This window comes from Myotis yumanensis, unplaced genomic scaffold (genome assembly GCF_028538775.1).
Source record: "Myotis yumanensis isolate MYYU_CA2020_CCGP unplaced genomic scaffold, mMyoYum1.0.hap1 SCAF_8, whole genome shotgun sequence".
In the NCBI taxonomy this organism is placed as follows: domain Eukaryota; kingdom Metazoa; phylum Chordata; class Mammalia; order Chiroptera; family Vespertilionidae; genus Myotis; species Myotis yumanensis.
In genome coordinates this window covers 26475286-26763643 of record NW_027223759.1, presented here as the reverse complement: position 1 = coordinate 26763643, position 288358 = coordinate 26475286, and the positions used below count along the sequence as shown (strand labels likewise).

The 288358-nt window shown below is 37.9% G+C and overlaps 1 protein-coding gene across 3 annotated transcripts; it reads right to left on the bottom strand.

Annotated features, from left to right (window-relative positions):
* Nucleotides 1–72607: 72607 nt before the first annotated feature.
* Nucleotides 72608–281858, bottom strand: NYAP2 (neuronal tyrosine-phosphorylated phosphoinositide-3-kinase adaptor 2). Of its 3 annotated transcripts, XM_070422265.1 has the most exons (8): nt 281827–281858; nt 281021–281507; nt 273206–273443; nt 189193–189494; nt 146106–147188; nt 118570–118776; nt 105417–105520; nt 72608–73822 (listed from the first exon to the last, which is right to left on the bottom strand). In XM_070422265.1, exons 3-8 carry the CDS (start codon nt 273424–273426, stop codon nt 73595–73597), a joined length of 2145 nt encoding a protein of 714 aa, XP_070278366.1. In that variant the 5' UTR covers nt 273427–273443; nt 281021–281507; nt 281827–281858; the 3' UTR covers nt 72608–73594. The 3 variants fall into 3 exon arrangements, with proteins under 3 accessions (XP_070278366.1, XP_070278365.1, XP_070278367.1); XM_070422264.1 differs by lacking the exon at nt 281827–281858 and having other exon boundaries at nt 281021–281586; XM_070422266.1 differs by lacking the exon at nt 281827–281858 and having other exon boundaries at nt 189226–189494; nt 281021–281586.
* Nucleotides 281859–288358: the final 6500 nt, after the last annotated feature.

Below are 288358 nucleotides of genomic sequence, written 5' to 3'. Positions count from 1 at the left end.
CTTTTAAAGATTTGCTAACTCTCTTAACTACTAACAAACACAAATTTGCATTCAACCAAAAAAGCATTTAATTTCTTGCAGGCAGAAACTCAGCCTTAATTATCTGTGTGATCACACTCCCTACACGTAGCACCTTGCATCATATCTTACAAATAGAGTTTAGTTTTAAAATTACATGTTGAATGAATTAGTTAATTTATTTAGTTACTAATGAAAGGTAAAGAACTGCAACTTTGGCCATTGTCTTCATTTATTTTAAAACTCTTATGAGCTGTATCTACTTTCAAAGTATCCAAAAATGGCATTGGTCTTGATTGGAACAAGTTCATCCTTGTGAATCTTCAGAGTAACATGACCCAAAAATATATGGCACCGTAACTTCTCTATTTTTCTTGTTACTTGGCTTTTCAGACTGTAACATTCAGGAAAAAATATGCTCTAATATGTTGAGATCTTCATAACAGGAAATGTTGAATAATAAGTATTGGAATCTCCCTTTGAAAAGTTGTTATCTTCATCCATGTACAAGTGGAGTTTCTCATATGGTGCACACATGACCAGGCTATCAGACTGTAACAAGAGAAAAAGCCATGTTCAAATCTCACCATGCTGAGTCCTTTAATCTTTTATTGGATGGATGTATTGTCCCCAAAGGAATTAAGAAAAAAATTACTTCACCAGTGCTTAGAATATCTAATGTGATCCACTTTCTTTTAAATTGAAAAATAAAAATCAATGGCAGAAAAACTGAAATATGAGGTGTGGTAGGGGGGGAGTGGGTAGGAGTAGGAGGTTAAGCATAATGCACATACCCAGAAGAGAGATTAAATGCATTAAGACAAATATTATTATAGTTTAAATTATTAATATTTTTTAAAGGGTTTGAAAAATATTTTTATTAAAAGACATCTAGTCCTTTATACCCCTATTATATTATCAAATTTTAGTTTTAAAATTAATTAATTTAAATACGAAAAAAAATCACAGCATAAAAAAAAATAACTAAGGGTTAAAAGTGAAAAGAACTGTTACCAACACCCTCCCCACCTCTTTTAGTCTCATTCCTTAGGAAAATCATTGTTACAAATTATGAACTTGGATTTGCAGAGATTTTTCCATTCAAAAGGTTTTTGTCAGCACAATATAAACCTATCTATTTTATACTTTTTAAGAGTTTCATAAAATCCCATGGTATTTTTGACATTATACTGTATTTGTTTACTCTAATGGAATGAAATTCACAACCTTTTATTATTGTTTTATATCTCCCTCTGCAGTGCTACTCAAAGTGTGGGTTGAAGACTTTGACTTTCTGTAAAAATTTTATTATTAATCTGCAACAAGAGTGGAAATTAAGCATCAGTATTTAGAAACTTTAATTGCAAATTGAAAATGACATAATAGCTAAACATATATGCACTAATTATTAGTCTACCACAGATTGTGGAAGAAGAAACTCTACTGATTACAATCAGAAATATAGCACTTGGTTCTGACACATAAATGATAACTATTACAGTGTAGGTACTAAATAAATATCTGTGGAAAGAATAAATGAGTATGCATTCTTTTTCCCAGCTTTATTGAGGTATGATTGACATAAAATTGTTCATATTTAAGGTATGGTTTTTGATATATGTATACAATGTAATATGATTACCATAATCAAGTTAATTAATATCTCCATCACTTCATTAGTTACCATTGTTTTGCAGGTATGTGGTGAGAATACTTGAGATCTACTCTCTTATTATTGTACTAGAGGCCCGGTGCACAAAAATTTGTGCACGGGGCGGGGGAGGTGTCCCTCAGCCCGTCCTGTGCCCTCTTGCAGTCTGGGACCCCTCGGAGGATGTCCACCTGCTGGCTTAGGCCCGCTCCCTGGGGGATAGGGCCCAAGCTGGCAGTCAGACATCCCTCTGGCAGCCCGGCAGCCCTCGGAGGATGTCCACTTACCAGCAGGGAGCAGACCTAAGCTGCAGTCAGACATCCTTAGTGCTGCTGAGGAGGCAGGAGAGGCTCCTGCCACCACCACTGTGCTGGCAGCCATCAGCCTGGCTTGTGGATGAGCAGAGCTCCCCCTGTGGGAGCACACTGACCACCAGGGGACAGCTCCTGCATTGAGCATCTGCCCCCTGGTAGTCAGTGTGTGTCATAGTGACCAGTCATTCCCAGTCTTTCTGCTGTTAGGGTCAATTTGCATATTACCCTTTTATTATATAGGACTAGGGGCCCAGTGCATGAATTCGTGCACCTTAAAAGGAATTATGGGCCACAAGGCTGTGGTGTGTACAGAAGCAGGTATCCGCCCATCCTCCGTGCTCCTGCCCAGCCCCTCCTGCTGCGACCCCTGATCCCCTGTCTGCTGGCAGCCCTGCTTCCACTACCACTGCTCCCATATACTGACGGCACCATCCCCGCTTGCACCCACTGATGGCATGGAATGATTGGGTCCGGAGCCAGCAGTGGGTGTGAGCAGCTGCTGCTGCCCCGATCACCCCTCAGGAGCAGGGGGAGGTAGAGAAACCCTCAGGGGCTATCAGGGCAGGCAGCTACTTCTTGTACCCACTGATGGCGCTGAGCGATCGGGGCTGGCACCAAGTGTCAGCAGCAGTTGTGAGCGGCAGCTCTGTTGCCAGCAGCAGGTGCGACTGCCAGGCGGGACTGCAGTGCAGGGTAGCAAAAAATTTTCAGTAACCACAAGAGGCTCGCCCCGATGACAATGACCTGTGCTATGCCTTGGTCTGGGTCCCCAGCTCACCTGCTCCACCATCCCACCACAGCCGACACCCGCCATGTTGCACGTGGGCGCCCTGGTGGTCAGCACACATTATAGCAACCAGTTGTTCGGTTGTTTTCTTGTTCCGCTGTTCGGTCTATTTTCATATTAGGGATTTACTTATATAGATATATTAAGTATATATATATATATATATATATATATATATATATACACAATATATTTTTATTAACTATATTCACCATGCAGTACAGTAGGTCTGCAGGAATTATGCATCTTATAACTAAAAATGTGTATCCTTTAATTAATATCTCCGCTTTTCACACTCTCCAGCCTCTAGTAATCACCATTTTTTTTTGTTACTGTGAGTTTGACATTTTTTTTAAGATTCCATATGTGAGATCCTGTGATAGTTGTCTTTCAGTATTTCATTTAGCATAATGTCCTCTAAATTCATCTACGTTATTGTAAAAATCAGGATTTCATTTTCTTAGGGTAAATTGTATTCCTGTGTGTGTGTGTGTGTGTGTGTGTGTGCCTATGCACTTTTTTCTCCTTATATATTTCTCTATCAACTCAATTTACTGTGAATAATGCTTCAATGCTTCAATACGAATGCTAGCGCAAATGTATCTTAAAGATAGTTATTTTATTTCCCTTGTATATATACCAAGAAATTGGATTGCTAGATCACGTGTTAGTTCTATTTATAATTTTTTGAGAATTGTTCATATATTTTTTTCCATAATAGCTGCACCAATTATATTCCCTGATGATCAGTGATGTTGCACATCTTTTAATATATCTATGGAATATTAACCAAATAAATAACCCCAAATATTAAAAGCAATCTTAAGTAAAAAGGACAAAGCTGGAGGTATCACATTTCCTGATTTCAAATCATATTGCAAAGCTGTAGTAATCAAAACAGTATGGTACTGGCATGAAAGCAGACACAAAGATCGATAAAACAGATTCAAAAGTCCAGAAATAAACTCGTGCATATGTGGTCAACACATTTTTGACAAAGATACTAAGAAAACATAATGAGGACAAGGTAGTCTTCAGTAAAAGGTGTTGAGAAAACTGGATACCCACCTGAAAAAGAATGAAACTGAACCCTTAACATACACCATACAGAAAGGTCAACTCAAATGGATTAAAGACTTGAATGTAACACTTGAGATCATAAAACTAAAAAAAACATTGGAGGGAAGCTTCTTGACATTGGCAATGATATTTTGGATTAGACACTAAAAGTAAAGGCAACAAAAGCAAAAATAAACTAGTGAAACCATATCAAACTGAAAACTTCTGAAGAGCAAAGAAAACCATCAACAAAATGAAAATGTAACATACTGAATAGGATAAAATATTTACAAATTATATATCTGATAAGGGGTTAATATCCAAAATACACAAAGAATCCCTACAACTCAACAGTTAAAAATAAAAAAAAATCTCTAATTTAAAAAATGGGCAGAGCCCTAACTGGTTTGGCTCAGTGGATAGAGCATCGGCCTGTGGACTGAAAGGTCCCAGGTTCGATTCCGGTCAAGGGCATGTACCTTGGTTGCGGGCACATCCCCAGTAGGGGGTGTGCAGGATGCAGCTGATGGATGTTTCTCCCTCATTGATGTTTCTAACTCTCTATCCCTCTCCCTTCTTCTCTGTAAAAAACAAATCAATAAAATATATTTTTTAAAAATGGGCAGAGAATTTGAATAGATAATTTTACCTAAAAGACATACAGAACAGCCCCTGCCTGCCTTAGAAAACCACATTTTTAGCTTTCACTCATGTGGGTCACTAGGTAGGAGGGGGCCAACAGCCACTCTTCCAACCTAGTCATGAGATCGGCAGCTCCAGAGAAAGGAATAGAGTTGACCCAGTCTTGCCTTGGAGGAAATCATGCTAATGTATTTCCTCTAAGTAAAAATGAAGGGTTTTTCCCCAGAATCTGAAAAAGTTGAGGTGGTGACAACACTTCTCTTTTAAAGGCTGATCCTGGAATATGAGGAGAATGGGGAAAGAGCTTCCCATTGTAGGGAGAGAAATAAATTCGGCTCTGAATCTTGGAAAGAGAGGAAAAATATAATTATCTTAAATGGAATAGTAGGGGGAAGAAAGTGACTGAAGTTGCAGCCTGGAAAAAGTCAACATTGCAAGGTTAGGATGAGGATGAGACAATGTTTTAGTTATGGGGGAAAAAAGAAACATATTGACCTTGGCGATATTGAATTTTATTGTTCCAATTAAACTGCTATGAAAGTGAATAAATCATTATAAAAGAAGGTTGATATTGATATGAGTAGCATTAATAAGAATTACTACTTAAGAGGATAAAATTGCCTTTTAGGTCAAAAGATGTTTTTAGAATATATGAAGCTATGCTTACTGAGAGAGTTTGGGATGAGAGCTGCTGCTCTTACTAAGTGTAGTACATGTTGTTACTAAATAAAGCAAACAGGTGTTAAACACCCAGTTGTCCCTGCTGCCTCAGGAAATCTCCTACCCACCATTGAAAATGAAAACTCAGTTTTGAGTCTATAACTCATATTTGTAAAATTATTATTTGGACTTCTTTGGTTTTCTGTTAGCATTGCTTCAGAAAAAAAATAATTACTAGGTTCTTGAATAAATACAGAGATATTAATGAACCATTAAATAGTATACTGGAAAGTAAAGGGACAAGTATCTAATTTTTAAAATAATCAACCATGCAGGCAAATCAATCTTTTTGTGGGAATGGAATCCCAAATAATGCTACTCTCTTAAAAAGATCCTTTGTCAGACAGTTGACACTGTTTCCAAATATAGAACACATGAGATTCTTAGGTTGCCATGTTATTTCAGATAGAGCTGTGGCTACTATAACTAAGTCCCAAAATAATAATGACTTAGGCAAGATAGATTATTTCTCTTCCACAGGAATCTGGGGCTTGTATGATGTCTTTATGGTGTCCAGACCCAACCCTCCGTCTATCTAGTTACTTTCCAGTCCTTGGGTATTGACCACAACCTCATGGTCCAAAGTAACTCACAAGCATTCCAGCCTGTATGTACAGGGAAAGGTAAGAGGAGACCACATAATTATTTTTAAAACCATGACTGCATTCTGCTCACATTCTGTGCGACAGAGTTGAATAACATAGCTACAAGGAAGCTTGTCAAGTGAACTCCAGGGTTTATTACCATGAGAAAGAAGCACAGCAAGAATTTTAAAGACAAGTAGCAGTGTCCACAACAATTGCTTTTGGAGAAAGAGGAATTAACTGCTCCTGGGGAAACTTTTCTCAACCAAAATTGTTAAAACCTATAAAAAGATAGTTTATGCTCGATTATGTAAAATTATAAAATTTTGCATAGCAAGTGAATTAGCAAAATATGTATTTTGAGAAAAATCTTTAAAAACTGATATTAATAAAGATTAAAGATATTTACAATCCAGCCCTAGCTGGTTTGTCTCAGGGGATAGAGTGTCGGCCTATGGACCTAAGGGTCCCGGGTTCGATTATAGTCAAGGGTATGTACCTTGGTTACAGGCTCCATAGATGTGTTTCTCTCACATTGATATTTCTCTCTGTCTTTCCCTCTCTCTTCCACTCTCTCTAAAATCAATGGAAAAATATCCTCAGGTGAGGATTAACAAAAAATAAATATAAAAAATAAAGATATTTACAATCCAGAAGATTCATGTGAATTGATAGGGAAAAAGTATACATCACAATAAAAAAAATACAAATGCCCCAAAAGGGATGAAAATATGGTCAAACTCACTAGCAAGGAAATCTAAACTAACGCAATAAAATGTCACTTTCAATACATCTTCGTAGAATATTTTTAAAAGTTTCAATACTTATTCCAGCAGAGGTGCAAGGGAAGAGCTATGTTATGGGAAAGAAAAATTCTAGCTTTTTAGAAACCAATCTGGTAATGCTAGGAATTATTAAAGACATCTTCCTTTTGATTCCACATCCAGGGATCTATTAAATAAATATAGAAGAACCAGCTGGTAAGACCATAGGTACTAAAGTATTTGTGAAAGTTTGATTTGTAATGACAAAAACTGGAAAAAAAAGTAAATGCCTAGCAGTGGTGAACAGGTAAATAAATTATCATCTCCCATACTGTGGGCTAAGTAAGAATTACTACTTAAGAGAAGAAAAATTATTTTCTCTTATCTATAATAATAAAAACATAATATGCTAATTAGACCGGACAGCTGAACATCCTTCCAGATGTCCTTCCGGACGACCTCCCAGATGAAGCTGCAGTGGCGGGGGCCGAGGCAGAGGCAGATAGGGGTGATCAGGCAGGCAGGTGAGCAATCAGGGGCAATCAGGCAGGCAGGCAGAGTGGTTAGGGGCAATCAGGCAGTTAGGGGCGATCAGGCAGGCAGGCAGAGAGGTGAGGGGTGATCAGGCAGGCAGGCGAGAGGTTATGGGCGATCAGGAAGGCAGGCAGAGCAGTTAGGGGTGATCAGGCAGGCAGGCAAAGTTGTTATGGGCAATCAGGCAGGCAGGCAGGCAAGCGGTCGGGAGCCGGCTGTCCCGGATTGCGAGAGGGATGTCCAACTGTCAGTTTAGGCCTGATCCAGCAGTTGGATATCCTTCAAGGGGTCCCAGATTGCGAGAGGGTGCAGGCCAAGCTGAGGGAACCCTTGCCCCCCAGGCATGACTTTAGTGCACTGGGCCTCTAGTGTAATTATAAGAGAATCCATGTAATAAAATAATAAAAGAATTAAAATTAAAACAGACATTAAGAATATATATTTAGAACTGTAACAATTGCCTTTGAGGGACTTCCAGGAGGTACTCTTGTGTGAAGAAAGAAAGATACAGATACTACATGTATGAGAATGTATCCATGTTCTGTAAACAGCTGTCATGGGTTGAATTGCGTTCCACAAAGAGATCTGTTGAAGATCTAATCTCTAGTACCTTCAAATGTGACATTACTTGCAACTGGAGTTTTTAATACCATACGACTAGCATTCTTGTAAGAAGAGAAGAGACACAAACACACACAGGGAGAATGTTAAGTGAAGATAGATATTGAGATTGGAGTAATACCCCCACAAACCACGAAACACCAAAGATTGCCAGTGATCACTGGAAGCTAGGGAAGATACATAGAACTAACATTCTCTCAGAACCTCCGGGAGGAAACAACCCTGCCAACACCTGGATTTGGGTCTTCTGGCCTCCATAACCATCACAGGGTAAATTTCTGTGGTTTTAAGCTACCCGGTTTGTAGTGTCATTGTTGCCGCCACCCCACGAAACCAACTCCTAAAACCCAGCCCTGTATTTCTCTATGTGAGCATGGAAACGAGGGAAAGAATCGAAGAAAAGTATGTGAAAAATGAAGTGAAAGAGAATTGTAGAAAATAAAAACCAAGTTATTTTCCACAAATGTATATAGGTATAAATATTTTAAAGTAATAACGTAAAAACACAAGCAAGCACTCCTTCACCGCAACTACCAGATTTCTATTATGATGACACTGTCTTTGGGCAGGTGGGCTTGTCTTCATTTTCTTTTATCTTTTGAATAATATATAAGGGGACAGTGTATGTTTTCTTTCTCAGTGAAACAAGATACAGATTCAGTTATTCCATTACCTCTTCATGTTAACTTCATCTTTGGTTATAGAAAATATCTAAGAACTACAACTTTTTTTGAGATTCTGATCTAATTTGAGGTAATATTGAATTCAGAAGGCTTGACGGTTCTCCATAAACAGTTAGGCTCTTGTATGTTATTAATGTAATGTTGGTTAAATAGCAATCACAAAATTGATAAATTAAACAATGCTTTAATAACATACATCAAGTTCAAGGTACACTGAAGAACAAGCTGCTATGAATGTGATTATTAAATTATCAGTCACATACACTGTGATGCGTGTATATCACGTTGAATAATCCTTCAAGCATTATGGTTGAAATCTTATCTTTTCCCTCCTTTGATCTTAATCTTAGAGTATTTATGCATATCTCATCTCTTACCATTGCCATTCACCTCAGCTCTACAACATTATGATGACTGTAACTTTTTATTGAATATATCTCATGCTACTGAAAATAATGTAATGCAAATAGACATAAAGTTTGACTTATGTAAATGAATTAAATATGTGTCAATTAACTGCATACTGATTGGCACAAGAATTTTCCTCCAAGGTGGTTATGTTTGTATGTTGCTAACCTGCAGGACAAAGATGTTAGCCTAATCTCCTTATATATTAGAATATATTCCACTAACTTGGCTTCTGGACAAATGGATACAAATTGACAATAAACCAATGTTATTTTAAAAATCAAATATTAAAGATATATAGAAATACAATTTTATTTTTTAATTTGTTCTTATTTTACTGATTTCAGAGAAGAAAGAAGAGGGAGAGAGAGAGAGAAACATCAATGATGAGAGAGAATCACTGATCAACCGCCGCCTGCATACCCCCTACTGGAGATCGAGCCTGCAACCTGGGCATGTGCCTTTGACCAGAATCAAACCCAGGACACTTTAGTCCACAGGCCAACCTCTATCCACTGAGCAAAACCAGCTAGGGCTAGAAATACAATTTTAAAATGTAAAACAAAGCACTAGATGTTAAGGTAAATACACAAAGCAGCAATAAAAAGGACTTTTATTTAATAATTACTAAATATACTATTCGTAAAGTAACACTACATATATGCTGCAGAATTTAGGAGATCAAAATATTTTCTAATTAATTTTCAAAACTTCCCATTAGTGTAGAGAAGAGTAAGCATTCATTTCATTGCACAATTGTGACATTTTAAATAAGTGGTTCAATAAATACTTGGAGAACAGAGATTTGCTACTTATAGTTAACATATTTTTGTGTGGTGCAGAGCCATTTTCCAAGCAGATTGTTCACTTCAACATGGAAGTGCAAAGAAATACTACAGAATCACAATATAGTAACACAGCATATGTAAAACACACCTATTATCATAAAAAGTTGTCAGCATAGCTGAGCCATCAAGGTTTCTACTTATGTTACTCTGTCAGCCAAGTTGTTAATGGGAGGGCCCATGAATTTCACTAGGATATTTTATGGTGAACATCTTTCATTGCAAGGCAAAGTCGATTCTTATTCTGGCAGGAAAAAATTGCATCAGCTACGTTCTGAACTCCTTAAACATTGGACAAATTAGCAGAGAAGAGTGATAACCTTTAAAAGTAAAAGACATAGATGATCTGACAGCTGTAGCAAGATGCAGGGTAATCAAGATGCCCCCACAGTGAAGTAAACTATTTTAATGGAAGGGCAATAATTGATCAAAGAGACATTCAGGCCTCCTGGGCCTGGCGTGAGGTTATTCCAAGTCCTTAAATCTGCCATACAGCTCTAATGGACACCCAGGGGGACACTTCTGACAATTTATTTTAGTTTAAGTGAATTCCAGGACCTTAAATTACCAGAGAGAACCTAGTCACTTGCTAGATTTGCTTGCATTGTCTATTTCTGATTGCTTTATGGATTCAATTCAAATTTCTCATCATTACTAATTTCATAATAAGCAACAAACAGTGCCTGGCCGGTGTGGTTCAATGGTTGAGCATTGACCTATGAATCAGGAGATAACTTTTTGATTCCCTTTCAGGGCACATGCCAGTAGGGGGTGTGAAGGAGGCAGCCAGCCAGTGATTCTCATCATTGATGTTTCTATCTCTCTCTTCCTTTCTGAAATCAATATATATATTGATTTAAACATATATATATTTTAAAAAGCAACAAACAGTTAAAAAATCATATTTTTAATGACAGAATTCTAGAATTAAGAACAATTTTTATTTTATATTAAAGGACTATATAGTATTAAGCACTTTTAGGCATCTTCTATTTTATATTTTATTAATGAATGTCATATAAAATTTATTTAATTAAGATTATCAGAATAACTAAATTGTAGTATCCCATTTAACAAGTGAAAAAATAGACTCATGGAAATTAAGTAACTGGACCTAATTGATATAACTAATAAATGGTAGAACATGGTCAAGAAGCTACATTCCTCTGAGACCATAGCTTAAGTTTTTAAATCCTATATTAGTTGATAATTGCAATTTAGAGAGTTTAGGTAGTGGGCCCATAGTCATATATCTGATACTTGGCATAGTAAGAATGTGGAACTTTGCCTACTTAATTACAAATATGTTGCTAGTATCCATTAAATTATACTAAACTCTGATGAGCTATAAAGACATCTGTTCATTTATCTACAATAGGAGACAATTAATAAAATTATGCATTATAGTTCTAGCTACATTTCTAATATAACCTCAAAGGAAATTATTTCAATAAAATCTTTTAATTTTATGTCAGCTAAAAACAATTATAATTCCAATTTTATCCCAAATATCCATGGAAACATATTAAGAACTAATTATAAGGAACCCAAATGCCATGAGATGAATTAAAATGAACATCAGACACAGTACATTTGAAGTTTAAAGGATCAAAGGGATCTTTTTGCATTTCTAAATGTATTATAAAAACCAAAATATTTCTTACCTTATGTTTTACTACAACTACTTTTACATAGGTGTTATTTTAGAAGATTTAAAATGCTATTAGTTTAAATATTGCTATATTGTTTTAAAATATAAAAATAGCTCTAAAAACTAATTAACAAGACACTATGTTATAAGAAACACTCTAATTGTCAAGATTTATTTAGGTTGAAAGTAAAAAGATGAAGAAATATATATTTTGGTAAGACCAATAAAAAGAGATCTGAAATAGCATGTTAAATTTAGACAAGAAAATCTTCTAAATAAAGAAGATTATCAGGGATAAAGAGAGATATACATAATAATAAAAGGTTCAATTTTCCAATAAAAAATGTAATCCTAGATGTGTATGTACCTAACAAAAGAGGATAAAATATATGATGGAGAAACTGGCAAAACCTGTAATATTAAATCTAAAGACATTATAAGAAATGAAAACTTTAGACCAACAGCTCTCATTAATGTAGATGAAAAAATCTTCAACAAAATATTAGCAAATATAGCAAAAAGAATTATAACTCATGGATAAGTGGAAATTCTTTTAGGTATTGCAGTTGTGTTCAACATTCAATCATCTACCAACATAATCCATCACATCAACATGCTAAGAAATAAAAATCATATGATCATATCAATAGGTGCAGAAAAAGGAGTTGACAAAAATGAATACCCATTTATGACAAATAAAGGAAACCAACAAAAACCCTTTTAGCAAACAGGAATAGAGGAGAACTTTCTCAAATGATAAAGAACATCTACAAAAATCCTACAGCTGACATCATATGTGAAGAGCTAGAGATTGACCACTTTCTCCCTAAGATGGTAAAACAGAGCAAGAATGCCCTTTTTCACTAAACCTATTATCATTGTACTAGAGGCTTGATGCATGAAATTTGTGCAAGAGTAGGCCTTCCTTCCCCCAGCTGCCAGCACTGACTTCCCTCTGTCACCTGGGACCTGGGTTTCCCTTGCAGAGGGAGGGCCTTCCCATCATCACAGCCCGCTGGTTGGTGGCCTGGGCCTTCCTCTTTGGAGCAATCTTGGAGTCCCCCCCCCCCCCGCCCAATTGATTGCCCTGCCGGCCAGTGTCCTGGGCCTCCCTCTGCGAGGGGATCATGGAGCAATGGCTGGTCCCCCAACCAATTGCATTGCACCCACCTTGGCTGCCCTGGTGCAGGTGGGTGTCATAGCGTGGTCCCACATGGTCATCCAGATGGTCATTCCATTGTTCAGCCGTTTGATTGATTTGCATATTATGCTTTTATTATATAGGATTGGAAGGCCTAAATAGTGCAGTAAGACAAGAAAAGTGTGATGGTTAATTTTTTGTCAACTTGAATGGACCAGGAATGCCCAGATATTTGAGTAATTGTTATTCTGCTTTTTTCTGTGAGGGTGTTTTTGGATTGGATTAACACAAATTGCTAGACTAAATTCAACAAATTACCCTTAATAATTGCAGTGGGTTTAACCCAAGAGGTTAAAGACCTGAAAATAACAAAATGTTGACCCTCTCCTGAGAGAATTCTGACTACTTCAACTGGGACATTGGCTTTGTTCTGCCTTCAGATTCTAAATGAAACATGGACTATTCCTGAGTCTTGAACCTGCTGGCTTTTGGATTGAAAATATAACATTGGTTCTTCTGGTCCTCAGGTCTTCAGACTCAAATTGAAACTATGCCATTAACTTCCCTGGGTCTCCAGGTGGTTGACTCACTCTATATATCTGGGGACTTGCTAGTTTCCATAATTGTGTGAGACAATTCCATATTTAGTAAGTCTCTCTCTCAAGACTTACTAAACGTACTTCAAGAGGTATGGCATTGGTAATAAAATAGAAACAGATCAATGATACATTGAATAGAGAGCTCAGAAATAGGGGCACACTTATACAGTCCACCTATCTTGACAAAGATGTGAAGGCAATTTAATTGAGAAAAGATAATCTTCAACAAACTGTGCTAGAACTCCTGAAGATCCAAATGCCAAAAAATAAAATGAAATAAAATAGAACCTAGACAGAGCCCTTACATTAAAAAAAATACTTAATATGGATTATAGAGCTAAACTATAAAATTTCTTAAAAAATTCATTTGAGAAAATATATGTAACCTTAATTTTGGTCATCAAAACAAGAAAATCTTTAAAATGGTAACAGCCAAGAGCAATTTAAGGAGACATGACTACTACATATAATGTATCCTAGATTGAACCCTGGAAGAGAAAAAGACAATAAGTTAAAACTAAGAAAATTTTAATAAACTATGAATTTTAGTTAATAATGATATATCAAAATTGGTTCATTAGTTTTGGTGAATATATCACAATAATGTAAGATGTTAATGATGGGAGAACTGGATGTCGGATCCACAGGAACTCTATACTATCTTCACTATGTTCTTATATATATAAAATTGATCTAAAATTGCCCAGCTGGTGTGGCTCAGCAGTTGAGCATTGACCTATGAACCAGGAAGTCACGGTTCAAATCCTAGTCAGGGCACTTGCCCAGGTTGCAGGCTCGATCCCCAGTATGGGGTGGGCAGGAGGCAGCCCATCAATGATTCTCTCTCATCATTGTTCTCTCTCTCTCTCTCTCTTTTTCTCTCTCCTTCTCCTTTCCTCTCTGAAATCAATAAAAATGTATTTTAAAAAATACTTAATAAAATTGATCTAAAACAGTGGTTCTCAACCTCTGGCCCTTTAAATACAGTTCCTCATGCTGTGACCCAACCATAAAATTATTTTCGTTGCTACTTCATAACTGTAATGTTGCTACTGTTATGAATCATAATGTAAATATCTGATATGCAGGATGGTCTTAGGCGACCCCTGTGAAAGGGTTGTTTGACCACCAAAGGGGTAGCGACCCACAGGTTGAGAACCGCTGAAAAACTTTTCAAAAAGCAGAATGAAACTTTGAAAAGAAGTGATTGCATTTACTTCACTAGCTATTGAAATAGTACTGAAGGCTACCTGTCCCCTGTCAAGGAGGACAAAACGCTGATGATCTGCTGCTGCTTAAGCAGACAAATCTCAGAGAGTGCACCTTCTGTTCAAGCTGGTGTTGATGCATGTTTATGATTCTCTTCACAGCTCTTTCTTTTATGACTCCTTTAGGAAAAGGACATAAATATACGTTACTTTCACTTTAACTGGATGCTTTAACATCCACTAACTTCTACTTTAGGAAAAGTTCTAAGTTCAAGGACAACAAGAGGAGGAGAAAATGGAGTGGTTTTGGAGCTACTTTGATGAAGAGAGGAGCAATCAGACTCTTAATAGTCTATCTAAATAAAATAGTCAATAATGAAACCACAGAAGTCTGCGTTCACAAAATCTGTAACCCATATAAAGCTTCTGACTATTTCATTTGAAACTTCATTTATTTAAAACTTAGAGATTTTAAGGAAAAAATTATAAATTGATTTACAAGGCCACATATTTAGGTACAGTTCTTTATTTTATAAAAGTACAACAGGGTTCTTTTAAATAATGGCCTCTAGATACAAATGAAAGGAATTTGGATTTTAAAAATGTAATCATATTTTCTGAAACGCATCCAATTGCTTAAAAAAAAAGACTCACACCTATAATTACTAACAAGATAGATGTTAGTCTGAGACTCTTTAACCTATAAAAAATAATTTACTTCCACTGAACATTCATAAATTATATTGCTATGGGCCATGGAGGTTTATGGCCAAGTCCAAAGTTTCAGACCATACATAATGTGCATCTTCCTAGTTTGGCTTCATCATTCCTTTTCAAAGAGAAAGAATTCATACACCAAGCTGAATATTTGCATATTGTAGAGTATATGTAGTGTCTTTTGTCCCAAAGTGCTAGCTTGTTATATGCTAATAAGAAAGTATGTGCCTCAGAATAGCTACTTAAAATGAATCATTGTAAACTATTCACAATGGGGGCATTTAAAGTACTTTTTTCCATTGCCAGTAAAAGCAAAAAAAAAAAAAATCATTTTACATTTTTGGCAAACAAATAAAGAGGTATTTAAATAGTTCCTGAAGCTAAAACAACATATTGTGAAAGTTTCAAATAATATGTTCTCTACTATCTTTTAATGAAAATAAAATCCACTGAAATCATTAATAAGGGGAAGAGATTTTCCAATAATTTTGATAAATATACTTAAAATAGTTAAATCAGCCCAGCCAGGGTGGCTCAGTGGTTGAGCACTGACCTATGAATCAGGAGATCACAGTTCGATTCCCGGTCAGGGCATATGCCTAGGGTTGCGGGCTCAATCCCCACTGGGGGGGGGGGGGGGGTGCAGGAGGCAGACAATCAAGGATTCTCTCTCATTATTGATGTTTCTATCTTTCTCTTTTTCTCCCTTCCTCTCTGAAATCAATAAAAATATATATTTTTAAAAATGGTCAAAACAACTGCTGATCTTAAGTTCTGGGATATGACTCTACTATGAGGCAATTCCGTTTCTCCTATAAGAATTTAGCAAAACAATATCCAGAAATTAGAAGAGTTCTTTATAGAAAATGATGAATGAATTTTAAACATTAATATGAAAAATCAAGTTGGGTTTCCCACTGCTTTCCCCCCCAGCAGACTTTCCTTTCCATTTAAGTTCATATCTTTTTCCTCCTCTGAACGCAAGAAAACCCTGTCATCTTCCCTGCCATTTATATTAGAAATACCTTCTTGTTCAATATCTGTGTGTTTTTGTGTTCCATCTAAGCAAGGTGATTATAGTTCTTTGTGTTTTTGAGGAAACATAGTGTGTCTGTGGTGGCACAGTTAGGAAGCTACATTTTTATCTTTGGATAGGACAATGCATTTCCTGGTGAAACTTACATGAGTATAATGCCTGTGTATCATAATCAATACAATTATACCCTTTTAATGCTGCCCTAGGCAACATTGATTTGTTATTGGGTCGAGCCAGCTCAGCCAAGGGTTCGAAAGCCTGAGTGAGGGCAGGGAATGGATGAAGAAATGACAAAGAGAATAAGCTGGGTCTAGGTCAGTGACGGCGAACCTATGACACGCATGTCAGAGGTGACACGTGAACTCATTTTTTTGGTTGATTTTTCTTTGTTAAATGGCATTTAAATATATAAAATAAATATCAAAAATATAAGTCTTTGTTTTACTATGGTTGCAAATATCAAAAAATTTCTATATGTGACACGGCACCAGAGTTAAGTTAGGGTTTTTCAAAATGCTGGCACGCCAAGCTCAAAAGGTTTGCCATCACTGGTCTAGGTGGATCTTCCTGTGCCTAGCTGAGGCCACAGAGAAAGATCCAGAGGCAAGCTGAGCCTTTATTTAAAGCCAGAGGTAAACAAGATAGTGGTCACCATAGTTACAATGTTCTTGTGAGTTTCACTTGTTTTGGCAGCACTTGCTACATCTCCCTCAGCCCATTAGCTTCCCAGATAAGACCTAGGGAGCATCATAAGGTCAAGCCTAATTATGCTAAGAGGACTGTGCCCTCTAAGCTGGGACTTGTTTGTGGCTTTGGCAACAGGTAAGTCTGAGGCTTAACCCTATAGCTGTGCCCTACAGTTATGTCTTTAAAAGCTCTTTCTTAAGAAAGTGTGTATCTCACCACACTATACTTGTGTGAATACATGTATATGCGTGTGCATATATGTGTGTGTGTATGTCTTGCATGACCAGGAATTCATCCTCCACTTCAATCATCTAAAGACATTTCAATAGTTTGCGATATGATTTGGCAGCCAATATACATGACCCAGTAATGAAGTACTTTGTGATGTATTTACCTCTAGATATTCTTCAAGGTTTCAAACTGCGGATTCACTAATATTAGAGTCAGTGAGCTCACAAAGTGACTCTTCCACTAAATATGAGGGATAAGCCACCAGGCAATGGACACAATGGTTTGTTATAAACTAGACTTTCTACACACTACTAAATAAAAACCAATATGACTACTATTTATGAGATCAGTTTTGCTTTTAAATAACCAACACCTCTGCTTAATTAATGATGATGGTAATTTCCTGTACCAAGTACTAGGAAAGAAAAATTTTGCCTTAGGCTTTCTTGTAACTAAATAGAGGAGATGGATTGATATTGGTAATACAACTCCTGTCCTGTAGACATCATGATACTTACAGACACATATTATGAGTGCCATAGAAAAAAACACCAGTGATGAAAACACCTCACATACATGTCATTTAGTGTCCATAGAATAGTTTATATGAGGATCTCAAATGCAGATGCATATGTCATTGATTAATAAAGTGACTTTGACGAAGATCTCATGCCTCTATGGTATGAGTGACATAGACTAGAGTCATATTTGGGAAGGGTGGGAATTTGTAACCATGCCAGAATGTGGGTCTACTATTACTTACCCCTTCTACTATTTGCATGAGCTTCTAAATATCTGATTTTGACATTTAATCTTTATATTTTCAAGTTCTGATTCAAATTCATAAAGCCCCATAACGTTAAAAAACGTATCTTAAGCTCAGATTTGCTCCTCAATCTGTCATTTTTTTCAAACTCTAAATATTTTCATGGGCTAAGTCCACTTAAGTATTGACCATGTTGTTTATTGTGCATATCCCCAGGTAAAAATTATTTTGCTGCCATATAAATAAAACTACTTTTTTCATATTAATTTATTTTCTGTCATTACAGAAAATTAAGAATGTAAGTCCTGGTTATCCTAAATTGAGTAGGAATGCTAAAAAGTGAGTATAGTAAGTGTCTCTTACTTATTGCTCCTTTAGGAAGGACGAAAGTGGGGAAAGAAAGAAGCGAAGGAAGAAGGGCCACTGTGACAGAGAATGCTAATCTTCAGAAAGCTCTCAAAGATAGTCAGAAGCAAGTAGCTCTTTGATGGGACTGTATATGACAGCAGGATGGTCTTAGGGTTGCAGGTTACTTAGCCTCAGGACATGGGCTGACTATGCCAAAGCCAGGGGTGATTCCTCTTCTCTTAGCAAGGGTGACCTTGGGGATAGCTCACTTCTACCACCCATGGCAGGTAATCACATTCACAAGATTATTTTCCCTTCTTCCTATTTTTTTCCAATATGCCCATAACTTTAAAAAGCCCCAGGTTATAAACATAATAAAGTCATTAATTAAAACATTTAGTTGAACTGATAGCAACATAATACAGTATATTTCATACTGCCTCTTCAACTTGGCAGGGCAATTAATAAGGTAGGTTTGTTTTATGTCCTGAAGATTAATAATCTGGGGTTATAGCAATGTAATACTCAGAGGTGGTTTGCATTAGAAATTGTTTTGTTTCTGTTTCCCCAAAAGTATGCATAGGCTGCCTCAAATCTATTTCAAAAAGTAGGCAGAACAGATGTGAGTCAATAAACAAAATAAACAGCATAAACCAGGGAATTATTTGTAGGGTACAAGTCAATCAACTGTCTTGAAAGAGCAAAGAGAATGAATGTATCTTCTGGAATTCAAAAGTTAAACCACATGGAGTCTTAGTGACATCTTTGTTTTAAGAGCAACTGTGGGTATGCAGAAACTAAGCAATAAAAGGTAGAAGTAACAGGCACAGTGCGATGTGGAGGCCAGTGCCACCCTCTGGTATGCTAGTCTGGTTTTGATCCTCACACCATGGCTGATGGAAGTCTGCATTTCCTGGAGATGTACAGATCACTTTGATTCTAGGATCTGCCTTCCCCGATGGCTCCTCCAGCCTCAATCAGGAGCAGACTTTGCTATAAGACAAAATTGTGATCAGAGACAGACTTTATTAACCAAAAGTGATACTTGGGATAGAAAGAGAAATGTCTGACACTCCTTTGTAATCTTACAATTTTTTGTTTTTCATTTATACTATCTCAAAAGCTGCATATGACCATAGTAGTGTCATCCTATAAATGAGGATCTTAGGCTCAGAGGGCTAAAAGGACTTGTTCACAACCATGGAGACAGCAGCTGAGTCAGATGTTGGGCTTTCTGACTTCAAATTCTATGTGTGTGTTTTTCAACTCCCCAAATCTATCTGTCCAAAAACTGAGGTAAAAAACAACAACACTTTTACTGAAATAATGGTCCCTCCGCGTCTCCAATGCCCTGTCCCTGTATCATTTTATCACTTCAATGTTTTGCTCCATAATGCACAGGAGCATGTTGTTATGTAAACACACCAGCTTCCTTGATCAGAAAGGAAGGAGTATGTTTCTGAGAAGAGGGAAAGCAAACTGTCCAAAGTGAAAAAAACATGAAGAATATCTGGGAATTAATGCAAGTTGGGGAGCTTGCCTAGCCATGGGGATTTGGGCACTAAGGACTCTGAGATACAGCATGTAACTTAGATGCTGGGAGACTGTTTTTAAATTAAATCCCTTATTCTGACTTTGTGCTCTGAATAGATGGATTAGCCACTTGCTGATTTCTAGACAGAAGCCCCATCACTATGGTAAACACCCACTCATTCACCCAACAAGCTTGTCTTTACAACTCATAACACTAAATACTTCCAGGTCTGTGACAGACACCGATGCTACAGAATTGACAAGGACAAAGAACTCTCAACCTGATAGGACAAGGAACACTTTAACAGACAGGAATATCACATGCTGTAAGAAGCCAAGCTTCAGTGCATTCATCCCCAATTAATCTGATAACAAGTTCCCATTTCACATGCTAATCAATCAAGGGCAGCAACCATATTTTACTTACCTATAGTCACCAAACTCGCATGGAATTATTGTAAAATTAAGCGGGAAAAGTTGATCTAACTGTAGCTCACATAGTATTGCAATCTACTCCAGCAAAATAGGAGTCACTCCAATACTATGTGTACACATCAGATAGAACACACACTCACTTCTTCACAGTTTTAGCACTTTTCCTGAGCTTGTGGTTAGTGTGAAGGGGAGGTTTGTAATCACAGTAGCCTCACAAGGTGAACCTCCCCAGAGACAATTCCCTCTGGCTAATCTTATCATTATTTGGTGTAGTGTTGAATGGTCATCCCTCAAAAGATAAGTCTACATTCTAATTCCTGGAGCCTATGAATGTGATCTTATTTGGGAAAAGGGTCTTTGCAGGTGTAATCAAATTAAGGATCTTGAGATGAGGGAGCTCTGGATTATCTGGGTGGTCCTAAGTCAAATTACAAGAGACCTTAAAGGAAAAGGCAGAGGGAGATTTGAGTCAGATACAAAGGGATAAGACACAGACAAAGGGGAGGAGACAGCATGACCACAGAGGGGGAGATTAGAGTGATGCAGCCACAACTCAAGGAGTGCCAGCAACCACCAGAAACTGGAAGAAGCAAAGAATGGATTTTCCCCTAGAGACTCCAGAGGGAGTGTAGCCCTGCCAACACTGACTTCGGACTTCTGGCCTCCAGAACTGTGAGAATAAATGTCTCTTGTTTGAAGCCACCCAATTTGTGGTCACTTGTTAGAACAGCCACAAGAAACTAATACACTTGGTTTTATTCTCTGGTTTCACCTCATGATGATGCCAGTGCATTTCTGTCCTTTCAGAGCAATGAACTTAAGAGTCTATGAGTTTTGTCTTAGTTTGCTAGTGATGCCATAACAAAATATCATAGACTGTGTGGCTTAAATAACAGACGTTTCCTTCTCACAGTTCTAGAGGCTGGGAAGCCCAATATTAAATTGCTGGCCAATGAGGCTCACAAGGAGAGTCTTCTTCTTGGCTTGGAAACAGCCACCTTCTTCCTGTGTCCTCATATAGCAGATAATGGAAGATCTGGTGTCCTTTTCTCTTATTATAAGGAGGCTAATCCAATGATGGAAGCCCCACCTTTATGACCTCATCTAAACTGAATTACCTATCAAAAGCTCCACCTTCTAATACCATCCTATGGAGTTTTGGGTTTCATCATATCAATTGGAGCTACGAACACAAATATTTAGTCCATAACATGTCCCATATTCCAACTCACATCTATGCAAACTACATTCACTAAGATCTTTTCTTCTTAGTGTTCAGAGTTGTCATTGTTTCTTTGGGGAATGCACATTTAGCTTACAAGAACCTTGCCCAATGCTCAGCAGATAGCCACTCTCGGAAACAAATTCCTTGCTTTCTCCTGATTTGAAGGCTACTCTAATAATTCCTAGTAGACACCCACATCCATGGATGCAGTTTTGAGCCATCATTGTACACTTTCACTTGAAGAGATATCTGGCACAGTGTTTGCTTATTTCTTTTAGTGAAGGGGCACATATTGTAGAAGCCTCTATGAGATATTCAGTCCATTATTGACAGAATGACATAATAAACAAATGAATACACAAGTAGTGTCTACTCCATGGGAGAGCATACATTTTCAACACTCCTCTATAAAAGGCAACTTTGTTTAGATGCTGGAAGTGGTCTCCAACACTCAGGTAGCAAGATTAAATCTCTGCTTCACCACCAACCATCTGTGTAATCTTGCTCATGTTACTTAAACTCCCCTTGCCTCAGTTTCCCCTTCAAGAAAATGAGTGTAACAATAAGAGAACCCATAATAAGACTAGCAGCACTGTCAGGATTAAATGTATTAATCCTTGTGAAGAGCTTAGAAAAGTATTTGGCACAGTTGCTACTACCATTATGGAGATTTTATTTCCCACAATCTGTAATTTTAAAAGACTACTTCTATTGGGTCAGTGCAGTAGACATGGAATCATATGGGATCGCATCCTCCAAGAATGGACACACTTCATTTTACCACCCCATACTGAGAGTTATCTAGAGGCTGGGAAGCCCAATATCAATCTGTGATCTGCTTGGCATTCAGGCTACTTTGAAAAGTTAAAAATGATCTGAGGAAAAATATCGCCTCTTTGTTATTTTGTACCCCTCTGTCGAGTATAGGACCCTGTCCCCAGTTGCTTTTAATAGATAGATCTTGAAGGGAATGTATAGATTAGATGAATTCTTCTGAAAGTTTTTTCTAGTAATTGTCTAAAAAACTTGTTGTAACTTCCTGGGCTTTTTAAAAAGACAAGTGGTGAGTGGTAATGATGACTGCTTTTGAAAGGCCCGTTCCTTGCCTGTGCTCAAAAAATGTGACTTGGGGCTAGTGTGGAAGTACTTTGAAGTGAGACAGAATAACTTGAAAGCTATGATTAAAGAAGACTTGTTTACAAAATAAACTTCAAGATTATAGGAAAACTTCCTCAGTGACTTTTTTAGGTCTTTGATTCAATGAACCAGATCCTGCTTTTCTCCCATGGGGTGAAGCTGACCTAGCCCACAACAGAGAAAGTCTGGCAGATAAGCTTGCCAACTCCATGCCAGAGACAATTAGTGGGTAACAAACGATTGCCTTTAAAGAGCAGGTGGAGGAATGAGGAACAGAAACAAAATCAGTCCCTGGGTCTATCTCCTTTCTCACTGACCATTCATGATTTTTTGCAAGCATCTAATTAAAGAGAAGCCTTTTTTTATTTTTCATCCTGGAGCTATAAATAGGACCCTATCAATCATAGAGGTTGTTGGGGCAGGTGATGAAACTGAAATGTCTAACCAAAGAGGAAAGCCTTTGAGTGTCATATAATTTTAAGGCCTCTCCTCTCTCACTTTTGTTATTTTTGTTCTTTGTTTTTAACTTCTGCCTTGTTTCAAAGATGGTATTCATCACTGAACCACACTCTCCATTCCTGAGGGTCAAGGATCCTCGAAGGCTGTTCTCAGAGGCAACTGAGAAGGATGTTTTGCTTGGAATTGTGTCTCCAGCTTCTAGCCCACAGCATGAAATATTATAAGCACTTAGTAGTTGTTGAATAAGTAAAATAAAAGCCATTAGGCTTTTATCTTCAAATGCAACCCATTTTGTTTCCTTTCCATCTGATAGATATAATGACATGTGAGTAAAGCTGTGAATAGACATACTTTAAAATTAGCACATGTAAAAATCTTTCCAAGAGTGTCTTACACTAGCTTCCTCCACCTTGAAATCTTGTCAATCAACAAGATTTCTCCAGCTACTCTATGCACTGCTGTTCATGTTCACTCCACTTATTCTCTACTGTATACATTAGTTTCTTGTCTTCATCATACTTATCATATCACTATCAAATTTACATGCCTATTGTCTGTTTCCATCTTTAGAAAACAAGTCACAAGGTCTAGGTGGCAGGGACCGGGCCTCCCTCATTCAGGGCTCTACTCCCAATACTTATCATAGCACCAAGCCCATATAGGAGCTTACTAAGTATTTGTTTAACATTAATTACTAAATATAAAAAAAACTGCATGTTTAAACTCATTATAATTTAGAATTCATTTTTTAATTTTAAGACAAATTTTTGAAAACAAATTTTAGTTCACATGATATCACATATTCACATGATATCAATTATGCCATGTAAGGTATAGGGACTACAGAACATGAAAGAAACATGTGATATCATTTCAACTGATCTATTTGATTTTGAATTGAGGTTTGTTTCAATTAATAAAACTTTATTCTGTTACATGTACTATGTTCACATTGTCAGCTAAAATAGTCCCATATCAGGAATTTGCTTTACAGTAGAAATATCAGGGATGAACTATCAATCACATTTGCCTTAATACTTATTGACACAAAATTTCTATGAGTAGGTGTCATTATAAGTTTTGGTGTGGTGAAAATAACACGAGAAAAGATAAATTGCCAGAAGTTACACCTAAAATCAGAAAGGGAAAGAGGAATCATATTTTTAAATTTTTCACTTTTTTGGCAGTTTTTGTGCTTTTTGGTGTGTCAAATTAGACCATTAGCCTTATATAACATGATTTTATTTAAATGTAATGATTATATAAATGATAAGATGACTTATCTAAATCGTCAACTCTTAACATTTTGTAATGTTAAGTTGTTCTTAAATTGAATTGAAACTATTACTTTGTAAGTCTTGGGATTAGATGTTTGTAGAGTTTATAGGAAGCAGTGAGTGAAAGGCTCCTTAGAGTGAACCATGGTAGTAATAACAAAACTTTCTTTCTTGCCATGTAATTTCACTCTTTTTCATCCACCAAAGAGTTTACTTTTCCAAAATTACCACCCCATTAGCCACACTCCTTTATGTTATTTTCCTTTCCCAGTTAACATTACACATTTTAACTGGAGATAATAAAGGCCAGTGCTGCCCAGCTGGTGTGACTCAGTGGTTGAGCATTGACCCATGAACCAGGAGGTCACAGTTTGATTTCCCCTCAGGGCACATGGTCAGGTTGTGGGCTTGATGCCCAGTAGGGGGTGTGCAGGAGGCAGCCGATCAGATCTATGATTCTCATCATTGATGTTTCTATCTCTCTCTCTCTCTCTCCCTTCCTCTCTGTGAAATCAATAAAAAACATTAAAAAAGAAAAAGAGCAGTGCTACCTAAGGAACATTCAGCAATATTTTAAAAAAAATTCTTCTTTGCCCAATATGGTGGTCAACAGCCACATGTAGCTACAGAACACTTGAAACATGTTAAACACATGGCTAGTGGCTACCAAAATGGACAGCAAAGCTATATATTATGCATTTGAAATACTTTCCTTGTTTTCCTTTTTCAAACCCACAAAGGGTAAGTTTCAAAAGATCCAAGGACAGTGGCAGCTCTCAGTATACTAACATCTGGAGTTCACCTGGTATAAAGACTGATCTATGTCAAGTTACAAACCAACCATATTTCCCACCTAAGGTTTCCCAGGCTTTTCTCTTTTCTTTACTTTCGTTCTTCAGTTTTGCTGAATGTGGAACCCAGGGGCTGATTTCTCAGGATTCCCAGCTGGGGGTGGAAATGGTCCTATGAGCACCAGAGAGCTCCTGACATAGCCAGCACTCAGGAGAGCCACTGCCAGATGTACCAGGTGACGAAGGGACAGAAAGACAGAGACAGAATGTCAGACAGAGTCAGACTAATAACAATCTTGTTTAGCCATCTCTGCAAGTTCGATTAAAAAAAATTGATCTGAGGTTAATTTGAGCAGTCATTTCACTGTGTAGCAGACATTTTTTGGAGTTTGAGAGTGGGAAAATGTATAGGCAGGAAAAAATAGGATGTGAGCTATAAAGATTTTTGGAGATCTGGGAAAAAAATTTGTGTTTTTTTTCCTTCCAGCAGACATAACTGTTATTTTAGTTTCCTGTAAATCATAAGGCTTGGAATATAACAAATTATATTCCAAATTGAACTACATGCATTTCAAATTGCTTATTTTCCTAAGTATCATTACCCATTTATTATGCCCCTGAAACAGAAACAAATTAAATTTGTGGATTTTCCATCACTATAAAACACATGTATTTCTAATAAGGCTCAACTCACCAGAGGGGTACCAAATATCTACCCCATCGGACTTCACGCACCCATTAACTTCTTTCGTGTTTTAGCAGATTACACAGCTGTGAACTATGTCTAGCAGGTTTGTTATGCAACAAAGGAACACATTTTTCAAGAAAGAAACATCTTTTGAAGCCGCTTTCATCTTTTTCTCATGAACACCTTTTCCTTCAAGCTTGCTTTTGGAGTTTGGAACTCCAAATGATGGAAAGAGAGCTGTCTGCTATTATGTAATGTAGCAAATCCATAGGGGGAAGTAGAGTGAAATCAGAACCTCGGAAGCCAGCTTCCTGCACTCCATCACCCTGCAAAGGAAACAGATTATATATAATGCATGCAATAAAGTCTTGGGGGCCAGAGACAAATAGCTTGTGCTGTATATCCCATTTTCACTGGAAACATTATGTTAGAAATACCACCACAAGAGCAAACATTTTAAATGCCTTAAACAGAAATCAAGAAAAAGTGGACATCTTCAAAGATAGAGCTCTCTAGTAGATGCATGAATGAAATACTCATTGAAAGGGATTATAGAAAAGACCTTCAAAAGTCAGCAACCACCTAATTCATCATCCAAGCTGAAATGCATTGGAGAGTGAAAGTTGGTGCTATTAATAATTAAGTTATATTTCCGGAACAGCCAAGACTTGTGGTTGCCTTAGTGTGAATCTCCTTTGTTCGCCAGTTATTCACCCACCGGATACACCTCCATTATCCAAACACCACGCAAATTTTAAGACCTTGTTTTATTCCCAATGTCTCAATAATACTTTCATGACTTCTTCAGACCTCTATTCCTACACTAATTTGGCATTTGTAATTGGTGTCATATATTACATTTATCATTCTCATGTGTTAGTTTTCTCTCAAAGCCTAAATCAATCCCTTGGAAATAATTGCTCAAAACATTGAATTATCTGCTTGTTTCCTATATTTTGGAAGCCAGGCTCAGGTCTTTTCTCCACCATGCATTCTTCCTGAATCAAAGCAGCAATAGTAAGCACCCCTCCTCTGATTGACTGTGGATGTTATTGACTGCAATACTCAGCCTCATAATAAGGCATCATCTTATTAATACAGATCACTCTATATAATATACTATCTTCCAGCTGGATCACACGGCTATTGAAGACAGACATCATCTTGCTCCTTTCTACACCTCCAGCATCTGGCATTGTACTTACATTGAGCATGGCTAGTCAAACATCTGGTACTGGACCCTGTACCACATCATAGTATCTTACCATGTTCCACCTCATTACAGGTCACAACGCAGCAGTAACTGGCTAAGCCAGATTAAGGACAGATTGCCCAGATATCATAGAAACAAATGCATCTTGAGTCGTATATCTAGCTCCTGCGGTAAAGGAGAAGCTCTGGTCTGAGGTGCGCTGGGATAAGCAATGAGTAAGGCAGGAAGCTAGTAGTTCTAGGTAGATGTACAGTTCTTCCCTTTTATGCCGTGTACTTACCTCAGTACAGGGCTAAGGGAAATCCATACTCTTGTCTAGTCTGATTCTGAAGCGAGGATGTAGGTGGTCCAGGGCAAGCTCAAGCATGGCTCAGGCAAGTGCAGTACAAAGTGGTCCTAGGTGGTGATCAAGTTGAGATCCCATGAGAGACTAGGAGGAAGGGCATTGCATGAAGAAGAGATGAGAGAAGGTACTTCATACAAGTGAGTGATTGCCAGTAACATTCTCATTATGTAGAGTGAATAAGAAATAATAACCTTGAAATTATTTAGGAAATTTACAATTTTGAAAAAATTCCCACTCACTCAATTTACTATTTCCCTCTCCTAAATACACATAACATTTCAAAGCATAGAGATCTTAACCAATAGAAAAACAATGTGCAAAGATCAAATCAAACTCCAGACTTAAAATAAGGAAGAAATGACCACATGAAAAGGAACTCATCCCTGTACTGAGAGGAATAGAATGCTTTCTCCCACTCTAAGAATGTGTTAGAGAGAAACCACCCACAGTTTTCCATCGTTTTTTTAACCTGACTTCACCATGAAGCCATCCAGTCAAAATATAAAATTATGGCAACGTGATTTTCAGCTACACCCTAACCCTGGAGAAATAAATGTTATTGCAAATGTATTATCTCATGAAGGACAAGGACTACCTAACAGGTCCAGCCAAATGATCTGGTCTGAGAAGCTCTATTACTGACAACAATGTTGTTTACTCCCTCCACAGTCAGCAAAGTATCCACATGGGTTCTGGTTCACTCCACTGGAATCCAAAGAACACAGCTTGAGCAAAGAAATCACCCTGAACCACAGCTACAGATTATTCAAATTAAAAAAATAAAACTTGTGAAGAACAAATATGAGCATTGGATTTTCTGATGAACTGTAGGTAAATGTAGTAAAATGAAAACACATAGCTGATCATCTGAACTTTGGTTTAAGAGGCCCAAATCATTAGATGCAGTGATGTTCCCTGGATTCCTTCAGGTGTTTTTGCAGTTGAATTGAAAAGAGTGGTTGGCAGTGGGTCTGCAACTCAGACCTTAGTTCACACAGTAATCAGCTAAAGATGAAGTGCTTTATTTCTCTAACATTGAACTACATGTACAGCTTTGATTTCTTTTAACTTCAGTGAAGACATAATGAATAGGGAAAGTAGAATAATGTTCTAGTTACTCTTCCAACTAAAAAAAAGGGTTATAAAAATACTAAATATTATTTTTAAAAATTCCAAACCAAAATATGCAGATCTTCTCTCTCTCTCTCTCTCTCTCTCTCTCTCTCTCTCTCTCTCTCTCACACACACACACACACACACACACACACACACACACCTCAGTCTAAAGTAAAAATGAATATAGAAACCACAGGTGTTGGATTATTTGAAATATAAAAAGAAAGCCCCAGGTTAAAAGTCAGACACTCACTAATGTTACTAAAGTCCCTGACTGTTAGCTTCCTTAATTAATAAATGAGGATAATGACACCTATTTCAAAATGATGTTGGAAAATAAAGAGCACAAGCTTTGTGGTCAAAAGGCTGGGTTAAACCCTGGTCCTAGCCGCTTCAAGCCTGATTCTCCCTTCTGCTTTCTAGGGTAGTGACAGGATAATACCAACACATGTAACACAAGGTCTGGAACTGGCACTCTGGTCTCTTGCTGCTACCTTGACATTGCCAGTGCCAAGTCAACACTCACAGGCCTCATGAAAAGGAATTCTTGTTGAGATCCAGCATTATCAGGTTTAGATGACAAACACCCCACAGTCTTCATGACATTTTCTGAACCTCCTGATTTATAGAGATTTTCACCTGTGTGCTTCTACCAAAGCTCTCATGCCCACCCTGCATTGCTTTCTTCTGGTGTCTGCTTCCAGGTTGACCGCCCAGGCACTGCTCTTATTGGTGATGATCCCACATATTTGCATACAAAGATGCTCTGGGACAGCAATCTCATTCAAAGAAATGATTTATATTGGAGCCACATATTTGTCAGTTGTTCAATACAGTTCCTCCTTGTTTTGGACTGCCCCGTACCCACCACTTAGCATTCCTGGTCCCAGTTTACTAAATGCCAGGAGCTGTACCCAGCCCTAAATCTGGGGACAACTAAAAATGCCTACCTCTCTCCAGTCCTAAGTGCCTATAAGATCATGAAGTAACTGTCACCCAAAGTTAAGAAACACTGATTGTGGCTCAAAGCCTTAGCACCTTGAGGGATGTCACTATTTTAGAATATAAATTAGAAAGAGCAACCTTGATGCCCATGATAAGCAGAAGTTAAAGCTTGCCAATTTTTTAAGCATTCCATTCTGCAATTAGCCCTCAACAATGCCCCCTGAATTTATAAAGTATTTCATAAGTACTGTCAGAGAGAACACACATAATAATGTTTGGCTTAGGGTGTGTGTTTCTGATGCAGTTCCTCAGAGTGTGGTCCAAGACCCCACGCATCAGAATCACTGGGAATGTTCAATAAAAACTGATAGCTGGGCTGCTTTTTTCTGCATTATTTATGCATTCTGTGTCTTATTCAAGAAATATTTTTCTATACTGTTAAAAGGTAAACTAAGCCACATTAAATTTTTCAAGAGTTGCCTAGCTGGAGTGGCTCAGTGGTTGAGCATCATTCTATGAACCAGGAGATCACAGGTTTGATTCCCGATCGGGGCACATGCCCATGTAGGAGGCTCAGTCTCCCTGTAGGAAACCTGCAGGAGGCAACTGATTGATGATTCTCTCTCATCATATATATATATTCTCCCTTCCTCTCTTAAATCAATAAAAATATATTTTTAAAAAATGTTTTCAACAGTTTATTTGATTATACATTGATTCAAACAGGGCAGTGCCAGACCATTGGTGGTTAGGAATGCTCCACAGATAGGAGCTAGGGAAGTGGTTTTTACAGAAAAGACTCAGAAACAAAGAAAGAAAATTATTCACTGGCTGTAGTTTAAGCACTTGCCTTATTTGGGAAAGCCTAGTTGGCTGTATGTGAATGGTTGGTCTCATGTTTTATTTTCTCAGATATGAGGACATTGATGCTGGCTTATGTTTCTGTTTGCCTTTTGTAGGCTACTGAGGTCCTTAGTGACACCTCAGTCTAATGGTCTCCTTGTTTAATTACTGTAACAATCATTAGATTAAATGCATTCTCTATATTTTCTTCTATAATTTAAAAATTCTGCATTTCATACTTAGGCTGTGAATCCATCTTGAATTTATGTGCTGGTGTGAAGTAGGAATCACACTTTACTTCTAATGGAAACATAGAGTTGATGGGTGCTATACACTGAATGTCTGTGCGCCGCCTCCACCAAAAAAAATGTATATGTTAAAACCTATTTTTCAAGATGATGCTATTTGAAGGTGTAATCAATAAAATGCCTAAAATGTCCATTTAAAAATCCTAACATATAACCTTTCACATTTCCTTCAGAATTCCATGGGCTTCTAGTATTATTCATTCTCCTTGATTTCCTAAACATTTACAGTCTGTCTAAAAGTTCCTTATTCTAAGTCTCAGAAGGGAATTTTGCTCTTTAACTGTCTGTACTATACTAAAAATTAATTCAAAGAATTGACCGCTGTGTTCTCAAGAATTGAGTAATAAACCCTCTTATATCCATTAAGGCTCTTTCAGAGTGAGAGTTCCCCCAAAGCACCAAGGGGCAATTACTGTAAATCTGCCTAGACAGGGCTTCCAGCATAGAGAAAATTTAATTCTCAAAGCCTACTCAGAGACAAAAAAATAGGCTGACTCCGAAGAATAGCCTTTCTGAGGGGGCCAGCCTGTGTTGCAGCAGCCTTCACCTGACAACTGAGCATGGTGTTTGAAACGAAGACACTCCCTGAAAATGTGTTGACTGTGGTTTCCATTCAGCAGTGCTTAACCTATTTATTGCCTGAATGAAAACATGAATAATTGAGTGAATTAAAAATCATCTAGTTCCATGGTTCATGAACTAGATTTAAAGATGAATAAACTGCAGTTCAGCAAAGCTGGTGGCTCTCTCAGAGTTAACTTTCCCCCAGTCAGTCCCAACTGAAGGGCGGAGATTTCAAGAATGAAGCAGCATTGAATCCATTATGTTTAGAACTTAGCTCAATTCATCTCAAACTTGAGCAGGTAAAAGGCTGCTTAAAGTTCACATTCTCACTGAGTGAATCGTGTGAGTTCAGGGATCAGTTTTTCTTGCACATGCCAGGTAATTCTGATGTGCATGGTCTTGGACCACACTCTGAGGAACTGCATCAGAGGTACATAGCCAAGCAGTCACAGTTCTATATACTCACAATGAAAAGATTCACCACACGCTATTAGAGAAACCCTGTGTGTTAGCTTCATTCTTATGACAGGTATACTTGCTTGCCATTAGTCCCTGCACATGAACCCTCTTGCTGAGCTAGCTGACTCTTTAAACAGTTTTTGCAGTTCATTCAGGTACTATCCAGTGGTTGTAAATGCTTTCCTGTCTCCATACACCTTAAGGATGTAACACTCTCACACTATTTGCAGGACTCCTTCCTGCAGAAAATCTTGAACAGGGGTGGTCCAGCCTTGGGCAATCTTAGGTGACCAGGAAGAGGGGTAGATGGCAATTGAAAAAAACTCACATTTTATTCTAATTCCCATTAAACTTTACTTGGATTACTGTTGTGAACTAAGAGTTAGAACATGCTTCTCATGCTTCTAACGTTTACAGGGATTCCCTTCTTCTTAAGTGTTTCTAATCTCTCTTCAATACCCTGCTTAAATTTTACCTCCTTGAAGCAGGAGATCTCCCGGGGGTGAGGCCGAACGGAGTCCTAAAGAAGCATGCCCGACTCCGGGAATCGGTTCAGTGACGCAGATCCAACTTTATTGTGTGAGTGCAGCAGTATATATAACATTCCAGACCAATCAGAAGTTTACAACATCCATAGGGCAACCAATAGTAGGAAAGATCAGGGTACTATGTAGTGGCTCTAGGAGGTCAGCTCAGGCGGGTGATGCCACTTCCTGGTGTGCCAAGGAAGCTTGTGCAGGCGGAGTGTGCTCACGCCATTGCATCTGCTGCAGCACTGAGATAAATCTCCTGAGCTCTCCCTACACCTCCTCTGTGATATCATTTCTGATTCTTATCTCTGAAATTATTCTCTTCATTTATGCTCTACAGAACTTTGACCAAAACTCTGTATAGCATGATCTAAATTGGAACATTTGTTCACACGTTGTTATAGACTGACTGTATGTGTATCTCCAAAATTCATGTTAAAATCTAATCCTGATGTGATGGCCAGCATTTGGAGGTGATGCCTTTGGGAGGTGATTAGGTCATGAAGGTACTGCCCTAATAAAAGGCCCCTTCTTGCCCTAACCGGTTTGGCTCAGTGGATAAAGCGTCAGCCTGTGAACTAAAGGGTCCCAGGTTCAATTCTGGTCAAGGGCATGTACCTTGGTTGCGGGCACATCCCCAGTAGGAGGTGTGCAGGAGGCAGCTGATCGATGTTTCTCTTTCATCAATGTTTCTAACTCTCTATCCTTCTCCCTTCCTCTCTGTAAAAAATCAATAAAATATATTTTTTAAAAAAGGCCCCTTCCTCCATTCAAGTACACTGAGAAGTTTCTGTCTATGAACCAGGAAGCAGACACTATTAGTGCCTTGAACTTGGACTTCTTAGCCTCGAGAATTGTGAGAAACTCATTCTGTTGTTTATATGCCTCCTCAGTTTGTGGGATTCTGATACAGCAGCCCTAACTAAGACACATGCACACTTCCTTGTAGGATCTAACAGAAACCTGTCTTACTCATCTTTATATCATCATCTTTTAGCAAATTACCTGGCTAGAACAGGCTATCAGTAAATATTTATGGAAAAAAGGAAAACAGGCAAGCAAGCACACACACATGTCTTAGTACTGATGTTAATAAATCTCTCCCCTTGTTTTTTAGTCAGTGAACATAGACAAGGAGACCTGAAAGAAAGATTCCTCTTAATGTAATTAATCATCAAGAATTTTTATTTTGATAACATTATATATTTGCCTGACTTCTCATGTTTTAATTTAAAATATATTTTGTAAAATTAAGAGAGCATTGAATTACAATAATGAAGGACATGTTGGATAAATTACAATGTTTCTGGATAAAAGACTATAGTTTCAGAGTTTTACTTTAACATTTTTAAGATCTGGGAACATTTTAAAAATGATATTTCAGAACAACAAAAAGCCTTCTCAAACTTGTACAATTGTTGGCACTTATCTCCCCATCATGTAAAAACTCTGCAAATGTGTTTGTATTGTTTACAGTCTGTAAAGAAAACACATTATTTAGATTGAGTCATCAAACTGGTTGCAGTAATGGAATACTGTACTACTTGTTTCAGTATTGGGCCCTGAAAATCAATTACAGGGCACTGAGGCCATTATTTCCCTGTTGTGAACAAAGGTTCTTTAAATTCCAGTACCTGCACCCTATATTAGACATGATGGACCGAAGCATTGCATTTAAAGAGGGTATGCCAGCATTTGTCCATTTGGATTATCTGAAAGCCATAAAATTAACATTGGCTCATTCTGAATTTTCTACTTATACTCAAATGAATACATTATTTTTGGAGAGAAACAAAACGAGTCTTATGTTTACAATGGCATCGAATTGCATGCCAATTCCTAAAATAAGGCTTTTACTAAAGTTGTTTCAAAGAAAATCTAAATTGTATGAAGTATCTTAGTCCAAATGGTTTAGAACTAGAAAGGCGTCTCTCCTCCATGGGTGCTACTTGGCTGCAATTAAGGAATGTTTGGGCCTTGTGGAATTTCCAGTTTTAGCCACTTAGCGTCTGACCAACCTGCCATCACACAGGTTTCAGTAGTACTTACCAGATTCTTTCAAAACAGAGTTGTTCTTTTTCTGGAAAGATCACTTACAATTATATCCAAGAAACAATGCTTAGAGTTTATTTTTAAAAGGAAGAGGAAGTTTAGGTCAAGATTAAAGTATATACCACCATGAAATCTCTACCCAAAGTTCTAGGCTTTTAAACTACATTTACTCAGAGGGTGATTTGGAATCCTTGGTTTTTTCCTCTACAAAGAATAAAAGGAACTTTATGGCTGAAAATTAGGCTGAAAACCCAAACATTAAATCTTCAAAATCTTCAGGGACATAAACCATGGAAAAGGCTAATGTTTAAGTAGGTTTTAAAATTCTTAAAAATCAAACATATGTTTGGATAAAGAGTTATAAGTAAGGAGTAATGCTTCCACATATTAGAGTTAAATCCAAAAGGAATGATCATTGGTAATAAGAGTATAACTTGATAGAGAATGTCTTTACTGTCTCGATGGAGTAAGCAACCATGTGGACAGGAACTGCTGGTAGCCTCTAGGAATTATGGCCTCTGGGAGCTGAGGATGACTTTTATCCAACAGCCCTCATAAGCCAGGACCTTCAGTCCTACAAACCAAAGAAATGAATTTTGTCAACAACTTGAGTAGGCATGATTGCAGATTCTTCTCTAAATGAGCCTATCTATGAGAATTAACCCAGCCAAACTTCTCTGTAGCCTTATGAGACCCTGAGTAGAATACCTAACAAAGCAGTGACTGGACTCCCAACCCACAGAAACTGTGAGGTAATAAATGTCTATTGTTGTAAGCTACTGAGTTTGTGGTTATTTGTTACACAACTTGGAAAATTAATACAGAGGTCTACCATATTTTTTCCTGCTACATAGCATTGTCTTCTACACATATGACATATAAAATTTTTAAATTTTTAAATTTTACTGTTGATAGATATTGATTATACATGCCCATTTGCAAATAGTATACATGTACTTGTAGGGTTATTTGTCAATAGTAAGATTATATGTTAAATATATGCTTGTTAATATTTTCATTGATATTGCCAGTATACTTCTAATAAAAAAGTATATAATTTTATGCTTTCTCCAGCAATATGTAAAAGTTCCATTCATCTCAATGGAACTTTCTTGCTGTTTTTATTTTACTTTTGTTTTATTTTTCTATTTTTGAAAATACTAATAATATATTTTTCACTGTTATAATACTAATACTGTAGTACATTTTTAAAATAAAATTAGATGGCTAATTATCTAACACAAGATATATCAATAAATTGTTTTTCCAAATTATCTGTCTAAAGCCATGGTTACACCCAATCAAAAGCTCTAAAACTTATCAAAATGACTTGATTTGTATAATTGTTCTGTTCTTATAAGATATTGCTAAATCTATCTGGTCTATTGAACTACAATGGCTTCAAAGAAAGAGGTATAGTGTTTCACTAAACTATTGCCATCTTCTATAATATTGCAGGTAGAAATGTCAAACAGTGCTGATACATATAACTCAAGACCACAATTTCATTGAGCAGTTTCCCTGAAGATGTACAAAAACCCAGTATATTTTCAATGAACTTGTCTTTTAACCTTCAAGAGCAAGGGAGGGCAAAAAAAGTCTTGGACAAATGCCCAGAATCATTAAGGTGACAAGAGTCAGGAATCTCAAGATAACACTTCATAGACCAATGTGCACAAAGAACTTACTATTTTTTTAAAACCTACAAGTTTACTGTATGCTCAAAGGACTTATGTTAGAAAATGATTATGATGATGAAGAATAGAAATGGTATTATATATGTGTGTCTGTATTTACATGCAGTTTTACTCAAATAAACTCATAAAAATTCTCTTAAAAATGCAAATGAAGAAGACCTTATAGTCAAAATTAAAAACAAAATTATAGGCAATTTTGACTGTTTACATTTTGTTCATAATAACATTACAGAGAAATATTATAAAGTTTGTTAATGTTTGGGAGTCTCTGCATAGGTAGTTGTTAGATTGGAAACTGATAATTATAATCCCAAATTTCTATATTGATATAAAGCATTCATGAGTTATTTCACTTGTATAAATTATATGTGTACAGTGAAAATATAAAGATTCTGAGGGTCTAAAATATAAAAGGAGTGAGTTAGACTTTCCATTTCAAGTTCTTTAACCAATTATCTGCCTCATTTACTTAATATAAATGTAATTTCAGATTAATGTGATTTTAAAGCTCTTGTTAAATGGGATTTGTCTTCAGAAGAGTTTTTTCCCTTCTGTAAGTTTGAAGGTGGTAATGATTTTTAATCTATTTTGAAGGTATGTAAGTTTTATTTTTATCAAAGAGTTAAAGAAGAAAACAAAACAGGTGGCAAGCTATGCATTCAATAGGTTCCATACTTCTCCTCCATCCTTTCCAAGTTCCAGCTGCTATGGTTTTGGTACAAGGTAAGAGGACCAATTCCTTGTTGCCCTTACTTGCTGTATGAGTTGTGAAGCAAGAAGAAAATGAAGGGCCATTTGTATATATGCTGTGCATAAATTCTGTCCTGATAACACATTGTGGTCCTGGGTGGCTCCCTGATGCTGTCTAATGTTTAGATTTTACTTGGCTCCTTATACAGACTTGAAGACAGGATCAAGCTTCTTTTGAACCTCAATAAATTGATGAATTTTTGTTTAATGAATTCTGAAAGATGATAATAGATGAGATTCTGTATGCTAATGATTCCAAAAGTCTAGCTTTCAATATAAAAACATAAGGAGCTTAGTAAAATGCAGATCCCTAGGCTCTAACGAGTGATATTTCAAACCAGCAGGCTTGGGTCTTGACAGGGAATCTGTATTATGAGCACCCCAGGTGATCCTAATACTAACAGTTCAATGATCACAACATATGGCATTGTGAGGAAGTCATGAGTGGGAAGAAGTGAGATGCTGTTCCCTTTGTTTTTTCCTAAAATTTTTCTGACTCCTTCTAGACCACCAGCCTATCAAATGACAAAACTCTCTCACTTTGGCCAAAATCCAGAAGCAAGTTATGTTAGATTCCTATGGATACTGTGACAAAGTACCAGAACCTGGGTGGCTTACAGATATGTTGTCTGACAGTTCTGAAGGTCACAGTTCAAGATCAAGGTGTTGGCAGGGCCATGTTCCCTCCTCAGCCTCTAGAGGAGGATCTTCCATTGCCTCTTCCAGCTTATGAAGCCCCAGGCATTCTTTGGGTTTGGCTGCATAACTCCAACCTCTGCTTCAGTCTTCACGTGGCTTTCTTCCCTCTGTGTCTCTGTGTCCCTTCTCTGTGTCTTACAAGGACACTAGTCATACTGTATTAAGAGCCTGTCCTACTCAAGTGTGACAGTTGCTTAACTAATTATGTCTGCAATGACACTATTTCCAAATAAGGTCACCTATTGAGGTTCCAGGAAGGCCATGAATTTTGAGGGGACACCATTTATCCGAGCACACAAGTCTTAAACTATTTAATTAGATTACCTTGAAATAATACATTATTTGTAAGCAAATGAGAAAATACCCTCCCTGTCCTAATTTTCTTTCATTTCATTAAGATTCTCTTTAATTCCTGTTTAAAGCTTTTTCCCATTTGTAAAAGGACACAACTACCATCCACTGTAGAATTACCTCATTGCTACCTTGGCAAGATTTAGCACCAGAGATTCCTTCAATAATATTTCCGTGAGTGCATGTATGTTAGGAGAGCAGAACAAAAATTTGCTAGGCAATCAATGCTTCATTTTCCTTTGATATTCAAAATAAAGACCTCTTGCAATGAGTTGAATGAAATGACTTGCAAAGGAATAAGGAATACGTTTCTAACCTTTTTTTAAAAACAATTCAAATCTGATGAGTAGCACCTATTAACTTTCAAATAATAAAAAACAAAGTTGATGGATAGCAATTTTAAAAATGATTTTTTCATTGTTGACAATATTTCGGATGTCCCTCATTTTCCCTCTCTTTGCTCCCCACCACCCAGCTTTGGCCCCTCCTTAGGCCTTCACCACATAATTGTCTAAATCCATGGGCTATGCTTGAAGGGGAAGGCAAGAGAGACCCTAGAAATTCCAGGTGATATTTTGGTTTCCTGAGTCTAAGAGATTATAATAATTATGGACAGAGTCAGACCCAAAGGGCTTGGTTCTCCATGGTAGCATTTTTAGGGTGGAAAGAACATCAGTGAACAATTACTCATAAGTCGGCTTTTCCTTGATCTTGCCTCATTATCACATAACTTCATTCTTTTTAAAGAAAAAAGTTCAAGTTTGACTTAACTCAGAAAAACTCCCCAAATAGTGTTTCAATTTCTGTAAGCCAAATTCAATCCTTTGATCTCAAGCAAGTACATTTCTTGCACAAGTCTCCATGAAGTCTTCGGGGCCCCCAGCTGTCTTGTTGGGACTTAGTCCAGTTATGTATCCAATTTCACTATAATCTATTAAATTACATCCATTAAAAAGCTGTCCCAGAAACTCAATTTTTAAAAAATGCACTGACATATATATGCAATGTAATACTACTCAACCATAAAAAAAAGGTAAAAAATTGCCATTTGTGACAATATGGATAATCTTGAAAGTATTATGCTAAGTGAAATGTCAGACAGAAAAGGACAACAACCATACAATTTCACTCATATGTGGAATATAAAACAAAAAGGAACAAACAAAGCAAAAACAAATTCATAGACACAGACAACAGTATGGTGGTCAGCAGAGGGGAAGGGGTGTTCGGGGAATGACAAAGTGGGTAAAGGGGTCAAATATATGGTAATGGAAGGAAGCTAGACTTTATGTGGGAAGCATGCAATCGAGGTTACAGATGTCACATAATCTTCTATGCCTAATAATTATATAATGTTATTAGTAAATGTTACCTCAATAAATTTAATTTTTTTAACACAGAAATTATACTTAGTTAAACAACTTTCTCTTGCTTGGATTCCTCACTAATGGATTCAGTAAATCTTTTATATCTATTTATTCTTTTAAAAATGCACTGACAAATACACTATTTCATTGTGATGTTGAAGTTTTCATGCTATTTCTGATCCTATTGCTGCCAACTGTTGCTGTTTATCAACTGGATCAGCACTGATTAACTGCCGCAACCAAGCGTTTATGAAAGACATGGATGTGCCCTTGTAAATTGTTTTTAATAATAATTTATGGACTTGAATACTGAAATGCTCTTATAATATTTGCCAAGTGGTCAGAAATATGTGCATGTTAGATAGTTTAATGATCGTGGCTCCTAAAACTACTCTCTCTTTATGGACAAGAATTTTCCATTTATGGGTAAGAAAAGATGATCTGGAATGTGAACAATTTTTTTTTTATAAAAGAAAATCTTCCACCAAAATGTTCAGACCTTATCAAGAACAGGAATAGTCTGATGTGTATAATAATAATTCACTATGCTTTTGAAAAATACATGCATTTTTAGATAATATCAAGTAGAAAATAATTGTTAATCAGATATAATCCAAAATTCCCATGGCCATCAGTTTGTGGTGTATAATCCAGCTACTAGTAAATATAACTTATTCCACATATCGAGTGCAAGGATGGTACCTGAGGCATGTGAAAGCACTTGGTTAAAGTATCAAATAATATTCATATTGAAGGTTATTTGGGTTAGTACTTCTGAACCCTTGCTATGCTTTATACTCAACTGGGAAGCTTTTAAGAAGTTCAACTGGCCCCGTCAACTAATGAATAAAGGAAAAATTGTGGACCTTTCTATATAATACTGCTCAGTATTCTTCATACATTACATCTGCCACTACAATGAATCTCAAAAATATTATGCTATGTGAAAGAAGCCAGGCACAAAAGCCTAAAGAAATCTTTGATTACATTTACATAACATTCTGGGAAAAGCACAACTATAGAGATATAAATTACTTCAAAGTGGATGAATTTTATTGTATGTTAATTGGAACGTGAAGCTTGGGAAAAATTTAGATACCCATAACTCACCCCCAGAGATTCTAATTCAGTAGTGGTCGAACTCAGGCAAGGGCAATTTTTAAACTCTCCTAGGTGAGTCTAAGAAAGGACATGAAAACTACCACTCCAGCATGTTCATATTAGAAGCCCCAATCCCCCTCAATTTTGACATGACAATCCTATGCAATCAAAGATTGCTACCTAAAATAGTAATGTTACAAGCATCCTCTCTTTTCTACAAATAGAACCATAATGCAATTTTCCTTATCAATGAACATCTTTTACTGACTTGTAATGCAATCATGATGCAATACAGTGGTCTCTTTGTGTTTTTTTTCCTCTGTGAAGAGCTCATTCAGTCATTTAACTTCATTCATGAGCATTGGTGAACATAGGCAGCCCATACAGACTTATTAAATCCATTTATTTTATTACAACATATAATTTCAGTTAAAATCAGACTAAGGTTTCTATGTGAGTCCAGATTATAATGTGCATATTCATGAGCTAAGGCAAATTCAGTTTAACAGGAAGTATATATTAAACATCTACTATTTAAAAGGCACCACCACTTCAAAGGACCTTTCATGACAGTGTAAGAAAGAGGGCATGTGCATTCAAAATTAGAACACAGGACAGGTATCTAAAGCCAGGCGATGGAGGTAAAAGATCTCCCACCTGTAATGCTAAGACCTGCTTACCCTCCTTTCTATTTCTCTTGCATTAAATCCACCCATCTCCTCCACAACAAATCTGTTCCTATAACATCACTTGAAATCATTCCAAGGTGCTTCTTCACTCATAGGCTAAACATCAAATTACAACATGTTGTAGAAAGGTTTGCATGATCTGAGCCCTGCTTCTGACCCCAGCTTCTTCTCACCTTTGCCCACCCGCTCTCCCCTGCCCCAATAAATTTGTGTTCCAAGTCCAATGAATAGTAAATTTGGGGAGAAAAGAGGGAAAACCTGAATGCTTGTTGGCAGCATGCACATTACTCTGCAGTGAGAATCGATCTAATGCAGGGCTGAATTCATGGGCATACACCTGTGCAGTACCGCAGGTCCTCCTCTGAGAAGACCCCACATTTGGTTTAATAATCTCTTGTTGCCATCTTGAAATTCTTAACACTTTTATTTTTTACTTTTTAGTTTGGACTTGACATCCCACAAGACAAGGGAGCATGTGTATGAGTAGAGGCGATAACCCGGGCAGGTGGCAGTGTGTGCACTTGGTGTGGCCCAGCAGCCATGGGCACACATGCAGACATAAGTAGTCCTGGTTCTGTGTGCTCACTAGATCTTGGGGTAGTCCTGGGTGTCATGGTGTTTGTGCAATGACGTTCCTTCTGTTTGGGATGCTCATCTGTAACCCCATTCTTACTTGCTAAGTTACCTTCCATTACCTAAATATTGGAGAAACTCCTATGCATACTTCAAGACTCAACTGAATGATCTTTTCTTATATGAAACTTTCCCAAGCCTTGCAAGAGTTCATTATTTCCTTCTTAAGCCACCATCAGTCTTTCACTAACCTCTATTCTAGCATATATACCAACTATCACACAATTATTCACAGGTATTTCAGTCATCACTAAGTTATAGATTCCTAAAGCAAAAAACAAAACAAAACTCTTTTATTAATCTCTGTATATCCCTGATGGCATTTAGCAAATGAGCTTCCTGCTGACAGAAAGTCAGTGTGAGCCAAGGACATCTTTTTTATAAGCTGGGAAGGGTGTAGGAAGAAGGAAGGCTCTATATATTGCGGGGGAGGGGGGGGCGGGGGGGGAGGGTTCTAAGCTTTCTAATAACCCATTAATACCTACACTGATGAGCCATGTTTGGTTCTGCAATGTAAGCCTCTTTTTTCATCTGCTCTGTTCTCATTGTTTGCCACTTATTCTCTGTCTCTTTTATGTGAAATTAAACCCTCTATGAAATACACTTGGGGGTAGGTTTTTTCCCAGATGATTGAGTTTAATATAGCAGTGTTTACTTTCTGGCTTTTTGTTAAGTATTTCAATCCAGGTGTTTACAATATAGTGTTCTTTTGCAACTTTTGTTTTTTTCCAAATCCATTTTTCTGAAATAGCTGGTGGTGTATATGTAAACAAAATCAAAATATTTGTTTAGATTTTCCTAGGGTTTTGCATCTACTGGACCTAGTGACAGAAGATGTTTATTTTACAGTTGATTGTGAATGATGTCATTGAAATTGTATTGCCTGGGAAATAAGAAAAAAACACTGAGATGAAATTTATAAAAGTGCATTCACTATTAGGATATATTGGTATAAAACAGAGAATAATTATTGGAGTAGATCTTAAATAAAGCTGAAAAAAAGACATGGATATTGCTATAGGTGATACATTTTATTGAGCACCTATTATGAAATAGATACTAAGTTCAAACCAAGAAAATGTATTATGTGTTTTGTGGGATTAGGAAAACCATGCATTTGGGGGTCAGATTGTACATTTGTAATTTATTTTTGTCATCTAGGTATCATTTATCGTAAATGATACCTTCTCATCATAACTGATTTTCTTAAAACGTAATGATCAAATCCTCTTTTAAGAGAGAAATTTTTGCTTAGGAGAAAGATAGGTAGCAGCCAAAGAGGCAGGAAAGGGATATGTGTAGGCAGAGGGTGGGCATGAGCCAGACTTCTTGGACATTATCTGAATATAACCATTAACTTAGCTATGTCCCAGGCACAGCGCTAGACCCTAGAGCACAGTGAAGAATGAAACAGACATGGTTCTTGCCTGTGAGTGTCTAGAATAGTATTAATAACCACATAGTTCTATGTAAAATTGCACCTGGGAAAATGCAATGAAAGAGAGTTATATGAGATGAAAGCCTGGGCTAGGAAGAATGGCTATAATCAGGAAATCTGGGTGAGGAAATCAAATAAAGGGAACAGCACATACAAAGAAGAACGGGTTTAAGGATTAGGGTTAGACTATGGGGGAGCATCTTGTAGAGAGAGGCAGGGGCCTGCAGGACATAGATAATTTTGGTCTTTATGTGAAAAGTAATGGGAAACTTTGCATTTAGCAGCAAAGTAAGCTGATCAGACTTGATAAAGTCCATCTGGCTGCAGAGGAGGAAAAAGATTGGAGAAAAGTGGGCAAGAGAAGCCTCTCCACTATTCCTTGTTCTCCTCAATAGCCCTCATCTGAACCCAGAGTCAAAATGTAATAGATAGTGAAAGGGTCAATGTTGGATACTATCATACATATAAGATGGATGGATGGATAGATAGATGAATAGACAAACACATATTTTATTACATATTTTATTATCATTATTAATTATTCAGCCTTCCCTTCCTCTAGTATGTGTGTGTGTGTGTGTGTGTGTGTGTGTGTGTGTGTGTGTATGTATGTATATATATATATATATTAGAGTCCCGGTGCATGAAATTCATGCATGGGCAGGGGGTCCCCTCAGCCCAGCCAGCACCCTCTCCAATCTGGAACCCCTTGGGGGATATCCAACTGCTGGTTTAGGCCAAAACCCAGGGATCGGGCCTAAACTGGCAGTCAGACATCCCTCTCACAATCCTGGACCGCTGGCTCCTAATCGCTCACCTGCCTACCTGGGTGCTCCTAACGGTGCCCCCCCCCAGCCAGCCTGGTCACCCCTTACTGCCCCCCTGCCAGCCTGGTCACCCCCAAGTGCCCCCCATGCCAGCCTAGTCACCCTTCACTGCCCCCCTGCCAGCCTAATTGCCCCCAACTGCCCCCCTGCTGGCCTGGTTGCCCCCAACTGCACCACCCCACCAACCTGCACCACCCCACCAACCTGGTTGCCCCTAACTGCCCCCCTGCCAGCCCGGTTGCCTCTTACTGCCCCCCCCACCAGCCTGTTCGCCCCCAACTGCCCCCCGCCCCCACCACTGGCCTGGTCACTCCAAAATGCCCTCCACCCCCGCTGGCCTGGTTGTCCCTCACTAACCCCCCTGCTGGCCTGGTCACCCCACACAGCCTGCTGTTCAGTCGTCTGGTCGTCCCTCACTAACCCCCTGCCAGCCTGGTCGTAGGCAGCCATCTTGTGAGGGTGTGAGTGTTAATTTGCATATTACCTCTTTATTATATAGGATATTATTTTTAGAGAGAGAGGAAGAGAGAGGGATAGAGAGATAGAAACATCAATGAGAGACTAACCTCATTGATTGGCTGCCCCACCATCTACTGGGGATCGAGCCCACAACCTGGGCATGTGCTCTGACTGGGAATAGAACATGAGGCCTCTTGGTTCCTGAGTTTATACTCAACCTCCAAGCCACATAAGCTGGGTCACACTTACAATTTTAAAGCAACCCCAAGGACCACAGGGCCAGGGCCTTGTAAAGTCACACAGCTGCTTAGTGGACTGTTTCTATCCTATAGAGGCCCCAGTTTAAGAAACAAAAACAACTTTGGCTGTTCCTTAGTTAGCCTTGTGGAGTTTGGCAGCAATGTACAAGGATAGGCCAGCCAGGTTCAAGACGCATCTGTGTTTTAAGGAATGTATAGAAATGTAAGCCAGCTGAGCACTTGATTAGCTTTTGTAGGTTCTGACTGAGGGAGCACATTTCTGTGTGACTGCATATTTTTGCTTCAAGCTAATCAAAGGCACTTGAGTGGGAGAAACACAGAAGTCATTTCCTAATTGAAAACAGTTTGAGAATCTAAACACTGGAGTTGATCCACCCCACCCTCCCTAATGAAGTACTCGAAGTTTTCCCGGCATACAGACTAAAGAGTGGCTATATGATAACCTTATGCTTGGTGAAATGTCAAACATCACACTGGGCAGGAAGGATGCAACTCATTCCTCATCCTGGATTGCACAGATTGAGGTCTTTCTGGAATGAATTACTAAAGATGCTGATAATGTCAACATGAAAAATATTACTATATTTCTTTGTATAGATCTTTGGGACATTTTAGTCAATCTGGTAATAAAAAAAAATTATTACCAGATTTATCTGTTGAGTTCTTTCATTCAGCCAACATTTCTTGTATACCACATTGAAAACCAGATTCTATGCTATGTTCTGGAGACACAAGCCCAATGACACACAGACCTTGCCCTTATGGAGCTTTTAGACTAATGGTGGAGACAGGCTAGTAAACAAGTAGGACATGTGAGAGAAGGTGATGGTTGTGTTGAGTAGAAAGAAGCACAAGTGAGAGGACTATACACTCTATCTGAACCTGGTCTTTCCATTGTTTTCTGTTCTCATTATCTACTAGTCCTTTTGGATCAGTGGCATTATTGCAGATATAAACTCTTTCATTTCATCAGGGCTCTGCTTTCTAGGCAGATCAACGTGCAGCAACCTCAGGTGAGAAGACCCCTTTCCATTACCCTTGTAATAAAGTCCAAGAGATGACCCCAGTTTCTCTCCAACCCTTCTAATTCTGTATTTTCTCAACTCCAAGGATGACAGGCATTATTTTTAAAAAGGAAGCAAACTCATGCCAAGAGAAAGTAAATGTATAGCTTCTTTCCCATATTTTATAGGCTGTAAAAATTCTGGCTGGCCAAAATCTGAAGAGGACATAATCCCAACTTTATATTTTAATTGTTTATATAATTTCATACCCATATTGAGTCTTTTTTTATTTGTCACTGTATGCACAGGACCTAGAAAAGATAAATGGAATAACCTCATTAATACATAATCACATTAATAATAATAATATAAAACATTATTGGAAATGAATACTGACTTAAAAATAATTAAGAAAAAGTAGAATGGTACCATATAAACATTACTTGGAAATAAAATATGAAAATATGAATGTCATTGATGTAGAAGAATTAATAATCATGTATATTTATGTGTATGTTTTATGTTCCAGTTTTTATTACTTCAGCTCTCTTGGCCTTTGACTTTTATGCAAATATGTCAATCCTTCAGCCCATTGTCTTTACTCCTACGTCTTAAAAATAGTGGTGCTAGAGTAGATGGCATTACTGTGAAGTTTGGTACTAATATATCATGGTTTTCACTTTCATCTGAGTCCTCAATACCACTTGCCAATCTTTTGTCTCATTGCCAAGACCAGTGTCCCTCTTACGATGAGCTACAAATACTCTGCCAAATCCTCTCATGGCACTCTATGCCAAGATACCTACCCCCAAAAATAAATGGAACATTTCAGGTGAAAGTCAACCCATCTTATAATGTTGCTGTCTCTAAACCAGTCCCCTCCTTTTCAAGCTTTTCTACTTTCTTACACCTATTCCTTTCCTCTTTCTTCATCTTAAAAATCAGCGATATACAGAGTTCTGTTCTCCTCTCTTTTCTTCTCAATTGTTACTGGGTAGCTTCCCTGGAAAGCAAACTCTGAAATGGAAGTGAATATTCAGGGACTTCATTAGGACATGATATTGGACTCAATTTTTGTGGAAGAGAAGGGACCATGAGTGGGCAAAGGGATCTTTAAAATGTTCCTAAATGGAGTAGGAGGGATAGGCTTTTATATCCTCTGGTCAATCTTCATCAGATGCTGGTGCTCTCTGACCTATGAAGGGAATGTGATCTTGCTAGAGCTGGGTCTCTGCAGTAAAGGCAATCTTCAGAGGAGGGTGCGGTGGAAGGTGCCAACACCACTCCTAGAAGTTGGATCATGAGTGTTTATACATGGAGACAGATCTAGGTCATGTGTCACATCATCATGTCGCAACATATTACCCTCTGGACAAACATCTGTGTGCTCCCCAACACACACACCAAGTCCTCGTGACTTTACCTCCTGTCTGTATCTCAAATATAAACTACTCTACCATGCCCTTACCCTGGGAAGATGGAAGATATAAGATGTAGGAGCTGATTTTACTGTTCTCCTCATTAGGGGAGATTCATCCATGAGAATGAACACTATATTCAGAGAGAAGCAGAGATCAGAGTCTGAACCAGTGGTCTGATAGTGTTTACGTACTTTATCATGTTCCAGGTCTCCCTCAAGTCCAGCTCCCTTCTCAAAGTGACAGAAAACTTCCAGTATGTTCTTCTCTTTTTCTTAGCTAATGCAAGTAGTGCTTCGGATGCTTAGAGTGCAAGGAGCTCTGACTAATACCGAAGGTGACCAATGACTGGTGGATCCTCATGTCCTTCAGGTCAGGCAGCACTAGCACCTGCCCTGAAATGTGTCTTGGTTTTTGTTATGTCTGCCTCACTTGTGCCAATGTGATTAATCCCTACCATATTTTATCTGCCTAAACACTTTTTTTAAAAATATATTTCTTTATTGATTTCAGAGAGGAAGGGAGAAGGAGAGAGAGATGGAAACATCAATGATGACAGAGAATCATTGATCAGCTGCCTCCTGCATGCCCCCCCACTGGGGAATCAAGCCCGCAACCCAGGCATGTGCCCCTGGCCGGAATCGAACACGGGACCCCTCAGTCCACAGGCTGATGCTCTATCCACTGAGCCAAGTCGGCCAGGGCTATCTGCCTAAACACTTTTTTTCCTTTTACTTTATTTTAATATGCTAGGTTTAAATATGGAACTGTCTGCATTCCTCATGTAGATGACAGGATGATTCATTTCCCAGAGATGTTTATACCTCTTATCAGAAAGAAAAGAAAATCTTTTGAATTACTTTTAGACACCTCCTTTTCCACTCCCAACATTTAATTACTCACAAAACCCTTAAAGATATATCCTCTATCAGTACATATCTTGCACATAGCACAGCTGAAGGGGCAGTAAGAAGAACACAACTGACTCATCTTTTACAAGGTGAAAATTAAGGGAAACACTGCATGTATCTACCTGTGCATGTAAGTTTGCATAGTAATAGGGGCTTTTCAAGGTCAGGAGGCTCAGAAGTGGACTGGCTATCTTAATAAGCTTTCTCCAGCCAAAAGATCATCCAGTTTCTTGTTAGAGATCAATTGACCCCTATGGGACCTGTGTAACCATTGTCTTTAGAACCAAGCTATCATTAAAAGTATCTAATGACTCAATGTTGATTATTAAAAAAAACAAAGCAAAAAGATGTAGGGAAGGTAGGACTTTAACTCACTGACAAATATTTCACTTGCATTCACTTTAACCTGGCTTTCCTCCAGCCATTGAGAAAAACACATTTTCCTAGAGCTTGGGGATTGACAGAAGCACCTCATTGCCACTGCCTCTGTCATTCAATTCTGAACCCCAGCTTAGAACTGGTTTCTAGGAATCATAAAATAAGTGACTCTAGTAAAATATTTTATACTGCATTTTTCACATATATTATTTTTCTTGTTTGGAGCTATGTGATAATTTAAAAAGAAATCATTAACATTCCCAGGGTAGAAATTTAAGGCCAAGGGACTTCAAATAAGTGCCCAAGGTCACATTATGAGGAAAAGAAAGGGTTTACATAACTTGAGTTTCCTGACGCCAGAGACTAAAATACATCTAACAGAAAGTGGTGAATAAATGTGGAAGAGTTTAGTTTCTCTAAAATAACATATTTAAGTAAGCCCATCAGCAATCCACTCAAAAAATAAGCACACAAAAAAAGCCTTTGTTTCTAGGGAAAGGGCTGGGGATAATTCTTTCAACAAATACTTAGTAAGTACTTACCATGCACCCAGGTATTTTTCCACTGCCCCAAAATCTTTAGATGAAAACTTTGACAGCATTTTTGTAAAGTTGAGTCCACAGACCACTTACACAGAAAGAAAACCTGTAAAAAATTCCGGTTCCGTCAAAAAACTTGGGAGTGAGTGGGATAATTTCACTTTTAGTATGTATTCTGGGTGATTCTTATGGATGGTAAAGCTTGAAAATCCTGGTTTACAAATCTTGACTCAGATTCCCAAAAAGTTTTGAATGTATCCTATTCTTATTTCCAGTACACAAGGTAAATACTCCCAGAGAAGTGAGTGGCACTTTCTCTTTCTATATTTTCTCATAAATGACCCCTCTCTGAAGCAATGAAGTGATAGGTGCTGGTAATTCAGGACCACAGGATCATGTCACTGACTGCAGGAGTATTTGAGTCAGTTGGAGACACCTACAGGGCGGCCCACCTGTGGGAGTTTTTGTTTGGTAGCAGGCCCATCAGTTTGTATGATTAAACTTTGTGCCTATATCTGAATGACTCATTCTCTGCTTCTGCTCTGTCCTATGAATAGCTTGGCAGAATTTATGCTAACTTGGAACACATATGTCAATGGGGCAGGTATTAGATTGTGAACATGTATATTTCAAGATGAGCAGATGCAAACATTTGAACTATTTGTTCTTTTACGGACCTCTCAGGATGACCTGCTTTTCCCACCATCTTAAATTGAAAATCATAACTCAGACGTCATATTCTTTAATATCAACGTTAATCTTTAATTTTCCAAATAATTAAATGATATAGTAATAAGCATTGACAGAGAGTCAGAGTGACAAAATTTTGTGTACATCAAGAAAGAATACCAGGCTTGCAAAAAAAGATTTTACTAACTTGAGACCATTGCTACTATCTGACCTGTGCATTCTGCCTTCCAGGGATCCGTTTCCCTGGGATATGAGTCCTTGTAGGGTACATGTAGAGAAAACAGTGCAAGAACAACTTGGATCAAGAACTTATTGAGTATATAAAAAAGCCAAATTCTTACCATCAATATGAGAGAGAAGTACCAGACTATTTATACCCCTGATCTTCACCCCTAATAAAATTATCACATCTTCACTCAATACAGATGTTCCTCCACTTATGATAGGTTTGCATCTTGATAAACCCATTGTTAAGTTGAAATAATGTAAGTTGAAAACATTTGAAACACCTCACCTACCGAACATCATAGCTTCACCTAGTCTACTTTAAAAGTGTTCACACACTTACATTATCCAGCAGTTGGGCAGAATCATCTCATTGACACTGTCCAGCATCTCAAAAGGGTATGGCCCTGCATATGCTAGCCCAGAAAAAGATCAATATTTAAAATTCAAAGTATGGTTTCTACTGAATGGATACCACTTTTGCACCATCATCAAGTCAAAAATTGTAAGTCAAACAACCATAAGTCAGGGACTATCTGATGTCTCAGGCAAATATTCTTCTCTCAAGCAGGGGAAATGTCAGAAGTAAAGGAACAAGAGGTAATTGTCCTAGTTCCATCAATGTGGCAGGTGGGTTTTTATCCCCTTCTACACTTAATCCTCAATCTACCCAGAATAAGCTAATAAAAAGTAAAGGAAGCAGACACACTTCTGTAGCCTAATAAGGAAGGGGCACTAGGCAACCAGGTTAATTCTCACTATGTACAAGTCTGATTGCCACTTGTATCAAAGTCAGGCTATAAAAGCTTAGCCAGGTCCTCACAGCTTTTCCTTCTTCCTATCAAGTTCCAAGGCATCCCTTCCTCCCATGGAGCAGCAGCTCTGGATGACCAGGAAATGCCTCACACACTATATGCTGGCTACAAAAGGGGGTGGACCTCACAGAGGAGAAAGAGTCCAAGGAGAAAGATGGAGACATGCAGAAGAGATGACTCTGCACACCCCAGAGTCACTGCAAATGGTTCTTCTATGATCAAATATTCAAACAACAAGCCAGGAGAAGTAAAATATAAAAATGAATATAGTAGAAGAAGAAAAACACAAACTTTGTATTGATTGAAATATTGCCTAGACTGAAATACAACACTGATTAATTAGTCTCCAAATTTTACCTGCAACGCCATTTTTTTTTTTTGAGCAATATGAAACCCTACTTTCCATAACTAGGGGATTATCAACAACTAGAATATCCCAGGCTAATATGCACTTTCTTGTGCTATACTGAACTATCCAAGAGCTGGAACATTAATGGCAGTCCTCATATCACAGATGAGTAATTAAGCTAAGAAGAAATAAGGGATTTTGATCATTTTAGATGATTCCTATAATAAATCCAAAATGTGACACCCTTTTTAGCTGAATCTAATGACCTTGGTTTAGGTTGTATTTTTATTTTAAATAATTTTTCATTTGAAATTGTGCAAGAACAATTTCTATGCAAAATAATAAAATGTATAGAACAATAGAAAGGGATGTGTTTTAGACAAAGGAGACAGAATCATGTCAAGGGATGTGAATTAGCTTTGCAGGTTGCTCTCAGAAGTATGCTTGTATTTTTTTCAAATTAATCTTTATTATTGAAAGTATTACAGGTGTCCCCCTTTTCCCCATTGACCTCCTCCACCCTGCACCTGCCCTTACCAGGCCTTCACACTATTGTCTGTGTCCATTGGGCTCTGCATAGTTATTTCCTCTCCTTGTTTAGCAGATTATAATTGTTACATTTGGATTCTACACAGTCCCAAATGTCCAAATATCCCTTACTGGTGTTGAAGAGGAAACCTCTTCACAGGTCATTGCTCTACACTATTCATATCTCAATAAATACACATTTTTAATATATTATAATTGCAAGTAGATATATTTATCCCATCCACTAAGTTATGAGGTGTATAGATTACTGTGTCCTATTAATCTTTCAGATATTTCCTCCAGTACCTTGTGGATTTTCAATTAATATTCATAGGAGAAAAACATACTAGTTATTGCATTTTGTTTCGGTTTGGTTTTTTACTATAAGTTAATGAAAGCTTCTTTTTTATCAATTGCGTTTGATTTTGATGGTATCATGGCAGGGGGAAATTTTCCCAGCACCCCTAAATCCCACCAGCGTGCAGACCCATTGATGGCAAGAAGAGTTCTGGTAACTCACTGTTCTTCAAGCGGCATTGATTCTCCACTTGAGGCCAGGGCATCCTAAGTGCTCATGCTCCCCTTGTAAATCTTCCAAAAGCACACCTGAAACTGGACTTTTGCCACATCTACTTCATCTGGTTTCTGGGGTATGATTTAAATCTTTCAGTGTTCTGCCAAAACCGATTTGGCTCGGTGGATAGAGCGTCGGCCTGCGGACTGAAGGGTCCCAGGTTCGATACCGGTCAAGGGCATGTACCTTGGTTGCAGGCACATCCCCAGTAGGAGGTGTGCAGGAGGCAGCTGGTCGATGTTTCTCTCTCATCGATGTTTCTGGCTCTCTGTCCCTCTCCCTTACTCTCTGTAAAATATCAATAAAAATATATTTTAAAAAAATATTTCAGTGTTCTAAGAGTCAAGTGTAAATGACATTATGCAATGTGTACCTGGGTGAATTCAAGGAAGCATTTGTTCCCAAGCATTTGCAGGCAACATCTTTGTTCTGACAAACTACAAATCTCAGCATAGCTCAATTATTTATGTGAAAAAATAATCTTCTAGTCTCTAGTGATAGTGATTTTTATCTGTCCCTTTATAGAAAAAATGTATCTTTGAATTTTCTTAAAACTTAGTCCTGATGCTAATTTCTCCCCTAATTTATAGCATGAGCCCATGCCCAATTATCTAATATCCACCTGAATATGTAAATATTAATTATATTGAATTATGTTTACTGTACATCTTTGGTATCATCTATCATGTTAAAGTGATGTAATCTAAACCTATGGTAAATTATCAATAGCCTTACTTCAAGATGAAGGTTTTTCTGGATGAGATCATGAATGTATGATCAGAGCAAAATATCTATATAATCCATCCTTACATAATTTGTATAGTTATAAATAAATAAATACCCAACTTAAAACATTGGAAGTGGGGTGAAAGTGAGAATTCCCTGAGTGAAATTCAGCAGTGTAAAAAGAAAAAGAAAGATGACTATACACTCCACATCATTCTCAAATGCCAGCTTTGAGGGTTTTTCTGGAAAGCCTTCACAACATGATTTATATATGATCTATTTGTTCACACAAGCCTCCCTCTTACTACTTGTCAAGTTATTTCCCAGGAAGTGAGAATATAGCCATAAACAAGACAGACAAGGTCCCTGCTCCCCTGGGATTTGAATTCTAATGTGGAGAGTCAGAGAAATAAATGCAGAAGAATATTTCTGACAAGTGCATTGAAGATAATAAACACAGTGATACAGAGAGTGTTACTTGGAGCAGAAGGGAAGGAACATATATCAAATGAAGTTTTCAGAGGAGCCATGAAGGTGACTTCTGAGCTCAGATCTGAAAGATGAAAACAAAGGACACTTGCTAAAAAGCAGTTGAAGAAGAGGAAACAGCAAGTGCTAATGCACTGAAGAAGAAATCAACTTGGCAGAAATAGCATGACTAAGATGAAACCTTAGTGATCAGAAGCAGATGGGCAATGGCTAGGGCACATAGGAATTTATAGATTAAAAAAGGAAATTGGATTTTATGCCAAAGGCAAGAGGTCATTGGTGAATTTTAAGGCATAGAATGACATGCTCTTACTAATATTTTTAAAATATCTCTCTTTCTGCCAATGTTTAAGTCCAAACAGACCATCCATAGCAATCAGAGTCTTTACTCTGGCTGGCTAATTGTCTAACCCATAGCACATTAAGTGTAATTAGCAACTTTAACTGTGGCTTAGTTTTTAAAGGCTATTTTGTTTTTGTTTTTCTTTTTAGTCATCATCATAATCATTAGTGTCATCTGTAATTATTAGGGTATTCCTTCTATACTGCTAAAAACTGGATTATTAGTAACTGGAGCTTGACTGGATGTTTGTCCCTCAAAAGATAAGCCAAACCAATGGACATGGACAACAGGAGGATGAGGGCATGAGTAGGGGAGTGGGGGGGGGGGCAGGGAGGTTGGGGGTTAATGGGAAATGAGGACACATTTATAATACCTTAACCAATAAAGAAATTTAAAAAAAGATGGGCTTTAGTACCCTTAATATTTTAATTCTATATATGACACTTTCTTTTTGCCTGTCTATGGACATTAATATTTTATATAAATACAAAGCTGTATTCAAGCTAATATAATACATTTAAAGTTTTACAAAATGTTTTGAATGGCTACTGAAAATATAGGGCTAACTTCACACATCCCCAAAGCTCATACAAAGCAATAAGTTTGAATCAACAAAAAAGTAATTGGCAGGGCAATAGGTTATATACTGATATAAAGAAACGTTACTAAAGATTGGATAGTTTGTTCACAATATCTAAATTCCAGAAATAAAAGATACAGTTCTTTCTCTACAGTTGTCTGTTTTTAATTGAAAAGTTTATCTTTTTTATGGAGTATTCCATTGTATATGTACCACCTTTTCTTTATCCCATCATTCACTGGTGGATACTTAGGTTGTTTCCATGTTTTGGCTATTATAAATAATGCTGCAATGAATATAGGAGAACATATAGCTTTATGAATAAGTGTTTTCATATTCTTTAGTAAATACCCAGCAGAGGAATTGCTGAACCATATGGTAATCCTTCTGTACCATATGTATGGATTTTGAGAGTACTATGCTAAGTGAAATAAGTCAGATGGAAAAGGACAAAAAATACCATTTCACTCATATGTGGAATAAAAAACAAAATGTAACAAACTAACCAAACTAACAAAAATGAACTCATAGAATCAGACAACAGAATGGTGATGACCAGAGAGGATGGAAGGCAAAGAGAGTAAAAGGGATCAAATATATGGTAACAAAAGGAAACTCGACTTCGGGTGGTGTGTACACAATAGAATATACAGGTGTAAAATTACAATTTTGTACACCTGAAAATTATATAAAATTAATGCTCAAATAAATTACAATTTTAAATGTTTAGAGTAAGGAAGAGTTAGCAAAGGATACACAGGTATGAAATAGAAAATAAAATAATGCTAGTAGATCAAAGATGTTTATCTTAAAACTACATAGATGACTATCTATACTAATAAAAGGGTAATATGCTAAATTAGACCAGACATCCTTCTGGACATCCTCCCGGACAAAGCCATGGTAGTGGGGGCTGAGGCAGAGGCAGTTAGGGGCAATGAGGCTGACAGGGGAGAGCAGTTGGGGGTGATGAGGCTGGCAGGCAGGTGAGCGATTAGGAGCCAGGGGTCCTGGATTGTGAGAGGTTACAGGCTGGGTTGAGGACACATTTTGTGCACCGGGCCTCTATTCTATAATAATAAAAGTGTAATATGCTAATTAGGCCAAACATCCTTCCGGACGAATCCAAGGCTGTGAGGGAAGCCTGGGTCCTGGGTGAAAGAGGGAAGACAGTGCCAGAAGCCAGGGGAAGGAAGGCCTACTCTTGCATGAATTTCATGCATTTGGGACTCTAGTATCCTATATAAAAAAAAAGAAAATATCAGGGGACTTAGGAAGTCAGAGAAAAAAGAGATTCCAGGTTATTTTGTTTTGACAATGAAGTGATATATTAATCAGCATTTTCTAAAGGAACAGAACCAGTAGAATGTATATGTATAGATATATAGATATATATAGATATTTATAACAAATTGGCTCACATGATTATGGAGCCTGACAAGTTCTAAGATCTGAAGTTGGTAAACTGGAGGGAGACCCAGGAATGCCAATGTTTCAGTTTAAATTTGAAGCTGAAGCTAGAAAATTAAATCGCTGTCCCAACTCCAAGTTAGTCAGACAGATGAATTATCTTTCGTTTGAGGGAGGGTCTGCCCTTTTGTTCTGTTCAAGACTTTAACTGATTGGACAAGGCCCACCCTCCAGAGAGAGTAATCTGCTTTACTCAGTCTACCAATTTAAATGTTAAGATCATTCAAAAACACCCTCACAGAAACACTCAGAGTAATGTTTAAGGAAATATCTGGACACCCCATGATCCAGTTAAGTTGACATACAAAATTAACCATCACAAGTAGTAATGCACCTTTGAAAGCTCACACCAGAATTTATTTACCAGTTGCTTCTACCAATGTTTATTGATCCCCTGATAAGCATCAGGTCTACTCTAGATGGAGGGATCCAATGAGATGTAAGAAATAATTTTTGTCTTCAGGGCATCATGGCCCTCATACTTAAACTAAATGCAGTGAGACAGTTACCAAAGGGAATGGGTTAGAAGGAGAGAATGAGGTCACAAGCACTGAGTGGGCATTCAAAAGTTTAACTCTAATATTTAGAGAATGGTGATGATGTTATCTTCAAAGAACAGAAAAGCATTCAAGAGAGAGGGAGTGTCCTAAAGGACACATTAGGAAATGTAAGTGGACTGGGAAACCAACAGAAGCCTGATTGGTTGGTAGAAGCCCAAGTGACAATGAGGGTTGTGCCATAAAAGACTTTGTAGTTTTTGCTTGAGTTTTGACAAAATCTTTTTTTTTTTTCAATCACCAACTACTAAAACTTTTTCTGTCCTCTATGACTTTTTAGTATTCATATTCAAGTCATAATTTCTTTTTTGAATGCCTGTTAATTAAGCACCACTCATGTCAGGCACCATGCAATGAGCTGGTAACTTACAGTGAAGAGAAAGAGGTGGCCCTTTCCTCATGAAGCTGAAGGACTCCTAGGGAGGAAAAATATAGACAATCATAAATGAAAATATATGATATTTATATATTTTTATTGATTTCAGAGAAGAAGGGGGAGAGAGAGAGAGAGAGAGAGAGAAAGAGAGAGAGAGAGAAATATCAATGATGAGAGAGAATCATTGACTGACTGCCTCCTACACGCTCCACACTGGGGATCGAGCCTGCAACCCAGGCATGTTCCCTGACTGGGAATTGACCCATGGTCTCCTGGTTTATAGGTTGATTCTCAGCCACTGATCCATGCCAGTTGGGTGAAAATATATGATTTTTAAATGTGATTATTGCAATGAATATAAAGTGTAGACTACCTGGTTGTCAAAGCTAAAGTAAAAATCATGCCTAGACTAAAGCATCAAGAGAGACATGGAAATCTTGGGCTATTTTATCTTAGAGAACCAGTGACACCATCACTAGGGGCCAAACCAACTCACAGTTCTGCTTTAAAGCACACATAAGCCTATGGTCTTGCCCAGGCATATACCTATTATTTTAACTGTCATCTCCTCCTAGAAACAAGAAAAAAAAAATTTAAGTTATTTCTTGACCTCATAATCTGATTCACTCATACATTGTTTCTACCATTGACTAATTTAACCACTCCTTGTCAGTATTGTTGTTTATTTGACATAGAAATCATATCTTGAGTTTATGCTGTCAAAATCCCAGAAGTGACATAAGGAATAAGAATAAGGTTTGTCACAATTTTTTGTCTATAGGCAATTAGATTTTTATAGCATCTTCTTAAAACTAAATGGGAAACACAAATCCTTCAATCGAAATGAGATGAACTCATTTGTTTACCTGAGGATCAAGCTATTTTATATCCCACCCACTTCACTCAGAGGCTCCCAACATCCTCCCCTCAAACAGAAAGCAACAGATGTGTGTCTCCAGTCTTTGGTAAATCATAACCAAAATAGTTATAATTCTGAAAGGGTGAGAAGGAATCAAAGAATCCCAGAAGTAAGATGAAAGCTGATTCGTATCCACCAAGTTCTGGTCCAATTCTCTTGGTTGGCCCATGTATTTAAAACATTTGCAAGCTGCAGTAATTGCAGCCCAAGCAATTTATTGAGGGCTTTTCTTATCTGCCTCGTACCCATAGTCAGGTCTTCCCACTGAGTTTTGCTCCTAGTCCTCCTTTTGGTTGGATCCCAGCCATTATCCTTCACCATCCTGCGTTAATCACACACCTGTTCAAACTGCCTGGGCCACCATCCACTCTGCTTTACAAAGGCCTGCCTTCACAGCATCCTTGCTCACAGGTGGTGACTAAGGCCTTTATAACTTCTGGCTAGCTGAGATCCTCTGTAGAAAGAACAAATAAAGGCTGAAAAGGAAACTAATGTTTGGCAGTGAAAGCTTTTAGTAGAAAAAAAGGTTGTGCACCAGTGGGGTCCCTCGGCCTGGCCTGCGGGATCGGGCCAAAACCAGCTCTCTGACATCCCCTGAGGGGTCCTGGATTGCAATAGGGCTCAGGCTAGGCTGAGGGACCCCACTGGTGCATGATCGGGGCCAGGGAGGGACACAGGAGGTTGGCCAGCCAGGAAGGGACTGCAGGAGGGCTCCAGGGCGTGTCTGGGCCATCTTGCTCAGTCCTGATTGGCTGGACCCCAGCAGCAAGCTAACCTACTGGTTGGAGTGTCTGTCTCCTGGTGGTCAGTGCACCTCATAGCGAGTGGTTGAGCAGCCCTAGCTATCATTAGCGTATTACACTTTGATTGGTTGAATGGCCGACTGGTTGACAGGCCACTTAGCATATTAGGCTTTTATTATATAGGTAAAACATTGAAGAACAAAGTTTTGGCTCTAATTTTGCATTTACATATCACCTATTTTAAGAATACCTAGACATTTAACTATACTATTAATTGAAGATTTTAATTCTAAAATGAGAAAACTCAAATACAGCCAGCAGTTAAATTCAACTAATTGTATTTAATAGGAGTTCTTTGGCTTAGAATGAACACACATTAATTCATTCATCTATTTAGCCATTCATGTATTAACTCACTCAACAAATATGTATTTAAAATCAACTCTCAATAATATTCTATTCTAATTGAAGCCCCAAACATAAAGAAAAAGATTGGGTCTTATTTTCTTATCATATTGGATTTATATGGCAAAGAAAAAAATGTATAATGTATTTTTGAGATCTTTAGGAGAGGAATAAATATCTATTTCTGGTATCAAACAACAGGGTTATAATGGTTTTATAATCTTATTTAGTTATTTATTTATTTATTCATTTGATAAACATATGTTGAAATTCTACTACATATATTGGATAAAGCTAAGTTCCTTTAGAGATAAATAATTAACTCAATATATTATGCTGGAAAGAACAAGTTTAGCATGACTTGATCAGAAAATGTTAATGGGGAATGGACTATTTGTTGCTTTCCAAATACGTGGAGACTTTTCCCTAGGCCATTGGGAAGCACTGAGGATTTTTATGCATGATGAGGAGGTAACCCATTCAGAAGAGACTTTGTCTCCATCAACATATAGATTAAAAGCCTAAATATAACAAATATTTACATTTGTGTCACCATTAAATAGGCAAATATAAATCTGTAAAGGATCAGAAGTATTGGGGAGTAAAACCCAATATTTACATAGCACTTACCATGGCACACAGATTCCTTTTCAGAAATTATGCCCACCTATTAAATCCTTGCAACACTCAAAGGAGGAAGTTACAAGAGAGAGTAAAGAAAATTTCCCAAGCCTCTGAGCCACTAAGTCAGGGGTGGGCAAACTTTTTGACTCAAGGGCCACAATGGGTTCTTAAACTGGACTGGAGGGCCGGAACAAAAGCATGGATGGAGTGTTTGTGTGAACTAATATAAATTCAAAGTAAACATCATTACATAAAAGGGTACAGTCTTTTTTTTTTTTTTTAGTTTTATTCATTTCAAACGGGCCAGATCCGGCCCATGGGCCGTAGTTTGCCCACGGCTGCACTAAGTCATTAAGTACTAGATTTAAAATCCAGGTACGCCAACATCCATGGACTTAACCACCACACTAAAAGGCATTATTGCTACTGTCATTAAATCTTTACTATAGTAATTCTTGCTCAGAGTAATATCAAGTTGTACAGAAAAATGATAATAAAGTTCTAAAATTCTTTCTTTTCTAATTGCATGCTCTACAGATCTTTTTAAATTTCTATTGTTTTTATTTACTTTTTATAATGGTTATATTTATTTTTAAATATATTTTTACTAGAGGCCTGGTGCACAAAAATTGGTGCACTCAGGGGGGTCCCTCAACCCTGCCTGTGCCCTCTCGCAATCTGGGACCCCTCAGGGGATGTCCACCTGCTGGCTTAGGCTAGCTCCTTGGGGGATCGGGCCTAAGTTGGCAGTCAGACATCCCTCTGGCAGCCCGGGAGCCCTCAGGGATGTCCACTTGCCAGCGGGGAGCAGGCCTAAGCTGCAGTCGGACACTTTAGCGCTGCTGAGGAGGCGGGAGAGGCTCCCGCCACCACCGCTGTGCTGGCAGCCATCAGCCTGGCTTGTGGCTGAGCAGAGCTCCCCTGTTGGAGCGCACTGACCACCAGGGGAAAGCTCCTGCATTGAACATTTGCCCCCTGGTGGTCAGTGTGTGTCATAGTGACCAGTCATTCCCAGTCATTCTGCTGTTAGGGTCAATTTGCATATTACCATTTTATTATATAGGATTGATTTCAGAGAGGAAGGGAGAAGGAGAGAGAGAGATAAACATCAATGATGAGAGAATATCATTGATCAGTTGACAGGGATCAGCCCCCACACTGGGATTGAGCCCGCAACCTGGCATGTGCCCTGACCGGGAATCAAACCATGACCTCCTGGTTCATAGGTTGATGCTCAATTACTAAGCCATGCCAACTGGACTGTTTTTAAAAAATATATATTTTTATTGATTTCAGAGAGGAAGGGGGAGGGAGAGAGAGAGATAGAAACATCAGTGATGAGAGAGAATAATTGGTCTGCTGCCTCCTTCATATGCCCTTGACCCAAATCAAAACCTTGCAAAACAGGGAACCTTCGGTCCGCAGGCTGACACTGTAACCACTGAGCAAAACCAGCTAGGGCTGATTGTTTTTAGATCTAATGGTGGGTACCTTCATAATTTTAGACAACATGATTATTGATATTTTAAAATAAAAACAGTATTATTTTTTTGTCACTATGATAGAATGATTTAGCTTTATTAAATGCATTTTGACCATCCTTTGATCCCATTGCGTTTAGCTTTTATATTGCCCCTTTATGACATTAATAAGATACATAAATCCCTGTTTCTTATTCCATAGAATTTATATGGTATCATTTCCCCTCCCCCCTACTAAGATGAGTTGTCACTACTTTTACCTATTACTCATGCATATTCTTCACAGTTCCCTTCTTATTTCTTCTCCCACTTTGCCATTGAAATTTTGCCTTTTTAAGTAATTAACTTTATCAACTTTTACACTCTGTTCTGCACCCACAACCAAGTTGGCCATTATTTGTCCATTGACTGTAGAGATTCCAGCATCTATATGCCTACATTTTTATTACATGCCAGTAGGGGTTTTTTGTGTTGTGTTTTTTTTCCCCTCAAACAGTGCATTTAAATTTTCATCTTAGAAATTTAATCTTAACAACTGTGAAAGCTGAAAGAGATTGTTTCTAGTATCACGGTTAAGTTGATTTTATTCTATAATACTAAATCATATTGTATTTTAATTTGCTTCTATGTAGACTATAACTTCTTGTACATTTTAGTTTTATCATTTCCAATTTTCTGTTCCTTTTCTATTTCATTCTTTTCCCTTCTTTTCTTCTTTTGTTCCTCTCTCTTGTTTCCCTTCCTCTCTCCCTCCTTCCTCCACCCCTGCTCCCTCTCTTCAAATTATGTGCCTGGATACTATCCTGTGAGTTTCCAAATCTCTCATTCAGAGAAGTAGCAGCTACTTCAGGACATTTTTGGGTAGTTTGGGATTCCCCTCTCACTCCCTTTCTCATAGAACACCAATAATCTGGGGACTGGAGGGATGTTCAAAGCATGGAAGAGGGAGGAGATGTGCTAGTCCTTTGTCCACACCTATCCCTCAGCTGAGATGACACAGCCCTGTTTGGTCCTCCTCTCAGCATGTCAGCGGCAGGGCTCTCATCCTGGGTACTGGCGAAGTTCAGACTTCTGCTGCACTCTGTGGTCAGGAAAACTTGGTAGTCCATCCACGTGTGTCTTGAATATCTTCACACCCCCATCGTACTCTTCTATTTCTGAATCAAGCATGAGGGATTCTGTGAAGCTAGACATTAGGGGTTTAGATAGAAATGCTATAAAAATGTCTTCTTTTTTTGAGTTTCCAAGACTCTGTGGGAAATTTATCTTAAGCCCAACCCCTCTCACTTCCCATCCTCCTACGCCCACCCCATGTATCCCTAACCCAACCCCACCACACTCAAGAGTTTGGCTTTAGGGAAGAGTAGACAGCATGAGTACCTTTATCAGACCACTAAACAGTGGATTTATATTTGCCTTTTTTTTTCTGAAATTTCACCTTTCTCCCCAACTCAAAGAATTACCTCCTCTACAGCTAGAAAGACCCAAATACACTCTAATTTCCCCCAGTCTCTCATTGGTCCAGGACTTCAATAATTAGCTTCATTGATTACTCTTGCCTTTCCCCCTTTTTAATCCTGCCCTATGTGTAGCTTTGGGCCAAACTTCTCCTGAAAATGGATTCTTCAAATGAATTCCTGGTGATCTCTAGGCTGCCCGCCAGAAACATCTGAATCTCAGTTCAGACTCAAGCTGGAAAACAGTTATATGGACTAGTAAATTTTACCAAACACTAAATGTACACATTTTTTTTAAGTAAAACAGGTCAATAAAAATATTTTCAAAATTGAACTTGACCCAAACTGATAAATCTTCCTGGTTCAATTCCAGAAATAAAATTGTTTTGATTTTCAACCACATCTCAAGATGTTTAAAGATGAAACCAGTTAAAGACACCTGTATCTATTAGTTCTATCTTCAAGTCTCTGGCAGATTCTGGGCACTGGAAACCCTGCTGTGTTTATGCCATCACTTTTATCTCAGTCCCTCAGAGATAGGCTTTAAAAAGGGCGGGGGAGGGGGCGGGGGGGCAGTTAGAGGATGACTGGGTGGCAGCCTTTCTGTCACCTGGGAGGCTGGGTTCCCAAGAACTACTAACTCCCAAAGGCCCTTCAGAGTAGTGGTCAACCCTCAGGGGCCAGCAAATATCAGACATTTTTTTATTTTCTCTCATTGGAAGAGCATTTAAGTGGGTTGTGGAGGAGCTGTAGTTGTATTTACATTGACATTCTAACAGTTCTCATTAAAATTTAAAGAATCTCCTCAAAATAAGAAAGTACTTATTAGCAGGTATTATATAAATTTTTGAAGTGAAGAGAAAGATGAATCTTTGAAGTGTCTAATTCTTATGCTTAAAAATAGCAAGTACATATTTTATTATCGCTACACATTGCCATACAATAGCCCTTTTGTAATAAATCCTTAGGGAATCCTGAGGAATTTTAAAATAGCATATGTTCTTACAACCTGGAACCATTAAGATCAAAACACAGGAAGAGTGCTGGCCAGGTAATCTTAAAAATCCTTCTAATCTTTTAATGCTTTGATTGATGAGTCTGATATGACTTTGCTTCAAGCTTCATAGGTCCATTGGCTACTAATCAGGTTTAATAAATGTAATTCCATGTGAAAATATTAAGTACTGTAAATTATTACCTTGATGATTTTTAACTAAGTACAACCATAAAAATTTCTGACAGTCTCCATGAGCAGTGGTCATTGAACAAAAGTGTTTCCCAGATGTAATATACCACATCCAATTTACTTAAAATTGTATTTTGAGAGGTTTTCCCAGTTCATATGTAATACAGGATGAAGAGTTAACCAGGCAATGAACAATTTTTATAATTCCTTATAATATAGAAGTTAACAAAGAAGAATCAATAAAGACCATTTATTTTCTAAAAATGAAAATGGAGTTTAAAAAGTAAGACGATAGATCGGTTTTTGATAAATTTACCTTTGATAACTTGATAGCCTATGGGTAAAAATAACCTGACTTTAATAAAAACTTAAGGAATCAATTAACATCCTTAGTGCTTAATGCCACCCGGAGAAATTTCAGAAAAAGATTCTTGAAGATTTTCACAATTTATTTAAGAATGGGGTTAATCACTGCAAGATAAATAAAATTCAGTGCAAAGAGAGTTGTCATAACATAAAATATAGCTCCTGAAAAAATACACATATAATACATTTTGAGAAGATAAGAATGGTGGCTTATAACACAGTTACACAATCTAATTTTTGGAGAGTTAACATCTAGAAAAACTGGCAGTTTCAGTTGCAAGTTTGTTGTACTGTAAGGTTTCTATGATGGCTAATCTTATGTGTTAAATTCATGGGTCCATGGGTGCAGAGATATTTGATCAAATATTGTTCTGGGTATTTCTTTGAGGGTGTTTTTGGATGAGAATAGCATTTGAATCAGTAGAGAGAGTAATAGATTGCCCTTCCTAATGTAGGTGGGCTGCATTCAATCAGGTGAAGGCCTGAATGAAACAAAAAGGCTTAACCTCTTAAAGAAATAGAGAATTTCTTTTGCCTGACAGCCTTTGCACTGGGACATCAGATTTTTGCCTGCTTTCAGACTTTAATTAAAACATTGACTCTTCCTGGGTCTCAAGCCTACCAGCCTTCCAACTGTAACACCATCAGCTCTATCGGTTATCCATTCTTTGAACCATCAGCTCTCCTGAGTCTCAAGCTGGACTATTTACTCTGCAGATCTTGGGACTTGTCAGCCTCCATAATTTCATGAGATAATTCTCTCTCTCTCTCTCTCTCTCTCTCTCTCTCTCTCTCTCTCTCTCTATATATATATATATATATATATATATATACATATATATATATATATATAATGTATATATAAACTTATTGGTTCTCTTTCTTTGGAGAACCCTGACTAATACAGTTTCCATTCACAAGTGTTTACCCCATGAAAATTTACTTTCTCATGATTTTAAAGTAATGCCTAGTGCCATTTGGCATTTACTTAAATTAATATTCACTATGGGTAAAACAAGGTGGTAGAAAGTGAGTTGGTTTTAAAGCCAGATTTAAATTTCTTGCTCTGCCACTAAATACGTAAGTGGTCCTGGGCAGATTATTCTACCACTCTGAAAAGTGTGTTTCCTTGTTTATAAAATAAACATTAAAAAATTAAAATCTGTCCTAACCGGTTTGGCTCAGTGGATAGAGCATCAGCCTGCAGACTCAAAGGTCCCGGGTTCAATTCCAGTCAAGGGCATGTACCTTGGTTGCGGGCACATCCCCAGTGGGGAGTGTGCAGGAGGCAGCTGATCGATGTGTCTCTCTCATCAATGTTTCTAACTCTCTATCCCTCTCCCTTCCTCTCTGTAAAAAATCAATAAAATATATTTAAAAAAATTAAAATTGAAAACTAAACTCCTCCAAGATTGTGTGGCTTAAATGGACAATATATGTGTGTGGTAGAACTTTGTGGATGACCCCAAAAGGTAGGATAGCTCCCTGAGTCCTGCCCATGCACAGCAACTGGTCTGACAGGCTAGCTTTAGTCCCTAAAGATGATAAAAGGCAAAGACTTATGAAAATTAATTTGGCCCCAAATTTTACTGACTTGCTACATTGGTTATTCCATTGAGATGGAAGCAAACCTGAATTAGAGGCAGATGAGACAATGTCAAAGGGCTCTGTTTTAGCAAGCATATCCTTCTAAGGCTGTGTATATTATGTTCCTGGTGAAAGCAAAAGGATTGAACTAAAGAAATGGTAAAGTTTTTCAGTATCTGTAACAAGTGAGAAGCACATCAGCTTACTTCTCCTTCTGTGATCCCAATCTCCACTGCCTGGCCCTGGAGATAAGGGGAGAATATTTGGGAGAAAGTCCCAGGAAAGGTCCCAGGAGTGGAGGGCTGTGTGATGTGGAGCTCCTTTGCTGGGAATAAGTATAAAGAGCAGAGGAAATTTCAGAATGATAAATGCGTTAGTGTGTGTGTTTGAGTGTGTATGTTATGATCAGTACCTAACATATGTTTGTTTGTTTTTTAATCTGGAGTGAAATAGGTTTTTTAAAATTTATCTTTATTTTTTAAAGTATTACAGATGTTCCCCTTGTTCCTCCACACTGACCCCCTCTACCCTCTCCTGCCCCTTCTCCAGGCCTTTACTGCACTATTATCTGTCCATGAGTTATGTATAGGCACATACTAGAGGCCCAGTGCAAGGATTTGTGCACTGGTGGGGTCCCTCTGCTTGGCCTGTGGGGATGTGGCTGAAACCAGATCTCTGACATCCCCCAAGGGGTTCTGGATTGTGAGAGGGTGGCTCTTGGGTGATGCACTCTGGAATCGGGCTCCCTCCTCTCTGGTTCTGGGTGGATCACCTGAGGACCACAGCTGCCAAGCCACTGCAGCTCAACAGCTCCTGTGTTGAGTGTCTACCCCCTGGTGGTCATTGCAAGTCATAGCTACCAGTCAGCGGATCACTTAGGCTTTTATATATAGAGATAAGTTCTTTGGTTAATCACTTCTCAACCCACTCCCCCCTTCCCTCTGAAATATGTCAGTCTGTTGCATACTTCCAGGTTACTCTTACTTAGTAGATCACCTATTTGTTTATCAGTTTATCTTTTTCAGTTTTTATATCCACCCTATGTAGGAAAAAATGTTTTCAGTAATACTTATGAAATAAAACTAATAAAAATAATAGCCAGAAAAGTAATGCACATAGTAAAAAGATTCTCCAATTGAATTTTGCATACATAATTATGTTAGTAAACATAAAGTGAAAAAAATAATTTTTCAGTATAAAAACAAAAATGCACAACTATTTATTCAGTAGTTATGTTTGTTAGGACAGGTTAGGATGAGTGCTAGGGACTGAATATTTGAAAGCCATTCTTCCACATCAATATCTACTCTACCTATGTTCAACGTTTTAAAACACCAAACATGTTAAATTTAATTTTAAATTAATATTAATAAAACACAATAAAACTGGGAGGAATAAAATCAGACAAGTTGCTAAATTTAAAAGAAAGTCTTCTTTTAATAACAAGAGATTAAGAATATCTGAATAAAATATATAGGTATTTTATTAAGTTATTTATAACAAGTGACTGGGACCAAACTTGACCAATATTAATTTTGGCTCATAAAGGCCATCACCAATTTCAATGCTTTGCTGTCATCAATATTAAAATGCTGCTATAACATTTTGAAGCATATATTTATCTTATTGGGGCACTAGACAATAGTTCAGGAAAGTGTTCCTAAAAATGAAAAACAATAATAATAGTAAAAAAGAATAAAAATTGTTGTATTAGTTAAGATCCAATCAGCAGATAAAAACCACACAATAATTTAAACAGGGAGTGTTTGATGTAAAGAATTATTCCCTATAACAAGAAAAAAACCTGTACAGTATTAGAGAGAATCCTAAGAATTACCCTGGTGCTGAGGGAGATTGCCCAAGGAATGAACAATGATGAAAGGTACAATTCCTCAATGCTGGAATTCAGTCCTCATTAGAAAGGGTAAGGTTGTGGTCCCCTGGAAGGCAGAGTGGTTTGCTGAGTTGCCTTGGGTGAAAGCTGGTCCATGGGAAAACTGGAGTCATCCCTTGGGATGCCACTGAAACTCATGGAGTGGGAGTTGCTTGGATCATCCACACACATCCTGCTGGAGGCTGAGAGAGACAGTCCCTTCTTCAGGCAGTCTCTCTTCTTCAGGCAGACTCTCTCCATCACCTCTGCTGACAAATCTTAAAAAACAAGTTGCAAAGGAAAACTATAAAAAACGGTCCAGATCCATTTTAACACAACAGGCCATGGGGGAAGGGGGGGGTTGGTGAGGGAGAAGATTTGGAGCTGACAGGGTATACATTGATTGTTTTCACAGTTATATTTAACTTTCTATTATCTACCTACTAGTTTCCATGTGGACATACGTGCCTACGTTTTCACGAAGTTTAATTTTATTAAAATATAATATACCCCAAACAGCCTATGGACCCATGTGTTTTCAAAAATCTAAATCACACGTCTCTGAGACGGTTGATTATGTGACTCCAATCTTTTAACTATATATTGATTGATGTGTATTTTCTTTTGTTTGAAGAGATGAGGGAAGGGCAGGATGATGGAATAGTTCATATATTACTGAGAGGTTTTTTACTGATTTCTAGCAATAATAATAGTAAACAATTTAACATACTAACTTACTATTTGAAGTATAGAAGTATAACTGCATAAATCAGCTTGCTAAGTACCCTTCCAAAAAATATTATGTCTGCATGTACAGGTCTAGGACTGATGGAAATTTTTCTTTCATGCCTCCAGCACACTTTAGATACATGCTGAGTCATTTAATTGGAATTAGGTGCATACTAAGCACGAGAGATGTCCAGATTCCTCTTATTTAGTAGTTCACCTATTTCACACAGAAGCCAAGTGGCAATTGAGGACAATTGGGGGTCACATAACTAAACTGAAGACCAGGCTCTCAGTACTCACTCACGCCATCATCCACAATGCACACACTCTCATGAGCAGCTGCAGAAGTTGAAAAATGTGTGCAGTTTTCTTTGAAAGAGTTCTCACTAACCTTGTTTCTTTTTCTTTTTTTCTAATCCTCACCCGAGGATATTTTTCTATTGATTTTTAGAGAGAGGGGAAGAAAGAGGGAAAGACAGAAGGAAACATCAATGTGAGAGAAACACATTGATTGGTTGTCTCCTGCACGGCCCCAACCAGGGCCCAGGCCTGGGAGGAGCCTGCAACTGCAACCTGGGTGTGGTGCCTTTGACCAGAATGGAACCCAGGACCCTTGGGTTCACAGGCCAACACTCTATCCGCTGAGCCAAACTGGCTAGGACATAATCTTGTTTCTTGATGAATAAATACCAGCCACAACGAAGTCAATTAATTTAAACTATTGCTTTTATTATAATTACACGGGAGCACAAATAAATAAGCACAAAAGTATTTAAAATATTGTCAATGCACTAAAGAAAACAATTTGTTTTTAAACAACATCTGGTTACTTCAGTAGTATCAAAGTACATTTATAATTACGTTACCTAAAAAACCAAGTACAAAACTTAAGAGAAATTAAAACATCAATGTTTATATTATTATGTATATAGAAATGGCTAACAACACACGAGTAGAGAAATCTGTTATCTAATGCTTATTTGCACATTTTTTTCAGGCACATACCTGACAAGTTTATGAAAAATGCAATATGACATTCAGATTTTTAGATATGGTAAACATGTCATTTTGGAATGGATGGTAAATGGTTTCCTTTAAAAACCCTGTCTTTTAAAAATGTAGTGCCATTATCCACTAAAAAACATATTATTTTATATAATTTTCTTAATAGCTATTTGTTTCAATTTCTTTAAAAGAGCAAGAAAGTAAACATACACTTGCTAAATACGTAAACACATTTTTAGTGCAAGATAACAAGACCTGTGACTTTACTGTGCTTTGATTTGTATAATCACAGTGCACTTTACACGAACTGCTACACTACAAATGTTAAGGAGTTCCAAACCAAAGAAGTGCATACTAAACATTTCCCTATATATTATATACAGTATGTATACTGTATGTGGCTGTATACACGTGTAAATGTAAATGCTTTTAGGGTAGGCGAACCCAGTCACATTTGGGAACAACTGAACACTTCAAAAATTTCGTCATATATACTTGGGAGATAAATCCAACAATATCTCTGTAAAGATGTTTCCCCTTAAATTTGAATTTATATAACACTTGAATGGAAATGTACAGACATTCTTTTTCCAGATTAAACACCTTTGCTATGCTGTGATTGACCCAAATATCAAAAGGTTATAAATTAATCTAAATCCCAAGCAATAGTGTTCAAGTCCAACATAGCAAAACTTGCTATCATCTTACTGATTTTCTGATAGACAGTGGTACATATCCTATGTGCACACATAGAAGCTTACACATAAACATATTTTATACTTAGACATTGACTTTACTATGTTTTAGTAGTTTATTTTGACTGTACATTGGATTTGAAAGAAAAGAGAATACCATATATAAGCACATAAGTGATGTCAAGCACATGTGATATTGTGTATCTTCTTAAAAACAATTGACTTTGTTTTGAGAATATTAAGGATTGCATAATTAAGCTTATTAAAGGCAGGGCCACATCTTTTGAATATTTAATGCCAAATACTTCACAAATTTTTTAAATAACCGATACATAAGTTGCTCAACAGTGAACTGTTAAATGAGTAATGGATTAATAAATTGTCCACATTCTATAGTTAACTATCTTTAATACTATAAGTACCATTTTTCTTTCACTTCCATTGAAGTTTGGGACATAATGAGTTACAATTGCTATTTTATTCTACTTCTATTCCTTCACAAAGGTGAATTATTTCTCATCTTAGATTACTGCTTAAATCATAGGACTCTGCTTATTTTCATAGGTAGCCATAATTAGCTTACAGGCTCTTTTCTATAGGCAAGTGGCTCACTTTAACATGTAAGTAATAGAAAAACTGCATTTTATGTGCACTGTTTAGATGTCTTGTTTAATTAGTTAAAATGATATCCTAACAGGGTTGTTCAGTGTTTTTGACTTGCTCATTAACCTCACTCAAAAGGGTCAACCCAAAAGGTGTGTGAGAATGAGGCTAAAGCCAGAACCTAGTAAGAAAAAGGTTTCTCTCCTCTCCAAAACAGTCAAAGAAAACTTTCTGGAACCTCAGTGTCTCTGAAGTTCCGGTGTCATTATTTTGAAAAATGAAGTTCTGTCTGGTTGTATTTACACAGTGGCTATGTATTTGAAGGTGTGTATTCTGTAAAACTACAAATGTTAACCTCCCACTGTTTCATTTGTTTCACTCTCCCAGCAATTTTATATGGGAGGATAGCAATGCTCATTGACACAGATCAGTCACTTTTCACTCCACACTTGCTTCGACAGCATGAACACAGGGCAAGCGGGGTAGTGTTCCCATAAAGAACTCCTAAGAGACCTCCAAGTGTGCTGGCTACTGGGACTGGGCAGAAATTCAGGATTTGATTAGTCTCTTCTCAGCTAGGAAGTTTCTCACATATAAAAGCATCTGGCTGACAGCCAATAAAATTCTGTGTCTCTAAAATTTGCTATGAAAAGACCATGTTTTCATAGGTCTGAGCGCTTTCCACCTGCTAACCATACCAGGATAAGATCTGTTCTTTGGCACTGAGAAAAAGATGAGCATTGCCATTCAATGCTGTTCTGGCTGAAGGTGGATTTTTGTCATCTTCTAACCAAATTCATAGACTAAAGTGTCCTAATTGATGACCATGAGAAAGTAAGCTTTTTTTCTTTGTCCTATCCTCCTTTTCCCTCCACATAAAGAAGCATATACTAAGAGGAAATCCATTATAGATTTGCTATTGCCATACAGGCTAAGCCAGAGTAGACAGTGGGATAGGCACATAGTAACAGTTCTTGAGCCAAAATCCATGAAACCACTTCTCCAGATCTTTCCATTACTTCCCATTGAAAGCAAGATTGAGAGAAATTAAATGGAAACCATTGCCTAAGATCAGAATTTCAAACAAGTTACCTTTCTAGAAAATAACTTATTTTAAAAAGGAGTATCTGATGTCCAACCAGTGTTGCTCAGTGGTTGAGCATGGAACCAGGAGTTCACGGTTTGATTCCTGGTTAGGGCACATGCCCTGGCTGCAGGCTTCATCCTCAGTGTGGGGGGTGCAGGAGGCAGCCGATCAATGATTCTCTCTCATCATTGATGTTTCTATCTCTCTCCCTCTCCCTTCCTCTCTGGAATCAATAAAATGTATTTAAAAAATAAAAATAAATAAAAAGGAGTACGTGAAACTCGGCAACAGCGTAAGTTGGGCAGAATAAATGGGAATGGCTAAATCCAGCCCAAATCATGTCAGTACCCCTGTTTCCTTCTTGACAAATGGCCAGCATTAAAAAAGCCTTCTGCTTAAGTCAGACTAATATGGAGAAGATCGGCATCTGAAAACGTGCTTACACATGTTACCTAAATATAAGTTCCAGGGAATTATCCAATCATGACCCTATGGAGCCTGAATATAATAAATAAACCAAGATCATAATCAAGATGCTAAGAACTGATGTCTTATGTCTGATTGATTGGCTTGAGTGTATGTGGTCCTAATGACTTGAATCAGTATAACAACTTGGGTTATTAATACATTTTATTTTAATTATGATTTTATCTTAACACATTTTTATCACTCAGATTTGTGTCCCATGAGTTATTGGGTTTCATAACTGGTGAAATATGGCAACAAGGTTTATTTAAGCTCCTTAAGATCCCTCCAAGATTTCCTGAACTTGTGGTTCTGCTTTTTTTTTTGTTTTTACCACCTCAGGTATACAAGCAAAACCTAAAACTTTAGAAAGCATTTTATGTACACAGTTCTCCCACTGAGTCCTCATTCACGCACACATAACAAATACACATGCTCCCACTTACCTTTTCCTTATTTTTTTTTTCAGAATTCTAATTGGACATCAAAATATACATTAATTATAAAATCTTAAAAAATTATAAGATTTCAAAGGCTTGAAAGGAACTATTACTGATAAAGTATTACTAGATTTTTTAGGAATATAGATTACAAAAGTTCCCTAACTCCTGCTATATTTGGTTTTATTGAGCAACACTGCACTATTGCTGTCAAAACCCTTACAAGGAAAACCACTATGACAATAACTTCAAACACATACCTTGTCTCTCAGAAATATAATACTCAATTGATTGTTAAAGAACCACATACTGTCAATTTTAAGAAGCATAAATAGTAATTTAAATATACAAAATATATGTGATAGTTGCCTTTTTATTCATTTGTGGCAATATTTATATTCAACTAACAAGCTATTTTTAAAAGATATATATAATTTGTTTAACTTAAATTTTACCACCTCATAAAATTGAATCCACCCCGTCCCCGATCCCCTGCATTTCCTGTTTCTTCCTTGAAAGAAAATGAAATAAATAAGTGGTCATAATTCTTTGGTCACGGTGTCATAATTAGTGGGAATGGGTGTGATACTCATGCACAGAAGACTGTGACCCAAAAATGTGGTAATAACTAGGGTGAAAAAATGTACAAGAAATACCATTTCGTTAATAGACCTAAATTTTGAGGAGGATTGACATTTAGTGTACTAAAATCTGTAAACGCACCTGGTTAAATATTTATTTCTCATCTTCTTGGGGGGGGGGGGGGGGGAGAGGGGGAATGGGGGAGGGGACAAACAGACACATGAGAATTTACTTAGAAATAGTGATTACAGTGGCTGCAATGCCACAGGTCCCAGCTTCTTGAATGCCATCTCACTATTTATTTAACTTTTGATTCCTTGTTGCTTCCCTTGTCACAGTGAACCCTGGTCTCCTCCAATCAGATCAATGATGCAAGGATGGGCATCCCTAATGTCATTTCTGAAGGAAATTTTTTCTGCTGGGATGTCCGAAGATATCCTAATAACTTTATGTGGAGTGTGACTAACCATTGTTTAGTATCAAGATGATATTCAATAGAAATTCTTAGAAAGCCAGTGTAGCAAAAATGTCGGTGTCGATGTAATGTGAACATCCAAATTAAGCATCGCATTAAGCATCACACTCACATGCATTCCCTGTCAAACTCTTAAAAACATATGAAACAACATGTGTTCTTAATGACTATGATATTGAACTTATGCTTTACTAGCACCAGATCATATATTGTGTGATTGAACATGATTTATAGCTGTGAGCTCTTGTACAGAAGACAAATATGGGCAGAAAAAAGTAGTTTAACTGCAAAATTAATAATAAAAGGCATCAAGGGATTACATATATAAAAGAGAAGATAACAAACCAGTTAATACCAAAATTATATCATATAGTAAAACTCTTGATATTTCTGTCATTTATATACGTATATTGTGTATTATTTCAGGTGTCACCCATAAACTAGTAAAATATGTACATCTTAATCTCTTCCTGGATTCAAAATAATCCGTGATAAATAAGTGTGCCTTAATTGCAAGGAAATATACATTTTATTTTGCACTTGCCATGAGTAAGCGCAGCTTCCCATGAGTTTTCCAGGGAAGTGCTGATGTTCCATTCCAACAGAAAAGATACTGAACAGTTACTTAGCACATGATGAGTCGACCTCCCTCTTCACATTAAGTCATGTGGAGCTCACGCCATCCTGTACACAGTCATATGGCAGTATCCCAGAATACCGTTTGCTGTTTAGAATAGGGTGGAGGGCTGTATTTCTTTGCACCTGCATTCTTCTTCCAGCTGGGCAGGATAGGCATGCTATCCTGTTTGCAAAGACCCTTTTCCGTTTTCTGTCTAGCCTTTATTTCCTTGCACAAGCAACGCTTTTTCTCAATCATCTCAAGCATTGTATGGTCTCCATGAACCCACTGCATGCATGCCACCTAGCAAAAAAGAAAGAGTGAATACAGAACAAAAAAATGGAATGAAAGCAGGTTTTTGTTGTCGTTTGCACTGTGCTAGTAGTTGTTTTGAAAAATGTCAGCTGCTTGAATGTCTTACAAAGCAAAATTAAAGTATGGAAACTATAAATACATTTTCTACTTAAATTAGTAAACATTGTGATATTATTAAACAACTAGAGGCCTGATGCACAAAATTTGTGCAAGAGTAGGCCTTCCTTCCCCCGGCTGTCAGCACCGGCTTCCCTCTGGCACCCGGGACCCGGGCTTCCCTCTGGCTGCCGGCTTCATCTGGAAGGACGTCCGGAATGATGTCCAGAAAGATGTCCGGTCTAATTAGCATATTGCCCTTTTATTATTATAGATAACTTAGGCATAAATATTTTCCAATATATTGTAAAAGTCCACTATATAGAAATAAAACTGTTTTTATCCTTTTAAGCAATTTGCCAAATATTTTATGTTGACTCCATTGTCTTCTAGGTCCCAATATGTCTATGTTTTATAGATTTTAATGAACATTTCCATTCTTGAAATAAAACATTTGCTTGTTTATAAATAGCATATAGAATTAAAGACAGCAATGTAATTAAGCCATTAATCCAGGATGGGGAAGTTTCCACTTAATTATGTAGCAAATCTACTTTATAACTAGAAAGGGTTAAATAGTTCACTTGGAGTTTCTGAATTTGATGTTACAATTTTGGCAAAATAATCAGAGCAAATACTTACCTATTGCTTACTCTATAGCATATCCCATTCTAGCATAATTCATTTATTCCTCACAATGATGATGCTCTGAAGAAAGTACTATTTATTAATCCACAGTGGTAAGTAAAATGAAACAGAGAGATATAGTAACTTGACTGAGGTCACAGAGCCAAGGAATGGCAGTTAAGATTGGAACCCCAAAGTTCATCTCCAACACCATGCCTTTGACAACTACACTACACTGACTCAATATACACAGAACTGAAAAGGATTCGGAAGGTAAATTAGCACAATGCCCTCATTGTACTAAGATGAGGACGTTAAGACTTCAAAAAGTTATATCTTTACAAAAGCCAAGCACATAGGTTTTGGTGTGAACAAGGCAATAACAAATACCTAATCTTTTATGGAGAGGGCAGGACCGAGAGCTAAAGGACCAGGATCCAGATCTCAGGTGTGTCGAGTTTCCTCTATGCACTCCACTTATTGGCTTCTCTATCTGAGGAACTGAATTGATAATATCTCAATTCCAGAAGTGCTGTAAGGATTAAATTGCATAATAAAAGTGAGGTGGCTTTTTATTTTTATTTATTGATTGATTGAGAGAGAGAGAGAGAGAGAGAGAGAGAGAGAGTGAGAGTTTGTTGTTTCACTCATTTATGTATTCACTAGTTGATTCTTGCATGTGCCCTGCCTGGGGATTGAACCCACAACCTTAGCATATTGGGACAATGAGGGCTGAAGTCACTTTTGAAAACAGTAAGGTATTGCTCAAGAATTATTATTTTAATACTGACAAATACCTAGTTTTCCACACTTGCTTTCTGCCAAGCATGTGCAAAGAGCTCTATATGTGTCACATTAAACCCTCCCAGATCCATTGAAAGTTAGGATTTATCTACATACCACAAATGAGCAAACTGACTCAGAAAATTTAAGGCACACTAGATCAAGGTCACAGCTCATTAGTTGTGATATAGACATATGATATGTTTGACTGTAAAATTAATATTCTTTCTACTACATCATGCTCTTATCCCCTGGATATTCTTTAGAAATTATAATAATAACTATTGTTGTATGTACTACTGTTCCCAGATGCTACTCAGAATGCAAATATATTTATGGCTTTATGAGTCAGTAAAAAAGTGCTTATCAAATAAAACAAAATCAAGCAATTTAGCAGAATCCCCAAAATAATACTCTTAGATAAAGTTCTTGTATGTGCCTAGCTTAATATAAAATTCCTTGAAAGGATGAGCTGTATTTTATGCCTTTTGATGTCCTCTGGCTCCTAGCTCAGGACCTTGAACATGGGGGTTCACTTTCTAAATGCAGTCCTATGTGTTTGAAGAGTTAATATAACGAACAGGCTTTTGTCCCAATAGGAGATTGCCAAAGCTGCTTGGAAATTTTTCAAAAAGGTTATGATATTTTATGAATTAATAATCTATGCAATAAAAATACAGTAACTCTAAAATGGTGGAAATACAAACAAAATTTATTATGACAATAAACTGTTATAAATGGAATTGGTAACACCTGATTCCCAGAAGGTAGGCCCCAAATCTCATTCAGCTCAGTAGCCCCAACATGCTGAACAGTGATTGAGCTCTCCGAAAAAATTTTATGCATGAATAGATGCCAACATCACTAACAGTTTCTGTTGCCTCTTAGAAAACACGAAGGGTAAGATATTTATAGCACTTCTTCAATATTTGCATTGTATTTACTGCTCCACACAAACATTCACTCATTTATTACTTATTTTTTAATACTTTAGGCTGCAAATTATTATATGTCACTGCAAAATAATTTTCCTGGATTAATTCTCACACCAATATATTTCACAGTTGTCATAATATTTCATATGTGCATAACCATATCACCTTACCTATAATAAGTATGTGTTTTTAGTCCATGAGAAGTTTATGCTGTATAAGTATGTCAATTTGTTAAGAATAATCTACTCTTTAAAATCTAAAAAGAAGTTTAAGAGTGTAGTTATAAGGTATAGTTTTTTATATTATTTACATTTTTACTTTAGAATACTTATATATTCATTTGGTTGATTTCGTTTAAAATATTAATAGAAGAAAAGTAACCACTTTTTCTTTTTCAGACGACCCTGTCATATTAACCTATTCTCTTTTGGTGGCCAAATTTCAATACAAATTCCACAAGAAAGCATAGTCCAACCCATGAAAGAGAGATACTAGTAAACATTTTAAGAATTCAAAGACAGGTTGTTAGAAAGTAGCCAATTACATTTTTCAACATTTTAAATATTTTTACAAATATATCAAGTGTGATACAGAATTTACTTTTAAATATTACATATTTTTTAAATATTATTTCCTGGAGGGTACACTTACTTTTTAATTCACCCAAGTTGAACTCCAATGTTACTACTATGGCCATTTATGTGGCCAAATCCTCTAAAATGTGTCTAAAAATTACATTTCATTCTGATAGTAAGATGTTACTCTTTAATTCATTTATTTAGACAAAATAAATAGTATGTTTAGAAATTATATGAAGTGTATTAAGAATAATACCCAGGAAATATTTCAGACTTTCTTTTTTTTGTTTTATTATCAAATTCTTCATATCCAATTTAAATTTAGCCATAAAATCCCATTCGACTTCCCCCTGGAGTTAAGAGAACTCTGGGAGTAGATTTACAACTAATTTGAAACTAAGCCCAGAAAATAAACTCTTATAGTTTAGCTATTTAATCAAGTGGCCTTGTTTCTTGTCTTTAATCCAAATGTGTTTATTATGTACACCATGAAGGAATGAAATAAAAACATACACAGGCAAGTAAGTATACCTTGAGAGGCAATCACAAACAATTGTTCAATTAATATTAACACATATCTCTTGGACAAGATTTTCATATTAACATGATTCATCAGAGGCAATATTCTTGACTCATAAGTCCATAGACATAAAGTCAAATGAAGCTCTTCCTCAAGGAGATGAAAAATAGATCTACACCCCTTAAGAATAGGCTACACACTGACTTCTTTCCAAAGAGCACAGCATGAAAGGGGGAACAGAGTACCTTCATAGCCGAGAAACCTGGCAGACACAACCTACCCCACATCAGGTGATCAACAGTAACAAGTGATATTGAGAGTATGCACCCTTGTTGATGTGTTGAGAAATTCATGTTAGCTCTGTGGTCTTCTTCTCGCAAACCACAACTCCATATAACCATGAGAAAAACACCCAACATACCTAACTGGAAGGATACCCTACAAAATATCAGTCCAACAATCCTCAAAACACTCAAGGTCATACAAAATATGCAAAGTCCAAGAAGCTGTCACAGTCTAGAGAAGGAAAGGAGATATGCTGACTAAAATTAATTGATGTGGCATCCTATAAAAGGAAATCCAAATAAATTACTATGTATGGGCTTTAGCAATAATTCATCAATACTGATGCATTAGTTGTGACAAATGCATCACGGTAATGTACCATATTAACAATAGTGGAAACTGGGTGTGAGGTATACAGAACCCTCTGTACATTCTTTGAGATATTTTTATAAATTTAAAATTTTATAAATTATATATATATATATTAAAATCACATTATAGGACTCAATTCTTTCCAAAGAATATATAACTGTAGCTTTCATTCTTTAGATGGAAAAACATAGTGTAATAGAAAGAGTTAAATGACTTTGAGATCTCGATTGTTTTGTGACATTCTAGTAATATATATCTCTGAACTTGTAGGTACTTTATACAGATATTGTATACATATATTTCATATATACATATACTTACGTATACTTTATAGACTTCACATATATATATTTCATGTATACTGTACATACTTTACATGTATATTATGTCAATTGGCACATCATTCTTCACATGGCTGTAGGAAGCAGAGAAGTAAAATGTGCAAAGAGACTGAGAAACTGTAAAGTCCGATACATTGTTAATGACTTGTCTCCTGGTCCTTCCACCTCTCAGGAACAGCACAAGTAAGGAGTCTTGAAATTATTTCAATAATTAATTTCCCTAAAAAATAAACTAAGTACTTCCCAATACCAAGTAAACACCATCCAGAGGACAAAGGAACAGTAATATTGTCCAAAAATAAATCTACATAGTATTTATTTAGATTATTCAATTTTCCAAAATATGTAAATAATAAAGAGAAAAAATATACTGAAATAAGCAGTTGGAGCATTTCAGTATTAAAAATGATACCAGACTAGAATTACTACAAGCATGCTTGTCTCTGTTGGCTTTGACTTTCTTTTTGAAAAATATATTTTATTGATTTTTTACAGAGAGAAAGGGAGAGGGATAGAGAGTTAGAAACATTGATGAGAGAGAGATGAGAGAGACACATCGATCAGCTGCCTCCTGCACACCCCTACTGGGAATGTGCCCGCAACCAAGGTGCATGCCCTTGACCGGAATCAAACCTGGGACCCTTCAGTCTGCAGGCTGACACTCTATCCACTGAGCCAAACCAGTTAGGGCTGTTGGCTTTGACTTTCATGTCCCATGAGGTCGCATATAAACAATAATCCTTCATTCAGAGATTTGGAAGACAGGGGCAATATCAAGCATGTGCCTTGTTGGCCTCAGAATAAGTTCAGCTGTGAGCCTTGATAGTTGTGAATAAAATGTAATGTCTTAAACAATAGACACGCATCAATATTAATTTCCAGGTGCTCTGAGGGGAAAAGTCTATCAGTTCCATGCTCTCTCCTGTGCCAACTTCTCCCACCTGGATAACCCATTTTAGGAGAAATTATCATTTTCAGCAAGTGAGGAGGGGGGTGCGGGGATGTAAACTTTAATCTGGCTGAAAATGAAACAGGAGTTACCAAATTTCACTGAAATTTTCCCTTATCCCACAGAAAATGTATCCAAGAAATGGCATGAAGGCCAACTGGTGTGATTCGAAAAGGGGAAGCCACTTCTTCAAGAATTAGGGGAGACGGCAAGTCACCTACATCAGGGCTGTCCCTATCATTAAGGGTCATGAGGCTAGCCAGAGGTGTTAACACTCTCACTGAAAATGTTCTCCCTCTCCCATTTAGTGGGCAGAGAAATTGATTCATTATTAACCAAAAGTACATAAAGAACAAACATATAAGCACCACGGCTTTTTTACAGAGATTGTCAAGGTAACAGACAGAGATTGACAACATACAACCCAGTTCCCAAATACCACTGCCTGTTTTTGCAAGAATTTTTATGGTTGGGGGGAAAAAAACCAAAATACTATTTTGTGACACATGAAAATTATATGAAATTCAAATGTCAGGGTATATAAAGTTTTACCTAGCACACAGACATGCCCATTTGTTGATGTTTATGGCTATTTGATGCTATTGAGTTTAGTAGCTGGGGCAGAGACTATAGGGCCCACAAAGCCTAAAGTATTTACTGTCTTCCCCTATACTGAATAAGTTTGCTAACCTACCACGTAAATATCATTCACCTTTAAAATATGTATCTACTAAAACTGCCTGATTGAAGACAAAAAAGGTAGTGTCACTATTGGTATTATAAAAAGGGCTCTGAAACTAAACCCAGAGCACTGATTTATATGCCCTTATATATTTTTCATATCAAATTTGGCTCATTAGATAAAGTATAAAGAGGAGACCTTAGATTTCAAATCAGCTCCGACAATTAGTGTAGACAAATTATTTGGCATGCTAACTATACATTTTATGATTCCATCATTGTAAGGAAATAGAGGTGCTGGATTTAAAGAAATAAGTGGATAACCTGGCTTAAGTTCTCTAGATTAGGGGTTTGGCCAACCCCTTGTTTCAATAACCCTGCAGTGGTTTTTTGCTCCATAGAACATTTGTTTCAAAAACTTTTTTTAAAAATAATTTTTGTGAATTATTTTTCTTTTATTTTCCAACTATATTTTGAAAAGGAGTCAACTTTATATAATATAGACCCTCAAAAATCCTTTTGAAATTGACAAAACATTGAGATGGAAGGGTTATAATTAACTGAATGGGTCAGCAAATTCACAATCATGTTATTACTTAATTGTCAAATAAAAAGTGATTAGATCCATATTATTTGATCATTACACAGAAAAAAAAAGTCTTTTGGTTTGAATGAATAAGGCTTTCTCTTTGTATTGGTTATATAATAATTGATATTTTGAAAGCACATACAGGTGACCCAATAACATAATATTTTATATGGCAAACATTTAAAAGGCCCACTTAAATAATCCATATGACTTTATAATTATTATAAACACCACTTATTGAACTTTTAAAAGTTTATGCTTATTGAACTTTTAAAAGCATAAATCCAAAGCCAGAAAGATGAGTGGACACTTAAAGATTTTTTCCCCTTTTTTATCAAGGTCAGAATGAAGCTATTTGAACAGATAACGTAAGCATGCACATTTGGTCCTGGCTTTCAACCTCACTTTTGTGATGTTGTACAAGTTATTTACCATTTTCTCATGCCTGGGATATTATGAGAATTAAAGATTATGTAGGAAATGCCCCTAACTTTTAGACATTGATGATATTGCTTGAAATAATAACACCTTTGGTATAGCTTTTGCTTTTAGCATAGATTTTTGCATTATTTTTTCACCTTTAAGTCTGATATATTGATTAAATATTTTAAAGTATTCTCATATGATCCTTGCTCATTTATCAGCAATGTTGACTCAGAACCTATGTTTTATGAAATAATTGTTAGACAAGTTTACACCTGAGGCATGTACTGGAATTGTGGTGTTTATTTCACTTCTAAATTTAGCTTTTAGAGATAGATATATTGATAACATGAGAAGCATGTCTTCAGTGCAGAGTTGCTTTTGAATGTAACACTATGAGCACATATTAACTCCCTCCCTTCTTTTTCTACATGTTAAGACCCCCCTCCTCAGTGTGCCACCTCTGATCAATTACTAGACATGTAATGAAAAACATTATGTGTTGGTATTTTAGACCATATATGTTATTTGTTTTCACACATCTGTGCTTGCTTGCATGATCAATTATGTAAAACTCACCCATCAAAAGATTTTAAACATAAATTAGTAAGTCTTACAATTGCATGAATATAAAGACAAATTAGAGTTTCAAGTTCACATAGCTTGCTCATTTTCTCTGTCTGAAAAATGAAGAAAATACCTAACTCTTCGATTTTAAAGTGATATCCTTTAATCAAGCCCTGGGTCACAAGTCACTTTCAAGGGCAGATGTTGGTTTTAACTTCCCTGCTAAGCAGTGACCATTACAGCTGATGCCAAGGTCTTCCAACACCATCCCTCTTTAATAACAACAATCCTATTTTTGTGTGCATGTTTTATTTCCGTCTTTCTTAGGAGACAGTAAAGGTGGATACAATGGATAAAATGAACTGGTTTTACCACTTAGTTGTGAGATCTGGGCTAAGTTGCCTAACCTTCCTGACACCTTGTTTCTTTATCTGTAAAATGAAAACAGTAAGACCTCATGTTTGTTGGGAGGACTAATAATTTAGATCAATTACAAAGTAGACACAAAAATATATAACTCCGCTACTCCCTGTAGATTGTAAGTTTTTTGAAGATGGGGCTCTGTTGTTAATCCTCACTCCTTAGCCTTCAGCACAGTGGAAGTATGAAATAGATGTTCATGGAATGAATGAAAAAATAAACAAAGAGAAAGACTAGAAGTGCAATGCTCTCTGAGTGTTTTCAGGAAAGGAGCTTGAAAAGGATTCAAAGGATTCAAAGCCTTTGAATTCTGTAGTCTCAGAATTCTTAGCCCTTTGACTCAGGTTCAATGACAAGCCTGATGCTCCCTAAAGCTTAGTATGCATTCAGCCTTTCTTGAGAGTTGGCTGAAATGTGAATTCTTGGGCATTATGTGAGTATATGTGTTCATGTGTGCCTGTGTATGTGCACATGGTAGGCTTCCAGACAGCCTTCAAAAAAAGGTTTTTATATTTGTTTAATGAAACATAATGATTATTCAGTTTGATTGCAAACAATACAGTAATCCCCACACATACTTATGCTTCTGCAAGAATATTCACAAGTATGGTGAGATGTTAGTCTCTTGATTGGGTGGCACAAAAGTGTTAGCTTACTGAATTGCATTAGGGGGAAAAACCCAAGACAAAGGCTGTATAAGGGCAAAAGGTCATGCCTAGTTTTCACACCACCATGAAAGAAGATGTTAATTGCAGCAAACCGTCATTTTACAAGTTCCTGGTGGAAGCACAATTTTTAAGAATAAAATTTCAACTAGAAAAATGAAGGTTTTAAACAATTAAAATTCAGCACATTTGCCTGTAACAAGATGACCACTAAATGCACAAGCAAATTGTCAAAATAGCATGTTAATTTTGTATCAACAAATGCAAATTGGCAGTTTAATATGATTTAGCCCACGCTTTTCTGGTGAAAAGACCAGGATCAAACCTCTCTACGCAACAATACATTGTCCATCCAGATGGGAGCAACATGCTGTTTGCATCTTTATACATGCACACAAAGCACACACACAGATGTAATACATGGATTCTTCTGTGTAAAGAGAAAAACGCACTGACTGAGAAGAAATAGTTGATTTTTGATATAACTCTCAAGTGTCTGAAATTGCCTTAAAGTTGCTGCATTAAAATTTGTATAAAGTTGTGAAGGACATCTAATATAAGCATTACTGATATGTGACATGAAATATGACATCCATGTATCAAAATGCAGCATGGAGCTTTTCAGAGGAATGATGTCCAAATACAAAAATATATATATATATCGTGTCTATTTTCCCTAGTACTACCATGTGTAATCTTAAAAATCATTATGTATATGTGTACATGTATATAGGTATACATTCTTGATTTGGCTTTTATTATATTATTAGGAAGTGTTTGCCCTTGGGAAGTAAAAAGGCTGTAAGAAAATTGTGATACATTTTTCCCAATAAAGAAGACATGACATATTTCTCAGCAATTAAACCTAATGACTACAGATATAATTTCAGCTGTTAATTGATTAAGCTAATTGTTTGTAATAAAGGAAGATAAAAAACCTCTTAGCAGGTTTCAGAATTAATTTATGTTTTTAAATGAACAAGGAGTTTATAAGTAGAATGCCTTAAAGAGACATTCCCTAAAGGAGCAAACAGTATTACAAGATAAAATTCAATTACAACACATGTATTGATGTTTTCCACTAAGTATATTCTGTTAATCACTTACATTAGCATTAATTTAATTTCAAGTTTAATTTTATTACAAAATATTGGTTTTTAATAGTGCATATAAACTTGACCACAGATAAATTAGGAAGAGGCACATTGCAGTAAACATTTGTTTTATCTAGCAAAAGAGAGAGAGGCAAGCAGGATATTATAATCCTCAAGGAAGAAACTTTAATAATAATCTCTGGAGCAACTAACAATCTTCTTTAGTTCTTATAGCTTTGAATATAGCTGGGAAAGTACATGGAATACATTTTTTTCTCCAGCATAAGTGCATTGCCCTATATGAACATAACATTGCTACAGAACCAGAAACACACTGGCCATCCAAATGATTCAGTTCTGAAGCAACTTTGCTATTTACTAATTTGGGGCAAGTCACTTCACTTGCCCGGGCCTCAGGTTAGAAAAGACCAGAAGGCATGAACTGTGGAATGCAGGGCTGAGTCAGGGTTGCAGTTGTATTTTGCATAAAGTACACAATACTTAAAATTTTTGAACCGATGTAAAAAAACACACAAATAATTAAATTATGAGAGAGAGAGAGAGAGAGAGAGAGAGAGAGGAGAGGGAGTAAGAGGTAAGAGGAGGCAAAAACATCTAGATTTTGGCCTTTCTTAACCAATAGAGAAGCATGGGGCCTGGGACAGCAATGGACTGGAGCTGAGTTCCTTTGCCCTCTTTCAGTAAGTTTGTCTTTCCAGTTCAATCTGGTCGCCATTGTCATTCATTGCTGATGCAAAGTGCCACTTGCCATTTTTCATTTCACTGGTAATGCAACTTTTTCTATAATAGGAAAATACGTTCTGTACTATGGACTCTATCATTTCCAGTGCCCCCCAGGTGGCTGCTGGCACTAAGGGGTTTTGCTTCCCTAACTGCTCCATCTAAGTTCATGTCCTTTCCTTCTGTGGTTCCAAGTCCAGCTACTGTTACTTAACCCCTGAGACCTTTCATCCCAACTCAAACTCAGCACTTACTGCCTAGGAATCAAAATAACCTTTGTAATGTTGACCATATATTAATTGGACTTTTAGTGTGACTAGATTTCCTCAAAAGAAGCTGGACTTTTTTTGCCAAATTTATTCAGATCTTCATTGGGTCAATGTGGAAAGGCAGGAAGAAATGAACACTTTGTATGAGAAAACCAAAATCAGCTTAGGAGCAGCAGCTTATTGTAGCCTGTGATCAACCAAGTCAAGAGGGCAACACATGGTCCCTTTCCTTGCCGCCTTGAGGTCCTCGGTCTTGGTCTCGCTTTCTTCCCTCCTGCTTCCCAGGCTGTTTACTTATTGCCAAAGAGTATATCCCTTCAAGCAGCAAAAAACAAGGGGCGACAGGCTCACCTAACTGTTGTCTGGGAGAGGCAGGTCCTCTGTGCAGTGTTCTGTGCTCAACGGAAAAACTAAAGCCTTCCATCCCAGTGGGATGGCTTAGAGTGCCATTTTCCAGTGATTTACCTCCTACTTTTAAAAAGGCTTCTGAGGAGACATACATGTCTAATTAGGGAAATGCCCAATATCAATGCTGAGATTTTCTCTTTACACCAGTTTCTAAATGAGTGTGTGGGTTTGGAACTACAAAACACACCTACCCTTTTAACAGTCCAAATAGTCCATTTCCCATTTTCAGGGAATAGAACTGCATTGGAGGGACATTGAGAAGGTTATAAAATGCTTCAGATTTCCACTTCATAAAATTAAAATACTAGCCTCTATAAAAATATGATTTTGTGGGGTCCATGAAATATACCATAGCCTTATAATAAAGTTCTATAAATATAAGATGTTATCTCTGTTATTTAAAGATTTATGTTTCCCATATAATTCCTTGGATTAAAGGATTTTGAAGCTCCTGAGAAAATGAGCACTAGAACTCTAGAAAAATACAAATTATTGCTGGTAGAATAATGCAGGGAGCAATGCCATAGTTGGCAGTGATATTAAGACGGACTCTAAGAAAGAGTTGCAAACCCTCCTTGCTGGTGTAATGAAGTCCCAGAATCAGCTCCACACTCTTGCTCTCTCTAAGGAAGGACCTTAAGAGGGCTAGAGTTTTTTTCCATAGTTCTAAATTTGAGCAACAGTGTTCTCTGCTCAAAATACCTATAGAAAATAAGGAAAATACGTCGTTGTTTGGCCAAACTTCGTGGAAACAACTTTTAGAGGTTTCCATTCACATTCTGATTGGAACTTTTGAAGCTTATAGTGGCTGTACTGAGGAATCCAAGCATTCATCAAGTGTGGCAGGGTCTAACACAAAGGAAAGAGCCAGGAGGTCAACTGAACGTCGCAGTGTGGTAAACACTGTGCTAACAGCCTTATACACCATCTCATCTCATGTCTCCCTCCATATTCACTAACACAGTTGTGAATGTGTCTCTACTACAGGTGAACACTGAGGTTCCAGAGCTGGGTGGTGAAAGACAGTCCAAAGCCAAGGCTGACTGATTCTACATCCTGCCATATAATTCAATATAATTATCAAATGCTCTAATGAACACTGTGAACAAAATTGTAAAAAATAAAAAAATAAACACCAAGGCACTCTCTGTATCATATATTATAATTAGTGCAAAACATCTCACTTACTAGTTAGTGTTATTTTTTCAAAGACCATGATTTCCAAATATGCAGTGTTATTCATAGTCTCATGTTAACCTTCTTTTCTGACATAAAGTACTTGCTTTTGTAAAGCATTCCTTAAAAATGAGAACATGCTTCCAAAAGCAATTTGCAATTATGTCCATACTTGTTAAGCTATGTTTTTCCCTGAACATACATGCCAAGTTTCTCATACAATATATTTAATATCATCCTCTTAGCTGGAAGAGGAATACAATAATTCATTCATTGTCCTTTGAGGGTTGGGAAATGATAACAAAACCGATGATGTTTTCAAAACCATTTTATCATAAATTACCATTATAGTACACTCTTTAGGACTATAATTACAGCTCACCTTAATTACCATCATTTTTTAGATAAGACACCTGAGTCAAACAGGTTAAATAATTTGTCTATGGAACTCAGCAAGAGGATAATTGAGCCAGGATTGAACCCGGAGATTCTATACATCTGCACATTAACATCCAATCTCACCACGGTCATGAGCAACACCTCTCATAAATCAGTATGTTCCTGCTGAGATTACCCTGGGCCCCCCATGCTTATATCTGACACCTTATCATGCAATTCAAAATATATAATATTCTGGAAAGAAATAAGTGGTCTTTATTTTTATTTTTACTCTCTTTGGTTAAGTTTTACAAATTACAGGAAAGGTTGCCTCTCTCCCAGGAAATTTTAGAAAAAGGTCCGAAAGAACTTGACCTCTGAAGATAGAAGCCATTAATCTGTTCTAAGGTTTTCGAAAAGCAATTGAAACTGTTTCACCATTAGTAAACATTGAGTCATGCAAATCATTAACTAATCTATGGGGGCCATGAAAAAAATCGTATTGAGAAGCTAGTAATACATAATCATTCATTTTTCTACAGAAAATAAGAATCCCATTGTTCTCTCCTTTTACCACATAAAACTAGAATTTTGTCCCTTACTTTTCTAAAACTTAATCTACTCTAAAATCAGTATGTTATTAGAAATATACCTCATGTTCAAGGTCTCTGAACCCTAGTGACACCCGTGCCCTTGGCAAACATCAGCAAATCTTCAAGACGCTGCAGTGGGATCAAATGTAACCTTTGGTTCTCTCTCAATGCACTGCTCCCGGAAGCTGCAGGGAGGTCAGATTTAGATATACATGGGATGTAACAAGCGTCCCACTTGTCAATTTACTAATAGCAAACGTAGAGGGCTTCCTGGTCTCAAACAGAGAAAGGAGAGAATTCAACAGAGCAATGACAGGTCAGGGGTCACGGTCATAGGACAGTATTTCTGGACTGAGGGCAGCTCTCCATCCTGGCCCTGCTCTGACTCACTTTGCTCACCTCTCATTCCTCTGAGAATCACTGTAGCACCATCACTCCTGGCTGCCCTCTGCATGCTCACCAGTAGCAGCCCCAGGGGCACATGTGCTCACAAATGCTCCTTGTCAATTGTTCCAAATGAACTCTTTCCCCACTCCCACCAAAGCGTCTATATAAAGTAAAGATAAACTCTTCTCAGAGTGACTAATAAGCTCCCTGACTATTTTTATCTTAATTTCAAAAAGCATTTCATTTGCAAACACGAGAACATGTAGCCCTCCTAAGCATGGCAGGTCAGAATGCTTTCTAAACCTCCAAATCCATACACCACAATCCTATGTAATAAAAGGCTAATATGAAAATTGTCCCCTCGACCAGGAATTCCACCGGGAGTTCCACCAGGGGGCGGGGCTGGCCAGCTGACCTCCTGAGTCCCCTCCCCCAAGCCAGCCCAGCCCAATAGGCCCCAATTGGGGTGGGCCAGCCATACTCCACCCATGCACAGATTCCTGTACTGGGCCTCTAATCTAATATATATTCAAAGCCTAATATGTCTTCAAGTCATACTCTCTTCAGGACACTGGTCTTCTCATGAAAGTCTTGGTAGAAAAAATGGAAGGGTTTCATTCACCTTTGCTTCTTCTCTGCACCCAGTGGCCCTCAGAGCAGAGAGGTCATTACTGAAACTCTTACTGGACCCAGCTCAGGAAAACTGAGACCCTAAGCTTTGTGGCTTCCCCTGACGTCCTCAGCTCACCCACAGCAAATCTATGAGCCTAAGTTAGGTTCGTTCGATAGCGAGCACCTGCTTTGTCATCATGCTCAAGATTAAGGGTTAGCAGAGGACTGTGGGTAGTGAGGACAGCGAGGGCTGAAGACTGCTTTGGAATTTGCACCCTCTCAGCTAAGAACAGCAATAGGAGGTTATGCTGCTGGTGTCCCACACTGTCCCTGTTCCACCACGTGTCATTTCTTAAAGGAAACTGAGCTTTCTGACTAATTGCTCAGAAGCGCCAGAATTCTGTTACCGGGAAAGTCCCTTGACCATAGCATAGAACATGAATTCGATGCACATATCTCCTCTCACTACCTGGAAAATGTTTAGTTTGTTATTGATGGAGAGTAATAATCCAATGATCATGTTTATTTTTCTAAAAAAATGGTTACGAAGAGTCCAAATAAATTTTAGGAAAATCGACTTTAATCCAGATCACTGTCATTCCGAAATATGCACAAACACTTTTGAATTATTTGGTGCTTCCCAAATAATTGCTGAAATCCTATAGTAGGATTTTTAAGGAAAATACTGAAAGCATTTTTCTGAGGAAGGGATAAACTAGGTCAACAGCACCCCTTTGTGGTAATAGGAGGTATACACACTATAGTTAAGACCATTATTTTAGAAGGGTCTTTAGAAAAATTTCCATTATATTCAGAGGCTTAGAGACTCCTGCTGCCCTTTCCCTAGGCTTCAGGCAGAGCCACCAGGCATCACCTCCCCAGTTTGGCATTCTGCTGTGGTCTCCGAAGGGATGATAGCATGACCTCTCCCCGCACAACATTCCAGGATTTCACTCTCAGGCCTAATAAAAATACTTTATACACCTGCACGCACCCATTTCCTCTATTTAAACCTGCCTCTCATGCGGGGATGAGAACCAGATGGTCTCTCTCCTTCATTCCTGGTGTCTGTGCCCATGGTTCAGGCCACGGAGAGGGAACCGCAGCAAGATCTTCTGAAATGGATTCAGTCAGAGGAACTCATCTCGGCCTGTCCATAAACCTTTCAAGTTGGACCCGCAAATCTTAGGCCCACTGTTCCGGGCAGAGGGTGTGTTTAACGGCCGGGGTGTGCAAAGTCAGGATCTTCCCTTGAAGAGTGTTTCTGCTTTCCCAGGCAAATTACTGCACCCTCCGACCTCGTACACTTTCACACCAACCCCACCTTTCTCCCAGGTGATGTTCACACTGGTTTTAACAAGATATTTCTGAACAATAGTGTTTATGAATATCACCTTTGCACATCAGCAGACTATAGAACAGAACTAGGATTTAAATTTTATTTTTTCTCTTGAAAGTCTAACATAATTATACCTTTCCTATTACTGAACTGAAGGTTACTTTAAATTTTCCCCATTTAACACTTAAAATATTTAAATATATATGTATATATACATATACACTGAGTGGCCAGATTATTATGACCACCTGACGTTTGTAGGCAAATTAGCTATAATTTCGTGCTGAAGTTGCTAGAGGGCCAAACCATTATAAATAGGGAAGCAGGCTGTTGACCACGACAGTAGAAGTGATTTTTTTTCTGAAGATATGGGTAAACAACGCGATTTAACAGCCTTTGAACGTGAGAGATATTTGAATGTGAGTGGCCAGATTATTATGACCACCCCATCAGTATTTCGTTGGACCACCTTTTGCCTTCAATACTGTGGCGATTCTTCTTGGCATTGACTCCACGAGATGTTGAAAGGTGATGTGAGGAATCTGACACCATGCCTGATGAATAGCACTGTCCAGTTCTGTGAGATTTGATGGTTGTGGAATCAGCTGCCTGATGGCTCTTTTAACTTCATCCCACAGATTCTCAATTGGATTGAGATCTGGTGATTGTGGGGGCCACCTAAGCAAGGTAAAGTCTCCCTCATGTTCTTGAAACCACTCCTGCACAATATGAGCACTGTGTCATGACGCATTGTCTTGTTGGAAGAAGCCATCTCAATTGGAATACACCATTAACATGATAGGATGTACTTGATCAGCAATGATACTTAGGTATGTTGTGCTATTCAGACGTTGTTCCCAAATTGAAGGGCCCAAATCATGCCAGGGAAACATGCCCCAAACCATAACACTGCCCCCACCAGCTTGAAGAGTTGTACTCATGCATGTGGGGTACATGCTTTCATGCTGTTTCCACCAAAGTCTCACTCTGCCATCTGAATGATGCAACTGGAAACATGATTCATTGGACCACATGACTTTTTTCCAATGCTTGACTGTCCAATCCTTGTGTTCCTGTGCGAATTGGAGACGTGTTATCTTGGTAACTGCAGACAGCAAAGGTGTTTGAACAGGCCTTCGGCTTCCATATCCCATACGATGCAGTATCCTGCTAATTTGCCTACAAATGTCAGGTCATAATAATCTGGCCACTCAGTATATATACCATGTTCAAAAGCTATTAAATCGTGTTGTTTACCCATATCTTCAGAAAAAAAATCACTTCTACTGTCATGGTAAACAACCTGCTTGCCTATTTATAATGATCTGGCCCTCTAGCAACTTTAGCGCGAAATTATAGCTAATTTGCCTACAAACGTCAGGTGGTCATAATAATCTGGCCACTCAGTGTGTGTATGTGTGTGTGTGTGTGTGTGTGTGTATACATATATATATATACACACACACAGTATCTATACTAATAAAAGGGTAATATGCTAATTAGACTGTACATCTTCCGGACGTTCTTCCTGACAAAGCCAGGGCATGGCCAGCCTGCAAACTGCCCCAGGCCCCTCGCCCAGGCCATGCCTGCCCTCCAGTGGTGACCCTCTACCCTGACCTGGGGCCCCCTTCAGGGCAGGCCAGCTGGCCCCCACCCATGCACCAGGCCTCTATCCTATATAATAAAAGGGTAATATGCAAATTGACCCTAATAGCAGAACAACCAGAACGACCGCTAGACCAGTCACTATGAGGCGGACTAACCATCTCTTGGTCCCTTTCCCTGGCCAGCAGGCTCTGATTGCCTGATGGCCACCTACTGTGGGGGTGGGGCCGGCGAGCGGGCGGGAGCAGCCAACCTCTCGGTCCCTTCCCCTGGTTGTCAAGCACCAATCACCCAATGGCGAATGGGGAACCAGGGGTGGATGGCAGTAGGGGACAGGACTGGCTCCAGGCAGCTGGGGAAGATGGCCCTGATCGAAGGCCAGGCCTAGGGACTGTACCTGTGCACAAATTTTGTGTGCCGGGCCTCTAGTGTGTGTGTGTGTGTGTGTGTGTGTGTGTGTGTGTGTGTGTGTGTGTGTATCTCAGAGAGGAAGGGAGAAAGAAAGAGAGCAAAACATCAGTAATGAGAGGGAATCATTAATTGGCTGCCTCCTGCACTCCTCCTACTGGGATGGAGCCTGCAACCCGGGCATGTGCGCTGACGGGAAACTAAATGGTGATCTCCTGGTTTATAGGTTGAGGCTCAACCATTGAGCCCCACCAGTTGGGCATACACTTCAAATATTAATATAGTTTTAATTTGTTAATGTCATTCTCTTTAGCACTTTGCAACAATATTTTAAAGTATAAAACAAAGTGAGGTCTGCCCAGTATATCCTGGCTACCTGTTTCCTTAGGGTGGACATGAGAGGACTGTGTTTCTGGTTTCTGTCCCCCCCACACACATACTAAATGTAGCATTTTCACTAAATAAACAGTAGAAATAGTAATCCTACTATTTTATTAGTATTGTTACTTTGGGTAATTAAAAATGTAGGTATCTACTTATGTCTGTACATAGGGTTTGTTTTTGTAGCCCAGTCAGTGTAAAGATTACCTTTGGCCCAGATATTTCCATGGAAGCGAGTTTTAAAGGATTAATTAAACACAGTGATGTTTTATCTGTGGTAGGTAAATATGTGATATGCAGAGACTTATTCTGGAGCTTTAATTTTAAGACAATGCATTATAAGAAAGGGCAAATTCACATTTCATCATGACTTTTGATCTTTTCTCTAGAGAGGAAAAGACACATTTATGAAAAGTTACCCATTCCATAAGCACATGTACTATGTTTTATGCTTTCAAGTGGGCAATATATATTGTAAACAAAAATCAACTGCATATTCTTGCCTGAAACCTCACTACAAATAAGGCTCATATATTCATTTTGTAGTGTGTTGGTGTTTATACTTATCCTTAATCTTATTCTATAATGTCTGCAGTCAATGCATATTTAATCTATTTCTATTTTAATCTAAAATTAGCAAACAAAAAGGGGGCACCAGTTGGGACACAGTAGATTTGTTTTTTTTCTTGTTCATTCAGGAGAAAGCAATGCCCAGCACTGAACTTGGTGACTGTCAAAAGATTTCTAGTCCTCTTCCCCCCACTAGTGGTGATGAACGGTATAAACATTTGTTGTAGGTATTTGCTCTTAAACATCCAGGGGATCACAGCACATGTCTTCAGGAAAGAGCACCAAGAGTGGGGTTCAAGTCCCAGATCTGCCATTCCTAACTATGTGAACTTGAGACTTCACCTGACCTTTGTTTTTCAGTTCTTTCCATCAGGCATAGAGTAATGATTATGACTTGCAAGATTATTGCAATTGGTCACAAGAGAAAAGGTTAAGTCAAATCTATTTAAAAATTGATGAAACAATTTGCAACAGCATGGATGGAACTGGAGAGCATTATGCTAAGTGAAACAAGCCAGTCAATGAAGGAAAAATACCACATGATCTCACTCATTCATGGATAATAAACACCATTACAAACTTTTGAACAATAATAGATACAGAGGCAGAGCTGCCTCAAACTGATTGTCAAACTGCAGTGGGAAGGCCAGGGAGGGTTGGGGGACAGGAGGGAGGGGAGTAAGAGATCAACCGAAGGACTTGTATGCATCTATATAAGCATAACTAATGGACATAAGACACTGGGGGGTAAGGGAGGGCAGGGGTTTGTCAAGGGAGGGGGGGAAAAAAGGGCACTTATGTAATACCCTTTGTAATACTTTTAGCAAAAATAAAATAAAATAAATTGATGAAACAAAATTAGTGGGTTTTTTAAAGAAAATTCAAGAGGCACACTAACTACTGAATTGACTTGATCTTGCAGTGGACAGACTCTAGCCTCCTTTGACCCTCCTCTTGGTACACAGACTATTTAAAGTGGAGAAACAGCCTTTACCAAGTGATCAAATATCATGTTCCCAGTGACAAAATGTTACATGCCATCTGAGAAGGCCTCTTTCACTTAATCTTCTTGCTCAAAATGTTTAATTCTAACCTAACCACAAAGAACCATCAGACAAATCATAACTAAGGGTTGATCTGAAAAGACACACACACACACACACACACACACACACAAAACAACAACTGTTCTGGACTCTGGAAATTTCAATGTCTTACAAAAATCAATAGGCTGAGAAATATTTATGATAAAAACTAAGAAGGAAATGTTACATATGATATTTGATTGGATCCTAGATTGGGAAGAGGCATAGTACTGGGCACTTGTGGAAATTTAAAAATGGGCTTTCTGTGAGAACATAGTATTGAATCATTATAATTTGAGTGTGATTGTTTAGAAGAATGTCCTGGCTCTTAGAAGACACATCTTTAAATATTTGGAGATGAAGTGCCATGGTTAAAATATATTGGCACATGTGCGTGTGTGTGTGTGTGTGTGTGTGTAAAAGCATACAGGTGTGCTAGCTTGCTGATCTTTCTATGATTAAAATTTTTTTCAAAATAAAATAAGTAAAACAAACAAATAAAAGCTCTTGGACATTCCATCAATTAAAGATTCCTTTGGATTTAAAATATTTTTTAATGCTAATTGGCCAGGAAAGTAAGCTCTAGCATAATCTCCACCTTCATAAGAGGCTAAATAGAGATAGGATCAGGTAATCAGTGTTTAAATTATAGAGAAACAGCTCCTGAGCAAATTTCTGCCTAATATATTAGATAGATCACTTTCCCCATTTATAAAATGGAAATAACAATAATGATCATGTTTACAGTACCTAGTTCTCCATGAACTAGTTCTCCATTTGTTCTTCATCCCCTTATAACTTCCTTCCAATATTTCCCACCTCAACATTTGTTATCACTAGTGTAATGCTAAATTGCTTACATTTCTGTACAAATTGTATGGTTTTAGAGTCCCCACTCCTTTGCAAATCATCTTACCTCTAAAAATGCCTTCTGCCCTCTTATTAAAACACTAGAGGCCCCGTGCATGAAATTTGTGCACAGGGTGGGGGTGTCCCTCAGCCCGGCCTGCACACATTCCAATTTGGGACCCCTCTGGGGATGTCAGACTACTGGTTTAGCCCTCTCACTATCCGGGATTGCCGGCTCCTAACCTGCCTGCCTGCCTGATTGCCCCTAACCACTTCTGCCTGCCAGCCTGATCACCCCCTAACAACTCCCCTGCCAATTTGATGATGCCTAACTGCTCCCCTGCCAGCCTGATCACCCACAACTGCCCTCCCCTGCCACAACCCGCCTCCTCCACGTGAGGCAGTGGAGACGCCAGGACCGACCTCCTCCACGCAGCACAGAGACGCAGGTCCCCAAGGCCTCTGCTGTGTGTGTGGTCATCTTGTGACGGCCATCTTGTGACGGCCATCTTGTGACAGCCATCTTGTGACAATGTGAGGGCATGATGCCACCTAGGCTATTATTAGTATAGATTGGTCAAATGTGACATCCTGGTCTATAAAATCATGCCATCAAGACTCTCTAAGTTAATCTCTCTGTCTTTTGTACTCTCCTCTAATTACACTAATTGCTAGTGTGTGTGCGTGTGTGTCCTTTACTAGGCTGAAATTCCTGGGAATTCAATGAGTTTTTATTAAACATTGTGCCTCTATCGGAGCCCCTGGCCCTTATCAGGTGGACAATGAAAGTTTTGAGAACTCTCCTGCTGGGACCTCTATGAAAGCAACTTGCACGTTCTAAAGTGCTGATGCTAATTACTGCAAAGTGTCGACAGTCACACCGGCTAGTTATTAGTGAGGACAATTACACTACATGCTACTTAGTTAGTTGATGGTGCAAGAGACGGTGGCATAATGAGGGACATGGGACACAAAGGCTGGGTAAGTTTGTGTAAGGTGGAGGCTGGAGGCTTTGGAAAGAGAAGGATAAGGTAAAATGGCCAGAAATTAATTTTATCCACACTGTCTTTTTGGCCAGGACTATTTGCAAGACTATGACATATAAACTTATCAAATCACTATTGGAAAGTTTGCACCTAGCCATGCCATCCAGTGAATCGTTTCCCTTGGGTCCAGCCACAGCACCCAAAGCCTCCCGGAGTAACTGGGAGGCAGAAGAAAGATGATGGATGAGGAGGAAAGAAAAGACCTGATGTGTTTTACTCCAGACCGGATGATAAGGGGGCCTCACTCCTGCTGGGACCTCTACAATCCACCCCTCCTTTTAAAGGAGAGAGAAAAAGATGAAATGTTGCCCTCTTCTGGCAGCTTTGGCAAATCTTCACACAGTTCAGTTTACAGGAGAGTAAAAACAGTCCCATTCGGTGACTCATTTTGAGAAGGCATCATAGCATGGACATAGACTTTCTTTTAATATAATATACTGTAGTAGCAAATAGCTCTTTGTCACTGAGAGTTTTCACACCTTTTTTTAAAAAAAAAAATTAACTTTGCTTTGCATTTATATTTGGCTGCAGGAGTAGTTTTAGAAATTCTGTGAGCGTAACACAAATTCTGTGTGCTGAATCAGCCAAGAGACAAGTTATCATGTGTTTAGGGCACCGTCTCAGCAAAACAATAGCCCGGGCTGGGGAGGAGCCTGCAACCAAGGTATGTGCCCTTGACCAGAATCAAACCTGAGACCCTTCGGTCTACTGGCTGACACTCTATCCACTGAGCCAAACCGACTAGAGAATCTCTTCTCTAACTTTTCTCTCTCCTCCCCAACAGCCAGTAAAACTAGTTAATGAACTACCTGATGTGGGCATATGTGATGACTAAATACAGATTCACCTGCGATTTATTCTTTTCCCCCTCCCGAAAGTATAGAGAGGTATATTCAAAAGTTAGACAGCCGAAAACTGCAGGAATAAAGCAATGAAAAGGATACAAAACAAATATCATCAAAAAACATTTTTTGCGGGTTTCAGTGAGCATGCTGCTTACTATGCCAAGAAGCATATCTTTTCTGCCATAAAGCAGTTTTGTTAGATTCAGTTACATATTTTTTAAATCCTCTTACAGATTGCAAGGCGCACTTTAGACGCTAGGTGGCGGTAAGTGTCCACCTAATGCTGTGCTACTTTCCCCAAGCCAGGCTCGCCAGCCCAATCCTTACAGACTAATGGGGAAGGTTTCTAGAATGTGGACTTCCGCTAAGATCTGGCAGCCGAACGCTACCATCGCTTGTAGCTCTCAGATGGCATCATCAATCTGTAAAGCTTTAATGCTACTTCAACAGCTATCTGTGTACAACTCAAGCAAGATCTACTGCAAGAAATTGGTAACTTGACCTCGGGACTGAGGCAAAGCTTCACTTTCGACTATACTGACATTTGTAATAAACCTAGCAGCTATTTTTGGAGTCTATTTTTTAAGTGTTTGATAAAAATTGATAGGAAATTGGAAACCACAAGGAGTAAACTGTAAGTGAAGTTAAAATCCTCAGCTTTACTTTCCCAGACACACCTATATTATAAGTTTAGTAAACTAGACCACTGTTGGCATTTGCAGAGGGATATATGAGGGCCTGAAAGATATTTTTAAATATATATTCCTTTCCCTCTGACTTTGCTTAAGAAATACCCATGTACTAGCTCACATACACTTGGCAAGACTGAATGCTGTTAAAATTCAGGCCTCATGATTACATAACAATTTATAATGCATTACCCTTATTTTTTCTTCATTAAAAGGAAAAATAAAAAACAAAAATGTTAAATTAATGTCATGGGATATAAAATTATCCTGAACATGCTTGTGGGTAAATACATGTGCATATCAGAAAACAAGGCATTTAAAACAGTGGTCTGGGGATGCTCCAAGTAAATGCTGACACTGTTGACAAACTTATCTTGCATCTCCACATCCTTTGTCCTGACCCTCGCAGATAACAGCTTCCTATGCAGCCTTAATATTTCATCAGGTTCATTCATACGTTAACTCAAATAGGAGAGTAAGTTGTATTAGAGAGCAGGAAGCATTTCTGAAATGATACCTTACTTTGCTTCAAAGCCACACCTGAGACCTACAAGGTGAGAAGAAATGCAGATAGACTTCCTGCTATATGGTAAATAACTGAGTGTCTAATTCCCTATTTGGAAAATAAATAATAAAATAATCATACCAAGGAGGGGATATGAGAAACCGTTCTTTCTCAGATGATGGGAAAATGAGATACACTCTCTAGAGAATTTAAAATCAAGTAATTAAATGGACTAAAAAGCTTTTTATTATTACCATGAGCTAGCCGTTCCATACAAGGTCAGTGATATTGGGTGGGTGGGACCATCCCTCTGTGTTCACCCCTTTTGGAATACCATGGTATAGAATGACTCTCACACTTAGGATATTTCGGCCAGCAAGAATGTTGAATTTTTGGAAGAAGGGAAAGAAGTAGAAAGAGCTATTATTTTTCTAACAGGTAATGTCCATCCAGGACTTTATGCACCTATGTCATTAACCCTCAACAACAATGATACAAGACAGATAACACTGCCCTCGTTTGAGAGATAGGAAAACAGACTTGGAGAAATTAAAGAATGTATTCAAGGTCACATGGCTAATAACTGGTGGAGCCAGAATTTGAACAGAAGTCTTACTTCCTCTAAATCTCATGTGTTCATCCAGCTGAGTAGTTAAGCTTCTAGACTTTGGTACTTAATAGGTATTCCATGTCCCTTTGGTATCCTCAGATGTGAGGTGGGATGGTAATTGTACCCACGGGGAAGGACAGGGCAATAGAGCACACCTGCAATGAGGTAGGGAAACTCTTAGCAGGTCCTGGCACAGAGATGACAGTAAATGGTGCATGGTTTTCAGCACGCGGACTTTATGTAGGACCCCTAAAGAACTTAGTATCCCTTCCACGTGTTAAGGGATGCTAACTACATACTTAAGCTACCTCACACTTTGACTTGTAACCCTGGTGAGTTAAGCTGACAACTCTGATTCTGAGAGAGGGACACAGGTAGGTTTTGGAGACAGCAAAGTCAGATGGAACACACCCTCAAGGTGCATCTGCCCGACCCCAACTCCTGTCTGTCAGTTGGTGTGAGACTTCTTAGAGAACATCCTCATGTGTATTACACCCTGCCTCCTACTCCTAGTGAATAAGCGGCAAGATTATTGGATTGGGGGGGCGGGGGGAGAGGGTTGCAATGAGAACAAGGGGATGGTTTGCTTAATTTCATTCTACTCCGTATTGGCGTGATTGAGAGACTGGGACTATTGCACTTTAAAAAGTGAACGACTATTCTGCCACTTGAATTATACAAAAGTTAACAAGCACACAATGCCAACGAACATGTCAGAACTTCTCAGCCCATACTGTAGTCAGTTGTAGAAAGCGAGCCGAGTTGCTGAATTCTTGGCATGAAAGTGCAAATCAAATAATGGCCACATTTCATTACACTACTGGGTTTGGCTGCTACTTAAGGGTAATAAAATCTTGCTTTCCCTTTAAATAGGGCCTTAAGTAGAGAGAAACCCACAAAGCACAAAAGCCTCACAATTTTATAAAGGAATTGGATGGGACTGTTGAGAGCACACATAGGTAATACTTTTGGCTGGTTGACTGGCTGGTTGGTTGGTTGGTTGGTTGGACACATGCATTATTTCAAAGCAACTCTGCCATCATACGTGGCAATAGATCAGCATAACCACTGGCATTCCCATTTGTAACATGAATTTATTCCATCTGACACAAGGCTAAATCTAATCTCTGTGATAAATATCATTCCTATAACAAATAACTACAATTTCTCTGTAACGTAATCTTTGTGAACATAGCACTTTATTTCACAATGTGCAGTGCAGACAAACCCTTCTCCACCATGATGCTGACACTCATTGTAAACTTTGTGGCATTTTCCACATCCCCCAGGTGGGGTTTTTCATACTGGGAATGCTTGCCAGGTTATTTCTACGTGGAATGAAGGAAAAGGGAGTCATTTGACAATCTATGTGTAGCCTTGAGGTGGGAGCTATGTTGAATCATCAACATATGTGTGACCTTGAGGTGGGAGCTTTTGCTGACTGGCTGTGTGCTCTGTTTCTGCTCACCCTCTTCCCCATTTCCATTATATGTTATAACTCTGGGCATCTAATCAAGCCAGCTGGGTAACGGTCCAAACACATTGCCCTCACTTCAGGTCTGAGAGGAGAACCTGGAACATCACAGGGTCTCAACAACAACAAAACTGTCTGCTCAGCACTTGCATGTGGGGTGGTCGGAAAGGGGCTTCTTGGTCAGGTTAAGTTTATCACTTGGTACCTGCCCCCTCAAACATAGATCCCACTCCTTCCTCTTCCTGGTACTGTTTTCTTCCTCCACCACCAAACCTGAACTTCTGGATGGAAGCATTTGAAAATGTGCAGTATATACAACTGGTCGGATGAAGCCGTGTAATACACTTGTTCTAGCTGTACTGGCTTTAGGGCTGGAATAGAGCACTAGGAACCTTGGCAAAACAAATCATATCATCGATGCTATTAGTAGCCTGAGAATTCTGAAGAGAACGTGCATTTGAAGCTGCTCTATTCCTAATATTTGGCTTTGCTTTTCTACTCGATCTTATGCATTGAAGGTGAAATTAAATAAGAATACACCCTTTAAGGTTACATTATTCAGCCACGTGGACAGACATTGAGGAGATGACATTAGAATTCCTGTATTTATGTTACTTAGTCTCTCCCTTTGTTTGGAGTCTTCCTCCTGCTCTCCAGACCCCTACAAGTTTCGTGTGCAAACATCCTGGCTATCTAGGAAATGAAAGCCCAGAACTCACACTTCAGTGATCTTAGTAGTCTTCTCAAAGCTTCCAGGCAGTGTGACTGATCAATCAAAGCATCTCACTGTTCTAGAGAGATTAAGAACTAAGGAAAGTGGCAAAGTCAGACTGTGTAAGGAAAACACTTTTTCAGGCGTAAAGAGAGAGACATCTACTGAGAGAGTTATCTAGTAAATCAGCAAAAGATCATGAATGTCATACACTGTCTGGGCATTAGACCTGCACCTGTATGCTGGGCCCAGTCCTCGTCACAGAATCCACCTAAGTTCTAACTCTTAGTCTTTCACATGGACTGATCCTTAATCCCTATTTTTTGGATGATTTATCTTCCTTTTTAAAAATGTATCTAGGAAACAATTTTCACATCACATCCAGAAACACACTCTGGACACGTGTTCAGCTACAGACACTCTCATGTGTTCTCTCATTATCCGGGAGAGCTGGCCTGACGCTGGTGTGTGGACAGAGCTACGGGGCCTGCAGGAAGACAGAATTTAATTCTGCTCTGCAGGCAGCCCAGGCAGGTGGGGTTACACCCCAGAGGGTTCATCAAGCTCAGGGGGGTTTTCGGAGCTTGGAGAGCGTTTAGAGAGCTGCCATCGAAAGAAATCAGCGTTTGGAAGGAGCTGGGCTTGTTCACCTGGATAACAGCTTCTCAGTACCCCAAGGGGACCAGCCCGGGTGAGGCCTGCCCTGGGGGGGGGGGGGGGGGGGGGAGGTGCAGAGGCTGCTCTCGCAACACTTAAGGCAACCAGAATAAGAGATAACAGCAAGTTTTAGATTTCTAAAGAGATTTGGGTCTGTCAGACTTGGAAATGTAAGTCCAAAGGAAATTACAGATGGCCTTTTCAACCCTCTCCCCCAAATTAAGGATAACCAGTTTAGAATGATAAGCAAGCCTCAGGGAGTAAATGAAGGGGTTTCAGTTCAAGACTAGGTCACTTTTAGCTCTGTGGTTCCTTGATTGGACATGGGGAGCTGTTATTTAAAAAGGTAAAGTGTTTGTGCGTGAGTGTGAAAGTGAGCTAGTATGCATGTGTGTGTGTGTGTAAGTGAGAGTTGTGTATATGAGTGTCCATAAGTGTGCTGTGAGTGTGTGTATGTGGGTGTGTGTGTGCACATGTCAGATGATGTGGCTCTCATCTCCTTCCTTCCCAGAAAAGCCAATGCAAACAATTCCTGGAAACATTTCTCCCGGAGAGCTAGCACTTCTGTTTAGACTTACACCCTGGCTGCTCCATTCTTGAAGGAAAGCTTGGCTTTCATAAGGCCGAATGCATTAGCTGCCAGTCCCTCACCTGCTGCAGGGAGACCATAGATGGTGCCACCCCCACTGGGATGGGAGTCACTGTAGAGGTAGGCTTTTCTCAGCCAGAGATAGTGGAATCACAGGACCATCACCTGCTATCTATATAAGCACACACACCTCTTTCTTTACTACAGAAGAAAAAAAGGAGAAAGTGACATGCTCCAAGTTCAATACATGACTTCTATACAGTGTTGTTTCTATAACCAAGAAAAGCAAATAGCTTTCTTGCATCAGGCCCAGAAATTCAGTCTAATTTCCAAAGACCTGCATTATAACAAATACCCAAATAGGCAGCTGCATTGCAGTAAAATTCCAAGGAAATGTCACTTTCCCCTAATTGCCTGTGTCTCTGTTATTTGTTCAGACATGAAGGAATAGGGAGAAAAATCTGCTCCCATCTCTCTGAGTTTCAGAGAGTGCTGCAGGTTGTGGAGCAATCTCTAATTGCGTTAGAACTTGTACTTCTTTCCTGAGCTGCTCATTTTCTCTTACAGATTATGAAGTTCTGGTCAGATGAGATTATAGATTTCTACAAATTTTGTGTCTGCTGTAGTGACCAGAAGCCAGAACAGATTGCAAAGGTTAGCAAACGTTACCTTCACCTTTGTTTATACACAAATGGCTATGGCCTGACACTATGAATCCCAGCACCCCGCCCCCCTGCCCTCCCCCACCCTTGGTCAGTCAGTAACAACTGCCTCTAGGTTCTTTGGGGAGGGCAGCGATTATTGGCCTGGGCGCCTGGGGTGAGCGTCAGTTGCCTTTGGCCACCTGTGCACCTCTGCTGGAGCATGTCAGGCACTTCTGCTTATTCCTCCTGCAAAGCTTCTTAGCAAGGAGAGATAAGTGAAAAACTCGAACTGAAAAGAGATAAGAGGTGAACAATCTGAAAGGAAACAGAGTCCCTTCTCTGTAATCAGTCATAATGTGGCCAAATGGCTTGGCTTCCCTAAAGCCCGATGCTTCATTAGTTAGCACCACTGGAATTATTTAGGGGTCAGCGATGGCTTTTGCTTTCAATAGGTCATGGAGTTTTCCAATAATTAACTAGTAATAAGTCTATTAACCTGATAGTAAGCATCCTGAGTTTTAATATTTACTGGGAATCCTAGCATTGGAAAACCTGCTTAAAAAGTGACAAGGGTGATTGCTTGCTTGTTGGATAACACTAGGTGTCCCATATTCTGGTTGGTATAGGAATAGTCACTCTTAGAATCAACATGTTTACGTATCTTTCACCATTGCCTTGGGTTCCTGAGGAAAGGGCGGTGCCACCCTGGTGGTAATTTAAAGAGACATCTCAGATAAAAGCATGAGTTGGGTGAGAAGAGGTTCATCAGTAAGTCGCCATTGACCCTAGTTCAATGAGAAGTCATGGGAATGCAGAGCAAGGTTCTTCTGGCCATGCTGACCCCTTTAGCTCCAGGACACAGGGCTAGGTGAATAGTGCAACCCTCACAAGCCACAGAAGAGAGACTCAGAGTCCAGTCTGCTACTTCAGAACCCTGACAGCCTATCTACAGTATGACTGTGGGCCAGCATTTCTGCTGTTCAGAGAGGAAAATCACCGCTTACAAGCAACGTGAGGAGTTTTCCCATGTTGCTATAATTTGAAAAATGAAGAACATTCCACCAGGCAAGGGAAGAGTTGATAATGTAGAGGCACAAAGATTGTATCTTTTTTCTGTTCTGGAAGTTTAAGCCTTTGTAGCCTGCTTTCATTGAGAGTTAAAGGGGCACAAGGGTAATGAGAGGTACACATATGTGGACAATTACTTGTATAATGCAATCCTCTGCCAGCTAGTAAAAGTTCTATCCTTTTTGTAATTCAATTTTTTAAACACTAAAAATTGGTAAATATGATATTTTTAGAATATTTTAGTCAAATAAGTTGGTAGTTTATCTTAGTGAAGTTAATTGTGCTATTTGTTTATTAATTCAATAGAGGCCTGGGGCACAAATTTGTGCATGGGTGGAATCCAGCCAGCCTGCCCCAATGGGGGCCCATCAGGCCAGGCTAGCTGAGGGGAGGGGCCATGGGTGGTTGGCCGGCCAGCCCTGCCCCTGATCGGGGTGTTGAGGACCGATCCGGGGCCAGATCAGGCTGGTTGGCTGTTGCAGTGCATGTCATAGCCACCAGTTGTCCTGGTCATTCTGGTCATTCCACCGTCTGGTCACTGGGCTTTGTATATATATAGATTGTCTTATTGTTTCTACTTCTTTTATACCCAACAAATGTTTGAGCCAGAAACATTTAGTTATGAAGACATTTAACATTTTAAATTAATATGCAAGGAATTGTAGGTGACACTTGAGATGCCCCTGAGAGAAGCTTCTTGTTTCTGTGTTGGTAGATGTCTCATATATTCATAAACCAAATCCTATGCATATTTAAGCCAGACCAAATTACTAAAAAGCTCCATTTCTCCCATTAGAAAAAAATGCAAACGTTTTGCTTATGTTTTAAAAATAGCTTGACATTTTAAATAATTGATGAATATGCAATTTGATCCTCATTAATGGACAGTTCCTATAGAGGTATCCTCCCTAGTTTTATAATTTACTATTTCAGGAGAGTTTTATGAATGCACAGATAAAAACTGGGGAGCAGAGAGATACCACTCAGGGTGACAATATCCTATTTAGGACCAATAACAACTAAAGGTCAAAAAATTAACTCAAGTTATTTGAATTCCTATGACATGAGTTACAGATAGCAACATGTAGTAATTTTTCCCCATAATAAATTCCCCATACACAATGATATACCCAAATGAATATCAGAGCAACATATTGTATTGTGAAGGATTAAATGATATTTCAGCTCATGTCTTTATTTTTTGTCTCTTTTCCTCAGGTGATAATAGAGATCTCATTTACCATGCATGAATACTTATATCCTTTTCTGAGAACATTTCTGATATTATTGGTATAAGAGAAAAATGTCATTTATTTAAAGATTGCCTTATCAATCTATAGGTTTTGGTAAATACCTAGAATACCTGGTCAGTCAATTTGTCTTTATGGCCTACGAAAGAAGACTAGCTGCCATGTTCAGTCCAAATCAGTTGGTATATGAATATTCATAAGGACATCAATAGTCACAGTGTCTTACAATCATGCTCCAAGCTAAATAAAAATAAAAGCAAAATGGCCACAAATATTACAGTATAATAGGATAAGTGCTAAAAGATATGTACAAATTCATTCACAACATCTGTGAAAGTGTCATAGACAAAACATTCAAAAGGAAATCTACATAAAACAAAGTAGATAAATTTATCAAATGTTGATAAATTTCCAGAGACAGTATAAAAGTACACAAAATATGGAAGAGAGAAAGAATTTTTAAAGAGAACCACTAAGGCAATACAGATAGTACAGGTTTACTACATTTATGTTACAGAACGATGGAAACCAGAGACACAAACGATTTGGTAACAACAAAGGGAGTTTCACCCATCGCAGGAAAGAGAGACTCTTGTTCGGATGAGAACACAGACTGCCACACTCCTCCCCCCAGACCCATCCACACAGAGAAAAATAAAAGCAATGCAAACGTCGTCTACAGCAACACAGGACAGACAGAGGTGGAAGCGTTTGGCATGTTGCACCACAGGAAGTCAATCACGATTGGCTAACGATGATGGTACCTGGCTCTGTTGCAGGTCACTGGCTTGCCTGAGAGGAGTCACTGACGGAGGGGGCACACCTGATGTGGAAGCAGACCGGCCTAGTTTGCAGCTTACTTTCGGTTCTGTGGACAAAGGGGAAAGAAAGACCAACTGTTAGTAGCGCAGCGTGGGCAGTGATGACAGTGCTTGCAGACTCCCGTTTTGTGTTGCTAAGGATTCTTTCAATGCACCAAATACTTCCTTCCGGTGTTTGCTAATCACTGGCAGGTGAGCAGTGTCCTAACAGTTGACTCTAAAACAGAGGCTTGATTTGAAGTTGAGCTCCTGAGCGTGAAGAGCAAATCACGAAGTGAAGCCCAAGGCCTCATTCCCTTGCACATTTTACCCCAATTATGGTCAGTTTATATAGAGTGATGACTGGAGCAACAACACCTCATTAGGGGGAAAAGCGAGCGGCATGACGATTTTGGGTGCTTTATTTTCACTTTGGTCCATAGGGCTCCTAGCTCCTAAAATGCCTTTTCACCCTCTCCAAAATTTATCCTCCCTTTCTCCCCTCCTTTCTTCCTGCTCTTTCATTGTTTCTTTGTCTTTCTGATTTTGAAGTCTATATCACTGTGCTTGTGTTGACTACTTCCATCATGTCTTCAATGTAACATTTCTCTGACTTATCTCAATTTGTTTTAAATTTTATAACCATGTTCTAAGACTTTTCCACTCTTTCAGAATAATAGCATTTTTCAAAATTAAAAGCATTGCCCTAACTTTTCCTTTATTTAAGAAGCACAAATGAGCTGCCTAGACAATTGAGAGGAGACTTTGAAGATTAGAATTTGGGGTGGAAAGAGTTCTCTTTACCCAAGAAACAGAATTTATAGTAAACAGAGACTGTTGAGTTTCAGATCTACCAGAGGATATTTGATAAAGGAGAAGAAAAGAGGGCATAAAAAATTGACATCTCTTCTTTCATTACAAACTTTTATATTAACTTTGGAGTGCCTGGTATAGTCCAGCTTCTGTTTGAACTGCACTTAAATTGTCTTTAATCCCAAAGATACTCTTTGGAATTACAGAGTTAGCTATAAATGCTCCCAATTTATAAATTAGAAACCTGAGTGTTTCATCTGTTGGTCAGTGGACTTATAACTCTCTCTAAGGTGGGGAGGAGATCTAATGTGGAGAGACCCCACATTAGAGGCTATCGGCTTACAGTCTGGGAAAGGGCTAAGCCTGAATCCCTCATTAGGTAGTCAACCACTCATTCTTCAAACCACAAGCATTCCTTGAGCCCCTCTGGGAAACAGGACCCCATGTCTACAGAAGAAATGAGCGCAGAAACAGCTGTGATAGGGAAGCAGCGGAAGGAATTTCAAGCTCTAGACTTTAATGAGAATCATCATTTTCTGGGGGGAAAAAAGAATAAAGGGAGCCTATTGCTTTAAGGAAGACAATTGACAATAGTTGTTGACAATGATACATTTGAGCTTTTAAGTAAAATTAAAATTTTGAAAAACTTGCACCTACCATTGTGTGCTTGACAACATCCTAACACTTAAAAGATGTTTCTTATGAGATCAGTGGTGATATTAGTAAGTGTGCTGTATTGATTTTTATAACAGAATGTGTCAACATATGGAAGAGTTGCATGAGTTAGTGAACCAATATTTTCTAAAAGCATGACGTTATAAATCATGTAGGGGTAAATGTCCATTTAAAGTTCAAGATAGACCGACAGATTTTAATGTAACAGAACATGATGAGTTTATTGATGTGTAACTAACTTCTATGAAGCTGATATTTGTTGACTTTTAGAAGAGTATTAAAGAACACCTACAATTATATGATATGCTTATTAAAATATTTCTTCCTTTTCAACTACCTATATGTATGAGGCCAGATTTCCTTCATATATTTAAATAAAAGCAACATATCACAACAGATTGAATCCAAAGCAGATATGAGAATCTATGTTCCATTGAATTAGACATTAGATGTGCAAAAATGTAAAACAATGTCAACCTGCTCCTCACCATTTCTTATAGTTTTGAAAAATATAGTTTTATGAAAGGTGTTATTTATGTTAATATATAATGGTTTTATTTTTAATGAATAATTTTTTCATTCTCAAGTTTAATATGATAAATATTAAGGAAAGCTTTTTTGCATTCTTAATACTTTTTAAGAACATAATGGATCCTAAGACTGAAGAGTTTGTGGACTGTTTATGTGTATTGTCTCTGAGTCCCCAATAGTTCTCTTTTAAGAGGTGTAACATTTAATACAGTTAATTTTCCAATGAAGTGTTTTTGTTTTTGTTTTAATTTGAAACAGGGAAATACTATGTTAAAAACTCCAAGGAATTTGGGAACCGCCAGTTGGGAAATTTTCTCCTAGAAAAACCTCTATGGCAATGTCCAAAAAAAGCTATTACCTGCCTAAGACCTGAGGGAAGCCAAGCAAATTCTCAAGGAACTTTTTCAACATTTATAATAAAAAGCAAGCTTCAAGGTTCATTCATTGATCCTTTTTTAAAATATATTTTTATTGATTTCAGAGAAGAAGGGAGAAGAAGAGAGAGAGAAACATCAATGATGAGAGAATCATTGATCAGCTGCCTTCTGCTTCCCCCCTACTGGAGATTGAGCCCGCAACCTGGGCATCTGTCCTGACCAGGAATCAAACCGGTGACCTCTTGGTTCCTGAGTTGATGCTCAACCATTGAGCCACACCTGGCTGGGCTATTGATTCTTTGATGTTCATAAATGAAATGTGTTGTAGTAGTGAAATGACCTCAAAAATCCTCGTAATCTTATATAATAAAAGACTAATATGCAAATCGACCAGTTGCTATGACATGCACTGACCACCAGGGACAGACGTTCAATGCAGGAGCTGCCCCCTGGTAGTCAGTGCACTCCCACAGGGGGAGCTCCATTCAACCAGAAGCCAGGCTCATGACTGGTGAGCACAGCGGTGGTGGCAGGAGCCTCTCCCGCCTCCATGGCAGCATTAAGGATGTCTGGCTGCTGGTTTAGGCCCACTCCCTGCAGGACTAAGCCATCAGTCGGACATTATCTGAGGGCTCCCGGAGTGTGAGAGGGTGTAGGCCGGGCTGAGGGACCCCCCCCCCCCCCCCCCGACCACCACCACTGAGTGCACGAATTTTGTGCACTGGGCCTCTAGCTAATCATAAGATTACTGCTTTACTCTTCCTTTCTGGTCTGCTTTTTATGTTTTAACTTTGTAACAATGTCAATAAGATCTTTCATAGCTCAAGTTTGCTGTTTGCTAAAATATTCTAAAATTGTCAGCAAAGTTTTGGTCGTAAATGTTTTAAAAATAAAACAAAAATTTATTTTAAAATAAAATTCAGGAGGAGTAATAGCCATCTTTCATTTTTGCCTGTCCAGAATCCTTTTACCCTTTTTCTGGAATAGCAGTTGAATTTCCTTTGGAGAGCAATACCACTAGGATTCTTAGTTCTTGTGGTTCCACATTAGGAGCTGCCCCCAACACTAGCTCCAGAAGTGGCCCTGTGACTGAGATTTGTGCAATCATTCCATCTCCTTGGCCTCACTGATTGGTTCAGGAATGGACATGTGACCCAAGTCAGTCAATGAGAGCTGCCTTCATACTTTTTCTGGAGCTTTTCATGAGAGCTACTAAATTCATATCTTATCAGCTGAATGACAATGGACAAATTGCTGGATCTCTTTAAGGTTCAGTTTGCTCACAGATAAAATGGGAGAAGTAAAGGTTACCTACTTCATGAAATTATTGTAAAAATTAAATAAGATAATAAGTGTAAAGATGTTACCTCATGTAATAAGTGACCACCATGTAATAAGGTCTCAAGAAATGTTTGCTGCTTTTATTATTTAAAGGCCCCTTTGATCTTTCAGCTCCTCTGCTTATAATATAACAGTCTACACTGCTTTCTCTCAGCTGACACAGGCAACCTCATCGACAGTCTCGCCCCTGCCACACAGCATCCTCCCCGCCCCTCCTCTACTAAACTGTGTGTTCTGTGAGGTTAGGCATCCTGTCTATCTCATTCCTTCCCATGAGTGACATGATAACTGATTCCTGAGGACTTGAAGTATTTATTGAATGAATTATTTTAAACAGTAGTTTAAAGACAAAAGCCATTGTAAAAGAAGATAAATTATTTGTACATTTCTTAGTAATATAAAGAAATTTCCCTCATTTCTTCACCTTTCCCATGTTTCCAATACAAAGACAAAAATACATTCACCAGTCTTCAATTGAATTTAACAACAAAATCAGGGAGGGGAAATTGCAGTGCCTGTTATGGACAGTAGATGGCAGTGCAAATATTAATTGATATGTAGTCTGGTCATCCCATAGAGCTTCCCAGAACTAGTCTCTGTAACAGGACAGAATAAGTCAGAAAAAACCTCCTTTTTTTGTAATGTCTTCAATGGCTTTTCACAGAAAAAGAAAGGGCATTCTTTGTGACTATAAGGCCTTTCCAAAGAAAGCCAACTTCTGCCAACTGGGAGCAATGTCAGGGTGAACTCCTCTGAGAGAGGGCAGAGGGTGGGGCCATGTTCCCTGCAGTGGAAGACTGGAGGAGCTGGCAGAACAGTCAAAACTCATGCCAACGTGTTGTCAGGTTTTCAAACAGGACTGAGATTGAGAGCCTAGTAAGGTGAAGGCACCTTCTGCATTATCTAAATTTGTATGCTTGGTTAATTATTTTTCCCCAGTAGAATCAGAGAATAGTTGAAAATTCAGAATTTCTCTAATACGAATGAAATTAGTGTCAAGTTGTATTTTTTCCAGTAGTTTTCAGGGTATCTTGTAATATACAATGTCATGATGTAGGCATATGTTTAATAGAAATCAAATTTAAAGGAATATATATATATATATATATATATATATATATATATATACATATATTTTATACATACTGTAGTATATAATAATAATTTAGCTGACTTTGCAAATCCAATCATATAAGACCTTAACCTAAAACCTATAAGTAGTTTCATATGTATATGCACACAAACACACACACACACAAACACAAATACACACACATCAGTTACTATCACCAAATTCCTTGACTCCAGACATCTCCCATTATGTTGACCATTTTGCTAATAACATAAAGTGGGATAAGAATATACATCGTTTAGAGAAAAGCCTACAACTACTGGACCACCGAGTTCAACCCTATCTCAGTGAATTAGGGGCAACAATGGCTCTGGAGTTGAGATTAAGTGCCTCCATGGGCAGGTAGGTATAAGCTCCTGAGGGCAGAGGTCATCTGTCATCCCCTCATCTGTTCAATCAGTTGTCTTCACAGGTTTGCTGAATGAGTAATCAACTGAACCAAAGAACAGCAAGCATCTACAATATTGCTATGTTTTAGGAAAAAAACACCACATGGGTAACATGCTTGCTCAGGTGCTTGAAATGGACTTTTAGATCTGTCAGATAATCAGTCAGAAACATCTCTTAGGTACAGAAACAGAGAAATTTCATGACTAGAGAGTGGAGAAACACTTCTTCTTTGAATTTATAAGGAAGGTTATGTGGGACAGCATGTATTCATAATTCTGTTTCCCTGGGTTTAGGATGGTAATATATTAACTGACTTTTATAAATCTGGTCCCTGAATTTAAAATCCCAGGAATTCAAAGTATAGTTAAAATATGGGTAGAGAACTATGCTATGGATCAGAAACCCCAAGTCCATTTCTTGATCTGTCTACTACTTTTACCAATGAGTTTGGATAATTTATTGGATTCTTCTGGAGCTGAGTTTTGGTGACCTAAATAATCAGTTCATAACACCAGCCCACAGATATACAGGCTTTTGTGAAGATAAAATGAGATAGCACTTATAAAAGTATTTTAAAAGTGAACAGATGGCATCTAAATATAAGACATTATTTTAAACTAGTAACCCAGCGCACAAAATCACGTGAGACCCAGACCCGTGGAAAATTACGCAAGACCCGGGACCCCCATGTCCCAGCATGCTGCAGGACCCAGAGTCAAGACCCCGTCCACCCACACATGCTTCACCGCACATGCAGCCCCATCTACTCGCATGCGCCTCACCACACACGCAATCTCCTGGGGACTGGTCTTTGGTCGTTTATGGCATTACAACCACTGGGTTTTTATTATATAGATGGGTCCTAGATGATTTACAAAGGTGAAACATTTAAATTCCATAATTCAGATTAAATGTCATTTGCCATCATCTTAGAGCAAATTTTGTAATTATATCAGGTTCTGTTTTCCTTAAATGTGTGCATTTAACTGTTAACTTCAACACAGTGGACCTTAGATGCCATCAGAAAACAATGTGATTCTCCTCTTCCCCAAAGTGGCCACAGGTGACCTCTGAAAATGATTCACTATTCACTAGACCCAGAAAACCCCACAAAATCATGCAAATCAAGAAGCCCAAATCTCCGCATTCCCTTTAAGAACACTCGTAAAACTGCCCAGGCCATTAAGGGTGTGCATATTCTAAAAGCCACCAAGTATCTGAAGGACATCCCTTTAAAGAAGCAGTGTGTGCCATTCTGTCGTTCCAATGGTGGAGTTGGTAGGTGCGCCCAGGCAAAACAGTGGAGCTGGACACAGGGTCAGTGGCCCAAAAAGAGTGCTGAATTTTTGCTGCACATGCTTAAAAATGCTGAGAGCAATGCTGAACTTAAGAGTTTAGATGTAGACTCTCTGGTCACTGAGGGCATTCAGGTGAACAAAGCTCCCAAGATGTGGTGTAGAGTCTACAGAGCTCATGGGCGGATTAACCCATACATGAGCTCTCCCTGCCACATTGACATGATCCTTACTGAAAGGGAGCAGATTGTTCCTAAACCAGAGAGGAGGTTGCACAGAAGAAAAAGATACCTCAAAAGAAACTGAAGAGACAAAAACTTATGGCCCGGGAGTAAATTCAGCATAAAATAAATCTAAATAAAAGCAAAAAACAAACAAACAAAAACCCAAAAAACAATGTAATTCTTATCTCCCCCACAAACCAGTTCCAAAGTCTCTGTAAAATCTGGTCTCTAGCCTTTGAGCACCCATGTTCCCAGGCTACAGGCTAGAGATGCGAGTTCAGTTAAGGACAGCAAAACTCATTTTGATCACTTCCTTTGCAAGTTCTGCTTCTGTGGTCTCGCCTTTTGCTTTGGAATGGGAGAGTAATTACCTTCTATTATTTTGTAACTGACTTTTATAAACAAACACTTTTTTATTTATATTGGCTAACTCACTCCAAGTCCTCCTTTTCTGGTTTGTTTCTCAAAGCCCGACCACCAGTATTAGGAGAAACATAAATAAAGCAATTTCTCTGGGAAGACAAATTCTAGCAGACAGAGGGCAGTTTTCCACAGAGAAATGGAAGTGGGGCTACTGGGGACCTGACTCACATTGCTCGCCAAAGATTCTCCAAGTGAGAATTCTGCCACATGTTTACTCCTACAATGCAGAAAGGGAGCGTTAAGCTCTGGAGTGTGAAAATAGAGGGCAGAGCCTAGCAACAGGGCATGGCCAATGTTCCCAGAGGAAATAACCAAGCTCCCTGTTAGGCCTGGGAAGGAGAGCAGATGTGAGAACTGCCTGCTGACTCCTGAGCCCACTGTGCTGAATGACAGCCTTGCGGGCCATAAATGACACTCAAGTCCACAGCTGCTTGGGGCCAGAGGAAGCAAATTATTCAATTCAGTGCTTTTTTAAAAATTGAGCTATATTTAAAAATTGTGAGACTTCACAGAATGGAACTTAAATCTGGGAATGTTGAGCGTTTCTCATGGTGAGCATCAGCTGGCACTAAGTAGCTTCTGTCCCCTAGAGAGCGCTGTGCCTTCCAGGTCACCTGCACTTCGATCACTCCGTCCTGATGTTTGTCAGTTTCCAATAAAATGTCCTTGCAATGCAGAAATATGTCTCCACACCTATGCTTCTAACAGATGTGGACATATATCACTTAGGCCAAAATGACTTCAAGTTTTAAGAAAAATTGTGAAAATTACTTTCTTTGTGAGAGCAAAGGGCATTCCTAGGTATGTAATATACAAGCTCAACCTGTCTGCTGTGAAGGAGGCACCTCTCCTGAGGCACTTGTTCATATTACCTGCCTGTCCTCCGGGCGCCTCAGTTCTCAGCCCGTTGGTACCTTCTTCTCAGAACAGCAGAAACACACAAGGTTGCACAAACAGAGGTGGAGGTCTTTTTAAGATTGTTTCACATAGGATTAAGCCAAGGCCTTCTGAGTTAACTTCCAGAAACAATTCTTCAGTCCAGCTGGACAGGCAGGACCAAGTCAGGAGAGATCTCAGCTTTTGTTCACCTCCCTCATCCCATATGGAAAGTTCCCTCTATATATTTCTACTCAGTTAATAATCATGAGTTTTTCAAAGACCTGATATAATCTTGGTTTAAGGTTCAAGTCCTCCATTTCTTTCAAGTCCAAACTAATTTTGTTATTTGAATGATAATACAGTACATCCATAGTCAACAGTAGAGATAATACAGTATATAATAATGATGAAAATAACATTTAATTGTAATCTAATTTTCATTCTATAGTTTTGCTTCATAAAGAAGCATAGTAAGGTCTTTGAGTGACAGAGACCAGGTTTCATATGGATTATGATGTGTGTGTGTGTGTGTGTGTGTGTGTGTTTGTACATGCGTGCGCGTCCCTCAAAACCATTACAGAGCTAGATATAAGCTGCCTGGAAACTATTTGTTGAGTGACCCAGTGGTTGAATTCTGATTTTTTGTCAATACCATACTTACTTGTATAATTTCCACTTTCCCCATTATTTCATGAGCATTTGGGCCCCCAGTCCACCATTGCCTTCAAGAATCACCCTTCAGGGAATCCCTCACTTACTAACTACAGTGACTTTAATAATGTGCCACAGCAACCAGTGGCAATGTTAATTAGAATTGAGATCTGACACACTCAATTGTTTTACTTCAGCAATTTCTCCATTCCTCAAAAGAGCTGTTATGAACAACATTATTAACTGGCTAAACCACTTTTGGTAAAGCAATAGTCTGTGACTGAGAGTAGTTTGTGTGTGTGTGTGTATGTGTGTGTGTGTGTGAGAGAGAGAGAGAGAGAGAGAGAGAGAGAGAGAAGAGAGAGAGAGAGAGATGAAATGCAAGTGTCAGAAGCAAAGTTGACAGACAGGTGGGGATTTATAGGTAGAACAGGTGGAATCTCCTTGCCCTCCAGTGTAAGGTGTGGAGTTGAGTTCCTCTGTTGTTTTGGGAGGAGGGCTGTCTGTTACAGCGCTAGTGTATTTCACTAGGAGACTAGTAGTTCAGTGGCCCAGTGGCAAGGAGACAATAATGACCAGGAAGTGTGAAGAGAAAAAGGAGGAAGAGTAAAGGACTCATTCCCTTTTGTTCCAAAAGAGCCCCCGGAAGCACAGAATTCCATATTCATGTAGTTGTTTGTTCTAGACAAAGACCCTCTGATGAGCACTCTTCAAGTACATTTTAATTAATATACAAGGTATGTGAACTTCAGATATTTTATTTTATACATTTTTGCTAGTGGAACTATGGCATTTTTTAGAATAGTATTGGCACATATTCGTTTTTTTCTTTTCAGAGAAACAAAAGCTGCAAAACATAAACATTTTTCATTTTCTCCTTTTCCCCCTCAAAACTGGTATAAGGGTAGACTCGATAGATATAAATGTGATGCTATATTTGGGAATTATTGACTTGTTCTAAAAGTTCAAGTAAGTAATAAAATAAGTGTGATGCACACTTACTTTTGAGTGGTCATGTCAATGGTTCCACTTTCACATAAGAAACCCTGACATTATGTAAATGACTATACTTTTGCCCCTACTTTTCATATTTCTTTGAATGTGGACTCAAAAACGTCTTTATCAAAAATGCAACAAAAATATGTCCTTCCTTCCCTTTTGTTAACCACCTTCATAATCTCAGGTGGAGAATGTGAGAGACTCCAGAAATTTATGTCATTTCTTCCGGTCATGAGATGACTTACTGCTCTACAAACAGAGCTGAAAAGACTCAGGAGAGATTTAAAGGCCATAAAGCCAAAAAGATGCTTCTGGAGTTTCTGGAGGGAGAAAGTCAAAGTTCATTATAAATTCTGTTTACTGTCTGAATTTCTTGAAAGATTCATGTCACCGTGTCACAGACCTATTACCCATTTTTATGCAACTTACTAAGCGTTCAGTAAAAGTGAATTGGGTACCGTATCATTGTTTCATTTCCATTTATTTCACAAGTTCTTCACCCTTTGCTCACACATTAAAGTGTTTGGATTCCCCAGGTCTAATCTCAGTTCCCTTCACCTCTGTTTCCTGTTCTCCTAGTTTAGAATCAGCTAGTCTTATGGTGTTAACCATTCCAAATGTCTCTAGTCTCAATCTCTAATTCCACTTAATCTCTTCAGCTCCAGATCTGTAATTCCAACTGTCTGCTCTCTTCTCAATCAGATGTCCCAGAGCACTTCCAACTTAACATAGTCAAAATAGAAGTGCTGGCTTTCCCATCTAAACCCTGCTCAGCATCTCATATTAACCACCTCTGTCTCAGCACGTGGCTTCCCAGTCACCCATGCTTGGAGCTGTGAAGTCATCATTGGATCTATCATCATGGAAACGGAATTACATTATACCTATCTTTAAAATATTTAAATGAATACAAAATATCCACCACATAATGTTCAAAACCTAAACATGATGTGGCAGGTACTGTCCATTGCTTATGCAATGTAATCTCCCCTTACCCTTGCAAATAGACTGTGGATTTCGTTTCTAGGTATCAGGCAGAGGCCCCTTGCTTTAAGAGAAAGAAGGGCCTTTTCTAAGCCCATGGAAATACCATTTCCTTTCACAAAGTGATTGGTCCAGAGAACATATTTCCCAGTTCTGACCAACTAAATGAAAGGGGCATGATGCCCAGAACTGTCATAGCCAGTTCGTGGTTATGAAAAAAAATCATCAAGGGCATCAGAACAGGAGAGTTAGAAAGATAGAAAGTTCCTAGGTCCTCAATGACTCCCTGAATAGTGGCAAACACTTGAAGCTCCCTGCCTCCAGATTGGGTGCTACAGAAGTTAGCGAAGGTCATTATTACGTAAGCCACTGCTAATTGGTACTTTGTGGTTAAAAGCATTTCCAATATACAAGGCCCTTCTGGATTCTTACTATCTGGTCCCAACCTACTTTGCAGTTTCTTTAGTCAACCTTCCTCGACCCCTCACACCAAACACACATTCCATCCATTGCATTCAAGGTTTTCATGCAGAAGGCAGACTTCTTTCTTCTGTCATCTTGTAAGCAGCTCTTAATATTTCAAGCTCTAGCTCAAATGTAGCATCTTTAAGCAATTATTAGTTAATCTACCAAAAGCCCCGATTGTTCTTGCCAAAATCATACTTGCCATGAAAAATTAACTTCTTATCTGTTTTTGCATGTTATTTGTATATAATACATTATATTACAACGATCCATCTGTCTGTCTTTCACTTGAATTTGAGCACCTAAATGTGAGATGTCTTACTTATCATTGCCAGCTCAGATCCTACAACAATGGTGGTTACATAATATACACTCAGGTAATGCTTTGGTTTTTATAAAATATATCTTTGGTCACAATAACAGATATTGTGCATGTTTTTTGGTTAAAATTTGTACAAATTTATATAATTTAGAAATGCTAATAAGAAACCTAAAACTAATCATTATTCCCAATTTAAGTGTGATGTTAACCTTCTTTGGAGTGGCCTTTTTCCCTACAAAATACTATTTGTTCTCTATGTTTCTTTTTCTTTTTAACAAGGTGCACAAATATATTTTTCTCATACACCTATATTTATTTATACTTTATTATGAAAATATTTTTTTCAAATGTCTGCTAAATTCCCATAATATTCCTTCCCCCAGGTTTGAACTCATGTTGCTCAAATTAGTTATAGAGCTGCATCACCAAAGCTTTAAGTTACATTTTAAGTATGGGGAAGCTATTGTTCTGCTTTTCCTGGGTACTCTTCTAGAAATATCCCTTCCCCAGAAACTATTCATCCTGTTTCAATTTTAACTTGTGCATGACCCTCGGAGAGACCACATGCTAAATTAATGTAAATTGCTTTCCAAGGTGAGTATCAGAGTTGAAAAGAACATTAAAGATTGGTCATTTCTTCAGGACCCTAACACTGTTAAGGAATAGAAACATGAAAACTACAGGCGGCTGCCTGATTATTTGTTGTTTATTTCAATTGACAGCTTTTGTAAGTCTATCACACAGATGAATCAGTTCAAAGCAAGTATATGCTGCTTTTTAAAAATTGAAGTTTCATAACATTTATCTATTAACAATGCAAATTGCATTGCAAATTTTAATTTCAACTTTGAAATTTAAAGGTATATTAGATTATAGTTTTCAGTTTTGACTTAGACTTGGAAACATAGTCCCAGGTAAAATTCTTCAGCTCACCACTTCAAATGCCTCCTAATGTCTACTCCCTCTATTGCCTTCAGATCAACTTTGTTACATTTTAAAAAATATTTTTTATTAATTTCAGAGAGGAAGGGAGAGGGAGAGAGAGAGAGATAGAAATATGAATGATGAGAGAGAATCATTGATCAGCTGCCTCCTGCTTGCCCCCTATTGGGAATCGAGCCCACAACCTGGGTATGTGCACTTGACAGGAATCAAACCTGGGACCCTTCAGTCTACAGGCCGAAGCTATATCCACTGACCCAAACCAACTAGCACGTCTCTGTTACATTTTCATCCTCAATTTTACTTTCTGCTAATTTCTGAGTTTCTTAAAATCTGTTTTGAAGCAAAAGAGGCATAAACTTTAAATCCCTTTAACTTTATAAATTTAAAAAAAAAACTGCTTTAGGTGATGACTCTAGATAAAATTTAGTTTTCAAGGCTGCCACATCACACGGCTCCAAGAAACACCATTCACTACTCTGTTGTCCATGTGAATGATGGTCCCTGGCGTGGTCCAATATATTATTACCTTCTGTTATGTGAAGGGCTATTCATGCTGTCTCTACGAGTAGAAAGAGATATCTGTGGCTATGGTTCTCCAAGTGATAATTGCATGAGAGCAGTTTCCAGAGACATGAGGCGTTACCATCTATCTGGGAGATTATCTTTCTTACCTGAGCTGTGGTTTCCTGCTAACAAGGTGGGGCTCACAGAGCATCTTCCCAGTCTACTGGTGACCACAGGTGGCCCTGGTGTTCCATCCCATTCCTGAGCTTTGACAGGCTCTCTGGAAGATGCCCCATGGTGTCCTTTCTCTTTGCTGTCCAGCTTTGGCAGTGGCTCTGTACTGTGGCTTCGCACTTTCAGCTCCTCTGTTGATTCTGTGTGTTAACCAGAATTGCACGCAGTTAAACAAGAGTCAAATCCTTCCCAGGTTTCTTTAAAAAGTTGAAGAACAATTTCTAAATGCTTTCAATATATTTTTAGAAACCATATGTGTATTAGAGATTACAACATTTCAATATATCAGGGAGGCATTCAGGTTAGTATCGCTGGCAAAGACCTTTCTCTTGAGAAGAGAAGCTCAGTGAATCTTGAGACTCCTTTAGTAACTCTTCCCTGAGCTCATTTTGAAGAAAATATCTTAAAGTGTTCTTTATACTCACTGTCTTTATTGTCTCAACTTTTTTTACTCCACTGCTCACTGTGACATAATTCATTCCAGCCACTCTACTAAACTGCACTTACTAATATCTCCTTGACCTTTGAGTAGGCAGATTTAGAAGACACTTTAAAGCCATTTGAAAACTCCTTGATACTCTCTTATTTACATCTTCAATTCTCTTAGCTTCCTGATGGCCCATCTTCCTGTCTTGTGTTCTATGTCTCACACCATTTCTGTGTCATCCATAACTTGTCTTCCACTATGCATCCCTTATATGATGGTTGTCCCCATGGTACTAGCTTACCACTGTTTCCTTCATTCTATCTTTTTGTTATTTTTATCCTCCAAGATTCAACTAGCAATTGTCTGGTTGTTAGTGATTTCTAAATATTTTATCACAAGCCTGGACCATTCTCTGGAGCTTTAGACTAAAAACTTTCTACTGGATAAGTGCCCATGGAAAACACAAGTTTGGCATTTCATACACTGACTGACACCATTTTTTACTAAACTATTAGGTCCTGTTGTCCAGCCAACCATCCAGCTTGAAGCTCGCTCTCTTTTTCTTTAATTGCTATTCCCCAAATCCATCATTCAGCTGATTCTACACATTTTATTTCTGAATATCATACTCTCTTTTCTGTTCCACTTTGTATCATGTCTACTTCAATTTCTATGGTTCAAGCTTGATCATCGCCCTTGAACTATTGCTTTGACTCCTTAAAATATAAACTCCAAATTGCCAATGTGATCTTTTTAAAGTAAAAATATTATCAAGTGTTATTTCAGGGAATGGTTTTCATAGTCTTTCTGTAATGCATGGACAGTAGTATTTAAAAATACATGTAATAAATATGGTTTTAAGAGTGCTGTTACCTTGCTACTATGAGAAAAATGTTATTTTAGGGAATAGCATTTTATAAAAGACATAGAGAAGTGTTTGAAAAGAAAAACAACCCAAAAAAATGCAAATCTACTCATAATGTACCCCTGACTAAAATCCCCCCAGGAGATTCTTGTTACCCACAGAATTATGTTGAAACTCTTTGGTATGACCCAAAAGATTCACCACCATCTCTCTCTTTCCTTCCTCTCTAAGTTTGTCACTTTCCCACAAACAGTGTATTCAAAAAACAACACTAAGCATGTTGTAATGTCTTCTTCTCCATCCCAGCTCTAGCAAAAATAATGCTGTTTTTTTTAAATGCCCTTATATCCTGTCTTTGTTCAGTTAACTCTCCACAGGCCTGGTTACTCAATTTAAGTACTGTCTAAAGCAGTGATGGCGAACCTTTTGAGCTCGGCGTGTCAGCATTTTGAAAAACCCTAACTTAACTCTGTTGCCTTCTCACATATAGAAATTTTTTGATATTTGCAACCATAGTAAAACAAAGACTTATATTTTTGATATTTATTTTATATATTTAAATGCCAATTCACAAAGAAAAAGCAACCAAAAAAATGAGTTCGCATGTCACCTCTGACATACGTGTCATAGGTTCGCCATCACTGGTCTAAAGCCTTCCCCACCCATATGCCACCCTGTGCTGGGGTATCATTTTTCTATGTATTTGCTCTTATCAAAAGGCCCTGAGTTATTTAAAAGCAGGGTCTGATTTTTTTCTGATTTTTTTTTCATTTGGTACCTCTAGCACCCCTAGCATATTGGTCCACAGGCATTTAATGAATTAATTAATTTAGTAGGTTTCTCAACTCCTCCAGCATCTTTCCCATATGTGTAGGAAATACAACATTCCTAATGGAACAAGAGAATCAAGTGAGTGTTGTAAGTGTATTAAAGTGGCACAGAGCTGGTTGCAGTTTAAAAAATCTGATTATCTAACAGTCACAAATTGTAAAATTTACTATATTTAAAGTTTCATTCCAATAAAGGATCTTTGAGAAAGACTGAAGTGAAAAAAAATTCACAGAAATGATTCAGAGGATCTGCATTTTGTTTCTTTATGTGTAGGTTCAAATGCCCATGAACTTTCAGCTCTGGGATAGAAATTGCACACTCTGTTTCCCCATTACCTGTCTGTATGGCAGAGCTGCTTACATGGTTTACCAACCCAAGATCATGGTCAGGGTTACAAAGCCGGGCATCTGGGTAAGGAACCAAGATGCCCGGCTTTGCAGCCCTGGCCATGGTCTTGGGTTAGTAAACCATGTCACTGAACACTCAGTTTCTCCTCTTGGAGTCTCATATTTCTTATCTAAAAACTAGAGGCCTGGTGCACAAAATTTGTGCACAGGTAGAGTCCCTAGGCCTGCCCAGTGATCAGGGCCAATCTGTGGGGTTACCGGCAGGACAATGGGGGGCCCCCACTGGCACCTACCTTGGCTGGCCTGGGGCCTGCAAACTGGAGGCAGTTCCTGCATTGAGCATCTGACTCCTGGTGGTCAGTGTACATCATTGTGACCGGTAGTTCTGTCGGTCATTCCACCATTTGGTCGATTTGCATATTAGGCTTTTATTATATAGGATGGAGATAATACCAGCTCTGCCTAACTTTCCCACTTTAATTAGAAGTATCTAATGATATTCTACATTTTAAGATATTTTCAAAATAAAGTGCCATACACAGTTAAAAGCAATATTGAATTTAAATAAATTATAGCCATTTGTCTTTTATGAATTTTTAAAATCTTTCTACATTTAGACTAGATGATCACTGAGAGACTGAATATACACATGGAAAACTTCCAGTAACATATAAAAATGGAGCTCTAAGCTATTATCTAGAGTAGCAGTGCAGGAAGCCAAACTGCTATCTACAAGTCAGGCTATCTCTCTAGCAACCAAGTCAGGAAGCCATACTGTGTAACAATTGGCCCAAAACAGCCAGGATTTTGGACCCAGTTTCCAATGAAGAGCCAAACAGAGAAAGTCAAATATATACCCCAAATTAATCACATAGGATGCCTTGCTTTTAGTTAGCCTGCCTACAGCTTCCCCAGGCCAACAGTCTCCAACTGGGGCATATCTGAAACTCTCTCTTTTTCCCACTATAAAGATTTCTCATTCTTTTCCCTGCCTTTGAGTGCCTGCCAAGTGTAAGTGCTGGTGGCTGACTGCCTTGGTATCACAAGCTCTGAATAAATAGCCTTTACCTACGCTCATTTTTTGGTCTTTATTTACCTCCACATTGTTATAGTCTCTTCCAACTCCAAGATGCTATACAGCTGTGTGAGCACATGCCATGAGTATCATTCTATGAGCTAGAACTTAGACCAGGAGGGTCATCTCATAGCAACAACCTCAGAAAAAGTCTGGTCTTAAATGTGCCTGTATATAAGCCTATGTACCAGTTACACTAAAATCAAATGTAAGTCAAAATATTTTTAAAGTAATGCATTGCAGCATAACAATTACAGCAAAACAATTTAGCCAGAACTTGCTTTTCGGTGCCCTCAGTCAACTGAAATAAAACAAGTATCATAAAGGAACGATTATTTCCAAGCTGTTTATTCACAATTTCAAAGAAAAATATACTCTGGCTTCCAAATGTCACAGTCTCAAAGCCTAATGTTTCACCTCACCTTCTCTTCCAGATTCTAAACAAACCATTGAGATGCTTAATTTTTTACTGACTTCCATATTTGTTTCCACTATCATTAATAAATATTTCTCATTTTTCACACACACACACACACACACACACACACACACACACACACAACACAGAGTCTTCTATCACTGGACTTAAAACTAATCAAACTAAAAAAATACCCAAACATTGGGTCCAATATTGTATTTACAGATTAGGACAATTTTTTTTGTGTGTGTGTGTTAATCCTCACGCTAGGATAGTTTTCCGTTGAATTTTAGAAAGAATGGAAAGGAGAGGGAGAAACAGAGAGAAACATTCATGTGGGCTGGGGAACCTGCAACCAAGGCACATGCCCTTGACTGGAACCAGGACCTCTCGGTCTGCAGGCCTATGCTCTATCCACTGAGTCAAACCAGCTAGGGCTAGGACAACATTTTAAATACGAAAGGCTGAGAATGTGTGTCAAGACACCTCCATCAACATCAGTTTCTTTGTTTTCATTCAAATTACTGGCATATACATATCAGGGTGGTGCACTTAGATCTCAAACCTCAACTAAGTAAAATCCCAACACAGCTATGGAAACAAAATGGAGTCTTTCTTTTTTCTTCTTTTCTTCTTTCTTTGTTTTTAAGTCCCAGAGGTTGAATTTTGGTAGGCATATTTAGAACAAAAAGATCAAAGAAATCATGCTACTCAGACTTATACCTTAACATCTGTCTCCTAAATAGAAGGACAAACTGAAAAATCTGTAAGAAAGTCATTAATGTATTTATTGAGCACTTGATTTGAGAATGAATCTAGTTTCCTATATATTTAGGTACAGCTTTCTACATTATGCATTTTCTAATTAAAATAAATAAGAAAATCTTCAAAATAACTGTTGAAAAGAGACAAATGGAACGTGGACAAATAGTCTAAGAAATATATACAATAAAACATATTGACAGCTCAAAGACATCTATTCAGAGGAATAAGGACATATTTATCCATGTCCATCTATTTCAATGTTTTCTTAAAGCCTGTTAGAAAAAAATTTGTTTTAGTAACATAAACCTTCCTGGACAAGATCAATCTTAGGTACTGTGGTAGAGTTTGTGTGAAATCTAAGTTATTTTCACAGTTATAGTCCCAGTGTGTAGCACAGGGCCAACTATATAGATTGAGCTCTTTCTCTGCTCATCAATGAATGACTGAATATTGCCTATTCATCTAAAACCTGATTCTCACATTGAAGATGGATCTTGAATTGAAATCTTGCTGTGAAAAATGCATGCATTATTGTATTACATTTGTCAATAAGCTTGTGTGTTCTGCACTTTATTGTCTTAAACTTTTCACAGTGTTTAAGTTTAAAAACCATAAATAAAAATAAGAGACCAGAACAATCTTTTCATGACCAAAATATTCTCCCCAGGATTCCAATCTATCACACCTCATGCTGCTAACTCTGAAGTTCCTTCTCAAAATGTTCCCATTTTCTGCCTCTTTCTTCTGTCTGTCTCTAGGTCTACATTTGTCTCTCCATCTTCTAACTCATTCCTCTCACTCTCTTTTCCCGCCCTGGACCCTGGGCCACTATAACTACTTGGCTCCCTGGTCTGATAGCTTTCATCATCAGGCCTGACCCACATCTGATACTGAGCTTTTCCAGAATCTTTAATCCACTCTTACTCATCAAGATTCACTCCCTCAACAATGAAATCGTAGTGAGGATTCTTAAAAATCTCCACAACCTAAAGATCCCTCCCAAGCTCTATAGACAAAGAAAATAAAATAGCATTTATAGACCTTTACTTAGGTCTCTCTGGGAAACTCCAATATGTTAAAACTGGCAGCATTATCCTTTTCCCAAAGTTCTTCTTTTTTTGGCTGGAAAGGACATGTGATTGCTAATTTATGTGTCTGATCTTGCCATGTGACTCTAAGGTTCTTAAGACTAAAGACTCAATATCTAATAGAGTCCACACTGAGAACAGACAGGGTGAATGAACTCATGAATGCCTGATCCGGAAAAGTTAAAGTTAGCTCATTATCTTTCACTCTTAGACCTAACCATACTTTTGGCCCTGACTCACAGGCTCTCTTCCCACCTCTCCAATCTCACAGCACATGGGCCATGGCATGAACCAATAACCCTCACTGACAAACATGAATTCATTACTATAACCTGCATTATTTCCTTTGTTAACCCAGAATGTTTCTAATTAACTTGCTAATGATAGAGCAGAAAACAAAATATTCCCTGAAGAAAATAAGTATTATTTGGAAATATGACCAGTAACAACATTTTTATAGAGGAACATAAGATCCTATTTTTTTTTTCATTTTTTTTGCGCTAAATGTTTAAAAGGATTAATTTGTCATATCATTTCATTCTTTCTATAACATCTAGAAGATTCAGGTAATTTAGACAAGAGGCTTTTATATCTGTGGTTTGCGACTGCTATTGTTTTTGAAATTTAACACTCTCACAATAGGGATCCCTTGGTTACAAATATGGACTCTAATTGTGCCTGGCAATACAGATATCAAAGCTCATGTTGCTGATGAGTATTTGAACTTCCTGTGGAAACAATGAATGCTCCTGAATTGTCCCCTCTTATTGGCATAATCAGCAGGATAACAGTCCTATCCCAACTGCTGAGCAATGAAAATAATGAAAGGTGATCAAGGTGGATTAATTGGGCAGAAAAGACAATACATTTGAAGTGCTGAAGAAGGCACTGAACTAAATTGCATTATCAGATGGGTATTAGATTCAGTCATCACATTTTAGAGCTGAAAGGGAGCTAGGAAGCCCACAATAGCAACGTGAAAAGCAAGGTGTGTGTATATGTCTTTGCTGAGATGGTGTCCTGCCTTTGAGAGGATAGCTCCAGGGAGAGAGGAGTTCCCACCTCGTGGGAAACCTTGGCCAACTATGAACATCTTTAATTGCTAGAAAGCTCTTATACAGAGCTCCAGTCAGCCGCACTCCAGGAACCACCATTTGCTGGTTGTTGGTATGGTAGTCCTGTTTCTGCAGCAACTCAGAACTAGTCTTTCTATTTTTAAGTAAACGCCCTTTAGAATCCACAGTGGGGGAGACTGTCTCTCCTTAGCCAAGTCTTCTTCAGAATACAGATGTAGAACTTTCACTTTCCCAGTCACCCTGGCCCAGACACTAATTGCATGTCATGGTGTCTTTTCAAACTATACTGTCTGGAGCTGATCGTAGCCAGACAACCTGGTGAACACTGGAGTCCTCTCCTGTATGTCTATTATTCCATCTCCTGAGTCTCCAGGGAAAATAGGGCCAAGTCTCCATGTTTCCACCGTGAAAGGGCACAAGGGAGCAGAGGCAATTTTTAGTTGTTTTTTTTTTTTTTTTTTTTAATTATTGCTTCTCTCTCATATGAACTCTGTCATAGGGGTCAGTTATGTCAATTCCAACATCTAAGGGATGCCTTCTCTAAATATAAATAGAGAAAGAATAATAGCTCAGGCATTTGAAAAGTTCATGATTTTAAATAAAATTGGAAAGCAAGTCCATGTTTATGTTCAGAAGGCATATTGGGTAAATCCCTGGTTTTAATAATTAGATGTGGCACAATATTTAATAAGATAACAAAATAGATGAGGTGCATTGAAGTATAACAGAATATGCAAAGAATCCTAATAATTTTACAGGTATAAAAAAGTTCAGATTCTTTACACAACTTGCTCAAGGTCACACAAATGGCAATTAGTATAGCTCTGATAAAGAGACAGGTTTCCTGGCCAAGCATAGCATGTGCCTCTCACCATAAGTCAGTGGAACTTCCTACTTATATTCAACAGTTCTTTTTTGTGGTTGTAAGAAATAACACTCATTCATAGTCATGGAATAGTAATTAAAATTCCAAAGACCAGGTTTGGTCTTTAAAAACTCTCTATTAAATGGCCAGATATTTTAATTATTCCCTCCTTTTCATCAAGATGTGTGAGGATTGTAGAGATACAGCCAAATGATCTTTACCTAAACAACCTTCACTGAAGTCATCAGGCATAGCTCCACTGTTGACCTGTTCTAATAACATGCTCTTGAAGAAATTCTAGTACTTCAGGGAAAAGAAACAATTTGCTCAGAGAATATGATTTACATTTTCATTTTTTCTTATAATGCAGAAACCAAGAGGACTGTGGACAGAGACTAGACAGAGGCTGACCAAATCTGTTTGTCCTCTCTGGGCACCTTGTTAAACCATACTTCCCAGCATTCCTGGCAGTTAAAGGCAGTCATACAACTGAGGTCTGGCTGTGAGAATGTGGATGAAAAGTATGTATAGCACCTGCATCCTCCTCCTGTTTGCTGGGATTTTTTTTGAGGTTTCAGGTGCTGGAAGAGTCACCAGGTAGAAACTTCCCAATACTTGTGGGGAGAATTACCCATCCTCCACTAAACCCCCTAATTGATTGTCACATGACAGTAACATAGGTCATGGCCTATGGCATGAAGCAGCGGTTCTCAACCTGTGGGTCGCGAACAATGAAAGTACATCCTGCATATCAGATATTTACATTATGATTCATAACAGTAGCAAAATTACAATTATGAAGTAGCAACGAAAATAATTTTATGGTTGGGGGTCACCACAACATGAGGAACTGTATTAAAGGGTCGTGGCAGTAGGAAGATTGAGAACCACTGAAAGTCAGAGTATGTTAATCCACTGAGGTTTTGGAGTTGTTTGGTATAGTAGTTGGACCCTCAGATTTTTACACATATCATTTCTCTTTTTTTTTTCCCCTGTAAAATAGTCTAAATATAAAATCCTTGAGTTTCTAATGATGACAATATTTTTATTGGCATACGGACAGAAAAATAAAGAGCCGAGAGATTAGATTGCCAAATAGAGTATAAGAATTCAGCAAGCAATGCTTCTCTCTTAACTCTAGTTGTAATAAAAATACTTTACAAAACTGGTGAATACATCTTTACTGATTATTTAATAAATATATTAAATCCTATGGCTTCAATAAGTATGTGCTTAATATGTAAGTGGATGAGCCTCTGAAGTGGTCATTCAAACAGCTGATATACTTTACTATTCATTTCAATGAAGACAATGAAATCCAATTTTTTTTCCAAATACTATTCTTCTAAAATAGTAGCAAGAAGAAAATCCCAAGAAATAATTAAAAAATAAGACTAAAACTTTTTCACAAAGAAAATGTTGATGATTTCTTTAAAATAAAAACAATTTAGATATAAATTAGATATATTTGGGGGAAAATTCAAAATAAAATACTTTCCAGAAATATCAAAACAGCAGAGCATTCTGGGGTGGGGTTGAGGTGATCTGGGGTTCCTTCTTAGATCAGTTCAATAAAACATCTCTTCCTGAGCCTTAGTTTTCTCAGATAAAATTATAAATCTGAAATAAATTATTTCTAAGCATCCTCCTAATGCTAAAATTTAACACCTCTACAATACAAAGTTCGGACAGAAGGAAAATAGATCAATAACATTGTTATGTCTATTCGAATCTATACTTCCACTGTAAATTTCAGAATAAATACCTTCAAAAGAGGGGTGGAGAGGAACAATGGTTTAGGCTGCATAATAAATTTAGCCTGTCTGAAAGGAAGGCTTTATATTAGGAAAGAATAGGACCAGAATTTACATTAAAAAGGAGAGACTAATTAAGGAAGGTTTTAAGTGACAAGCTACAGCGTTTGTATTTGTTTTTGAGGAGCAGGCATGGTGAGGTCATCAGTGTTAAAAGAAGATTCTCCTAGGAAAAAATGTGTAAAAAAGACCAGGAGGAAGATGTCTGAGGAGTTATCCCAGGTCAGACGCTCATGATTAGCACCGTCTTGAAACCCACAAAAGTCCAGATAACACCATCTCCACATTATGATGTCATCAGCTTCTTAAACATCCTTTTCAATGGGGTGTGCTGACATAGACACAAAGATTTGGAAATACAAAATATTTTGAGGCATATTTTTTATAAACAACTAGAGGCCCTGTGCACGAATTCATGCACAGGTGGGGTCTGCCCAGCCCACTCCAATCGTGGAAGATTGGGCCAGGCGTGCCTGGGGGAGGGGCCTTGGGCAGTTGGCAGGCTGGCCCTGTTCCCTGGTTGAACTCCCTGCCGAACTCCTGGTGGAAGGGACAATTTGCATATAAGCCTTTTATTATATAGGATTTCTAGTGTTTGTATCCAATAGAGATGAACTTGAGACTATTTACCAGATGAAGATAACTTTCTGACATTCAAAATCTATCCTCTGTTCAATGATGAGATAATTACTATTTTTTAATTATTAACCAGCTTCATTGTCTGGTCTTAACCCGATGTCAAGATGTAGAGAAATACTAAACAAGGCTATATTGCGAATTCATTAAATAACTACCCTGAACTCATAGTAAATTCTCTGCATGTTAAAAAATAGGATATAATTATGGAAAATGTCCTTATTGTTCAATAATCCTTTTTACTTCAAAATAGTGCATAAACAATGCAAATGTGTCCCCATAATTTACCACATCAAATATTTATGCCCACAGCTCTCCTAGGCCCCTATAATGCCAATGGCTGCCTTTCAGTTTTCTTTTTTATTTAGGACCTGACATTACTGAAGCTTATCTATTCTCTCTACATCAAATTCTTCACATATTTGATAGAGAAACTGCTGATAAAAATCTCTGAGGGGGCACAAATAGAATTCTAAAATACTTTACACACAGAGTTTTAAGGTTATAAAACCTTTATAACCTGGGCCAGGCACACATTTTGACTTAGGATGTTTTAAGATATCTGCATCTTTTGACAAACTCCAAAATCATATGCCAACAGTTATAGAAGACCTGACAATGGAATCCCATTCTTAAGTAGGACACCAGGTAGCAAATTTCCATAGTAATAAAGCCAACAATCTAAAAAAGAATCTTCTTAAAGAAAGGAGGCCATAGGGACTCAAACATATGTGATTTTTATATTTTCCCTCCTCCCTATAGCCCCAGTCATAGTAACGCTGAATTGAGACCAGCATAGCACAAAGACCTCTGGATTTAATTGTTGGGGAAACTTGACCCTGGTAATGGTTCTGCCATCATCTGGGTGACATTGGGTATGTTTTTTTACTTTCTGTGCTTCTTTGTACTCATCTCTCTAATAAGGGACTTAGACCACCACATCTCTAAGATGCCTTCTGGATTTTAAAGTCTGTATATAAAAAACAAACAAACAAAGAAACTAACACAAGAAGGGGCCAAATCTTAAAATCAAATACTTAGTTTCCTCAGTTGAAAGTAAAATGGGATTCATGTGCACCTAAATAGCTACATTACAGAAATGATATTTGGTCAAAATGTCCAAACACAGCCCTAATTGGTTTGGCTCAGTGGATAGAGTGTGGGCCTGGGGACTGAAGGGTCCCGGGTTCGATTCTGGTCAAGGCCATGTACCTTGGTTGCGGGCACATCCCCAGTAGGACATGTGCAGGAGGCAGCTGATCGATGTTTCTCTCTCATTGATGTTTCTGACTCTTTGTCCCTCTCCCTTCCTCTCTGTAAAAAATCAATAAAATATATATTTTTTAAAATGTCCAAACACAGAAGCCTGATATTCCTAAAACTACAACCCTATCCTGTTTTAAGGAGATTTTCAAACTAATTATTGATACCATAGGACAGAAGAGGGGTAGTTTTACATACAAAATATCCTTAGGCAGCCAACAGCATGAACAATCACACAGCCAAAATACAGAAGAAAAGATGCCAAGTTCAAGGAGGAGCAACAATGGTATAAGGAGAATAAAGAAACCATGACTATAATTTGAGTTGCCCTTTTGTGAGATATTCAAGGGAATTTGGCTTTATGAGCAGAATCACTGCTTACTAAGGCCATTGGGAGAAAGTAACCAATTATCTATCCGATGCAAAAAATTAAAATTAGCTTTCTCTTTTCTCGAGAAAAAAAAGTGGAATTCTATCAATACCTCTAAACATTTCTGTTTTTACCTATTTTTTAAGGAGTGATGTCAGAATAACCCTTTGAACAATAGGAGAGAAAGAGAATGACTAGAAGATCAAAGCAATATTCTGTTACTAGCCCTTTTATAAATTGAGAAGACTTTGTAATGTAGGACATTTTTACATATCCTCAAGACTGAGTTAATGTGCATACGAAATTACTATTAGGCATTTGGGATCAAAATTGAAGTTCCTGTTGCATGGCATATTGCCACATTTTTATAGAAATGGCTTAGATGCTGTTTGAGGACATAAAACTGTGCTAATAATGCAGTGCATGGATTCATACCAGCAATTTAGCAACCAAGTGCGGAGGGTTCATACTTCTGAGTGCTGTGATCTGGGAAGTCCCAGCCACAGCATGTACAGTGTAAACAGAGCTGTCTTAGGGGGAGTGAGACCCTGGGTACCAGTGCAGACTTAGCCCCTAATTAGCAATGAGGCCTTGGGCAAATCGCTTTCCTCTTCTGAGCCTTCATTTGTTTATCTTTAAATGAAGCCTCTGGGATCAAGGATCCTCAAGTTTAAGATTTTACTGATAAATAGCAGAATCTGTTTCATACTAGAGTTTCTCAGTCCTAGATGCTTATTAGAAACAATTGGGGAGTCTTCAACCAGTACCCACGTCAGGGCCACAATATTACTGAACTGAAGGTGAGGCCTTTACTAGTACACTGGTGGTTTCAAAAGGCTCCCACAAGTTTTGAAAACAAAGATAGGGTTCAGATCCACTTTTCTATTCTTAATGAAACATTTTTAATAGCATTCAATATACTACTCATTATTCTTTTTGTAGACTGGCTTTATTTCCATGGTTTTTCCTATTTTAGCTGAAAGCATCTTAATAATCCTTTCTTAAGAGAAAGGAAAAAGAGTAAAATAAAATAAAAACTAATCTATCTTTTTACTTATTAGAATTCCTTGAAAAAATTTTTATTGTTGAAGAAAAATGTTTGACTACATCAAATTTTAAGATGACCTTCATAAATGAGAAAAGATTAAACTGCCAAAGCTAAGGAACACACACAGCAACCATTGAGTGAGTGGGTGAAAATTTGTTGTTGAATTTTGATTCTTTTACTTGGCTTCCTCAGCTAGGCTGCCTTAAAAAATGACAAGGAAACTAACCATTTAAGAACTATAACCAATTTTTAATAATAATTAGAAGATAAAAAGTCATTGATCTAAGATAAAAAAATCATACTTCTCAGTATTGTCTGTTTTCTATGTCTATGAGGTTTTTTAAAGGTCATAGTTCCCACTTTTAATTTTTGAAGGAATGACAAGCTTTCCAACTAGTAGGTGGGAGCTGTGTGGGTAGTTGAATATATGCACAGGTGCAATCAACTTTAATTAAAACTCAAATCATTTTAACAGGCAGATGGAAAAAATGCTTTAATCTTCTTTAAAAGCAACAGAGACATTCAGGCACTAAAAATATTAATGCACAGGAAGAAAAATATAATTTCCATTCTTCCTAAAAGATGTAATTCTTAAAATACATTCATAAATGTTTCTGAAGCAAATACTGAATGCTAAGAAATATAATTCCTTCATCATGAAGGGTAATAAGAATATTTCATTTCAATCAAAGTAAATGCAAACTTAGATGCTATAATTACAGTTACTAATAGCTGTATTTGGAGGCTGGTGAAAGAAGTCATAGCTATTATGGCTTTATAAAAAAAGCAGAGCAGGAATATTAAGCCTTCTGGGAAAATATACTGATGGCTACAGAACTGAATATATACAGTACTACATTTCTATTTTTTTAATATTTTTTAATTGATTTTACAGAGGAAGGGAGAGGGAGAGAGAGATAGAAACATCAATGATGAGAGAGAATCATTGATTGGCTGCCTCCTGCACTCCCCCCACTGGGGATTGAGCCCACAACCTAAGTATGTGCCCTTGGCCAGAACTGAACCTGGGACCCTTCAGTCGGCAGGCCAATGCTCTTATCCACTGAGCCAAACCAGCCAGGGCAGTACTACATTTCTTGATGATTTTAATTCTCCAATTCTCTAGAGAAATATGGTTAGAGAAATAAAAGATGTCCGGGACTCATTGTTAGCCAATCTGAAAATTTTTATAGCATTCTTTAGGAAAATATACATATAAATTTGAAGGAAAAAAAATAAGAGCTGTTAAGGTAAAGTCTCCAATGAATGATATTTTATTTTTCTCCCCCAAATGGTATTTTAAATGGTTAGTCAAGACGGTTAAGTAAAGCTATAGGTAAAATCAATAGAAATATATTTAAATGTTGATATTTAGAGGGGACTTAGGAGAACTAGAACTTGCTTCAGATTGTGCTATTACATAACATTACTTTTTGCTCAAGTAATTGAAGCTCTTTGGATTTCACTTTGTAAATATGAAGGAGTTAAACAGTACTTTTTCTAAGGTGTAGCAAATATTTATTGACCTCCTACTATGAGATTCATGGTCTTAGAACAGAAAGTAGGGAGTCAATGACCTTATCCTCCACTTTTTTTTTTTTTTTTTTGAGCCAAGGAAGGTAAGATACAAGAGTTCTTCTCTTAGAAATTTTATGTGGCAACATAATTCACTTCTCCATCTCTTCTTCCTTCTCTTTCTCCCTCCCTTCCTTCTTTTGTTATCATGTTTTTTCGGCTTCCTTTTAAATTAGGCACTTGTCACCTGTCCCCTTATTTCAACTCCTGTCATTCTTTTTTTCTTCATGGTCTTTTATATATATACACATACAAAATGCATGTATGAACTGTATAATCATAAAGTGGCTCAGGAATAAAGGTATTTCTTTTTCTTTTTTTTTACAAGTTAAGTGAAAACAAAACCATGGCCTGAATTAGATGTTATTTCTTATTTCTGACATTACTGAGACTTTTTATTACTGTGATATCTTGTTCATAACTTATCTGGTAGCAGGCTTTGTGGCAAAATCAATCTGAATGATGAATAAGGCCACAGAGAACTACAAAATCCATTGTTTTGCATTAGGCTCATGGATTAAAGAATAGGAAGAAAAGCAGAAAAAAATAAAAATAAATAGGTGGAGGATGGAGAGAGAGAAGTACTGTACGTAATACAAGATTTTTAAGATGAAGCTATGATTATGTCTCAAACAAAAAAGCAATCATCTTCTAAGAGTCTCTGAACCCAGGCCACTGGAGTGAATTCTGGATGCCCAGGCATTGTAAGCTTCAGAATGTAAGACAGTGTTGTGACAGGTTAACAGGGCCAGAATGGCAAGGTATAGAGCAGTGATGGCGAACCTTTTGAGCTCGGCGTGTCAGCATTTTGAAAAACCCTAACTTAACTCTGGTGCCGTGTCACATATAGAAATTTTTTGATATTTGAAACCATAGTAAAACAAAGACATATTTGTGATATTTATTTTATATATTTAAATGCCATTTAACAAAGAGAAATCAACCAAAAAAATGAGTTCGCGTGTCACCTCTGACACGCTTGTCATAGGTTTGCCATCACTGGTATAGAGGCAAGGGAGTAAGAAAAACAGAACACCTTGCTAAAATGCTCAGTTCTAAATCTGCTAGTCTTCTTTACTACTCACTAGTAAATCTTTGTAATAATATTGCTGACTGCCAAGTCTGCCCTCAGAAGGTGCTCTCTCTATTAAAAGTGTACCTCACATCTTCATTTGAATTCTTGACTGGCATTTCAAAATAAAGATTCTGGCCTCTGGGATAGTACCTGGCATTATTTCATAGGTATTTTATCAACATCCATTGAGTGACTAAAAGACTGAATGTGTGCATATACATAGTTAAAATACGTATGTATCTGTAACATTAAAAAGGATAAAATGAGTGGAAATAAACTTAACCAAGGACATGTGTACACTGAACAGCACTTCTCTTAATTTTACAGGCTCACCCACTCTAGCATCGTACCCTAGAATTTAACATAAGGCTGACCCTCCTCTTCCATCAGGTACACATGGCCCCCTGTGTGGCTGCACGTGACCACCTGCAGGGAACTTGCTTGCTCTTTAACAGGAGCCCCTCACCAGATGGGGACCCTGCATGCTCTTCCCAGCCCTGAGGACTCCTCTGTCTTTCTGGTTTTGTGTTCCTATTTCATGCCCTACAATTCAGGTACCGGACATACAAGTCTTTAGAAAGCTTTGCCAAATATTATATGTTCTTACTTTCAAAAGCCTTGAAACACAGGTGTCTGAAAACCTTATTCTGACGGATTCCGTTTTGTAGGTTGTATTTGAATGCAAGTGGATGCCTTTTAGGCCTTTCTTTTCCTTCCTCGGCTCCAGACCTAGGGGTGTCTGTTAATTGGAAGCCACTACAAATGCAGCTGACACATGAGCTCACAAACCCCAGGGGCACAAAATTCAGGTATGAGTTCCCTCATCAGGCTCCATAGCCTTCAAGGTCTTCTCTATTCTTAGGACTTTTAAAATTCATAAAGATAGAATGCGGAGGCCCAGGGAAACACACATTTTGCACCAACATAGATTAGGAGCCAACCTTAAATGCCAGCTGCTTGTGCGCCTTTGTAAGTCTCCCATTGATTTCACAGGGAAGTAGGTCAGGCTGCTTTTAACAGGAGAAGCCTCGTGCTGCAGGTTTCACTTAACTATGAGGGGGGGAATATTAAAAATTGATGTGCAAGGCAAACCTCTGCTTGATTAGCATCTGGGTAAAGACTTTACTAGGAAAGCCATGGAAGTTAATAACAAATGAGAAAATTGACAATGAAGTATTTCAACAGCTATTTCTGTGCCTGTAGCCTTCCATTTATGAGAAATATTATGGACGTTCACTTCATGCCTTGCTTACTTAGCCTAGCTAATCTGTATTTAGGGGGTTAGCATGCTTTCTATATCTCTGGTTGCACACATGTTTTTATACAACATTTCAGCCTTGTTGTTTTCTGATGTTGAATTTTTCAAATGCTAACTTTAATATTCTTTCTCATGATGACTAACCACTTTAGAAGGAAAGGAGATTTAATTGGAATCTGCTTAGAAGCAACACTTCACACGTCACCCTTTTAACCACTCTCTGTCTACATACTAAATATTTTTTTATAGTAGGTACTTTGGGTCGTCCTGGTTTCCACCTTATTCATTGGTTAATACCTCTACCTTTATGGAAGCAAAACCTTTATTTAAAAATAAATCACTTGTAATAAAAAAAAAATAGTCATTATATTTGAAAATCACAGTGCCAACCCAGTTATATAGAATTTTTTTTTTTTGCTGATAAATCATTATATTCTCATCCTGTCCACCCTTTTGTACAATGAAGGTGGCCTCTCTGTTCTCAGAGCTATACTTTATAGGGGAAGGGCAACTGTGCTCCATCAGGGGTGATGTCCCTCCTCCTTCAAGGCTTGTGTATCATCCAGCAGCCTTAAAACAGTCTGCCTCCTGTGGGAATGGAGAATGCTTACATTCTCACCAGTGCTTCATGCTCCTCACGCCACATATCGGATGATCCACTTAAGATGTCAGATCCTTTACCCAAGCCTAACTGAAGAGAGTTGCGTAGACAGCATGGGATCTGAAAATTTAATTCATATCTGACCTTACTTCATTTTAAATAAGCTATTTATTCATTCCACAGATATCAAAAAGTCAATCACCCCTTAGAATTGCAATTTACATTTTACAAGGTTTTTTTCTATATACAATTTTTCTCTAATTTTTTGCATAAATCCTTTGAGGCAAGTCTGGAAATAAAACAAGTGAGGCTTGGAGACTTTATCTTGGCTTAAAAGCTGTTTGGAGGCAAATGCATCTTTGGACCCAAGGACATTTGACTCCCAAGTCTTTTTCCATATTGTTATCTCCAGTGACTCCCCAATCTACCATCCATTACAATGAGATTGTTTTTTAAGCTGGTCAAGCAAAGGACTTTTTAAAATCAAATGAATAGAAATGATGATACATTTTTATTCTCCTTATCATCTTATGAAAATTAAACAGCAGAAGGGCCATACACAATACCATGCACAATCTAGCTGATAGTGTTTCTATATCTAACTTAATATTGGTTCCAGAATCATGGAGTGAAAATCTATGCCATGCTATTTTTCATGGACCTTATTTTAATTATTTTATATAATATTTAGATTAGATTATGAATACTTGCTTTCATTTTTTCTTGCTAAGTGATGTCTGGTTTCTCCAATCAGTAACAAGACTGATTTCCCTACTGATTATTTTATATGAAAATGAGATGCCTAGTGCATGAAATTCATGCATGGGGGGCAGTGTGTGTCCCTCAACCTGGCCTGTACCCTCTCCAATCTGGGACCCCTCGGGGGATGTCCAACTGCCAGTTTCCGGCAGTTGGAAATCCCTCTTACAATCCGGGACCACTGGCTCCTACCTGCTCACCTGCCTGCCTGCCTGATTGTCCCTAACCGCTTCTGCCTGCCAGCCTGATAGCTCCCTAACCATTCCCCTGCCGGCCTGATTGACGCCTACCTACTCCCCTGCTGGCCTGATCACCCCCAATTGCCCTCCCCTGCCGCGACCCGCCTCCTCCACCCTGACCGACCTCCTCTGCACCATGCAGAACCCGGGACCCCCAGACCTCACTGTATGGAGCAGCCACTAAGCCCCACCTCCGCTGTGCACGTGGCCATCTTGTGGTGACCATCTTGTGACGACATCGTGCAAGGGCATCGCTCGAGGGCGTGACGCCACCTAGGCTATTATTATATTGGATTATCTAAACCCAAGTTCTTCATTGATATTCCTTAGAGCAGTTGATTATGAAACATCTAACTTATGTTGATTTTGGTATCCTGTCCACAACTTAGATTATTTTCAATATTTGGAATTGTGGTAGTTCTATTAGACTTTGCTATTAAAAAATGTAAGCTTTGGCTAAAATAATAAATCTACAAGTATAAATTATGCAAAACACAATCATAGGAGTCTATGGACACTTAAAATATATATAGTCTTTGCTCCCAAAAGTTGCCATTAATTGTGGAGGTTAGATACACACTCATCCATTTTAGTCAAACAGTTCTTGAGCATTCAAGGAATACACATTAAGTGGACTTGGTGCCAGAGAATGTGCACATTGCTGCAATAAAAAGACTCAATATTGTGTGCTGACAATTTAGTTGGGGAGGCAAACATTTAAATACTATTTCAGCCCTGTATCAGTGGTATAGCTAGAAGAGTATACCATTGCTCCTCAAAAAGCAAGCAGAAGAGACAGAGCCCCCAAAGGATTACTAATGAAGATGCCATATTGAACAAAATCAAGAGAAATGTCCTCATATAGAGTAACCAACAATGTCAGACATTCTGTGACATTTAAGAGAACCAAGAGTGGGAAGAGAACAGGGCCAGAGACCAATTAGGAATCCCTGGGTGACTTTGAAGTGAGCAGAAGAGTAAGCTGGGTTGTAAGAAATTAAGGATGGAGTAAGAGACAAGAAATGAAGGCAGCAAGTCCAGAATATTCACCTCAGTGGTTTAGCCATAAAAGGGAAGTGGAAAATCATGGTTGGGTGTAGAATCTGCTTTTGCTGAAACATCATGGGCAATTTTATTACAGTTTATGTTAAATGGTAATTTATATAACTTGGTTTAGAAGCCAAAGTGCATTCTGCAGGCTTAAAGTAAGATCATCAATCAACCAAAGAAGGACTGCTGTGAGGCAATCTGTTTTAATTTTTTAGGTTTGAAATTTCTCTTAGACAAAATTAACAAAAGCTCATCACTTTGACATATCTCTCTTGTCATTAATCCTTGGTAAGGGGTTAATAACTAATCAATGGAAGAATGGAACTAGATTGTAAATATAAAGGCAACTTTGATATTCAGAATGTGATGACTTAAAGAGAGCAATCCTTCACTTCGGCGCTGATCATTTTGTTAGAAGCTGCTGACATCTCAATCCTTTCCCAGCCTTCAATTTCTTGGGAATCTAGGGTTTTTATTTGTTTCATAAGAACAAAATCACATTAAAATCACCATCCATAGCATTATGATTGGATATGGGGCTGGACAACACATGAATGCCCCATTCTCTACTTGCTGATTCTTTCTACCAATTGTTTTCTTTTTTCTTTCTTCATTTAATCATATCAATTCACATCTATAACAAGGGAATTGATACAAATAGAAAGAAAAATGCTATTTTATTTCATGTAACTGAAAGGTGACCAGAAGAAAATGTAGGAGGAAGTTTTCCCTCTATCATCAATTGTCCAAAAATATTACAGACTTCTGGATTTAATTTTTTCCCTTTAAGTTCAGCAGTTCTGGGTATACCCAGCTAGACAAAATATGCTGTTTCAAAATCCATGTTACTAACACTCTCTCCTCCCCTCTTAGATTCTCCTAAGTATTTTTACTCCTTTCATTTGGGAATAGCAATGGCCCAGATTCTCCAGTTGATTGGTTAGTCTACCAGGAGTGAAACACTTAATTAACCTAGCTCCCATCAGCTAACAACAATAATGAGTTTGCTTCAACCGAGAAACACCATGCACCACTTCAGACACTTCATTAAATCTGGAATTGCTACCCATTTATTGAGTTCTGAAAAAAGAATATTTTTAGAATAAAAAAAAAAGTATTTTCAAATGTGTTATAACTTAAACCCATTTTTACCCGGGAGCACATGCATTTAAGATCACCAGCCACATAATAGCTCCCTGGATTTACACAGTGCCTTTCCACCAAAGAGGCTAAATGACTTAGTTGAGTGTGTTTTTCACTCTCTTTGTTAATTGAGTTCTGTGATGAATAATGTCACTCAGATTGAAATTCCTTCTTTAAAGTGTTGGTTTCTATTATTTTCTTTTTTTAAACATATTTTTATTGATTTCAGAGAGGAAAGGAGAGGGAGAGATAGAAACATCAGTGATGAGAGAGAATCATTGATCAGCTGCCTCTTGCACACCCCCTACTGGGGATTGAGCCTACAACCCTGGTTTGTGCCCTGACTGAGAATCAAACCATGACCTCCTGTTTCCTAGCTCGATGCTCAACCACTGAGCCACACCAGCTGGGCTCTAATATTTTCTTTTTAAAATGCGTCTTTTTTTCTTCAAACATTGAGAAATGATCCATTTTCATAGCTTAATCACTTTTACAGAAACTGAAACAATCGGACACCTGCAAAATGGTCTACATTTAAATGTCTTATGGCTATATTCTTTATATCTTTCCCCTAATAAGTCTGCCTAGGATAGAATGGGCATTCTTTTAAACAGGACACTTCAGAACACAAGCAATGAGTTTAGCATTCAGCATAGTTCCTTTTTGGCTGAATAACTATATTGATTTCAGTGTAGAATTTTCTAAGTCATAGAATCTGATCTTTTTTTTTTTCATTTAATTGTCAAACATATCTCATAGGCTTTTATTTCCTCAAGTTCAATAGCCCTCAAAAGTCATTGTGCCTATTAAATCAATAAGTTCAATAAATACTTATCATATATCAACTTTAAGAAACCTTATATTGGGCCATATGTTACATGAAATAAAATAATAAAAAGGTATGCTTTTGTCCTCCCTGGTCATTTGTCTTAATGGTGAATAAGACAGAACAAACTTTTTGAGACACATACCCTTACAGAAGTACAAAGTCCTCCCAGAATTTGAAGGAGAGATTATTTATTTGTAGACAATAGCATTAAAAAACTCTATAAAACAGTAGATAGACTCAGCAGGGGTCCAAGAATTATATTTTGTTTTATAGAGTTATTGGGAAGTTCTTTCAACAAAAGAGAACATCAGTTAAAAAGCCTGAGAGGCAGGTCAGGGTCATTTATTTGGGGATCTACAGGTCATCCAGATGCATCCAGATGCATCAAAAACAGCCAGAAGAGACTCACAGTTTTAGCATCAAATATTTTCATTTGAAAGGTGAGAAAAATGAGGCATGAAGAGATGAACTGACTAAACTAAAGTCTCAAAGTTTTTTAGTGGTTGAGCTAAGATGAAAGCCACCTCTTGTGACATCAGCCTCTGTCCTAGCCTCCTACATCATATTAGTGAGAATGTAGGGTAAACATGGGAGGGGGAGATATGTACAATAGATACCCTACTTATAGCTAATATTTAATTATAGGTGTAAAAGTGTGGGAGACACATGATATTAAATACAAATCAGAAATTGAATTTTCTGTTTGAGGTATTCAATAGGAGGAAAAGAAATCTGTCCTACTATATTTCATGTATGCAAAATTAAACTGAGGGAATCTTGATTTAAAAAATAGACTGCTATAGCTTTATTTCTGAATTGAAAATGCTCTGCATTTTATAAACCTGAAATAGAGAGGCTTCTTCTTAATGGAGAGAATTGCTGATTAAATTGCTGACAAGCAATTGCACTTACAGATTCAGCAGCCAGAGAATGTAAACACAAGGGATAAACACGTCTGCCCGCATCAATCAAAGGCAGCTGCAGTCTCCCCCCAGAAAGGTGAGCAATTATTTATGAAATTATGTCTTCTTCAGTGATTCTATATTTCAATCCTGGGAGGAACTGAATGGGGGGAAACAGACAATGTCATGGTCCCAATTAACCAAGGAGTCAGATGTATTTTCAAAATCAAGTGATTTTGCACATACTCTAGTTAACCCCACCATCCTGAAATGAATTTATTTAGCTTTAAAAATATTAATATTTAAATAGGCCAGGGTGTTTTTGCAGAACTGTTTGTGTTGTGTGTGGGTGTTTTTTTTTAAATTTTAAGGGTAAGTGCTTGATTCTATCAACTACACATCAACACAAATCTGAGAAAAGAGGCAATACTCAAAAGCATTTTGCATGGGGCTTCTTTTGAAGTTTTTGGCTCCATTTTCCTTCTGAGTGCTGGAAGGAGCCTTGAGGGAGGCAACCAGCAAACATAAGGAGAGGGCCTGACAAAGGTGATGTTTAACAGGGCCTATAGACCTGGGTCTTGTCAGGCCTTCTGGAATCCTCCCCCTCATGATATCCTCTGAGGTATCTTCAGGGGTTCTGGGTGTAGCTCAAGTCCCAAATGCCTGTAAAGAATCCCAGCACTCCAGCGGTTCAAGATCCAGCCCCCATCTGTGACCATGTAGCTCCAAGTTGCCATACACATAGAAGTTCTGCCCAAAGTCAACATGCTTGTCGGTGGCAGTCACAGGCTGAGGGCTCACCCACTGTCCAGAGCAAATGAGAAATCTCGAGTTGTGGGCTCTATTCTCCACCTTTCTCTTTGGTTTCTCTGTACAGTTAGCCCTCTGTGTCCATGGATCCCCCATCCACATATTCAAAAGAATATGGGGCTCATGTTTACTACATATTTAGGTCTATAATGGCTGTGTCTGTGCTAAACATGTACAGCCTTCTTTTTCTTGTCATTATTCCCTAAAAATTACAGTATAGCAATTATTTACATAGCATTTACATTGCACAGAGTCAAGAAAAAGTGGGTTTACAGTTGTGAGTTGCAAAACATAGAGTATTCTTGTGTTATTATTTATTAATTATTATATTATTTTCCATAGAAACAACTATAAAAGTATTTTTGCCCTACCATGTATTTGAAGACTATTTAAAGTATGAGGGAGGGTGTTCATAGGTTATATGTAACTACTACACCATTACTATATAAGGAACTTGAGTTTCCTTTTAGTATCTGAGGGAGGTCCCTCCAAGATATTGAGGGATAACTATATCTGCTTTTCCCTACCCACTCTTTGTCAGCCCCTAGTCTCACAAGAATGAAAAGGAGGACAGATAAATTCCTAAATTATTTTGTTTGCTGATTTTATTTTCAAAGAATATTTTAAATAAGCTAAACAAAATGTGTAGGTTCTCCTAAAATAAAATAGCATTCACTCTGTGTTTCCCAGGACAGATCAGTTCTTGGAAAGATGATATTTCTTAAATGAGAGAATTTTTAAAAGGCTGAAAAATGAAACTTAACAGTAGAAAACTTTGTATCTCCATTAATGTGAACTATTGTTGAGTATGAGGAAGCTCTTTGGCAATGCCAGCCCATCAGTTTTACTTTTTATTCATAACAATACTAGATGAATGGGCCTACATCATTTCTTTAGCTCCATTCATGACCTAGGTGTTCTAAAAATCCTAATACAAAGATATATAAAACAAAACCATGCAAAAGAAAGATAAAAATTACAGGTAGATCCCTGGCTGGTGTGGCTTAGTTCCTTGTAGCATTGTCCTACACACCAAAAGGTTGCAGGTTTGTTTCCTAGTCAGGCACAGACCCAGGTTGTGGGTTCGATCCCCAGTCAGGGCTCATACGGGAGGCAATTGATGGATGTTTCTCTATCTCTCCATCTAACTTCCTCTCTCTCTAAAATAAATAATAACATGTCATCAGGTGAAGATTAAAAAATAATAGGTAGAAAATTATCATTTGAGCCTCCAAATTCACTTTAAATCATATTTGTACTTCACCTACTTTTCGTGTATACACAAAAAATTCACAGCAATAAAATGCAAGTTAATCACTTCTTACATGCCTCATATCTTTCATCTCTTTGCACAAATTTAAAAAATATTAATAAACAATTCAAATCAGAATTATAATTAACGAGACTATCAAATGTCCTCCCATATAGTTAAACAACATTACAATGTCCTATCAACTTGGAAAAAATGCTTCTGAGAACAATTAATGTGAAGACTGTATGTAGAAAATTATAAAGTGAAATGAACTTGATTTATAATCTCCCCACATTGTCTCATTTTATCTCTTCCTTTTGCCCTATACCCATTAAGAATTGTAAGCTTTTAAGATATGAAATTATTAAATTAGCTTTGTCTTTCACAGTTATTAAAAATAAGAGTTGAAGCCATAAATTTTATTTGACATAGATTTTTAAAAATTAAAAAGGGAGTAAATTTGCTTTAAATTGAATACTAGAAAATTATCAAAATTGACATTTCCAGTAAAGCCAGAGAGGTATAGAGAATAGACATACCAGTCAAACTCTTATTCCTGAATGTAAAAAAAAAAAAAAATACCACTTGAGACTCAGGAGTCATGAATGTTATGCTGCTTCATATCATTTATTCCGTCCCCATGGTATTAGCAGGCATCTACAAATCCTATCTGGCAAAGGTGAAGAGGAGAGTTGTATCACTGGGCATGCTGCAACAGTAATTATAGGTTAACTCTCAATTATCATCAATTTTGGATCTACTTTTTGGGTTACAGAGGGAATCTGAGAGCCCCTATGATTTTGTTAGCATCTGATAGTGTCTTTCTTTTATCTTCCAGAGTCAAAAGTAAATATCATTAGATTATACACTTGTGTTATCAGCATTTTTCTTCCCTTCCATTTATGTAAAATTGAAGTTAAAAATAACTCAGAGCATGCCCTTTCTCTGAAGAGCCCACCCATACATGGTTAACAGCACATGGGAAGAAATTCAATCCTCGAATCCCTAAAAGCTATAAAGGGCCTGGATCATTTTTCCACGTGCAAGCTTTGTTTTAGAAGCATACAAAGCTCATTTTGGAGTCAACTGGAGAAGTCTGTGACATACAACACACAGACTGATTCTAACAGATGGATTTTTCTTGAAATAACTCCATTAGTTAATCACTTCTTTTACATATACTTTTTCTAGCTAATTGGTGTAGCTGCCAGCTGGAGTTATGAAGAATCTTGCAAAGAAGTTGGTAGGTAAGGAGAAATTCAATAATTTCACCAATTTTAGGATGAAACTTCTATTAATGTCACTATTACATATTTGAAAGTAAAATTGTTTTCTTTATTTTTTCTCTCCACTTTATTCCAAAAACCTTACCTGATCTGTGTTTAAACCAAGTTAATCATCTATAAGAAACTTTAATAAATATAGATCATGGTTTCCCAAACCTGACACTATTGACTATTGTCCTTGTGGACGAGATAACTGTATGTGCCATGGTGTGTGAGTGTGTGTGTGTGTGTGTGTGTGTGTGTGTGTGTGTGTGTGTGTCCTGTGCACTGTAGGCCATTAAGCAGCATACCTGGCTTCTACCCACAGGATTTCAGTAGCATCCCCAGTTCTGACAACCAAAATAGTTCTCCAGACATTGCCAAATGGCCCTGGGGGCAAAACTGCCCCAGGTGAGAACCACACTTCTAGAAATAGGTTGTTCCTAATTTTTAATTCAATTTTTAAAATAATTTTTAAAATAATTGGTTGTACACATGTAATTGTGTATCTAATACCAGACATGTCTAACATAATACGAATTGTTGCCTTTATTCAGGTAAATGAAATGGGTTCTGGGGGAGGGGGCAGGGGATTATTTAAGCTGCTAACACTTTCATAAATCTCTCTGGGTAAAGAAAAAAATAGACAAAATAAGTGGTTTATAAGTACCAACGAATATTAATTATCTAAGGAGTATCATCATCATCTTCATTATCAACATTATTAAGGATTTCTTTTTCTTTAAGGAAGGTCCTCAGTCTACATGAATAGATAAATAACAAAATCCTGTGCTGGGATCATTTGAGGTATAAATGGTAAATTATCAACATAGTCGCCTAAAGCATTTTTAAATTCAGGAAAGCAGTGCAATTTAATGAAATGGACGTTGAGAAAACTGTGTCTGTTTTGACTTTACTCTGAACTTATGGAGTAATTTCAGGTTCACAAAAGGATTAGACATTCAGATACAGACATTTCCGGGTCTTTAAAATAGTGATTTTTCCCTGGATTATATATGCATGGATCCAGGAAGAGAACCAGAGAATTAAGGTGCTAATTAGCCTGCCTTTAAAAGGGAAACAACCCGTAGTGGTTCTCAACCTTCCTAATGCCATGACCCTTTAATACAGTTCCTCATGTTGTGGTGACCCCCAATTTCATTGTTACAAATTGAACATAATTAAAGCATAGTGATTAATCACAAAAACAATATGTAATTATGTATGTTTTTCCCCTGGTCTTAGGCGACCCCTGTGAAAGGGTCGTTTGACCCCCAAAGAGGTCGCGACCCACAAGTTGAGAACCGCTGGTTTAGAGTGAAGGTCAGACTATAACAACATAAAGTATGCAGACAGAATCATTCATTATGTTTAAAAAGTGCTAAGTTCCATCCGAACTGCTATCTTTCCAGAAAATGTTTGCTAACACAGATTAGCTCAAGCAGGCTTTTAAAATAGGATAAATTTAACATTTATCAATTCCATGTTTGAATGTATAACTTCTCCCTCCACCTCAAGATAGCTACCTACACATTTCAGTGTCTGTTTTCTTGAGACTTTCCAGAGCCATTGTAAGAATTGAGACTTTCCATTTCATTAAAAAAAAAATCATTCTTCATTTTAAATGAATAGGTTATATTGTGCAGATTTTCCCTATGGGTTCTAGAGCACACTATTTTCTGTCCCACCAACACTTTTTGAGATTTCAACTAAAAGGACTGTCGAGCAGGTACTACCTCTGTGCGTGATGTGTGCATAAGAGCTTCGTGTAATTTTAAGTCACACACTGACCCTTAGACTAGCACCGGATCTGCACAACTTACTCTCTGCGGGTTCCTTCGACTTGCGGCCGCTGGATGACTTCCTCAGCAGGCTTCGCCCCGAGGTAAAGAGGCTGGTTAGTTCTTCCAAAGGACTCGTGGGCGTCCTGGAGCGGGAGCCGCTGGGAGCCGCCCCGTAGGTGCTGACGGAGGCGTTGACCATCTTGCTCCCATCCTGCGACACTGGCCTGGGGGTCGAATGAGGCACTGATGGAGAGCTCCTGGAGAGGCTGCCAGAATGCAGGGCGTCGTAGGGGGGAGGCCTTTTGAGGCTGAGGGGGGTGAGGGACCTCCCCATGCTCACAGGAGACGGGGAGGCCGAGTGACTTTTCGGGTAGCCGTGGGGGGACTGCGTTCGGTACAAAGTGGACGGCGGGGGAGGGGACGAGGAGAGCATGGCGGCAGGTCCCAGGGCCCCGCTCTGGTCCTTGTCCAGTTTAGGGTGGCTGGAGGCGTGGGGAGGCAGCGAGGATGGAGACGCTCCGGCTTGTTTCATGTAAGACACGTTTTCCAGCACCGGGAGCTTGGTGACCTCCAGCGGGGTGAGCGGAGACTCATCAGAATTGGGGGAGCACTGCACGGGGGCAGGTGGGAACACCAGCAGGGGGGGCCTATGGGAAAGCAGGTTGGGGAAGGGCGGGGGGATGTCACAAAGCAAACCCTTTGGAGTGCATGGCACTGAGGACTTGGCGAAGTCCAAGTCAGGCACGGTGGGAGTAGCACACTGCGAAGAACAACTGTGATGGTCAAGGTCACATCTGGAGTCTGGGCCCAAGTCGTCAAAAATGGGGTATTTCATTTCCTCGTAGACAGCCTCGCTCTGGTCGTCATCCTCTTTCCTGAAGTCTCGGAGGATGTTCCCCACCATCTCGATGTACACGGGCTCCTCGTCCTCGGGGTCCCCCGCGGGGCTGCTCATCTGGGAGAGGGAGGCGTCCCGCGTGAGCGAGGTCCTCCGGGGCGCGTGCTTTTTCATGTACGTTTCATCAAAAGACGTGCTGAGCTGGGTGTTCGGGTTCCGTTTCGGTTTTGGAGGAGGAATCTTCTTGGAATACTCGTCACTGTTGGGTCTCGGTTTGGCTGAAACTAAAAAAAAGGGAGGGGGGGGGATAAAATCCATGAATACAACGGGAAAGTTTTCAAAAGTAATTTGCACTTGGGCTTACTATTACACACTTGGGATGGGAGGGGTAGTCTTCTTCATTCCTAGCTTGAGGCTTAGCTGGTGTGGCTCACAGGTTGAGCCTTGACCTATGAACCAGGTCCCGGTTCGATTCCTAGTCAAGGCACATACACTGGGTTGAGGGCTTGATCCCCAGTAGGGGCGGTGTAGAAGGCAGCTCATCATTTTTTCTATCTCTCACTCCCTCTCCTTTCTTCTCTGAAGTCAATAAAAAATATATATCTTTTTAAAAAATCAAGCAAAAGTCCAATATATCCCACAGTTAGGGGAAAAAAAAACTGGTAATGGAATAATCGTAATATTTATCTTCAAACTCATGTTAATAATCCTGCACTGCTAAATGCATTGTAACCAGGACTACTTGTCCCTCTGTCTCAGAATTTCTAAATAGAAACCTTCAGATGGAACACTTGGATAAAAACAATCACAAATGTCATAAAAATTCATCTTGAAGAATTAAGGGAGAAACTCATGGGGAAAAAAATAGAGTTTCTGTTAGCACAAATAGTCAAAAAATATTATGGGGACTGAGTCCTTTTAATGATGTGGCTATTGCACATAATCACATCTTGCTTTCATTTAGGATAAAAATGTTCCAGCATGCTAGACTTTATCTCTGCCTTGGTTCAGACAAATAACTTCTATAGAGATGGGTCTGATACTTCAGGAGAAATTGATGTGAAAACCTTATGAGTCTAGACAAGTTAATCTCCAAATCTTCAGGTATTGTTGATTATGGTGTATTTGTCTGTGTTTGTTCATAAGACTTCTTATGATATCCCAAATGCTATCTTGGAATGAATTTATTAGATATGTCCGGACACATGAAAACCCCATCAAGAGTTTTGCCAGAGAATAATCCAGAGGAGACATGTAAGTTTCAGGAATAATTTTTGGAAGTTCACAGATATGGGGACCAGTGCATCCCACAGCCTGCTGGAATCCCCTCCACCCCCCTTGTCTTTGTGATGGAACATAAACTTCTGACACCATACAGTGGGGTGGAACGGGCTGGCTGAACACGTCTGTGACTGAAATTAATTGTTTAGCACACAGGGAAGGTACTGGAGTCTTGTTATCATCTCATTATCTCATTGTGTTGATATATGATTACAGTGATTATCATTATTATGCAATGTAGCAGAATGTAGTTGTTTGTGGTAAATGGTAGCATATAATGTAAGGTGACAGTAGAGTTTCTAAGTGTAAAACTGTAAGAAAATAACAGGCTTCTTTCCCTATAATTGCAGCCTTAAGGGGGGAAGGTCTCAAGGCACAAATCAGGAAACACCTGAAATTGCCTTTGTTTTTATCGCTAGCATGCTTAAAACATGGGAACTTTTCTAAAACTTACTGAAGGAGAAGCAAAGATTAGTTAGGTAGCTGCTTTACACATCAGTCATGTCTTCAGATAAAGGGAACCAGTCAAATATTCTAAAAGTGTATATGTCTCTCACTTTTCTAGAACATACCTGCTTTCAAATATTCTGTTCTATAGTGTCCATGATGTTTATTTTACTGACTACAACCAAAAAATTTTTTGAACTGAAGGTTCTTAATGTGTCTAGACATTTTCTTTAACTCATAGTAGAAAAAAACAAAACAAAACTAGATGACATTTTCCAGGGGGTATAGCAATGGAGTCTTTTGATGCCAAAAGGGAAAAACCTAGAGACATAATTGGGTGAAAAATACTCAAATAATTCTTTAGGAGGGTCATACTGGTTTAAATTATTATTTTTGGAAATCATTGTATATTTTAATTTTCACAATTGAAATAAGTCATCAGATTATGTACAAAAATCTGAACCCACAAGTAAAGTTATACATCTTTGACTTAGTTCTGGAAGGACTTTGAAAGAATCAGGACTGAGAAGAACAAATGCCCACCCAGACTATTCTTCTGAAGCTTGTTTCCTGCTCTTTTCTATCTCTTACCCTAAACTGAGTAATTTGTGCTCTGGAAAAATATTTGCCTTTGACTACTGGGTTCCAGAGATTGAAAAGTTTGGGATTGGGGGAAACCACAGAGGAAGGGAGTCTGAATAGTGAGGTGCTTTATGAATGGCGGTGTCCATGTGATGGATAACTTCATTACATGGGAATAATTAAACTTAGAATAACATTTTCATTTATCTCCCTCCTAAATTACAATTCACTTTTGTTTTCTTTGACCCTTCACTAAACTCAGACATTCCAACTTAGACGTGAGTAGTTGCATGGAGAGAAATAAGGGGACAGACAGAATTTAAACATCTACTGAGCCCAAGCCTAGGTAACAGAACTACATTAGGGGGAGGTCATAGTCCAGAGTCCCAGGCAGTGAGGGGGTCAATGGTAGAGCTAGGAATCACATGCTACTCAGGAAAACAGCCTCCTCATAAATAACCCTACATAGACTAGAAGGTCGCCTTTGGAATGAGCAAGACCAATGCTTGGGTTACATTCAAAATGTCAGCAATTAACATTCACTTTTTTTGCCAAAAGAAACAGAAAAAATGAAGTAAAGACCCTTCTTACTTATAAAATGATTGAAAAAAATAGAAGGTTCTTTTCTAGAACACAATGTAGCTAGAATTAAGGTAGAACAATTATTCATTAGAAAGTAATTTAGAGAATACATTTGTACTGTGAGGATAATGTCAATGCCTAACCAAGTACAGATATTATCTGACTAAGGGGAATAAAATATAATATGTAACTCTGAGATAATCAAAACTGACAATTGCTATGGATTGAATTGTGTTCCCCCAAATTCATGTTGAAGTCCAAGCCCCCAATGTTATGGTTTTTGGGGATGGGGTATGTGGGGAATAATTAGATTTAGATGGGATCATAAGGGTTCAGCTCTCATAATGGATGGGATTAGAGCCCTTATGAGAAGAGACACCAAAGAGCTTGCTTGCTCTCTCATTCTCTCACCATGTGAGGACATAGCAAAGAGACAGCCATCTACAAGCCAGGAAGAGAGTTCTAACCACAAACCAACCATGTTGTCACCTTGATCTTAGACTTCTGGCCTCAAAAACTGAGAAAATAAATCTCTGTTGTTTAAGCCACCCAGTCTTTGGTAGCTTATTAAGGAAGCTCAAGTTGACTTAAATAGCTGTGTATTTATTGAGCCTTCTGTAAAGACCCTGTAAAGCTGAGTGAGTGACAAGCAATCATTTTAATTTCTTCCTCTGGAATTGGAGTACTTTAACTAGCTTTGTTATTTTAAGAATTAATACAACTCTTTCCCAATCTTTACATTAAATTTTTCCCTGTTCCTGCCCTACACCTCCTCGCCCCCTGAAACCATTTTACAGAGAGCACATTGCAGCTGAATACTGAGATGCTCTTTCTAGGTACTCACCCCGGAGCACCCTCACTATACACCACCTGTTACTATGGTTCTTCTCCAGATGACTCTGCAGCCTCTGAATTGTGCCAAGGCATTTGCCATTGGATTCCGACTCATTTTCTGGATGTTTTCGTTTGTTGGTCTCATTTGCTTTAGCATACTGACTCCTCACTTCTCTCTATTCTGCTGCCCACCAGCTGAAGCAATTCTCCAGCCAATCTTATGCAGGAAATGCTTCATCATGTAGGCAAACTTCTTCCCTCTCCCTTTCCCTGGGTGCTGAAAAGAGCCTAATGCAGGCACTCATAATTCAAGCACATTATGTTTCCTAGTCCTATTCTTCTGAATTGTTCCAAATTTGAAATGAGATTGTTTAGGATTATATAGAGAGTGAAATGTAAGTCAATTATAGATGATTGGGATGAATAAACAGATTCATTCCTTTAATATTGGGACAAATTTTTCCCAGGCATCATCTGCTTCCTATTCCATATATCCCTTATAATATCATGATTTTGAGCCTTATGTAAAGACCCTGTAAAGCTGAGTGAGGGACAAGTAATCATTTGTGAAAAATCAGAGGAGGAAAATATTTATTTTTCTAATGATCTGATTTTTCTCTCCACTTGCCATTTATCATCTGGTTTTACCTTAGTCCAAATACTGAGTAAATACTTTAGGGAGCAAAAAATTTTCATTTCAAGTGTTTAAAAATATATGCTATTTTAAAAATTACGCATATAAGGCAAAGTCTGAAATTTTAAGCAACATTGTCACAAAATTAATTGTACTTAACCCTCACTCTAGTAATTAATAATTAAAGAAAAATTCATGTTTAGAAAGCTGTTTCTTTATAAGGTACTTAAAATAGTCTTGATATATATATATATATATATATATATATATATATATTACTAATAAAAGACAAAAATTGCATTGCAAATTTTAACATTCAGCCATAAGTAAAGGTTATTTTTATTGCTATTGAATGAATTTTAAATTATTTCTAATAAGCCCGAAGATAGAAGCAATAATTCCCCTTCAGCTCCAGAACACGAATTTTAATGCTTAAAATAATAGAATGACAGTAACATTGACTAAGCAGAAAGTGACATTTTTGAAAGGCGATATCTGGGAACAAAGGTTAGGCATGGCTTTCAGTCAGGCCCAGATGATCTGTTTTTCACAGTTAATTTTGGAAAGCTACTATGTTCCTTGTCAACCTAGCCTTCTGAAATAAAATTTTCCTTATTTTAAAAAAGTGTAGCCCTGGCAGGTGTAATTCAATTGATTGGAATGTTGTCACCTGCACCAAAAATTTGTGGGTTCATTTCCAGGTCAAGGCACATACCTAGGTTTCAGGTTTGCTCCCTAGTCATGGTGCCTAAGAGAGGCAACCAGTCAACCAGTCAATCAATGTTTCCTCTCAAACATCTCTCTCTTTCTCTCTCTCTCTCTCTCTCTCTCCCTCCCTCCCCCCCTTTCTCTCTCTTTAAAATCAATGAAAATATATCCTCAGGTGAGGATTTTTAAAAAGTGTAATTCAAAACTAGACTATTGTATCTGTGGATGTTCTTGAGCCAAGAAGTGATAAGAGACAAAACACAGTAATCACTATACTGTTGTCTGTGTCTATGAGTTTGTTTGTTTTTTGCTTAATCCCTTCACCTTTTCACCCTTCCTCCCAACACACTCCCCAGTCCTTTATATCTTTAAAAACAAAGGAAAAAGGCTGTGGTTACATTATTTTGATCTCATTATATGGCATAAAGTATTATTTTAAAAGGTCTTCTCTGCCCACGAATGATGATGGAACCACAGCTTTTAGCTCTATTTATAAAGGTATATTGAAAGAGATCATTCAAATCAGGAAATAGAGTCCAATGGAGAAAAGTAAGGTCCACACTGTTGGATACTAGAACTGGCTGATTCTGGAAAGTGAGAGACACGTTTCCCACTTTTCAGCAGAATTGTGCTCACAATAACTCTTGTTTCACAACTCATGATTCCAAGGGTCTCAGGGATGTTTTCATTTTCACAGTCACAAGTCCCACAATGCCATCTGCAAAATAGTTTCTTTTTCTTTTTTAAAATGAAAGTGTTTGTAAAAGGATGGAACTTGCAGATGCCCTTAGTCTATTACAGAAGGAACAAGAAAGTGTGATAATTGGGTTTGCAGTTGTAGGACTTTTGTTTTTGTCCTGGACCTAGCGACAATATAAACAGAGAACTCACATCAAAGTTTGGGTGGAAAAAGGTAAGACATGGAATGTGCTTAACAATGTGGTTTTAAAGACCAGTGGGACTGAGAGAGTCTTGGCCTGAGCTAGAAAACATGATTATCTCTTCTTTGCCTCAGTCAAGCTATAAAATTTGGCAAATTATTATAGAGTATACTTTTATTGATATTCACTTTTATCATATAGACAGTAAGGAACTTTAATTAGAACCACTGTGTTTTGAATTACTCATCTCAATAGTTATAAAATAAATTTTGAGTTTTATAACCAACATTTTGAAAAAATGAATTAAAATAGGTTAGAAAATATGAGTGCATTTCATGTGATAAGGGTAATTGTTGTTTCTTGAAATAATATTAATTTACAAGTATAGAGATATTTCTAGGTCTCGCATATCTCTTATTGCAGGTTATGGTGAGGAATGTTTGAACAATCCTAAAGCAGAAAAATCTGTGGTTGATAGTCTTCTGCAAGCTCCATCCATTCTTGCCCACTTCGCACGCGCATACTTTTCCATCCCTCCAGTGGTAGAGTCTATTTCTTCTCCCGTCAGTGTGGCAGCTTTCACCTTCCCCCAATTGAAGCCAGGCACCATGAAAGAAGTCTGCCTACTCTGAGATCACCAAGCTGTGAGGAAGCCCCAGATAACCATGGAAAAGAACAACAAAAACAAAACAAACAAACAAAAAAAACCCCTCAGTCACCTGGCTGGCATGGCTCAGTGGTTGAGTGTCGACCTATGAACCAGGAGGTCAAGGTTTGATTCCTGGTCAGGGCACATTCCTGGGTTGCAGGCTCGATCCCCAGTGTGGGGCGTGCAGGAAGCAGCCGATTGATGATTCTCTCTCATCATTGATATTTCTATCTCTCTCTCCCTCTCTGAAATCAATAAAAATATATTTTAAAAAGTCACACCTCAATCAATCATGAAAATGAAACTGCAGAATATGACCCCAGTTAAGTTGAAACAGTCACTCTCCAGCTGTCTGGGACTCTCAGGTGACCGAGCAGACACTTTTGATCAGTGACATGTCATCCCCCCCATACTGTACTAAATTCTTAACCCACAGAATTATGAACAAATATGATCATTGATTTTGTGTCTCTAAATTTGGGGGTAGTTTGTAATTCGTATATACCCATCTGAAACTGGTGGTGGCAGGTTGGTGCTCCCATAAAAAAAATCTAAAATTTGTGCTTTGACTTTGGGACTGGGCGGTGGCAGAAGCCTGAAAGACAGCGAGGACACTGTTTGGAGGCAGAAATTTGATGAGGAAATTGCTATGATCAGAAGCTGAAAAGAAGGAGAGCTATGTCATACTTCATTAAGAAAAAAAAAAAAAAAAAAGCAAGACAATTATCTGTGTACTGTAGAGACTGTAAATGTACCCAATGAAATTGTGGACCCAACTAAGGAAGGTTCTGGAAGAATGTGAGTGTGTTCGCTGGCTTGTTTGAGCCATGCATGATAAAGGATAGCAAGATAGAAAGGGGGATTAAGGGAGCAGCTATTCAGTTCTCAAGCAAAAATGAAAGGAAATAGTTTCAACACAGGACTTGCCATGAAGCCTTCTCTGAGCAGCTAAAGGTTTTCAAAGTGAAAAATAGCCACATGACAAGGGTCAAATCCAGAGCTCAGCCAGTAAAATGTAATCTTGGAGTAATAATCAAGCTAAGGGTATGGCTATTAGAGACCTTATTGAGAACTCTGACTTTTAAGAATCTAACAAATGTTCCCCAACACCCTGACCACAATCCTAAGAAGAGACAGGCCTGACTCAACATAATTTCTGTTTCTGTCTTTTGTCTAATGAAAAACAGAGTATAATTTGACTCACAGGAAAACCACAAAAATTATAAAAGGGCTTTGGCAACTTTGACTAAAAGGGATAGAAAAGGTTCAAATTTAAATTTTAAAAAAGCCTTTGGGCCCCTTTCAAGGGCTGGAAAAGAACTAAGAAAAATCCTCAGATTCAGCTCAGATACAGGTCATTTCTTATGGCCAAGAAAGGATAGCTTGGAGAGCAGATCTAAGATCTCGGAGAGCAAAGCCAAGAGCCACAAAGAATCAAAACTAGGGAGCAGAACTGAGCCTTAATCAGTAAATATTCTCTGTCCTTGCAATAGGCAGAACTGGGTACAGGTGTGCAAATGAGCTGGTGACTTCTACAGTGGGGCCTTGACTTACGAGTTTAATTCGTTCCGAGACGGAGCTCGTTAACTCAAATTACTCTGTCAACTCAATGAAAAAAAATGGGCTGAGAGACAGCTGGTATCTCAAAAAACTCGTTAGTCAGGACACTCGTAAGTCAAGGCCCCACTGTATGTGCCTCCCTGATCTCCAGCCCCCACTTTGAACTGTACATTGCAGTTTTCCTGTTCCTGACCCACTAGTCTATGTCAGATTTGCAGAGCAGGTAAATTGTACTTTTAGTTCAAACACCTTTGCCACAGAAGCCTTGTGGCACATGAGCATGATTTAGATGATGAAATACCAGATGTTAAGCTGATGTTGTAATGCAAAGAGACATGTCCACAAAGGGTGACAGTATTGTGCTTGTTGGAAATATTGTGGCTAGGAACCAAATTGTGATAGACAGTCTTTGAAGAAAGCCACCCTCAAATTCTTCCCTCCTGGTATGCATGCTAGCTCTCAATAGATAGAGTCTATCTTGCTCTCCTCAAATCAAGGATGGCCTTGACCAATAGAATGTGGCATAAGTGATACTGAGTCTTATACTGAAGAGAACTGACAGCTTTCACTCCTTTTATCTTCAAAGCCAATTGCCAAGATCTCTTAGACCAACATCCTATGATGAAGCTCAACTTAGTCATCTGGAGAGGCCATATGGTGGTTAAAGGCAGCCCAGACACATAAGTGAAGACTTCTTGGAACTTCCAACTAATCCAACTACCAGCTGAATGCAGCCAAAAAAGAGACCTCAACCAATGTCACACAGATTGGAAGAGCCACCCATACAAGACAAGTCAACTCACAGAATGATAAGAAATAATAAATTGTTGCTGTTTTAAAACCATAGCATTTGGGGCTGGTTTATTACACAGCAATAGATAGATGGGAAAAAAAATCCCCAAATTAATTTCCTGTTTTCCTGGATATCTTATAGAAAATGCCATTGTTATTTTCATAGAGCTACAGTGTGCACCCCAAGGAAACAGAAAGCATCCTTCCAGAATGGAGAAATTAAGGAAGTAAGATTGCCTTCTGAGTATTATAAAATCACCCCAGGATGACTCAGAGAAGAGATATAAAAAAAGAGTACATACTTTCTAGTCAAAAAGACTGAATTGAAAGCAGGTAAAAAATATTAACATATGTAAAGGAAGAAAAATCAGGGGGGAGCTTTCCAGCTCAGAGACTCAGAGAAAAACATGATCCCACTCCCAGCAGTGCCCAGAGGATATGGTCCTCTGTTATAAGTCAGTTGTGCAGGACCCTGCATGCTAGTAGAGCCTGAAGCCTCTACATATATGATTCTTATGAATTTGTTTTCTAAGTTCAGATCCACCAAAAAACCTTCTATTGATTGATTGATAGATTGGTTGATTTGTAGAGAGAGGGGAAGGAGAGGGAGAGAGAGAAAGAGAAACATCAATGTGAGAGGGAAACATTGATCAGGTGCCTCCTGCATGCCCCCTATAATGAATGGAGCCCACAACGCAGGCATGTGCCCTGACTGGAGAATCAAACCTTCAGTGCACTGGACTATGCCCAACCAACTAAGCCGCACTGGCCAGGGCAAGAAATCTTTTAATGATTTTCCAAAATATTATACATGTCTTCTGTATGAATATTTTCATTAGAAACAAGCAAAGTAGAATTCAATTTTATATACTGCTTTGATCTGAATGTTTGCATCCCTCCCAAATTCACAGGGGCATTGGGGAAGTAATTAGATCATAAGGGTGTGGGCCTCATGAATGAATTAATTTTCTAATAAAAGAGACTCCAAGAGCTTCCTATTCCCTCCACAGTGTGAGGACACAGTGAGATGTCAACAATTTAAAGCCTGGAAGCAAACTCTCATCAGAACCCAACTGTGCTGGCACCCTGATCTAGGACTTCCAACTTCCAGAATTGTAAGAAATAAATTTCTGTTGTATATAAGTTACCCAGTATGTGGTATTCTGTTATAGCAGCCCAAACAGACCAAGACCTGTGCCCATCTCTTTTGAGCTGGTTATTGTGACATCTTAGATACTCTAGATACCTGATGAGATGTAGTTTCTGAGCTTATAGATTGAAGGCCAGTACTGTACCAGGGCAAATTCACCACAGCAACACCATCTCATGGGAGCCTGTCTGGGAAAGCAGCAAGCATTCCTAAGGAGACACAGCCCTTTGTTCACAATGTTTATTATAATGTCTAGTTTGACATTTCCATGCCAAGGCAGTATCATATTTCCAGATCGCTCCCCTCCTGCACTGGTGGGATTCTCTTTAGACATTGTAAAGGACAGAAATAGTAGGTGGGCTGTGGGAATTTCCTTGACTACACTCAGATTCCACCTGCCATTACATAATTTATGTAAGTTTAGAAGGAGTAGGGAAAATATCTGGAGGTAATGTGTCTATCAAGCAGAGAAATGTTGTGCAGGGATGATCCCTACTGGTCAATGTGTTAAAATATTAGGTTCCACAAATGACAAAAAAATATTTGTTTGACCAAACTTTAGTCAGAGTTCTGAACCTTCCTGTAGGCCCATCCGTGTAAAATCCAGTCTTAGCAATAACCTTGCTAAGTAAGTTTAATCAGGAATCCTCACCCTCTCTATCTGATCACCTCCTATATCTGATCCAGGTCTTCCTGCTCCACCATCTCACTGGTGATGTCTGACCACACTGGCATGTCTTCAGCAAGGATCCCATTAAGTTGGTTTAGCCAGAACCCCCATACACCTGATGTTTCCTTTTAGTAATTTTCTATCTACTGATCCCCTCCTATTGCTTGGCTATAAATCCCCATTTGCTCATCCTGTATTTGGAATTGAGCCATTTCTATACTGAGATGTATTTTCCCCTATAGCAATTGTCCTAAATAAAATATGTTTTTACTGCTTTATGATATAGCTCTATTTTTTTTGCTATGATATTGGTAAACTATAACTAGCTGGCTTCTTTGTAGCATTCACATAAGCATAAAAGTCACTTCTTTGGACAAGTCTTTCATGACCACCCAGTTTGCTTTTATTACGCTGGGCATTTCTCTTGTCTGTTTCTCAATTGCTTTATGTAAGCTTTTAGGTGCCAGTGTATGTATTTTCCCCACTTGAGAGCAGTGGTTTCCTGTTTGTTTTTATCTTTGCTAAATTATCTGTATAAAGTGACTAGAAACTCACAGGTTCTCGATAAATATTCATTCACTGTCCAGTGAATTGGTAGACCTTTGCATTCTCTGAGTCAGCATTCAGTATTTCAGATATCCTCCAATGACTATAAAGAGTCAAGAGCATACCCATAATTTTCCATTTCTATAGGCATTATTTGAATTAAGAGGGAGGAAAATGATGAGGCATCTGAGAGATAATAACAAAAGAAATGAAGGTAAAGGTGAGAGAGGGTTCAATGGACCAATTTTCAACATTACTCATGAGTTGACATTGAGGCAAGGTAAATATTTTACCTGCCAAAAAAGAAGTCCAGAAAAATTAACTGAGGCATTAAATGGTCCTCTTTTAGTTCCCTCACACTAAGGAAATATCCAAGGGGGACATGAAGGAACACAGGGCAGACAGAATTCACAAGTTGGATCCTGCAAGGTATAACACTTAAGGTTTAATGACTTTGTAAACATTATCCTAGACCATTAATTTTGAGGTTATAACAATTATTTACTGAAAAAAAAAGAGAACATTTTTGTTGTTGTTGATGCAAAGCTTAATATAGCAAAGCCATTTAAAACAATGTCATGAGTGTAGGAAATAAGAAACAAACGTACCTTAAAACTTTATACCCTCATCCTTGGTGTGTGTGAAACAGACACCATACTGGGATGTCTCTGTGGTGGTAAAGAACTACTATAGTAGCGTGCCAGACATCCTATCACAGCCAAACATAATCTCCATGCTTTTCTCCCTTGGCATTCTTCATACTCTTTCTTCTGGCCAAACCAAACCACCACCGTTTCCCACACTTCTCAGATGTGTATGTGTTCAGACTTTGCTCTGACACTTTCCTCTCCTCTTCCATCACCTGACCGAAACAAAAACCTCCCCAGCCTTAAAGGCCCTATTAAGGTGTCACTGCTTCCTTTCCTCATAGTTTTCTTTTTATTTCATTTGTGCTTCATTTCTTTCTTTCTTGTAACCTTCCTCGTTTCCTATCTTGTCCTTGGTTATCAGCGTCTCTCTTTATTAAAGACTATATGGCAGAATCGGCTCATCTTTCTAAAACCCCAAACAAACTTAATAGAGAAAGTTGTTCCCAATAGGCATTTGTTCAGTAATTACTATATATAATTGCCTATAAACAATAAACTACCAATGCATAATGATTTACATTTTTCGGTGCTTTCTCATATATTCCTTCAGATTATTTTCCTTCTCTCCATTTTCCTTTTTTAATGTATTTTACTATTCCAGAAAGGAAGGGAGAGGGAGAGAGAGATAGAAATATCAATGACGAGAAAAAATCACTGATTGGTTGCCACCTGCACGCCCCCCACTGGGGATCAAGCCCACAACCTGGACATGTGCCCTTGACCGGAATGGAACCCAGGACCCTTCAGTCTGCAGGCCAACGCTCTATCCACTGAGCCAAACTGGCTAGTGCTCTTCTCTCGATTTTCAATGTTTTTCTTTTTAAATGAAAATTGATCTCTGTAGAGTCTTTAGCAATACTTAATCTTAAAGTCTAGCTTTATTTAGGAAAATAACCTAAATAAAGTTATATGTCTACAGTACTACAAGTTCCCCAAACTTAGAACTCTCTTGGTTTTATCTCTGTGTACCAATCACCTCCACCTGGTCAATCAAATGATACTTAGGAAGTCCAAGCCAGGGAAAACAATATACTTATTTAAACCTTAGAGATAGTTGAGTTATTAAACCACTGGCTATAACTCTTTCTCCCTTTGCACAAATTTTAAATCCATCAGTACATAGTAGCTATCGCTCACAGCATCACTACCTACAGAGAAAGGAAATTACCAAATAAGCTAATTTTCTGAGTCATGAGGGGAAAACATTTGACAACAAAAAAAGTTGCCATGGAAAATGCAGGATGCTGAGCACCCAACAGAAGCTCATTTAATTTGGATTCTACCCAGGAGGATATTATGTTGACAGAAAGTAAGTTGGGAGAAAAATCCGATTAACGATTGGAACATTTCCCCTGTCCCTGAGCAGTCAGGTCTGTAGAAGCTGGATCCCTGCAGTGCCTTAGATCCTGTCTACTGGGGATTATCCCCTGTAAGTTTGTCCTGGTGGAGCTATAAAGATAGAAATGTTTGTGATCTTTTAAAGTATTTGAGAACACAGAGGAAGCAGCATGGAATTACAGAGCCAGAAAACATTTCATTCAGCTTCATTGAGGTTGTGTTGATGTGGGCTTACATCTTCTCTGATGGAAATACAGTAATAATAATAGTAATAGTAGTAATAAAAATAATAATCTACACTAATAAAAGAGAAACATGCAAATTGGTGTCACTCCACTACACCCACAAGCCAATTGGGATGAGTATGCAAATTAACTCAACAAAGATGGTGGTTAATTTGCATACGCAGGCATGGAGTGAAGACTGAAGGCTCCAGCCCGAGTGAAGACTGAAGATGACTGATGACTGAAGATGACTGAAGACTGAAGAGGCTTGGCTTCTCTGCTGCGGCCTGGGTCCCAGGTGCCAGAGGAAAACTGGTGCCAGCAGCCAGAGGAAGGAAGGCCTATTGCATGAATCTCTTCATGCAACGGGACTCTAGTCCTATATAATAAAAGGCTAATATGCAAATAGACTAAACAACCAACCAGTAGCTATGACGTGCGCTGACTACCAGGGGGTGCACACGGAACATGGTGGGCTTCAGCAGCAGGCGGCAGAGCGCAGAACATGGTGGGCATTGGCCGCTGCGGGATGGTGGAGCAGGTGAGCAGGGGTGCCAGACCAAGGTGGGGTACCAGTCGCTGTCATTGGGGTGAGCCTCTGGTGGTTACTGAAAATTCTTTGCTGCCATGCACCATGGTCCCGCTTAGCACTCGCACCTGCTGTGGGTGCTGGCCCCGCTCACACCTGTTGCCGGTGCTGGAGCCACTATTTGCACCCGCTGCCAGGGCCCAGAACCAGTCCCAATTGCTTGGCACTGTCAGAGGGTGCAATTGGTGCCGGCAGTGGTAGCTGTGGCAGTGGGAGCAGGGCTGCCGGCAGACAGGGGACCAGAGGTCGTGGTGGGAGGGGCCAGGCAGGGGTGCGGAGGATGGGCTGAGACCTGCCCCTGTGCCCACTGCAGCCTTGTGACCCACAATTCCTTTCAAGGTGCACAAATTCATGTACTGACCCCCTAGTAGTAATAATAATAGCTACCATGTATGGAATACATTACTTTTGGGAGATTATTTCATTTAATCCCCACAATATCCCTATGAGTTAATACTACTATAAATCCCATTCTATAAGCATTTTAATTACATTATAGAGAAATTGAATTATTTGTTTATGTGGTAGAAGCTGGCTTTGAACCCAGGTGATCTGACTCTGGTAGCCATACTATCAAAGAATTAATTTGTCTTTATAGACGGTGCTTATTTGTTTTACAAATATATAGTAAGGGTGTTTTACCTATTAAAAAGAAAACACACGCACACTTACCCATGTTCTTCCATGGGTCAAATTAGCCTAAATTTCAATCCCGATTTATTAGCTATATAACCATGGGAAGGTAAACTCTAACCTTTTTAAGTCTCTTTGAACTCAACTGTTTAATGGGTATAATGATGCTTATTCACAGGATGTCATGAGGATTTAAAAGACACTACACATGAAGTATTTGAGTACTACCTGGGCCACAGAAAGGGCTTAATATGTTAAAACAATATCATTATCAATTATTATTAGTATTCATAAAAAATATCTCTATATTGGAAGACAGGCAATGAAAGCATAAGCTTTCACACATACTTAACATTTAATACTAGCTATAAAAATTAATGGTGCCAATGCTAGAGACCATATTAGTACTGGGGAATTATAAAATGAGTGATTGCCTAAATATACATAGATTTTATGTTCACTGAACTATGAGATCAATATTTCAATTTCCTTTTGTATTAAGTTTGTATCCTATGTATAGCCACATAATAAAATTTATTTTGAAAGATGGCAATCTTCCTTTAAAATTATATAGGCTTTGGAATTTTCTGAATATTAACATTTCAGTGTTGGCATTCTTTGTTTCTTATCAGCTTACGTTGGAAAAAAAAAAGATTATTTTCCTTGGGTGAGTTTTAATTTTAAAATACAATTAAAATCAAAACAAAAGAGAAAATGAAAGATGTAGATCACAGCATATGTATGCCAAGGCAGAAAACTCAACAGATTAACTCCCTTTTTTCCAAACCTTAAGTTTTGCCAAATGAAATTTGGGGGTTATTTTCTAGGCTTCTCAAATTTAGGAAAAGTGTGACTAGAGAGAGAGAGAGAGAGAGAGAGAGAGAGAGAGAGAGAGAGAATATTTCCAGAACATGAGGTGGCTCACCTTAAAGATAACCTTAAGTTTTATGCCATATGCATGTAATGAACATTTAGAGTTTTTAAACGTTTTTTACGTTTATGTGATTGGATATTATAGCAATCCCATTATGCTTGTATAATGCACCCTCCATTTTTTGTAGAGCATGCTTGGAAAGGGGAAGGATTTCCTTTTATTTGAACACAATTTGTACTTAGTCCTAATAATACTATAAATCGTCTTTAGTGAGCTATGTCAATTCCATTTATCTCTAAATTCAGATGAGGAAAATGCCCCCATCAAAGCCAGGGTAGTTTGAACCTCACTGACCAGGAGGAATAGACACTGATCTTTTGGTTCTGAGTTCTTTGGGAATACAAGCAAAGCAGCACTGGACAATGAGAGAGCATAGCTTAACTTTTGAACCTAAGGCCTCAGGTCAGCTTTGCTCTTTTTCTTTCTCATATTATTTGGCAGTTCTTTTTAATCCACAGGCATTTCAGAGATGGGGTTCTGAACAGGCAGGCCCATGGGTGGGCCACATGAGCAATCCTGGAGCCTTCCTTATCTTGCATGAATTCATGAGCCAGTTAAGATTTAGCCTTTTATTATTCAAGCAGTAGGAAAATGCAGAGTTTACTATTTGGCTTCAGTTTTAAACCTAAGTTTGTTTTCCTTTTTTTATAATAAAAGTCATTAGGATGACATGAATTCTAAGCCAAAAATGTAAACATACGAGAGGTTATCCAGCCTGTATTTCCCTAGATTATTCCCTACAAGTATTTTCCTACTCAGACCTGAAACATCTACCTCAACATCAGCTTGGAATCTTAACCTAACAGTTAATCTTAAACGTGCAGACGTTTTGAGTAACAAAAATGGGAATGTAGATAAATGCTCTAAACCTAACCTCAAAGTATATTTTCAAATTTAAATTTTTATTTCTATGTGTATACACATACTCCTGTATGTAAATACATAGGAAGGTATATATATATATATATATATATACACATACATACACATACATACACACACACACACACATATACATACACACATGTATGGATATGTATATACAAACATAAAATGTATAGCATATGTATTATGTACACATTCATATATCTGTCTATTACCTACACACCCAGAAATCCCCTGCTTTGTGATAATAAAATGGTTAGAATGCCTGATCAGACCCTTCATACATAAAGTTGTAATTACTACAATCAATTAGCTCTGACCATATCATGAACCCACTCCTCCACCTCTGCTCAAAACCTGGCAAGGCTTCCTCATAATTACTAGAAAAAATAAGGTCTTCCATCATGAGGCTCAAATCTCTTTTTTTCAGCCACATCTTACAATACTCATCCCTTTGATAACTCTGTGATTCCAGAAGCTTCTCTTTCAGTGATTCAGACCAAAAAAGCAATTTTCCAGACCCCTTCACACTCCTCATCGCCTCCTAGTTAACCTTAGGTCTTGGTTTAATTTTCATTCAGAGATCTCTTTCCCAGAAATTCAATCTAAAAATATTCTCTCCTGGCACCCTCCCCTTTTTTGTGGCACCATTTCTAGGGGCATGTGTACTGGTGTGACTAATTGTTGAATGTCCTTCTCCTCCCCTAGATTAGAAAATCACATTTGTCTTCCTCAGTTTAGAAGCCCCAGCTCCAAGCACAGTGTGTGTTTTCAAATGCAATTAGAATGTTGCAGTTACAAATAAAAGGATTCAAACTTTCATATTGCTCATTCATTCTGAACACCTTTATTAATTTCATTTCAGAAATATTTTGCAATGAACCTAAATGGGTTGACCCTGTCTGACCATCAGACATCTTATCTGTGATTCATGTAGAAAAAACTCATCGTAGTATGAAAAGCAGCAAAAGCTTGTCATCATTAAAATAGGAGATAAGATGCAGTCCTAGTTCACTCAAGCCAAGCTGGTAGTTCAGGCAGAGAAAGTAACTACAAAAAACCTTGGTGCTGGAAATGTACAAGCAGGCAGGCCACAGGAGGGGACTCTAATCTTAATAGGAACAAGGTTTGGGGTGTGTCCTGGGTGCTCTGCAGGTTCAAACTATACAGAACAAGCATACAAGGTAATTGGGAACAGAACTGCCTCTTCCATCTCCCCAACTCTGAATGTCCTCAAGTAAATTTGCTCCCATAATGCTTTTCAAATAGCAGAAAGGCCCACACAGGGCAGACAAACTGTTCTCTGCCAATAGGAACGTCAGGTGTTACCTTGGAGATAAGGATCCTTTGCAATCAAACCCATGTCCTAAAAACATCAGATAATCACCCTACAATACACAGTGCTTAGATCAGAAAATAAGAGCTTTCCAATGGCCTACAGCCGCCAAGCTGCTTGAAACAAAACCCCAAATTCCTGAGTCCTGGAGATCATTGAGACATTGGATGCATATGGTAATGCTCTTAGAATGAGTAGGAAGCCACAGGAAAATTTTCTCGTTTTATTTCTATGTATTTCTGTAAACAGATTCGAATGGGAAGATTGTTTTCCTCATTCATGTATCATTTGTCATACACCCACACAAAGCAATGAGAGACTGTTCTTTCCCCCAGTGAATTTACCATTGAAAGGAGAACCAAAACACATGCAATTTCTAACTATTTACCAACAAGTGAGACTCACGACTGACAAAACAAGTAGGAAAAAGCACCAGTAACCCACATGCCCACCCCCACTCCTTCCCGCCCATCTGAACTACTGCAACCAAGAGAGGAAGGACTTCCAATTCGAACAAGACTGTTTGAATTCCGAAAATAAAATTGGACCGCAAAGGGTTAACAGGACTAAGGAAGGAAATAAATCAGTAAAACCCCTTAACTAAGTGCCAGGAGGGTAGTTAATCACCTTAACTACGAACAATCACACTTAAGCTACATAATCTTTACTTAGGATAATCTCCTGCAGTTACTTCCTTGTAGGTGAACAGAACAGTAGAGTAGTGACCTTGGAATGGAGATAAGAAACGCCCTAAACTTTGGAATAGAATGGATAGGATTAAAATCAACAGAACTAGATGGAGATGGGATTTGTCAAGGGAGGACCCAAAACATACCATGATGTGATTATAGAGGCTTGCTTATAGGATCAAATGGTATAAATACAGATGTAACAGGAGAACAGAGAGAGAACCTGACTATGCTGCTGATCTGAACGCTGCCTCCACGTCATTCCTTCTTCGCCGACTCGGTCCACACCTTTGGGAACCCCTGGACCTACTGGGGCTGGACCCTGGCATCTCCGGAGCGGCAAGGGGCAGAACAGAAAGGAAGCCCTCCTCGTGGACCGGCAGTTTCCGGGCGTGTTCTGGCCGTTCTGGGGCCGAGAGGCTACGGGATCTGGAGGTGAGAGAAGCGCGGAGCACTCGCCTGAGGAAGCCTCCGGGAGCCTCGGTGGCAGTGCCAGGTCACCCAACCCCCCCCCCCCCCACCCCCCACCCCGACTGCCGGAGGGGCCCAGGTGGCGAGGCAGCGCCCTATGCCCTGTGGAGGCGGCTTGGTGGAGGCGGCGGCCTGCCAAGGAAAGTCTGTCCTCTGTGGACCACTCGTTTGGGCCTAGGCCACCGGCCGAGGTCTCCAGGAAGCCGGAGGCGTGGGGGGCCTGGGAGCCACGCAGGTCGGTCGTCTGCAAGACGGGAGGAGGCGAGAGGCCGCTGGCGGACTGCGGGCCGCTGGCAGATTCCTGGCCCCGCGAACCACGGAAAGAGCCACCGGGAGGTGCGGCCGCGCTCTGGACCCCTGACCCCGCCGAGTCACTCGGACTTGTAACGTGTGGACTGACCGCGACCGACTGCACCGCCTGCCGGCCCTTCGCAGGAGCAACGGGGACCCGGCCGGTGATGCGGTGCCCGTGGGCGGAGCCCCTGGACCTCCCGCCCTCGGCCGCCCTCCTGCACAGGCAGTGACTCCGCTGTGCCTTCGGTCTGGATTGCGGTTCTCACGCCCCTGCGGTGGGGAGGGAGTGTTTAACCCGAGGCCTCCGGTCCTTCGGTGTCTTGTGAGTGTTCTGTGTAGGTACATATTCTGCTCTTAAGTTGATAAATATACATATATTGAGCGTGTCCACGTCTCCTCGCCGATCCTTAGGAGTCCTTTGGCACCATGTCCTGTGTGCATTATAAATTCTCTTCCAAACTCAACTATGACACCGTCACCTTTGACGGGCTGCACATCTCCCTCTGCGACCTAAAGAAGCAGATTATGGGGAGAGAGAAGCTGAAAGCTGCCAACTGCGACCTGCAGATCACCAACATGCAGACCAAGGAAGAATATACTGATGATAATGCTCTGATTCCTAAGAATTCATCTGTAATTGTTAGAAGAATTCCTATTGGAGGTGTTAAATCTACAAGCAAGAGGTACGTTACAAGTCGAACTGAACCAGTGATGGGAACTTCAAAAGCAATTGATGACTCTTCTGCATCTATTTCTCTGGCCCAGCTTACAAAGACTGCCAATCTGGCTGAAGCCAGTGCTTCTGAAGAAGATAAAATTAAAGCAATGATGTTGCAATCTGGCCATGAATACGACCCAATCAATTACATGAAGAAGCCTCTAGGTCCACCACCTCCATCTTATACCTGTTTCCGCTGTGGTAGACCTGGCCATTATATTAAGAATTGCCCAACAAATGGGGATAAGAACTTTGAACCTGGTCCTAGGGTTAAAAAGAGCATTGGATGCCGAAACAGGTTTGGCTCAGTGGATAGAGCGTCGGCCTGCGGACTGAAAGGTCCCAGGTTTAATTCCGGTCAAGGGCATGTACCTGGGTTGTGGGCACATCCCCAGTAGGAGATGTGCAGGAGGCAGCTGATTGATGTTTCTCTCTCATCGATGTTTCTAACTCTCTATCTCTCTCCCTTCCTCTCTGTAAAAAATCAATAAAATATATATATTTTTTAAGAAGCACTGGAATTCCCAGAAGTTTCATGATGGAAATGAAAGATCCTAACATGAAAGGTGCAATGCTCACCAACACTGGAAAATACGCAATACCAACTATAGATGCAGAAGCATATGCAATTGGGAAGAAAGAAAAGCCACCTTTCTTACCAGAGGAGCCCTCTCCATCTTCTGAAGAGGACAACCCTATCCCAGATGAGTTGCTGTGTCTCATCTGCAAAGACATCATGACTGATGCCGCTGTCATTCCCTGCTGTGGAAACAGCTACTGTGATGAGTGTGTAAGAACAGCGCTCTTGGAATCAGAGGACCATACATGCCCAACGTGTCATCAAAATGATTTCTCTCCTGATGCTTTAGTTGCCAATAAAGTCTTGCGACGGGCTGTTAATAACTTCAAAAATGAAACTGGTTATACAAAAAGACTACGGAAACAGTTACCCCCACCCCCACCCCCAATGCCGCCTCTGAGACCACTCCTTCAGCGGAATCTACAACCTCTGATGAGATCTCCAGTATCAAGACAACAAGATCCTCTGATGGACTGGTGCAGCCACTATGGAAGGCAGTATGGAGGTTCCTCAAAAAATTGGAAATGGAACTCCCATTTGACCCTGTGATCCCACTACTAGGAATATATCCCAAGAAACCAGAAACACCTATCAGAAAGGATATATGCACCCAGATGTTCATAGCAGCACAATTCACCATAGCTAAGATCTGGAAACAGCCTAAGTGCCCATCAGTAGATGAATGGATTAGAAAACTGTGGTACATCTACACGATGGAATACTATGCTGCTGTTAAAAAGAAGGAACTCCTACCATTTGCAACATCATGGATGGAACTGGAGAGCATTATGCTAAGTGAAACAAGCCAGTCAATGAAGGAAAAATACCACATGATCTCACTCATTCATGGATAATAAAGACCATTACAAACTTTTGAACAATAATAGATACAGAGGCAGAGCTGCCTCAAACTGATTGTCAAACTGCAGTGGGAAGGCCAGAGAGAGTTGGGGGGCAGGAGGGAGGGGAGTAAGAGATCAACCGAAGGACTTGTATGCATGCATATAAGCATAACTAATGGACATAAGACACTGGGGGGTAAGGGAGGGTAGTGGTTTGTCAAGGGCGGGGGGGGGAAAAAGGATACTTATGTAATACCCTTTGTAATACTTTAAGAGGAAAATAAAAAAAAAAAAAAAAAAAAAAAAAAAAAGATCCTCTGATGATTCCAGTGACATCTTCATCAGGCCACCCGGCTCCCTCTATATCTTCATTAACTTCTAATCAGTCTTCCTTAGCCCCTGCTGTGCCTGGAAATTCATCTACCCCAGTGCCTGTACCTGATATAACTGCCACGGTCTCCATATCAGTCCACTCAGAAAAATCAGATGGGCCTTTCCGGGATTCCGATAATAAAATATTGCCAGCTGCAGCCCTTGCCTGATCACCTCCATACCCCAGAAGAGGCAGAGGCAAGAGTCGAAATTACCGCTCAAGGTCTAGATCTCATGGATATCATCAATCTAGGTCAAGGTCACCACAATATAGACAATATCATTCACAATCAGGGTCCCCTCAAGCATTTAGGGGACAGTCTCCAAATAAATGTCCTGTACCACAAGGGGAAACAGAACGTGAATATTTTAATAGATACAGAGAAGTTCCACCACCATATGACATAAAAGCTTATTATGGGAGGAGTGTTGACTTTAGAGACCCATTTGAAAAAGAGTGTTACTGAGAATTTGAGAGAAAATACAGAGAGTGGTATGAAAAATACTACAAAGGTTATGCTGCTGGAGCACAGCCTCGACCATCAGCAAACAGAGAGAACTTTTCTCCAGAGAGGTTTTTACCACTTAATATCAGGAATTCTCCCTTCACAAGGGGCCGCAGAGAAGATTATTCAGGTGTATTAGCTGCCTCCCCACACCCAAACACAATTCACAATAGAAGGGACTTGTTTTTAGCCACTGTTATTTACGCCCCAGGACTGTTCTAGTGCCTGTCATCTAGTAGTTGCTCAATAAATATTTGTTGAATTAATACAAAAAACAAACAGTTTTTGGAAAGTACTTCTTTTGTTGCCTGCATCTCTGTCATCTCAGACTTTATCCAAAGCTGTGATGAAATGTGTCGACAATTTTAAAATGATAAAACATCAGAAAGAATCAAAATGGATCAAACAAAAACAATCCCTCTGCAAACACCCCATCATTTTGCTGAGCCAAGTGACACACATAAAATTCTGACCACATCACAAATCTCTTTCCAGTTCCTGCTTGCTCCAGAGAGTTTCTGTTCAAATTGAACAATTACACCCTCTAAAAATATGCCCAATCATCTGGATGCAAATGCAATATTTTATTGGTAGAAGAGATACCATGCAATTACTCAGGTATTATTCAAATTTTGCTATGATTATGGCTTTTTGAAAGGAACCATGCTGTTTGGGTGGCAATTTCGCATCATGTGTCAAAAGCCTTGAAAAATGCATTTCCTTTGCCTGGAAGATTGCGCTTTTAGGCATGCATCCCAAGGAAATATTCAGTCATGTATGAAAAGATACATATATGAATCTATATCACAGTCTTGTTTCTCTCAAAATAAGTCAGAAACAACATCAATATCTGCCAAAGTATTGTGTACCTAAATGATGAAACATTACAACTATATAATTAAGTACTCTGCAAATATAATGATAATGTTCTGATAATATACCTATTGACATAGAAAGAGGGCCATGTTTATAAAATTATATATTTATGTTTCTCTGACTTGGGGAAATAAAAGTATTCTTTATCCCTGTTTTGCATATATGATTTCCAGAATCAATTTTCACTTTTAAAAACTGTAATTATAATATCATGAAAATGGAAAGAAGATAAAATCAAGTGTGTTCCTTTAATTTATATCACACATTCACAATAGGACAATATCTTCCTCAAAGGGGTGAAAATTTGTTCTTAGAGCAGGTGCAGAATATTTTACTCTTTTTGTGTATAAAGCACAGATATACATACAGCACATCAGCAGATATACAGTAATACAATATATTCAGTGCTCAGTGGTTAGAGCGTCAGCCCTGGCACTGAAAGGTTGTGGGTTCAATTCTGGGAAAAGTCACATACCTGGTTGCAGGTTTGATCCCCAGCCCTGGTCAGGGTGTGTGTGTGGTAGGCAACCAATCAATATGTCTCTCTCTCTCCCCCTCCTTTCCACTCTTTCTAAAAATCAATGGAAAAAAATATCCTCGGGTGAAGATTAAAAATAAAATGTCATAGTAAAGTGATTCAGAAAAATATATCTAAAAAGATTCCTTTTGGAGGTAATAATAAAGAAATGGTTGAACAACCTTGCTCATTCCAATTTAAACATTTTTATCTTATGCTTACGTATCTTGCAGAGATATTTTAATTTCTTTCATTTATTTTGCACATAATTACTCATGCTTACTTCTAGTAAATTCAGGTTTAAATCTAACCATTCATGCTGACAGCCCTTACAAACATTTATGAGGAGTTCCTGAAGGGAAGTCAAGGAATGGGGTTACTAGTTCACTAATGGCAAAGAACTTCAGTTTAGGAGTTAACTCCAACATCCAGTAAGCCACTTTAGGCATCTCAGAAACAATCCTTAGAAATATTTCTGCTTTTTCTAATTGAGGTCAGACAATGAGAAGCTTTCACTAATCCCTAGACATAGCAATTTTTTTTTCTTTTTTTGGCATTTGTACAATGCCTTCATTTAAGACCTTCCTTAAAAGCATCTTCTCAGTAATAAATGAGCGATGGAGTTGGCAAGCCTTTTTCTCTACTGACAGTAATATTTCAGAAGTCAGGATTATGATTAGAGAAGCACAATATCACAGACAAGACCCAAATCAGTCCCCAGAGGATGAGCTGCTGAAAATAGAATTATCACCAGTTTCCTTCCAGGAACAATTTGGAATCCATCAAAAAGGACGGAAAGGGATGATGCTTGAACATAGATAATAAGGCAGGGGAGAGAGATAGCCTTCAATATCTAATATAATAAAAAAAAAGTTTCTACAGGTTGTCATAGAGCAACTTCAAAAGGTGACTCAAATTCTAGCTGTAGAAGCAGAACAGGCTAGAGCAGTTCTGGAACATGTCACAGGAGTGCCCAGGTCTCAGATGGACTGAGTTCTTGGTCAGAAGCTGAGTGCTGTCACAGTTCTAAGAAAAATCTTTTGTTCTCCTTACCCATTCCCAGGAATCAGGTTGGTCTCATTAAGGAGTGGCTCTGTCTGGTGAGACTTCCCCCATTCTTGGAAGTCACAGTCACCAATTTAAAGAAAAGCCATGGAAGGGAGAATCATGGCAGCTCCTAGGATGCTCAAGATGTCCTGAAACCTGGAACTTGTGACTACACGACCTTCCATGACAAAGGGAACTTTGCAGATGCGATCGGCACCTTGATTTTAGCTCAGGGAGACTGGTGTTAGTCAAAATGATCAAGTGGTACGTTTGTGTTGTTTTAGCTACTAAGTCTCTGGGACTTTGTTACAGCAGCAATTGGAAGCTAATATAAAGACAAAGGTGGAAATCTCAAATCCACATTTTATTTTTTTATCCACATCAATAGTTCTTACTCATAATCCAAAACACTTTGACTATTGGTGTGGTGAGGTTAGTCCTCTCTCCTTGGATTACCCCTTGGAGATTAACAGCAGGAAATCAAACCAATTCTCAAAGCAATGCAAAGGCACAGAAGTAAAATGAAGGTAAGAAAGTCATCTTTTCAAAGACTCTTGTTCTCTGGATCTTTTCAATTAGCACTGTATTGCACCAGGCAATATTATTACTCCATATTTGCTCAATTTGGTCTTTGTTAGAAAAATAAAGGCCCTTCAAACAAAATATAATTCCAACTAATCTTAAAATAGCAGAGCAAATTATAGACCCTAGCAATCAGCTTAGCTGATTCTACTTGGCCCTTTGTGTATTCACCCAACAACTTAAATATGATAAGTGGATTCCAGTGGGGGATTGGAGGGGAGAGGAAAAGATTTACAGGTCCTTTTGTTATAGGGACTCTGATTAGAAATACATCTTTGACTCTATAGCTGCATGGGCTGTTTTGTTTTCATCACTTTGTTCTCTGCTCAGATATTGAGAAGGCCATTCCTGTCCACCTACTTCATGCTGCTCATTCCCCTCACCTAGGCATATTTCCCTGTTTTCATTTATTCACAGTACTAGCACTATCTGAAATCATATTTACATTTTGGCTTATGTATCTATGTTCTCCACTGAAATATAAACTCCATGACATTGGAGAGTTTCTTTATCTGATTCATGGAACATCCCCATTTTATAAAAAAATTCTTGATATATACTAGGCAACCATTAGATATTGTTGAAAGGACAGATGGATGGATACATGACTGGATAGATGGAACAGAGAAGAATAAAAGGTAGCCTTTGCCCAGAAGGTAAAGAAACCTTCAAAGAAATGGTGAAAATTCATAAATCCTCAATGGGTGGCTATTAATTAGAGAGATGGAGGGAAGCAAAGATTCCAGGTGACGTTCCTCATGCAGATCATAACAATAACCAAAATCCAGAGAGGAGAATGGCATTGGTGAATGAAGAGCACAGGAAATTGCCTTGAAAGAGTGGAGCACCAAGGCAGTATCATACAGAAGATAAACTGGGATTGTTGCACATTAAGGGATCAAGCAGCTTTGTCCAGTAAGTGGGAATAAATTAAAGAGAGGGAAATAAAAAGATGGCTCTGGAGATTGGTATTTCAAAATAGCCTCTCCTTACCTTGAACTCTGAGCATCCCTCACTTTAGTGGCTCCTATATTTTAGATGAGACCATTTGAAATACCATATTGAACTTCCACTCTATGTTTGAATATGTTCAAAATTGTCATCAGATATTCACTCTCCCCCACATGTCGTGGGGAAGGGGGTGGTATTGTTGAGCTTAGCCATGTGACTTGTGTCAGCTGATGAAATTAGTGTCAACCCCATCTCTTTTTTATTTAAGAAGAGAATTTAGATATGTATGGTTTGACTTGGCCTCTTTCAATCATGCTCATGAGAAAAGCCTGCTCCAAATGCTGCTGCTGATGACTATTATACGTCACAGATCAGAGATGAGACACTGGAGCAGACTTGGAACTGACTCATTGAAGTTGAACACAGCCAATGACAAGGTGCTCCACCATTATATCCTTCAAGTTATTATTATGCATTATATTATGACAGTGAACCTTATTCATACAGCCTGTCTGTGGGAATGCATGCTACAGGAGAAGTTGGTCATAAAATGTAACAGATACAGTAAACAATCCATCAAAATGCATTCTGCCTCTCCCATAGTGTAGAGCTGTCCCTGGGAAGTAGCTATCTAACCAGAGATTGCATATTGTATTGCACTCAGGTGGAGCCATGTGACAGTTCTGATCAAAGAAACGGATCAATGGAAGTGATGTGTGTCTCTTCAAGACCCAGGTGGTTAAGAAGCCATCTCTTTTCCATTCAGCCAGCGAGACAGTGATGATTGAGTTGCCCCACAAATGGGAGACCCATCACACTGGAGAATTTTGCATGCCTGAATTCTCACATGGGAAAAGGTCACTCCAGACCAAAAACACCTACATTTGGATAGTTATTGTGAGCAAGAACAAACTTCCTATTTTGTTAAAGCCACTAAAATTTAGTTGGCAGTAGATGGTATTAACCTATGCAATTTTTTGCACATAATAAAATTGTATGTACTACATAATTAAGTATACACATAGGGTTATTTCAGAATCAGAAAACGTTTATGTTCACTTAAGAGAATGTTCCTCAAAGGAGAATGTTTACTTTTCAAAAGCTAGTTTTCCAATATGGTAACATCTTAAATTTACTCTGGTAAATAAACTTAACAAATCTTTAGGTGTTCCAGCTGATGAGGAAAGATCAGTGAAAAGATCCCTGTTTTCAGAGAGCTTATGTACTAGTGGGAGTCAGACAATAAGTAATCACAAAAAATAAGCAAATTTTATGCTATGGTAGAAGGTAATACTATTCATAGGAAAAAGGAGCAGGATAAGAACTGCTGGGGTGTGTTGTCAGGATGTGTGTGTGTGTGTGTGTGTGTGTGTGTGTGTATGTGCGTGTGTGAAACCGCCTATCGTCTTCACTAGCAGAGAGGTGTGGACAAGGACCCCAGAATGCTGGTGGCCCTTGAGCCCTGGCAAAGGTCAGATCCATGCACCCACTGTTTAGTCAAGACAATGGTAGCTGAAGCAACTTCCCCACCAGATAGTCATGTAAATCCTTACTGATTTGCTTGGCCAATGGGGATATTAGGAAGGACAACATAAGCATATGATTGATAAATACTTGAATATTAGGTGTGTCCTTTTGGAAATGCATGCTCTTGGCAGCCAGCTTCCATGCTGCAGAGATAGACTACCGGGTCATGAAAACTCACATGAAGAGAGACCCTGGAGGTTGAAAGACCATCTTCCAGCCAAGCTCCCAGCTGAATACAGCAGCATGAGAAAAACTACCGAGCTGAGTCCAGTCAAACCCCACAATACTGAGAAATGATAAATCATTGTTAAGCCACAGAGTCATAGGGTGGTTTGTTGCATAGCCACAGATAACTGGAATACCACTAGAGAGAACTTTCTTCATATTCTTATGACCAAATTAAGACATAAACCAGATTTTATACCAATTTCTTCATTTACTTTTCTTTGAGCACAAAGGAAAAAGCCCTAATCTTATCAAATGCCAAGATGAACTTTAAATATCTGTCAGTTTGTCAGGAACTTTTCTCCTTTGGTCATCTATCTCATCATCATCATCATCATCATCATCATCAGTCTTTCCCTCTCTTCTGGATCTTTCTCATTAGGACACTATAAGTTCTTGTTCCTCCCATAATTCACAGAAGTATGTACCTACATACTTTACCCTAGGCTTCATCTCTTTCCCATTACCACCCCATTTCTCTACTACGTTTTAAAAAAAATTCTTTATTGATTAAAGTATTACATATGTCTCCACTTTCCCCCATTGACCTCTCCCCAGCCACTTTCACCCCCTAGCTAAACATCTCAAAAATTACATTTGCCATATCTCCATTTCCTTATAGTCTGTCTTTTCTTCGATCCCCCTTCAATTTGGCTTCTGCCTCCACCAAATTATTGTGCTGATCACCAATGACTTCTATATTGACAGATCAAATAGGCACATTTCTGCCCTCAGTCTAGTTAAACTCTCAATAACTTTTCACCATTCATCACTATATATTTTTCTATTGGCTTTTAAAGTATCTCATGTTTTCCTTCTAACTTACTGGCTACTTTTTCTCAGTTTCCCATCTTTACTTCTTCACTTATACTTGACTTAATCTGAGTTACTCTTTCTGCAATAAGCTTATGCTTCATTGAGGGAAATTAAAGGGTTGTTTCTAGACCCTCTGATTTTCCTCTGCTTTCTCTTCTAAGGTGATTCTACCTATTTTATTGGCTAATGCCATCTTTATTATAATTTCCTTCAGTTACTCCCTTGTAGCTTAATAGAACAACAGAGTAACCTTGGAATGGAGATAAGAAACGCCCTAACCTTTGGAATAGAATTGATAGGATTAAAATCAACTGGTATAAATACAGATGTAACAGGACAATAAACACAGAACTTGGCTAGAGATCCAGACTAGAGAACCCCCCTATGCTGATCAACTGAACGCTGCCTCCGTGTCATTCCTTCTTCATCGACTCCATCCACACCTTTGGGAACCCCTGGACCTGCTGGGTTGGACCCCAACAATAGGGGGTATATTTGATTCTCTTATTTGTTCTTTAAATATTTAATTGAGCATTTACTAGCACCAAACATACATTAGAGTAATATTTTTGTTTTAGAGGTGTTCACTGCTCAGTGTTGGAAAATAGATGTGTGAATGGTTAATTACAATACAACTGGGAAAATGGTATAGTAAAGACCAGATCAAACATGCCCATATGCAAACAGTTAGGATTCAGGTACCATTCTAAGAAATGGGGAAAACATTCATTTCAAATAGCAGAGTTATGAGACATTTTGCTTTAATTACAGGAACCATTCAAAATCTCATTTGCCTTATTGAAGATAACCAAACAAGTTAACTCACAATTATCCCTTAGAAGAAGAGTTCTCAGGTTTTAAATAAATGTTTTCAGAAGCACTTCCTAATGACATCTTGTGGAACTGCAGACTTTGATTTTTCCTTGTCAGATGTCTTCAAGTTACTGTCTCCTCAGTGTTTCCACAGAACATGGCTATAAAACCCACTTTATTTCTTTCTCTCAACATTATTTTTATTTTTTTTAATCCTCACCCAAGGATATTTTTCCCATTGATTAGTAGAAAGGAGGGGGAGAGGAGAGAGAGAGAAACATCAATATGAGAGTGACATGTTCATTGGTTGCCTCCCACACACACCCCAACTGAGGCTGGGGATCAAACCTTGTGGGAAGCTGCCTATTGTCTTCACTAGCAGAGAGGTGTGGACAAGGAACCGGGCAGGCTGGTGATCCTTGAAGCCCTGGCAAAGGTCAGAGCTGTGCACCCACTGTTAGTTCAGACAATGGTGGCTGAAGTAACTTCCCCACTTATTATTATGTAAATCCTTGCTGATGGGCTAGTCTGCCTGTTATTGGAAATTGCCTGCCTAAGGGCTATGGATGTATCCCAAACCAATAAAAGGTTGGCGAGGCCTGAGCACCAGTGGAAGTACTTCCCCTTGAGTTGGACTTGCCCGCCTGGCCCCCCCAGTATTTCCAAATTATCTCTTGTCTCTTCTCTTTCATTTGTATGTGGCTCCTCTTCCAGATCCTGAACCAAGTGGGACGCAGGGGGGAACAAATATTTACAACAAAACCTGCAACCCAGGTACATACCCTTGGCCGGTAATCGAACCCAAGACTTCAGTTTGTAGGCCAAGGTTCTAACCACTGAAAAACACCTGGAAGGGCTCAATATTCTTGTTTTGCTCCTCTTTAGCATAATTTTAGAGTTTCAGGGAACTTGACATCCCCAGTAAAATTCCAACTCTTCAGAGAAACATGAGTATTATGTAATATAGTATTAAGGTACATGACCTAATAAACAGACATTTTTATTTTAAGCACATTTGGTGACAACTCAAGTATTAAAAAACTATATGTAGCTTTCACTGAGGAAATTTTAGGAAAAGACTAAGAATTATAGACAATTTCACCTATCTAGTGCAATAGAGACAATCTAGTGTGATAGTCTCTGGAATTGCAAGAGTTAAAGGAAAATAATTATGCTTCATTTGTAAAAGTTTTAGGAAGTATTAATAAAGTGTGTCTCTTCTTGTACCTATAAGGGTTGGAAATGTCACAGATAGTATTAAATATTGTGAAGAATTTCTCCCCAATTCAATAAACATTCCAGTAGAATAAACAATCACTTGGTAACAGACTTAATTTGGTATAAAATGGTGAAAGCCAGTTTGTACAAATGATCTCAACTATTATTAGATAATATATCTCTAATGAGTAAACGTAATATTCCTCTCTGCAGCTTTATTTCCATATAAATAAAGGCCAACTTCAATATATATTTATTAAACATAGCATGCTTCAGGACATTTAGAAAGGATATAAAGAGTAAGACCTTTAAGAATACACAGCTTAAAGGAAAATATAGTCTTACCAAAAATCTCCCAAGAAATAGCAATGTCAAGCATTGTGGGAAACTGATATAGGGTTAAGCCTTGGACTGACCTGCTGGCAAAGTCACAAACAAGTCCTAGCTTAAAGGGCACAGTCCTCTTAGCATAATTAAGCTTGACCTTATAACACTCCCTAGATCTTATCTGGGAAGCTAATGGGCTGAGGAAGTGCAAGAACAGTGTAAACAAGTGAAACTCACAAGAACTGTGTAACTATGGTAACCACTACCTTGTTTACCTCTAAGTATAAAAAGCTTGGTGAGGCCTGAGCACAGTGGAAGTCCTTCCTCTTGAGTTGGACTTGCTCGCCTGGTCCCCCATATTCCCAAATTGTCTTGTGTCTTTTCTATTTCATTTGTGTGCGGCTCCACTTCCAGACCCGAACCCTGAACCACGCAGGACGTGGAGGGAAACACTTACGACAAAGCATGTCAACCTACTGTGGAAGAGAGCGTATAGAAAGAATGCTTAATTCTGGAAAAGCACAGGCTTAGGAAGAGTAGGCCAAATCTCCACTGAAGGAGGTTTGGAGCAGGAATGTGAAGAATGTGAGAAGTTTTCCAAGAGCACAAGTAAGACTATGTGCAATGGCAAGGGGCAAGGAAGGATGCATTTGGGCTGAGAGGGAGAAGCACGGCTGGACTGGTCCAGGTCTATAGAGCAAGCTGAGTGCTTGGGGTACTCTGGAAGAGGGGAGCTTTATTTCATGTACATTCTATACTACAGTTGGGTTTTGGAAACATGGAAGTTAAATACAACCTTTTCCATTTATTTACTTGATGAAATAGTAGTGGCTGCTATGTTTATAATTTAGGATCTATAGATCTTTCACTAAATCTCATTCTTGGCTTATAATTCTCCAGATTGCAATAAAAAAGTCAATGCAATCAACAGCACACATTTAATGAGTTTTAATCTATAAAGGGTGCTAGGATCCTTTTCTCACAGATAAGTTTTCACAGATGAGACATGTATATTCTAAATATATATATATATATATATATATATATATATATATATATCACTATAGCTATATCTCATAAGAAAAGACTAAAAGTGGGATTATGAATAACTGCTCCAACTGAAAAGGTAATACTTTTCTGACTTTTTCTCACCAATTCTGCTTCTATCTTCATCTAAGCAACCTTGGTGTAAGCAATCATCTCATGTCTGAAATACTGCAGTAGCTCCCTGAATGGTCTCCCTGAATCTATATCTGACCTCTCTGAGTTATCCTCACCACAGTCACCACAATGTATAATGTCACTTCTTTCTTCCCCACTCCTCACAATGGCTCCCTAGGATGTAAAGCCCTAGAATGGACTACAAGAACGGTCCTGCAGGGTCTCTCATCTTCTTTGTCCTCCCTGACCACATTTCCTCCTCTTGTTCTTTTTACCCACAATGCCCTCTGACACAGACCTCCTTGCTATGCACTTCCTGCCTTTGGAACTTTGAAGCAACTATTTTCTCCACTTGGAACACTCTATGTCAAGATAGCTTCCTAAGTCACATCCTCACCTCCTTACTGTCTGTGCAAGTTACCAATTGACCCTAAATTCATCCTGTTATCCTGCTAATGACAAGGGATCTAGGTCCTTTAAATATTTTCTCTTGGGTCATCTAGCACAATGCTGAGCTTTGTCAGTAGAGGAGACTGGAGAGGCACTGAGGTGGAAAAGGGTTTTACTTCCCAGCTCCAGCGGCTCACTAACCAAGCTCCTACAGAGCAGGCGGCTTCCTCATGTCCAGCTCTGCAGAGAATAGCACTTGGCTCCTAAAACCCCCAAAAGCCATCCGCTGCCTTCAGCAACCCTCCCACCGAGGGTGGTCTTGCAGTGAACTACCTCTGATGAGAAACTACTGTGAACAGTTTGCACTAGCACCATAGAGGGTGGTTTCCAGCAAGTTAAAAGAAAAACAATCCCTGCAATTGATATTCTGTAAAATTCACTGGGCCTTAAGAAGTACAAGAAGGATTTTGGCTCTGCTAAGCTCTTTTATATTCTCCTTAGTTTTCAGCTGTTCTCACTGGATGAAGTTGTCAGAAAGCAGAGATTTTCAAAGGGTGATGCGTTCCCATGTTCTGCTCCATAAAATCAACTTAATTGGATACTTATTGATGTCATTAAATAACCTAGTTTTATTTAACAGGAAAGGAAGAAAGGGAAGACTAGATAGAGGCATGCCATTTACAGCTTTGCCAAAAAGCTGCATTGAACACTCTCCAAGCCTGGTCCCTGCTTATTGATGGGAGAAGGGACTGGACAAGACAGTTTAGATGCCTGCCCAGTAAAGGTCTGAGTAACTGGGATGGTGCCTACCTGTCTGCCTGCTAGTCATACCTGGGAACAAATTAGTGGCTAGGATGGACATGGCCACTGCAAGCAAGAGAAACCTAAATATTTAAACTTCCAAACAATAGAAGTTCGTTCTCTCTCTGTCTCTGTCTCTGTCTCTGTCTCTCTCTCTCTCTCTCTCTCTCTCTCTCTTCTCCCTCTGGCACTCCAGGTTCCTGGCTCTCCTGTGGCAGGGGGGCTGCACTCTCCTGTGCCCACATGGCACAGGTCCCTGCTGGACTCCACATATGGACTAATGGACTTTAAATAGTTTGGATACTGAACTTCACCCTGCCACAACATGGAACGGAGGCTCTGGACACTGGCCTTGTTTCTGGCTTTGCTGAACTCCCCGCTGCCCCTCTTTTAGGACGAGCTTGGGGTAAAGAGGACATTGGAAACAGGAATGTAACCCCATGCCAATAAAATCTTCTGCCACCTCTCATCCCTCCATGAGGGCTTCTGAAAATTCTTACTTGAGCAGCACCTCTAGAATCCCACTCTCACAAGCAATGAAGGAGTCCCACTTGTGTTCTTCTGGCAGCAATATTAATAGCAAAAAAAGGAAAAATATTAAGAAGAGCTTGCCTTAAATCACTGCCTTCCCACTTAAGAGGGAAAATCACAGAAAGCAATATGTATTATAAAAGCTGTCAGTGCAGACACAGGGCCATAAAATGAAAGCCCTCATTCTGCAATAAGTGTATGCTTCATTGAGGTCAATTAAAGGCAAGATTTATGTACACATGCAGTCACTCTGCCTTAAAAAATGGCTTTATGCAGTCTTATAGGAGGTAGAGTGAAATACTGCTCAGAAGCTGGATGGCTGTAGAATAGTAAAGCAGAATTAATCCGGGAGAATATACCTGGCTGGTAGGACTATGGCAGAGTTGGCTTTGGGAAACTCAGAAATATAGAAAAATAGGAAAGATTAAAGCTAACTGCCAAAAGTCATTTAAGGAAAGAAATCTCAGCTCTCTATTGTCTTAATTGAGAAACTTGGATTTTAAACCTTATTAAATGGCATAAGTTGAACGTTGTATGATTTATAGCATGAAGATAAACTATAAGTTACCCAATAACACATCACAACCGGTCAACAGTATTCTTTGCCACCACCCATAATTAATTTGTGTCCTCCTAGGATTCGGAAATGTAAAGCAATGGAAGAAATATAGTATGAGGTTTTACAAACCTAAGAGCAAGCAGACAACCCTCTCATCTTTTAAATCATTCAGAGCGGTTACTGTATTGTAAACAAAGCCAGGACTGTGGTGATGGATGGATGGCCGATGCACTAGCTCTCTGAGGGTCATAAATCACTGTGCTTTTCTTCTAAGCTCTCCAAATGCCTGAACTTCTTTCTGCATTAAAGATGCTTGAAAGTGCATTAACTCTTTGTATCAATTAGTCTCCTGGAAGACTCATTCGTAAAATAGCATGTTTAGGGGCCAGATTGAATTAAAAAGAAATAGACGAAAGGCAGGGGCTTTGTAGAGAAGTAAATGAGGAAGAGGATGTGTAAGAAAAGCAGGCTGTCAACTCATTTCCTCCATTTTCCTTACAAAATCTTAGTAATGTAATAATTTACTACATTACTCCTTAGTGCTTTAGTATAAATTGCATAGATAAATCCCTATCCAAGCTTGGGGCCAGACAAAAACAGAGATCATGGGAAAGTTGCAATGAGGCTTACAGTAGTAATTTTCACTTCATTTGCAGACCCATGCTTTCTGATATCCATTTATCCATAAGTGGAAGATGATGTGCTATTGTAAATCAGAAGTTGCATAACTTGGGAACATGTGGTCTCCTCTTTATTTGTCATCAAAATGCTACTCAACAGGCATAAGGTAGGGGTACTTAGTATAAATTATTATCGCCAATCCCTACAATCATTGGATTCTGGGTAAATCCACAGGCCAAAAGCACTGGGGAGCACCATAGTAATGTCAAGGCTACATCCACCAGGTGTTTTAGGGAATAGAAACTGTGCTGGTCCAAGCTAGCCCACTAGGTCCACAAGAGAATCACAAACTGGGAATGTTCACAGCAAGTATCAAATAGACAGATATTTATTTATCTATCCTGTAATTTTAAATATTTGCACCATTTTGATGTCAATATTTTACTTGAATCTTTACATTCTAGGAGTTCTTTGGCATATGGCTGCTGGACTAAGAAATGTATTTTCTCATGTCTCATAGGTGAGCTGAAACAAACAAACAAAATTCCCACTTTCAACTCAATAAAATAATCCAGGCATTTTGCAGCAGGAGTGACTTCAATTAGTTGGGAAAAAGAAAAGTCAAAGAGAGAACTAGAGAGGGGAGTTATAGATTGCCCTATTTGCTTACCTATTATTTAGATTGGCTTGTGATATTTATGTTATTCCATTAAATTATAGTATACTCCTTGCATTGCTAATTTACTTTCCACCAATTGGCTTCTGAAATATTCAAACACATAGTTGAATAGTTTCCAGGAAAGCAATATATACATCTCCTTTGTATCTGAGTAGGCAGATTTTGAGGCTGGTCCACTAGAGTCCTGCCCTCTGGGACTTTTATAAATCTCTCTCCTTGAGTGCAAGTAGAACTGTGAATATGATGGTATTTTTCTCCTGTGATTAAGTTACAGCCTATGGAAAAAAGGTGAAGGGATTTTCCAGTTATAATTAAGTTTCCTAATCTGTTGACTCTGAGCTCACCAAAAGGGAGGTTATCCTGGACAAGCTGTTTAAAAGAAGATCCAGGCCTTCCCTGGAGGGAGCAAAGCCAAGGGAGAGAGTCTCTCTCCTTTTGTCCTTGAAGAAGCAAGCTGTCATGTATTCCACAACCTCAGGGACATGAATTCTGCCAACAAGTAGGTGAGCATGGGAAAGACCCTGATCCAGCCTCAGCCAGCACTTGGACCACAGCCTTGGGCAACCCTAGGAAGACTCTTCACTCACAGAAACTGTGAGATAATAAAAATTGGGTATTTTAAGGGACTACATTTGTGTCAATTTGTTGCACAGCAATTGAACACCATCCAAATCAATGCCTTGATCACAATAGAAGCTCAGGAAATTTGGGCTTACTGGATTTTCATGGAAAGATCCATCTGAGCCAACAACTTGGACAAAAATCCTCTTATGAATTTAAACTCTAAGACAAGTGAGGTCAAACCCAGTCACTGAATAGAAGCCAGTAATGAGGCAGGGTAGTTTTTGGACTAGAATCAACAATCATGGCAGGGTCTGGGAGATGTGTTGCATCATGATTTGACTTACAAACTGTTTCATTCATGGGCCTCAGGGTACATTTAGAAAAAGATCATACAGTGTAGATGTGCAACTCTATCTCCATCTGAGCAGCGCCTGGTTTGACAGATGGCTTTGACTCTAGGAAGCCTGGCGGCTTCTGATTCTGTCAACCTGGAAAGAGAAACCCAGGAATGTGGGCCTTCGATGATCATCGCCCACCTTTCCCATAAAACAAACAAGAATGCACACTAGAAACTACCAAATGTCCAAACAATGAAGACTGGCCCAGCTTGTTTTCCACTCTCCTTGTGTTTTATTAGCACAGTGCTGAATGGGGCTTTGCGCACTTCTTGAGCACTTCCCGGGGAAATACAATTGCCGCTTGGGATGTGAAAAAGGACCCAGAGCAGACACATAGTCATCTACACGAACCATTCAAATAGCCACCCGAAAAGCGAATGCTGAGCCCTTTGAAAGAACAAAAAACCTTGATGAGAAAGGAAGGACCCTTTCAGGAAAATATCCAAACAAATTCAGAAAGTGCTAAGCAGATACTGGAAAGGCCTAATGGTCAGCATTTTTTTGAGGGTCCATCATTCTGTTCACTTTTTATTTATTATTTTGCTCATGTATTTTACCCCATGGATTCTGCCTAACAACTTGGTAAGATGGATTACTTCCCCACTCCTCCTTAACAAGTTGTCACAACATGGCAGCTTAAACATCAATATTCCTCATCAGCTCACAGTTCTACAGATCACAAGTCTAGGCACAACCAGAACCCCTAAAACTAAGCAGGTACCACATGGAGGCAATGGAAAAGGGCAATCATGACCAGTTTATCTTCTCTACTGTATTATATATAATTTCAAAAGATATTATTGTAAAGATTCCTAAAATAGAGTTGTAAATGTTTATTTTTAATGTGGCAAGATTACATTTTTTTAAAAACTAAATTATACCTTTTTGATATGTGATTTTTATTTTGCTTGTGTTCATTACACCATTTTATTTCTTATTCTGAAAAGCTGTTTTGCTACAAGTCCATTTCTTTTTAACTTTTATCCACAGGGAAGTCATAATCCCTTACTTAAATAGAAGCCGGTAACCATGGAAATCATTCTAATGCCACTGAATCAATATTTTGACTTTGCTGACATTTAAGGGTAAAAAGAAAAGACAGACTAAGATTTGTAAAAGTCACTTTTTATCTTTGTTATAATTTTGATAGCCAGAAAAATTGTAAAGAAAACATATGCTCTGTAATGAACTCCAGTTAACTCATGATTATAAAGAACTAAGAATTCATAAAAGAACAATCTACATATTTATATAACTTTGGCTTTGAGTACACACATATGAATGCATCCATTTGGACTCAAGACATTTTCCCCATCTCTGAACTGAGCCTTAATTTCTGTTGTTACAAAAGTCATGACTTGAAAGAAGAGATTGAACGTATCCAGTTTTGCAATTTCCTTCTTATTAAGTGTTCTGAAGAGAAGGTGAAATTTGCATTGAGAATCACTCTTCAGTAGAAATAGACCTTTTCTGCACCAGATTCTAACAGTCCATCTGGTCCACTGAGTATCCTTAAAGACACAGTACAGCTGAAGGCTCTTCAGCCCATGTTTAGAGCTCTGTTTGAAGACAGTTGTTGAAGTTGGGCCTAGCATTTAATAAACCTCACTGCCCACCCAGTAGTTTTCTAAGTCTAACTTACTGGTAAGTCTTTGCTGCTGCTGTCATTGTGTCCTCTGAAGAAATGAGGGTAATGGAGCCTCTGTTCTGTTTGATAACTAGTTATTTGGAACCCTAGGTCCTTAGATGCTGAAGGGATCTGAAAGACTTAGAAGCTTCTCTATCTCAGGAATTATTTACCGGAGTGCATCCCAAATGAATGGTAATCAGTTCTATTTTTTAAGACGATTGAATCAGGACTCAAATGTTTCTTCTAGGGGAAAATCATTATGACTCTCAGCTTGTTTTCACTACGAATACCCTGCCCTGAGGGGTCTATTCTGAAGTGTGTATTTGACACTGCTTCCAGGAATGTTTCTGGAACTTATACTGCTTGATAACAGCTCCTTACTGGCTATTTTCCTTGTCTGTTTCAACTCTTCCCTCCCCTTTGGCTGATTTTTTATTCCCTTTTATTCTTTAACTAGAGGCCCAGTGCACAAAAATTTGTCCACTGGGGGGGGGGGGGTGTCCCTCAGCCCGACCTGTGCCCTCTAGCATTCTGGGACCCCTTAGGAGATGACCACCTGCTTGCTTAGGCTGGCTCCCCGGGGGATTGGGCCTAAGCTGGCAGTCAGATATCCCTCTGGCAGCCCAGGAGCCCTCAGGGGATGTCCACTTGCCAGCGGGGAGCAGGCCTAAGCTGCAGTCGGACATCCTTAGCACTGCTGAGGAGGCGGGAGAGGATCCAACCACCACCACTGTACTGGCAGCCATAAGCCTGGCTTGTGGCTGAGCAGAGATCCCCCTGTGGGAGCACACTGACTACCAGGAGGAAGCTCCTGCATTAAGCACCTGGCCCCTGGTGGTCAGTGTGTGTCATAGTGACCAGTCATTCCCAGTCGTTCTGCTATTAGGGTCAATTTGCATATTACCCTTTTATTATATAGGATAGAGGCCTGGTGCATGGGTGGGGCAGGCTGGTTTGCACTGAAGGGTGTTCTGGATCAGGGTGGGAGTCCCGCTGGGGTGCCTGGCCAGCCTGGGTGAGGGGCTGATGGCTGTATGCAGCTGGTCACACCCCCTTCAGGATGGGGTCCCCACTGGGGTGCCTGGCCAGCATGGGTGAGGAGCTGATGGCTGTTTGCAGGCTGGTCACACCCCCTTCAGGGTGGAGGTCCCCACTGGGGTGCCTGGCCAGCCTGGGTGAGGGGCTGATGGCTATTTGAAGGCTGGTCAAGCCCCCCACAGTGGGGACCCTCACCCCACGGAGGTTTGGCCAGCCTGGGTGAGGAGCTGATGGCTGTTTTCAGGCTGGCCACACCCCCTTTAGGGTGGGGGGTCCCCACTGAGGTGCCTGGCCAGTCTGGGTGAGGGGCTGAGGGCCATTTTCAGGCTGGCCAAGCCCCCCCGGTGACGGAAGCTCCCAGCCGCTCCTTTTTTTCTTTTTCTTTTTTATTCTGGGATTTATTTACCTTCTATAATTGAAACTTTGTGGCCTTGAGTGGAGCTCAGAGCCGGCCAGGGTGGGAAGGAGGGAAGCTTGGCTTCCTCCATTGCCAGGGGCAACCCAAGCCTCCTGCTTGCTCCAGCTCCATGGCCACGGCCAGCTGAAAGCAGGTATCTGGAGTTAATTTACCTTCTATAATTGAAACTTTGTTGCTTTGAGTGGAGCTCAGAGCCGGCGACAGCAGGCGGGAAGCTTGGCTTCCTCCATCATTGGGACAACCAAGCCTCCTGCTTGCTCCAGCTCCGTGGCTGCTGTCCGCCATCTTGGTTGGGTTAATTTGCATATAGTCACTCTGATTGGCTGGTGGGCATGGCTTAAGGCATAGCGAAGGTATGGTCAATTTGCATGTTTGTCTTTTATTGTGTAGATAATTCTAGATTATGTCCAGGCCCTCTTTATTCAGAGACCTCTCTTCTAAATCAGTAAACTTCTTTTGCAAATAACCTAGTGTAATTAATGATATAGTTTTCTGGGAAGAAAAGCAGGAGAGAGGTAACCTCTGGAAACCAGACCATAGAAAACAAAGAGAAATGAAAGGGACCATGTATCAGTATCAGATGAAACCTGAGAACAATATTTAATATGCTCCAGAGCCCTTTAGTGTATTAACAAGTAAACCAAAGACTTAAATTGTTTCAAAAAGCACCAGTGTGTTAAAAGTTAAAAGACATACTAATGATCTTGAATCATGAGGAAAAAAATCAAATACTCTAAGGCAGCAGAAAAAATAGTTACATAGACACACAGACATACACAATCTTTGCTGTGCTTTTCATCATAGCAAACCAAACTGAAACCAAATAAGTACTCATCAAGGAGGTGATGATTAAATAAAATACTATGATATATACTTCTCTTCTTAAAAATGGTGTTTCTTAACAAACTGAATGCCATGAAAAATAGTCACAAAAGAGTAAGTGAAAATACAAGCACACAACTCTATTCACAATGATTTCAATGTTGTAAATAGACATACACATACATGTTATCTGTACTCTCGCACACATACACTTACTCATGATATAGTTTTGCATATTTGGGTAATAGGAAACACTGAGCATAAGTGGAGATTTTCCAAGTAGAACGGAGGGGTTAGCTTTATCTCTAGGCATTTATTTGTATTTTTCAGTATGCACTAAAGCTTTGGTTTTTTGGTTAAACAGGCACTTAGGCACCAATAAGGGGAGATGAGAGTAATGGAAAACATAGCACATGCCTAATGGGCACCCCATCTCATGGACTAGATTTGAGCTTCTGTGGAAAGATTAGGCCAGAAAAAGAGGGAGATTCCTTGAGGGACTGGGGAGCCTAGGTGACAAAGAAATCTGCCCAGTTGAGGAAAGAACCACCTGGCTTCCACTCTGCAGCAAACCACTGTGAAACCAGGTGTGCGGGGGGATGCTGTGGACAATGTCAGGGACGAACAGGGTGGGAGAAAGGCTACAGGGCCTGGCATAGCCATGCTCTCAAGCTGGCCGCTGGCAGTACTGGGAACCTTAAAGTGTTTTCCACAACTTATATACAAAAATCTAAATGGGCTTCCATCTAAGCACACTAGAGACCACTCCCCCACCAAGGGACTCTCAGGAAAAAGTCAGGAAAACCAAGAATTTTTGACTCAAGTGAGGACTAAAGAGCTGAACAGATCTGGGGGTAGCCTGACCTAATTTATATTCATAAAACAGATAGGAGGCTGAGATATATTTGATCTATGTGTTTCATCATGAGGAAAAATATAGACATGGAAATATATATATATATACATTCTCTGGAAGGAAGTACACCAAAATGTAAAAAATAATTATTTTTAGAAACGACTACATTTTTTTCTTCTTTATATTTTTCTGCATTATAAGTTTATCCTAACAATCACATAGTACTTCTTTAGTCATATCAATAATACTTATAAACTCAAGACACTATAAATATCATGTATATTTCTAGGCAAAATAATTTCCTAATAATGCAAAGCTTTAAGGGGGTAAGAAAACACATATTGCCTTCCCTTTCCAATAAATCAAATATCCTTATCTGTTTGTCTTTTGACATCATATCAATAAATAGCCCCCCCCCCCCCCCCCCCCCGGATTCTTCTTTTCTGGGACCTGAGGGAGATGGACCAGGGAGGAAGGCAGATGCTCGTCAGTGACCTGTTGCCTGAAATCTTTTTCTAGGTGAAGTGGGTGAGGGGTGTGTTACCTTCCGAGCGCTCAGGGGCTTTCCCGCTCTTACTGGTGGCTGCGCTGTTGACTGTCTCTGATGAGGTGCTCAGCTTGGTGCTCGGGTCTCGCTTGGGCTTGGGGGGTGGTTGTCTTCGGGAGCCACAGCTGCGGTCATCATCTGTGCCCCCCACCGAGTGTAGGGACTGTGACCTCACGGAGAAGCCGCTGGAGCAAGGATGGGGAAGTCGGTCCTGAGGAGCAGGCATCGTCATGAATCCCATGCGGAAATGTTTGCCGGCGTAACTTCCTTCGTGGCCTCGTCCTCCTTCTCCACCTATGCTGTAAAAGAAAGCAGACCTCAATCCATGGAGAGAAACTGAGCCAGGATGTGCCATATGGGATATGCTTCTGGGGCAGAGAGAGAAAAGGACTCACTGAACTACACAGTGTCTCCTAAAGCTTCTGCTCAAACATCGAATATCTTTTTTCACTCACATTTCATTGGCTAAAAGGAATCTTACCTCTAAGCTTGATGTCAATGGGGTGGGGATATATTCGCCTATAACAGGAAAGCACTGCAGGTGACATGACAATATGTGGGGTTGCATGATCCTCTTACAGGTAGGAGACCAAATACCAGTATAGCAGTTGAGGAATGAAGTTAACTGACAACCAATGACTCATCAGGGGACTTTGTACTTCTTGTCCCCATACGTCTCAGCTCTACAGGGTTAGAGGTCCTTGTCTCCAAATGAATCACACACTTTCTAGAAGATACAGCAAGGGTCCCATTGAACAACCAGCTATCGCTGCCTCCTGGGCAGTTTGAACTTCCTTTGTATAGTGGCCAGCAGGCAACAAGATGAGTCTCCGTGTGGAAGAGATCATTGATCCAGTCAGCAGGAGGAGGCAGGGCTGCTGCCGCATGATGGGGCAGAGATAAATATGTGTGGAACCCCTCTTGATAGTCTCTTGCCCAATTGTGATTTTGAAACATCATATGCAGCAACCCTGGCCTGAGAAGGTTTTACTTACTAGGGGTTCCAACCTCTCATGAAAGAGGAATGAGTCTCACCACCAAGTGAGCCCAGCAGAGGTGTTAGAAAAGAATGAGAGTGAGTATCAACCACAGCCCCCATATAAATTGGAGTGATGAGAGCTATAGTCTATCACACTAGCTGTCCCCTTGTATGGTTCCCCTCAGGAAGAGTCTCTTGGAAACCATGAAAAAGCTACTCCCCAACCTGTAAGAGAGGTATAGCTGCTGAACTTGAGGTAAATTGTGGCAGCCATCAGATCTCCATCAGGAGAGAAACTTCTCTAAGGATAGGAGTTAGCTGACAGCCACCAACACCAGAGTCTTCAAATCTAGTACAATATCTTAGTCAAGGCACTCTCCCTGAAAGGCTTGTAGCCAATATCTGAGCATGTTGTGCCGTGGGACCTGGCTATTTCTGCCCAGTGTGAAAGTCCTTTATGGACAATGATTGTGTCTAAGTTCCCCTATTGGGCTGGCTGAGACTTTCCCATAACTATACCTTGGTCTGCTTTGAGGATCTTCCTATCCAATCAATTTTCCACCCTATTCTTCTTTTATAGCTGTCAACCCTGCATTGTGGCCTGAGGCTTGTTCTGCCTATTTCTGCATTCTCCCTATCCCAGACACCCTCAATAAATCTCTCACACTTTTAAGCCCATATAGCTTGGTGTCTGCTTTCTAGAGGACATGAACTGACAGGCTTGGGAACAACCATACAGTCCATGGTATTCAGAAACCAAATAAGATGTAAAAGAAAGCCTAAAAACAAACTGGAGACCCTAGAAATAAGAAATGTGTCTGAAAATAGGACATTCTCTGGCTTTAGACTGAGCATTTAAATGGTGGTTGGGGAGGGAGGAACCAGCTCCACTGTAGGAATACTTGGCTTGGAATGAAATGCATGGGGGCTGCAGAGTCTTTTTGCAGTAAGACTCTAACACTGAAGCTAGATTAAGCCTGACACATCTCATGTTATAAATATAAAAATGTTTCATAATCTTGAATTTAAACAAGTATGCTTTTTCTCACACAATGTAGGCAATGTTGCAAGATCTAGTTGTGTTGAGTAGTTTTTCTATTATAAAACACACAAAATAAGATTGTTTTCCCAGAAGTAATTGGTAAAATATTTGTAAACTTCTCACCCAAACAACTTAATGGCTAATGGACAGACCCCGGCTATTGTGTTCTGGATTCATTGAGTTGTAGGCTCCATCCCCAGTTCCCTCATTGAGCAGCTGTGCAACATTAGTTACTGACCCCTAAGACTATTTCCGTATCGGTTGAACAGTAGGACTGGCCTCATGGAATTGTTCTTAAGTTTGCCTGAGATATCATATACCAAGCACTTAGCACAGAGTCTGACATAATATGCAGTCAATAATTTTTGCTTTGAAATTCCTGTTTTTAAATCCTATCCTCCTGAATCTTGTTTATGGAATTGCCATATGCATTGTAAGACCATGTCTCTAAAGTGTGGTATACATAAAGTGTAACCTCAAAAAACTGCACACAGAGTCAAAACAAAATCCTACATTTAACTCGAAATATTATGATCATCTAAGCAAATACGTTCCTTATATTTGCTCTTAATTTTCTTCAATACTTGCTTCAGTTTTTCAAAGCACCTGTTGATCAGGACTGACAAGGAAAGCTACAAAACAAGTATTTCAAAAATGCTTTGACACTGCTATTCAACAGAGGTTGTTATTTGTCTTGCTGTCATCTTGAAAATCCATCAGCATTAATGTTGTGTCTCTCTCTTCCTGAGAACTATTTCCCTTTAGAGATGAAAACACAACCCCTGAGAAGGGTGAGCTACCAAGGTGAGATGTCATCTTTTGAAGTGACGAGGCTGTAGCTTCTGTGTGCAATTTTGAAGCAGACATGACAATATTTTATAGTAGAGTTTTCCTTGAGAACCATTGCAGAAAAACAGAATCCCATTCCATATAGATAGATAATAGATTCAGCACGTCAAACTCAAAGGCTAACACAGGACAAATAAAATAGGTTTAAGTTTATGTGGGCTGCAAAAAAAAAAAGCTTCAATTTTCAATGTATAACTTTGGTACACTAATATCATTACTACATATCAAGCAGATTATTTTATTTTTTACTTTACAGCAAAAATACTCCAATTCCCACTTTTCTTGGAAAGTTTGATGTTTGTCAGCAATATTTGTTTATTTTTACTACCATTTGATTTCAATAGAGACATACTGAATACAAAGGGCTGAAATAAATGAGTAATCATTAACATAAAATAATAGAACATTTTAATAAAAATTAATATTTTTTCTTGAACATTAACTTACCAGGCACTGAATAACTTGACAAATTAATAAGTGTAACACAAATAAACTTATTTTTCTTGTTCTCTGAAAGTGAAATGTTTCCTGTTGCGCACACCAAACAAGTCAGTCCAAGACTAAGGATGTGGCAGTCAGCTGCTAAAATATTCGCTGCTAGTATTAGTGGAGAGAAAAGGTGCACCTGCGTGTAAGGCGCATAAGGGAAATGAATGCTACGTGATTATTGTAATCAGTTATTAGCGAACATTGTAGTTCTTTATTAATAATTATGAATAACAGGATATTGTAAAAATGAAGTCATGAAATTTTTATTAAAATGTTTCTTACATATCGTTATAATGGCTGGGCCGCAAGAATATTTGTTGTTGTAGACTCTGGGCCGAGAGTTTGACATGCTTGTAACAGATAGATAGATGAAATAGATGACAGATAAATAGATAGATAGATAGATAGATAGATAGATAGATAGATAGATGATAGATAACGGATCCTCCTTTAAGCATAAGTAGGAAGTTTGTATATAAAATGAAGGGTTATGTAGGAGTAGTTACTAGCTTGAATATTTGTTTTTTTCTGGAACAATTCTGTGAAGCTGACATTGATGTGTAATCCAGTGTATTTCTAACTACAAATTTGTAAACCACCTGGAATTTTTCTGTTGATTTTTCAAGGAAAAGTGCTTATCTGGCATCAGGGAACAGGCACATTTAATTGTGAAGTAAATGGGTAACTATCTGAAAGGAAAATGGAGACTACAACTGTAAAAGAGTTAATGAAATTTGCCTGTGAGCAAGTTGATGGCTGTCATCTGCTAACTATTCAAATCTTTCATGTTAGGCATTTTACTGTAATGAATGAAAGGAAATAAATATTTAGACTTTATTCATAAAATTTTTTTATGACTTTAAAAGTTTATACTTGGTGTTGCCCCCTTCTTGCCATCTCTTCAGATAAATTAGGCCAAATGTCAGGGACCCTGTTCTGCCCAGTGAGTGCCTCCAGCCCACCCCACCCGAGGGACTCCTGCTCTAGAACTTGTCCCCTTTCTCCTTCAACATTCTCCTCTTCTAGGTGGCATTTCCAGCTAAAGCAATCTATTCTTTTGAAAAATTGTACATAGTAAGAGCCAAGAGATTAATGGGTTATACCTTCTCCGATCTTGACAGGCAGTATGCCTCAACCAAAAGTGAGACTTTTAAGAGTCATAATTGATTATATCTGCCATGATTTTTGGCATATGAAACTCATCATACAATTCATCACATTTACACTCATTCCATTCCCATGGGGCCTTTATGAGTACAAGTGGCTGTTTACCTCTCCTTGATCTTCATGAGGGCAGATATCCTGTCCTCTTGCTCACTGCCATAGTCACTAGCACATTATCCATGCTCAAACATATTTGTTTTATGAAGGAAAAATGAAAAAAGGAAGTATGTCCATTCTGGAGATAGACAGATAGAGGGCTCAGTTACAGAATTTCCTGGGCATTAATCATTTGTGCTTCCCAAAATGTCATTCTCCCTACTCCTGGTAATGAAAATGCCTGTGTGGAGACCAACCTTCTGCCTCTTAGTCTGGTGTGTTACTCAGACCCAGTCAATCAACTGCTAGACCCCTGTGGCCACCGTGACTATTGTAGGGACTGGCAAATGATTCAAGTCGGTCCAACACAGTGAACACCATGCATCGTATAGAAGCCCAGACTCACTGCATGCCTCTCACTACCAGGAAGGGACACTGTGGTACCAGGTCTGTGTCATTGTACAAGAACTGGATCTATTAATGCCTGCAGCTACGGGCCTAGGCCAATCCTGGGACCCTTCAGTATGTCAACTCCTAAATTCCATTTTGTCAAAGCCAAATATAATTGGGCTTACTGGCACTTGCATTGGAAAAAGTCCTAAAGAAACCAATATAATGCAGCAATTACTAAATAAATATTTTGGCTAAGTGACATCAGAAAATGCAGTTGAGGCTAGGTAAGGACTAGGAATGATCCAGAGCAAGAAATGAATGAATCATACTAAAAACTGCTTGAAAATATTTTTTTAATCTAACATTATAAATTAAAATAATTAACTGCTTTGTACACTTGCCCAATATACATAATTTTACTTATGCAGTACACTTTGATGTGGAAATTTGGCTCCAGTAAAATTAAACTGTGTTCACATTTTCTTCCAAATTGTTCACTCACCATTACCCTTAATGGCTTCTCTGAGCCCCATTTGCTCATTCAAAGTCATGTTCTATGGATTTTTTTTTGCCTTAGGGTCAAACATTCTTTTCACCAATTCATATCCTCAGTGATATCTATTTCCTACTTTTGTGCCCCTAATATCTTATCATGCTGAGATTTTTTTTTCAGACATGAATTTCCTGTCTGGCTGCTTATTGATGTTTCTGGCATCTTAAGGTCAAGTGTTTAAAATGGAAACTTTATACATCTTTTTATTAACTGCTGTGGTAAACTGTTATTAAAAGAATAAAGAAAACAAAACAACAAAGTAAAAAAAAAAAAAAAAACTGTCCCAAAGATAGGGAACGCAGATTCCATTAGCTGCACATTGATACTCTTAAGCATTGAATATGTTATTTCTCCTTACTAGGATATTTTAATTCTTACCCAAAATTGGGTATCTCAGAAAGAATCTGAGATATGTAATCCACCACTGACTAGCTATCTAATTTTAGGTAAAAGGCACATAATTTCTGAACCTCAGTTACTTTTATAATGAAGGGCATACTTCCCAGGGTTGTTATAAGAAATTAAAATAAGATAAAAACTTTCAAAAGCACCTAGCAAAGTGGCTGGTAAAAGTAAAGGCTAGACAAATATTAGTTTACCTTCCCTACCTTTCTGGTTGGCCAGGGAACTCCGTATCAGTTTTCATCTTCCTGTTCCCAGCTATGAAATAGGCATTTTAGTAAGTTTCCACTCTAGGAGACTTACTAAAGGAAAATACTCTAACAATATAAATGTGTTTTGCTTATTTCTGTAAGAGGGCTTTCACAGTAATTACCAGGCGATATACTTCCAAATCCAATTTAGGGGGAAAAGACCTTGCTGGAAAGTAAAGGGAAAGGAACATATTTTTTCTGCCATAATCACTAGTTGGGTATTGTCTAGAGTTAAGCAAATCGACTGGATGAATTTCATGCTTATTTCTGTCAAAACCCCATGATATTTCAAGATTTTTATGAACATTAGGGCTCAGGGTAATCATGGCTGGGGAATTATGTTTGAAAAACAAATGTGCCATTATTTATTACAAAGTACTTATCACCTAGAGTTTGAGGGGATATTGCTGTCCATTAATTTGATGCTTAGTCATAACAATAAAGTGAGGAGATTGGAATGGGGCATTGAGAGATATTTCTAACCTTTATCAAAGTCCTATTATTCACTTCTGAGGTTCTAAAGAGGCAGGACTGAAATATAATGCTTATTAAGCTCAGAACAAATTCTGTGGAACATTTTCAAGTGACTTATTTCTACTTAAAACATAACAAGTGCTTTTAAGATTAACATATGTTATTATCTATAGTACTTCAGAATCTAAAATTAAAACATTCCTATACATAAATATGACTCCTCTACCCCTTGGAGTGTTATGGCTTGAAGAAGAGAGAGTATATGAAAAATTCAAATCAAATCATGATATTCAGATTCTACTTAGAATATAGTTTACAGAAGTTCACATCGTGGGAGATCTTTTCCAAAAATTCAACCAAAGAAAGGAATGTTTGGGAAAATATATTTTATTTGTGTCTTTAGAAATGATATAAGTTTTGAATATATTTTGAGAACATGCCAAGGTTTTAGAAATGAGTTGGGCTAACCATATGTGGCCTTTTTTTTTTTTTCAAACCAGAAGTAGAAACTAGAAATACAGAACATTAACTTTAATGGCCTTGAAGTTCCTCAACAGAAGGGGTTAACTTAATGCCAATTTAAAGAAAAAAAAATTGGTTTGTCTTTTGAAAGGTATAATTGTTATGGTGAAAGACACAACTCTGTGTGGAGCATTTAATTCATTTACTCACTATTTGCTCACAAATATGAGTGCCTACCCTTTGTCATTGACCAAGGTAGAGTGGTCCTTGTCCTCAGGGAATTGCAGGTTATTAAACCAGCATGACTTCAACACCCTGTGGTCAGATGTTCACTCAGAGGAAGGAAGGGGCAGATGCAAAGGAGCCCTAACCAGACTGAAGTTCTGGGAAGTCCCCTGGGAGGAAGTGGCTTTTCCAGCTGATGCAGAACATGAGTAAGACTTAATCAGATAAGGGAGAGAAGGAGGGAGAAGAGAAAATTGTGTGCTGACAGTTGAAATCAAGAGAAACTGAGATATTACAAAGTATTTGAGTAGAACTTGATGGGACCTTGTTTGTCTTGAATTTACAAAGGCTAGAACAATGCTTGGCTCAAAGAGGGCACCCAACATGTACTTATTGATCCAATAATGAAGAAATATGTGATTGAAATAGTTCAGAAATAACTCTCAGGTTTTTAAAGCACCAGATGAATGATTGTGATATTTAATAATATTGTGCTCCAGTTCCCCTTTAATTTAGTTGCTATTTTTTATTGTTGACACTTATCGATGTCCCCATTTCCCCCCACTTTGCCCACCTCCACCCAGTCCCCACTACCCTTTGCCCCATCCATCACCACACTCAATTGCCATTTTCTTAATTTATAATGGTAAAGGAAAATTTTGTGAATACTCTCAATTCTCATTCTTGTTATAAGAGTTAGTAAATTGAATGCAGGAGTCAGCTTAATCCCCCCTCTCCCTCTCCACTGGTCTGCTTTGGTTTAGGTGCTCATCAGTTCTTGGCTAAATTAATGCAATTGCCTCTTAGCTGATCTTTTTCCATAGTGCTGCCAGATTTACCCTTGTAAATGCAGATTTGCTCTTGTCACTCTCTAAATTAACGCCCTTTGATAGCTTTTCCCGTTCTTCAGACTAAAAACCCCCACTTGTATGTGACACTCAAGGTTTTTTTAAGGTTTAAGTCCTATACCAAGTCTCATCTTCAGCACGTTTTGTCCTTGGCCTTAAGAGTCCTCTAATATAACATGCTATGCCAAGTGTGGCGATGAGCCTAAGGACACAGGGTAAATCATGACCTCAGCCAATAGTCATGCTGCTATTGCTGCCTGAACTAAAATTAAAACATCCCTTTAGTTAAATCAGGTTTTAGGACCTAATTCAGATGTGGTTTCTTTGAGGAATATTTCCATTATCAGCAAGGCTTTCTTGAGGCTAACACCAGCGCCACTCCTCTGGGCTGTTGCAGGGGTCTCTGTTTCACCATCCCAGAGCACCTCCTTCAGAGCATTCTACAAGCATCACCTGTGAATCGATCCCCTCTACTTGTCAGGTCCCAGAAATATGTTGCAGTTTAAAGAGTATGAGGGTGACTGGAAAAAGACACTTAAGAAAGATCTAGACATTTATAGAATCATTGTAAAAGGTGAGCTGTCAATGAATTAAAACACACTGCTGTTTGATCTTCAATCTCAAAGCAAAAATCCTTCAATGTCTTTCTAAATAATATTTTAAAATTATCTGAATGCAACTTACGTTGACCCTCCTTAAAAGTTAAGATAATGCTATACTTACAAATGGTACACAACTCATAATGACTGTTTCAACGCATTAAGACACCTCAGTTTTGGTAAATCTGGGTTCTTCAGCAGAGCACCTCAAGGTCCTTTTTCTTTTTTTAAATCCTCACCTGAGGATATTTTCCCATTGATTTTACAGAGGGTGGAAAAGAGAGGAAAAGACAGAGAGAAATATCCATGTGAGAGAAATACAGTGATTGGTTGCCTCCTGCAGGAGCTCTGACCAGGGCAGAGGCCGGGGTGGAGCCTGCAATCAAGGTTCATGCCCTTGACTAGAATCAAACCCAAGACCCTTTCATCAACAGGCTGATGCTCTATCCAATGAGCCAAACTGGCTAGGGCCTCAAGGTCTTTTTCACAGAGAAGATTGTCACTCTCCAAGGAGAGGTCCCTTTGTCTTTTTTCTCCTCCCCAGTTTTGAAGTTTTTACACATTATCTAGCTAATCTCAAGTTTTCTGACTCAATCTCTTTCACCATGATTTTTTAACATATATTTATTGTTCCACTTTATTTTCTATTGACTTATTCTTATCAGCAATCAAAACCATTGCAAAACATTTCAGGCACCTCAGTCTTTAGAAACACTTTCTCTCATACACATGTGAATTCCTGCCCCATCTCTCTCATTCTTTCTCTCTTCCTTTCACTCTCCCTCCCTTCCTTCTTCCCTTTTAGTCTTCCTTCCCTCTCATTCATTTACTAAATCAGTCATTTATCTTTAATTCACAAATATTTATTGAGTACATCTTGTGTGTCCCAAACATTGTTAGCTGCTTGAGATTTTTTTTAAATAAGACATTGGGTTCTCAAAAGTCTGTTCTCACTGTGACTGGTCCACAAATCACATCCTCTATCCATAGTATTCTGATTTCTACCATCAAAGACTCAACGAAAATGTTATTTTTTAAAGTCACTTCTCCTTGCTAATTCCATAACCTAGGAGGTTTGGGGGTTTTTCTCTGTTTAGATGCCTCTTGGTCTTATTTAGACCACAGCTTCTTGCTGAGATGACCCATTTTCCTTGGCTTCCATGACATTGTCTTCTCTTATTTTTCATCTATTTGGTTGTTCCTACTTGGCATCTTTACTGACTTATCTTCTGACCCTTCATGCTTCAGGATAGGCCAGGGTTCGGTTTCCACTATTCTCTTTTCTCTGTACTTGTCCTAGACCAGTGGTCGGCAAACTCATTAGTCAACAGAGCCAAATATCAACAGTTCAATGATTGAAATTTCTTGAGAGCCAAATTTTTTAAACATAAACTATATAGGTAGGTACATTGTTATTAACTTAATTAGGGTACTCCTAAGACTTAGGAAGAGCCACACTCAAGGGGCCAAAGAGCCGCATGTTGCTCGCGAGCCGCAGTTTGCTGACCACTGTCCTAGACATATATGAAATTTTAAGACTTCACAGCTTTATCTTATTTACATGATTTATCAAGCTAATATTCCACTGTTTCTGCATCCTGAGACATATATTTGCCCTTCCAACAAAATGGTGGATAGTTTCAAATGGATGTTCCTTTGACACTCAAGATTAATATGATTCAAAACAAACTCAGCATCATCTCCCTGTTCCCTCTATTGGAACTGTCTTCAAGAGCATCCTCATTATCTCACCCACAAAGGCCAAAATCTTCCAAGTTAACTTGACACTTATATTATTCCTAGGTACACATATTCAGCTGGTCAACAAATCCTCCCTCATCTCCCTGGGTCTCAAATGTGTCTTCTATTTTTCAAATCATGTACAAAGCTTTAATTACTTTTTTTGGTCTTGGCTACTAGATGATACCTCACTTAGAGTCTCTATCTTAATTTCCCCTTGCACTAATAATTAACCTGAAAAAAAAATAGTCCTAAAAAGGGAATAAGATTATTTCATTTCCCTTTAGAATCTTCAGGATTACCCATAATAGAGTCCAGTTCCTCTGTAAAGCAATTGAAGATTCGCATGACCTGACCCAACCTCCTTTCCAGTCTTGTCATATTACCCACTCACATAGTTCTGTCCCAATAAGACAAATTTCCTCTTCAAATTACACCTCCAAATAAATAAATTAATTAATAAAACATTTAAAGTTCAACTGGGCCTAAATTGATTTCCACTTCCTTCCTGAATCTTTCATCAATACAGTCTCTCTTCACTAGCTTGAATATATTTTTTTTTACTTTCTGCCTTATATTTATTATAGCTACTATATACAAACATAAGATTTAAAATTTTTGAGGATAGGTTTTATATTTTGTACATTCCTTTATCTGCCATGCCTAGTATACTTCTTTGAGCATAAAAAGTAACATGTAAGTGTTCAGAAATTTAAATCAAATTTAGACATTAATTCAAAGGGATACATAGTTATTCTACCTTATTATTTCTAGGTATATATTAAATTATAGGGTTACAACTGTCTAGAAAAGTTTGCTTCACTAAAATAAATCTGGCAGATGAAGCTTATTTAAAATAGAAGTTTAGTTTGGAAGGAAGTAAAGAAATAAAGTAAAACAAAGAATAAGTACACGTCATCCAGAAATCCCCAGTGTCTAAAGAGAACTGAGCTCAAGATCCACAATTAAATAGTTAGCCCACTTTTTTTCCAGGAAGCACCTGCAAAGTGGAAAAAAATCTATAATCTGTGCATCTACAGAAAAAGACTATAAATCTTACACATACACACACTCTGCACCCACACTTTTTATCCACCCTACTTAGGAGATTCTGCTCCTAAATCATGTGACCAGTGGAAAATTCATTTCCAAATAGATTCATTTATTTATCAAGTGGAGTGGTAACACATAACCCAACGATCCCTAAGGATATTTGTGGGTTAAAATGAGAATGTAAAAAAAGGTTATATTCATGACGTGTTTTTTCTGTTTAACAACAATGAAAAAAATTTTTTTTTTTTTATTGAACTCACTACCTTGGCAAACTGGTAAAGCTGAGAACTGTACTCTTTGGTATTTTTAAAGTTTATTGGGAAAAAAAGAGAAAAAAAACAACAAACACATACCCATAGTTCTAAAAACCAAATTTTCATCCCTCATCCATATAACCAGAATGACATGTAAATATGAATCGCTAGAGATACTACTTAAGAACCGAATACTCATTCATAGATGCATTAGTTCTTCTAAATGGAGTGGCCAATGTGCTATCTGTATGCACAACAGGTTGTGCATCAGCTTAATGCACCCAAATGTAATAACATGATAGATTGAATTATAGATGCCATTGACTGCCTGTGCAGAGGCCAGAAGCCTGGCTCCCTATTTTTCTAGAATGACTTTCCTGGAACAACTCACTTTCTCTGATTGGCTTTCTTCATACAAAATAATTGAATCTAATGCTCTGTGTCAATGCATGTACTTGGATTATTTGCTTTATGGTGCAGCCCTTAGGGGCTTCAGAGTCTGCTGTTAAAATTTGCCTTTGATCACACCTCACCCTCTCCTACACATCTTTATTCATAACAAATTAGAAGCTATTACCACAACATATTAGCAACAGTTTTAATACCTTCAGTGCATCTTAAAATAAAAACAAGCAATGTTCTTATTATAATGAAAGCAGTATCTTTGTTGGCCTCATTATAATATTTATAATCTGTTATTTGTTGCATGTGACAGCATGGTGAACCTTTGCAGTGCAATAGTGAAAGATACACACCCCTTAGGGTTTACAGTTTAATGAAGAGCATATTTCAATTTAAGATCTATACTGCTAGAATAAACCATTCTCATGCACAGGTAAAGGGATCACAGAAATGCAACTTCAGGGCTGCCTCTTTGAAAAGGGAGCTTCTTATTTACTGAAGAATGGTTCAACCTAAGGAGAACAATTTACTTAATTGTTCTTTAGCCAAAGTTGGGATCCCCCCATTTATAACTGTCTTTTGTGGGCATCTGTTTCAATCTTCTGTTAAAGAATTTGCAAGCCTTGGAAAATATAGGTTTGAATCCAGATTTGAGTCACCAAAAGAGCTTTTCATGAAACTCATGTAGTTTTAAAAAAATGAAACATGGAAAATTGTAACTTTTAGGTTAATTTAGGAATACTACATAAGAACCAGAGTTAAATATACGTACATTTCCCGACCACTCCCTTTCTTGAAATCATCACAAAGAGATCTTTATTTGCCTATCTCAGTTCCTGCTCTCATAATCAGAACCTGGACCCTTTGATTACCAATAACTTCATTCCCTCCATAACCTAAATCTTAAGCATTTGTATCATTGAAAACTGATATTTATCTTTCCAGCTCTCTACCTCTGTTTGTTTAACCTTAAGTCTCCTCTGACATTTTTTGCAACATCCTATCCATTGGTCTTGCAATCCTCTCTGTGTTCCTCCTCAATTTCTGTGCATCTTGTCTTTCTGTGTGCAGCTTAAGTTTTATGATCAGTCTTTGTTATAAATCCCTTCAAATACCATCAACACCCTTGTCCTTGTATGCAGTGTTAATGTGATGAGCATGGCTGTGTCAAACCGAAGGTCATGGTCTGGAAATTCAGGATAATAGAAGGAGAGGCTGTCATCATCACATGCACAGATGACCTCAAGCAACAAACCAGATTTGGTCAGTAGCCTTCTAAGCCTCTCGTCTTTCTGTCATAGTATTACTACATGAGTCTACTGAAGATCCACTTAAGGGAACACACCCTTGCTCAAATGCCCACAACAGCATTTGATTTTAAAATATTTTATAATGTGACATCACACATATTTAATTACATTTTCTGCTACTAAATTCACCAATAGCCCATTCTCTGCTGATGACCTCCATAAAAAACACAGATACTGATTAATTAAGACATATTCAATTAATTAAATCTGTAATTATTGAAGACCTATCTGTGCTAGGTAAGATGCTAGGTCCAGTCATTCAACAGAGATCAAGATATTTATCTTCCCAAAACTTAGAGTCAAGGAGTGGAGACAGGTTTTAAAACTGATACAATGAAGAAAATAGAGTGATATAAAAGAGAGAAAGAGGGAGAACCTTCTTCAGATGAGGGGATAAGTGAATAATTCATTCCTCTGTAGAAAGTATTTTTCCATTCCTTCAAATTCTACCTGCCCTTTGAAATCCAGCATCAATTCACCCTCCAAGAGGGATCAACCTGCTCTCACTGGTGGTTGATTTCTCTAAACTTTTCTAATTCCTAAAACCACATAAGTGCAAATAGAACAGATATTTTTACTAATTCATTTCATAATTTTAATTTTTTGTTTCCAAATAAAATAAAATTGTTTGCAGTGGGGTGGGAATGTTATTTCTTATGTTTCTTTTAAACTATTACAGACCCTGGTAGAGTCCTGAACATTAGAAAACTGTTTTAACAGAAAAACTGATCAATGAATACTTTTTATGAAACAGCAAAATAAGCACATGTGTAAATTTTATGCAATAAATGAGTTACATGAGCACTATTAATTTAATTATGCACGATAAGCAAATAAAGTATTTTTAATTTTTTGGCCAAATTTGGAGTTTTCATAAATTTAATGCATTGTTTCGGATTTGTATTATTAGTTTTTACTAATAATAGTAAAAGAAACACAGACATAAACAAGTTTCATGGTTTTCTCTTGTCTTACATTGAACATTTTTATAAAATCCAGGCAGACAAGACCCTCCCATAAGGATGGGAATAAAAATGCAATCGCATTGTATACATGACCTCTATGAGCAGAAATCAATCTAGTCCATCTCTTCTTCCCATTCTACCTTAACCCCTAAAACATCATTGACAGGAATAGTAAATAACATTTCCCTAGACAATACCACCAAGTTCAGAAAAAAAAAAAGCACAGAACAAATCATACCTTGACAAATACATGTGGAACACTTATTTGCAAATCATTTCTTTCAAACTGTCCTTACCCTCTGTAGGGCCCAGTTTTCTGGAAGGAATGAAATTTCATATCTTGATATCTAGTACCTTCTTTCAAAAGCCACAGGCAGGCTATGGAGCAGAAGTGAATGGCTGGTTGGGACAAGAAGGTGAATTCAGCAGAACTGGTCACCTTGGAGTCAAGCATTAGTGACTGAACCTACACAATGGACAGGATTTGATGAGACTAAATACATCAGGGCAACTGATTCATTCTTCCCTTTTAAAGTCACCCTCAAACTCAAGCCAATACTTCCCAGTTCTCTGCATAGATAAAGAGACTCTTCACAGTAAGTCAGGTGACAGAAACTTTGGCTCACATCCAGTTTTGTGGGGAGACACAGTCATTGAGTAGTTTGTCTAGCTCAATGAAATTCAGTGATCTATGTGTCACATTCCTTCCCATTGGGGAACTGCCAGTGTTCCCACTACTTGATTAATAAAATATTTTTCTTCTTAAGAATACTGAATGCTGTCAGACATTTCATATGATGTGTGGCTACAAACAAATCCCCATTTTACAAATTAAGTAACTGAGTAATAAAAGAATGAAACTAGCAAGAACAGAGTAGAATGGAAATGAGATGAAAGAGGTAACTGAAAATGTGGGCTTGATTCCTAGTCCTTGCAAGGACTGTGCTTTGAGTGGCTTGAGAAGTCATTAAGAGTTTTTTACTTGTGTGCCGGAACCAGGGCATCCTGGCTTGACAGAGCCTCCTGTACACATGCCTTTCCACCTCCAAGGTGACTTCACTTTGGTAGCTTGAAATTGGCCACAGTGGAAATATTCCAAGGGGGAATCAGCAAATGCCACAAACTGAGGCTTTTCCTTCTTTTCTTATAAAGGTAATTGTTAAACTTTCTGCTGTTTTGAACAAAAGAGTAACATGGTATGAGCTAAGTTCCCAGTTAATGATGGGAGTTGGAAGGTGAGAACACAGGGGGAGTGATCAATTTGAAGGATACTACACTAATCCAGATGAGAGCCCAGTGACTTGGGTGGTAACCATGGAGATAGTGAGAACAATTTCCTTGTACACCTGTTTTCAGGAAAACTACTTGACCAGTTAGTTTGAGGAAAGTAGAAAAATCCACACATTTGTGTAGAATCTCCCATCATGTTTATGTTGGCTGCATTGCATATGTAGATAAACATGGCTATAAGCGGATTTCACCCTGCAGCTCCCGGTGCATGGCCCTGCACCAGCCCTGGCATCATCCTGAGACCTGGCATGGTGATCTCACTCTTTACCAGTATATGTCCAGGGAATTCATTTTAAATACACTTTTTAGAAATGATAAAAGTTGCTATAAAAATGTCCTTATTTCAGCAGACACTAGGAATTCGGGACTATTATTTCAGCAGACCCTACTTTACTATGCACCAAACTGTCAGGATACATCATGGAAGTAACATCTAAACTATCAGTCTTTTACATTCATACAAAATACATTTATTCCTCAAGTAATAGGTTTGTCCTCGTGAATATGCAGTACAGTCTGATTACCCATTTTACAAATGAGAAAACACACTCTGCTAGTAAATTGACTGAGAGAGCCAATTCCAAGTGTTTCACTTTCACAACGATCTGTCTCTTTGGACTATGCTACATGGCTGACATTTGAACTGGGGATTGATGACTCTGCATACTTCCTTTAAGGAGTTGGCACAATGCATGGATTGAATTACTCATAATAATAATGACAGTAATAATAAAATTATGCATACTTTGGGGATATTTCAGGTTCAGTTCCAAATCACCAAAATAAAGCAAATATCAAAATAAAGTGAGTCAATCAAGTTTTGGTTTCCTATTACATATAAAAGTTATGTTTACACTGCACTGCAGTATATTAAATCACAGTATGTAAAAAATGTATAGAATTTAATTAAAAAATACTTCATTGCTAAAAATATGCTAAATATCACCTGAGCTTTTAGTGAATCATAATTTTTTGCTACTGAAGGGTCTTACCTCCATGTTGATGGCTGTTAACTGATCACAGATCACAATAATAAAGATAATATTAATAAAAGAGCTTGAAATATTGTGAGAATTGCCAAAATGTAACACAGAGACACAGAATGAGCAAATGCTGTGGGGAAAAACAGTGCTGCCAGACAATGCCACAAACCTTCAATTTGTAAAGAGTGCAATATCTGCAAAGAACAATAAAGCAATGAAATGAGGATGTGCCTTTAATCACCTATGTTTAAGGCACTCTCCGATACATGAATCATCTCCCAACAGCCGTAGGAATTCGGGACTATTATTGTCCCTGTTTTGCAGATGGAAAGATGGATATAAGGACCCTCAGTAACTTGTCCAAGGTCTCACAGCTTGAGACTAAATTGGTTTTGAACCAGGCCTGCCTACCCCCAGAGTTTGTGCACAATCTTATGACTCATAGATCACAGGGATTTATTTTAAGAAAAATATTTCAAGAACAGAGTCTTAGAATATAAATATAATGTTTGACAAGTTAACTTGGTTAAAACAGTGTTGCTTCTTATGTCTCTAACATAGATGCTTCTATCCATAAGCAGGCAAAGGGATAGTCACTGTGACCTATGGACATATAAGGACTTTACTCTTCCTAATATGCATCAGTCCTATGGGCCATGGAGTCACCAACATTTGAGGGGGAACATGAACCTTCTCTTGGCCTTTGCTACTTAGGAATTCATCTCTGCCCTTGACCTGTTCCACACAGATCCTAGATGCTGGGGTCCAATCCCAGCGGGTCCAGGGGTCCCCAAAGGCGTGGATGGAGTCAGCAAAGAAGGAATGACACGAAGACAGCCTTCAGTTGATCAGCAGCCTAGTCAGGACCTCTAGCCAGGATCTCCAGCCAAAGTTCTGGTCAGAGTTCTGGTTAGGAGCTGATGAGGATCTGATGTTTATTGTCTTGTTACATCCGTATTTATACCAGCCGATTTTAATCCTGTCAATTTCTATTACAAAGGTTAGGGCGTTTCTTATCTCCATTCCAGGGAGTAAAGATTATGTAGCTTAACTACCCGCCTGGCACTTAATTAAGGGGTTGTATCCCCTCCCTGACCTCAGGGAAAAATCCCCACCTGGGGAAACAACCTTTCTCATAGAGGTGACCTTGGTTAAAACACATGGCACTAAGGAGAGCAAACATATTAAGAACAATATGCTATATATGCCAGGTCCCTTGAAACATATGCTGTGCAGATGTTTCTTTCCTGCAGCGACTGTGTCAAGCAGCAAGGATGGACCGGCTTCCAGCACCTAGACTCAACCCACATCCATTGATATATATCAGCACCTCCTATACCATTTCTGTTCATCATCTTTTGTTCCACAACCAAATAGACTATAGGTTTCCAATCTTTTACTACTTGAGAATGTGCAGCCAATGAATAACAAAAGAATATAAATGCTAAGATCATAAGCTTTCACAGCCCAGATAGAAAATATTTCAACAGATGTGTGGTATGATAGTGTTCAACACAAAATATGATTTGTGTGTAATAAAGCATGGTAGGGCTGAGATGCCTAAAGAAGTAGATATGTTTTTAACCACCAAAGGGACATTTCCTTTCATCATAACCTGACTAAGGAAATCACTGATTCTTTAGAGAGCCAATTGATAGAAATTTGGTTCTTACATTGTATTTCATAGAATGTGTTATCACTTATATAATTACTAGAGGCCCGATGCATGAAATTCATGCAAGGGGCTCGGCCCTCGCAGCCCCAGCTTCGTCCTGAAGGTTGTCCGGAAGGTCATTTGGCTGTCAGGTCTAATTAACATATTACGCTTTTATTATTATAGATGCTACAAGGTAATAAACTATGTGTGGTACTCTTCCTATAATGTGGCATTTTTATTTTAACTTTTCTCTTGCCTTTTTCAAATATGGTTTTAAGAGCTCTTAGAGTATCATTAGCAAGGGATACTGGATGGACTAGATCACATTCAGAAGGCTTTAAGGCAGCAGTTCTCAACCTGTGGGTCGTGACCCCTTTGGGGGTCAAACGACCCTTTCATAGGGGTTGCCTAAGACCGTCGGAAAACACATATATAATTACATATTGTTTTTGTGATTAATCACTATGCTTTAATTATGTTCAATTTGTAACAATGAAAATACATCCTGCATATCAGATATTTCCATTACAATTCATAACAGTAGCAAATTACAGTTATGAAGTAGCAACAAAAATAATTTTATGGTTGGGGGTCACCACAACATAAGGAACTATATTAAAGGGTCACAACATTAAGAAGGTTGAGAACCACTGCTCTAAGGTTTGTCCATCTTGATCCTCATTCTGTCCCCAGAATCTAGTGCATTACTTAGAACCTGAACACCTCCAAGAAGTACGGGTTATAACAAACCAAACAAGTCATTTCATAAAAGCAGGCAAGGGTGTAATGCTCCAGGTGGGCAAATCTAAAAATCAACACAACTCCACAGTAACTAGGCCTGCAAATCAATACATAAGTGCCCAGATTTGAGATTGTCTTGGCTAATAGCAAACTTTAGGACAATGTTTGGCAAGTCCACATTTGCAGAAAAGACAAAGGGATATTGAAATTTTAATTTACATAATTACTAGTAGTTATCTCTGTTCTCTCAGGACCCATATAGTCCTCTTAGAGTCAGGCCTGAATAAACTCCCATTTTAGCCTCTGCATTGCTAATCCTGGTTTTGGATTACCAAATCTCCTGAGGCAGTATGCCTTCCTCAGTCTCCTTGACATCTTCCTCACCCCGGGGACTTTTCTGGAGAACAGTAGGTACTCCTTGTAAAAGTTAATTCACAAAGAGGCTCAGAGAGCCTTCCATTCTTCCTCAAAACTAGTCTCCAGCTTCATTTAGCAACAAGCATCCACAATCACTACTCCAAAGCATTGTTCATGGAAACGACTTGAACATTTCTCTTCAAAGGATAATGATTATGGGTCTCATGTGTTGCTGAGAGTCTTTATGTTGTAAGTAATCAAAGGAATACCTTTGGGACAACATTGCATATTGAATGGTATAGAATAGAACAGAATAGGATGGAAATTGAATCTGAGAGCCAGAAGCTGCTCTAAGTCCCTAGGGTATTTAGTTCAGTGTTTCTTAAAGTGTTCTAACAAATAGCAGTTACTCCAATGGGTGGAATGTGAACTTAAAAAGTTTCATAGTCAAGTTATCAAAAACAGCTACACTGAAGACAGTTCAGCAGGTTTCTTAACTTCAGGTCACAAGGGTAAACAATATTCAAATGTGGACCCTGACTATCCAAGAAACTTCCACAGTTTGGAATGGTCCCCTAACTCTTTTACCAGGAATCGCACAGAGCTATGAGCATCCTTTGGGGAATGGACTTATAGTTAGTGATTTTCAACCCTGGCTGCACATCAGATCCATCGTCAGAGAGAGCTATTATTTGGCCTGGGTCAAAGTCCCAGATACTGATGTTTGAAAAGTTCCCATAACAGTCAGCCAGGGTCTCATAACCGTCAGCCAGGGTTGAGAAGACTTGTACTATGTGTGAGTTCAACCCCAATGTTTTGGGTGTGAGAAAACCCTGCTTACTTATGTACCCAGGTCCTGGCTGCACAACCCCATATTGCTTTCATGATCTCTATAAAGGTTGAGGCTTTCAGGCACAGTAAACACTGGTACTTGTTTTATCTCTAAAGAAGGTATTACATCATTTATTATATGTTTAATCAGGAAGGGAAACAGGAAGGTGTTGTCTTATTTTATGATTAATTACCAGCTTCTGGAGAATGTTTGAAAGAAAAAGTAGAACCTCTAATCTACGACGAAAATTACTACAAACATGGGAGAACATATTTGCCAATGATATCACTGATAAGGGTTTAATCTCCAACATTTACAGGGAACTCATGAAACTTAACAATAGGAAGATAAACAATCCAATCAAAAAATGGGCAATGGACCTATATAGACACTTTTCGAAAGAGGACATACAGAAGGCCAAAAGACATATGAAAACATGCTCAAAATCACTATTTATACGAGAGATGCAAATCAAAACGATAATGTGGTATCATCTCACACCTGTCAGAATGGCTATCATCAACAAATCAACAAACAACAAGTGTTGGAGAGGATGTGGAGAAAAAAGAACCCTTCTGCACTGCTGGTGGGAATGCAGACTGGTGCAGCCACTGTGGAGAACAGTATGGAGCTTCCTCAAAAAACTAAAAATGGAACTCTCATTTGACCCAGTGATCCCACTTCTAGGAATATATCCCAAGAAACCAGAAACACCGATCAGAAAGGATATATGCACCCCTATGTTCATAGCAGCACAATTCACCATAGCTAAGATTTGGAAACAGCCTAAGTGCCCATCAGCAGATGAGTGGATTAGAAAACTGTGGTACATCTACACAATGGAATACTACGCTGCGGTAAAAAAGAAGGAACTCTTGCCTTTTGCAACAGTATGGATGGAACTGGAGAGCATTATGCTTAGTGAAATAAGCCAGTCAGAGAAAGATAAATACCACATGATCTCACTCATTTGTGGATTATAGAGAACAACATAGACCAGGGGTCCTCAAACTACGGCCCGCGGGCCACATGCAAATACAAATATTGTATTTGTTCCCATTTTGTTTTTTTACTTCAAAATAAGATATGTGCAGTGTGCATAGGAATTTGTTCATAGTTTTTTTTTAAACTATAGTCCGGCCCTCCAATGGTCTGAGGGACAGTGAACTGGTCCCCTGTTTAAAACGTTTGAAGACCCCTGACATAGACTGATAAACAGGGACAGATCCAAAGACAGAGAAACAGCGATCAGACTATCAATCCCCAGAGGGAAAGTAGGGGAGGGAGGAGTTAAGGGGAAGAGATCAACCAAAGGACTTGTATGCATGCATATAAGCCAAACCAATGGACATGGACAACAGGGGAATGAGAGGATGGGGGGGGGGGGGGGGGATTAATGGGGGGATAAGGACACATTTGTAATACCTTAACTAATAAAGAATTTTTAAAAAAAGGAAAATGACTACAAAAACATAACTGTGATGTGGACTTTGGAGTGAGTATGCAGCTGAATGAGTGAAAGCTTTCATTTCAATTGAGAGAGGATGTCACCAGCCATCGAATGCTTCTGTAGATGAAGTAGGAACTGCTCTTCCCCCTGGATTCTTAGCAAAACTATACTGGAAAGCATTCATTTCCTTACCTGGGCAGCCCACTTCCCTATCTACTAGGTGGTTTTCAGTGGGCTTGTTCTTTAAGGGAAGTTCTTGTTTCAGTACTACTGATAGACTCACACTCAGCCACCATCAGAACGAAATTCATTTCATGACAACTATCAGGAAGGAAAACAGTAGGCCCTGGGCTGCATAGGCCCTTGTGGAAACTGGGTAAAACCTGCTCTGAAAGAGTGTCCCTTGAGAGAGGGACAAAGGGGGCAATGGCCTACTCAGAAAGTTTGAAAAGGAAAAGTTGTATCAAAGAGCTGAAATAAAAATTCCTTTGAGCTCACATGATTGGTTTACAAAATGAGCAGTGCAATTTTTGTCTTACATTAAATAAACAAAATCTGTTTACTATATTTTCAAAGGCCAAGGATTATCATTCTTTTCCTGGCACTTATGACTTCATTAGGCATATGCTACCAGGCATATTTGTTCTCCTCTAATCTCTGTGGGAGAACAATTAAGATTTTTCTCTGTCATTTTTTTTTTCCCAAGCAGCAGCAGGATTATGAAATAGAAGCACATAAATTTTGATTAAAACCCTATTATGGTCAATCGATATGGGCCAGCAGGAACTTCTTAAGAAACAAAGAGAGCTTTGTGGATGCTGAGTCCAAATTTACTTTTGTTTTAAATGGGACCTTGCCTTTCCTCTTCTTCTAAGTACCCTGGGAATGTCAGGATGTCAATGCTTCCAACAGCTATGCCACAGTACACAGAAAATGACAGTGGAGGATTTATTGAAAATACTTCCTGTGTAATTGTTTCCTGTGGGTGTAGGGAAAGTGTGTGCATGGGAGGGTGATGAAAAAAGACAGAAAATTATTGCTGCCCTAGCCAGTTTGGCTCAGAGGATAGAGTGTTGCCTGCGGACCAAAGGGTCCTTCCTGATTTTGATTCTGGTCAGGTGCACGTACCTTGGTTATAGACTCCTCCCTGGCCCGGGACCTGGTCAGGGTTCCTAAAGGAGGCAACCAATTGATGTGTTTCTCTCACATTGATATTTCTCTCTGTCTTTCCTTCTCTCTTCTACTCTCTCTAAAAATCAATGGAAACATATCCTTGAGTGAGGATTTAGAAAAAAAAGAAAATGATTGCTAACATATCTGATATCTGTCAATACCCATAAATAAACAGCACCATCAGAACTACTGTAGGTTACCTCCTAGTGTGGGTTAAGCTGCTCTAGCAAAGCTAATTCAGAATCTGTATCCTGTCAAGTTGAAAGTTATCTATGAGAAAATAGAAAACAGGCTCTAGAATAAAGCAGAAGAGGTTAAGGAGAGCTGTGGGGATCAAAGTGGGCCCAGAGGCCAGCACCACTGAAGGAGCCCACCTTTGTGTATTGTCCCCTCCCATCACTTCTTGCCCAAATACACATCTGTGGCCACGGCCAGGCCAAAACTTATTATGGCTGAGAACATACCAAGATTCTTCCTGAAGGAAGTTGAGCCAGGCAAAGGCCACTCAGCCTCCAGAGTGTGTCCAAGGAGACAGAAACCGGAGGAGATAGACGTGAGAGGCTGGCCTTAATTATCAGATAGCACTGGATGATTTTTGTCTTATGTGTGATTTCTGAAATGCTGGTCATTTCTGACCCTAGTGTTATTCGTCTCCTGGCTAATGTTCCTTTAACTAGTAAGGCTCTTCTTATCTAAAAAATTTTAATGTACAGCTTTCTGAGAAGAGCTGGAACTCAGATGTGCAAGGAGTTAATGGCTATAATCAGATAATTTTCACAAAGGGAAGGGTGAACTGTGAAGAGAGGAGGAGAGAATAATGTGGGTGAGAATAGCAAGGTCTGCAGCCAACTCACCTCCAAGGTGGGCCCTGATGGGGTTTAATCTTCTGTTTTTTAGAACAGTTATGACTATTTATACTGAGGACAATGAATTTACATGAACAGTGGCCCAAAATAAACCCAGAGGTTATTTCAAACACTATTTATATGAAGCAAAGGTCTCCGTGGAGAAAATCAGTGGAATTTGGAATCAGAGATCACATCTACCTAATACCATAAGCCCAGCTCAGCAGTAGACAAGGCTCCTTGCCTGTGCCTGCTTGCTCCTCTGGCTTATGCATGGTGCTGTTTGCACAGGCCTTCAGAGAATTCTCTGTAGCATCAAAGCTTGGAACATTTACCTCCTACAGAAACGCTAATAGCTGGCAGTTTTCTTTTCAGCTCATCTAGTTCTATAGCTCCCACCCTTGGCTAGTCTTTCAAAGTCAGCTGTTGCTGGGAGCCTAAGAGCTGTGAATGCCTTCTTGTCTGTACTACCTCTCTCTCCTGATTTATTTCCCATGCACAGCTACAACGTTTTTCAAGATTCTGAATCTCCCCTTTTGACATTGGTCCTGAAGTAAGAGCCAGGAGAAGGAAGGCTCAGAAGTGAATGGCTATTCTAATCAGGGCACTATGCACTTTGCTCAAAGTTGGCCTAGGCCCTAGGCCACTAGTTCTCAATCAAGGTGGGGGCAGTTTTGCTCCCCACGGGACATTTAACAACTCAGGCAGGATGGCTCCTGGCATCTAGAGAGTAGAGACCAGAGATGCTGCTAACATCCTACAGTGCATGGGACAGCTGCTTCAGCAGAGAGGCACCCAGTCCAAAATGTCAGTGGTACCACAGCTGGAAAACCCTGAGCAAGAGGCTTCTGAAACTCTGCCAGGTGATGATTTGTCACTCTCCACTTATGCCCATCATTTCCTCATTTCAGCAATTTGTAAAATATTCATCTTCTTCCCTACATTGCCCTGAGTGTGGGGTTGTGGGGTTTAATTATAGGGAGCTAAGTCCGAATGTAACCCTATGTACTTTTCCTGGCCAAACGAATACCCCATAAACTGACACAACACTGTTCTCCAACACCGTGTCTCTTTTCACTGGTACTCTGGAAAATATCAAGCCATAGGCTAAAGAGAGTAATTTCATCTTAGAGACATCGCTCCCTGACTCCCTCGCTAGTAACCTTTTCTAATATGTTGCTGGGTCAATGCAAACACAAACCTAACTTAGGAGGGAGTCAATGGCTCATGGTTGGAAACACATCAGTGCCAATCTGAATAGAACAGGTTGGTGATCCTGACCTTCAGAGGGCCTCAAAATCATCTGCAGGGTTTGTTAAAATTCAAATTAATTAATGGGACCTACCCTTAGGATCGATTAATGGTCGACCTGGCATGAGGCCCGGGAACCTTCATTTCTAGCCAAGTACCAGTGGATGCTTATGCTGCTGGTTGGGGACCTCACATTGAGAACTACTGACCAAGTTTGATTCCAAAGCTCATGTTCAAGCAGAAAGAGTCGCAAATAGCTTTTAGAGCAGGGATTAACCTTAGAGATAATTCTACCCCCTCCTCCTACAATGAGAAAAGGATGTCCTATCATAACATCTGGATTCCAGGTATAGGGCCCCTTAGCCTAATGGTTAGTTGAGCTAAGTAGTATTTAGAGAATCTTTTAATTCCTGCTCCTTAGCCCCTCATCAGTAATAGAAAATACTGGCCTTACCTATGTCACAATGTCATAGAGAGTTATAAATAACATTTTATAAGATGATAAATGGTATTAACAAAAGATGCAAATGGATGTAAGAATGTCTATTATTCAGCAACTAGCCTGAAGCCACAGAAGCAAGAGGTCAAGCCCTGGTGGGGGGCTCTGCTCTAACCTAGTACTGTTGCTCGTTTGGAATGTATAAACTAGAAAAGTATATCCTGAAACATCATCCTTTCTATAATCCTATGGTATGTGTCCTACTCTCAGGACTAAGATAAAAGAACAATGCTTCTTCCAATCTATGACAGAGCTCCTTAGAAAATGTGGGCTCCCGTATCTCCCATAGCAACTGGGATACCTAGACATGTAAAGCACCCTGTAGGAAAGCTGAGCTCTGTAAATACTTGGCGAACACTTAGTACGGTTGTGGGGGAAACATCACTGCTTTTCACTTTGGACATTCCCAAGACCTTCAAATTGTCCCTCCAAACTACAACCCCAAACACATGGAAGTTGTGAGTCCTTTGATTTTAAAAATTGCATTCATTTTTAAATATACTTATTTAAAAATTTGAAACTAAATTTCCTACATGTATTTATACTTTATCTGATTTCTTAAGCAAAAGAAAGAGTTTACTTCTTGATAGCATTTGAAACCATTTAAAGTATACTGTTCAAGGCAGTTATTTTCCTGTGCCTGAGAGAGAGAAATCGCATTAACATTTTTTCATCACTTAGCATTTGTGTTATCAAATTAGTTCCATATAAGCCTTTTAGTAAGGGACTCAAACATAAATAAAATTATGTTAATTCTCCATGTGAACTTAAAATTAACAAATATTTTGAGCACTAAGTTAAATAATCATCTAGAGGCAATTTTATTCTTAGGTGAACTATTACTCTTATTATTTTAAATAGTGTGCGTATGTGTATGTGTTTATATATACTTCATGCTCTTTCTATGAGTGGCTCTTGTGAAAATTAGAAATAATTACAAAGGAAGTATGACCAATGTTTTCCCCTAGTGTTTACTAGTTTCACAAACAGCTCTGGAACTAAGCATAAAACAAACACTTTCTTTTTAAAGTCTCTCCTCAAACCAGGACAGGAATTTTAGACAATGGTGGATTCACTTAATTTTTAAACAAAAATAAATGACAGATTTTCCCATTAGCCATCATCTGCTTAGGAATTACCAATGTGGAACATTCACACAGGTACACTGGAGCAATGCTTTTGTTAGGAATACAGAAGCTAGTCTCTTCCCAATAAAAACATGAGATATTTACCAGCTGTCAGAAGAAGTCCTGACCAGTCCATCGGATCCCTGAAACAATGAGTCCACAGGCTTCTTCCTTCCTCTCCACACCATTCCATCCATTTCTCTCCCTCTATTGTTCTTCCCATTTGTAGCAAGACTGCACAGTTGTTTACCTAAGTCATTTGCTCTCCTGGTAGAGCAGGCTGGGGAAAAGAGGCACCTTAGGGATTCCCGCTTAGAGACCTGGAGGAGGGAATTTAAGTTTTAAAGAACTGATGATCCTAGAAGGGGAGGAAGGAGGTGGGCGTGGTGGTAGTGAATGAAGTAGTAAGAACACGGAACTTTTTGTTTTCTGCCACCGCTAAGTAAAGAGGAAATGAGTAAATGAGTAAGGTATACACAATGGAACACTATTCAGCAATAAAACAGATATGGACTACTGATGCATGTTCCAACATGGATGAACCTCAAAATAATTTTGCTACGACTCAGATGCAAGACTACATAGCATAAGATTCCATTTGTTTGAAGCAAAATAGGCAAGGAGAGATGGACACCAAACAGGAAAAAGGGATATTTTTCAGGTATTGGAAATATTCTAAAAACAATGTGTTTAGATTTGCTTATGGTTGCAAGACTCCCTACGTGTATTAAAATCATCACATTGTATACTTAAAATAGATAATAATCTTAGTATGTTAATTATATCACAATAAAGTTATTATTTTTAAAAAGAAGAGAGAATGAAGAAGGGGCATATAGGTGCATTCTTGAAGCATTCAGGAAACTCCACAGCTTCTTTTCCTGTAAATGACTCATTTATCTATCACTAGGGGCTGCATGTTCCTTTGATAGTCCCGTAAACTCTTGCAGACATAGTGAAGCAGGACAAGATATTAACTAATTCATAGTTGATATGATCCATCATGACAGCAGCAAAGGCCAGGATGGGGAAAAACACTGTGGCAGAGCCAGCAAATAGTGGGGATGGGCAACTGTATACTGAGCTGGCCGGCAGCCTTGGGGATGCTGACCTCTTCTTTCTTGGACCAGTCACCATGTTGCCCATATACATCCTTTAAGGACAGCCAAACAAAACTGCCCAAAACTCTTACGTGCAGAAGCAGGTAGAAAGATGTTTTTATAATGAAAACAATTTTAATGGGTCTTTTTCTGTCAAACTGTAGGCAGGGACACTTAAAAGGTTGTATGATCAATTTAGTAGGTCACTTTTTGAATTACCTTTTGAAGGGATAGAATACAATGGAATCAGAATTATCATTATGCTTTCCATGTAAAGATGAGAGGTTTGTGTATATTGTCGCTTTCCTTAATTGTATTCTCCTTACACTGCCTCATAATTCTCTGTATCATTGCTTTTCATCAGTTACAACAGTTGTCATTCTATATGTGTGTGTGTATTGGTTGTTATTATTTTGATGTCTCTCTCTGACAACTAAATTACAAACTGCAGGTTCTGTGTATTTGCCTCATTCTTATCTCCAGCACTTAGCACAATGGTTGGTCAAACCAGGAATCAAAAATATTTATTGAGGAAATAATAAATGAATGCTTAAGAGAATGGATCCTTGGTTTCCGAAGGCCCACTCTGAAGTACCACATTGCACACTTTTTCTTTCTTTTTTTTTTTTCTTTTTTTTTTTTTTTATTGCTTAAAGCATTACAAAGGGTATTACATATGTGTCCTTTTTTTTTCCCCCCGCCCTTGACAATACCCCAGCTTCCCCTACCCCCCAGTGTCTTATGTCCATTGGTTATGCTCATATGCATGCATACAAGCCCTTCAGTTGATCTCTTAACTCCCTCCCTCCTGCCCCCCAACCCTCCCCGGCCTTCCCGCTGCAGTTTGACAATCTGTGCACACTTTTTCTAGTCTATATATTTGATTTCCTATATAAAATACTTAGTGATTTTTAAATTTTTGAGAAATATTGCTTTATGTTATTGCTTAAGGGCGGTGGCTCACAAGTAAACACTAATTTAAATCAGTCAGACAAGATTGAAAATAAATAAATTAAAAACTGGCCCCAAACTTTGTTCCCAATGTTCTTATTCTTAAACAATTCAATTCATCTTTTGGACATCACAAAATTTTGCATTCTAAAATTCATATTGAAGTTTAGAACAAAAACATAAACACAATAAAATATTAATTTCACTAGGCTTAAGATCATATTTTCATTCTAAAACATTTGCTAATGAACAGTGGTCATTAGATGAATTGACAATAAATTGAAGAAAAGAAGTAATGATCCTAATTCACCAATTTAGTGAGGAGAGTTTGACCATTGATAAAAACAAAGTAACAAGAAGTACACAGATAACCTTATTGCTTCTTGAGAGATAAATTGTATAAGGCAATACTTTTAATTGACAAATATTTTTTTTAAGAAAAAGCTTTCTTAAAAAAAGGAAAACTAGAGATCAATAGCCATTATTTAAATTTCCCCCTGATTTCTCCCTTTGATTTTATGGTACATATATTTAGAATGATTCTTATATTAATTTTAATTTCAAAGAGATGTCAACTTAAGGAAGAAATAGAAAGAAAAAAGACAAATTTCTGTTTGGGAGTCTCTCGTTGAATTGTAAGTCCTACATCAAAGAAGTTGTAAATAACAGGAGGGTTATTTGTTCTAAATTTAAAATAGTTAATAATGAAACTTAATACCTAGACCATGTTATTGAGCTAAATTACAGCAACTCTTTTTTTAAAAAAATTATCTTTATTGTTGAAAGTATTACAGATGTCCCTCCCCCTCCTCTTTGACTCTGTCCTCACTGCTCCTGCCCTCTCTCCAGGCCTTCACCACATTATTGTCTGTGTCCATGGGTTATGCATATATTCATATAAGCTCTTTTTAAAAGCTTCATTTTAATTTTTAAAAATCAATATATTATAGAAATAAGAAAACCACGTTGTCTTCTTATTGTTCTAATCACACCAAATTCATTATGTCATCTTAAACACATCCTATATATGCAATTCTCTGTTTAAATATCTTCAATGGGTCTATTTTTAACATTTTTTGTAGTTTTGCATTCAGGAAGCTCCTTGATATTATCTCTGTCATTGTTGCCAGGCATAGCCTCACAACACATCCTATGCATCAATCATACAAACTACTTGACCTTTTACAAAACTTGCATTCTTATACCTCAATATTTTTTTTTGCACAATTTCCTCTCCCCTGCAAGGTCACCTTGAATGACATGTACCCATCCTATTGAAAATATACGTTTACTTAAGGGATAGCTCAAATGCCCCTTTATCTGAGAAATATCCTTTAAACTCATCTAGTTGACCTCCATCTTTCTTTCCTCCATGTTCCCACTCTGACTCCAATTTTTAATAGTACATATTATTTTGTACATTTATGCATCTTAGAAGGAAGATATAATACATTCTTAATTTCCAAAATCTCTCTGCGCTCACTCTTCAAAAAACTACTATAATTGCTGTTATATAGTAGACATTAAAAAATGTTTGTTGAATTGAAAAATAGTTTTAACAAGGACATATCTTTCAGAAAATAATTTTCTAAAATTTAATGTCTCCAACTCACAGATTTCATTGTCTAAGTTCGGCATTTTCATCTTTATAGCAACATGGATTTTCTGAAAAAGTAATACATATTTTGATTGCTTCAACTTTTACCAAGGTTGCATGGCTGATGAAGTTCAATAGACAGGTAAAGGAGTAAAATTTCTTAATATAGATTCACCTTTGGGATTGGTTGGAAATTGAAGAGAGAAACATGGAGGTGAAATAATGTTTTGCATTAAGAAGGATGGTTTGTAGAAAACAGGATTGGGTCAAGGAAATCACTTTGGGGAAAATTTGGTGAAACTCCATAACCTAGTCTGAAAATTTGAGATGCTCTTCAGATACTAACAACCCAGCTGAATTTAACCTTTGAATCTTCTAAAGTTTACCCCTGAGGAAATGCTGATCATACTGGAAGACATATAAGGCCATTGCATAAGCAAATAGGCATTGGTCATTACTGGTGGATTTAAAAAAAAGAGAAAAGAATGGCACTGGAATTCTAAGGGTTTTCATAATGCATTGTAACAGATCCAAAAAAGCTGTTAGAGGTTATTATTTATGCTGTACGACCAGAACCCATCGAAATTCAACCTTTGGCATGCCCTGCTGTTTTATGAAGGGACTTTTGTTATGCATATGCAACAGTGCCTTTATCACAATGGGTCATTAAGGGTGGTTCTAATTGTCTGGTATTTTCAATAAGTATTCTCTCTGAGATTCGCTTAATACGTAGATCACATTGGTATACACTAATGCACCAAGGTAGAGTATCAATTTAGGACAACTTGCATTTTAAATTAAAAATAACTGACCTGATTTTGCAAGAATTAGAAATTCCCATGCAAATTATACTGAATTCAAAGGGATGGATTTGATGACTATGAATTTATTTAACTGAACCCTCTTTGGGCTGGAAGGTAAAGAGAAGCTCTCCTGCCTAAATCCTTACTCCTCCTCCACATAACACCCATTAATTCTTCCTTCTTTTTTAATGATTTACTTTTCCTTTGGCTCCCGTGTATAGAATGTTCCCTGAATCACCTACGTAGGCATTTTTCTCCCACAATATTCCATCAGATCTGCTATCATAATGTGAAAACATATTCACACACTAACGCCAGATCTTTAATCTCTTTACATTAATTAGATTCTCTAATGACACCTTAAATTCAACAAGTTAAAGTTCTTTTCTTTCACTATTTAAACACTTTTTGTGTGAACTGTTCATGAAAGGTTATCTTCTCTCCTACTATTTGCAAACCCTGTTTCTGTACTAATAAATGGCAAAATAGATATTTTGAAATTTCTTATATATTGTTTGAAAAATACTTTCTATATTAGGGTTTAAAATATGCTTTTCTTCTCCAACTTCCAACAAGGTCTTTGGTTGCCTTTTTCTGAATCAGTCTAGTCTTTAGTCTCATCTTCCCAAACCTAGCTTTCAGGACCACTGCTTTGATGAAAATTTATTGTCAGCTATTTTTATATCCAAAATACTCCTGAAAAAATCTTAAGGTCAGACTGCTAAGATAATATAAACAATGAAATGATTAGAAATAAATATTCTCCACATCCAGGCTAAAGTTGTAACTCATTGTTGAGTTTGGTTTTAGCAAATGTGTCTTGTAGTCAAAGGTAAAAAGGTAGCATATATAAGATTTCTTATAAGCTTAGAGGGTTTATGACCATCAACTTCCTGATTATCATGTTACTAATCTTTCGAATAGGTATGCCTTTGAATTACTTTAACTTTAAGAAAAATGAATTAATAATAAACACAGTTATATCTTTCACCTTATTTTCAACTGAAAACAGAGGAAAAAGAAATGAGACTGGCTTCTTCTCTGCCCAGGACTCCTACAATGCTCCCCATGACTCTGCTTTAGCACCTCAATATCTTCATATCCATGTGCAAAACCCAAATTCTTTCTGGATGCTTTCACCCTCTTGCACACACATTTATCACTACTGCTAACTTTTCATAAACAACCTCTCTGTATCAAATTTACTTTGTCTACAATTTGGACAACATCAGATTAAAGTTCCTAGAGCATAGTATTTGTTTATTAATGACTTATGTCTCTATAAATGCCTACAGGATAAATTTTAAATGTACTTGGCTGAAATTCCAGATTTTTGTATCCTCCCCCCCCCCCCCCCACAATGTCCTAACAGCTCATAGAGTTTGAACTGATTTGAAATTTCTTAAACTTAAAAAAAAAATACCAGAATTGAAAAACCTTGGCTTTGGGCCTTTAAATTTGATGTTTTTAATTGTTTCTTGAATTTTTGTATCCAATTTGTCCTCAGTGACAGTTCCTCCTTCTCCACTAGGTCACCCCCAACTCTTCCAACTCCCATTTTTTTTGCCTGTTTTCTCTACAGAATTACATACTGTCTGTTTTGGGCAGATGGAGGGAGGAGCCTTTCTCATATTACATTCATAGACACATTTCTCTCTCTCTCTCTCTCTCTCTCTCTCTCTCTCTCTCTCTCCCTCTCCCTCTTTCTAAATACTTTATATGTCAAGTAGAATTGTTTTCCCCTTGCCTCATAAGGAATGTATATTCATATGGTATAAATCAAAGAATGTTAGTTTCTCTTATTTTCTTTAGTTTTGTTTAGGTTTTCAACATCAGCACTACCATTAACTATAAGTGCCACTGGGAAGAAACAGAGAGAAGATGGTGTCATTTGAGAAGGCAGATACACTTGGTCAGGGCACTGTACTGTGAGTGGTTCAGTTTGCTTTAGTTTATCAGCCTAGAACTTGGCTAGAAAAAACACCTGAAAAACTGTGAATTTGGGTAAGCTTATATTTTACAGTGATATATTGCAGAATGCAAATAGTGAATACATTTGTTTGGTTCATTTATAACTTTTTTCCTTATGTTTTTGCTATAATTTTCTATACTTAAAAAATTCTACAGTAAGCATGTATATATTTAATATTTAGAAAAAAATGATTTTTTTAGAGAATGGGAGTACTGATCTACCCAGAGCCAAAATATCTGATAAGGAATTATAAATGCTTTGAGGGAAATTTTTTTTACATCTGTATTAGCCCTTCCACCTGTATATATTTTTAGAAAATAACAATCTTCTGAAACAGATGACGTATTGAAATACAAATGAGTAATACCATAATTATCAAGGAAAGAGAAATTCCATATAATTTCTTTCCAGAGAATTTATGTTGAAATATTTATGAGACAAATTTTAAATTAAAAAAATTACTACTAAGGGCATCAATTTTGTAGCATGTTTGAAAACAGATGAATAAGTTTTAGGGACTACTTAATTTTGAAGGCTTCTTGTCTATATACCAAATGCTCTACAATGCAATGCATATTTACATATCCCTCACAATAAGCCAGTCAATGGCTTTCTTCTAGAGTCAGATTACTCCACTACTACCCTTTCCTTATCATCTCCCCTAATTGTCTACTCCTTATTTGCTCTCTGTTGAAAATGCATAGCCAAACATGTGATAATTATCTCCAAATGAAATTAAAGAGCAACCAAGTGAGAGTCTGAACAGCTGAGTATACTATATGTTTCTCAGAGATTATAACATCAAGTTTAGTTGATTCTGACCAGATTCCTTCTTCTTGGGCGGGACTATGATTCATTGGAGTTAGATTCTCAAGATTTAATTCCTTGCTCTACCCCTTGCTAGACATGTGACTTCAGTCACTTCATCTCCTTATCCTTAGTGAATCCATCATAAAACAAGGGTGATATGAGTATTTCCCTCAAGGGGTGGTAGGGAGATTCAATCAGGTAATACATACCCAGCCAAGAAAACAAACACTCATTAAATGGTATTTCTTGTGACTGTTTTTGACCTCTTGGTTAAGTTCTGTATGTTAAAATTAGCACCTACGTGATGCTAGGTGCCCTTGGTGCTGTTATGCTGCATTTTAATGGGCTCCATTTTCCTTGCCACATAGAGATAACTGAGTCTGGCTTTGAAGGCACACAAAGCCAGGTGCATTCTTGGCCTTGCTGCTTGCTGTGTGTGACTGTGAGCAACCTACCTTCTCTCAGCTTTTCTCCTGTCAAATGAGACACTATGTTTTACAGAGCCTGCTTGGCATTAAATAAGAAAATTGGCTCCTATATAATGCCTTTGCCCAAATCCTGGAACCTCCTAAAAACAGGCTTCATGTGTTCACCAATATCAACTGTAGCCATGCAGGTATTTTGATGAAGTGATTGCCAGAAATATTTCTATTACTGTGTTACTATAGTAGTTCAGAAACACATTCCAAATTAGAGTAAGCTAAATCATCTACATATATAAAAGCTTAAGCGACCGTTGAGCCGTTGGACCATTGGACCGTTGGACCATTGGACCATTCAACTGGTAGCTATGATGCACACTGACCACCAGGGGTAGCAGATGCTCAATGCACAGGCATGGAAACATGGAACAGACTGATGAATCTCAGAGGGAAGCGGGGAGGGGAGAAGGTAGGAAGAAATTAGCCAAAGATCTTATATGCATACTAGAGGCTGGGTGCATGAATTCGTGCACCGGTGGGGTCCCTTGGCCTGGCCTGCGGGGATCTGGCCAAAACCGGCAATCCGACATCCCCCGAGGGGTCCCGAATTGTGAGAGGGCACAGGCAAAACTGAGGTCCCCCCTCAGGTGCACAAATCCATGCACTGGGCCTCTAGTTTAAAAATATGTTTAAATACAACCATGCCTAATACTTTCTTGTGCATAGAGGATGAATAAACTATTTGAAAGAAAATTACTTTTAAAAAGTCTCAGATTTCTTTTTCTTAATCTATCACCTCAGCAATACTCAAGAATTGGCTCACAGAAGCAGGTTTTCTAAGCAGTCAAAAGATTACAATTCATCCCAACTGTTCTGCTTCCCATTCATACACATATGTGGAGACACACACACCAGGACATGAAACACTATTCAGGGCTGCTGTTTAAACTGACAGCTGCATCGTTTGGGAACATCCATGTTCATAGCACATTCAAAAATACAGATGTTCTTTCTGGCAGACATTATCTGCAGAGTGGTTGGAGTCTGTTGAATTTCCATGATCAAGGGAGGTTTGTTTAAATCTCTTTAGAGTAAACTAATGGTTGATCCTCAACATTGCTTTAACATATATCATGGGCAAAATTTCAAATCTATGGATGCATATTAATAAGATTCAAGATCTTTCTCATCACCTAAAAACATCGCTTTTCATGTTAGAGGCATGTTAGATTATATATGTATGTGTGTGTGCATATATGCATACAGATATATTTCAAGTCTTACAGAAACTATTTTTTAGTCTTTACAGAACAGTGTTATCACATGTGCTAGGTTTTTCCTCTTGTTTTCTATTTAAGTCCTAGGAAGGAAGACTTGGCTTTGAATATTTTAGAGTGTAAGTGGGACAGACACACAACACCCTGCATTTGTGTGGGTAAGAATTCCTCAGCAGGCACATCATGAGATGTTTTTGTTCAGGAGAAATGCTGAGTGCACCCTTCCTCAAGCGTGGCACAAATTTTAGCAAGACTCAACAGAAACTCAGAGGAACCTGTACCATATGTGCCAGGTTGCACTTCTGTCCTGAAAGTTGGGGCTTCAAATTGTGCTAATGAAGAGGTCAAAGTGAAACCTAATGGGATTTTACTTTTATATATAGTAATTGGGGAAATGGATATCCATATGTTTGCATGCTATATAGGAATAAGCCAGATGTGGAGAAAATAGGGAATTGTAAGCATTTTCTATAGTAATATTTCAAGACAAGAATTTTACCAGATCTATTACTTTAGCCACAAAAAAACTGGGTCACAAGTAGAAAAACATACTTATTTTTTAAACTGTGTGAGTTCTAAAAGGGAATGTACAATGCAATCACTTACTGCTTATACAGTGGCAATGCCCAATCGAGAAGAAAGCTGCAATATATTTCTTTGTGAAATCTTCAGAATAACTTTATTAACTGCTAATTAGTGTTTTTTTCTCTTATTTTGACCCACCAAAATCAATTTTGGCATACCATCTGTCCAGTTGACAAAGAAAGTATTAATATCAAAGTTAAAATTCAGATGTGTAGTACAAAGGGTTAAATTTACTGGTTGCAAGAAATCAGTACTTCACAATTAGAAGAAACCGCCTCAATTTTATCTTCTCCATGTCCTCAGTGGCTCACTCTTCACCCTGCTATTGGGCTGGTGGATGTTGTCTAGGAGTTTGCTAGACTGACTGGGTCACTGAAGCCAATCGGCTTGTGTATTGCCCCTAGATTGTTTCTTTGCCATATTTCTTTTTCTCAATGATTTTCTATTGTTTAGGTCTAAGTTTCTGATGTCTTATTTAATCACTTCCTTAATCTGAATGCCAATAGTTTCTAGAATATATTGCCCACTTGAATTGAACCTGTGGTTTGAATGAACTTATTTCTTTCTCCACTTGCTGATTCTGTTTCATTGTTTATGTTTCCTTTCTCGCCGTCCTATCTATGTTCCTTGTATTCGTGTCCTAGAGCTGCCATAACAAAAAAATCACAAACTGGGTGGCTTAAATAACAGACATGTATTCTCTCTCAATTCTGGAGGCTAGAAGTCTGAAATCAAGGTGTTGGCCAGGCTCTCTCTGAGGCTCTAGAGCAGGATCTGTTCCTTGCCTTTCTCTTGGCTTCTGGTGTGACTGGCAGTCCTTAGCTTGCAGACACACCACTCCAATCTTTACCTATGTATTCAAATGGCTATCTTTCCTCTATGTCTGTCTGTGTCTCATCTCCTCTTCTTCTATGGATGCCAATCATATTGGATTTTGACCCACCTAATTCAGCATGACCTTATCTTAACTTGATTACATCTGCAAAAACCCTATTCCAATGAAGTCACATTCACAGGTGCCAAAGAATTAGGACTTCAATATGTCTTTTGGCAGGACACAATTCAACCCATAACATAAAGCTCATCTCTCAATGCCCAACATATGCCCCAACTTCAATAAGATGGCTCTTCTCATTTCTTCAGCTCATAATTTTCTGAACTTTCATAAACTGAATGATTCATTGCGGCACTAACTATGGCTTCTTTGTTCATCCCTGTATTTCAGGAGCCTGGTGTAGTGGCTGGTACATAGTAAGAAATCAATAAGTATTTGTTGAATGAATGACTGTATTCAATTAAGTGAATTAATTTATACCATATAATTCAGTTAGTTTTTGCTGACACAGTGTTATTTGCTTTCTTTAAACTAGTTGTCCCTCTAAAAGAATGTGAAGGACACAGTTTCATCTCTGATTTCTATCCCAGACTAACAGAGTCCAGCATGAAATTCCCATATGGATGATAATCTGATAAGTGCTTTGCAAATTAATTGGTCTAGAAAAATATGATTGAAAGGAAGACATCAATAGTCTGTTCAGAGGAATTTTTTTTAAAAGCAAAGACTATTTCAGGCAGGAAAAAGACTACTGAGATTAAAGCAAAGCCAAATAGATTGGTAATTAATGTTTTCTTTATACCAAACACAAGTTTTCTGAATATTATAAAAGATTCCAGATATTTAGCTGGTCAGAATAGTTAAGACATTGTCTTGACATATCTTTCAGACTTCAAGTTGTGATACTTTGGTAATATGTATCTCTCTCCAATTGTATGTCTTATTAGAAAAATGACATATAATGCATCTGTTAATAAACCCAGTTTACTGCTAAATAGAATTTTAAATGGGAAAATCTTAAGAACAACTCCTGCAACCCCAACTGTTAACTTTGCATAACTTCTAATCAGTCTCACAACGGGGAGCAGAGCAAGGCTCACACCTGGAGTCTTAAATATGACAAAGAACACTTGCAATAAGAGAATTAAGATAATTTCCCTCCTTCTATTAATGTCATTACTTATCCAGTCCATTTATCCCCAAAGTAAACTCAAATGTTCATTTTATTCACCCTGAAGATAAAATATCTGCAAACTTAACAGGTGTCCATACCACCCACAGAAAATAAGCAGAATAAAAGAAACTGAACAAATCCCCATAAACCACAGATGGGAAGAGGTAAAACAGGGTTTGTCAAGAGAACATAAATCTTCTGCAAATGCTTAAAGGAAAATGTTTTGGGGAAATGTTATATTCTGAAAACATGGTATAGGTATTATTTTGTTTAGTTCAATGTTGCGTGATAGCACACAAATAGGGGAGACTCCTCCATGTGTTACAAGGCACTCATGTTATTAAGTGTCTGGTAAAGGCCACTAGCTTCATATTTGCAATGCAAATTAACAGACAACATGGTGCTTTCAATCATAGGTGATCCTTAATAAGCCTGCTGATTGCTTCTGGAGAGCACAGTTATTTTGTGCTCAAGAAATAGCTGAATAGTTAGGGAACTGAGCATTTATTTCTCACACACACAACCACACAATGGGAAGAAGTGTACAAATGATACTGTTTAATTAGCTTGTTATTAATAACAGAAAAGGAGCAAAAGGGAGGCCAGACATTATAGGCATGGCCATTTGGGCAGCTTCACCAGGAAACTGCAATTTCACATTCCCCAGGGAATCGCCTGCCCATTCCCGGAGGATGACTGGTGGGAGGGGCTGGACAAAAGAGAAGATAGGTGCATGTGCAGTGAGTCAGGTTGATACAGGGAAGTTGTTTGTCAGTCAAACCTGGGAACAGAAATCATGGCCTAGAAGGGGTGGAGCCAGGGCAAGCCCATGGAATTTGGGGAATACATAATCACCTAGACAAGGAGCTCTCTCTATCTTGATTCTCTGGTTCCTTTGGCTTTGCTCCTGCCCATATTCCCTCCATAGCCATGTGGTTCTGAGGACCCCAATGCAATGAACTGATGGATTACAACTGGGAACAAAAACTAAACTTGCTTAATTCTGGACTGGGCACTGCTTCAACATAGAACAAAACTTCTGGGCAATGTCTTTAATCTTAGCTTTTCAGAAGCCACAGCTACACTTTTTCTATGGTGAGATGGAGGGAAAGGGGACCTTAGAAACTCAGAGATTTAATTCCATGCAAATAAAGATCAAGTGTTCTCCCATGCTAGTCACAGAAAATTGTTTTTCTTGGTACATTGCAAGATGCCTGCTCCCACCAGCAACCAATAGGGATGAGGAGAGCTCCCCACTTATAACAGAATGAGTAAGTATAGTGATGTTGAGGAAAGAGTTCAGATTTTTGTCTACTGAAATTCATTCATGAACATCAGACATGTTTTTTAACAAAGCCCTCAGACCCAGAGTGCAGTTTTAGAATGTGTATTGGTTTAGGAAGCATTCAATAATACATAAATTCCTTCATGGGTCTGACCCAGAGGTATAATACCACCGTACATGTGGGGGCCCAGAGATTGACATTATACAAATGGGCCTATCTGCGTGAGAACAAGGCTCAGGCACATCCTGAAACCTACTCTATTCAGACAAAGGAGACCCCTTTTCTCCCGCTGGTGAAGAAAATGAGGCCTGAAAGGTCAGTCCACTCTTCAAACTTCTCATCCTTTTGCTCTTGATTTTATGGGGAAACCTAAGGAAACTTGTTATTCCCCCTTGGAACAGCTCTCTATGTGCTTAAAACGGTATCTTTCATTGCTTCTACGTATTGGATTCCTAAATTTGTACCCTATCCAATGGTGGGATAGAAATAAAACTTCACAAATTTTGCCAGAAACTGGATTAAAAGTCTTTAAATAGCTCATCTCATGAAAGTTTACTGCACAAATAGTACTTCAAAATAAGCTAGAGCATTTCAGATAGCAAGCAGCAAAGAGGAAAAGGAGTTTGCACTGCAGATGCAAATCAGGCTGAATGGCTCCTTGTACATGCTCATCTCTTCCCTTTTGCAGAATGAGGACATAGCTGTGCCTCATTGCCCAGGCTCTCACCATCCTCCAACACACCTATGGGGTGAAAAAATGCTAGACCAGAGGCTAAAACTGATCACTTTCTCATAACCTCTATACCTAAAAGAATTAGAACATTTTGTATTACTGAAATGTTGGCTTTTCCTTAATTTGGAAGATCTGGCAACTATGGATCCCATATTTCTATCACAGAAATAGGCTGGGTCTGAGTCTTGGTAGACCCTTCTGGGTGCGTGTGTTCCCCAGTCGACTACAGACAGCATCCTTCCCTATTGGATTAGAATTGGAATGTGTCCATTATTCATGCTACTTTCCTGGCCCCTCAAAAAGTTTTCATTTTGTTTTATGTTGATACTGATCCAAGAAATGTCTACTTCTTTCCCTTCACCTTCTCCTTCCAGGCCAACACCAGTGGAAGGGGTAAAAGCCACAGAACTGGGCAGAGGGAGAGGTTCACGTGTAATGAAGGCCTTAAGATAGCCTTGATGTATCCCCAGGGAAGCTCTGGACAGATCAAATGACTGTCAAATTTTACACCCATGCCTTTACCATTTGCTGGATATGGCCGCCCCACTGCTAACCACAGTGCCAACAGCTGGAAAGGTAAGTTTTCTTTGAAAGGGCTTTGAGTTGCAGTTCAAGTCTGTGTCCATCACACCTGAGAAGCTGGTTTGCTCCCTCTTCATCTACCCCAGTCCTTCCATCTGAAACAGCATTTAAAGAGTCACTGACAGGTTTTTGCTGCACACTAGCTGTGTTAAGAAAACTTCCCTGAGGGCTCACGATTCTTTAGACTGGAAAGTCATCCGAATGGCTTACTTACCTGCCCCTCCATATAAGAATAGTCCTTCAGGATTCCTACAGTGTACATTGCTTATAATCTAGAGCCAGATAAAATGCTGTGCTGACTTTGCTACGGTCTGGCACTCTATCACCTGAGTGTGTTCAGAGTATCCTGGAAAAGACCGAAAGAGGGGTTTTCCCCACAAGTGTCAAGGAAAGAACAAAGTGACATACGGAAGAAATGACTCCAAATTATGTGATTGAAAACAATTTGTCCAAATGTCTGAATTAAACATTGATTTAATTGCTTACTGGTAATTTTAGAGTCCACTGGAGGCAAGTTCTCCTGCCCTGAAGTGTTAGCTATTACAATAAAGCTCAATAACACATTTTTCAAAGTAGGAAGAATTCTGACTAATAGGCCAAATTATTAGCAAATAACATGCTAAACAAAGATATATCAAAGTTAAAAATATGTAAAAAGAAACATGATTGATTGATTGATGACCTATTCAATTTGACAAAATTATTTCTGCAAATTTGTTTACCATTTCATAATCTACTGCAAAATGGTTCCAGAGCCTGAGCTGTAATTGGGCCAGTCCTCATCCTACATCTCAGCATTGACAGCAGGGCTGCCTAAGGTTTTGGCCTTGTGATGGCAGCTAAATTTGAGTTCAGGCTGGTGGAGTGCAGGTTTAAGCCTGTCCTTAGCAATGCTTATTTGGAATTTACAGTACTAAAATGTATTATATATAGCTAAGGTTGAGAGGCAGATGACAGACCTAAATAGGTCATCCTTTCTAGATGAGCAGTCTTCTCCTACTCATTTCTTAACTGGTCTGCTTCATGATGTAAGTTACGTATCTAGTCCCAGTAGGTTATTCAAGTTTGAATCTCTTGCTATAGATCACCAATAAATAGAAACTGGTTGATGATTTTAAAATATATAAATCACTAAAATCACCTGGTTTAAAATTTAAATCAACATTTTTAAATACTCTTGGTATAGACAGTCACCTCTTATTAGAACATGAAATGGGGAATTCTTTTTTTAATGCACTGACTGAAGCTACTGGCAGGGGAGCTCTAAATAATATTCTGATCTGACTGTAACTCAGCATTGCTAAAAATACTTCTATTGTCTTATACATTCTGATGCAGGTCAACTACATTTACAAAGTTAGGGATTTAAGTATGGGAATCACATTTCTTTGGTGCTGGTATAGAAATATTTGATCTAATAAAATTAAGAAGATGCGTAGCAAACATATTTCTCCTCTGACCTATGTATAATGTCATCTAAGTTATAAAGCCATTCTTTGGGATGGAAGAATTAAGGAAAACAGTAAAACTTATCAAGATACAAAAGAATGGTGAAGTCAGGTCTTGTTGAAATGATAATAACAGCAATAGAGGGATGACAGGAAGAGACTACATAGCAAGAGAATGAAAAGAAAATAGAGAAATGCAGCCTTCATTTCATTCTCTAAATCCAAATTTTAGTAGTTTTCATGACTTAAACCTTCAGACTTTTTTTGTTTTTCAAGGTTGGTAACAATCACTGCCATGTACATTTATTTAGAAATATTTAGAGAAATATATGTAGAATAACAAATATAATTAACTACATATATATAGGTTATGCCTATATAGTAAACAAACTTATACAAAATATACAGCATGCATATATGTTCAAGTTTGTTTAACTAGATATTATATTTTTACATGACATACATATAGACATCAGGGGGGAAATCACTTTCTAATTAGGAACAAGCATTTTGAATATTTACATTTCTGACTAATCAGTGTTGATGTTGAGACAACCACATTTAATTATACTGCAATCTGTGACAGAAGAAGATACATGTTTTGACTCAAATAGATAATACTACAAAGGCTCATAAATTATTGTCTTTCCTAAATTACAGTCACACATTTAAGCTTTAAATTTTTTAGATTATATAATTGTTATTATCATTAATAACTCATAACCTTGTCAATTATCCCTAACTGATATATTTATAATTAGTTATTAATAGAAATCATGATGACTTATTTGTTTTATTAATGAACTTTCTCCCATCTTTAGTCCATGTAGAGTAAAGGAATTTTAGAAGTATTCTTGGTAGATGGAAGGTTCCTTGGATTCCCTTCCAGTCCTATGATATTCTCCAAAATAAAAATATGATCAAAGCAAAAAGAAGGACAGAGACATCTTGGGAACAATGATGAAAGGTGAAAGGTGGACGTTGCAAGAACTTCCATCTCTATAAGCACTGAAAGAGACTAATATCTTCCAAATCTACTCAGCCTTCCACTTGCCAAAATTTATTCCAGTAACAGATTTTTCTCTTCTGGCTGATTGTTACCATATCTGGTGATGGGCACAGTACTACATTAGCCATTGGGGAATACAAAGATGAACAGGACACTCCAACTCTACCTTAACCCACACCCTAATCTCAACATTATGCTGTACACAGGTTTTGGTGAGGAATATAACAAATAACAACAACACAATGTAATATTCAAATAAACATTAAAAGTACACAATATTTAAAACCGTTTCTATCAACAAGTTAAATTGTTCATCTATATAGATGAATCTTTCTTTTGTAGTGGGTATGATACACTGGAGTAGAAAGCAGCTGTAGGTATCTCTCACTCTTCACTTGCTCAACTCACTTCCTGAAAATTTGAGTGAATTAGATCTTTCTGTTTCTAAAAGGATAAAGAGAAACTCTAAAGAGATAAAATGTGAGATTATAAAATTAAATATAGAGATGACCAATGGAAAATTTAATAATAGAATTCAAATAATGTGTGCCATTTATATCTCAGAAAGGGACTGCTATTCACCATCTCCTTATAGGTCTGCAGAGAAATTAGTCAACAAGGTAGTTTAGAACTAGATTGTAACTTCTTGACTAATTGGTAAGAAGGAATTAAATATTTATATTTCCAATGAACTCAATATTTGCAAATTTAAACTATAGCTACCATAGGTAGGGCATTTCAATCAAAGCATTTAGCTGAGCACTAGTTCCCAGAGCATGAGCATAGATGTGTGGCAACAGATGAAATGAAGTGTGGCTTCTGCTCTAGAAGAACATAAAATCTAGAATTTTCCTCTTTAGTTTGACTCAGAGGTCAGAGTTCTCTATCCCCAACACAAAGCAGCATTACTTTGTTGAAATCTAAGCCTTTGTTATATTCTACTAAAAGAAAAAAAATTAAAATGACCTTCTATTCTAAATAAAATATTAAAGTTATACTAACATTTAAATGATTAAAAATTGCAATCAAATATAAAGTTGACTTTTATTGTGAAATCTTACACACAGCTAAAGAATGCCTCAATCCTAATACATTTTCAAAAATGATCCCTTAAGTGAACCTCCTTTGTAATCTGCATATTGTTTATTTTCCCTGAAGTGGCAGTGGAGATTAGTTTAACACAATCAGGTGATGAAAGAAAAAGGAGAACAAAAACCCAACAAATTGGTTGCCAGAAAAACATCTTAGAAATGATTCCACATTATTTCTGCCTGATCAAACACTTTTGTTCTAGAAAACATCATAGATGATCACTGTTGCTATTGTGGACTCTTAGGCATTAAGACTTCTCTTGTGATGTTTAATACAGAAAAGCAAGTGTTTCATTAGACACTTTTTCCTACCTGTCTACCCTATGACCTTTGGTCTTTATTAACATAATAATGAATTGCATTTATCTTTGTACATTCACAATACATTCTTGGGGACAATAAAATGGCATAGTGTATAATTGAGTCATCTGTTCAATTATAATATTAGCAGAATGTAGTATAAATACATTCAGCCTAGTGGAAGTTGACAAGCGTCTATCTTGTTCTTAAGTCTCAGGGGTTAGGATGTTGCTCTGGTCCTTGTTTTAGATTAAATTACATTTAGGTTTTTTTCTATTCTTATAGCATATACATCAGCAGTTTCTGTAGTATAGGATTAGAGGGTTTTTTCCTTTTATTTGATACTCAAAGATAACCACAAAAGGAATTAAAGTAAAATTAGGTCACAGTTAATTTCTTTATTTTTATCAATAAAGAAGTGTGTTCTGGAAGAATTGGTGGACCTTTCTATACTAATAAACATTATTGTGCCTTCTAGCAATACATCTGGCAGCCTGTTTAAAATAATGAAAACAATGGTCATGAAATAAAACACTGTCCTGTGTTAATTTTGGAGATTAGTGGAGACCAACACAAAGCACATGACAATGATGAGAATAAGAAAAGTAAAGAATGTACACTGCATTCATTCTGAAATAGTGTTGCACCAGTGCCTGGCACATAATACTGTATCAATAAAGGAAGAATGGAAGGCAAAGGCAGAGATGGTACTCAAAGCCAAAATCATGTTCTCAGTCTAAAAGCAGATGTCAGAATGAAAATCAGATAAATATCACATCTTGGGCTATGAATTGGAGTCAATATGAGGAACTGTTAGTGACAAATTGTTGATCAGGATATGTAATCTCCTGATGAAAATCTGGGCAAGAGTGACTCAAATTCATTGGACCATATCTGATTGACTTAGAATTTGCTTGTTTGTTTTTAAAGGAGAAGGCCAGGCCCTTTGCTAAATTAAATGGTAGATTTTTATGCAAATGCAATGTGTGGCAAATGCCTTTCATCTAAGAACTCCACCAACAAAGTAATTAAGTGAATGTTTTTGTACGCTTGGACTCTAGGAGGCCAACCTGCTGGTAAAGGAATACATTGATTATCATATAGAGCACTGCTCTGGAAATCCCAGAACTACTCACATGATTCTTGATTGAGAGTGAACCCATCACAAGGCTCTTTAAAAATTATTCTCTCTGGACAACAGGGGGATGAGAGCATGAGTGGGGGGAAGGGGGTTAATAGGGAGAATAAGGACACATTTGTAATACCTTAACTAATAAAGAATTTAAAAAATAAAAATAAAAATTATTCTCTAACAATAGGTCTATGCATCTTTTAATCAATACTGAAATTTTAACAACCTATTGATAATCTTAAATTAGTTCAGTGACCCTCTACCAAAGTGTAGAGAAGGAAGACAGTTTTCCTTAACCTTCTTAGGGTTCCTAGCTGCTTCTGAAAATTAAACCGACAGAGACAGATTCTTAGGAGAAAAGCATACAAATTTATTAAATGTAACTTTTATGTGATATAGGAACCCTTGTAAGGAAATGAAGACGTCCAGAAATAAGAAAATTTTGACTTGCTTTTACATTAGCTTGAAAAAAGGGAGGCATAGAAAAGTGACTAAATTAAGTGGAAGGCTAAAAGAAGATAAAAATTATTTTAACAAGATGTTTGTATAAAACTCTTTCCTCCTAGATGGTAACAATGTCATTGATCAATTTTTTATCCTAGATGATAACAATGTCATTATTTCTCCCAGGAGAGAAGGGCATCTTGCACTTGGGATTTGTATTTACTGATTTTAGGAAGAAAGGGGAAGGTCAGAGTGCCCTTCTGGAACCTGATGTTTCTTAAGTGCCCTAAACTCAAAATATACAATATGCCCAAGAGACATATTTTGGGATGACATGCTCTGAACCCCTTCAAAAACAATAATCTTCTCAAATGTTTCCACCAAGTAAACCTAAAACTGGAGAAGTATGCAAATATAATCATAGAGAAAGGAACAAGTGCATAAGAAGACCCTGTAACCTACCAATGTTTTCTTTATTTCTCCTTAAAATCTATGGTAATGTTTTATCTTCTTCATAACATATCCATTTGAAAATATAAAACTAATAAAATGCTTAAGGAAGATATGCCATGTTTATTCTCACTTTACAAACACTATTCATTGGCCATTTACTATCTGTCCCATTGCTGATAAAATCATATGATTAATTATGAGGAAACTTTCATTAGACTATACATTTAAGAGGATATGCCACTGATTGTTTCTCAGCATGAAATGGTGTCTTGAACAGATCATGGATAGCTGAGAATATAAATATGGATATGGAGACAGGTCAGAGGTTCACGTTTTTGGATGTGTGCTGCATGGCCAGGTGTTAAAATAATTATTCAGCCAAACACAGCGTATAAGTTTCCTGTTACTGCTGTAACAAAGGACCACAAAGTTAAGTGGCTAAAACCACCTAAATTTATTTTCTTATACTTCTGGATTTAAGAAATCTGAAATGGGTCTCACTGGTTAAAATAAAAGGTCTGCAGATCTTTGTAGAGGCTCTAGGAGAGAATCTGTTTTTTTAATCTTTTCCAACTTCTAGAGGCTGCCCATACTCTGGTTTATGGCCCAATCCTCAATCTGCAAAGTCTGCAATGGACAGTAGGACCCTCTCTTAATCCCATCAGTCTGACTCTTCTGCCTCCTCCCTCTTCTCCACTTAAGGACACTTGTGATTAAATTGTGCTCACTCAAATCAGAATGAATAATCTCTATATTTTGTCATCAGCTTTTAGCAACCTTAATTCCTTCTGTAACTTCAATTCAACTGTCCTATATAACATCACATATTCATGAGTTCCAGGGATGAAGACAGGGACATCTGGGGGAGCCATTATTCTGCCTACAATGCTCAAGTTCAAGCCAACATCACCATCAAAACTGAATCCCTGGGATAATAAGTAAATCTGTAATTTTATTTGAGATAATTATTATTGAGATTTATTGTATAAAATCTATTAGTCAAATTTTAAAAGTCTTACTTCGTAATATAAAACACCGATGTCTTTGTTTAAACATTAATAAAGTAACACTTTTTCTGAAAAGTGTCCTATCTGGTTCTTTAAAAATTACATACTTGGATTTTTTAAAATATATTTTTATTGATTTCAAAGAGGAAGGGAAAGGGAGATAGAAACATTAATGATGAGAGAAAAATCATTGATTGGCTGCCTCCTGCACACCCCCTGCTGGGGATAGAGCCTGCAACCAGGCATGTGCCCTTGACCGGAATCGAACCTGGGACCCTTCAGTCCACATGCTGATGCTCTATCTACTGAGCCAAACCACCACGGGCCATAACTGGTATTTTAAAACAGTAATTGAAAACTACTTTATTGGGTGTGATGTTAGAATAACTCTCTTAGAACTATGATAAGTAATTCTGTTTTTCTGCTATGTATTTATATTTATAAACATTAATTGTGGCAAGATTTAATAATCTTCAAGATAGGTATCACCTGGAAGCTTGCTACAAAAAAACAGAATCTTCATGCCAACCCCACTGAATTAGAATCCGAACTTTCACCAGATCCCTGGCTTATTTGTGAGCAGACTGAACCATGAGCAGCACTGATAGAGCAGTCTCTTAATGTAAACATTTATTTTAGCTGTCATTGTTTCCCTGTTTATGTAAAATTGTTTAAAAGGCCTTTATTAATGTTTTGTGTATAAAATTAATAGCTTCCACAATCACAGTTTTATTTGTACAACAATAAACCAAGTTATACTTCACATCATTAATAGAATTTTCAATCTATAAAGAAAGAAAAGGACACTCCCAGCTATATCTAGAATGTTCACCTGGAAAGCTGAGTGGCATGGTTTGTTTTATTACTGAGATGGGTATGCTGGCTGGATTTGAAAGTATCCTAAATAATCTCATAATAGTTAATTATACAAATTTAGCAACTCAGAGTGTTAATGTAAAAATCATTCAAACCTGTAAAAAATTTTTGTGAGTTTATTTGAGCCAAACTGTTGACAATTGCCAGGAAGCAGAATCTCAGTGTATTGGGATAATGCTCTGGAGAATGGCACTTTTTCACCTTGTTTTATACATTACAATCAAAGGAGTAGACGTAAGTTACATGAAATTCACTGGTGATAGATTAGAGAGGCAGGAGAAAGCAAAGTAGGGAAACCTCTGGGGTTGGATAAAAAGTGAAATGATAGACACATACTTCTTTTACTTAGGTGGGTACAGGGTAGTTAGCAGTCAACAATTAACAAGATAACAGTAATAATGAAGGAATTTGTGGTCTCCATCCTGGCACCCAGGGCATTTGGTTGTACCCTGAGGTGTCCGGAAAAAGGGAAGTTACAAGTTACCCTGACATTTCACAGGTATATTATTTTTAGATGCAAAAAGACAATAGGCTCAGTTAAGGTAAAGATTAACCTTTGTCAGGGAAGATACCAGCCTAGGATGTGATTACCCACCATAAACTACTTTATAATTAAAGGTTTTTTATTTCAGACCATCCTTTGTGGTTACTTTAGGGCTCTTGAGGGTGCAAGGCCGCCATGCAGGCCTTCCCTGAGTTGGTCAGGTTAGCATGTGGTCCCTTTTTGTCGACATGGGAATTATATTGGAACAGGCATTTTGGTTACTTCACCTTCCAAGGCTAAGGATAAAGCCAAAGCTAAATAATAGATTGTGTCATAACACTAAGGCTGAACCTGAACTGTGTGTGTGTGTGTGTGTGAGTGTGTGTGTGTGTGTGAGTGTGTGTGTGTGTGAGTGTGTGTGTGTGTGTGTGTGTGTGTGTGTGTGTGTGTTGGTAGATTTTATTATAATTTTGCATTGTTTTAGAAAGAAAACAAATAAAAAGAAACAATAACCGAAGACTGGTCAACATAACACCCCAGGCATTCTTTGGCTGCTTATCTTAGAATGAATCAAATTCAATAGGAAACATTAAAGTTGTCTTTGCATATTAGAGGGGCTGTCAAATAAAAGCAGATTATAGAGTTACAAGACACTTTGAATAAAGCAGGATATATTTAGACCCTCATCATCTCCTTAACTGAAGGATTACCCTAACTTTTAAGAATGACACTTTACATTTTACTGCTTTCAACTTACTTGACATGGGTAAATAACTTAGCATTTCTCAATACAATTAACATATGCATGTGTGTATATAAAGAAAGAGATCTACAGACATAGATTTAGAGAGGAGAAAGTGAGGGTTCGCCTACCTACTGCACAATTAATGAGAGGATGAAGCAAGTTACTACAAAAAAACTCAAGAACATGTGGTTTAAGAGGAATTCAAGAAACATTTGTTGAATGAATGTACAAATAAACGAACTTTCCATTCTTACTAGCAAAGCATATAACAGAGTTTTGAAGCTAAGAAAAACATTATTTGGCCCATTATTTTTCTCTTACATTAATAAATGCCACAGAAATTTGTACCTGAGTAAAATGAGAAATGTGGGCTGAGTGAGGTTTTGTGATCAATTTGAGCTGAAATTAGCCAGCAGTTCCTATCAGCTCCAAAGTGGTCCAACTGTTACTTTAAATTACAGTCTCCGTAATGGTTTCTGTGAAGTATACATCATCTGTTAGGTCTGGTAAATGCATTCATCCTCTATTATATTTCAAAAAGGGCAGAGCAATAATTTCCAGCCTCTAAATTACACTTAGAGATGATTATGGAATTTTGCCAGATCTAAGTCATCTTAGTATAATAAAACACCTCCCTTGTTTCATTTATCTGCAATGAAATAATTCTCTGTATAAAAACAAGTACATTTTGTGTTCCTACATATATAATTATTAAAACAAAGAAATATTTAATTATCCTTTATGTAGCCATGGCATCCATTTTGCTTTTTGAAAACCTCCCTTCCCTCCTAGCCTGGCCTGCGTGGCTCAGTAGTTGACCTATGAACCAGGAGATCTCCATTCGAGTCATGATTCAATTCATGGTCAGGGCACATGCCCGGGTTGCAGTCTTGATCCCCAGTGTGGGGTCTACAGGAGGCAGCCAATCAATGATTCTCTCTTATCATTGATCTTTCTATCTCTCTCTCCCTCTCTCTTCCTCTCTGAAATCAATAATATATATATATATATATATATATATATATATATATATATATAAAATATATATAAAAGAAAACCTCCCTTCCCTCCTCCAAGTGGTGTTTTCCCACCTATTCCAAGGACATTCCATGCAGAGCATTTAGGCTTCATCAGAACATGGGAGTTTTCTGGGCATAGTGATTGGTTTTAGGATGACCTCTCAGAGCCATCACCTGAAGGAAAACATACTCTTTCTACTATCCTCAACTGGGAGGTTGTAGATACCCCATGAGTCCTGAGAGATGGGGAAAGATGGTAGAGATCTAGAGAGACTAGGTGCTAACACTTGTGGAGTGTTGACCATGTGATATTAGGCACCATTGTAGGCACTATACACTTGGAAATACATTGTTGTTTTTTGATTGCAACAATCATATTCCTGTTTTACAGTTGAGAAAACTGAGTCACACCGCTTTTAAGGGGTAACAAGGGACCCACAGTTATCAAAGGGCAGAATGGGTGTTTGAACCTGAGAAGTATGGCTCCAGGAAGTGTAACCTTAACCACTATCTTCTTTGCCTCTTCCAATGCCGTCATTTGAGCTGAAGCCAGTGGCTTTGCTATGAATTTCATTTTATTAAATTAAAAACTCCTACTAAGACATTTTGAGTTGGGTTTGCCATCACTGCTAAAAAACAGACCAGTCTTCTAGGAAATAAAAACATGTCTCATGAGTTTTATTCTTCACATTTACTGACTTTAGAAATACGGCACTAAATCTACTCTTTCCAGGCAAGTATTTCCTACTGGAGTCACATTTCCAGCATGAAGCCTTCCTCACCCACTCCAGTCTCCAGGACTATTCCCCACTCTACACCCATCAACTTATGCTGAAGTATGTCATGTTGTACTGTCCCTTGGCAGTGTTGAATTCTTGTTATTTCTAATATCTGCATTATCTTTTTTTCTAAAAAAATATACATTCTTAAGGAGGTGAAGGCCAAGACCATGTATTATCTTTCTGTGATTTTGCAGGTTACATCCTGTAATATTGGTACCTAATAAATATTTATTAGGCAACAGATTATCAGAACTAGTTATGGTGCATAGAAAATTGGGGGTATGGCTTAGGTGCTATGTAGTATTGAGGCCTATCTTCTTTCCTTGGGTACAAGGTAGAAAATGAAAATGCATTTTATAAAAAAAAAAGAATTAGTTTGGGTTTATTTTATACTTGTGTTATTTACATACATTTAATGGTCTCATAATATAGTACATGACTGCTTAAATTTAACTGTATCAAGAAATAACCCTCATGTCTTCAAACACATAGTAAAGTATTCTGTTGGGCTATGCCTCATCTTTGCAGCATTGTAAGAGTTCTTCATATTTGCATAATATTTTAGAGTTTACACTCTATAGAATAAGTATTGTTTCATTTAACCATCACAACAAACGTGAAGTCAGTACTATTGCTTCTCTTATATAATCAAGGGATATTAGATTCAAGAATAAATGACTGCTAGTGAGTGAACATCTACTATTAAATCCAAACCTTTGACACCAACACCTAAACTCATTCCACTCTTCTATTTTATTATTTTATGGCCAGTAGAGTATCTGACAAATAGCAGATGCTCAATAAATATGCATTTATTTGACTCTTATCTTTATTCATTATCAAAAATATATTCATCTATGGTTATCAGAAATTTTGGCTTTTATTTCTTGCATACAATGAAATACTACTCAGCCATAAAAAAATGAAATCTTGCCATTTGTGACAACATGGATGGACCTGGAGGGTATTATGCTAAGTGAAATAAGTCAGAAAGAGAAAGACAAATACCATAGGATTTCACTTATATGTAGAATTTAAAAAAATAAAATAAATGAACAACCAAAACAAACTCATAGATACAGAGAACCTTTGTCAGGGAAAAGGTTTGGGAGGATGGGTGAAAAAAATGAAAGGGATTAAGAAGTACAAATTGCTAGTTATAAAAATAGTCACAAGGATGCAACGTATAGCATAGGGAGTTTAGTCAATAATATTATAAGAAGTAGGTATGGTGTCAGATGGGTATTTGACTTGACAGGGTGACCACTTTGTAACATATATCAATGTCTAACCACTATGTTGTACACCTGAAATTATTATAATATTGTATGTCAATAGCAATTGAAAAGTAATTTTTTAAAAAAGGAAAACAAAATGGCAAGGGCATGAAAAAATCTTATTATAATAACCTAGATAAGGCAATGCTGGTTTAGATCCATTGGGAGTGGGCAAAAAGAATGTATCTGGATTGGTCTCTGACAGACAAGGAGAAGGTTTCTTTGATGCTTTCAAAACAGAAAGTATTCTTGATTGGTTAAACAATATAAACAAGTATAGAAGATTTTTAAAATAGCATTGGAGACCCTTAGTAACAGTGACAAATTTGTGGGATGGCAGATACTTCTGCCATAAGAAAGGGTTAGCTAGCAAAAGTAAGATGACACTGACACATTTTATTTTCTGTTGGCCTACCTCTTTAAAAAGTGTGGATGGTTTTTGTGCAAATAAGTTTACTTATATAAATGATTAACATTTAGTTTTAAACATCAGTTTTTACTAAAACTATTTTAAACTAATACATACATATATATATGTATATATATATATATATATATATATATATATATATATATATATATATATTCAGTGTGTGATGCTAAATACTACAAGATACAATGAGTGCTATAATGAACAGACATTTGTATGTTTCTTATTCAGGTTGTTTAGAAATGCTCTATCATAAGCACATATGTGTCCTTTCCACTCACCGGAATTGATTCAGGTCTGAATATATACCAACCAGGAGGGCAATGAGCAGAAACAAAGCTCACAGTTTGCAAACCAATCTGAAATTAACAGCCTCAACTTAGAATTTGCTTATTGAATCCCTGCTGGCTCATTTTGATTCTGGAGCATGACAAAGACAATGGCTTGTCACCATTCAGTGCTTCTAAATAGTGATGATGATTTGAAAGCTTGGAAGGTGTAGCTTAAAGTGGGAGCTTCCTGGGAGGAGAGGGAAATCAGCACTACTGGGGGGTGTTTAGGGCTGCCTGCAACTATGTGCATCCACAGAGATATAAACATGCTTATTGAGTCCCAAAAATCAACAACTCAGAAGCATTCATAACCCATAACATTAGTACAAAAAGGTTTCTTCAAGGACTAATATATTCACATACTGTTTTTAAAATTAATAAGTAGAAATGAGCACACTAATTCAGGTATTTTTCATTAAAAGAGAGGCATCAACTTAAACAATCTAGCATCCTTCACCACTCCCATCCCTAAATATCTTGATTTAAATAAATCTTCCTGTTTCCTATAATCCCTCTGGATCTTGCAGAGTGAACCCCCACAACCACAGCCATGCACTTTCTACTGATCTTTGATGGTTATTGGTAACTGTTCCTGGATTACAGCGTGTGTCCTCAAAACCAGGAGGTGGTGTGTTCATTGACTGAAAAGATTCCAATTCTTCCACTTGGCTCTCTTCTCTCTCTCTCTCTCTCTCTCTCTCTCTCTCTCTCTCTCTCTCCCCTTCTCTTCAAGACCAATCTCAGGTGGCCACAAACTGGGACAGCTTCCCAGGTTCATTTGTTTTTCCATCACATGTTCAATCTTCCTAAATTCCATGTCAAATAAAATCCCCACCTGAGTTCCTTTTAAACAAAAGATCAGACCCAAGAACATCAAGAGCAGTCACAGAAATTACATTTGTTTGAACAGCTGTTTGGAACTGCTCTCACTGTATTCAGAATCTTCTTTTATAAACTGTTAGTTGGGGAGCTACCAGTTCAGATTGCTCATATTGAATTAAGCAAATCTGATGCAGTGGAATGTAGAAGGCATTGATTTCATCATTCCCTGGCCATTTCCAAGTCCCTCCTAGATTAGTGCTCTATAGCACTAATTAGTGATCTATAGATTTATTGTATTTGATCTTTCAGCCTTTTTTATCTAATCATTTTGTCTGATTCTTTTATCCATTCTATATTAATGTAAAGAATTGACAGTAGAACTGAGATTCTAACCTTCAAGTTTGGAATATACACAGCATTGTTCTTATATTTTCTGATTTATAATTTATTTTCATTTATTTTCAGTGCTAGTATTCTACATCAGGTTTAATGTTTGCAACTCAAATTATGTTATTCAAAGATAATTTACATTGCCTTAATATCCAACTTCTCTAGGTCTATGGAGTTGGCATGTAGTTGATAGTAGTATCAAATATGTTAAGATACTTTAAATATATCTTATTGATTTTTTACAGAGAGGACGGGAGAGAGTGAGAAACATCGATGAGAGAGAAACATCGATCAGCTGCCTCCTGCACACCTCCTACTGGGGATGCGCCCGCAACCAAGGCACATGCCCTTGACCGGAATCGAACCTGGGACCCTTCAGTCCGCAGGCCGACGCTCTATGCACTGAGCTAAACCGGTTGCGGCAAATATGTTAAGATACTTTAAGACGAACAAGTTTAATATGTAAATAATTTGTAAGTAGTCAAAAGAAAAACATGTTTTTAACAAAACTAGAGGAAAGTTTAATGATCTGTTCTGGAAATCAAAGAACAAAAGGTCGAATGTAGGGATGAAGGGAACGGGTTTTACAGGTGCCCTGACGACCGTACCTGTCTCCATGGAGAGTGTGTGGGCAAGGCTGGACCACAGTCTCACGTAGTCTTGGCACAACGCCCTGCAATTTCTGTCGCAGCCAGTGGAGGTAGCAGTCTGGTGAGGAGCTGCCATCAGGGAGTTTCTCCTACATCTTGCACCCTCCCCACCCACCTTAGGCTACAGCTGCAGGATTCCCTGTTAGTCTGCAAAAATGCTTGCCTCTAGTTTAGTGTCGGCTTCTCAGTGGAGGAGACTGTTCGCACTGTCTCTCACAGAGCAATCCTGTGGGACCCGGACGTGGGGAGCAGACACCGTACTGATCTTGCCTTCTCTGTCTGTGTAACTAATAAACTTTCTGAGCCCATGTGAGCTCATTGCCTCCTAACAGCCAAATGTAACAGCTGCAGCCATCATCCTCGCAGCCCTGTTAATCACACGGCTGCTCGGTACAGACTGCTTTACCATTTAACAGAGAAACCTCCATTGCCTTGAAGTAAATGTTGTTTTCAATAAATCAAATGTTACAGAGTTGGATCTTCCTGTGAATTCCTAACCGCTAAACACAGTTAACATTTGCAGGTGCCATAGTATTGGGGTCTTCTCATTCCAGTCCTTCTTCAGCTAGTATGTCCTGTGCTTCCTATTTTCTCATGTTAAATGTAATCAGTAATGTCATTGTTTTTTCACATTCTCATCTACCCAGTGAAATTAGTTACTCATACTGGAGAGAATTATTTGAGTTTATAGATCAGAATCAGCAGAATTCAATGAAGGAAGGAAGGAAGGAAGGAAGGAAGGAAGGAAGGGAGGGAGGGAGGGAGGGAGGGAGGGAGGAAGGAAGGAAGGAAGGAAGGAAGGAAGGAAGGAAGGAAGGAAGGAAGGAAGGAAGGAAGGGGGGAATAATAGCAGCAGCTAGTACTCATCTAGTACTCATTTAATGCTTCCTAAGTAACATAAACTTTCTAGTTTATCTGATTGCTTAATTATCACAATGCCATTTTATCGATTAGGAAATTTAGACAAAGAAAGGTTACATAGCCCAAGGTAAGAGTGAATATCTTTACTAACAATTAATTACGTAAATAAAACATTTTATTAAAAAATACTAAGAAGAAAATATTTGACATGTACTTATATGTCTATATATCTCTTTAATTAAGACCCTTCATCCTTAATATCTTCTTTGCAGCATTTTATAGGATACTCTTACTCTACTTCACTTTTATTTTAGACCAGTACTAATGTAGGCTGCTCAGATTTTGTATTAAGTCATATATATGTATCTTTTAAGTTCCACCTTAAAAGGTATCACAGGTCACATACATCACACGTTGGCCGTTCACAATAGAATTCAGTTAATGAAAATTCCAACATACACATGACCAAGTGGAGTAAACTATATAAATATATACACACATAGTGTCAAAAAGTGAAGTAAGAGATAAGTATTGTTTTTTTCAGATGGTACCCTGAAAACTTGGTTACTCTATAGTTTTAAGATCTGCTTTATGTCCTTATCAAAAATTCAAGCTCAAATTAAGCATAGAAATATCAGTGAATGACAGCCATTTTTATATTCAATTGACACAATTTTAATATTCTTTAAAATACTAAAAGGAACAGATTTTGATATATTTTAGCAATCTGGTGAAGGTAGTCCTTTGGCAAAATTGTGTATGGAAAATAAGTCAACATTTCTAGTTAGAGTTATAGAAACATCTTCAGATGTTATGAGTAACTCAAACATGTTTTTAATGTTTTGCCACAGAAAATTCTGTGATACACCTCTATGATTTTTTTAGCAAAATATACTTTCTATGGATTAAGTTATGTGAACATAAAGTGCAATGTGACATTGCTCATAGCTAGGTCAAAAACATGCAATAGGAAATTATTTTTTTTCATTCCATATGTTTGTGCTATTAAGGAATATGAGGAAAATGTCCCATATTTTCAGTATTTCTTTCTTCAACCTTATGGAAGAAGCTGACAAATATTATAAATAAGTGGTATCAACCTTTAGCATGTCATTACATATGTTATTAGCATTACCGATCTGGATTGGAGAATATTGGTGTTTCTAAGGCTTTGTGTCATTTTACCGTGACATTATAAGTTCAACCAAATGGTGGAAAGGTGATATCTTCCCAATAACACCTTGCCATTGATGACTGGAGTGAACCAAATCCACTTTCCCTCCCTCACCACAATACAAATTATAGTGATCCTTTATTATCAAAATAATCATACCCTTAAGAAGTTTACTCCAAGTAAATGAATTGAATATATTTTGATTCCTGTACTTTACCAGTATATTACCACATCACATGTGTGTGTGTTTGTGTGTGTGTGTGTGTGTGTGTGTGTGTATTAAATAAATAAATAAATAAATAGCTTAACATAACATAACATAATTCGGGTGTGTATAGATTTCTATGAAAATCTTTATGGAAAGATTTTACCTTTTAGAAGCATGCCAGTCTACATCACAAGTTACATTCATGTATGTTCACAACACTTTAAAATACCACAGACTGGCCCTAGCCAGTTTGGCTTAGTGGATAGAGTTTCAGTCCTGCAGCCTGTGGACCAAAGGGTTCCAGTTTTGATTCTGGTCAAGGGCATGCACCTCAGTTGCAGGCTTCTCCCGGCCTGGGCCTTAGTCAGGGCTTGCGCAGGAAGCAACCAACCGATGTGTTTCTCTCACATCGATATTTCTCTTTGTCTTTCCCTCTCTCTTCTACACAGATGGCATGTGTGCTAAGAGAAAGAAACACTGAACTCAGGGTCAGTGTAGTTGCCGGTGCCCATAACTTAACTCATATTGATTTTGGCTATGTTGGTATAGAACACATTAGACCACACACAATGAGTTTCTATAAGAAGTGTCAATGCCATAATGAAGAGAGGAAATAAATCTCTCAAGGAATCAATGGCTTGACAGTAGTTCTGAGTAGTTGGCTGCCATTTGAATATATATAGTTTCAGCTTCTTAAAATAAGTCCAAGATTATCCAAAAATATGACATAAACAGATGATTACCACTAAGTGTTTAACTCATTCAATATGAAACTACACATTGAAATTATTTGAATCCAACTAACAGGTGCCACCTTGGCTTGACAGGAGACCATGCAAAGGAATGTGTCAAAGTTCTTGGGGGCTGGCAGTTCACACAAGACAAAGAATGTGACTCTGCCAAAGTTCATTAATTCTCTTGGCCAGTGACTGTTGCTTTTAAATCTGAGCAGGCGGCTCACAAAAGTCCTTCACCAGTCCAAGGGAAGGGGATCAAAATAGATACAGCCGTGCTTCAAAAGAAAACTCAAAACCTTGTGCAGAATATTTGTGTATAGTTCTAAGAACATACAGTTGGTCTAATGATTGATAGAGCCTTCTCATTATTTTACAGGGAGCTTCTTATAGGTGTAGTTCTATTTTTACCACAAATATACACTGAGTGGCCAGATTATTATGACCACCTGATGTTTGTAGGCAAATTAGCTATCATTTCTCGCTGAAGTTGCTAGAGGGCCAGATCATTATAAACGTCTGAATAGCACAGCATACCTAGGTATCGTTGCTGATCAAGTTCATCCTATCATGTTGATGGCATATCCTAATGGAGATTGCCTCTTCCAACAAGAAAATGCGCCATGCCACGGTGCTCGTATTGTACAGAAGTGCTTTCAAGAACATGAGGGAGACTTTACCTTGCTTAGGTGGCCCCCACAATCACCAGATCTCAATCCAATTGAGCATTTGTGGGATGAAGTTAAAAGAGCCATCAGGCAGCTGGTTCCACAACCATCAAATCTCACAGAACTGGACAGTGCTATTCATCAGGCATGGTGTCAGATTCCTCGCATCACCTTTCAACATCTCTTGGAGTCGATGCCAAGAAGAATCGCCTCAGTATTGAAGATGAAAGGTGGCCCAACAAAGTACTGATGGGTGGTCATAATAATCTGGCCACTCAGTGTACATTTCCACCCTCTTTTTGCCGTGGAACCATATATGTATCAGAACCATTATTTTGTACCAGATCTGGTATCTCTTTTACAAGTGAGAAAACGGATGTTCAAATAGAGTGAGTGGTGGGGAAAAAAATTAAATCCTGATATGTTTCTAGGGTCCAAACCCTTTACCACTATGGCATATATTCCTATAATAAATATATGTTTAATAACTGAATGAGTGTGTGTATATGCTTGTACTTGTATGCATGTGCATAAGTATGACTGAGAAATAAAGCCAAGAGGAGTAACCAATATAATATAAATCCATCCCTTTAAGTTACTGAAGTGGATACTTTACAAGGAAATTAATTAGTAAAAGGAATATCAAAGTATAGAAAATTCATAAGCATTTTAATTATTAGTAATGATAGATGACTCATTCTGCTAAAAGAAAACTAAATGAAGAAAGAGATTATAGCTATGGGAATAAGGAGATTTGAGTATTTGACCATTTAAGACAAATTTAAAAATTAAGCCCATTTAACCTCCATATTGTCTACTATTTTTGAAGATTTTAACTAATATGTAGTACATTTTTGACTCTCAGGAGTCTCCATTTGAATCACCCTCATTTGTATTTATAATACAAGTACAGATAAATTTCAGTCAAGTTATTTTTTTACATAGGGCACCTTCCCTTTCCGACCTCATCCTTTACTTCTGTACATACTGAATAAAATAAACAGATACATTCATTTAGTTATGCCTTTGCTTGGTTTTCTTTCAATGCTTATTTGGTTACTGAAGATCTTTGATGCTAAATAACAACTCTGATCTGTAAATTCAGAGAAGAAATGTCACCAAAAAGAGAAAAACAAAGAAAAAATGTATAAAAGGCTAGTAAAGAGGTCACAAACTATGGGGTCAGGATGCAGGAAGAGCAATATCGTGAGATAAAAATAACCTTCTCATACCCAAGATTACTTTTCAGGCTTGTCGCAGGGAGCACTCGGAGCTCATTGTACGAAAGCTCCGGAGAACAATAGTTTTCCTCCCAATGAAGGAATCGATTCAGCGTTGATGTCTGCCACAGATAAGCAAGACTGATTGTTTCTGAAGGGTCTCAAGTTGCTTTTTAGTCACACCATTATCGGTTTTCCATATGTGTGTGTATGTCACACACACATGAAAGTGTTTTGATTTACTTAAACACATCAAATATGTTAATTATCAGGTACAGCCATGTACCATTTTCAACAAAGGCACAATCCATATAGATCTCTCTTATAAAATAAAACGGTGTGCTCAGAGCAGAAAGTTTACAGAGAAAATTTATTATCAAGAAGTACCAGCTGGTTTAATAGAGCACCTCCAAGTTCATGTTACACATCATGATACCTATCACTTATGCAGGCACTGAATAGACAATCAGTCAGTATTGGTTGAATGCATGAACATTTTCAACATAAAGGAATTGTTTCCCCTATTATGGCAACCTAAAGCAGGTGGGTTTTTTTTTTTTTCCAAATTTCTCCTTTTAATTGAATAAGTATCACACTTTCTAACTCAAAGGACAGCCCTCTCTTGCTCCCAAATATTCAAAGTTCTGCTTGAATTCTAAGAAAGAAATAGGTTTAATCCTCTAATTTTTGCATGGAAATATTGGTACTATTCCTTAGCTGCTTTCAAGCACTTTAGGAAGCTGTTGTAGCAGAGGGCAGAGTGGCAGCTGTCCCTGAGGCCACTCTAGCTGCTCCCAATCCCACCCTTTGCAACATCTCACTGGATATTCAGTTGTCTTCATGCAACATCCTTTCCACCACAGACAAATGTCCTTGCCACGTTCTCCCTAATTCTTGTAAAGGTTACATAAAGAGCAGTTGCCTTCAGTGTTCACACAACCCTTCTTTATCACTGAGCAGGAGAAACTCAGAGGCAGTTGGATGATACTCATCTTTTTTATATTGGCCCATGTTTGATAATTACAGAGAAACATGTTATTCCCATTCATTCTATTCACAGTCAGTTCTACATCCCATAAATACTGATCTTTTCAAAACACAGCTTACTGAAACAGCTGACATTTTATCACTTATACTGCTTGATTATAACAATTTTTTAAATCATATTTAAGACCATTTGAAGAAAAGCGTTTGAAGACAAATCACTTAGTTATGGGACTTCCTTAGTTGACTTTATGGAACAAACTAAAATGTATAAACATAATGTCATTTAGTACAATATTTGCTATAAAGTTTTTAAGTATTTTTATATTTGCCCTTTAAAAATATTTAGCTGTACATTACTTGTTTAATTTGTGATGGACTATAATTTTTCAGCAATTTTGCATATTTTAGGATTTTTACAATGGGAGGAAATCCAATATAAATATTGTTTGCAAAAGAAATGACTTTTTATGACGACTGAATTAAACAAATTAATGAATCTGGTCAAAATACAAATCATAGACATGTTATTAGGTATTCATTAAATTATGTTTTGTATTTTGGTTTTTTTGGAGCCAATAAACTTTTTCCACTTTCAAATATTCTTTAGGCCTTGAGAAGCTTGTAGGTCCTAAGCACTGTGTATGATGTCTTCCCTAGAAAATGGCAGTGGCAGACACGTCAAGATGCTCAATCAAAATCTGTTTTCTTGCCCATTTCAAGACTACATTTTCCAATGTCTCTTGCAGCTAGGCATGGTCATGTTACTAGGTCATGGCTCATGAGTTATGAGTGAAAAGAAAGTATGCAATTGGGGTCATTCATTGAAATAAAGGAACCGGGCTCCCCTTCTCCATACCAGTGGCTAAAAGGCAGATATAATAGGAGGAGCCAGAGCAGAGATAGATCTAAGATCACAAAAGGGAATATGCCTGGAGAAAATAGATGAGCAAAAACACAAAACCTCAAAGGGGTCTAGATCTAAAACATGGTGGAGATGCCATTATTAGCCCTGACCATTTCTGCTTGGACTGTCACAGAGGGATTAATTGAGGGAAAGAGTCTTTTGTCTTACTTTCATCAAGATTATTTTGGGTTTTTTTTGTAATAAAAGTTGAACTGGTAGCCTAAGTAGGATTTCACAAGATGCAGAGTTGAATCAGAGCTGGCTCTAGCTCTAAAAATAATGGTCTGGTAGAGAAGATATATACATATAGACATAGACATAGATATATAAATATTTTAACATAGGCACCAAAATGGCTTTATGTTAACTTTTTTTCTATTAGCCAAATCTGAGCAAACATGCATAACACCTACAAATGTGTATGTAGGATCAATGATCAGTCTCTGCAGTGAGACCTTTAAAATTATCATTATTATAAATTCTACAGCCTTACACATTTGCAATTTATATCTTAGCAATATTGTCTATTATTATCTCACATTTGATTCTATTTTGATAAACATCAGACTCTGCTCACTATGGGAACTTTTGGAACTTCCTATGTTTAGTTCCTCAACCTTCCTGTTTTCACAGTAGATACAACATGGTCCTGCTTGTCTTATAAGTGGGCTTCTTAATGCATATGTGCATTTGCAAATGAGTTCCGGGAACATGCTAATGATATTTTGTTCTGGATCATTTCCAAAAGGGTTTCAAGAAAACAAGCTCATTTAAGGGGTGGGAGAAGGGAATGTGTGGTGTGTGTATGTGTGTGTAGAGAGAGAGAGAGTGTGGCGGGGCGCAGAGAGAGAGAGGAGGCAGGCAATTATTCAATGGCTGTTAATTAAAAACATTTGCACATAAACGTGATTACCTGGGAAATAGCATTGGAGGTTGATTGAATGGCATTTGAAAATGGACTTCCTTCAAGTTCAAAAGCTTTACCACAAATCACAAGATTTATTAATTACCATACATAGGATCTTGGGAGTTGCCTGTTTGTAAAATCTTGAGGCTAAACTAGAGAGGCAGAGTCAGGAGTCTACCCTTTGTTGCTATGGTTTGATCCTTCTATGGCAGTAGCATAAGAAAAACATTTAACTATGTGATTAATCCAAGTGGATTAAACACTACTCTGGTATTTGAAATAAATTTTAAAAAGATGGAGCCATTGTATTTTTCATCACTATTTTAAAGAGAGAATTAATATGCATAACATGCTCTAAAATTTTTGTTTTGTTTTGTTTTGCTTTGTTAGCTTTGTTTTTCTACTTGTGACCTGTATTTATCTTTGTTTTAGTTGTAGTCAAATAAATAAAACTCTTTTTTTACTAGATAACTTTGATCCTGTTAAAATAATGGCTAAGCACATACTTAAACTGAAGAAAAGAATCTAAATAATTAGTGAAAATTTCAATCATTTATGTTATAGACATTTATGACTTTTGTCAGTTTTTGGAAAGACACTGAAAAGGAAATTAATAAGATCCAATAAAATGCAAAACATTTGATTTCACAGTCATGGAGATTTCAATAGAAAGGATTATTTTGAGACAAACTAAGATGTTACTAAAACTATTGAGAAAATGAAGAAGAGAGGGTGGTAAGGTGGGAGAGAAAGAAGATGAGTGAACAGATCAAAGAAAGCAAAGAATTGCAGGAGTCAGTTTAAGCTGACACATTTCTTTGGCAAAGGCTGCTGACTGTAGGCAAAGTCACATGACTGGGAAGCTGGTGTGTATCTGCTTAAGAGCCCGGGAAGCTCTTTGCCTCCAGACTAGCATGTGCACCATGTGACGCTGGGGTTGCCATGGTAAGTACATAGTGTGAAACTGGGTTGTATTTTTTTTGTGTATGCTGCTCTAGCATAGATGCACCCGAATTCAAATTAATACTATAATAGAATCACTGGAAGAAGCAGCTTTCTGGGCTTTGGTTAAACATTCAGCAGTTATGTTAGATTCTGTAAGCAAATGTACTACATCCCTTTATTATTTTTTTCAAATATAGAATTTATCTGAAATAGTCAATGGATTATTGGCATACAATTTAAAAATATATTAACCATAATTTCATTGTTTCCTCATTCACCATGTTGAGGCTTATGTTATAGAGAAGTTTTTCCGCTACCAGAATATTTTCTTTTTGTTGTTCTTCAAAATGTCACTGGCATTGCAAGAAATTCAAGGTGTGTTGAAACTTTGTGAAAATTTAAATGCATCATTATGGGTTGGATATAAAAGCTGCCGCAAGAACTAGATCATGGGTTTGTAACCTTTATGTCTGCAGTATCACTACGTGGAAGGCAAACTTAGCATCTTAATTATTAACTTAAATTCCTGTGGAAGCTGCCTAAGTAACCTGCCAGATCTACTTGACTCAAGTGGAAACAACTGATGGTCAGACTCTTTCTCATCCCCAAATCCCACCCCAAAGCAAGGCATTATTTCTCTCTCCTTATTCTCTTGTTTCCGAATTGCTCTTTGGAGTCACATACACCTGAGCTCGGCCACACTCTGACACTCACTATGTGACATTGGCAAACTTCTTAAAGTCGCTAAGACTCCAGTTCTCCATCTGTGAAAGGGGGCCAGTGATAGAATCTACCTCATGGAAATATCATCTGGATTAAATAGACATAGCACATGAAAAATGTATAGTATATGGCATGAAATAAGCACTAAATCAACGGTCTCTTCTCTTGTGATCTCTGAATGATTTTTCACATCTTTTTTTCTTACATTACGCACATTCTTGAAAACTGGCTATCCTAGAACTTCAAAAAATTCCTCCAAAGTTCTTTGAAGTTTTATTTTACATCTGGATCAATAATCCAGCTAGAGATCTCAACAGCAATTACAGTTCTAAAGCTAAACTTTTTAATACTTTCCAGGTTTACATGTTTAAGGAAGGCAGATTACCAGTAAAATTCCCTTTAGAAGAATTGGCCTGGGTGATGACCATCAGGCCAACACAACCAATAGATGGACTAACAGGGTTTGGACAACTGTAGCTTGCAGGTCAAATCTGTCCCCCCAGAGGTTTCTGTAAATAAAGTTTATTGGAACATTATCATGCTCCTTGGTTTAGGTATAGTCAGGGTGCTTTCACACTACAGCAGCAGGCTTAAGTTTTTTGCCACAGAGACTTTATGGTCTGCAGAGCCTTACATTATCACCATTTGAAAATGTTTGCTGAACCGGGAGTAAGTTCAGGTAGAGGGAGCAGGTTCTTCAAAAGCAGAGCTGTGGAATAATGTTCAGAACTCCAATTTCAGTCATTTTTCCAAACTCCATTCCTTATACCTATGTTGAGAAGGAATTCAATCTAACAGTGATGGGAAAGGAATAGTCAACTATGGAACAAAAATGAAGATTTTAAACTACAAATGATTATGTATTTCATTCTCTTCTTCACTTCCCAAGGAGGAAGAAGGCTATGTTGCTAAGCCAGCCCAGGGAACTGCTCTCTTGTGCAGAGTTCAGGGGTTGCACGAAAACTGAAGGGAGAAAAATAAACCTCTCTTGCCTCCACACCAACTGCCACCCCAAATCCAGAGAAGTTACCTTGATCTATACAATAAAGTGGTGTGTTTTTTTCCACAGAGGGGAAAGGAAGAGAGAGCCTGAATTGCCCGATATAGGGACTATTAGAAGTTTATAGATGGAAAGAGAATCATTGTGTTGGGTTTTCTAAATGAAATGACCCTTTGGCTATCCTTTGAGAGACTCCAGCAAAGAGCTGAATCACTTTACAAAAATTCCAAGTTATTAAACTCTCATTTTTTGAATGGGATTCTGTGCCAAGTCTGACCATTATTTGGTTCAGTTTTATTTGTATATATGAAAATTATTACAGAAGATACATTAAATATTAGAATGGAATTATAAAGAGTACTGACAGCAAATAAGATAGAACAATCAATAATGTCTGTGAAGACCAGAGAAGGTTTCAGACAGATACCGCTTGAGCTGCGTCCTGAAGGAAACATAGGGACTTGTCCAAGGCACAAGGTCACGAATGTTGGGAAGTATATAAGCATGAGCAGATGTTGAACCTATGGGGGAACCACACGCCTTCTATGACTGGAGAGTAGTGGCTCATCTAGTAATATGAATATTCCATTTAATCCTCAATACCACCTGGCAAGGTGGGCTTATGTAAGGAAACTGAGATACTTTGAGGATAAATACATTTGATTAAGAATACACAGTTTAATGGAGGGCCATTATTTGCATCTCCCCTGGTATTATACAGAACTGACCCATTTGTTATCAATTCACTAGATATTAAATAATGAATGGCGATTATCTTGGTAACACTGAAAATTTAGCCCATCTGCATGTTCCTTAACATTCATCCATCTAGTTGGAGTGTTGTGGAGGCAATTTTTTTGTTGAGAGATCTTTAGTAGTTTTTTTAAACTTTTCATTTCTTTTATGCAAAGATTCCCCATTTTATTACCCAACTGTTTGCTATGTCCAACATAACCCTAAACTAAATGAAATAATTTAGCTCAGTTATACCAGGAAACTAGTTGTGTTTCTCTTTCTAAATTCAACAACAACTTGTTATATGATTTCAGAGAACCCACTTTCCTACTGGCTGAGATTATATATTAATATAAATCCGGGAAAAAGTATAAAATGGGGGTTTGTTACCAGCCCATTGCCACTTGTTTCATTTCACAATCTCTTTGCTACTTAAATATTGCCCCCAAAATTCTGCTTTCTAACCTATTATCTGAAATGGGTTTAATAAATCATTCACAGTAAGGCAAAACTTACTAATACTAATTGATGTCTCTTTGTTTGCCTTTTTTTTTTTTTTTTTATTGCTTAAAGCATCACAAAGGGTATTACATATGTGTCCTTTTTTTTTTTCCCCCCGCCCTTGACAATACCCCGGCTTCCCCTACCCCCCAGTGTCTTATGTCCATTGGTTATGCTCATGTGCATGTACAAGCCAAAAAAATTTTACACATTCGAGATTTATGTTAAATTATTCATTATTTTGTTAAAGCAAATGATATATTTTCAGAGTGAGGGTTTAGCATCCCCCATAATCACATTATATTGCTAACTTATTAATTCATAGATAAGGTCTCATAATATCAATTAGTTATTCAATACATCAAGCAAATATACTAATTGGACAACTATTACTCTAGGACAGCGGTTCTCAACCTGTGGGTCACAACCCCTTTGGGGGTCGAACGACCCTTTCACAGGGGTCGCCTAAGACCATCGGAAAACACATATATAATTACATATTGTTTTTGTGATTAATCACTATGCTTTAATTATGTTCAATTTGTAACAATGAAAATATATCCTGCATATCAGATATTTACATTACAATTCATAACAGTAGCAAAATTACAGTCATGAAGTAGCAACAAAAATAATTTTATGGTTGGGGGTCACCACAACATGAGGAACTGTATTAAAGGGTTGAGGCATTAGGAAGGTTGAGAACCACTGCTCTAAGAGCTTAGAATAGAGCAGTGAGCAAAGCAAAGCCCCGCCCTCCTGGTGGATATATTTCGCTGAATAGGAGTTAATGCTCACTTAGCATTTGCTATGAGTGCTGTGTTAAGCCCTCTATTGGCCTGGGGTCATTGATTTGTCATAACAGCATAAACTGTAGGTACTATTATTATCACCACCGCTTTATCATGAAGAAAATCACAGCCCAGAGGGTTTGAATAATTTGTTCGTAGTTACAGAGTCAGAAAGAATTAGGGACAAAATTTGTCCTGGAAGGAAGTCTGATGCTGTCCACTGGACTTGCTATCCTCTACTACAGGTTCAGATGAAAATACTGACTATGTAGAAAGCAATAAAAGAAGCAGAAAACAAGAGATACATATACAATAAACTAATTTTCCAGAGGGCATTACCATTTTCTTTTATTTTTTTTACCATTTTCTTTTTATTTTAGTTATTATGAATGCATTCCTAACAAACCACATTTTTATTCTTTCTTTATATGTATGTTGCCCACTATAATAAATTTAAACTTGAGTTTAGACTTCAATATTCCTCTCTTTCACACACACGCACACACACACACACACACACGCGCGCGCACACACACACAATACCAGTGATTATTTTACTTTCTTGCAAACCAGTCATCAAACTGAAAATTAAACATTTATATAACTTATATATTGAACTAGCCCAATTTCATTCATGCTTTAATCCTCACCTGAGGATATCTTTCCATTGATTTTTTCAGACAGAGTGGAAGAGAAGGGGAAAGACAGAGAGGAACATGGATGTGAGAGAAACACATTGATTGGTTGCCTACTACATGCACCCCGACCTGGACATGGGCTGGGGAGGAGCCTGCAACCAAGGTGCATGCCCTTGAGTGGAAGTGAACCTGGGACCTTTGGTCTGTAGGCTAATACTCTATCCACTGAGCTAAACTGGCTAGGGCCCCCATTTCATTCTTTAAAATAAAAATATTTGCTACAAAATTATCTCCATTGAAGTGTCTGCTAAGATCTATTATAATATAACTTTTACAGGTGGTATAAAATCTAAAAATAAAACAAATGTTAAAACCACACATTTGTTTCTGCTTGGATTATTCTTTACACAACAGGTAGTTTCTAACCTGCCATAGGGCAGAGATGTCAATTCTTAAATGTGTTAGATCGACCTCTGTTAAAAAGTTCATTTTCAAACATAAACTCAACAATAGAAAGCCTTCTTTAATTTTCTCCTTAACATTAAGTTTCCCGTTCCAAGTATGTGTCAAGAATTTAATTGCAGCATGAAATTAACCAGTTATAAAATACTGTACTTGTGCCCTTGCCTTCTAAAGTAGAATGCACTAAATAATTTGCTTAATGGCTTCTAACATGGCACCTCAATTTAATAACCAAAGTGCCCTGACTTGTTGGATAAATTCCTGGTGAGAAATGCTCTGTGTGTAATTTATCAATGGGTCTCACACACACACACACACACACACACACGCTCACATACAAGAAAGGCAGTTGACTATACCTCTTTGTATGAATGGATGTGCTCCCTTATCCTGTAGCTGTGTTAGAGCCAGTTTTCATTGACTCCATAATGGAGAAGACAGGGACATTCCATAGACATGAATTTGCCAGGCTCCTACTTTGGCTCACTTTGTAAAACTGCATGGGTTCTTCTGTGATTACTCCTAACAAGCATTTGCCAACTAACTTGTAAATGCAGGAACAGGATAAAAAGTGAACAAAGTCTGGTATTTTAGTGACCTGGCTAAATTTTTTTCTATCTCCATTCTCCCTTTCCACTTTTCTCCTTACTTTATATCTAATTTATTTCCATGTAATGTTTTGGTTTTAGGTGGACTATGTCCTGACCAAAATTAAATATCTGCCATAGAAATACTATAAGTGCATTAGTAGTCAATGTACTTACTTATATTTACCAGTCTACACTACAGAAGTCATGCCTAAGGACTTTAGAATTCCCTCAAATTACAGTTTCTACTTTTTCAGTCTTATTTTATATTTATTCTATGACTCCAACAAAATAATGGTAAAGCAGAAGTCTGGAGCTCTAGATCTCAAAAGACATTAAAAGATTTTTTACATTTTTAATGTTACTTTATAAGCTATAGACAATAGAAGATTTTTCCTACAGTATATTTAAGGGTGGGATGCATTTTTTAAAAGGCTATATGCTTCATTCAAAGATGATAATCAGGATTTGAATAATACAAATTGAGGCTGAAGAATTTTTACAAAAAGTGTGCAAATGTGATGTTTGATTAAAATGAACTACAAATATCTGAGAAAAAATATATTGATGAGAATTTTAATTCATTGCCCCACTATCAGTTCTATTACAAAAATAACATTTCCTATATTCATTTTTTCCCCAATCTGTCTTAACAGCTTTGAAAGGATTAAGGGAAATTCCCCTTGTCTCCAAAGTTCAGGCATAAATGTAAACAGCAATTAAACAAAATGTTGACTTGAAGATATATCAAGTCTTATCTGAAATGCATGACATGGCATTTCATCAAGTATCTTAGAACTATATTGTCTCCAGTGTTCACCTGAGACAATTGTATAAAAAGACCATTCGTTTCCGTCATTGGTATTATCTTCATGATTCATGTCATAAAAGGATGAGGTTTTTAGTAACTAAACTCACTGCTCATGAAATTAAAAGTAGGAGGGCTTCCATTACACACTAGAACTTGTTTGCCAGAATACGTTGCATGCATGCCAGAAACTAACAAGAGCTCCTACTTGGCACATGGAGATAATTTCACAACATCAGATTGATTGTCTGAGCTTGTTCATTAAAACAAGGTTTTATCTGTGTGACTGAGGTAACATAACATGCTTACATTATTAAAGCACTTCTCTGAAAAATAAACATGCATATATTTGTCTAGGAGAAGATCAGGCCATGATACACAGGATCTGTCTATTCACCAGAAGTTCACTAAGGCCATTTCATTCTGTTCCCAGGTTATTGTTCCTGCATAGTTCATACATGTCATCCAGCCTCAACTGAGCTCTCATTCAACTCCAGGTGACAGAGGTCAATCTGTTTCCATGTTAACTAAGTCGCAGTCTGTCTCTCACCAAGATTGCCAATTGTGCTAAATTAAAGACAGAGGTTATAGCTGAAGGCAACTTACACAGGGGATTGTGTTGACACCTTTAAGCTGACTTCTTTTTAGAATTCTAAGTCACATTGAAATGGAAAGGCTTGGGCAGATAGGGTCACTGCATTAATGATAAATCCACAAGCAACACGGCTTCCTAAAACCCAATACCATCCTAATCTTTATTCCTCCCCTTCAATGCAATCATAGAACAACAGCACAGGCTTAGTGTCTCCGCCTCTTTTCAAATGCTCCCTTACATGCATGTCATCTCCTTGAAGATTTTTAATCTTGTAAGAAGTGATAGAAAACTTTCCACTCCACCGCAGGTTCAAAAGCAGGTGCTTTTATGTTAAGGTCGTATGTGAAACCAATGGACTTCTTTAGAAAAATCACATGGTGTCAACTCAGACCCATGAGTTTCACAAAGGCATATTATATCGCACCTTTAAAAAGTATCTCTTTATAATAATGAATGCTTCTGACAGTACCCCTGGGGAAGAAAATTAGTCATGGTATCTGTCACAAAATAGAATTGTTCATGGGTAGAAACCAAACTAAGATACTGTAATTTAAATATTCACGGAAGTATTTACTTACTCTGTTTTCCCCTCCCCTTTATATTCCTTGCCCTGTGCCTATTTTCCCATGACTGGTATCTCCACACCACAGTAATGCTCTCATCTGACATTGCAAGCTCTGTATTGATTACACTTTTCTGGCTGTATTTTTAGCTGACACTTTGGAGTATCGTGGCTGAATTACACGATATTTTTGGTAGATTGGTTCACAATGTCCTTGTCTATTGCTTACCTCTCCAATTATCAATCGTTTTTGTTTTGTTTTGTTTTGCTGTGATGGTGTTCATTCAGACAGACATCATTCCTCCTCTTTACCTGTGAAAAAATTCCTTCTGAGTCAAGGGACATTCAGCATGGCACATATTATTAGTATTGTTATTTGAGTGGCAGCCGACCAACACTTAGAGAACAATTTATCTACTGGAATTGGACTACACATCACTAATGCACATGGCAGATTGATGGGGCAGCTTTAGTGGATGTATTCTTTATTAATGAGATTCAGTATGATTTGCTATAAAGGCTTTTACTGGGTAGTCCATTTCTGTCCCTCTCCCCCATCTCTTTTATCCCATATAATCTGTTGAACCATGTACCATGTTTTGAAAATGTGTTTCTCTGTTTTTATTTTAAATACCTAGGCTTTTTGAATAATTGAGCACAAGATAAATGGAGCGTATGTGTGTGCGTGCGCGCGCGCGCGCACACACACACACACACACACACACACCAGATTGGAATTGAAGAGTATCACAGATGATAGGAACTAAGGAAATGAATTAGAATCTGATGTTATTAAGAAGAAGTAAAAGTAAAATTATATGGAAAAGAAGAAAAAATCTAATAATAAAATTTGATATTTGAAATAATTTCTAGAGATGAACGACTGTGTCTATCGTTTTTTTAGGATTATTTATTTATTCATTATTTTTTTTTTTTATTGTTTAAAGTATTACAAATAGTAGTACATATGTCTCCTTTTTTCCAATTGACCTTCCCCCAGCCTCCCCTCCCCCCTACCGCCTCCTCCCCTCCCCCGCACATGCCCTCTATCTTAACAGGTAGTCTAAAGCACAATGATTTTTTTTTTCTAAATGGGATATTTTATTTGTATTGATCTGCTGAGAGTTTGGAGTTGCTGAGGTCTGGGGGCTTCAAACAGGGCTCAGTAAAAAATCCAGAGAAAATCACAAGCTACTCATCTTTTAACCCTTTGTTTAATTACCCAGAGGCCAATACGCAAAAGAGAATGGTTTACATTAATTACAATGAGTTTTTTCTAAAACACTTTAAAAGTAACATAAGGGTAAATTATTTCAGATTCTAGTCTCACCCTGATCAAACACTCACTCCTCTATAATTTCATACCTGGTGGGGGAGAAGGATAAAAAAGAAAACCACCCCTTTCTCCTGGGAGAAGAATCCATATGCACTCTGATCACTATAAAGACATTTCCTCATTATCTTGCGTTTCTTTTTAATTTCTCTATTACTGTTATTTTTTTAGTAGAAAAATATCACATCTCCCTCAAATTAAAGAAAATATTAGCCTCTGAAAGAATATTTATTTAAAATGATCTATGCAATGACTTACTTGGCAAGTGATTTCCAGTCCTGTTTTGTCATTTATCTTCTAAACAAATACTATTTCAATGGTATATTATAAAAGGCATTCAAGCAATTTTTAAAGTTTATGTGACAATCAAACATCAAGCATCCTAGGAGATTAAGTATCACTCTAGGAAAATTCTTAAAGGCTCAAGTTTCTCCATGCATTTTGGTTCCCTTTGAAAAAAGAGCTGGATAGAGAGTTACAATGACCACATTGAGCAGTATGTAAGAAAGAAGCACACTTTCCCATACAAAGTGTTACAGGTTATTGTGGGCCCAGCCTTTCCCAGGATCCTCAAACCAATACAAAGCTGAAACTTAAATAGCATTTACACCACAGAGTGGAAAACACATTGCTCTCTAGAAGGAAAGTCAAGCCACACAGCATATTTCTTTAAAAAATCATTTTAGACTGTTATCTCGTGTGTGTGTGTGTGTGTGTGTGTGTGTGGTGGAGGTGGTGGTGGTAGTAGTAGTAGATATTATTCATTATTTCTTTCTCTGTTTACTTTTAGCTTAAATGTCATGGCATGTTCACAGAAAGTATGCATTTCCATGAAAAGAATAAAAATGTAGCAGCTCCTATGCCAAAAGGGAGACCTTGCAGGGTAGTTCCATGAACATATCTGGAAATGGATTTGTAATATCACATGCTGTGCCAGCCTGTTTCCTTTTCCCTCGGGACACCGAATGACAGTGCACTAAGTGAGGTGATGCAATCCGATTAGACAAATGTTGTAAAACTTGCTATGCACAAGAGATAGCTTCTCTGCTCTTGGAAGCCAGTTTAATAATTAAGAGTAAAATGACCAATTACTGCATTTTTTCATTTGTTCATATGCCAAAATTCTCTCAGCCCTTGTATAATTTTAACTGTTTTAGCAGACGAAAACAAAAATATGTGTACATGGAGAAAATGACAGAATGATAAAATAAGAAATATACCGTTGATGACTGAATACACACATCATTTCCAAATGCTTAAAGCAAATAATCCCATTTCTTTCCTTGTGTTGGTTTCTATCCAAAATGAAGGTAAAATATTTTTGGACATGGTGCCCTATGTCATTATTAAAATAAACACACTGTGTGATGAAGATAAAGGTAATAAAGACAATGGCAGTAAAAGCAATACTAGTAATAATAATAACAGCTACCGATTCTAACAAGCTATACTTGTTGGCTAGTCCACTAGTTGACCCACATGTGTTGCACCATTTTTTTTCTCTTAATGCAACAAAATGCATATTATTTCTAATTGAAAAATGATTAAACTTAACTTTAAAAATTAAGGCACATTTTATGGGTCTCACTGAAGCTAGGAGGTAAAAGAAACTGATCCCACCTTTTGCCCAGACACCAGGATTCTCTCACTACCCAGTTACACTCCCCTGTACCCCCACAAATACTGTTCTTCCCAATTTCCATTTTATTATTGGGCAATAATCTACAGGGTTTTGGGATACTCAAGTACAGAAATGATGTCCAATGTGTATTAATTAGAAAATGATATCTCCATCATTGCAAAAAGACCATAAGTGAATATTACCAATGCTAATAGTTACATCTACCCATTGTCAGAACATATTTTAAAAATGTCAAGTGTTTTGTGGGCCTACCTCTGCCTTTTACCATGATTCTCAGATTCTAGGACTAAGACTGTTATCTTTGCCCTAAACTGGAAAGTGTCTACGAATGCGGATCGTGTAGCCTCTTAGAATTAAGATCACTGATTCTACTAGCTGGGCACAGAGGCACAGACCTCCAGGCACTTGTTCATTTGCTGTGATTAATCTATATGCTTGCCCCACTCTGGATAAATATTTATTTAAAAATATTTCTCCAATCTTAAAATGTGTGCATAACCTTTAGGGTCTTAAAAAGTGTTTCACATTTCTATAAAATCAATCAACCTTATACCTACAAATTATCAAACACAAAACATAAAATTCTTACAAATCACAAAGCATTGGAAGCCTAAGAAACATCACAGACTCTAAAATGTGCAAAACCTTTGTCACCAAAGCCCTCCTTCTGCTGTCTTTCCCATCTGTTATTGGAATGCCATGCTTTTATCTTGCTCTCACACCTCACATCCAATCTATCACCAAATACTGTCATCTCTACCTTTAAAATGTCTCTCCAATTCCACCACACACTTCCCCACCCAGTACTGCTGCTTTGGTCCATGCCACCGTCTTCCCTCCGAACCATTATTCTTATAACCTCACAACCGAAGTCCCTTGCCCTTGATGCTCCACACAGCAACCGGAATGATCTGCCTTCTACTTACAGAAGTCACATTACAGCATTCTTCCTCTCCAAACTGAGTGACTTCTCATCTCAGTTGAGTGACAGCCAGTGACTGCCATGACCTGACAAGATCTGACCCCATTTGTTCTGACCTGATCTTCTAACCCTCTCTGCTCATTTTCTACCTCCAGCCACATGACCTTGCATTTCCTCCAACATTCCAGGAATACTCACTCCCACCTAGGACCTCTTCCCTGGACATTCCTCTTCCTGGACATTTGTCATCTGGACATCTGCATGGTTCTTTCCTTGCTTACTTCAGGTCTTTACTCAAATGTCACATCCTCACTGAGCCTTTTCTTCACCAAACCTATCAAAAGTTAAACTCTCTCCCCATCCCTGACTCCCATTCCCTAGTTTAGTTTTCTTCATAAAAACTCATCACATTTTAACCTATGATATACTTTACTTGTTTGTTTATTGTCTGTCTCCCTAACCCCACCCTCACCAGTTGTAAATCCTACAAAGGCAAGCAAACATCATTTACTCTTTTGTTCATTGCTTTATCCTAAGTACCTACAATGCCTGATGTATAATAAATTGTGAAAAAATGCATAACTTTGTATGGAAACAAAAGAGCTATACAACACCTATAAACCTCAGCCTAATAGAAAATTAAGAAGTCTCCTTGGTAATGCTTATCTTCATTGTTGAACCACTTAATTTCTTATTCAAAAGTCAGGATATGCTGAGTGGTACACTTAGCTTCCAATCAAAGACTAAAATGCAATTTACTAATTAAAGTAATGGATTTTAAATGCTGGTCTTTTTCTTTTTAAAGCATCTTCCTTGTACAGTTTATCAAAAGTGCTTTTCAAAATAGAGTTATTTTTCCCCCTGCTTCCTGGAAGGCTGGTTATATTCATATTCTAGCATGGACATGAATATTCTGTCATCCATTTCCAAATATGAATGTTTTTAAGAATAACTTTCAACCAGAGACATGTGTTTTGAGCAGAGATTCATTTGGGGAGGGAGCTTGATTTTCCTTTTATCTATTCATGATTAAAATTAATTTCAAGGTGACCCATAAATTTAGGATGACGATGTTTTCTCCAGGCTACCTCAAAGTTGGACAGAGACCTTGGAGCTATTTCATTAGCATGCTCAGTCTCTACTCCAGCAGCTTCATTTGTTACATTAGACGTGTTCTCTGAGCCATACTGCATTTTTAGTAGTTTTTTTAAAAAAATCCCCTGACTCATCGTCTTGCTCCATAATAATTCCTTTCCCTTCTCTGGGTTTTTAAACATCTTACAAAGGCCATGTTTAAAGATTGAGAATATCTTCTGATAGCCTGCAGAGTATAAGAAACAGCCCTAGATGGAAAACTATAGCTCAATTGATTTATAACCATCTCTAAATATTTAACACTACTTCTAAAAGAGACATTACCTTAAATTTTCCAATGGGCTTCTTTTCAATCATTCACGTTGTCAAACATTCGGATGTTTAGAATGTCCATTCTTTGCTGCGATTTCTTCAGCATAAAAAGAGCTTAATTCTGATGCTGACTGACAGCCCATGTGGGGTTATGTTCTGAAAAGCCCCTCCTCTTGCCAACATCTGTCTATTTCAGCTACGGAACAGACACTGAGCTTCTTAAAATGAAAAGGTCAATGCTAGGTCTGGGATGTAATTAAAGTGGAAACAAGCAAAAGTGTAAACAGCTCTCAAAAAAGCTCCATGAAAAGAAGCAGGAGCCTTACCTTAACCTGAGCCATTAAAGGTCCCTCCACAGGTGGCCTCTACTCTGTCCTGGCAGGTGACTGGATGAAAAGCCTAAAATCACCCCTATTCCAAATATAGACGCAATGGGTATTGTCAATAGATGAATGCTGGTTTGTATTAAATATCTTAGCACTGAAGTGACCCTTACTGAAAACAACAGGCCAGGGACAGGCTTCGTTTTGATTTACAAGGTGAAATGGCACAACAACCAAAATGGACAAATGTCGTGCCCTTAGGCTTAGTGGAGAAAGTTAATATTTATGAGCATAAGTGGTGTCCTTAGATATATGCTCATTAATATTAACTTTCCCCACCAGCACTGGAAAAAATAGAACACTTTTAATAAATCAATTCATTTAGGATCAGCCTGCTACATTTGGCTTCTGGCTTAATAAAGAGCAGTTAGTGAGGGATGGACAAGATGAGTTATTGAATTCTCTCTTCTAATCATATGGTTCTATGATTAAAAATCTCCCCATGCATTTGCTATTGCAACCAATATTACTCCAATACCTAGATATCTTGTTTAGTTTGGGGGAAAAAAGAAAATTCAGATGCACAATTTTCACATAAAAACAAGCGAAGCAGCTTGTGGTCCTCTGAAATGACTAATAGAAAAGTGATTGGAATTAATCACAAACACAAGAGGAAGCTGAAATTAGAGAGGTTTGTTAAAATACTGTCTGCTGTTTAATCTCGCCCACTTATCAGCACATTAACCTTGTTTTCTCTGCCTAAGCACTGAGTCCTACAGCAAAATTAGGTCAGAAATTCACATCAGATCAGATCAGCTGATTCATTCCAGCAAGACCCTGACATGCAGCAGATTTGAGTTTAGTTCTACATACAAGTATGGTTGAAGGCTTTTAGGGTTTGTTTTCTGTGCTCTAAGCATAGGAACTATAGCTAACTGTATGGTATTTCTAAAAGTTGACGAAGTTGTGTTTCTGAATGCTGGTTCATTTAACTGTCCTCACTTAACCTGAGTAATGGTGCTTTACCATTTCTTTTGATACACAAATAGGGTCTTTTATTTTTCTGCATGCCTCCAATTAACACAAACCCGATGATATTATCTATTTGTGACCAAAGTAGCTATTCATGCCCCACTGAATGAATACATCTAAAATGCACTTGAATAAGTTTCCCCCCCACCCCGATAAATTCTCTGTAACAATGAGTATGATTCTAGAAGCCATCACTATCTAAAGAAGATTTATACCACTGTTAACATCGTTCACCCGAGCTCTTTGTAACTGTGTTTTTGAGTAATCACTTAAAATATTAACCAATTCAAACCTTGGTATCATAAAAATTGACTTTTTAGGTAGTAATGTTTTAATAAAGAATAAGTATTTTTATGTTTACTTCTTTTCCTTTATGGTCTGACCAATGGACTCTAGTCATCCTTTGTTTCTCTTGAATAAAGGAAATACTGAAACCTTCTAATATAAATAGCTTCAAAGTATCCATACTAATATACAAGTGCATGTATATTTAAAGGAGCTGTACATAATCTAATTCCATTTCTGACTGTCACTTTTAAAGAGGAAATATAACCCCATATAGATCCCTTGAGGGTATCCACAGGGAATAGAGACATTCCTAATCAGCCTAAGTAGTCCTTTGTGTCAGAACCACTTTGCTAAAGTCAAGAGCTGTCTTCCAGACTTGCAATGTTTGAGAGAATTTCACTAATGTAGCATTTGTTTCATTAGAAAAATTAAATGCAGCACCTCCCTATATTAGAAAACATACTCAGAAAGACATGTACTGGGAACAAATTTTATAGCTATTTTTTAAGAGGTTTTTTTTTGTATTTTTATTGTCTTTTTATTTTTTAATATATATTTATTTTCTTTTCATAAAGGAAGGAAGAGGGAAGGAGAAATAGAAACATCAATGATGAGAGAGAATCATTGATCGGCTGCCTCCTGCACACCTGCTACTGTGGATCCAGCCTGTAACCCAGGCATGTGCCCTGACCAGGAATCAAACCATGACCTGGTTGATAGGTCGATGATCAAACACTGAAACACACTGACTGGGCTCCATATTTTTAAAATTTTATTCAATTTATTGGGGTTGACATTGGTTAATAAAGTTAGGAAAATCTTGTCTACCTCCCTCCACCCCTCTTTTCCTTTGCTAACCACCATATAGTTTTTAAGATACTATGGCACATGGTAAAATGAAACAGTGAAGAGACTAGTTTCAGCTTCCAGAAAGAAAAACTTACTTTAAAGGAAACCTCAAACTTAAGCATGTTTTGGTATACCAGATGGTCTTTTGATTGCCCATCCTCCTCAGTGAACATCCTTATTTGATAATGTAAACAAGGTGTTACCTGTAAATAGTGAACCTCTACATCAGGCCTTATGTTCACAGGTGCACACAGATATTGCCTTACAGGTTGTTTGTGGCCAGACTCTGTTCTCATTGGCCAGTTGCTTCCTTTTTAATGGCTGGTGCTTGTGCTGAGTTAATGGTTTAATATACCCATCTTCCCTTTTTCTTAAACATCCCTTTTCACCCAGACACATCCAACAAACCAGGGTTTTGTAACCCATCTAAAAGGAGCTCACTTGTTTGAAGCTGTACATTATGTGTATTTGTTTTCGTATAGGCTTTTAATAAAAAGTAATCTCATTTAACAGTGCCTGCACAAAGCCATTAGGATTTAAAATAGCAGAAATGATGAGCTATTGAAACAAGTTTTTATTCTCCATTAACTTTTCTCTTTTAAGCCTTTCTCTCTCTTTCTCGCCAATTTTTATTTGGAGTTTTTAAGAAAAATACTAACAGTGTCTTATTTATTTAGAATTTTTCACTCACAAGACTTTTTGGTAAAATCTCATTTGAGAAGTGAAAGTGAAGAAACAAGAAAGTTCAAATTGACATTTGGCTCAAATCAGTTCAGAAATAAGGAATTGGGTTTAGAAAGCCTAAGTGACTTAGAACACTGAGGATATTCTTTTTTAAAACATATACTTTTTATTGATTTCAGAGAGGAAGGTAGAGGGAGAGAGAGATAGAAACATCAATGATGAGAGAGAATCGTTGATTAGCTGCCTCTTGCATGCATGCCACTGGGGATCCAGCCAGAAACCCGGGTATGTGCCCCTGACTGGAATCAAACCTGGAACCCTTTAGTCCACAGGCTGACACTCTATCCACTGAGCCAAACCAGCTATGGCAGGATATTCTTTTTCTAAGAGCTCAGTGTTCTAAGCTTCTCAGCTTCAGCACAAAAGGCATTTCAGCACATATGTGATCCAGAAGGTCAATCATACAAAATCCTATTTCCATTTTTTAAGCAATCCTTGGCAGTCTGCACATTTCTGAAATTGCAACTGGCATATATCACAGAGAATTATCATCAATGCCTTTTCAAGGTCAAACATGCCCATCCTTACATTTCCAGCATTTGTATCCTATATATTAAATCATACTACATACTAAAGAAGGCATTTGCAGACATGATAAAGAATTTTAATTGATTAGACTGTGTTCATTAACGTCACATTGAATTTCCTCTACAACTTGACATAAATTGCATGTTAAAAATATTAAAATACCTGTGGAATTTAGATGAGGGTATCTGCTTCTGTTGTCATCCCTGAAACCCTAAAATGCCTGTGTGACCAGAATCTTGTTATGGGGTTTTAAAAAATATTAAAAATAAATTTCTTATTGGGAATGTTGAAGCAATTCTAAAAATGTACTGTGAAGATTTCTATAATATAGCAGATTATTATATATTTTAACATATTATTTTATGCCAGAACCTCAGGATACTGGTCACCATATGAACAAAATTAAATTGAATTTGGACATTGCAATGGCTACTGAGATGGGACAACTTGAGTACACACCGCCAGGCCTGTTAAAAAACATGCACTTTAGTCTTCTCCTCCTGTCCAATCACCAAACATTTGGCTCCTTTGACATTTTTCTCTGCAAACCCTCCCCCAATGATTCCAGAGACTGCTATGTCCTCATGCTGTACATGGGTTCTGCTTTTAAAAATGAAAGACATTTTAAAAATCTCCACAATTTAAGAGGCTTTACTAGTATTTTTTTCCCTTCCAAAGATATTTGCACTTTGAATTAGGCTTCCAGAAAAATATTTGAGGGAGATTATAGGAAACCATGGGAAGAGGTATTGATAGCAAAACACTACAGCATCCTTCAATTCCAGGCACATAGAACAAGTATGAGTACAATAATAAAATGGTGTTTGGTATATGATGAGCCAGGTGTGGGGCCTTTCTATGCAGGGTTACTCATTCGTGTATTCATCAGTCATCCACATATTGTGACATCCCTTCTCCCACAATGGCCAAATAGCCTATGCTCCTATCTGAGATACTATAGATCCCATCCTTTCCCAGCTACTCAAAGACATAATTACAATAATTTTCCTTTCCTCTCATAAATATTTAGTGTTTCCCTTTCTATTGCCATATTAGTATTTTAAATAAGGTGTTTTTCTTCTCTTGTTAAAGAAAAAACACTGGAAAAATTAGCTTTCACCATAAACCCCACTTTCTTCTTCAACTACCCTTCATGTTTTTTAAATATTTTTGAACTCAGTCTTCAAGGTAGTTCTTCATATTTTGTTTAAATTCCTTTCTTCCCACTTTTTCATGAACACAATCCCAGTATGATTTTCCCCCCAGTCCTCCAAAGAAATTGCTCCAATCAACAACACCAATGTGGTAAAAGGCAGTGGTCAATTATCAGGCCTCAACATATTTAGTCTATCTGTTACATCACACACACACTCTCTTCTTTAATCACTTTTGTCATTTTACTCAGAAATGTCACTCCTTTGTGGTTCTTCTCCTCTCCACTGGCTGTTCTTACTGGATTCTTCTACTGTTCCTTTCAAGTAAGCAGTCAAGTGGCCCAAGGAACAATTTCTATTGTTTTTATCCTTATCTAATTTTTGGTCCTAGGTATTCTCAACTAGGCTCATGCTTGTTAGCTCTTTTGAATATGATGCTTATACACCAGCTTTGATCTCCATCATAAATCCTGGATCCAACTGCCTATTTAGAATTCTCCACTTGGATATCTAAAAAGGCTTACAAAATTGGCTTGCCAGAGCTGAGCTCCTATTTCCCCACCATTTAACCCAAACTTACTTCTCTTCTAGTTCTGATTATTTTATTAAGTGGAACATCATTCTTCTAATTGTTCAAGGGGGAAAAAGCACAATGTAGCAAAGTCAAAAAACAAACAAACAAACTTGAGAACCATCTTTAATTTCTTTCTCTTCCTGAATACCTACATCTCATCAATTAGAAAATTCTGATGATGCCCATAATTTGATCATTTTATGTCACCTAGTTCAAACCATCATCATTTCTCACCCAAATTATTGCAAAGGCGTTCTCTTTGGATTTATTGCATTCACCAATGCCCCACCCATCTATTCAATGCAAAGAAAACAATAATCCTTGAAAAACATTCAGTTAGGTCATGTTACACCTCTGCTAAAAACTTCTATGAATGTTTTTCTCCTTCAAAATAAAACATAAAAGTTTATAAGGCCACATTAGCTGGTGGCCCACTACCAGTCTGAACTTACATCCTTCCAATCATTGCCTTGGTCCATACATTTTACCTTGTTCCCTTCATGGAATACATTGAACTCTGCTTAGAATTCTCTTCCAACAGGTAGTTATAAGGCTAGCATCTCTGGCAGTACACTTCTCATAAACGTTATTTGTAATTAAATAATCGAAGTGGTGCGCCCTTACATGGCTTCTTTATAAGAATGAACAGTTCCTTAAAATAATATTTTATTTTCCTAAATATCATAATGTTCACAGAGAGTAAGCAAAAGCATTAATGCTAAATTTGATTTTTTTAAATCCATTAACTATCAAAATAGCTTCACTATTATGATTCATTTATTCAGCTAATAGATATGAATTAATTACCTAAATTCTGCATCTATACACTTAGTAAGTGGTCTCCATTGAAGAAATAGAACTCCATCAAACACATGTCTCTACCTGTACCCCTTAAAACACACACACACACACACACACACACACACACATACACACACACACACAGTAATATTCTTTTGAAAAATGAAAAGATGTCTATATTTCTTTTGGTCACAGTGCCCTAGGAAACTTAGCCTTACTTTGAAAGCTGCAATCTAGTGCTCCCTGACTTGTAGCTGGTAGGTTTTGCAGCACAAAAGTAATTTCATTTGAACAAACCTTGGATACTTGGTAGCAGGTGAGAGCTATAATAATCATAAAATTCTATACAGAGCGCACACACTGAGTGTTTTACTGGTCTTCAGAGGCTCACGTAATTCTAAACAATGATGAGTCTTTTTATCATCTAGAGATAAGATGAACTCTATCATAAGGTAAGAACTTTAAACAGAACCTGTTAAAGGTGAGAATTGTCATCAAGCATCAGCTATTGAAGTGTTGTGAGTTCTCTTGGGCTTTAATCAAGAGACTGCTCAGTATGAATTTTTATTTAGAAGAAACTGGATTATCTCCCCATCCCATCTGCATATCCGCAAGCACAACACTCAAATTAATAACTTTTGGTAACTCATGAGGTTCCTGTCAGTAGGATGGATTATGCTTTTGTCATAGCTGAGGAGCCATTTTACTTTGTCTCATAGAGTCTACCTTTGAAAGTCCCTTTCTCAACCAGGTGATGACATCACAGCCTTTACACAACTCACAGCTTTTCTCCCGTGTACAAAACTCAGAACACTTTTATTTATATTTACCGTTTTATTGCTTCTTCTTGTCTTCGTCGTTTTTCATTCTTTTCCTTCAAGTAGGCCAGGTTTGTTTCATTCCTCAAGCGATCATTCTCTCTAGCGATGTCCGATGCATTCTGAATAACCAAGCCATCATAGGCCTTCATCCCCATATCCTCAATATACTGGAGAAATGTGTCCAAAGGGTCTTCCTCAGGATTAGAATTCATCATCTTGGAAGATCTCATGTAAAAAGGAACACTCCCTGCAGCATGAGAAGACATGGGGACACAAGGTTCTGTTTATTGTCTTTAATATCATCTCAGCCCCCAAACTCCAATGATTATGGTAGAATCAATTTGGAGACAATGATTCATTAGAAATTATAAACCATCAGAATATTTGATTATAAATATGAAATGAATGTTGCCTGAGTAGCAAACAGTTCCTCAAAGTAACCAACTTAGCAGGAAAAACAACAAAGGTTTTGCACTGAAAGGTAACATAAGGCTACAAATATAGTGAAGTACCTGAAGATAAACAATTGCTTTATGTAATTAGAGTCATATCTTTCTTTCACAAAAATGTGTTTGTATACCAACAAGACATAGATGAACAAAGCTTCATTTATTTCTGATCACCGTAAAAACTTTACTGTTCAATTTAAAATAAAATTATACAATTATTTGGAAGAAACACTTTTATCATGTGTGTTTTCCTTACATTTTAAATTAAGTTTACTTGAATCTGAACTATCCAAGAAAAATATAGAAGTCATCAAAGATATACACATTTCTAATATAATTTGTCTTGGCAACAATTCCTTTTGATGCTCATTATTTTTCAAAATGGTTCTCTATGATGGCCTGATATGACAACTCACAAGGCCCATGTTAATCCTGACCAGTCTCGAAATTCAAGCAGTGACAACTGTGATTATCATCTCTACATGAAGGTTTGAAAACCTCGGCCACAGAAAGGATTACTGAAAACCAAAATCAAATCAAGACAACAACATAGGACTTTGAACCAATATATATTACGCTTAGTTATAAAATGATAGGAATAAGCTCTCCTATCACTTGCTAATGTGAAGACTAAGAGACATGATGGCTGTAAAGAACTTAGCATGGAGTTAAACAATAGTAAACATTTAATAATGTTAGCTAATTTTATTCTAATAAAAATGTAGGAGGAAGATTGGCAGCAATAGCAATTTCAAATGTACATATGAGTATAGATGAATGAGTTGGTGGCTGACCAGCTATGCAAATCATCATGCCTTGAAGATAAGGTATCCAATGAATCACAGAAATCAATAAAGCCAGGGAATGGAGAAATTATGCTTTAATCAATCAAAAACAGAACTTAAGTTTAATTAATTACATGCAAGGTAAGTATTCTACCTTTCTAGCTTAATAAAGCTTAATGTCCTCAATTTCATATTCATTGTAGTATAGGAAATTGGTGTCATTGAGTCAGATTAAAAAATCTAAAGCAAAAAAATCAATTAACAGGGGGAAAGTTGGCCATTTAAAAATTATATGTTATCTTTACATCTTTTTACTTTCTTCAAAAGGCTACAAAATATTTGTAAAACATCAGTCCAACTATCTAATGCTGAAGTCATAGACTTTTATTTCTGCCATTACAAATCATTTTTATTCTGATTTTTTTAGAAATATAATCATGTTCCATAACCTGGATTGTAGCTATGGAAACTTCACTTCTTATCACAGTTTATTAGCATTTTAGCTGCCAGTCAATCCATATGTTATTTGAAACTTACATTGAATTTAATGATATAGTCTCTAATTTCTATGAAGTTGTTGAATCTAGAGAATAGAAGAGCTATTGGTTGATTCATGATTTTTTATGTTAAGTTTTACTATGTTTGATTTGGTTTTAAGCCATAATGGGCTAGCAAATAAAATGGTCTTTTAATTCCAACTATCTAACATAATTGTATTTTAATATCAGTCCATCAGATTAGATGCTTAAATGGTGGACACACAGAATAATAGAAAATTACTGCTACAAATGATTGCAATTTTCAGGGAAAAATACAAGAACATGTTTCTCAGGGAGTTAAAGCATAGCCATTATTGAAAATTCACTTCTACCAAGGACTTCAGCACTTGGTGTGCCTGGATAAAAAAAGGTATGCATAACATTATGGAATTAATTCTACCATAGTTAAGCAAACCAAGTGAGTATTACAAGAATGCTATACATAATGCCCTCAGGGTAGAAGATGATCACTCCCACGCTGCCCTCGAACAAAATTATATATTTCTTATTGTGTAAGGAATTATCTAGAGGTTTTTATTTCTTCCCTTAAATTTTCTTCACAATGCAAATGACAGCAGTGATTCTTCATACAGATTATATATACTATACATCAACAGGGTTAATTGTGTACCTCTGAAAATTAGTTATCTTCCTAAGTGGCCTTTCAAATTGACTGGAGTTTAAATTATGTTTATCCTGAGAAAATATTACATAATAGTATCATGAAATATTTATACTATGGAAAGTTGTATTATAAGATTTTTTTAATTGAGATGAACATTTGGGGGATGAAAATCAAACATAAAATCTAGTAAAACTTTAGAGTAATGAAAATTGAATCAATGTTTGTGAGAAGGCATACATCATCTAATTCTAGAGAAGTATTTGATTCTACGATAATTCATTTATTCAAGTATGTGTTGAACACCTGTTGTGAGTCAACCACTGATAAAAGCAGAATTGTCTTCCGCTATACTTTCACACTACAGTATAGGGACTCAATGAATGAACAATTTCAATACAGTGGGACAAGGGCACCAATTTAGGTGGCAGTACTGATATTTACTAGTTTGCCATGGTGTATGGTCACTATTTTTGAGAATGCACAACAAAAACCTTTTCAACAATTACATCTAGTGTTCAAAAATAAAAATTAAAATTAAAAATGAATTTGGACCCTACCAATGTTTAAGCATCACAATCACACTTTTCTTTTCCCTTCTCTGCATGTAAAACCTAGTTGGAATGTAAGGAGGGTGGGCAGTGAGGCAGTGCTGAAAAGTTGAGCAGCATGGCCTGAAAATACCAACTAGACTACCTCTAGATCTCTGACTTAGTGCAAGCTAATTCAGCTCTTTAAGCTTTAGTTTCCACGTTTTGTAAATTGTGGAGGAATAACACTTACCTCCTTACATTATTGTGAGGATTCAGTTAAAAAATGCATGTAAGTGTTCAAGAAATGTGACCATAATTATTAGATATTTTTCACAATTCTTAACCAAAATTGTGTTTAGTAATAAACACAATAAACATATTTTTACTTTGAAACTTTAGTCAATAGAATGTTTAGTGCAGTTCAACTTTCTTAGTTACAGATATACATATGGAGGCCTTGAAAGGCCTTAGCTGATTTGCTCACTAACCAAATACATGTAGACAGACCACTTATCCATTCTGCCCCATTTTCCACGTCAAGAAAATAAGAATCTGTGGGCACTTGAACCACAAAACTCATCCCATCTTTCAAACATTTAGCCTCCACCTTTTCAAGTTAAAAGGTGTTTCCCATGTCTTTGAACTCTGAATGAGCAGATTCATGGCTTCACTAAAGAAAAGTGAACCAAATGTTAAGTATCTACCTCATTAAAACTGCTACAATTTCCCTGAAATGAGAACCCAACAGACAAGTAGGGTCATAAATCTGTTTATCTTTCAAAAAGTTATATTTATGGAAAGATAGATATTAAATAAGGTATGTTGTCTTTACCACTAAAAACTTGGCTGCATTTTGACTGCTGGTTATTAAATCAAGTTCATTTCTGGCTTTTAAATGAAAATTCTATGTACAAGTATTTTATGAAGGTGTGACTTGGGCATCTAACTCCTAACGTCAGCAACTTAGAAAACCATACTTAAAAAGCAAATGGATCCCTTTCTTCAGATAGCATCTTCAGATATAACACAATCAGTCAGTCAATCAATCAATCGATCTACCATACTAGACCTCAAATTATTTCATGGGATATTTGTGACAACAGAGTGGGCAAGATTCAAGGAAATGGCTTGAATTTCTACATTCAGCCCTTTTATTTGAACTAGTACATGTCTGCAGCCAATTCTGCTCACAACAAATTAGACATTTTAGCACCCCCTAGAGTACTGGTTGAAAGCTGACGTCTGTAGTCATCATCCACAGGGCACATGTTTTCTTTGGAATGTGCAACATTGATTCAAATAGTGTAAGATTTTTTGTGTGTTATTTTTTTTTTTTTGGAAGTTGTGGGCAATATTTAAAATTAGTGTCAGTGACTCTCCTGGGAAAGCACCTAAAATGACAAAGATCAGAATTCCCATACAAATCACAGATAACTTCACATCTTCACTTTGCTCTTTTTTCCAGTTATAGTCTGCATTTGTAAGATTCCTTTCATTTAATTTCTGAATTACTCTATTTAGAATCACTGCCATTCTCATAAAAGCTACAGATGTGGGCTTAAGCACAACAGGCTCAGTTTTTATTTTATTTTATTATTTCACGTTTGTATTTCCTGTTGACCACACCCTTCCTAAACAAAACTTTGTATGATATCGTGACACTTTCCAAAATTTGAAATGTCACTCTACTCAGCTAAGATATATCAGTTTACACTGGCTGGACTAAGGTTATATTAAAAACACTAAACATTTTACTTTTTTATTGAATTAACCATTTCTTTTTCTTTTTGTGTAAAACCATCACTATACCTTTCAATGCTGAGCAGAGAGCTGTAATCAAACTATCTAGAACATATACATGTGGAACATAAAATAAACATAAGGATATCTAAATGGAACCTATGGAAACATAAAAAATCAGTTATTTTATTCTCTTTCTTTAGCCACTATCTGCATCCAAGGGAACTCAAGAAGCTAAGACACTAGATGATTTTGAGCATTAAAGAAAAAAACTAGGAGCATATTTTTGAAAAATCAGTGCATGCAAAAACTTAAAGATTATGCATGATAATGGGTTATTTCCTTTGTAGATTAAGGAATCACTTTTTTGTGGCCTCAATTTACCAAAACATATTTAATGTGCCACTAACTGATGTCAAGATTGGCTTCCTCATAGTGCAGAAGATGTTTTACTAATTACAGGCTTTTGTTAAAGATGTGCAAAAGGGTCAAATAAATATTAAGATTTTTAAATATTTTTCTCCTAAAATTCAGAACCAATTCCTCTGTCAGTGTAATTTTATGTATTGTGAGATCAACCACTCTTGCTCCATAAGGACAGGCTTAGAGAGCTGTGTACACTCACTTCTCAGAGTGTGTACACCACCATTCACCACCATTTACCAAAAGCAGGCTCCTAGTACATCAGTATCATCTGTGAATTGGTCCACTGATCCCCAAGGGTGCTGGTTCTTTTTTTCTTCTTAAAGTGTTTACTTGGAATTTATGAAATTGAGTGGCTCTCTGTCTAAAACTTTGGTTTTCCAAGACAATAAGTTATAAAATCTCCACTAATCCAGTCATGTTTCACATCCACTAACTGGTAGAGGGAGAAAAACCACTTGTTTGGGGAGAGAACTGCTCTCCAATTCTTTGAGTTCTATGAAAAGCTTCTTCAATTTAAGGGCACAATGAACCCTATAAGTTAATATGATAGCTAAAATAAGGTGAAGTTTATGTTGTGCTATTATTATAATGCTATTATGTTTTATTACAAAAACAAGATACATACACGGAATAAATTTCCTGGCAGAAAGCCTAGACATTTTACTTCCATTTCACATTTATGTGTTATATTTTATTTGCACAAGATAAAGTTTTCTGGTCTCCACCTCTTAGTGATTTCTGAAGTTTCCAAACCACACCTGTCTCAATGCTGTGAAGAAGTTATTACAATTTGAGTTATTAAAATTTGACTTTCCCTCCCACTCCCATAACTGAATCTTCTTTGAGATAAAGAATCTTACTTTGCCCAATAGTGCAAATTCATCCAAATAAAAGTTTTTCCAGGCAATTTTGAATGTATCTTTTGTTCATTAGGAGATAAAGACCTTTACAATTTTTGCATGTACTCAAACCAAGTTAAAAACACATTGTGAAAATATTACAAATGTTTAAATAATCAGGATACATATACATATGTAAATATGTATGCAAATGAATTTCTAAAATTTGCTGACTTCACATAAAACAAAATCAACCGACTAGATTGCCTGCTTATAATCTATAACCATGTAAACCATGTCAAAATTATTTTTCTGCTCAAATCTTATAACCTGTCAAAATTATGTCCTGTAATTTCACTTTGACTGTGCTTGAAATCCTACCCTCAACCCCACAAACTGCCACACTCATTTTCTCATTCTCACTGTCACCAAAATGCAGCTGTTCTGCCCACAATGGGAAATGTTAGAGTTAAAACCAAGAGAGCTTGTGGAAGTAACTACAAAAACACGGATTGCTTTTTTCTCAGAAAGCAGATTCTTTGTAGTGAGTTTTTTACCACTGTCTCCCTTCCCAAAATGGGTAAAATGAGCATAGATGACGTTAATGCAGGAGCATCATAAATTGGAAATTCCTTCAGGTTGTCATGGTGAAACTTGTCCATCGTTTAAAGATTGCACATTTCCAGGAATAGTAAGGATTCCTGTGAAATGTCAATGGCCGAGACACTTTGTTGAGACTTCAGCCAAATGTTTCCAGATGCATGCAAGGCAGTATTTGCTAAGTAGATATAGTCAGTATAATAAATTGCTGACTGGAGCTACAATGCACATAATCTAATTGAATTGGGAGTCTATGACTAATTTCTTGTTTCGAACAATAGCCAGTCTTCTGGTGTATAGGATTTCTACATATCCCCCTCTAAACTTTGCAGAGGTTTCAAGTCCTTGGGCTTCTCTATAGTTCCTTGTGAAGTTGTAATATTTTTCTCAGGTCTGTTTTCATTAATTTTCAGAAGTGTCAATTTCCTTCACAGAGTTCCCTTCTTTTCTGAGTTGGCAAACATATGTTGCACTTTCCATAGAAAAATACAATAATTTCAGAATGGGAAGCTCACATGTTCTCATATTAATTAGCTTACCACTTGGCAATATAGAAAGCAAACTGGAGCATTGTTTTAAATGTGAAGAATTAGGAAAGGAGTTGATTTTCACTCTTGTTCTACAGTTATTATTCCACACCACTTGGTTATTAATTTTTGCATCTTAAAGGGACCAAAACTACATTGTGTAAACTCTCCAGTTGGATTTCCTTATTCCTTGCCTATATTTAGAAAGAAAAATCCAGTTCTATGTTAGCAAAGCAACTTTAAATGTTTCTCAAAAACATTTATGTCTAGTCAGTTAGGAAAAAGCAGTTTCAGCTTTAGTGTGTGTCTAATAGTTTCTCTAATTTTTACTTGGTACAGTGTCTTTTTGAGAAAATAAATTTGGTCTGACACAAATATGCCAAGATACTGTTGTAAAATATTTATGATAAGGAATAGCAGATAAATAGCCAGCATGCACATGTTAATGTCAATTAATACCCTTGAAAATATTTTCCATGCTTTTAATAATTCAACATGGCTTATTTTACTAATGAATTTCTAGTTTAACCATTTCTGTGGTCATGTAACTAAGTGGGCAAGAGGGTACAAAATAGCCTCTGGCTCATTAAAGCCCTGGATGCCTTTGCTGTGGCTTTATTTCTGCTCCACCTAATAAGACATGCAAACTTCAGCATTAAGTATCCCCAGCTAAAATCCATCCCATTTCATAACCAGATTGCTTGGTGTACTTAGTGCTGAATTCAATTAGCATGCTTAGAGAATCTGAAAAATGAGATACATACCAAAATGTAAGTCCCCAGGGAGAGTTAAGTGCAACAATCAGTAGGTGACTTGTGTCTGTCAGAGCCCTCTTGCACGGTGGATGTCAGGGCAGCTCTGGAGGAGTAATCCAGCACCATAGGAAATAGACTTGTAGTTCAGCTCAGTTTTTCTTCATTTAAAGTGCATTGTATCTGGATGGGGAAAGTGTCCGCTCCCAGATTCTTCATCACTAGAGATCAGAGCATTCTTGAGGTTCTTCCTATCAGATAAAAATGGCCTTCAAAGTTTTCTAGGAAGGTATGGTGGCAGAAGACAGGTGTTTGCTTCCTTAAATCGACATTCAGAGAAAAGAGGGCATAGCTAATGGGTGGGGATGAACACACAGCCCCTCTCCTTCCAGGTCCAGCAGGGAAGAAATTGAATGATTTTACCCACTTTGCTACACAGATGATTACAAGGCTCGAAGCAATCACCCAGGCTGGCTAAGGTGTCTCATTTGATTATATTCTGTGAAGACAAAAATAAATAAACACAAAAAATCAGCCACATCCTCTCTAAATGTCTCCTTTCAGCCAAAAAGATGCTCTTTCTCATTGCCACTTACATACAGAAGGTTTGGAGCAGCCTAGCTTGTGGCATGGTCCCTCCCCCGTGACAACCAGCTCTCTCATTCTCTCTCTTCCCTCCCCCCTCCCTCCCTCCCTGCCCTGACTCCCTCCCTTCCTGCTTCTCTCTCTCTCTCTCTCTCTCTCTCTCTCCTCTCCAGCTGCCTTAGTCTGTTGATGCTGCTGCTGATTAATCAGGGATTCTGAAACAAAGAACCTACCTTCTGAAATAAGCAGTAATCTTTCTTCTCTGTTTCTGCAATCCGTCTGCATTGAACGGCAAAGCTGCCAGCATTCTAGCACCTTGGATAGTTCCTGCTCGCTAGGCCCATTGGAAAAGGGTGAAGAAGCGACTGGAGAAATGACAAGAAACCCGAAAGCAGCATCTTTCTACTTTGGATTTCGGCTCCCCGGGGTCTCCCCTCCTCATTAAAGAACTCACATCTAGGCAACAGGACCTCTCTCTTTTATCTGTCTGAGCTGAAGTGTGACTAGTAAATAATAAAATGAAAAGAGGGTAAAGAAACCCCTTCATTTATATCCACTGCAACACTAGAAATCTATCAAAAATAAATGTTTTTACTACAGACGGTGTTTATAAGCTTTTCACCCCGGGCATGGATAATGAAAATGGGTAACAACTTAAATGGAGCATCCAGATCTCAGTTTGAGACCCTTATTTGATATCAATTTTGCCTCCACCCTCCCTGCGCAGCCCAGCCAGGCACACAATTACTGCTGACGTACTTCAGGCTGCTGCTTGGGGAAAGAGGGGAGGAGCCTTTTAACCTCATCAAAACAGCTTCATGCCACCTGCTCCCATGGCATGAGAACAAAACTAGCCCACTTAGTAAGAACATGCACAGCTCACACGTATGACGAATAAAGGTCTAGCTTGGAGAGTATGCATTTTAAAACAAAAATAAGATGTGATTAAGCTGTGGCAATGTGTGTCACTAACTCCTATAGACTCACAGTAGAAATTATTAAAAGTCATCGTATTCCCTAAATCTCCTGAGGACTCTCCCCATTTTGTTTTTAATATCCTATTGGATATAGACATATATATATACACCATAAGATGCAACCTATATATGTGCATATATTAAAAATATGTGTGTGTATGCACACACACATATCAAGTTCTAACCTGCTTTTGCTCAAAGTAAAACGTGGAATAAACTATAATGTAGCTGTTTTAATGTGAAGCTTGATACTATGATAAAAGTAACAATAAGCCTTAAATTCCTGCTTAATATGGGTTAAATGATCAATTTTGAAAGAAAAAAATGAGCTTTTTATTCAATAGTGACCTGTAAATATTCTTCTGTCACATTTCTCTCTTAATAATTCTTATTGTAAATTATCTTAACTTACAAACTGATTTTCCCTAACATCTAAATTCATCACTAATTTCTTAGGGGAAAAAATGTGTCCTAAATGTAATTTTTCATGCATCAAGAGAACATAAAAAAACCATAACTTAAGTTCACCTTATTGATTTTTAAATGCCATCTGGTACTGTACTATGATTTTGTGAATTTTATTTTTTTAACTTGTTAGTATCTGGGGGGAAAATAAAATCAATACCTGATTTTACTGTAACGCTTTCAGTTTTCACATGTCCTAAAGTGCATTCCTAAAGTGAGTCACATGTGTCACTTAATTCCTGGTCCTTGTGCATCTACTTTTTGTTGGGATCAGGACATCTGTGTAATGCACTCTGGAAGATTAGATAGATTGGATAGATGAAAAGAAGAAAGGGAAGTATAATTGGAAAAGACAGCCCTGTCTCTCTCTCTCTCTCTTTCTCTCTCTCTCTCTTTCTCTCTCTCCTCCCTCCTTCCTTCTCTTGCTCCCTCACACCATTTATCGCTAATAATTCTAAAAACTTAGCACATTTTAGAAAAGCAAAGTGCCTCAAGTACCACTTACAAACTAGTAGCAGCCACCATACTGTGAACAAGAGGTTGAGTAATGTATTGTTATTTTTGGTAATGAAGTTGTCTTTTAGCACATGACCAAAAGCAGGGAAGATTCCTTTTTTATTATTTTATTGTTTAAAGTATTACAAATAGTAGTACATATGTCTCCTTTTTTTCCCCATTGACCTTCCCCCAGCATCCCTTACCCCCTAGCACATACCCATCTCCCCTCCACCTGCAGTGTCTTGTGCCCATTGGTTATGCTTATATGCATGCATACAAGTCCTTCGGTTGATCTCTTACCTCCCTGCCCCAACCCTCCCCAGCCTTCCCGCTGTAGTTTGACAGTCTGTTCGATGCTTCTTTGCTTCTGTACCTATTTTTGTTCATCAGTTTATAATGTTCTTTAGGGAATATTCTTTATGAGGAAATTACATGACAGTTTAGGAAGTAAAAATACTGTATCATGGCTGATAATCCTATCAGGCTTGGAGGGCTATATTTTTTAACTATAGAGCACTTGCATAGAAACTAATGTAAAGCCTATTTCTACATATAAGAAAATTGATAGCAAGGTAAGTATACAGACTGGCTCCAGGACTCACACTCACCGGCTCATTGGAATTAGAAGCCAAGGTCATTGGACTGACTGTGCACTCGTCATCTTTAGCCAACACAGTGGTTCTCAGTCACCTTGATTTCACTCGCCAGGATAATTACAAATACTAAAGTGAGGAGAGACTAATACATGATTGCTAATTATAAAATGAAATTGTCTTTTTTTAACCATAAAAAATTCAAAAGTAAGGATTTTTATCTGAAAAGAGTCTAAAATGCATATTTATAATAAATGTGTGGTCCTTTACATTTAATATTTTCAGTTTTAGGAAAATTTATGATTAGAGTGTTTATTTTCTCCTTCCTTTTTTCTCTTCTTTTTTCTGCAAAATAAGGATTGGGAACCATCAAATTTTTCTGACCCCATCTTCTCAATCCCACTCTCCTCCCATTCCAGGCCATAATATCTATTGATCAGGCAATTTTTTTCCCTGGAGACACATTAGTGTGCAAGCATTTATGACACATTTGAGGGTTGGCGTTGAGAAGGTCCCCAGAACTATTTCCTTGGTTTTACTGAATGAAACAGGAAAGGCTCTATATTTTTAAATGATCATAGAACCAAATGTAAAATTCATTTCTACTTATTTCAATAATATCCAGAGAAAAATACATTGGACAAAAATAAGTTGAAATTTCTTATATTAAGTATAAAGGCATAGAGAGGCCAACAAAGCACAAATTATAGTTATGCATTGATTTATTTATTATCTTAATAAAATATAAACATAGATATTTTGGGGTAAATAGAAAACCAGTCTCTTAAATGCTTCATGACTTATTTCTTTTGAACTTCTTAAGTAAGGGTAGAGTTTGACTCTTTCTGTTATACTGACTAACAGAGCTGATGCTATTGGGGTTAAATATGTCACTTCCATGAACTCAGACAGACAAGGGGAGTCAGAGCCCAGAAAGTGCTTTTTAGTCTATAAATCAGCCAGATGGTGGGGAGTGCTTTTTGTATAAAAGTGATGCAAATGAGAAAAGTGAGAATTAAAATTGATCAATCTAGTTACCTAAATTTTAAAGGTTTTATTTAAATATATCAAGATGTGCTCTCGAAGTCATGTCATAATTTAAAATAATGTCTTTTTAGGTTTTTTTCCATGATCTGTAATCTTTCTATTATTCTTCCCACATTTAGCTCAAGGAGATGACACCTCTGTTATAATAAAATTATTCTACTAGGGAGAAAGCTAATCTCCTTTTCATCTAATCAGGATTTCTAAGCATTCTGATAGCAGCATGAAATGAAAGTCTTGGTAGAATGAGAACCATATGTTCCTCATGATTTTTGCCCACACAACAATACAGACGTCAGCAGAAGTTGTATGTGTGATTTAGGGATCATGGAGCAGCAGATAACGACATGGTGCTCCTGGATCCAGAACACTGAGTAACTGGCGGGGGGAGGGGCAGGGGGAGATTTATTGTCTAGTAATGTGCACAGAAACTACATTTATACTGTCAAGGGAGCAAACTGGTAATAAATAAAATAGTCCCATGACAAGAAACATGTGAATTAACCTAGGTATCCTTCCTTGGTTTTATCAGCTGATATTTTCCAGTAAAGATTTCAGAAGATGTTACACTTATAATAAGTGTCCTATTGCTATTCTCAAAAACAATTTTAAAAATTGTTTAAAAAGGACCTGCATGATCTAGCAAATCAGGCACTCTCACTCGAACCAACCATCCCTTCCTTGAATGGACAAATTATACTCAAGTTTCAAAAATAAGGGTTATCTTACCCTGGTCGTCTTCTTTTTACCACAGTCCAGATTTATCACCACCCAACTTGATGTGTTTTCTCTGTGTTATGAAATACTCTGCCAAATATGCCAATCACATTCCCCAAATGTGCTAGTCTGAGATTCGTGGGAGAGCAGGACCCTTCCCTTCCATTCCCAGGCCCCACATGTAGAATGTGCCTGGCCAGTGGCAGGGATCTGCTGAATGAATGCCTGACTCCAGGTCTGAATGCAGGGAGAAGATTCCAAAGTACCCATATACTGAGCAAGAAATCCTCTTTTTAAAAGTAAAATTCTAAAACAAAATTTAAAAACACACATGGCCACATTAAAATTCAAATAGTTGCGGAAAGAAAATCTTTCCAAAGTGACTCCATATTTTTCTACCTGAAAAATCCATAACACACACTGTGAGATTGACTAGAAATAATGAGAGAGTACCATAGGAAGGCCAATTGAATATAAAAACATAAGGATTATATTTAGAGGAAACATTTTTTTTCTCTAAGAGACCATCTTAAGTCAACTCAGTCTTATGGAAAAAAATACCACAGTCTGGGTGGCTTAAACTATAGACATTTATTTCTCACAGTCCCCACAGCTGGGAAGTCCAAGCTCAAGGTGCTGGTAAAGTGCTGGTAGCTGAGGCCTTCTCTGGCTTGGAAGACATCCACTTTCTTGCTCTTCTTATAAGGACCCTAATGTCATCATGGAGACTCCACCCTTATGACTTCAACTAATTACCTGCTAAGGTCCCACTTCCAAATACCATCAAATTGTAGATTAGAGTTTCAACATACAAATCTGGGGGGTGGGGAACACACATTCAGTCCATAAAAGAGACATACAAGAAGATATGGGAAATAGAGAAATTCCTTCTTGAATAGAAAGAATCAATTTTGTAAATAAATATTTCTTACTAAATTGATTTCAAAGTGAGTATAATTTGATATTGTTTAGGCTGAAACATCAAAAGCTATTAATAAATATTTTCTTGACTAAATATTAAAACTTTCTGCACAACTACATTGATTTCATTGCAGTTCCCAACAGAGTTGACTGTGAATCAATAGTGGAGGTCAGAAAGTCCAGAAAAAACATATATAGGTAATTTAGCACATGATAAATATGCCAATGCATATTAATAAGTAATAGAATTAAATAAACAGAGAAATGTATACATACACATGTAATGAATTTTTATAATTCATTGCATAAAAATAAATCTCGATACTTGCTATTCTAAGTGTGGTCCAAGAATCTGTAGTGTGGCCATCATCTGGGGCTTGTTATGTACATGAAGCTCAAGTCTCTCCCCAGACCTTCTGAGTCAGGAGCTGAATTTTAACAGGTTCCTAGGAGATTGGTGTCCATATGAACATTTGAGAAGCATTGTCTAATGAAATTCCTATAATGGGGAAGTGGTCTACAGCTACTTGGAAATGATAGCCACAGCTACACATGACTATTGAGCACTTGAACTGTGGTTGGTGCAATTGAGGGACTAAATTTTTAACTCTATTTTATTTTAATTAATTTCAATGTAAAATCTCCGTGTGGATAGTGGCTACCACATTTGGCAATGCAGCTGCAGACTTCCCTTGGAGATATGCATATAAAAACATCATTTTACTGCAGAAAGCTCTAATATGATCTTGGGGTGGAGATGACCCATCTAAAGAAAACATCAAGAAAACATCAAAGCTGGAAACAAGTGACAACACAGACAGCTGAATAGATGCAAAGATAAAATATTTAAATGGGAAAAGATTAAAGTTACCATTTATGTGGAAAATTAGAAAATTATTTCCAACAATATGAGCACTAAGCATTTCCAAATTTCTTCCATATTAGGAAAAACAAAGAAAAACTTGTAAATTAGCAAGAAATAAACACTACAGTATGAAACAAGGGCAAAGGAAAGAACAAGTCATTCACAAAGTAAGAACTTGAAATGTCATACCAATACAGAAAGAGATGTTTAGCCTCAGTAATAACAAATTCAAATTGAATCACAGGGGATCTTATTTTTTATAATTTCCCATGCTGGTAAACATGTGGAGAATTGGATAGTAATATAAATGTACGAGATCGAAATGAAGGGAAATCTGATAGGTTTTTAATTTGCCTAATGAGCACAATCTTTGAAATCAGGATTCTACTTTAAGGACTTGATAAGTGTGCTCAAGTATGTGTTTGAGGCCATTCATGGTTTGGAATAGCAGACATTTGAAAACTTTCCACATATTCAACAATAAGTGGTTGAAAAAGAAATTATAATGCAAATGTTAAAATTATAATTTAGATCTAGATTCATTGATGTGAACATGGGTATTATAAGGGCAAGAGCACTAGCTCTAGAAAGGGACTGTCAGGCTGGTGTGCTGCTCTGCCCTATATCCTAACTGTGGACATTGGGCCTCAACTTATTGATCTGAAATATGACAATGCTATTAGTT

Coding starts and splice junctions, on each gene's coding strand:
- NYAP2 (XM_070422265.1), bottom strand. CDS start 273,426: ATGAGATCTTCCAAGATGATGAATTCTAATCCTGAGGAAGACCCTTTG. Junction 118,777..146,105: donor GTCGAAGGAACCCGCAGAGA/GTAAGTTGTGCA, acceptor GTTAACACACAG/AATCAACAGAGGAGCTGAAA. Junction 73,823..105,416: donor GTGACCTGCAACAGAGCCAG/GTACCATCATCG, acceptor CTTTTTTGCTAG/GTGGCATGCATGCAGTGGGT.